We start from the raw sequence: 288,358 nt of genomic DNA on the forward strand, positions 1-288,358 counted from the left end.
TTATGTCAAGAGTTTCTTTTATGGGAATATTAGTATATAAATTTTCAATATCTAATGATAAAATTTTAGTATTTTTTGTAATCTTGAAATTTTGAAGTTTGTTAATCAATTGATTGGAATTTTTTGTTGTGTATAAATGTTGTAATTTCAAGGCAGATTTTAGAAAACGTTGGAGAAATTTGCATATTTTATAATTTGGAGAATTTATACAATTAACTACTGGTCTCATTGTTATGGGGTTTTTATGTGTCTTGGGTAAAGTTTTCATAGATGGAATTTTTGGATTTTGGTTAATATATTTAAAGATTTCATTGGGTGGGATAATATCTGGCATTGTTTTCAAAGCGGTTCTAATTTCTTTTTGATAATTATCTGTGGGGTCATTTTTAATTTCGATGATTTGATTTTTCTCCAAAAATTCTAAAGTTTTTTTACAATATTGTTCTTTATCTAAAATTACTATAGCATTGGATTTATCAGCTTTTACTTGGACTAAATTATTATCATTAAATTTTTTCTGTAAGTTATTTAATTTACGTTTTATTTGTTTGGCTTTTTTGAATTGTTTTTTGGTTTTGGAACTATTTTTGTAATCTTTTATTAACTTTGCGGTTTGATGTCTGAGAAAATCTTTGTTTGGGTGAGCACAATTTTGTAAAAATAAAACCTTAAAAATATTAAAATCAGGAATAGAAACTAAATTGATAAATTCTGCAGAAGAATATTACATTGCTAAACAGATTCAAATAGATAACAGCATTCTTAATAAAAATTTAACCCAAATCCGAAATCCCCTGTACAACCTCTAACCCCGTCACCACACAATATCCTTCCGCGTGGTTGTTTACACGAATACACACTTCACCCACGTCACGTCATACCAGTTACAGTCCTAATAGCAACAGGTCGCCGCACGTCTACGTAAGTACGTCCATAATTTAACCCTCCAATTAATTTTTCAAACTCTTCTAAAATTGATTTAATTATTATTTCATTACAGATAATTCACATAAAACACAGGATGTTTATAGTGATCCATACAGTTGCTAACTATGCAGTTGTCACATTTTAAACGACGTGAGTACTTTTAAATATCCAATCCGATTACAATTTACATTTGATAATCCCCATTTCTATTCGTATTTTATATATTTCAGATACATCGACCACTCATTGGACTGAACAAGTGTTCCACAAATTATGAAGTTTAGTTACTACATGGTTTTTAACATTTTTAACATTATTTAAGTTTATTACCTGTAATATTACATTTTAATAATGGAGATATCCTATACACAATTAACTTTAAATAGTACTCACCACCAATAGCTACGTATACGACATTGAGATATTGTATAACTGCTTGAGGATGCCTGAATAGGCGAAAACGTTCGCAATTTTGCAATTCATGTATATAATCTTAATGACTATAAACTAAGTCATTATTTTACTTTGATTTGTCATTGACTGAGTAATAAAAATTATTATATTGTATTCATTCATAGAAATTGACAATCTGAATATTCCATCATGCTTTCTAAGTTAAAACAAAAATGTTTGAAACAGTAGCTGATTGTTGATCGAACTGCATATACAAGGACAAGACCGTGCAAACTCAATTAGTAAGTAACTGATAGAAGAGGAGACTTGGGCTCATTGCCTTGATACCAGCCCACCGCACAAAATCGCTATGCAAGTAGCCTGCTCGACCAGTGCAGTGACGTCACGGGCTTGTTCTGTGCAAGACTGTGAAGCCCAGTGCGGAAGCAGGCCATGGGCTGGGCCGTTGTGCAGGCCTGTGGTGAGCATTCATAACTATGATCGTACTATGTACCCTTAAATACTAAATACGATTACTTATCACTGGTAAATCGACGTCTTTTACTGCTGATTTAATTTCTTTATGAATAAAGAATCCTGTACCTAATTGGTGATCATTGTTTCCATCCCTATAATACAACAAGTAATCTCCTATTGATAATATGCCATTCCCATCTAACCTAACGTCCTATACTCCCACAAAGTCTATTCTATATCTAGCTAGTTCTTGTGCTACTAATGTTATGTTATAAAGACTCGTGACATTTCAAGTACCAAATCTCATAACCTTATTCCTTTGTTGTGGGCGCGCCAAAGAATCAGTCCAGTCTGAGATTTATGGTGGGATTTCGTAACAAGCTCTTTTTTTACGGTGATAGGTTGTTAGTCCTTTGCCCAACTCCCATGCTGGAGGATCAAACCTTATCAGCTGTCTGCAACTGCTTATTCAATGTATTTGCAGCTACCCTCCATATCTGGAGGCTGTATCCTCTATCCGAAACCTGGACATGCCATGATAGGGATCCACAATACACGGACCAGTACTTAACCCCTTTCGAAAAATAAAAATCCGTGTAAAATCGAAAAAAAAAAAAAAAAAAAAACGATAATTTTACTCAAAAACAGTGGATACTACCCAAAGAATGTCCAAAATAGAAGTAGGTGAAACAATGACACAAGTTATTACTGGTACCAGTACGTAATATTTATGGTATTTGTGAGGTAAGTGTATCTTTATTGCGCGAGTGGAAAGATTAAGCACAAGGCGTCAGCCTGCTTAAATTACACGAGCGCAATAAAGATCATGCTCACAAGCACCATACGTAATTTTATCCATGGCGATAACAAAAAATTTTGTTTTATAAAAGAAAGTATGTTGAAAGTAAGTCCTCATATAATCAGATATTATGGCATGGATTTTAGAATCAACATGCGTGCTAGGTAGGTTATGAGTAGGAGGCCATGAATAATAAAGAATGGTATCTAAAGCTTTGATAACAAATTATAATTATATGATTTTAATTTTTTTTTTTTTTCATTTTAAACATGTATTTTCATCTTTTTGAAGTTTCAGGGATTATTGAGAAGCGATTATGGGACTAATATGATTAAAATAATTTCACATTTTACTTCTGTAAACTTAAGGGGAATATTAAAACGAAATTAATTATCGTGTCTGTTTAGCTCAGTTGAATAAGGCGTGTTGTTATTACATTCTATAAATCCAACTTCGCCGGTTCAAGTCTCCTCTCTTCCCAAAAGGTAAATTATTACAGAATTTAAAAAAAAAAAAAAAATACATATTAGATATGGATGTAATGCACAAATTACGACATGGTAGTACCGGTAGTAGATAGAGAAATGGTATCTAAGGCGTTTGATAAATAACAAATTATTTATAATTATATAATTTTAATATATATATTACATTTTTTTTTTAATTTTAAACGTGTATTTTCATTTTTTTTTAAGTTTCAGGGATTATTTAGAAGCGTTCACGGGATTAATATGATGAAAATAATTTCACATTTTACTTCTGTAAACTTAAGAGGAATTAAGAATTAACCACGAAATCCCGTGAAGGGCAAGGGCCTCCTGACTATGCAGGGTGGCTTGTCAAGCAGTTCCTGGTTAGCCACTCCGAGAATGATGGTCACTTTTGTAATGTAATAGTTTGGGATGGTGTCTGGGTTAACACTGAAGCAGAGCATTTAGAATAGAAAGTGTACTCGGCAAGGGTCTAATGGGACTTTTAAACCCCCTAGTGTCGCCACAGCAACTGAGCGCAACATTGGCATGGCAATCGTTTTAAGACTGCAGTTTTCCTCTTAATACTGTGGACAGAGCAGGTAGAACTCGCTCTGCTATGGAATTAAGGAGATATTTCTTGTGGTGTTCGCGTGATTTTTATTGTGCCGTTTATGTGAGCGAGTAGTAATAAGCCTAATTATTTTATTCTTGGTGTAAATCTGGTTATATAATCTCTAAAGAAGTAAGACGTTTCTTTTATCCACCCAAAGACTAGACTATTTCTCAGAAGTGGTGTAGAGCAATTCCACGAAGACAGAAAACTGTATGCTCGTTCTTATATCTGTGATATTCATTTTTCTGCGGTTTTGATTGTAAGAGCCAATAAATTTATTATTGCCGGTAAAGAGGTAGGACTTCCACGCAAGAACTGGCGACCAAGACCGTATGCCGTAACACATATTTTCCCAAACTTGCCTCGATATCTTAAAAACAGAAAAGAAGAGAAAATACCCAACCAAGAGGACATCAATCCTTTCTTATAACAATGTACCCTTACCAAATACCATCTGGCTATGACCAATTCCATTGACGCTAAATAACCCAATAGTTGATACAGCATCGTTAAATATCCGAGTAAAAAAATAATTGGATGTCACACCCGAAAATCAGAAGAACAAAACCCGTTAAGTCCACAAATCATAAATTTTCAGAAAAGACGAAAAACTTCTACCGCTTAAACCTGTGCATAAAAAATTAAACGAAACCACTGTTGTAAAAAGGACTCTTTCTTGATAACAAAATGACTAGTGCTGAAAATCAGTTGCATCTAAATTAGGAATAATGGCAACTTAAAAAAATTTTTCGGATGGACTTAACTTGTTTTGTTCCATACAGGTGGACAAAACGGTTTTAGAAACGGAAGCTAACGAAATACAAGTATGTAGTTTCGGAAATAAAGTTTCTAAATCAAAATTAACTCGTACCAGTACATGTGACAGTGACTGTTAGTAAATTAATGGTCCAAAATTTATGACTATCATGATTTAGTCATGTTCACAAGCAAATCAAAACAAAAGAAAATGCTATATCATTCGAAAACCTTCTTCCTTATCAAGACAATCACATCTTTCATTTTCCTCTTCATTCCGTGTCATTTTTCTTATAAACAACAATGTTTGCTTAAAACTGTAGTTTCGGCATGTTCCTCCAATCATCTCCAGATCTTTGTTTCAACAAACAGTCCACATCAGCATTCTTTGCAATATTCACATTACCTGGGCAAACTGGCATGTTCAAGGGCTGAGTTATATCTTTCACATGACAACCTCTCTTTAACAATGATTTCGAACGTCTATGATGATCAAGTCGATCTGACACTTCATTGCTACATTTACATTCGTTTTACCTGCCTTTATTTTCTTCATCAAACGTATCATAGTACTGATCCCTTCCTGCTTATGAATTTTGGAGGTAAATGCATTGAAATCTTGAACTTCCTAATCTATCCCCAGAATGGAAACTTTGTCCACATTACGACAGAAATTGTGATAGTCTTTAGGCATAGATATTTCAGAGTGCCTTCGCAATGCTTCTGCTATTATGTCAAACGCCCTACCTGTTGGGAGGATATGAATGGCCTCGACCAGGAATAATCATACGTAGGTATGACTTTCACAGATTGCAGTGATATTTGCAGAAGCCACCACTAGAGAGCATGTACAAGAATGGAATTTCGATTTTGGCCTCCACACCTGTCTGGAACTAGCCTTTTAATGAAGACAGCTTCATCAAAATTCTGTCTGCTAAGAAAATTTGTAACAGCTGAAGCTACTTATTTTACTCCTCGGCTTGCCTGATTTTCAGTACAGCAATAAAAGTTAGGGGATTTGTTCTCAGCACCTGTAATACAGAATACGTAGAATCTAATCTGTCTAAAAGCCTCACTTATTGGTAGTTTCGGCCACGGCTGAACCCGTTGTAAATCGAAACAAAGTGTGTCAGAATTTTTTGGAGTTTCTTTCAACATTTTGTAGAAGTTCTTTGCTCTGATTTTGTGGACGATGAGTGCAGCACGAGTTTCTTCCTTTTTCTTACCGCTGACAGAGGATTACACTTCATGATGCATTCTTGCACAATATCTACATGTCTGTAGCAGGTGTACCAAACCCCAAGTTGAAATCAGTGGAAAAGATGTTGTAAAAGAACCACCATTTTACTTTCAAAGAGTCTGACACTGGAATTATAAATTTTGTGTAGTTTGCTTATACTGAGATTTGAAAGAAGGTACAATTTCGTACTTTTTCCGAGAGAGTAGTGGCTTTCGCATGCTTTCAAGTTTGATATAAATGTAATAACAGATCGTCTCTCTTTTGAGACCATTTTCACCTATGATCGTCACCCCATCTTTCCTTAGTGGGCTTTCCAGCCAGTGTGTTGGATGCTATAGTGTTCAGTCAACATTGACCGATACCGAAGAGAGCACGAAAGAATGAACAGATTGGAATCTCCTCATTATTGGCACCTCTTACCTATAATAATAATAATAATAATAATAATAATAATAATAATAATAGAAAAAATAATAAAATTTTTAAATCTGATTATAGTTGCTCTAACAACTTGGTTATATCGCGACATAACCAAGTGTAACATTGAATTGAGTATCTTTAGGGTAATATCTTTGATGTGCTGTGGATTTTAGAAACTTAAAATCCACCTCCTGGGCCGGGTTTGACCATGCAACCTTTGACTTCATTGGCGAGCACGCTACCAACGTGCTATCCAGGTCGGAAATAATATTTTTGAGACGCTTACAAATGCATAAATTATTATGTACACTATCATGAACATGATGACTACATTAAAAAATCCCTCTTACCATATATTTTATAACAAGACTGTTCAATTTTCCGAAATCGTGTTTTCGTTGACGTCGCCTCTTCGTGGATTAAACAGACATCAATGAAGCAAGAAGCCTGTCTTGTTCCACTTTGTTGTAATGTGCATAAACCCTTTTTCTGGGCTTTATAAAACTATATGCAGGGATTGAACAGCATTTGAAGCACCCTTCCTTGTGACTACCGGGAGGTTCAAACTCCATGAGACCATGATCCTTATCATTATAATATCTAGAATGAAACTGTGGAGTCGTATATCCATGACATTTTTACGAACAATTTAACTCAGGACTACATTATTTTCATTTAATTTACACTGGAGATTTAATATTAAATATTGTATCTGGCTTCATATTCTGTTTTTCACATTGTCTCTGTCATTAATTTCCTCTTTCTGGACCCTAGAGATCCCTCTAAGACAGACACACTTCCCTCCATGGCACATACTATTAGAACACTACTGCGAGACTGACTTATTTTCTACGAATACAATTTTATTCTTCTGCTTAAATTATTAAAAATGTGTAATTTATGCACCAACAATGATGCCATTACAGTAACAATGATATGCCTCCAGCAGCAGATGCAGCTACAACAATGAACTAATAAAATTATTAATATTATGTGGCTGCAAAATAAAAAGGAGTCTGAGTCTGTTGACTTAACGGGGTTTGTTCCAACTGGAGCGGTGGACTGAATGGATTATGAAACAAACACTCGATTTCGACCGCAGTTTTAACAGGGATGCAACGGAGTGAGAACCGAATAGAGACTGTAGATCATTGTAGGACATTTCATAGAGTATGAATCCGTTTCAAACTCAATTTTGATCGGAGGTGGACTTAACGGGTTTTGTTTTGGAGCTCCTCACTTTAGCTAATCTTGCGCTTTTGTGCATTTATGTGCCATTACTCCACACCTGAATGCCCAAAATTATGTCTAGTTACATTGACCGTAATTCCTTCCAGCGAATGAACCCCAGACCAGCATTTCAGCAGTTAAAGGGAATTTTTCAAAATCGATACATTTTTTTAGAGTCATAAACTGTGATGGGTTCGAGGGAAGTGAAAATACAAAAGAAAGGTGAATGAACGACCTTGCAGATACGCTGAACTCAAAGACTCCCTCCTCTGCCCTATACAAAGATCCTTGCATTACACGATTTTAGAAAATATATTACACGTAACTGACAATACAAAGAACACATTTGCCTAAGAAAGAACCCTTGAATTATTTAGAGTGACAATTCAGAGCACTCGCGAAATAAATATTAAATTACAACATCGCATGCACACGAACACACCCTCACAGAAAACAAAACAAGAGGCGCCAAGACCAACAACGACCAGTTCTGAGGATGACCCATAAAAGGTCGAAACATGTAAACAAGGTAAGTTAGAATTTAACACAAGAAAGTCTTATACATATTCCGAAGTGACACAGTGTTAAAAGTTGTGTAATCAAGATGTATAAATATTAATTCTTGTGGGATAGTAGATTTAAATATATTCTGACAGAAAAAATTTAATCAGGATCATCTAGAGCAGCGGTTCCCAAACTTTTTCAGCTACAGAGCCCTTTTTGGAGCAAACGTTTCTCGTGGCGCCCCAAGAAATGTTCACTATTTAGTTCTATCTGTATATATTCTATGAAGCATACTACACACGAAACGTATACGGAAGTGTGAATAATAAGGTACATATATTAATAAAAGATACAAAAGTTAAAAAAAAAAAAACTGGAGACAATATTATTTAAATTTACAGAATGATTTATCAACTATAGTTAAGATATTTAAAAAAATGTTACATAGGCCTACTTATATTTCTAACTAAAACATTAGATACGTGTTTATATTTTACAGGTGTAGGCCTATATTATGTGATATGGAAGCGAATAAATAATAATTGTTCATTTCTCGTCCACATCAAAGCAAACATGTTTACAATATAGGCCTAATGTAACGTTTTACACAGGCAGTGTTTTGTTAATAATAGTTAATACTAATAATTTTCTTTTCACCTGAACTATTACTACAATATGCATTTGTATTTTTGTTGTCAAATAACTATACAACATCTTTAGTTACGGTATCAAATTGTTACAGTTTTCTTTCGTTTTATGTCAAACTAACGTAACTAAGCTTGATTATGTCTTTAACATGGTCACTTTAAATGTTAATAGGATTTTTTTCATTTATCCATTCAGATTGATTTATAAGAGACACCAAATATATATATTAAACATTCAGCATTGTATAGTACAGCCGTCTGCTAGCCGGTACTTCTCCCAAAGCATGGTGGCGGACGCAAGCTTCAATTTGTTCCTACTCTAAACTTCTGTGCAGCCTCGGCTGTAGGGGCTCGGGTTTCTAATACTTTAGGTGTTTATTGTTATAGATAGGATTAACAAGAAATTAACAACAGATATTGCAAAAATAATTACATCAAATTTGGTACTTTTTTTTCCAAACATTTCCCGCATGTGAACTGTTTTTTTACCAACAGAGCCAACACAAACTTCATGAAATCGTGTTGATCATATTCCGCATTGAATCCATGTTCCCATTCTTCCAGATGCTTCGCTGTAGTAGTTAACACCACAGAAACTACACACAGAATATTTTTCCTGAGCATTGTTGGCATTTCCTGTCAGTATATTTCGTGCACAAGGTATTTTCTTGGTGCCTGCTGAACAGTGGCGTAGCCAGTCTAATTATTTTGAGTGGGCCAGATATGCGGAATTTAGAAAGTACCTAATCCATCTCCTGACAACACCGCAACTCTCTTGAAACTCATTCTCGGACGTCTTATTTAATAACATGGAAAATTATTATAAACAATCATGCTAGGCATACCTATACAAAGGCTTCATAAGGTGAACTGGAGCCATCGAGATTTCCTAGCAACGAATCTGTCGATCACTGATGATGGGTCCTTCAACAAATCCCAACATTGCTCCCTCTCAATGGATAAAATTGCTAGATTACAAAGCCTTGTACTTGACATAGTTGTCCTGGTGTATGTTTTTATTCGTCGTAATGCAGAAAAAGTCTTTTCTGCAGCTGCAGTTGTGATGGGACAGATCAGTATAATTTGTAAAACTTGGAATAGGTCCTGGAATGCCACATCCATGCACATGTTCTGTAGTTTAGAATATATGTCACATGTTTTGATTTGATATTAATTGATTTCACTAGGGGACACTATTTTCCTATAAGTTCCTTGTTTATGTTTAACACGCAATTTGAAGATCCATACAAGTCAGCCAGTTCTCGCAGCGTCTTGAAGTTCATGAAATCAGAAGACTTTGGATCACAAGCGGATACTGCTTCACAGAAAACAGAATTTTCTTCAAACATTCTTTTCATTTCTGATATGACATTATCAGGTACCTATATTATATTAACTTGTTCTCACTTGTTTTGAATCGGAACTCTTCAGCGTAGCACCACCATCAACAGTAACGAAATAGTCTGTTACCAGGGATTGAGGTGATCGATGATTTCTTTTTTCTTGTGCAGAGACACTGATTCAGAAGACTTCTGTCATACAAACAGTGCTGGAATAAAATTCTTCGAATTTTCTTCGTTTCGGAGCTTTGAAAAGTTTTCAATCACTGCCTTAATGAGGGACGAACATTTACTAATATCCATTTTTGGTGACTGAAGTGCTTCTGATAATGAATTTGCAAGAGCAAACATATCGTCTAAACATACCAAATAAAATAGGGTGTCAAATTTCTTAGCTGATGTAACAATCAAGTAACTTCCACATCTTTCATCATTTTATCGTTGTCAAACAATTTTTTAGGCCCAACCTAACACAGTTAAATCGACTCTTGAAGGAATGAACGGTCTTATATTTTGGGGTTACTGTTGCAAAAATAGCTTGTATCGCAATGTTGTGAAATTTCGAAAATTTTCAAACCTTCATCAGTTTGAACTTGTATAAAGACGTCATGTCTTAAGGTGCTCTGTGATTGAAATCAATAAATAGCTTCTAACAGTTCAATCAAGTGACCAATCCCTTCAACATTTTTACAAACATCTATCAACACCAAATTCATTCTAAGAGCATAACAATGTTATAAGGGCAAGGATTACCGGTATTAGCTATCTCCCTTATTTTTACTTGTACTCCTCTTAAATGACCCGATATCACCGAAGCACCATTGTAGGCCTGAGAAACATATTTCTTAATATCAAGTCCAAGAAATTTTAGCCGATCCTCTATTGTATTTACAAGAAATGCGGCGTTCAGTTGTTTTAACTCAATGAAGCCAATAAATCGCTCTTGTATGTGCATGCCATCAACATATTGGAGGCAAATAGACAGCTGTTCTTTCATTCCTTGGTCCCTAGCTTCGTCTACTAGTAAACTATATAAACCACGTTAAATGATAAATCGGTAATAGTCAAATTACTCGTAGCTTACCACTTAAATAAAACAAGGTTTAATAGTAGGTTATAGTTAATCAGACTCTTTGCATCGGGAGTTTGGAAACGACAATCTACCAACACATTTTTGACTTCTTATCTCAATTCTATTGATTGCAACTATTGCTCTGGATCCTCCCAAAAAAACTAAAAAATTCGCAAGTTTTTTGGGTGGGCCTGCCCACCTGGCCCACCCGCTGGCTACGCCACTGCTGCTGAAGTATCCTGCACTGTGCCTGGAGTTGCATTTGTTCCCATTTTTCTTGCCATTAAATTATTTCTGTACTCAGGTGTGGTCAGCACAGCAGTGCTCTGGGTTAGTCTTTGTTTCTTGGGAGGTGTATCCAGCTGAGGGATGGGAATCACTGTCGAAAAGATGCTCCTTTTTGGTTTAGACCTAACCCTTCTAGGCGAACTGTGAGGTGTTTGTGCTGTTGGAGAGGCTTCACTACTGTGAAATGATGTAACTGGTGACAGAGTGGTAATTGGTTGACTACCTGTAGATGTTCCTGCTATCTGAGAAGAGTGTGTTGGCTGGAACATTTTGCGTTTAGCGTCAAGAACTTCTGAAGGTGCAAAAACATGATCGGGAATGACAAGTGAAGGCCAAGGGAAAATCCCACATGACTGGAACCCATTAACTGCAGCACCAACCGTAGCTGTATTGGACTATGCAGGTGAAAACACTTTTGGAAATTGTATTAACCTATGGATCCGAAACATGGTGTATGACAACTCAACAAATGAAGAGAATAGAAGCAGCTGAAATGAGACTGCTAAGGCTAATAGCAGGATATAGCTTATTGGACCACAAGCGAAATGAAGACATACGACAGGAACTAAATATGCCAAATATTATAGAAATTATCACAGAATATAGGAATAAATGGCATGAACATATATGTAGGATGGAACCAACTCGCATTCCATACCGACTACACCATTATAAACCCCAAGGGAGAAGACGAATCGGATGCCCTAGAAAACGCTGGAAAGACCAATTTTAATATTGCTATGGAGACGAAACGGGCCAATGGGCCCAAATCGTATTGTTGTTGATGATGATGATGATGATATTTTGTTGAAATTGCGACCAGGATTATTTTTTAACCATTTCGTGTCTTCAGCCATTCTTCTCGCAGAAGTCCAGCACGTGGATACTTTTACAGTGACTGGCATTGCATCTAGACACTTCCCCGGGCTCCTGTTCTTCTGGAAGTGTTCTAACCACAGAAGAAATGTCTCCTCATTTATATAACCACTCTCAGTCATTGAAAATGTAGATCCTCTTGTACATCTGTCGCCAAATTCTTCTTTTCTCCTTATGCATTTATAGATAACAAACGGTGGGATATAGCTGCCACTTGCACTGCTATACACTACCACAGTCAATTTTCTCCCCTCTCTTTATTGATAATAACAACGAAGTCCCTATTTCTACGTTTGCTGATTACTTCGTTTGGTCTGGTGTTGAGAGGTAGGCCTGACTCGTCCACATTGTGGAAGTTTTCGGGGTTGTTTAAGAGGTTGTCCGTGAGCGTATCATGGAGAAGGTTGTAAAAATCCGGAACAGCGTCTCTGTTCAAACCTTGGGCTCGGAACAAAGAAAATGCCTCAGGAGTCTTTATGGAAAGATTGGGATTCATTTTCATGAAGCCCCTCAGTCATTTTCTTCCGGCGCACTTACATTCCCTATTGAACTTGCGTTCGTATCCACACATCTCTGCATAGTTAAATGCTGCCTTTCTCGCATCGGTTGTAGTTACTGAAAACCCTTTTCTAGATGCATTTATGAGAAGGGAGGTCAGCTCGCCTTCCTTGTATTCTGAAAGCACTACCAGAACACAAGAGAAAAAAAGGAGAATTCATATTTTCCGCGCAAAACCAGAGAGAAACAAGTTCTGAATGAGGATACAATCTTGTGTGTGTTTTTGTTTTCGTATGTTAGTGTGATGTATTTATGTTCTTGTGTCTGTGTTGTGTTTTGTGTGTTTTTGTGTTTGTTGAGTTTTTGTTTTGTCTTCCTTATGATGTTGTCTATTATGTTTGGGTTGTAACCATTTTCTTGTGCTATGTATTTGATTGTGTTCACTTCTTCATTGTAGTGTTGTTGGCTCATGGGTATGTTGAGTAATTTGTGTACCATTGTCCTGAATGCAGTATGTTTGTGTTGTGTGGGGTGATTAGATGTGTTGTGTATGTGTGGTGGTGGTGGTGGTTGGTTTTCTGTATATTTTGAAGGTGTGTTTGTTGTCAACTTTTGTTATGGTGATGTCTAGGGGAGTTATTGTTTTCAAGTTGCAGTGTGTTTTGGAGTTTTGGGTGTATTTTGTTTATGTATTGGTGTAGTTTGTGTACTTGTCATTTGTTTCCTTTGTATAGTATGAGTATGTCGTCTACGTATCTGTGCCAGTATATTATGTTGTCTGCATATTTGTTGTATTCATTGTTGAGTATGTATGTTTATTCTATGTTATGTAAAAATACCTCTGCTAGTATGCTAGATATGGGTGATCCCATTGGCAATCCTTCTGTTTGGGTGTAGTATTAATTGTTGTTGTTGTTGTCATTCAGAAAACAGAAATACAACATAGCATACAGAACAGAAAATACACTACAAAGACATCTCAACACACAAACAACACAAACAAGTAAATACAACCACACAGGCATAAACAAACTCACATGCAATAGTTGCGACAGTTTCTACATTGGACAGACAGGCAGATCATTCCAAACACGATACAAAGAACACATGAAAGCAATAACCAAAGGACACAATACATCTACATATGCCGAACACATAACCAATGCTAACCACACATACAATAACATAAATACAGACATGGAAATCCTACACATACAACCCAAAAACCAAAAACTCAACACATTAGAACAATATGAAATATACAGACACACTAAAACACACCCTAATCAAATTCTCAACACACAGATCAATTTCAGAACACACACACTATTTGACACAACTCATCACACGAACGCACCCACACAACAGGCAGCGAAGTTGAAATGGCGCCAAGACACAGAAGGCTCTGAGGATGGTGTCAAGTAGCACCGAAGCAGCTGTAAGCCGCACATGCTTACATAATTAACACGAGTAAGATCGCCATTTAATCAATTATTTAATTAGGAATATTAAATCCAGATGTTTGAGATGGGCAGGGCATGTAGCACTAATGGGCGAATCCAGAAATTCATATAGAGTGTTAATTGGGAGGCCGGAGAGAAAAAGACCTTTGAGGAGGCCGAGATGTAGATGGGAGGATAATATTAAAATGGATTTGAGGGAGGTGGGATATGGTGATGCAGGCGTGGCTCGTCTTTAGGTTCATTGGTTCACTGAACCCCCTGTCTCTTGAAGCCACTCATTCTCTTCATAATTAAGAGTAACTATAGAAAGAAACTGCTGGATGTTCGGCTTCTTTTGGTTAGACCGTTAGAGCATAAGTGAGTTATAGCCAGTAAAGTCGGGCGAAATATTTGCATCTGGGGGTTCATGCTCAGACGTGAACCTGCTAGACCTTTTAAAACAGCCTGCGGCAGTGGGAACATGCTAGGAAGTAGAGGAGAAGAAAAAACGCTGTTGTCGCCAACGAAATCTGTGGCTCCAACTCTGTCCTTCTCTGTCACTCACGCTACCCTCGTCTGTCATTCACACTTCTCTCTCTAAAGCAAGAGGGCTATCCAGCTTGCTTCAAAGCTGCCTAAATAGAACAGGCTTCTCTTCTGATAACACTTTAGAGGGGGAGGACTAGCTCATGAATTTGTAAGAAATGTTGTTTTTAGCGAAGCACTGAAGCAGTTATACAACATTGTGTTCCAGTGGCGCGAACTTCTGCATAAGTACCTACCGATACTAATAGTGAAACTAATGTTATTGTAAATAAGCCTACGTTTTACGTAAGAAAGTGTGTTTCTAGCAATAATAAAACGTGTGATTTGTAATGGTGGTAAATAGCGTTATACGTTTTATCTAAGGACGTTGTGCGTTTTTAACTAGGCCTATAATAAAACTTGTGATTTGTAATGGCGGAAAATAGTGTTAATAATAATAATAATAATAATAATAATAATAATAATAATAATGATTTATTTTAGCTGGCAGAGTTAAGGCCATAAGGCCTTCTCTTCCACTCAACCAGCAAAAAGTATATATACATATGCATGAACTTACAAAGAATTCAACAATTTGATTTAGATGAGAGTTACATATATACAAGAGTTATTTACGAATTAAACAACAAAATACTATGAACTATTAATTAAACACTGAAATAAACTGTGTAGCAGAATTAAGCTAAAATACATAATGTTCTCCAGACAACCAACTTTTCAACTCTTCCATTAGAAAAGAAACTTGAAATAAAGGCTCTGGGAAGATCATTTCCACTTTTATCAGTTTCTCAGGATCGATCATGTAAGGGGTAAATCATTTCGTAGAGTGTCCAGGCCTCAAATTTATGAAAGAAATAACTGGATCTGTGGATGTGAAGTCACAAACAAATTGTTCTGTTTCCCATGTTTGCTCTTTGCTAAAGAAAGTGATGCTAGTTGAGTTAAAATAGGAATGTGTGATTTAAGTCATCTGACTCAAAAAATTAAAAAAACACGAAGAATATGTGGTTCATAAGAATTCAACATTGGATCTGTCAATGCTTGGAAAAACAGATATCAGGGAACAACTCGACACTGCGTTCAGGAGAAATATTGAAAGACATAATAGTCCACACCTGTGGAGTAACGGTTAGCACGTCTGGCTGCGAAACCAGGTGGCCCGGGTTCGATTCCCGGTCGGGGCAAGTTACCTGGTTGAGGTTTTTTCCGGGGTTTTCCCTCAACCCAATATGAGCAAATGCTGGGTAACTTCCGGTGCTGGACCCCGGACTCATTTCACCGGCATTATCACCTTCATCTCATTCAGACGCTAAATAACCTAAGCTGTTCATAAAGCGTCGTAAAATAACCTACTGAAAAAAAAAAAAAGAAAGACATAATGACGTGGTGAGAAAAAATCGATATGTTATCGAAAATTATCGATTGTTTCAAGTTTTGTGGTGAATTTGAATTAGCACTGCGAGGACATGATGAAAAAACTTCATCATCAAACCCGGGGATCTTTAGAGGTTTAATCAATTTCACTTCTGTGTTACAAATCACATGTTGGCAGCAAATCTTTTCGACTCGAAACACTTTCCAAATTATAACAAAATGTTCCCCGAGCAAAATCTGAAATCTATAATAGAAACATATCCATTTCTTAAATTACAACTGAAATCTGAGTTGCAAGTGATCTACATGAGAAATGACTTCAGAAATGTGTCCAGTGTCGATATTTTGCAATTCCTCATCAAAAATAACGTGGTAGTGTCATTCAGTGAAGTGTCGAAGCGCCTGAAAATAATAGCAACAGTACCTATGTCTACCTCGGAAGCAGAAAGATTTTTTCTACATTAGAGCGGGTGAAAACGTTCCTTCGAAATACGATGATGGAAGAACGCCTAACGGCCTTAGCAATGCTATCCATTGAAAAATCCATGGTTACGGAATGTGTGGATTTCAACGAGAGTGATCAACATATTTTCAACAAACATTCAACAGCAACACCATCCTCTTCCGAATTACTGGTTTAGGTGAGTATTTGGTTCTTACAGTTTGATTTTACGTTTATTTTTTCTAAAAACGAGTTTATGTACACGAAAACAGTAATGCTATAAATTAATATCGTAACTTGTTTATGAGTACCGATATTCAATATGTGAACCCCCAACATCAAATCTCACGAGCCGCTACTGGGTGATAGAGACTGGGTTAATCTTGCACAGGATAGGGACTGATGGCGGGCTTATGTGAGGGTGGCAATGAACCTCCGGGTTCCTTAAAAGCCATAAGTAAAGTAAAGTAAAGGGCTGGCAACACTGATTTAGTGTCGCTGCGCCAGCTACAGTGCCAGAGTTGCCAAATTGGGCGAAAAGTCGCGGATTGGGCTACTCTGAAGTCCTGTTTGCAATTCATTTTTACTTCAGGCTATTTGCGAATTTTTGGGCTATTAGAAATTTTGGCGAGCGAAATTTGGGCGGTTGAAAACTCCTTGTCATTTTCTTTATTATTGTTTTATTTCGTTTTTTTAATATTTGTCATCACATGGGTTTTTTTATCTCTGAATCAATGGTTCTTCTACCTACAGTATGTTAAATCACGTGTATTTGAAGGGATTTTCCTATCCCCACTTCGTCACTTATCTGAGGAAACTCCAGTGCATAGACTAGACGCAGTGCAAGTTGCAACTTACATTCAATTAATATTATTAATTTGTGAGTTTTGGCAAGGAAAATTTGTTGTAGTTGAACAGCTTTTTTACTGTATTATTCGCTGTCAGTGTTAGTGTTATTTAGAGCAATGGTGATTATGAGTTACTTATTGTCCACCACTATGGAGTAACGGTTAGCATGTCTGGCTGTGAATCGAGCGGGCCCGACTTCAAATTTGGTTGAGACAAGGTAACTGGTTGATCCTTTTTCCAGGGTTTTCCCTCAACCCATTAAGAACAAATGCTTGGTAGCTTTTGGCGCTGGACTCTGGTCTCATTTCGTGGCATTATCACCGTCTCATTCAGATGCTAGATAATCATCGCAATCGATAAAGCGTCATAAAATAAATGAATTAAAAATGCTATTAAATTTTATTTTGTGTTTAATTATTTACAAGATAAGATGGCTATAAACAATGAGCCCATCTTCGCCCCTTTACCTTTTGCACTGTGTTTTGTAATATTTCTTTTTGCGATATTATTAATAAGTCCCACGCCATGACGTTGTGGTCTAAGGCATCCTGCGTAGGACTCGCATTACGGAATGCGCGCTGGTTCGAGTCCTCATGGGGAAGAAATTTTCTCATGAAATTTCGGCCAGTGTATGGGACCGGTGCCCACCCAGCATTGTGATGCACTTGGGGAGCTACGATAGGTAGCGAAATCTAGTTGTGAAAGCCAGCTATAATGGCTGAGAGGATCATCGTGCTAACCACACAATACCTCCATTCTGATTGGATGATCGTCCACCTCTGCTTCGGCATGTGGGTATGAGGCCAGCAGCCGACTGGTCAGTCTAGGCCCTTTATGGGCTGTAGCGCCACGAATTATTATTATTATTATTATTATTATTATTATTATTATTATTATTATTATTATTATTATTATTATCATTTTGTATAATTGGAATGAGAAAGTGAGAAAAGTACAGTAACAAATGTTAAATGGAACTAAGGGCACAAAAAGCAGATTTGAAAACAACATGGAGATTCATGAAAATGCAGCTTCTTTCATATCCCAATCTAAACTTTAAAATATGTTTCCAGTTGCTAATTCATTAACAAAATTTGAAATTCAGTTGGTAGTTTTGTAACTAAAATCTGTTCATCATTTAAGCGAACTTATTCATTTAAATTGTCCAAGTGTATGTAGGAATGTAGCCTAGTCTTAGAAAAAAAATTTGTCGCACAGATACTTTGTAAAGTCCTAGAAAGGAGGCAGTGCGCATGATCAGAGGATAAGCGACCTGGTTCACAAGAGAACGACTAGTTGAGTCATACAATTAATTTTGTTTCGTTTTATGTCTGATCATGCGCACTGCCTTCTTTCTGGGACTTGCATAAAGTATTTGTGAGATAAAACTTTTTTCTAAGGCCGTGTCTCAAAGCTACACTGAGAGGATAAAAAGAAGAAGCTACATTTTCAGCTGAAGTGAACTAGATTGTTGACTAAATAGCCGGATGTGACGTCAGAAGTTATGATCCAAAGCTACATAGTGCATAGCAATCAAGTCTGTAGTAGCTAGTAAACGAAAATGTTTGCTTGATTGTTGACTTGTTCACTAAATAAACATGGATACCTCATCAGCAATTGGGGTTATGAAATCTGAAAATGCTTTGGGAGTGAAATAATGTAAATATAATGTGGAATAACACGTTAACTTTGAACACTGACATTGTTAGTACTTTCTGTACAATGTATTACATTATTGTAATATATTAAGCCTCATCTTTTCCACATAATTCGTAATGAAACTGCATTAGGACACTGCCTTCTTAATTTAGTACTGCACCGTGATGTCATGGTTTTTAGAAAAATAATCTATGAAGAAGGCCATGTTTCAAGCATACATTTCCAAAGCTCCCTAGTGTGTAGTTTACAAGTCACCTAGTTGCTAGTCACTTAATGTGTAGTATGGACTTGAGCTTTGAGACACGGCCTAAGACTGTACATCTATCTTAAACCTCGCAGAACGAAGTGCACTGCAATAATTACGACTGTAATAGTCATTAATGTCCTAAAGGAGCAATATAAGATATCAAAGAAGCACCATTTTCATGAATTATTATTAATGAATCGACAGATGTTACATGTATTAATACATACATAATACATACGTCTTCACCATGTTGTAGATTTTATAATACACAGGATTTTTGTTCCTGATTAAGATAGAAGATAGTGTGAAATTAAAATATTGAGCGATTTTTTTCCTCTAAAAGACGGCTTTTAATGAAATATTTGCGAATTTCTGTGAAAACAATTTGGCAACCCTGACAGCATAGACATCTCCATACCCCATATTTTGATCCAAATCTAAAGATGTATTGTACGTCAAAAAAGCTAAACATTGGTGCATTGGTATTATTTAACAGAATTATCTACATTTACCAATATTATAATTGTACAGCATACACATAGGAGTCCACACCTGTGGAGTAACGGTTAGCGCGTCTAGTCGCGAAACCAGGTGGCCCGGGTTCGATTCCCGGTCGGGACAAGTTACCAGGTTGAGATTTTTTCCGGGGTTTTCCCTCAATCCAATATGAGCTGGGTAACTTTCGGTGCTGGACCCCAGACTCATTTCATCGGCATTATCACCTTCATCTCATTCAGACGCTAAATAGCCTAAGCTGTTGATAAAGCGTCGTAAAATAACCTACTAAAATAAATAAATAAATACACATAGGACTGCTAGATAATAAAGCAGCCTTGGTACCCTAAAACAGCACGTGTCGATTAGAGTAGGTACTTTTTATGTAGCAAATACATCGCTATAGCGTCTGTCTTTTCATTTATTGGACAATATAATTGCTTTCAAGTCTCGGCCGTCATCATTGTCAGGTATTCAAGACAAGTGTTATAGTAATCTGTACGCACGTATAATGCATCATGTATTCAGTCAAGGTTATGAATGAAAAGTGGGGGCGGACGTCCATTTGTAAAACAGTGATGTCATTATCACGTGCTACGTCTTACCCAATGGACGCTCATAATATGTTTGAACCAGGTGCAGTTGAAGTTCGAATCGAAATGAATTACGTCACAGCCATAATGAAGAAGAGACTGAAAATGAGTTAATATCGAGAATATCCTGTAAATAATAATGTATTTTAAATGATTTGGGACGATTTTTATGTGTTTTTATTAAGTTTTAAGTTTTACGTATAAGTGTTGTGAAGAGTTTCATATTGTAACCAAACAACCAAGATGGATGAGACGAACGTTTGTCTCGCCGAGTCACAAGTGACAAGTATAAGCAGCATTAACACAGCGAGTGAAGAAAGTGTGTGTAAGTGATTTATTTTGTAACTGAGATTGGTGGGATATTATATATTGTCCGCATACATACGGAATGTGCATGTTTTCAATAAGTGATGTTAGGTTAGAATTGTTTTGTATGGGCTAAGCTTGAAATTCTTTCAGGTTCACAGCACTTGACATCAGTTCGAACTCGAATATGTCTTATTGGAGAGATAAGCAATGATTCAAGAATAATTGAGGCAGCGCAGGTAAATGAAAATAATTACATATTAAGAAGCTTAAAAATGTTGCAAATATTCATAATACTTTTCTATAGTTACAATAACCTCTGTACCCAAATAAGTAGCCTATGTTTCATCCATGTTTTCATATGAAATTCATAATCATTTGGTTATAATTTGAAATCGCATGGAAAAAATAATTATATTGATTTAATACTTATTCCTTAAAGGTGTTTGGAGTGCCAGTTGTATCATCAGCGAGTGGGTCAGAATTTATTAATGATGGTTCTTGGGATACCGTGTTCGTATTGGAGGATTTCGTTGGTCCAGTTTATGAAGCCATACACGCTTCAGAACAGAGGTTAGTGTATTAAAAGCACAATGTTGCGAGTCTTTCATTATCGTGTTACTGTACAGTAACTTAGCGTATGCGAAGTATGGTTGCAAAGATAGTTGCATTTGGAGCTCTTCTTTTCAACATGTGACGGCGATCCAGTTTTCTCAGCTGGAATATTATATAAGGCAAAGTAACTACAAAAATAATGCATTACAAGCCATTGAAAACAAAATTCCGGTAATTATTTAGTTTAGCTGACGGCGCGTTTTTTCGTCAAAATTTTATTCAGGACTCCTTGATTTTAGTACTAAAATTGAGCGGAAAGCAATAATTTTTATATTACGACTTTTTGGTCTGTATTCTTGGCTGGACTTAAGTGTACGGTATAGTTGATAGGATTTTTTTTTTTTTTTTTTCCCACATTCAGCAATTTATTGATAAAGTTCCAAAACAAATATGTTTTCTGCCTTTTCGTATTTTAGTGTAAATTCAAATAACGATGCACAAATATTCAAATATTGTTCATGTCCAGCTGTCAAAACAATTGGGCACAGAGACATTAGTGTAGGTTTAAGGAAGTCAGAGGTTGTGGAAAAGTGCATGTTATTCACTTAAAAAGGATTTTGGTGTTCTGTGTTTCTTGTAGAAATTTGCATTGTATTGACCAAGACGCTTGATGAATGGATTTTCACTTGAATTTGCACTGTTATAAAACTTCTTAACTTGTTCACGTAATGAGTCTTTCAGAAATGTCATGTCCAAATCAAAGTGTATTTGTGCATTTGTTGTGTACCAGTCTGAATTATGTATTATTCGGAGCACTTTATTTTGAACAATTTGAAGAGGTTGAAACACTGTTTTTGGAATATAACACCAAGCCGGGGCAACGTAAGTTAGAATCGGTAAAATCAGCATTTTGTATAGCATAACTTTTCTTCTTAGACTGAGGACAGGAGATTTGAACAGGGGGTAAAGATGAGATATTCTAAGAGAGCTCTTAGTTGTTACAGATTTTATGTGCTTGTGCCATAACAATTTGTTATCAAGAGTAATACCAAGATATTTTACATGGTCACTGTATTGAATTTCTTGATTGCATATTTTTATTTTGTCACGAGGTCTTTTTAAACACTTGGAGAAAATTATTGACTGACATTTTTCAGGATTTAAAGAAATACGCCATTCTTTAAGCCATTCTTCTAATAGAAGTACATGGTTTTGAACTGCGGAGACAGCATATTGAGGACTGAATTTAACACTATATATAACTGTGTCATCAGCATACAGAAGTGTTTTAGTTTTGAGAGTAGTAGGAATGTCAGAAGTGTAGAGACAGTACAATATAGGACCAAGTACAGAGCCTTGTGGAACTCCAGCTTCTGCTATATAAGTGGAAGATAGTTGGCCATCTATGAGGACTTGAAAAGATCTCTTTTCTAAGTAGCTAGCTAGAAGGTGAGTTAATGAGCGAGGCAGAAATTTATTAAGTTTATACAGCAGACCTAAATGCCAAACTTTATCAAATGCCTTAGAAACGTCCAAAAAGATGGCTGCTGTGTAGAATTTGTTGTTAAAGCCTTTGGTTATGTCTTCTACGAGAGAGACTACATTATGAGTTACTGATCTTCCTTTTTGAAAAGCTGTTTGCCAAGGAGGAATAATGGTGTCTGTATAAGGCAACATTCGTTTGAGGATGATCCGTTCTAATAATTTTCCATGTGTATTCAAAAGACATATTGGTCTTCTATTTTGACAATACATAGAGTTCTTGTTCTGTTTAGGAATTGTAATGATTTGTGAATGTTTCCAAGATGAGGGAAAATATTGAGTTTTCAATGCTGAGTTGAACAACTTAGTAATATGGCATATAGCTTTCTTTGGTAGATTTTTTAGAGCTAAGTTACTAATTTTGTCTGGTCCAGGAGATTTTGAAGATTTTAAAGTCTTAATAATTTTTTTTAACTTCTGAAGGGGTTGTATGAGGAATAGTACTTGCATCATGAACTTTTAAATCTCTATTAATATTGTCAATCATGTCTTGATTTGAGATCATATAGTTCGGGTCAGCAGTTGATTCACTAAAATGATCCTTTAGATATTCAGCAATTGCTTCAGCTTTATCTTGTGGATTGTATTTGATGCCATTTGTAGTATGTATGGGTTGCTGTTTATTGATGTTGTTAGATGAAGTAAGTCTTTTTGTTATTTTCCAGATAGTATTCGAAGATGCAGCATCCTTGACATCGGCTTCAAATTTATCTATTTTCAGTTCAAAAGCTCTTCTGTGTAATTTGTTTTTTAAATTGTTATAGATATTTTTGTCAGTTTCATTTCGAGTTTTTTGCCACTTTTTCCTAGCTAAGCGTTTCTGTTTGCAAAGAGTTTGAATTTCTAGGTTCTTAGCTGTGTCTGGGTTCTTATTGTATGCAGTTTTTGCGATTTTGATAGCACTACTAATTGTGGAGGTGTAGATTTGTACAGCTTTATCTAAGTCCTCTCTTGATTCAATGATTATATTGCCTGGCACGGAAGAGTTTACGAGTTCCCTGAAGAATTTCCAATTGACTGTTTTTCTTTTGTCATTTTTTAATATAGAAGAAGCTGGAATGTGATCTAGAACTAGAATGACTGGGTCGTGGTTTGAAGACAGAGCAGAAACTGTTTCAATGTATAGAGGTGTAATAGTAGTATTGACAAGGGCAATGTCTAATACATCTGGCATATGCAGATTATTGTATGGAAAGTGAGTTGGCTGTGAGGGAGCTATTATGTTATATTTATGTAGGGAAGCGTGTGCTTCAAGTTGTTTTCCTCTCGGAGTAATAATTCTTGAGTTCCATTTTGGGTTTTTACAATTGAAATCACCAGCATGAATGTAGTTTTTTGACATTTCATGAAGCAAATCTAGATCATTGTCTAGAAGTTTCAGATTTGGAGAGTAATAGATAGCTCCTAATTGCAAGTTTGAGTTGTTTATTGGAATTTCTATGAATGTAGCTTCAAGATTTGTAAAGTTAGGTGTAGATATATGTCGGTGATATAAAGTTGATTTAACAGCTATAGCAGTGCCACCATAATGTCCTCGAGGTCCATCTGTGCGATATATTTGATAGGGGGTGACAGAGGTTGGTGTGTTTGTTTTGATGGTCCTTACATAGAGGGTGTTGTGATGTATTATGAGTAGGTCTGTCATTTTGTCTTGTGCTACCATGGAGGCAGTACATTAGTGTCAGTGTCTGATCGTGGTGATCGTGTTACACTGTGTTTTACTCTCTGCAGGGATTTTTTTCCGTAAATATTGCGTGTTAAAGGTTAGGTTAGAGGGATAAATAAGTAATCTGAGGTCGAGGAATGTAACAGGCTTAGAGTGGGTTAGATGAGGAGATAACTAAGTGACAGAACACCGAGGATTGGCAAGATTAGATTTGATTAGATGAGTGACACGAGACTTAGGACTGTGACAAGGTTAAAGTTATTTATTATTGCTTTCCGCTCAATTTTAGTAGTTTGTACGTATCCCCAAAGTCAAAGTAAGGTTCATAAAATGCAATAAAAATACAGTTTGACCGAATTGTGTATTTTTTTGTCAAAGCAAGGTGTTCGGAATAAATTCTGTAGATAAAACGCACCATCAGCTATAATAGCTAAATAATCAATCAGCTGCCAACTGTGCCATTACGGCAGTGATGCGGTGCTTAGTAGTAGTTCCGAGCACGAGCTTTTTAAGCTCTCTCTAAAAGCACGGCACTTTTCTCTCTGAAGCACATTGCTAATACATAGTAAGAAAGGGTGTACAGCACATACAACATTGCAGATCATGTCAGATTGGAAGCGAGATTTTTTAAATGATAAGTAGAAGGTTCAGTTTTTATATATTGAACATCGCATTGAAGTACAGTGTTTAATAAGTATATATATATATAGATAGATAGGCCTATATTATTTGTAAAAAAATGTCAAACATCGGTACAAAACACAACACAAACACAACACAAACACAGATATAGACATTATTCTGGATAAAAGAGAAATTGATTTTAGACAAGACAAGACAGGTGCAACTATCATTTGACACTGTGGTGAAATAATGCTGAAAATTTAAGAAAATCCATGTTTTTTAGTTTTTATGATCATAATTATATGATCTAACCATATACTGAAGTGTGGCCAAACATACTGTGCGTGAATTGAGAGAAATGTTTTTTTTTAATGCTGTTTTCACGACTATAAAATTTTAAGCAGTTTATTGCATAAAAAGAGCTCCTTGAACAACAGTTATTGTCATATAAGTCTGAAACTTCTTACAGAGGTCAATTAAATGTTGATAGGCTTAAATAAAATTTAATTAGCATTTGTATGAAATATTAAGTTCCTTCGGGGAATATTCATGTTGCACTTAGATTAATTTTAATATGCTGTAATGATGAATTCATAAAGTTTGAACATTTATTTGTCTCTCTATTTAAACTGAGCTCTAAAACCTAATTAATTTTTATTCCTATAACTATTTTAAAGATTTTGAGCAAATATGAACTAAAAAGTTTGAAAATTTTGACGCAAAGAGCCTTTTTAGTGACATCAATATAAAATATATTTTTAAAAATATAATTTCAAAACTATTAGACCTTTATGTAGTTTACATTTTACAAATTTTGGGTGAAATTATGTAAGTTTTAAAAATCATTCATGTTCTCTTAAATGACTGGCTCCAAAAATTACGATGGCTCTTCATCAATAGTATAATTTAATGAATTAATTTTTCCGCGTTATGTGCATCCCACAAATCACTCTAAGAAAACTCATTACATAAGTTAATCATGACTGGAGAGTATGAACTACATTTTCACAACCACACAATCAATAATACTTTATTTCAATCATTATTTTTTAAACAAATGCTGAAAAGTACTTACAGATCACACATGTGAAGCAGGTAAATCCTATTAATTCCTCTTAAACAATGAAGTAAAGTGTTTACAGAATAAACAACTGCTTTTCACATGAAAATGGTTTACAAACAATAACTTCTTCTCTTTCTCTTTCTCTTTTTGTTCTCTCCTCTCCCTTGTGATTTGTTTACATATGTACATATATATTAAGTAATTATTACACAGCCAGAAATTTAGTACGGTAACGCAAGTTATTATAATAATTACTGCCTTTATTCGCTGCATGTGCATCTCTCTTTCTTTTTTCAAGTGAGCTTGACATTTTTCTGAATCTTCCTTAATTTTTTTTCTCGTTCTTTGTGTTCTCTTTGTATAGGCCTACATCTTATAATTTCATTTTCTTAAAAAACAATCACAACTTCAATTCATGAAATTTTATATAAAACAATGACTAAAACAATAATTATTATACAGTATGCGCTTAAATATTCTTGCAGACCAGTGTATATCAATCGATTTTTTTGTAGTCAGTCATTATAGACGATATTTAAATGTCTTATTATTTTGCTTGTCACACCCATTAACATATTTTTTTCAGTGAAAATTATAGTTAAGTTCATTTAAAATACATTGTTAGATACAGACCAATGTTAACCTCTCTCTCTCTCTCTCTCAAAAAAAAAAAAAAAGAGAGAGAGAAGTTATTCACTCACAAATTACGTCACTGGAATAAATCTTTACTATTTTTTTTTTTGTGTGACATTAGAACTGTGTTATATTTACCCATGAATTACACAAACAAAAACTTATCAATATAAACTTTGAGTAGATAATAAGATTCCTTAAAGCAGTCTGCATTCAACAATAACTTGGAATTCCTCCTCACTTTTTTAAATCACATGATTACAGTATTGCCAATTTTATTTGTCAGAGCCCCTTTGATAGCAAGTAATTCTCTTATATATACATTACCTTAAAAATTAATAAATTATAAAATACTGAACACAATTATTTTATGCTACAAAACTAGCCTACAATGTTTTGCATATCTTATGCTGCATTAATAATGGAGTTTAATACATTTTTAATTTTTTACTTATTTGTCTCATTTTCATGGATTGATCCTTATGCCACCTTGGAATTAGGGCCTGTATATCCACGTGGCATAAGTCTGGACCACCATGTTTGAGCCACTGATTAGCAACATTCACGAGGGAGTCAATATCTTCCAATCTCATCCTGCGAAAGGATTCCTTCAGTTTACCAAAGAGATGGTAATCACATGGTGCCAGGTCAGGGCTGTAATGCAGCTATTTCAATGTTGTTCGTCCAATTTTTCTGGTCTCGTTTATGGTTTTATGATTGACATGTGGCCTGGCATTGGCTGCAACAGCAAAATATTCTGCTTCTGCCGATGTCGAACATAATGCAGTTGAGCTTGAAGTTTCTTTAGAGTTACCACATATGTGTCGGAATTAATGGTGGTTTCATGTGGCGTGATGTCCACAGGCAGCAGTCCTTCTCAATCGAAAATCACAGTAGCCATAACTTTTCCTGCTGAAGCTGCAATTTTCATCCTTTTAGGTGAGTTAACATGATGCCACTCCATTATTTGCCTTTCATTTCCGGTTCAAAATGATGCAGCCATGTTTCATCTCCTGTTACAATTCTTACAAGAAAGCCATTTCCACCATTCTCGTAGTGTTCCAGAAGTTCATTGCACACTGTGTTTCGAATTCCTTTGTGGGATTCTGTCAACAACCTTGTAACTCACCTGGCACAAACCTTTTTCAATCCCAACTCCTTCAATATTCTGTGTACACTTGCTTCTCCTATTCCAACTTGGAGTGACAGTTCTTTCACTGTTACACGTTTGACAGGCAAAACCATGTTGCTAACACGTTGCACATTATCAGGCATTTGTGTAGTGTGTTGTCTACCACTGTGAGGAGAATCCCGAATATTGGTGTGCCTTCATTCACCAGATAATCTGCTTGTCCATCGACTAACTGTACTGCAATTGACAGAGACAATTCTGTACACCTTTTCAACCTCTTATGAATGTCTCGGTGTCTTGTTCTTACAACACAGGAACTCTACAATAGCATGTTGCTTTTGACGAATGGCACATGCAAAAGTCATCTTGAAGGAGTGCAATGATAACACTGCTCATGAATACAAGTGGGAAGGATGCTTCAATGAACTCCATAAGTTGCAAAGATGTATCCTAAAAATTGAATAAAAAAAGTGTTGTGCATTTCTTTTAGATTGACACTTAATGTACATTGGTTGCTGGGTCAAGAATGTGACGGAATGATTCACTATCAAGTGGGCTGCAAAATCATCAACCAGTAAATTGTATCCTCTGCAGGAATCATGTGGATTGCACTCATGAGCTCTGTGTGTTGCATAATTACATTGAGCAGAGTAGGGTCAGTTGCAGGATTTATAAAAGGGGAAAGGGGTTTGAAGCGTGAAAAATATTATTTAAAGTCTGTAATCATTTTAAAATAAATTGTTTAATAATTATTAGTAGTTACAATATCATGATTTCAAATTATATGTATACCTCCGGTACTGTGTATCACATTGAAATATTTCATTTTTTAACTCGCTTATATCTTCGAAAATGGATTAAATTCCCAAATCTTCCCCCTTGTGCATGGCCTTAGAACAGTGTGTTCGCATCTCTGTTATATCATCATCCCCACTTTCTTTGTTGCCATACTGATCATTCTGAGAATCCAGTTCCCTTTCACAATGTATTCATGATGGTAATATTGCATTGACCAACTTTGCACTTGCCAATCTAAGTGACGTGGCCAGGACTGCATTATATTTGCTGTCCGTGGTAATCATACACACCTCACTACAGTGAGTGAACCAGTCAGATACATTTGTGTTGCTCATGATCTCCCAATGAACATTCAGTTACACTGAAGGCTATGAATATTTAATGCAAAGGAATGTGTAATCAGCAGAACTTGCTCTGGTGATATTTTTTGTTCCTTCAAAACACACGCTTTTGCACAGAGACTGAGTCACTTTAGCATGTCCTTGTCTGCAACAAAACTCGGGATATGTGCAGTTTCATCTCATTGTGGGGTGAAGGGTGGTATCACATTCTGGACACAACATCCTCATTCTTAGCAACCTTCGTCTAATAAGATCTGCAAGTAGACCTTGTCTGCACATAAAGGCACAACATTATATTATTAATAAGTGATCCATTTCAGAACACAGATTACAATCACTTCACACAACCACTACAATCATAACTTCATACAGTCCGTTTGCTTTACAGAATGAAAAGTACAGGGCAGCAAAATCCTTTTTAAGTCAAGCAAAATGTAACATAACAAAGAACTGTTATGTGCCTCTGTTCTCCACAGATGTATTGGGTGTTGTGCAGTGGTTGGAAATTCATGGTGTGCATTTCTAATTGGCTGGCTGTATTGCAACACTTGACATGTGCTAGTTTCCTCATTTTGTGCATGTGTAAAGTTATTTAATTGGATTTCGAAAAGTTCTATTGCTCAACCAAAAGTTTTTCCTTGTTTGGAAAATTTGAATTTAACTAGGCCTACCATGTTTATGTTTCACAAATGCAGTGATCAATATGTGACAGGAATTCCAGAACTTTTGTTACAGTAATGATGCCAGTTGTCGCCAAAGCAGTAAATAATTATGGCTGCTTTGGCAATGTATTATTGGTCCAGGAAAAATAGTTTTAAAAACATAAATTTAAATACAAAGGAGAGGTAATTGAGTTAAAATAGTGAGAATAGTGAACTGTTCCTTGCATGAACTTATGAACAAGAGAAGAACAGCTAGCTATGTAAGAAAAATGCAGACATTCTTAAAGAACTCGAAATCTCTTCAATTATGGACATGGATCGAACCTGCATCCCTCGTCATATTCTTAATTACCATCCCAAAGAAAAGAGATCTTTAGGAAGACCATTGAAAAGATGGAAGATGATAATGATTACGGTGAACTTCACATTTGAAACAACACCAAAATATTTTATGAAGGTTGTTATTGGCTTCAAAGCAACAATAGAAGATATTACTAATTAAAAACATAATTCATTTAATTGAAGCAATAAAACCAGAGGGAAAGGAACTTGCCACCCTACGCCATTATCTCCTGGCCTAGCTGCCTCGTGAGTGATGCCTTATTGGTATCACTTATGAGGTTCAGACCTGTTTTTGGACATTGGACTAAACAACAACAATAAAACCAGATAACATGTACTTTTACGTTGGATAGGTCTATCTGCACATAAAAGAATGGGGGAACAAGTATGCAGATCGAACAAAGTACAGTAATATATTTTTTACAAACTAAAAAAGCTAAAAATATATTACTTATTTTATGATCGTCCACCTCTGCATTGACATGTGGACGTGAGTTGAGCAGCTGGCTGGTCGATCTGGGCCCTTGAAGGACTGTAGCACCACATATTATTATTATTATTATTATTATTATTATTATTATTATTATTATTATTATTGTCGCAGAATATTATTTTTTTTAAATTTCATGATGTATTTTTTTAACATTAATTTACATTTTCTTTTTTGTTCATTTGAATTGATTAGGATGCCGATATTTTAAATCCAAGATTTGGACGGCTATCATTTCGATGATATTCTCTCTATCATTATCATCATCATCATCATCATCATCATCACCACCACTACCACCACCACCACCACAGCAAAAGCTAATTGATAATAATTGATAAGATTTGAAAGAATATGCTGATATGGGGGATAAATTTTAAGTAATAGACATGACAAGAAAGACAGCAGTTGCTCTGTGGATGAAAAAAGAAAGCCACTATTGGTTGAGTTGCATTTTGTTATAACATAAACTGCCTTATAAGTTCATGATATACAATGCAACAGATGCAGTGCTGGTGAAGAACCATTTGCAAAAATGAAGGCCTAAATTGCAGTGAGCATAACTGTATTATATTGGGTAAACAGAGGAAAAAAAAAATCAATTGATATTTCATGTCATAGAAACAGCCAACCAAACCAATTTCTTCAATTTTTTTGTTGTCGTCCTCTAATGCTTGGCCCTTGGCAATGAAGCCACTAGTAGTTTTACTCTTCAGTATCTTTTTTATGGATCCAGCAGGTAGGGCTTTGCAGATTTGGAGGTGGTCTTCTTCGTTTCCTCTTCTTTGTCACATAGAAGGCAGTTTAGGTTAGAGTAAATTCTTATTTTGTTTACATGTTTTGTCAAATAATCATGTTCTGTGATAAGTCTGAATTGTGTTACTGCAGTTTTACGAGGTGCTTAAGGGATGGTTTGTGGTTGTTCAACAGTAATATTCCACTTTTTATCTTTGACTTTGTTGTGTATTTCTTGATTATATTTTGTCTTTATATCTAATTTCAGTTGTTCTTTTTATGGACATGAAGGATACATTTTTTTTATTCTATTTTGGGGTAGTTCAACATCTTTCTTTGCAAGGAGATCAGCACTTTTGTTGATTTGCTGCTTTAGAGTCTGAAAAAATAACAGCTTTTTTAAATTTGTCTGTCTGATATAAAGATTCTTGGAGTGAGATGTTGATAGCTGTTATTTCCGTTTGTAGTATAGGGTATTTCAAAAGTCAGTTCAAACATTAAACCACTATAAATATTATTATATTTGAGATAGGAAAAAAACAAAAACATCACAGTGTTGGACATACAACGGGGTTTACAAAACATTGGGAAGATGTCTGCCGTTCTCTTGTTCAACATACAGTATTGTCTGCGACACCATGCGCAGCAATTTGCAGATAATGTCTTGGAATATTGGCAATTTCTTGCGAGATGTCATCTTTCAGTTGCAGTAGGATTGTTGGATGTGTCAGGAAAACTCGTGTTTTGTTTGTACAATTGAGTAATACAATCCCGAGCGCGGACCGCGGAGACAGCAACAAGCCACGCCCTCTCCCCCCCACACACACATACACACACTATAAATACGATGATGCAGCCAGTGCAGACTGTCATCGGCACGTGCAACAGAACCAGCCGCACCAGTACTCTACACTTCTGAAGATGTTCAGCGCAGCATTGAATGAAACATTTGGTCACACAACCAACAGACCCCTGCCTGATAGCCTGAAAAACGTTTTTCCTTCTGATGCTAATGTTTATAATATTGGTTTGGTGTTTCAGATTTTGTGACTGGTCCAATTAGGATTGAAATTGGTTGAAAAATTAACTAGTTTTCTCAAAACAATGTTTCCCCTTGATTTAGGAAAATTGTTTTTGTTTTCTTATCTCTGTGAGTTTGTGTAACAAACTTACTGAGTTTGGGTAACAAACTTACTGTTTTTACAATTTGCTTTGTTGTAATTGTTTTTTTTTCTTGTCTTTTTTCTTCTTCACATTTTATTTATGGTAACCTTAACATTTTTTCATGTTTATTCAGTGCCTGTTCTTCTAACTTTAGACTTAATGGAGAATTTTCCGATAAAACTTTTATGGCTATTGGGGTTGATTTTGTGGCACCAGTTATTAATTGTAAAGTTTGATTTTGACAGACTTCCAAGGGTACTTTTGCATATAAATCCCTGCAGATTGTTTACTATGCTGCTGTTCTTAACATGATGGCAAGATCACTGATTTCTGTGAAAGAAGCTATTATTCAAAATACTACATTCCTCAGCTCCTCAGTATCATGCTTTACACGTCCAAAGATTGTCAATCTCAAGAGCAAGTCATTTAGGTCTACTTCTAACCCTCCCACGTAGAAGTTATGCATATTTTTCATCATTTAGTGTTGCATTCGCCTGCCTTCGGAATTCTCTCCTGCATGAGATCAGATTATTAGTCTCTACCAACATTTCAGAATAAGTGTAGAAAGTTATTAGCTAGGCGCTATACTTATGCCTGTGTATAAGTTAGTGTTCATATTAATTATTTTCTTTTGTCCCTTAAGGATTTAGCTTAAGATTTATTCTTATTTTTAATACTGTTTCCTTAACTCTCTGTATGTTATTTTTGGGTATTACTGTATATTCTACATTACGAATAGTCCAAGTTTTCAAATTGTAAACTACACTGCTCAAAAAAGTCTAAGGGACAATAATTAGAATTTGTACCACATTTCTTGTGAATTTTATGCTACAGTCACAATCTAGTATATACAGTCACGAAGCTTGAGTTGTTGAGGTTGCTAGGAACTATTTGCGCAGGTATTATTTCACATTATCTGTAATGAGGCAATAGTAGCGATCTAGTGGTTAGCAACTATCTATGGATGCATATTTATTACATATTGAGCTTCGTGACTGTATATGCTAGACTGTGGTACAGTTCTGATTATGACATCAGTAAAATACTTACTCCTTAGCATTGCCATGACAACATGTTGAACAATTAATCGTTTATTTTATATATTTTTATAGATATTATACTGTTGAAGGTCTTTATGCTGATTCTTAAATGTAACATTTTTAGGATATCTTTCTGTTTTCTTACTGGAATCATATGAAGTCATTTGATTTAATCATGGAACGACGTCACTTCACAACTTCTGAAATGCTCAGAGCTGTTGGAACTATAAAAGGTGGTCAAAGCCAGGCTCGTGTTGCCCGAGTGTTGAACACATCATGAAGTGTTATTAACCGATTATGGCTAAGTTATCAAGTCGAAGGTGACGTTAAGAAACGTCACCAAGGCCGAGGAAGGAAAATAACAGCATGGCAGGGTCGATTTCTGGTTCTGCACACTAAGCGTCGGCGGACTATCACTGCCAGGGAAATTGTATCTGTCCTCCAGGACACTCATGGAGCTGTTGTAAATGACCAGACTATAAGAAACCGAAGCATCACTCTTCTATTGACGTCCTCTCAGAGAAACAATCGGGTAGTGCAAATAACATGGGCAGAAGAAAATGTAAATTGGGGTTATGAAGAATGGGCTCATGTTATGTTTTCTCACAAGTCTAGATTCTGCTTTCACCCCAGTGAAAGGTGTGTCAGGGTTTGCCGTCAATCTGGGTCAGCAGAAAGACTTCGTGTTCAGGTAGTCCATAGCTACTGAGATGGTGTGATCATGGTGTGGATAGGAATGATGATAGACAGAAGAACACGGCTTGTCTTCCCGGAAGGGACAATGAATCATAATGTCTACTTAAATTCTGTTCTGCCACCAATTGTGAGACCATTTGCTAATACTCTAGGAGAAAGTTTCATTCTTATGCATGACAGTGCCCACGCTGATACTGCTCGAGCAGTTTGTGAATGGTTTCAGCAAGGGGAGAGTTCTGTACTGCCTTGGTCTGCTCAGTCCCCAGATCTTAATCCCATAGAATATGCATGGGGTAAACTTCCGAGGGCTGTAACACCATGTATGGAGAATATAGAGAACACTGGAAACTTCCAGATTGCTCTAATTCAGACTTGGGATAATCTTCTGCAAGAAGACATTGAACATCTGATCTCAAGCATGCTGAGTCAATGCCAAGCAATGTTAAATGCACGAAGAGGTCATACTCGTTACTAATAACTGGATTCATTTTAATCTGTATGGAATTATTCAATTTTTTCCTGTCAAAATGTTTCTGACATTTTACTCAACATGCAGCATTTCAATTACTGTTTAGTTTTCAACATAAAAAAAATAAAAATAATCATTTAAATTTACTTGATTTGTTTGTTAGTCAAGGTAATTTATTTCTTAGATAAGATAATATCCATTTCACTGTAATGAATAATAAACTGAAGCAAATAATGTACTTGTCCCTTAGACTTTTTTGAGCAGTGTATGTTATATTATTACTAACATCTGTTACATTTATCATTAGCCAATCTCATTGAATGAAATAATTTATTATATTGTACGAATTACTTTGTACCTCAAGTTGGTTTATGGCCTTCACTTCACCCTAATAAGTAATTCTAATTCTATGTAGTAATGAATAATGATAAACTGATAGGAGTAGGAGTAGGGAAAGATGGAATGAGAAAGTGGAACTGGGAGAAAAGAGTGAGAAGTAAATAGAGAAATTTTACAGCTTCATCATCATTTGCAGATCAAGTATTAGACCCTAGTCTCCTGTCAATGCTTCTTAGGACATCCCAAACTCCTGTGACCTCGTAGAGGATAGGACAGGATATGTTTAGATATTCTGCCTGGAGGCATCTGTTCCACTCGTGATCTCAGTTTTCACGGTATTACTGAATGTATTTGACAATTGGGTCCATGGTGAGGTCTTCCATGATATCAACATTCCATCAAAGTTCGAGAAGGGAACAATCTGCGGTTCTCCTCTTGAACTTCATCTCTGCCACTGTCAAATGTTCCTCATCCATCTTCCTGATGGTCCATGGCTCACTACAACTTCAAATAGTAAATTATAGATTTTACAGAAAGAAAGGATGGTTTTAGAAAAAATAAGAGCGACAGACAAAAGGAGGATATAATTAATAAGAAAGAAGGATAGAAGGAGATAGACGGTATTGTAGATGACATTTAGAAAAGGCGAATACTGTATTAAGTTGAAACATAAATAGGAATATTTATCATATCATATTGATGGTATTTGGGTAAAAGGGGTTGTCATTTTTTGTGCAAATGGAGTTTTGTTCCTCAGGGGAATGTATAAGTTAAATTCTACAGTGTGTGTGCAAGAAACAAAAGAATAGTAGAATTTGATGTGCTTTATTTGTCTAGAAAATTGTTTGAAATAAAGGTCCGATGTTTAATTTTATCTTTTAACTCAAAAATCATTTTAGTGGTTTATCTCCCTTTATCCAAACACCATCGATATGAGCCATTCAAAGACTATTACAATAACTATAATTCTTTATTTGGCGCACCTTTTCAACTACAGAAGCTGTTTGTAGATGATGTGTGTTCCTGTTATAATGATGGAATGGTACTAGCAGAGGGAACTGAAAAACTCCATGCATCATAGCTACTTTTTATGTCATGAATCTCAAAGAGTGTAGGCTACATGATTTCGAGCTTCAGTTTCATATAGTAAGAGGCTGTTGTGCATTGTTGTAAAGAAACATAGGTCCAGAGTTCGAAATGGACGTTTTCACAAACAAAATGTGTTATTTTTGTGGACACAGTATTGATGAAGACAATTACAGAATTAATGGTCAATGAGATGACGCCGAGTATTATCATGGAAGTAATGTAACTGCAGATTTTAATAGCTTATTCCTTGGATAGAGTAAACAAAAGATTCCAATACCATATTAATTCCAGATGAATACTTTTCCGAGAAAAAATAATTTTTCCTTAAATGTTTCACTCATTTTACTCTTATCATTAAAGGAACTGATATGGAATGATTTATCCTTTTGCAGTTCTTATTAAACAAAATGGACTTTTTTTTTTGCAACTAAAAAGATTAACTTCTTCACTTCATGTTGTAGGCATTATGTCTGTCCCAACTCATCATTGCTCTCTCCATCTATGTTTTGGCCTTCCATGTGTCTGTTTCCTCGTGGTTTGTAGTGGAATGCTGCTTTAATCCATTCTTTGTGTCTGTTGTAGCCACTGGGTTTGGTATTATTTTATTTTGTCATTTATAGAAAAAATATTTAATTCTGCAAATCAAGCTTTCAGGTAAAGTTGATCTGAATAATTTCGAGGGCAAAATTGTTCTGGGGCCGGGTATCGAACCCGGAACAATTTTTCCCTCGAAATTATTCAAATCAACTTTACAGGGAGTTACACATGAAAGCTTGATTTGCATAATACACGTCACTGTACGTTACAGAAAACCACAATTTAAGTCACACAGAGTTAGTGTGCACTCAATGTTGGTTGCTTGACGGTTGTCAGCCCACTTTGAGGTCTGTGGATATAGAGGGAAAAATTGGATCGGTGTCTGGTAGAGTTTCCGGGTAGCTCAGTTGGTACAGCATTGGTACGTTTAACCAAAGGTCCCAGGTTCAGTACCCAGCCCCGGAACAGTTTTTCCCTAGAAATTATTCGTTATTTAATTCTGTTCTCTTGTCCTCATTTCTTATATGTTCTGATCTGGTACAACCTTTTGTTCTTAAAAATACATTTCGGAACTTTGTATTTTGTTTTTCAGTTTGTTTGTTAGTACCTATGATTCATTTCCATAGAGTAATGTAGGAATAACCATTGTTTTTATAAAACTTAAGCTTTGTTTCTGTTCTTGTTTTATTTTTCAGAGTATTGTGTTTTGTACCACATATCATTTGAAATTTTGAAAATTTTAAATTTGTATCTTTTTCTGTTTTTCAATCTAGATTAATATTACTTCGTAAGTACTTTATACTTGTCACTTGTTCCAGAGATATGTTATCAATTACTGTCTTTGATCTAATAGGCTACATGTTTTTCCCCATAATGCCATTACTTTTGTTTTATTTGGTGATATTTTAAAGTTATAATCGAAACTTAATTTGTTTAAGCAATGTAGTGCATATTGCAATTTCTTTCTGTTTCTTGAACTATCACTAACATCATCTGCGTGTAATAATATGTTTATATTTATGAAATTAAAAAGTGCGAGTGAAATACTACATCCTTGTCTCACTTCTTTATTTACTAAAATTGATTTTTTAGATTGACAATATAGACTTCTTATTACATTATTTTCGTGAATAGCCTTGTTTTCCATAATAAAAAGATTATACATCTTGATTACACAACTTTTAACACTATATCACTTCGGAATATGTATTATATGTCTTTCTCATGTTAAAATCTATCGTACATGATTAACATGTTTTGGTCTGTTATTGACCTTCTTCAGAACTGGCTGTTGCTGGTCTTGGCATCTTTTGTTTTGTTTCCTGTGGGGATGTGTTTGTGTAGTGTAATGTGGAGTCAAAGAGTGTGTGTGTTCTGAAATTGATTGAAGATTAACACTTATGCTTATATCCTGCCATGTGTGTGTGTTCTGAAATTGATTGAAGATTAACACTTATGCTTATATCGTGCCATTAGAAAATTTGGAAACCCTACTGCAATGAACAAGGGACGAATAGAATGGAGGGGAGCATTATGACCGAGCACTGCAACCTGTTATGATCTATTGTGTTAACCTTCAAGCTAGGCGCATTCCCAAACCCACACCGGCTCACTACACTAAGGTTCACTGTGTACCCAGGTTTCGAGCAGACAACCCCCTTGTCCCTAGGCCAGCCCTCTCTGTGCTTCACCAGCTAGCAATCAGGAAATGCTATAGGATGATTACGAAATGGAGAAATGGTGACAGAATGATGTAAATGCGTAATATGGGAAAAAATGGGAGAATCTAAAGAAAATTCTAACTGCGACTTTATCTGCCACAATGAAAAATCCCAGACCAGATTGGGACACGAACCCGGGCTGCTTGCATGACAGGCCGAAGGTCTGACCACTCAGCCCCCCTAGAAGTATACAAGGGACAGAATGCTGGTATTCAGACTGAGTGTGTATGTGTAATTCATAGGTGAGCTGGCAATGTGCTGTTGCCAAACAACGCAGACTTTCAGCCTAATTTTCTAATTAACCATACACTTAATTACAAAATGCATGATAAATTTTTTATTTATTTTAATGTATTCTATTGCCCCCTTCAATCTACAATTACGTCACTTCCACCCTATATGTATAAATATGTATATGTGTGTATATTACTTAGAAATATTTACATGCACATAAATTAAGGGGACAAGGTAGTCTAAATGTTTTCATAATGCGCAATGCTGATTTTTAGTGATTATTTCTCCGAAAGTATAAAAGTGTTCTTTTCAAATTTTTACACGTTACTCTACATGCTTTTAGGATTATATTGGTGGTTAGTTTCTTGTATTAACTGCAATAATTGAGTTTAAAGAAATTGTATTCAAATTAAAGAAGAAAAAAAAAAACGAAAAAAAAAATTGTTAAATTCATGCACCTTTCTTTTGAAAACTGGTTAATGTAAATGGCTAAAATTTTTCATACATATTTGCAATGTAATTAGATACGTTCACTGCAAAATTATAAATCTAGCTCGATTTTATCAATTTAAAAAAAAAAATATATACTTTATAAAAATTCTACCGAGAAAATCAACACAAAAATACATCTAAATCTTGTAATACATATTAAATCAATGTAAAAATGCTACCATTAAGTCATTATATGATGCACAATGAGCGTGCAAAACTTCAGCTCTGTAACACTAATAGTTTCTGAGATATAAGTGCATATATACATAAAAATGTTGTTTTAAGAAAACTGCATTTAAAAATTAACATCAATTTCTGACTTAGTTACAAATCTACACTAATTATAGTATTACCACTACTATTTAAGCCTACATCAGTACTGTTATTTACAACACTATCACTACTGGTATTCACATCCTGCTAATGTTTTCACTTTCATGTAGGTAGGAGAGTTTTCTCTTAGAGGAACTGGACACTGAAGGGCAGAGTACTTTCTCTCCATGTGGGTTAGCACATGGAGTTTGGAGGTTATGTTCTCCATTATTCCACGAAATTTACGTTTCTTACAATAGCTAATACTTCTACCCATTTTTAACGCTTATTGTGATCAAAAACACCAATTAATTATATAATGTAATAACACTGAAGAACTAACTCGAACACCAAATAAACTGTTATTTACTTCAAAATGTAAACACAAGAAACCATTACATTCGTTTCAAGTAGTTTGGGCTGTCATTAGCTGTGCTACAAAGAAACGAACCTTCCCGAAAGTTCTATCATCATAGCAAGCAGAGAAATTCACATTTCATTGAAGAGGCGTGGCATTACTGATATAATGAGATGCCTGCTTCAATTAAAAACTTTTTTTTTTAGGTTAGACACATCACATCATTATAAAACTATATATAATTTTGATCAGGAAGATTCAGAGAATTTACTTCCGTTAAAAAAAAAAAACTCAATTTTTTTTTTTTTTTTATGATTCTGAGTACCTTGTCCCCTTAAAATAAAAATTTCGAACCTTTGGAAATTTTCATTCCTTTATTATATTTTCACAGACGGAAACCATGAACAGTAATTACTTCATTCGGCTGAAAAAGAAAAGTATATACGAGGCGCATCCAGAAAGTAAGTTTCCCGATTTTTTCCCCTTGAAAGTAAACGTAATTAGCCGTTTCAATTGCTCATGCGTAACAGATCTATGACGTATCAATCATATGCCAGCCGGACAGGTCCTGCCTGATGCCAGTAGCGTGGCAGCAGTGGTCTGAAATGGAAGCTCTTATTCCTTCTCCCGCCGCCTGCGAGGTTCAGTCAGTGATAAAGTTCTTTAATGCACAAAGCATTGCGCCAATTGAAATTCATCGGCAGCTCTTTCAGGTCTATGGGCCGAACATCATGATTAAGCAGATGGTGCGTCGCTGGTGTAGGCAGTTTTCCGAAGGTTGTCAAAGTGTCCATGATGAAGAGCGCAGTGGGCGACCGTCCCTCATCAATGATGATCGTGTTGAGCTGGTGCGGCAGTGCATCATGGAGAAACGTCGCTTCACGATTACGGAGCTGAGCAGCCATATTCCGCAGATATCGCGATCCTTGTTGCATGAGATTGTCACTAAGCACCTGCTGTTCAAAAAAGTGTGTGCCAGGTGGGTGCCGAAAAACTGACACCTGAACACAAAATGCAACGTTTAGGAGCAGCACTGACATTTCTGCAACGGTATTACGATGACGGCGACGAGTTCGACAGGATCGTCATGGGCGATGAGACTTGGATTTCGCACTTCACCCCGGAAACCAAGCAGCAGTCAATGCATTGGCGGCATAGTGGATCTCCGGTCAGGACGAAATTCAAACAGACGCTGTCGGTACGGAAAGTGATGTGCACAGTGTTCTGGGACAGGAAAGGCATTCTGCTCATTAACTTCCTTCCAAGAGTTGAAACAGGAACGCTGACCGTTACTGTGAAACACTGCGAAAATTGCGACGTGGCATTCAAAACAAGAGGCGTGGAATGCTTACTGCAGGTGTTGTGCTCCTCCTTGACAATGCTCGTCGACATACGGCTCGGTGCACAGCAGCTGTTTTGACGGAATTTGGCTGGGAGTTGTTTGATCATCCACCCTAGAGTCCTGATGTTGCTCCCAGCGATTTTCACGTTTTCTTGCACCTCAAGAAATTCCTGTCCTCCGGTGAGCGTTTTGGCAACGACGAAGAGCTGAAGACGTCTGTCACATGCTGGTTCCATTCACAGGCGGCAGAGTTCTATGACAGAGGGATACAAGTTGATCCCACGATACGACAAGTGTCTCAGTTCTGATGGTAGCTATGTTGAAAAATAGCTGAAACATTGCTGTACCTGTTGCCAATAAATGTTTTCCTGAAAGTTTGTTCTTTTTTTTTTTTAATAGGGAAACTTACTTTCTGGATGCGCCTCGTATTTAATAAAATACATCTTTAATAATTTACTTCGATGCATAGGGCCAATATTATTACTAGTGAAGGAGAATGATTTCTGGCCCTACACTTACGAATAGAATCTTTGATTTGCAAATACTCAGGTCAAAGTTTAAACAATAAGAAATTCGACTAGCTGTCTTATAGCAGTGACCCATGACATCTGATCATTAGCTCCATACGGAGTGATAAGGTGTTAAGTTCCTGTCCTTTTATTTTCATTAATTCTGCATAACAGAGACATTCTGCAAGTGTACTGTAAATTAGCGAAAGCTTATATGAATGCTATAATACGATAAAACAATATAGAAGGTGCCGTCATTATTTTTTTTAACAATTTAATTCACGCTTAATTGAAGAATGTATTGAAATATCATATCTAATTAACTGAAATACCAAATTTAAACGAACCTAAACAGACCATAACCATTTCATACGAGATGAAACAAAGTTCCTGAGGTCAACTCTGAGGCCTGCATAAGTCACTTATCAGAGTGTACTTGTTCCTCGGAAACAAGTCACATCTTATTGAAAACTGATAATTTCTTTCATTCTTTGTTGCTCTGAGGGTGTATTTTGCTTGAATGGTTTTACATATCATTAGTCACAGAACGTAATGAAGCTGCTTTCTTTATCATGCATTTCCTCTTCCTGTTTCCTGTTATTCAGTGTATTCCGAATCTCAGCAGTGAGCAATCATATGGCATCACAGTGTTCTGAATTTAAGCGATGACGTCATTGATGCTCCAGTGCTGTAGCAGAGCTTCTATCAGCATGCAGAGGTGGTGGCTGTGTCCATCAGCTGCTATCAGTGAATCTGATTGGTTCTTGTAAAGGGTGGGAATTGGCAGACGAATGACATCGTGCACTGTTGTGTAATGGTTGTGTTTTCTGCTGTGTTTGTAATGAATCCAATCTCAAAAAAAAAAAGTGAATGGCCTATGAACGAACTTGTCAGCAGACCAGTTATTATTACTGGATCAAGAAATAAATTGTTTGTGCTCTCTTATATTTGAGCAAGATGAGAGTATAAATATTTCGCAAAATCTTTTGCCATGATAGCCCTTGAACCTTCCAGCAGTTTTGTTCCTATTTTGCTGCAGCGTGACGTCATTGATGTCCACCTGTCCAGTGAGATTTGGAATATGCTGATATATAAATAGGGGATTATTTATTTCGTAATTTTTCATAGGTGCAATTCCAAAAAGGAAAGAAACCTTATGAGAAATCATACTTAATTATACTTGTATCTAAAATTAGCACAATCCTATGTCGACTAATTTTGAAGCACATTTGATATGCCTCTTATCAGGGTCCCACAAAACCTTTTTTTTTTCTTCCACAGCTGGATTATTAGAGAGAATTATTAAATAAATTCTGTCTAGATTAGGAAGAGACTAGTGAGGTGCTTTGTATGGAGTATGACATTGTATGGAGCAAAAACGTGGACATTATGACGAAGTGAAGAGAAGCAAATAGAAGCATTTGAAATGTGGATTTGGAGAAGAATGGAAGGATGTGAAGTGGACAGACAGAATCAGAAATGAAGCTGTGCTGGAAAGAGTGGGTGAAGAAAGAATAGTGCTGAAACTGATCAGGAAGAGGAAAAGAAATTGGTTGGGTCACTGGTTGAGAAGAAACTGCCTTCTGAAGGATGCACTGGAAGGAATGGTGTTTGGAAGAAGGGTTCGGTGCAGAAGAAAATATCAGATGATTGACGACATTAAGATATATGGATCATATGAGGAGACAAAGAGGAAGGCAGAAAATAGGAAAGATTGGAGAAAGCTGGGTTTGCAGTGAAAGACCTGCCTTTGGGTAGGACACTAAATGAATGAATGAATTAATGTTATAACATTTTAAACTTTCGTGGTGGTTGGGTTAGAAATTTTTTTGGTTTTGTAACACTTTTTTTTTTTTTTTTTTAAATTAATTGTGGGGGATTGACTTTTGGTCGTGCACCCTTATGAATGAAGCCGTTCTGTAGACCAATTCACCTACAAAGTCATTGCCCAGGGTGCGCCATAAGAGGCTAGTCTACATACTCCCATAATAAGATGATCATGATTTGTTGGGATGCCACAGGGGAACCGAAGCTCCTGGAAAAAAATCCCTGTGTTACCTGGATCTCGGGTTTGCTCAACACATGTTATAAATCAGGAGTATTTCGGGGATCGAACATGGGTCCACAGGATTATAGGTCTAGTGTTCTTGCCATTAGGTCACCATGGTGGCTACTTTTGTAACACTTTGGAAATAAAAGGGTTGAGAATGATATAGTCCTAAGCCACACAGACAAAATTTTACAGGAGATCGTATTAAAAGTTTAGAGTCCAGTGGTATTAGGTGTGGTATCATAATTTCTTCGACATATACTTACATCATTTGTTGAGTCATTTTAATAATATTTTAATAGTAGCTTCCCCATAGTATAAGAAATGAACTAGCACAAAAAACATTTTTGTTAAAAGTATGGCTTTGTACTGTCTCATTCTCACCTCTTCATATATTTAATATTCGTCTGTAGTGTCACCAGTTATGTCCCCAATATTAGAACCTCTTCCACATCCAGCTGATTCTCTGGAATATCATTCAAAAGTCTTCCACATTTTTATTTGTGAGAGACTGCTGGTGTTTCCATAATGGTCATTCAGACATTTCCTGTAGTGGCTGTTGATGTTCCTGTAGTTAGTGTTTGTTGATGTTCCCATAGTGTTCATACAGACATGTTTACTTCTCAGAACATTGCACTCGAATCAACGAAATACTAAGAGTAACTGTCATCCAGTTCATTAGAATAAACAGAAATTCGATTGTTGTATTCAAATTTTATATTGAAATTCTACTTGTTATAATGAACCCAACTGAATTTTAAAACTGAAGTGGACACATAATTTATTGTAATATTACATTACAATATTAAATATCATAGTAGTCTAAATGGCTGCTGTGGAGGTTATAGTTGTAATCATCAAAAGCTGCTATTAATAATAACGCCAATGTTTTACTCTATTACAGTGCTTCCCAATTAGTGGAGCACTGTGAATCCCCCCCCCCCCCCCCTTTGATAATTAAACCAGGGATCCTCTACTATTGAATTTGTTATATCTATTTCGTAGTTACATATGCAAAACAATTTATTTGGAGAAAATGTATGGTAGACCTTAATTAGTAAGATGTAGATCACAAAATGGCATTGAAAACTACTATTAGACAGAAAAGATAAATTTACTTTTACTAGCTTATGTTATACGCGAATAAGACATAACATATCGAGCAGTTACTTAACCTAAATGTAACACGAGAAATCATGTCCTTTTTTTCCCTTATCAATCCATTGTAAATCTGGTTCATTGATTTCTACATTTTGTCTGAAATCTGAATCAACATCCAGGCAGTTTTTATGCTTGTTCTTTATATAACAAAATGTAAAAAATATTTTGCACAAAAATATGTGGAGCAGTACCAGCAGAAGAGAACTAGATGTTACATACATTTTCACCTAATTTCTCATAATAATCTGGGCTTATAATCCTATGGTCCAGTAACATAGAGGTTTTCTCTGGGAGCTCTGTGACATCCCATCAAATCTCCATTATCTCATCTCATAGCACACTAGCCTCCTATTGCGCACCCTGGGCAACGACTCTGTCAATAAATTGGTGTACACCAGGCATGTCCAACCTTTTTTTTGGCAAAGGGCCGCTGTCGTAAAGGTGGATTGGTTTGCCAGCCATGTGATTAAATTTTTAAAAATAATAATAATTTTCATGTTTATCCAAATTCAACATTATAAAGATAAACATATTTAAGATTAATATAACATTTTTGTTTAATTGAAATAGTTATATTAGACTTAAAATATTAAATAAATTAATATTTTACCTGTCAGTACGAGATTTGGCACTGCTTCTCACAAATGAGGCATCCACTATCTGATTTAATTGATGTTGTAGCAACTCAAATTGAACTCTCCAGGTGACTGTCGGTGATATGCATTCTCCTTGCACACTTAACATGTTTCATCCTGGAGAACACTTGCTCGCATACTGTATGTATGTGCTAACAAAAAGTGATGTATAGTGGAGTGCATGTCTGTTAATGTCCGGATATTTTTCCCTGGGAAAATAGTTGTAATAGAATTCTAGTAAGGGGACATTTTAAAACTTATTCCTTGAAAATTGCATCAACGCGCACTATTTGCAGATCCTTGGAGACCTCATCTATGTTAATAGTGAAAGGAGAAGAAAACAGACAGAAACTTGCAACATTTTCCCTTGAAATCTTGAAATATAACAGATAATTCGTTTCTTAGTTCTGATGTAATATCTGCATACTTTTGAGAATTTTGATCATTACACTTTTGGAGGGTTGGAAAATGCACAACATTTTTGTTTTTTATTTGTGATTCTCAAAGCCGCAATTTAGTTTCGAAGGGCTACAGATGATCAAACATAGTAGTGATCAATTGATCTTTACCTTGGAAACGTGAATTAAGTTCGTTCAGTTGTGTTATAATATCGACCAGAAATGCAAAATCACACATCCATTCTGCGTTAGTAAATTCTGCAATAGGTTTTCCCTTTTCCACCATGAATGTTTGCATTTCATTTTTGAGATCAAACACTCGCTTCAACATTTTACCATGGCTCAGCCATCTTATTTCAGTGTAATAAACAATGTCTTCTAATTCTGAATCTAGGCTGTTTAAGAAATTTTGAATTTTTCTATGCTGCAAACATTACAAACGAATGAAATTCACTACTTTTACGACAACTTTCAAAACACTATCTTTAGGGATTTAGTACAAAGGTTTTCTTGGTGTATTAAGCAGTAAAATTGCATTAGAGAAATATTGCTTACTTCAGCTGCCTCTGCCTGCAGTAATTTAACTAGTCCTTCTTGTTTTCCTGCAAATGAAGGGACTCCGTCAATTATTACACCAGATAGATTTGTGTATTTCAAACAAGCCTGTTCAAGGTTTCAGTGACACTCCCCATTAAATCAGTGGCTTTAGTGGTACCTTTAAGGGAGACAAGGGCAGCTAATTTTTCTGTAATATTGAAATCTTTATCAACCCCCTAACTGGGCAGTATCACTATCATCACAACTCTCGAGTGCCAGAGAATAGAACTCGAAATTTGTGGCTTGGGATTTTAAAGTTCCCTCTATAGTGGTCGCTAATTCGTCAATACGGTGAGCTACAGTCTGTCGCCATAAGCTTAATTTAGCAAACTCAGTTTTCTTGTAAGGACATATAATATCAACACTCTGAAGACATTCTTTAACAAACTCGCCATCTGAGAAGGGTTTAGATTTCTTTGCAATAATTTCTGATATCGCGAAGGTCGCTCTGATCACAGATTCGGACTGAGTGCACATATTCTTAAAAATGAACTGCTGTCCCGAAAGTTTACTTTTAAGTTCAGATACTTTGTCTTTGCGAAATTGGCCCTGAAATTTATTGTATGAAGACACATGTTTAGTCTCATAATGACTCTTTATGTTGTATTCCTTAAAAACCGAAACTGCTTCATTACAAATTAAACACACTGCTTTGTTGTTTACTTCATTAAAAAAATACTGATTTGTCCACTTCATTTGAAATGACCTACCTACCTTCGTCTGAAACTTTTCTTTTCTTGCTGCTACACTTAGAAGCCATAATCACCACTTAAAAAAAAAAAAAAACAGAACTAATAATCCAAAAACATATCACTATATGAGCGAACAACTGCAAACTGAAAGCTACCTATGTTATTTTCAATTTCTACAAATTTTACCAACCTAACAATCATAAAACATCTGGCATGCACTCACTTTAAAAAGTATAATGATAATGGTGCATTCAAGAATGCAAGGAGATTTCATAGCTATGCGCGGTTATTAGGTATAAATAACGGTCTTGGCATTTCCCAAAACAATTGCGATTTCTTTCTTTTCTTATGCAGTAGGTTGAATAGGGTGAAGATTGGCATACAGGCCTCCATGTGCTGATAATAATTTTTTTTTTTTTCCAAATGTCACTGTCTTGTAGGTTTATCTTATTCCAAACAGATCTACTTGCTTCCAAAAAAAAAAAAATACAGTGTAACTTACAGTATCACTTTGGGCCACATGCAGTGGCTTCGAGGGCTGCTCGTTGGACAAGACTGTGTACACAAAAGGCTTCATAAGGGTGAATGACGAAAAGTTAAGTACCTGCCATTAGGAAAAAGAAATCATGTCTTAGGAGTTAAGAAATGTATTCAGTTTTGGGATATTAGTGAGGCTACCACCTTCAACTTGGCTTGCAGATAACCATAACATTTTAATCACTGCCTCAATGTTATCTTCAACAGAATTATACATATTCATTTTTGAAGACATGTTTGATCCGATAAGTTATGTATATATACATGTATTTTGTTTTGAAGTTCAGTGAAGACTTATGTGGTAAAAGTTGTGATTTATTTGACAAACATTTTCGCTTGTTCGAGCATCTTCAGATTTTAGGAGTATATATGAGAATACATTCTTACAATAGTGTGTACAGTAGTGGCAAAAAAAAAAAAACTGGACTGATCCTTGTAGCTGATTTCAGAGCCTTGTTCACTCCAGAGCACGATAGACTGATAACTAAGATTTTCGTGGTTCGAATCCTGCCTGGGAAGGAAACTTTTTTTGTTCCTTATTCAAATTTATTCCCAATACTTTTCGATTGCAGTGATATTTTACTACTTAATTAACTTACAGAACATGAATTTTACCAGCAATCGAATAGTATTGGGGTTATCTAAAAGAAAGGTATTTCTTAGAAGATCTACTACATGTGAGGAACTGAAACAGTCAATTTCGGATGTCATTGAAATCATCCCAAGAAATGTGCTTACTAATGCCATTTAAGGCATAGAAGAAAGACTATTGCTTATTAAACAGCACTGTGGTAGTCATATTTAATTGCTTCATGTTTTAATAAAATCCCATTTCTTTACGAACAAATTAATGTTTTTATTTTTGTGGAATCTAAAAATTTGACAAAATTATTGTTATTATCATTTCAAAATAGGAACTTACTTTTGAATAACCTTATACATATAAAAGAGATAACCACTGGAAAACTATGAATGTGAGTAAGATTGCGTGCTTTTTAAAAATAGGAGATTTCATGACGTCACTTTGTATTTTATGAATTTAAATTTGTAATAATATTAAAAAGAAGGAATTTTATATTTTATATTATTTGCATTAATTATTACTTTTGATGTATGGGTGATTCTTAAAATAGGCTGCTTTTCAGCTCTGATCACATATATCAGATTGGCCATGTTATGAAATGGCAACATAAAATGAGAACAACCACCAGATGTCGAAAAGGCATTTTTTGGTAATGACCGCCAGATGGAAATACAGTTGCTCCATGCAATTCCATAAGGGTTTTATCATTTCTTTTGCAATCACTAGATGGAAGCAAGTGAACTTGATAAAAGTGGTAGTCTTGAAAGTCCATTCAGCTGATCATTTTGTTATTATGTGATCAGGGATTTCAGCTTACAAAAATTTTACATTTAACTTATTACTTTTTTAAATAACCTGAATTAGTATGTTTCTCTACATGAATTATAGACACACTGCCACATCAGCAACACTGAAAACTTAAAATTATATAATTATATTCTTTAATTTTTAAAGTTTGTTTGTCCATGCTATTGATTTTGTGTATCATATTGAAGGGATTGTAACTAAGTAAGAAAAAATAACAATATGAATAGTGAAACTAAAAATAATATTTCGGAATATGTATGATAAAACTTTCCTGTGTTAAACTCCAACGTACCTCGTTTACATGTTTCGACCTATTTATTTTCGATAGGTCGAAACATGTAAATGAGGCACGTTGGAGTTTAACACAGGAAAGTTCTATCATATATATTCCGAAATGATACAATGTTAAAAGTTGTGTAATCAAGATGTATAAAAATAATAAGTCACAGCTTTTACATTAAACTCATCTAAACAATTAGCACAAATCATTAAAAATGAAAAGTGCAGTTCAATGCCTGCATGGTGATTGGATAGATCACCTTGACAGGAATTAACAGCATATATGTTTATGTTTCGAATCTGGCCACTTAAATTTTCCTCCCACAGTTGGATGCATAGCCTGTAGACTTTTCAATTTTCCATTCAAATATCGTGTTTATTTTTTAATTACCGGGACAGATGGAGGAGTTGCTGTCATTTTCAAGAAACATGATAATCTTATTCTTCTTGAATGCCACTTTGCTACTACTTTCCCGTTCATACAGTATTTCTCCAGATTGTTTAAAATTGAATTTACACAAATCTTACAAAAAACAATTTAGTTTGTTTGAGCATTCTATAGCGTTTTATTATATTATCATTCACACTTCTTGTGAACAGTGTTTTTTTTTTCTTTTTTTTTTGTGATTTCTTCAAACTTTTAAATTTCTCTGTTAATTTCTTTGATATAACTTTTTCGAATACTAGTTTTCTTCTTACAGCTTCTGACACTCTGCTTTCTTCTAACATTTAATTCATTTAACTGTTCGGCATCATTTTTTTCTTGTACATTCTTAGATCTAAGTTTGCCTGAATTCTTTGATATGTTTTTTTTTTATACTTCTCACAAGTTTTTCTAAGATTTTCATTTGTGGTCTTCAGTTTTGTTATGTCCCTCTATATGCTTGAGCTCTATCACAGGAGACTTTTTCCTTCCCCCCCCCCTTTTTCAGCCTTATAGGGTTATTAGGACTTCTAGATGGTTATCCAGAGTTCTAGACCTACTGCTTGCAACATTATCTTGCTCATTGTTGGAATTTTGTAGTGTGTTTATCCTTAAAAATTCTCTGAGACACTCTTCCACCTTCTTCTTTGTTCTGTAGTGTAGCAATTTTCCAAGATTTTCTTTGTTTTCTGAGCTCTTGAGGAGCCATACCTTTTGCCATTTTAACTCTGCCCGATTCTTCAGCTGTAACATAAATTTAATTCTACAATTTGGAATTTCTCGTTAGAGATTTTTCCTTCTCCACTCTGTCCTAGAGTAGTGATCGACAGAATTTTTGTCATCACACTTCTCTAGCTGAAGAGGCGAATTGAAGCCGAAACAGAGAGAGTTTACACCCTTAAAATATAAGTTTGTGTTTTCAGAGATCTTTGCCAAAGGTTTAATCCTTTGATTGCATTCGGTATTATCCTTTGCAATCTTTGGATTTTCCAAAGGCTTTGGCCTGTGATACACAAAATGGGACGATATTCTTTTACCCAGTTTGCGAATATCTGGTTTAATGTTTTTGCACTTTTAAAAACTGCTATTTTCCAGGGTCGTGTGAAAGCTGCAATTTTCCAGGGTCATGCTTTATTCTTTCTCTCCTTTTTTTCACACACCCTCCTTTGCTGTAGTCTTTCTTCTTTACTGTAGCTATCTTAGATCTGGCCATTCCTGTTATTCTTATACAATAAAAATTACTTAAATAAAGGATCTCAGAGACCTTAAAATCACAAGAAATTAAATGTGATATTTAATAAGAGTTTTACCAATTTAAGTGGCAAAAACACTATAAAATAATAATAATAATAATAATAATAACAATAACTATAATGACTGTAATACTCATTAAAATAGCAAAAGAAAAATAAATCTCACGAAGTACTGTTTTAGTTTCTTTATTACTTAGTTACCAGTGTACTATTGTGTTTTCGAAATAATTATGTGGACTGATTTCTGAAAATGTTTAACTCATTAATAAATAGTATCTACATAGTCTATATCAATGATATTCAGTATTTTTTGCTTGCACACTCTCAAAATATGTTTTTTTTCTTCACTTTCGTACCCCCAAACTGCATTGCAATTATATAAGAAATAACAAAATACTAAGATTGGTGAGTGCAAATTAAATGGTGGTGATTATTATTATTATTATTATTATTATTATTATTATTATACACTGATACAATAATAAGAGTAATGAATTATGTAAGATGTTATTGAAGCAAGAAAAAACAAAATTTGATATTGTAAAAGAAAATATGCAAACTGCAATAATAATTATCAACAAATATAATAACATTAAATATGTCAGCATCAGTGGGATGCGTACCCCTTGAGACAACTCTGTGTACCCCAGAGGGTTATGCATACCATAAATTGAATACCACTGGTCTCTATCATAACAGAACTTGAAAGCTATCATTAGCATGGGTATGTATCATTAGCATGGACAGTACTACTCATATTAATGACATTAGGGTGTATCGAAAAAAGAAAAATCCGAAATTCAAAACATAAGGGTGTACAACAGTTGCCTTGTAGTCTCTACTATAATCAGTAAAAAAAAACTAGGTCTCTAATTACATTTTTCACTGAGCCACAGGAGGTTTAAGGTTTATCGTATAAAGTAAAATTTTTATTTATTTATTATTTTCATAATTTTTTGGAGCATGGTCAGTGGGACTTAAGTCACTTTTTTAGTTTCTGAAAATCTATTAAAAAGAAAACTTAAGTCTTCATCTGGTATTATGGACTTGTGTCTGAGTGGAATACAAGTCATAATATATTAAAATGATCAATTTGCCTTAAGTCTTATTTTCTAACATTTTGTTGGTATTAATGGTTTATATCGACATAAGTCCTTAGTATCATCACTATATGATATACTGGAGAAATTTTATGTTGATCACTTAAGATTTTTATGACTCTGTACTTAAACTAACAGGTGTCAATACTGTATTAATGAGGAAACTTGTAAGATTTATATTTCCACTGTTGTTACATTCTACAATATGAAAGAATAGCATTAATGAGTTACTGAAAGTGTTGTTAAGATGTTCTATAGTGGAAAGGAAATGATTTTTCTTGTACAAAAGCAAGCACACATTGATAAAAGTAGGTAAATGTTTTTAATAGGAGTATTGCGGTAAAGAAGGTCTGATGGCCTTAACTCCACCAGATTAAATAAATAAATAAAAATATTTTCTGTAAGTATTCCTATTTTTAATATAAAATAGGCAAATTGACTTGCTCTATAGATTAGAATGAAATTAAAATAATGATTTTAGTGGCTGATACTTATTCACTACGTATAACTGATTCTGTATTAGTTATTTTTTTGTCTACTGCAATACAATTTTCTTCGAATTTCATTTCTCACAAAAGTAATAATAATAATACATACATGAAGAATATTGAATATGCACTGAATTCCTACAACACTTTCAGTAACTCACTAGTGCTATTCTTTCATATTCTGGAATGTAACAACAGTGGAAATATAAATCTTACAAGCTTCCTCAATAATACAGTGTTGGCACCTGTTAGTTTAAGTACAGAGGCATAAAAATCTTCAAGTTGTAAACATAATATTTCTTCAGTACATTGTATAGTGATGATACTAATGGCATATGTCGATGTTGTTGTTTAGTCAACTGTCTAAATACAGGTCTGAACCTCACAAGTGATACCAAGAAGGCACCACTTATGAGGCAACTAGGCGAAGAGATAATGGGGTAAGGTGGCCAGTTCCTTTCCCCTTCCATTGTATACATCGCTGACTAGCTACATATTACACTAGTCAGACATATGTCAATATAAACCGTTAATACCGAGAAAATTTAGAAAATAAGACTTAAGGCAAATTGATCATTTTAATGCATCATGACTGCAGGGCTGGGCAAAATACTGACATTCAAGTATTTCAAATATATATATAATTTATTTCAAGAAATAGTCTGCCCAGGCATCCTGGGTTGCCAAAAACACAGAATAACACACATATAAGAATAATAATGATTACAGTAAGATAGATGAGCCAAATTTAAATGTGAACTAGGAGCTTAAGTTTAAGAAATAAGAAATTTGTACATATATTTGTAACAATCACACACTAACGAATAGAAAAGGGGGGGGGGGGTATTATGATATTCCGTATAAATGATTTTTCAGAATTGCCACAGACCCTTTAATGGTTGAAGTAATTATTTTTGGAATGATGTCATGGATTCCAAATGTTTTGATAGTGTTTACAGTTGATCGTGGGATGGTGCCCCTCGCTCCGATCATTAAACCATGTACTTCCCAGGTGCCTTCCATCTGATATTTTTCTCGAAAATACGGAATAGTAGGCTCATAAATTTGTTGTTTTTCTTTGTTGACCTCGGATGGTTGGGTCTGGCTCATCTCAAATCTAACAGTTGGGTCCAGTATAAAGCCTTTACTATTAGTCTTGTCTAGAGCCACGATGTCCGCTCTTCTAATTCCGCCGCCTTCAGACGCAACGCAGTGCACCTCTTCATGGACCTCGAAGGATTTGTTTCTAAGGGCTTGTGCTATTAGTTTTCGGATGTTATGATGGCGTGATAATGATAATTGTATTTGAAATATAAATACAAAATACTTTTAAAAAATTAACCAAAATACATTTGTATTTCAAATACTCAAAATACATTTGTATTTCAAATACTCGATACAATATATGGGCCTAAAGAAATAAGAATATTACTGAAAATCTAAAATATTATATTAACATTATTTTTACCTCGAAGTTTTATATAAACACTGTAACTGAAGATTCTTCCTTTTCCCAGTCAGCAATGAAATTATGCTACATATGAATAATTACTGCTCCCTTTCAAAACAACCAGTTCCTCAAAAAGTTCATCAGATAAGGATCCCCTTGCTTGTGAATGAATAAAACCTGCAAAACAGAACAGTCTTCCTACAGGCGCAGAGGAACACAAACTTGTATTATATTTATAAAAGCTTGTTTCACTGTTGGGTAATTCTCTAGAGTGCACAGGGTTGTCCCTTTGCCATTGAAGAATTGTATGAGCTCATACTCCACAGTAGACAAGTTCTTTTCTTTTTGCTTTTCAAAATCTGTTTTATTTGAGTTGAAAACATAAAAATTGTTTTCGTCTTCATTGTCTGAACTGACCAAAGATGTAACAGACAACTGCTCAGCTGATTTCACACACATATTTTGTGTCCTCTTCTTATCATTTGGTGAGGCAGTGTCAGGTAGCCATCTCATCTTCAATGATGGGTGGAGCAAGCTGCCAAAATAGCTCAATTTGCTTCTGGGATCAGATCAAACATCACTTTAAATCTTGATGAAAGTGAACTTATTAGGATTAGGATTGGAGTTACATGGAATAAATGGCGTAGATTACTAGGTAACAGAATATGTAATTTGTTTTTAAGGGAAATTAACGTGGACAAAAGTTGGCCGTAATAGCACATCTTCTCATTTTGCATTAAATTAAGGGCTACGGCAATGGGTTTCAGAACTGCACAATATTCTTCAAGGTACTGAAACTCAACATCTTTGAAGGTTGGCAATCCCAGTTTTTCACATATACTGTTTATATCATGTTTGAATTGCAATATTTGAGAGATTGAGTCATAAAGAGAATTCAATCGAGTTGGGCAAGGAAACTTTAATGAATATTTCAAGACATCTGATATAATTTCTGAGTATTTGAGTCTCCTAGACACATTCCATAATGCTGAACATATAGCAAGTGTTTGGTGATGGATCCTTGATGCTGTTGGAGATTTCTTCATGGCATTAAGGAAATCAGTTGTGGCAAGAAAACTAAGTGTATGGCTAACACATCTGAAATCAGTAGGCAAATAACACAAAAGTTCATTCTTCAAATCCAAATCCAAAACTTGAAAAACAAAAAGAAGAAAAAAGTATTTTGAGTATTTGAAATACAAAATACATCAATTTTATGTATTTAAATACAAAATACATCAATTTTATGTATTTAAATAGAAAATACAAAATACTTTCGAAAATCCTTACAAATTACAAAATACAAATGTATTTAAAATACTGGCCAGCCCTGGTCAGACATATGTCAATATAAACCATTAATACCGAGAAAATTTAGAAAATGAGACTTAAGGCAAATTGATCATTTTAATGTATCATGACTTGTATTCCACGCAGACACAAGTCTGTAATACAAAATGGAAACGTAAGTTTTTCTTTTTAATATCTTTTCAGAAACTAAAATTTGCAAAAAAGAAGTGACTGAAGCCCCATTAACCATGCTCTGAAGAATTATGAAAATAAAAAATAAATAAAAATTTTACTTAAAACAATAATATTTAGCTCGGTTAAAAGTGCTTCTAGGAAGTCCAAATTTTTTGTGTGAAACGTTGGCACTATAATACAACTTTTGTGATCCCTTAAATTTCTAATTTCAGAAAAAAAAAAACTTTTTTCGGTCTTTTTGATATGCCCTACTGTCCATGCTACTGATAAAAATAGATTAGGTCGGTGTAATAACTGTATGATAGGTATTTTGTTACTTAATTTTTCCATGGTGATATTATTCACTTAAATTGACACACACAAAAAAGAAAAGATTAAACAAATTTCATTATGTAAAATGTCCATACTAATGGCATGTAATTTTCATACTCGCAAGACTTTTAGATCTTCATAATGTAAAGCCAGTCAGTGAGCCATTGTTATTCTTCCCTCCAAACAGGTATTGCTGTTTCCAACTTACAAAACTAAATGTTCTTACAAGAATTTGTGAAATTTAAAAAAAATTCTTTCCAGAACAATAGTATATTTTCTATCCATGCTAATGACTTAAATATCAAAGAACAAAGTTTTCATATAAATATATTATAAATTAATATTGTGTTAATTAGTTTAAAAACTATGTTAATATTTTAGTTGATTTATTTGTTATATTGTGACATTTTTGCACAGTTTAGATAGTAATTCATCCCTGGAAACAGTACAACCAATCTGCACTCGGGAGATGCATGCTAATGACATTTTACATTTAATATAATACAATAGAATATAATTTATAAAAAATAGTTTTTTCTTTACTGTTACTGTATGAGGACGGATATAGATAAAAGCATATAAATAAAGTCGAAGCTTATAAGAATTTGGTGCATGCTGTTTGTGTAGGGACTTTAAAATGCAGCCTATTTTTAGAACCACCCTTATACACTTGTGTGTAGTAGGTTCAAGTATTGGATAAATTAGGTGTTATTATATTCACTTTCAGAATCTTGGGCCCTACAGCTCTTCAGCAATTTGCAGAGAAGGGGCAAGGTCTTCCAAACAACAGCCGTCCATTATACAATTTGGCCATGTCCGGTCTAGTCATCTGCTTCACAGGGTTTAGGAAGAAGGATGAACTGGTGGGTTTTAATATAGTTGCTTGATGATGATCAGAGATGGATTCGAATACGAGTGCACTATAATAAAGAATAATAAACTGTTAAATCAACAAGGAAAACAGTATTAAAACATTGTTTATTACCTGTTGCATGAATCATTGCCTTTTTCAAGAGAAGTGGTGGTTTGCTAATTTTGCTAAATGTTTGAAGAGTGACATTGAGTGGAATATACAGTACAGTTTGTGCATAAAGAAATGTAACCAGTAGTTTATTATGAACAATAACAAGATTAATAATTATTTTTATAGATTACTGGTACCTAAATTGCTCTTTATTCTAGTCCTTGTTCCAGTATTCAAGTTGTCATATATCATCCCAAACATTTTTCTATTCTGCTGCTAAATGTTTCCATTTTATACAGGTTAAGCCTATATTTAAAGACAATCTTGCCAAGCAAGAGATTGAAAGACTTGTTCTAGATGCATTGGAAGAGAGTGACTCTACAACAGAAGCAGTAATAGGGAAGATGAAGGGAGAATAGTGTTAAGGATTGAATCTTTGGAATTATTAAAATATGCCTGACTATGTAGATGCCGTCTCATTTTTTGCGCATAATGTAATTTTTTTTTCACAAGTGTCCCAGAGCTTTAAAGTGGGCCAGTGTGAACTGGGTATGCATACAGAATCTGGGAAAAAGCTGGTATGGCATAATGTTAATAAAACTGATGAAATGTGAATTTAATTTACCTTTCTATAATGTTACCATAGATTACATTTAATTACATATAATGAATATAATGAAAGCTCCTTTACATAATTGTAATGAAATTATTATAAATTTTTCATACAAAGGGTCAAAACTTTTAATAATTCGGGATGGACGTAATTCATATCTTGTTGGCCGTGAAACACATGAGAGATCAGTTTCTGTTTCAAATTTTATTGAATTAGACTACCTACACAATGTGTCAACATGCGAAAGAAAGGAAGTGTGGGACGTTGTGGCTCCTGTTGTGGGTTTCGGTTACAATGTTATTATAAGTGTCTCATCCTTTAAATGAATGTAGTAAGATATGAACAACTTTTTATTAGTGTAACTTTTAAGTTATGTTGCGTGTTAAGAGGTTATTTCTAGTTTGTTTAATTAAAATGTGTTTCATGAAATGTACAGCAGAGTCCATATGGGCCAATTTCTGTCAGATACTTTTCCAATTCACTGCAGGCTAAAGCAAGGAGAATCACCTTTACTTTTTAACTTCGGTGTAGAATATGCCATTAGGAAAGTCCAGGATAATAGAGAAGGTTTGGAATTGAATTGATTACATCAGCTTCTTGTCTATGCAGATGACATAAATATGTTATGAGAAAATCCACAAACAATTAGGGAAAACACGGAAATTTTACTTGAAGCAAGTAAAGATATAGGTTTGGAAGTAAATCCTGAAAAGACAAAGTATATGATTATGTCTCGTTACCAGAATATTGTACGAAATGGAAATATAAAAATTGGAAATTTATCCTTTGAAGAGGTGGAAAAATTCAAATATCTTGGAGCAACAGTAACAGATATAAATGACACTCAGGAGGAAATTAAACGCAGAATAAATATGGGAAATGTGTGTTATTATTTGGTTGAGAAGCTTTTATCATCTAGTCTGCTGTCAAAAAATCTGAAAATTAGAATTTATAAAACAGTTATATTACCAGTTGTTCTGTATGGTTGTGAAACTTGGACTCTCACTTTGAGAGAGGAACAGAGGTTAAGAATGTTTAAGAATAAGCTTCTTAGGAAAATGTTTGTGGCTAAGAGAGATGTTTTGGCTAAAGAAGACGAAAAGGATTTCCTATTTTAAGGGAAGAAGTTGAACTAGCACTTAGGAAAATTAAGATTGGGAAAGCAACAGGAAGGAAAATTAAGATTGGGAAAGCAACAGGAGTTGATGGAATCCCCATTGAATTAGGGAAATGCTTGGGTGAAGACAAGAAGGAAATTCTATCATGCAACGAAATATATGAGGAAGGCGGCTGGCCTGAAGATTTTATGGAGACAGTGTTGCTTCCAATACTGAAGACAAATAATGCCAAGAAATGTAACGAGTTCAGGACTATCAGCCTGATACCACACTCAGCAAAAATTCTTTGCGAATACTGAAACGACATTATATCCTAAGATGGAAGAACAGTTGGAAGAATAGCAGTTTGCCTTCAGAAAGGGAAAAGATACAAGAGATGCAATTGGACTGCTATGAACAATCGGCAAAAGATACCTAGAGAAGAATAAAGAAGTGTATGTATTATTTTTCGACCTAGAAAAGGCATTTGACAGAGTGGATTGGAATAAACTGAGGGGATCCTAAAGAAAATTGGCGTGGATTGGAAAGAGAGGAAGCTGTTCAGTAACCTTGTTATGAAACGAGTCAAAGTCAGGATAGGAGAAGAAATGTCTGAAGGAAGTGAAATAGAGTAGTACGACAAGGATGCCCTTTATCACATACCTGTTCAACATATATTTGGAAGATTTAGTGAAGAACTGTTTTCAGAACATGGGGGAGTGATAATAGGAGGAAGAAGAATAAAGTGTATAAGATTTGCTGATGATATGGCATTGTTAGCAGAAGAGGAGATGATACAAAGGGATGTGCTACTGGAGCTAAATGACAGCTGTGAGCAATATGGAATGAAGATAAATGGCAACAAGACGAAAACCATGGTCATAGGAAGAAAAGTAAAGAAGGTAAACTAGCGAATTCTAAATGAGGCAGTAGAGCAAGTAGATGGACAGCTTCAAATACTTGAGTGTACTATAAGCAGTAACATGAGCTGCTGCCAAGATGTCAAAAGGAGAATAGCAATGGCAAAGGAAGCTTTAAATAGAAAAAGGACTATCTTCTGCAGACCTCTGGAGAAAGAACTAAGGAAGAGACTAGTGAAGTGCTTTGTGTGGAATGTGGCATTATATGGGGCAGAAACATGGACATTACGACGAAGTGAAGAGAAACGACTAGAAGCATTTGAAATATGGATATGGAGAAGGCTGGAGTGTGTGAAATGGACAGACAAGATAAGAAACGAAATTGTGTTGGAAAGAGTGGATGAAGAAAGAATGATGCTGAAACTGATCAGAAAGAGGGAAAGGAATTGGCTGGGTTACTGATTGAGAAGAAACTACCTTCTGAAGGATGCACTGGAAGGAATGGTGAACAGGAGAAGAGTTTGGGGCAGAAGAATATGTCAGATGATAGACGACATTTAGATATATGGATCATATGACGAGACAAAGAGGAAGGCAGAAAACAGGAAAGACTGGAGAATGCTGGGTTTGCAGTGAAAGACTTGCCCGTGGACAGAACCCTATGAATGAATGAATGAATGAATGAATGAATAAATAAATAAATAAAAGAGAGATGAAGTTACAGGAGAATGGAGAAAGTTACACAATGCAGAATGGGACGCATTGTATTCTTCATCTGACATAATTAGGAACATTAAATCCAGATGATTGATATGGGCAGGACTTGTAGCATGTATGGGGAAATGCAGAAATGCATATAGTGTGGAAGTTGGGAAGCCAGAAGGAAAAAGATCTTTGGGGAGGCCGAGATGTAGATGGTAGGATAATATTAAAATGGATTTGAGGGAAGTGGGATGTGATGATAGAGACTGGTTTAATCTTGCACAGGATAGGGACCAATGGCGGGCTTATGTGAGGGCGGCAATGAACCTCCAGGTTCCTTAAAAGCCCTAAGTAAATAAGTAAGTTAAGATCTTATTTATAATTTTTTAATAGGCCTTGTGTTAATGCCTGTTCCATTTTGAAGTTAATTTTTCTACATGATTATTGATTCTCCTGAAATTATTGCCACCATCATTCTTGTATTTACTAATGTTAGTTGCATACCATTACTCCTGTAAAATCACTTAAAGCACTGATTTTCCCTGTTCCTTCACCCACTTCTTAGAACAATGTTAATAATGCCACAATAACTGACCCTCACGAGGTGCAGTTTTAAGGCAATTGTACAGCATTTCAGGTCTCAACAGAGCACTCAATCATTTTTTATCTAAGTCTAAAAAGATTCCTGTTACAGGGCATGAAGTCTCATAGGGTAGCAGGAAATTTAGACTCCCACCTTTACAGGCAATCAGCATAAGTAACAATAGGGATGTCAGGCCTGTGTGCTTTTCACCTTCATTCCCAAGGAAAGAGTGCTGGTACTTATTTCTGTTATAGACTGAGTGAACATAGGATAATACTGAGGCCATAAGTGTTAGATCAATAAAAAAATTCATGATCCTACCCACAGTCCCTTAATTGTGATGCTGTGACATGCCATTTTAACTTTTCATCATATTTCTTTCATGTTATAATCCTGCATAAGAATTGTTACAGTGTACAAGAAATTTTTCGCCAATCTCTTTATGGGATATCCAAAAAATCTTCTCCCATTTGGTAGATAGTTCAGAATTACCCTAGGGATTCTAGAGCTGGTCATTCTGTTCACTTTCTGATGTCTTTAACTTTGCATGAATTGAAAATTGGTAGTAGGCCCTAATTGAGCTGTGACTAATCAAGTAGATCCAAGAGGAAAATGATCATAATTTGAACATGTGAAAGGTAATGTCGTTAGCTGAACTGGTAAACCATTGACTTTTCATACTGGATATCTGAATGTATAGTGAGTGAAATTTATGATGGACAGATATGTTGTTAAGACAGCTTGTTCTTGAGACGCTTGCTTCTGGTGTTTATTGATTCACTATCATCCATAAATTGAAATAAATAAGTAAGTCATATTGTCAGTGTGATTACAGATTTGATTATTGGAGACAGGTAGAAGAATAATTATCTGTCGTAGAGTTTCTGGAGTTAACCTAAGGATAAGTCACAGCAACAAAAGTTGTAGACTGTGACAATGTGAAGTAGCCTACTGGGAAGTTTTGTAAGCAGGTTTAGTTGTGTATTTTGCAGACTGTTAGTGCTAGAAGCAAAGTCTGGAAGAAAAGAGCCAATAAACAAAAGGGACTTAATAAATAATTGTAAAGCAGAAGTACACATGTTGTGGCATTTGTGTTTTTGAATGGAAGACAGCAAAGTATAGTTTTCTGTATTAATAATATTTTCATAATCATTCAAAGTAATATCATTGTTGCAATCTATACCAGAATATTCATGCAATTTATTATAATAGCTTAATTCCCTCAAATAGTTGCTATAAGATCATAAGGACTATAAATAAATCTTATTAAAACAAAAAAGAAAATTGAATTCTGATAGGTTTTTGTATGCCTATTGAACATTTTAAAATGTATGATTTTGATTTGTTGTATCATTCATTGGACTTGAACATGGTAAGTCTTACACTAACTGTCCTTATAGAAATCTTCCTCTTGTTTACCCTGTTATCTTTCTCTTTTTTCTTAAATTTATTTGACTTGTAACATTTTTGTTCATTTAAAATAAATCATTGGTTTGTTATGAACTTATAAAAGATAAAATACGATCTTATCAACTACACAAGAACAAAAGCATGAAACTTAATTGAACAATTTGCAAATTTTCTTTATTTATTTATAATGATATTATACTAACCATTAGTGCTATCGATCAGTCAAAATATTTAATCGATTAACGATTTGAATTTAATTGATTAATCGAGCTTTCATCGATTCAAAAAAAAAACTTTTAATATACTATAATACACAATTATTGTTAAATTTAATTTGTGTTTGATGATAAGCATAAGTATAAAATGTTGTATATATGTATATACTGTATTGTTGTGTTACAAAACGTACTATTTTAGTTATTTACTAACATATTTATAATGTAGACTTATAATTTGTGTCAATTCTCTGGGGATTTTGAGACAAACACAAGAAAAGTATGAAGACTCACCTAGTTAATACTGATTACTCCATGAATTTAAACATGTGAGTGTATTCATGTGCTCCGAATTAAATGGTGCTATACATTATTTTAGTAACAATGTTTCCTGCATCACTAAACACGACATTTTTTTTCTGTCAAGCACTTCTCCATGATTGTTCAATTTAAATCTAAACGTTTCACCGAGTTTACTTCTCAAATTCTCATAGGCCTATGACATAATGGAGTTTTCACTTTTTTCATAGACCATAGAAATCTGATTTTTTTCTTTAGCAAACTAAACACACAAGCTTCATCTAGAAACTCAGTAAAGAAACTGCAACAGAACAGCAGACTGGCCCCTATTGTAATCGGGTTACAACATTTTAGAAAGAGAAGAAGATAGTTACTCTCTCACTTGCACACATTATAGCCGTAGCTAATGGATGAGGGGGGCTAATTTCAGAAAAGTATGTCTTTCAAATGCTAAGGAAGACGAGCTGACAGACTTAATAAGGGTTTCCCATTGTGTTTCATCTTTCAATAGGAGCAGATCAGGGCACTGTCCTCTTATCTTACACTCTTTCTGAAGTGTTTGTGCAAAGATTTGTCCCACTACCTGCTTTGTAGTTACAAAATAACTGTATTATCGTGTTTGAAGTAAGCAATTTCTGAGAGACGAATATTGTCGGAATTTTTACTCTGAGTTTGCATTGACAAAATAGTAATTAATATCAAGTACAACTAATTTTGATTTTAATTGACTCAATTTTTCGATTAAATATTTTTGATTGATTAATCATACAATAGAAATTGATCGATTAATCTATTAGATAGATTAATCGATTAAATCCTACAACACTACTAACCATACATTCCATATTTTGGATTTTATACAGTAAAATTTCATTTATACATTTTTATGGGGTATGTGAAAAAAAAAAAAACGCGTAGGAAACGAGAAAAACGTATAGCTGAAATGTCATTTAATAACGTCTGAAATACCATTTGATGATTGATAATATGGGGAGACCAAGTAAGTCAATTTTCACAAGTGAAATTTAGAACTTCACAGCTAAGCCATTTTTGAGTCTGTAATACAGTACAACAACACATATTCTTGAAGAATGTAAGATTATTAGCTGCTTATAGCCAAAGTTGGCTGATATTACATTTCAAATTCCAATCCAGAACATTTTATAATATTGACTTACCTTGTTTTTTCCTGTGTAATCTTCATTTAATAATGCGTGATTATTTAAAAGAAAATTTTATTTTGGAATGCTTACTCCTAAAGAACAAACCGTATCCTAAAATTGTGATAATTCTTCCATAATTTGTTCAGTTACATCATGATGTGTTACAAAACATTTCACTATTTCTATCATTAAAGAACGATTGTTGAAGACAAGCATGGGCAGCTTTGAATTTCCACGAATTTCAAAGTTGTTGTTGTTGTTGTTTTCTAATGCCAGGCATTTGACAATGAAGTCATTTGACCTCTTGCACTCCAATATTTTTCAAAGATATTATCATGACCAGCCACTGAAGCACAGATTTTGAGATGTTCCGAATCCATTTCTTGGTTTGAGTTGCACAATGGACAGTTAGGGGACTGATATATTCCAATTCTATGCAGGTGTTTGGCCAAACAATCATGGCCTGTTGCCAATCTAAATGCAGCTACAGACGATTTTCGTGGTAAATCGGGAATTAACTGTGAATTTTGATGCAGAGAGTTCCATTTTTTCCATTGGGATTGTGTTATTAAATTTTGTTTGTTGAAGTCTAAGTATGTAGATTTAATAAATCTTTTCACAGAGTAATACGTAGATTTAGTAACAGGTCTTTAAGTAGCAGTGCTGCCCTTCTTTGCTAAAGCATCCGCATTCTAATTTCCCAGGATTCCACAATGGGATGGTATCCATTGGAATACAATTCTTTTATTGAGTGATATTAATTGAGAGAGCATTTTAGTTATTTCTGCTGTTTGAGATGAAGGTGTGTGTTTAGAGACTATTGATAGAATAGCTGCTTTGGAGTCTGACAATATAACTGCATTCCTAAATTTATTGATGTGGCATAGAAGATTCCTGACACTTTCCCTTATTGCAATGATTTCACCATCAAAACTTGTTCCATATCCAAGAGATCTATAAAGTGAGAAGAGACAGCACGTAACACCTGCACCGGCACCTTGTTCTCTGGAGATCAAGGATCCGTCGGTGTATAAATGAAGCCAGTTTTGTGGAGGGTACCTAATATTAATTGTCTCTAAAGACAATTGTTTCAGTATTTCAGTGTTTACTTTTGATTTCAGTATTTCTTCTGTTAAATTTAGATTATATTTATATTTAATAGAGTTAAAGGGTTTGGTTTAATTTGTAAGTTTTCTTTTAAATTCGGGATATTGATTTTCTGTTTTAATTCTTGAACAATGGATATGAAACTTTTTTGAGTTTTCAATCTACAGAGGGGACTGTATGAATGCCAATTGTTTCCTGGTAATCTGATAAGGTTTTCATATTGAATCAGTGCTTTTTCTTCTATTGTTATTTTGATGCTGTTAATGTTAGTGAGGAATCTCATAGAATCTATTGGAGTTGTTTTGATTCCACCAGTAATGCGTCTGAGAGCTTGGTTTTGAACATATTTTATGTCGTTTATGAAAGGTGAAGTAATCAAAAATTCTCCGCAGTATGTCAGCACTGGCTGTATAAACATTTTGTACGTAGTGTTCAGAGTATTCCTAGAGCATCCCCATTTCTTTCCTGCTAGTCTTTTTAGAAGGGAGAATCTTTTACGAGCTTTTTCAGAAATGTATTTCAAATGGTTGCTCCATGTTAACTTACTATCGAAAATAACTCCAAGATATTTGGATTCATAAGTCCTAGGAAGGTGTTGGCCATTGTATTGGATATTGAATTCTCTTTCTTTTTTACCGAGTGAAAATATTTGGTAGTTACTTTTGCTTAAATGGAGTGTCATCAAATTTGATGTATTCCATTCATGTACTTGATTTAGAGCTTTAAGAGCAGAATTTTGAATTTTGTCTCTATGTCTGTAAGATCCGGAAGTCCACAAAACTATATCATCTGCAAATAGTGCTGTTTTCATGTTTGATTCCTCTAATAGAGAGGGTAAGTCATTTATATAAATATTGAATAAAGTTGTGCTGAGGACAGCGCCTTGAGGTAGACCTCGATATGTTTGTCTTTAACTAGAAAGTGAGTTATTGAATTTAGTGGCAATGAATCGTTGACTAAGGAATTCTGATATCCATCTGAACACATTGCTGGAGATACCTAATTTCTGGAGTTTTAATAATAATTTATTTCTCCAAACAGAGTCATATGCTAACTGAAAATCAATAAATATTGCCAAGGTATCTTCTTTCTTGTTAAAACTGTCTTTTATTTCTTGGCTGAGGCGTATGACTTGTTCATTAGTAGAGTGTAGTTGTCGAAAGCCGGCTTGTCGTGGTGATAAAAGATTTTGGGATTGTTAATACCAAGTTAATCTGTTGGAGATCATGGACTCCATGGTTTTTGCTATGATGCTTAATAGTGCTATTGGTCGATAACTATAAACATCATGAGCAGGTTTCCCTTTTTTGTGAATTGGTACAATGATTGCTTTTTTCCAAGCTGCAGGAATTGAGGTGTTCCATGATAAATTGAAAATGGATAAAATTACAGACTTGGCTTTTTCCCCCAGATGTTTAAAAAATTTGGAATGAATGTTGTCAGGGCCAGGAGATTTCTTGGTTTTTAAATTTTGTATAGCTAGAGTTAATTCTTTGGAAGTAAAATTTTGATGAAATATTTCAGGTTTTGTACTAGTAATATTGTTTTTATTATATTTATGTAATTCTCTTTTGATAAATTTGTCAGTTTTTTTGGTATTGGGATGTAATCTGTGAGAGTTTGAGTAGTGTTTATTAAATGCGTTTGCTATATCTCTACTATCTGTTAGTGTTTTGTTATTATGAATAATAGGTTGGCTAGTATTTTCCTGTGTAACGAATTTCAAAGTAGGCCGCATCTTAACAATGAACACATGCAGTATTTTCACGTTCTAACATTTTCACGACAAATCTAATTTCGAGCAAAATTGATATAGAAAGTATAATGACGTGTTGTATATCCTGGGGTTTAAAATATGATCGTATAAATCTAAAAAACTTATAACCGAAATAAATTAACATGAAAGTATAGAAATTTTGTCAGAACTTCAGAAAAAAGTATGAGTGTGAGAAATGTATAAAAGAAGGTTTACTATATATACAGGGTGGAAGAGAACCATTACATTAATTCACAGAGGTAATAGATTGAGACATGTGAACAAGTTTTGTGATACATCCAATAGTTTTGAGAATACTAAATGTAACATGTTGCAAAGAGTAGTAGTGCTCCTTGAGGTTCTTGCTCCACAGTGGGAATGAGTGTAACTCTAGTCATCCACTCTGGAAGACTTGTGAAAGGAGAATGTAAACAAAAACGTCTCATGAGATACGTTTTGATCAAATTACTGTAGATCAAAACGTAAAGTATTATGTGAATTAATTAAGCAAATTGTTTGGTTTTTACAGTGGCATGGCATGGCATGGGAATTTCGTGGGTGTTGCTGGTTCGAAAATGATACCACAGTCGAGGAGAGGATGAATTTCTTTCAAGCGTTTTGCTAATGTTCTACGAAAAAAATTATCTTCCTTCCAAAAACAATATGCAGTGTATATAATGATACAAAGAATAATAGAATTATAAGAATAGTAATAATAAATGTGGAAAAAATTACCTGAAGGTACTGTATTTGAAGATCCGCCAGAAGTTGTGTTGCGTCTACTTGTACTTCAATTCAATTTGTCGATCCTTTTCCAAGAACACATCAATAACAGTCTTCAAATGATGGGTGTTTCTGAAGTTCCCGAAGTAATTTTCTTTCCACTGATAATATGGAGAGAGCAGTTAGTCTATTCTGAATTTGGGTATTGCGTAGATGGGTATGAATTCTCCAGAGAGCTGAAAACGAGTGTTCTGCTGAAGTGCTACTCGCAGGAATTGTCAAAATCAGTTCACTGAGCATTTTAACTTGTGGCAAAGTATCTGTAAGTCCCACCTTATACAAATCTTGATGAAACTCGTAAATCTGTTATTTTGAAATTCAGAACAAGAATATACATAACAGAGTTCACTTTTTAAGCGCATCATGTTGAAGTATTGTCCATAATGTTTAAGTAATGCATTAAACTTATGTTCTGGGAAAGCCGCGTCATACTCATATTTCGTACTATTAAGTATTGAAAGAAATTGTAACTGGTCAATGTCCGATAATTTACTAGTTAGTTGTGTGATTATTGTATCGATGAGCTCGTAAAATAATTGGTGATAAGATGCTTTCATTTAATTTCTGTTCATATCTATTCTCTGTCTCCTTTTTCAGTCTCTTGCTGTTTGTCAGATTCAATCTTGCAGTCTCTTGCTGTTTGTCATATTCAATCTTCGATCATGTCTCCTCATCAAAATGTTCACGCAACGAACTCAGATGATTTTTGAAGTCATCTACTTTTTGATTGCAGAAATCAATATCATAGATTTTTTTCCTGCAAAATGTTGAACAAAGAATCCGATTGTGATAACACAGATGAAAACACCAAAAGCAAAATTCTAAATTCAAAACTAAGAAGAGTATGATAATATCGCTCGTTTCATCATCACATGTCTTCATCTACCATTATTGGCTGAAAGAGTGTGACAAGTTCAGTTTTGAGGTGAAAAATGACATTTATCATTCTGCTTCTATAGTTCCATCTAGTGGCAGATACTGTTGGAAGGTATTTTTATACCTGATCATCTAGAGCTTTTGTTCTTTATGGTGATTTTGTAAAAAATGAAGACAATTCTGCAACTGTCTGAAAAAAATATTTGCACTGTTTAATATGACTGATTGATTGTTGCGAAACTAAATTAAACTCGTGAGCATAACAGTGGACAAACATGGCCTGTTTCTGTTTGTATTTTTCTCGAACTATTGTTTGTAAACCGTTGTGCTCACCAGTCTTGATGGCAGTCCCATCATAAGTTTGTGCCACAGGTTTATCACCACATTTCAATTCATCCATGTACTCGATTAAAACCTCGGACAAGCTAACTGCCCTGAGGTCATTACTTACGTCACAAAAACCTATAAATCTTTCTTCAACATTTCCATCACATGTGACATAGCGAAAAATTGTTGATAACTGTGACTTATTGGACACATCTGTTGATTCATCCATGATAACAGCAATAAAACTTGTTTCACTAATTTCCTTTTTAATTTCATTAATCAAAACCCAAAAAACACATCCAATTAAGTCATTCTGAATGTCATTTGATTTCCCAGAGAACACAGTAACAGTTTGAAGGTGATGATCTAATTTGTCATCAGTTTGAGCAAAGTTCCACATAATTGCTCCTGTTGACAGAACTATCGGACTCAGCCCTACCCCTGAACGGAAGTTCTTGCTGGGCCAAGTAACACACTGCACTTATTAAACGAGACATTACATATGTTTCTTTTCACAACTTCATTGTATTTTTCTGTTGATATTTTAAATTCCTCGCTTAATGAGAAGTCTATTCTCGTTTTGCCAAATTTAGAATTTTCATGATGTGCTCATAGCGCACGGGAACTATCCATATTCTTGATACCATCTTTGATCCAGGCGTTTTTTCACTTGAAAAAAAGTAAACCCTGCCAGCAGAAGAGTCGTGATAATTTTGCACTACCACATAGCCACTGTAATTCTGTATACCATGATACATTAAAATGTCTTTCGAAACCTCCATGTGATTTAGTCTTCAAGTCTTTTAATTCAGGCTTTGGTCTGCCATTCAAAATAATAATACTTTCTCACTAAATTTATGTGATCCTAAAGAACGCTTTAAAAAGCTCTCTATAACACAGTCACAATCATAGAAGAATACTTCACCAGTAAATTTAGAAACCATACTTAGGAAGTGGAGGGACGGAAGAATAACTGTCACATTTGCCTTTATGTCTGACCAGCAAATAATTGCGTCACAGTCTTACCGTGGCACTGAAGATCACTGACACCCAGTCTTGGCAAGTTTGCCGTTGAAGTGCTGCAGGCAACAACATGTGACATAAATCAGAAACATTGAAATGTTGTGCATCTATCAGTTCAATTCTTCGGTGCTAGATGGCAACCATATTTTTTCTGATGTGCTACGGGAAATTGGTGGTTTTAGATTGTTGATAGAGAACACAAATTAAGAAACTATATAATAAGGAATATACTAATTTCTAATTTTTGTATGTTGCTGGCGGCAACACCAGCAATGTAGATGCCACGCCCCTGGGTTTTTAACATTTTATAACCTCTTTAACTCTAAATTTAATACCATGAAGCTTATTTAACATTCACAGTATCTGTTGAGTGCTTTACTTTTTACATAATTACAAAATAGTAAAGAATGTACACTTTGTTATAAAACAAAATTATTTCCATTAAATATTCCTTTACATTTGATGCAAACTCAGAATACACATTATGTAAATTAATCTTCATTTAAGTTATTAGCTTTGAAGAAATAAAAAATAAATTAATTTAGGAAACAACTTAAGTTTACAGTAATGTTTCGTAATATGTTGACTGTTACATATGTACAGTAATTTGATCGAAACGTGTCTGATGAGACGTTTTTGTTTACATTCTTCTCTCGCAAGTCTTGCGGAGTGGATGATTGAAGTTACTCTCATCCTCACTGCAGAGCAGTGACCTCAAGGAGAACTGCCACTTTTTGCAGTATTGCAATATGTTACATTTCGTGTTCTCAAAAACTATTGAATGTATCAAAACCTTATTTAATAAAACTTGTTCACATTGACTTGATCTATTACCTCTATGAATTAATGTAATAGGTTCCTTTCCACTCTGTATAATGCTTTGTAATTACTACTTTTCTATTTGTGTCAGATTAGTAATATTTTGAATAGAGTATTGTAATCTTGTAAAGCATTATTTTTCTTTTTTTTAGATTTTTAGAATACAAACACTGAACATCATAGATACTGAAAAAATGGCGTGTATTTTTTCATAAATTATTTTGTCATTTAGAAACTTTGCATGAAATATCAGATTGTACAAATTGTTACTTGCTTAACATTAGTGTTAAATTGTTTCTAGTAGTTTAGAGTATTGTTACTAATGTATGGCAGCGCATGTGCTTATTGTACATTGATACAAAAAACTGCAGCACTGCAAATTTAAAAAAAAGTAAGATTTATTTCACATTTCTGTGAATTTCATCAGGAGTTATCTGTTACTTTATGGTTTAGTATTAAGTTTTAAAAGTTTCAGATTCCTGTTTATTAAAAAGAATGTATTTTTATAACAGTTTGATTGCATTGTCAAGAATAGCACAAGTAACACAATCTGTATTTACACTTCCACTGTCTTTAAGTAAACTTTAATAATGGTGTGTGGATAAGCTTCGGGGCTTCTACCGCCGCATTGTCTTGGTGTTGGTGGCTGACGTTTCGACCGCTGTGTTGTCATCTTCAGAGCAGTCCTTCTGGCATCTGATTGATCCTTTGTTGTCCAATCCAGTTGAGGTCTGTATGAAGGGGAGTATTCATATTAAATACTGGCCCTCATAAGGTCCGAAAGAGTGACCTTGATATCATTCCCGATGTCCGGATGAAGGGGAGCGCCGCGTACATGTGGAGACCTGGTTTCTCATTCCTAAGTATGATCTCGGAATAGACTTCCCTATGAGTTGCTGAGTTGTAACCCCTCGTCCTTGTTGATGTTGTTGGGATGTTGTTTGATGTGGAAGGTTTCTTTAACCAGTCTTCTGTATAAGTTGTCTTCTTTATCTATTATCTTGATATTGTCGAATTCGATGGAGTGGCCTGAATCTGCTGAGTGTAAGGCTATTGCTGATTTTTCGTATGGTCCGTACTTGCAGAGTCGGATGTGTTCCTTCCTTCTATCTTCCACCGTACGTCCAGTTTGGCGTATGTATTTTAAACCGCAAGAGCAAGGGACCATGTATATTCTGGCTGATTGGAGGTATGGAAGTTTATCTTTGACTTTGACTAATGAGTGGGAAATCTTGTGTGGGGTGTTGTATACCGTCTTGATATTAAATTTCCTCAGTAATTTCCCAATTCTGTCTGTAGTTCCTTATATGTATGGTAGGAAGGCCTTCTGTTTCATGTTCATAAGTTCAGGATCTTGTTCGTGTGCTTCTGGTCGTGAGTTCTTGTATGTGGACTTCCTTATAATGTTGTTGTCATATCCATTGTTTTTTAAGGTTTTGTGTAGGAATTGAAGTTCTGCTTGTATGTTGTCAGAGTCACAAATTCTATGAGCACGCTCTGTGAGGGTTTTGATGACCGATCTCTTGATTCTTGGGTGGTGGTGTGACGAGGCGTGTAAATATCTATTGGTGTGGGTAGACTTCCTGAAAACCGAGTGGCCGAGGGAGCCATCACTTCTCTTCTTAACCAGTACGTCCAGGAACGGGAGTTGATCTTCGTGTTCTCAGCAACTCATGGGGAAGTCTATTCCAAGATCATACTTAGGAATAAGAAACCAGGTCTCCACATGTACGCTGCGCCCCCCTTCATCCGGACATCGGGAACGGTATCAAGGTCACTCTTTCGGACCTTATGAGGGCCAGTATTTAATATGAATACTCCCCTTCATACAGACCTCAACTGGATTGGACAACGAAGGACCAATCAAATGCCAGAAGGAGAACCTACGACCTATCACCGCAAGTACTCCCCCCCATCGAGACTACTATACATATACGAGCTCGCAGACTATTTCCTTATCCAACAACTGCTCTGAAGATGACCACAACACAGCGGTCGAAACGTCAGCCACCGACACCAAGACAAAGCGGTAGAAGCCCCGAAGCTTATCCACACACCATGTGCGGAAGCCTACGCGAACACTAGACTTTAATAATGTTTATTCATTCTTAACATGTTTTTTGTTTACTGCAGTGACACTCTTTTTTCACCTTCAGAAGTGCATATAAGCATCTGTTGTATTAATCACAGCTTCTAAACCTCTTATGGATGCTTCTAATGTTACAATATCCTACTGAGGATTCAACTCGTGTTCTTTGTGGATAGCCTCCCTCATGTCCTGTGAAGTGTCTGCTGGTAGTTCCCTCGTTCAGTTTGTCATACATTAGCATAAAACCATCACCAGTAAACGGAACAGAGACACAACATGCTCATGAAGGATTTCCTCTATTTTTCGATGTGCTGTAAGGTTTCCATTCTTCATGAAGACTACATCCTTGTTAGACTTGTACCATCACAGAACCTCATTGAAAGAAGTCCTGGACGAAAGTGTATAGGGGGAACACCTCTCCCCATTTCTTCACCACACTTTCTCTGTCATCTGGTATCTGTTGTTGAGATCATGACTCAGCAGTAGTGTCCGAATTGTTATGTACTAAAAGTTAAAAAGACACAAAGTTTATATGAGTGGATATAATATGACTTAGAACCATTTTGAGGCCTTATTCACAACACTCTGAATTCTAACAAAGGAGAGCAAAGTTACAAACTCTGGAGAATATATCTGGTGAAGCGAGCTTGTTGATTTGTAAGTAACAATTCAGATCATGCTATTGAACTTGCATTTGAAAATTAGCTTTATCCACTGAAGCACCCCACAAGTCTACATCACGGAAACTGTAGCCAATTATAATGAATGGCGCGAATTTCAGTTACACAGTGAACATAAAGTTCGTGACACTCACTACTATTGGCTTGTACTTTCAAACACCAGAATGGGTATTGCTTGTTCGTTTATAACTATAGATGGTTGGAATATTAGTTTTTAGTACATAACAATCTGGTATCTACTCATCATTGAACAATATTTGCTTTCATTGTTGCGTTGTCTAGCCATGATGCTGCTTGCATAATGCAGTCAAGCTGCATGATTCAGCCTGTTGAGTTCTGGATTTGCTGCATGTCTTCTGGAGAGAAGATTGCTTCTTGCAACTGCGTTTGGACAGTTCTCTCTCTGATATTGATCCCTCGAATTTCCTGAAATAGATTTAAAGCTTCAATGGCAGTGGTGTGACAATCTTAAGAATTTGTAGCCATAGGAACTAATCATACCTAGCATAAGTAGTTCTCAGCCCTGATCCTGGTCTCCTTGAGTAGGATCCAGTTTCCATGTAACTTCATATAATTTTGGAAATTGTAGAAGTTGTGGTTCCCAACACTTCTGCAGCATAACGGATGCTGTGCTCATCTTCTACCAACATAATGGCTTGTGCAGCAGCTTTAGAACTTGACATGTTTATTGTTCAAAACCGATTTTGAAGCTGTAAAGCTGAAAGAAATGTTTCTGAAATCCATTTTATTGATAGAAAAAACATTTTTGGCAACTTAAAACATAATCACTTTTTATCCTGGCTCCTGGCATATATTATACTATGCTACATACAAATAAAACAAAAAATGTCTCAAGACTCAGGAGTTTATAAGAAGGAGGGAGGAACATGTAATGAAAACCACAACTAAGCCAGGAAATAATGAGGTAGGGTGGCCAGTTCCTTTCCCCCTCCATTGCATACATTGCCAATTAGCTACATATTACACTAATCAGACTTCAGATGCATACAATTATTTAGAAACCAGCCTCTAAGTCGTCTCACAAAGCATAGCCATCAACTTTCCCTATATAAAAAATCAGGAAATTCTAAATCTTGATTAAATGAACAATTATTTTTATTTTTGTCTTGTGTTGCATTTTGTTGTGCTGGTCAGTATAGTTCAAAGTAATATTGTTACTATAGAATATTAACTTTTACGGCAGTAAATACTGTTTATAATAGTGAAGATTAATAATGACAAGAAATGGAGTTATATAATCCAAATTTTATGACTCAGTCTTGTAAATTTGTGGAGTTTGAAACAGTGAACATGACTCAGGACATAGTTTAGAAATATTTACAGAATCTTATATTTAGTTGGTGTAATTTGTTACAGAACCGACTTATCAACCTGATCCACAACATGGGAGGCAGCATAAGAAAAGATATGGTGTCAAAGGTTACACATCTCATAGCCAACAACTGTGGTGGAGACAAATATCAGTATGCTGTTACATTCCGTGTGCCTGTGATGGGTGAAACGTGGGTGCACAGCTTGTGGGAGAGAAGGAATGATATAGCTCTATCGGCCACAAGTGAAGAAATGGTGAGTTTATAAGAGAACATGTAGGAAAATGTAGTGCTAGTAGGTATTTAAGGAATGAAAATGCATAAATTGTAATATTGAGGTTCCTGGTGATTGGTTGTACAAAAATTGTCAAAATTTCGAAATTTTAAAATGTGGCAAACCATTTTTTTCGTTAAACTGGATGTTCCCCTTTAATTGAGGAAGAGCAGTTGTATGCATTCTCTCAGTGGGATTCTACCACTGTTCATGCAGCCAGTGAAACTTTAGAGACACAAGGAATGTTTCCAAGGACCAAATAATTAGCAGAAATTGTGGTTTCTTCGATTTCCGTTTTCATACGGTGAAAATTTATTTTGGGACAATCTAAAGGATTGATCGTGCAGAACAAACCTCCATGTCCTAGAAGGACTAAGGAAAGACATTTGGAGATGTTTCACAAAATTTTGAGAAGTTGCTTACTTTAACAACCATATTTACTTTGTCTGTTGCTACCCATTGATTCATTAGGATCTGCAAATTGTTTTTGGTTATGGTCTTTGAAGAAATGTATGCTAGGGCACCTTTCACAAAGACGTACCTAGCATGCAACCTTTGCTGTTTATGTCACAAGTTATTAGTTTAATCAGATCATGGTAACTTTTATTTATATAAACCTTTCTAGTAACTTTGAACATTCTGGTGAATTGTGCAAACACAGACAGCATGCGTATATGTGTACCTGATCAGGTGATCACCCTGCAAGCACACTCTCTTCAGTCTGAGGATTAGAAACCTACCTTGTTGTGAGGAAATGCTATTATGGAAGAGGAATACAATTTTGACAGATTGCTTAAAACCAACCTCTTTTGTTTGTAAACATGTTTACATATGCTTATTGTATCTTTCTTTCCAGGCATTACTCTTGAATTTTCATCATCCAAGTAAAAATCAACAATCACTTTGGTTGACTCTTCTGATAGCTTCTTTCATTTCCTTGGTTCAGGCAATACTAGAACACCTTTCTCAGACACTAGTGCACGTGCCTGGTGTACCATGTACAGTACTCAGAAACTTGAAATATTTCACTGACTTCGTTTCTAGGTGAAGACAGTGGTACAAGTGCAAGCAGTTGCACGGAGGTTGATATGTTTAATTTTCACTTTTATTTGAAGTGCATCTGCTGCTGATTCAAATGTTCTCTTAGCTGCACCCGATCAACGTGTCTAGGATTAGAATGAAATTAACTGAACTGGTGTTCAACCTACCTGGCGATTCTAGTATTAATTCTGTAGACTCACTAACTTCTTCACCAAAAGAGGAAGAAGTTTCTTGCGTCGTGAGTGCACTGCGAATTTCACCAGTGTGTTTGCTACAAGTTGGACAGACTTGTTCCCAGGGCTCACAACTAGTCCACTGTTTCTTAATTCCTTTGCTTCTTCCAATGTTATTGCATATAGGGCTAATTTAGCAGGATGCTTGTAAATTTTGAAAGTGTCACAGCAATATCTTTTATGAAGTGAAATTTGGCGTAGGTATTTGTATGTTTTGAGCAAACAAAATATCACCTACAGGTACAGGCTGTAGATGACTATGCCAAAGAATAAGTTCCTGTTTTTCTTGTGTCAGTGCATTCAATATCTTCAAACCACCAGTGCATTCTTTCCCAAGAAAGCTTTCCAGTATACATGGGCAATTGTTAGCTTCTATTTTATTTACCTAGAAGTGCACAAATAAACAGATTATGTGTTTAATTGATTTGTGATTGTGAATTTAATTACAGTACAAGAAAAACTGATCATAATATGTTGTAAAATACACATTATATACTTACATTATATTAATTTACACTTCATATATCAGGCCTGTAAAATAAATATCAGAGGTGAAGTGGCAAATTTTACCTGGAAATTAACTAATAAAACTAATCATATCCATGGGTAAGAAGTGATACTTTGTATCTACAAAAATGTTAATTTAGTTTAACTACATTATTATTTACATTAACTACAAAATTATTATGTTCTTAAAATTGGACAGTTAACTAATATTTTGTCCTCCAGTAGAAGATCTTCCAAAGCAGGAACATATGTAAAAAGTTGGTGTAGTTTGAGAAATTAATTTTTGAAGCAGTTCTTTAATTCACCTGCAGATTTATAGATACATGGTATCACTTCTTAGCCATCAATATGCCACTTTTAATGCAATGTAGAACTTCACACTTTTAAGAATAACTGACTGCACTGTGATGCATTGTAGAAAATAAAGTTGGGGTCTGTGGACGTAACAAAGTTGAGGACTCACAAACCACACACAGTATTAATTATTTGTTTCCCTCAGTTGACAATAATTAATTATTTTAAAATAATAGACGTATACATCAGCTCCATATCGACCAAATAGTGTTGTGACAATTTACTTTAGATCAATAAATTCTCAGAATATGATATTTGTCAGTCTTATATTTCTTAATCATTATGAATGTTATGGCAGAGCAAACATGTTAGAAGCATCAGTCCAGACCATTATCCCGTGTCCATTTTCTCGAAACCACAATCCCGAATGTAACTTTGGTTGAATGAACATTTTCCCTGAAGCATCTATCCTGAATCCACTATCTCAATCCTAGCTTTGGTCGCATGGATTTTTTCCTGGTGTTAAATTGTTAGAATCCCTCGCTGTGGCATTGTGGTCTAAGGCATCCTACCTAGAATTCACGTTACGGAATGTGCGCTGGTTCGAATCCTCATGGGGGAAGAAACTTCGGCCAATGTATGGGACCGGTGCCCATCCAACATCGTGATGCACTTGGGGAGCTACGATAGGTAGTGAAATCCAGTTGCGAAAGCCAGCTATAATGGCTGGGGGGATCATCATGCTAACCACACGATACCTCCATTCTGGTTGGATGATCGTCCACCTCTCCTTAGACATGTGGAGTGAGGCCAGCAGCCGGCTGATTTGACTGGATCCTTCAAGGGCTGTGGCATCATGGATTATTTATTATTATTATTATTATTATTATTATTATTATTATTATTATTATTATTATTACATTGTTAGAAAAGTTTAAAATAATGAAGATATTTGTACTTTGGACTAAGGATGACGAAATTGTCACTGAATATATTACTCATTAATTTGTAATAAATTATTAAAATTATATAGAGTCGAATATAATAAATGTGGCAGATAATAGCAGTATGATAGAAGAAGAATAGACATGATTGCCATCTCACCTAATAGCAACAATGGTTACATCATTGATCCCACTGATAGGTTTGAAAAACAAAAGAGCCAGTCAGAAGGTATAAGTGTCGCAGATCTTTTTGGTCCCTGAAATTTTAAATGTTAAGCAAAGAAGCGAGTCACTATCTACCTGTATGTTGTCTCCTAACCAGCTGCAGCCCCCAATTGAAACCTGCCTGCCAATTCAATTGTCGTGACAGTAGTACACTCAGAACTCTTGTAAATAGACCTGTAATGCCAATAAGTCACAAACACCAAATCTAATAAAATGTTAGACTGTGCATTTATCTGTGTGTGTGTATCTAATACCTACCCACTTCACTTGCGTGATTCGGTTTCCGCATACTGCAGATAGATGGCAGGACTGTGACCCATTTTCAAGTTGCACACCACTTCGGCAGGCCACATTATGCATGATGTGTATCTGTGAAGAATTATGTCATGTACTAGAGTGAGTGTATGTGTAAGTGTTCGTGTAAGTGTAGTGTAGGGAATGAGTGAGGATGATGGTGAGAAAGAGAAAGGAGAAACCCGGTGCCGGCACGTAGTGTACTCCTGTCGAATAGCACCAAGGGGGCCGCCAGGGTTAACGTCCCCATCCGACGGATGAATCACTGTCAGTAGTGATATAGTATGCCTTCTCTTCCTAGTGCATTTATTGTTATTGTTGGAAATTTTTTCCATACATTATCACTACTGCTTTCATTGTAATTTGTTATTATTATGATCTCCATCCTATCCTCTTATCATTGTGACTTCTGTGTGTGTATATAGTGTGTGTGTGTGTGTGTGTGTATATATATATATATATATATATATATATATATATATAGTTATCTTCCCCGTACATGATGAATCAGTATTTCTCTCTAAACTTAATGATTGATAGAGATGATATTCTTTGCCTCTCGATCAGTACACTGCTATTTTCCCAGTCTTCTTACACTTGAACTCTGATTCTCTTAAAATACTCTTTAAACTAGTGGCCCCCAAATCAATAATGCGTGATTTCACGTACAATGGGTAATAACTTGTGATTTCACGTAGAATGGGTAATAACTTCGAAATTGTAGAAGAAATGTTGTGCAAAAGATAGAAATCGTGAATTGTTCGTTGTATCACACATTTCTCAAAGTCATCGATATGTTGTTGTTTTGTTGTTGTTGTTGTTTTCTAATGCCAGACGTTTGACAATAAAGTCATTTGACCTCTTGCACTCCAATATTTTTCAAAGATATTATCATGACCAGCCACTGAAGCACAGATTTTGAGGTGTTCCGAATCCATCAATATTAGTAGCGGTCTTTTGCCATCTGCCATTTTTTTCCTGATGCATTCATTGATGTTCCTTTATCTCCATGTTATTTGTGTTCAGACAAAATCCTCTTCATCTTTGTAAGAGAGCCGCTTCCCTCTGCTACTCTCTGTATCTTATTTTTGACTACTCTGCTCATTTCTTAATAAAATTGTATAAATTGAGAACGATCTCTCTTGTTCATCCCCTACTATATTTTAGTTTAAAAAGTATCAGCGGCATCTCACCTGCAGGTCAATTTCTTCTAAGCAACTGAGCATACTTTTGTTTAATGTCGTTGCTTCTCCCCCATTGCTTGACCCACCCCCTGCAGAGGACCACCACCATAAAAGCTCGCTTACTAAATTCCTCACAAGTGCGAAAAAGATCTGCGACACTTATATAAATAGGGGAGAAGAAAAGTACATATATGTACCTACTGTTCCATATTTCATGGACAAATACAGTGTACAACAAATCGAAGTGATAGACCGTATGATTGGAGTTTCTTCTTTTGAACCCTGACAATGTTTCAGCCTACAGGGAAAGGCAATATTGATGACATTGTTCTTGCAGCTCTGAGGGGATCCATATTTTTACTCTGAAATCATCTGCATGGTCAAACAATGATCGTCAAATAACTAATTATTTACTCATCATTCTTTGTCATGTGACTCATTTATAATTTGAACTTCAGATATACTTCCAATTGCCTTTTGTACAATATACTCTAAGTGGCAGTCTGTTAATACAGGGAGCTGTTAGTGTTTTGATAAATAAATAAAATGAAATAATCGAATAATTTTTCGAAATTTTTTATTCGGGAAAACTTTTTTGGGATATTCGATTTGGGAAATGCCTTTTGGAAGAATGGATTTTTGTGAGGTTGGATTTGGGAAAATGAATTTTTAGATTCTTGAATCAGTATTTGGGAAAAGTTTTTCAGGATATTCGATTTGGGAAAATGCCTTTTGGGAGAATGGATTTTTGTGAGATTGGATTTGGGAATATGTCCGGGAATCCAATGGTGTTGTTTTGAAGTCAGTATTGACACTGCTATCAAAGGTTAGATGACTTACACTTGTTTAATAATCTGATGCATAATGAGAATATTAAATTAGCAATACATGTGTAGCTCTTTAGGCTGAAAGTGATACTTTATTGCTTAGATATAAATGCATTATGCATAGCAACGTCAATATAAACAAGATCATACAAAAGTATTTGCCAAGTTAAAATAGTAAGGGAGCAAACAAAGCAACAATTTGATCTGGAAGAAATTTTTCCAATTCAGAAAATTTTCTGCAAAACATATTCTTTCTTACATCACTACTTAGATCTTAAAATATTTCTATCAATTTGAAATCTGATTTTAGTAAATAGAAAAATGATATTAGAATTTGTGTTGCACAAAAAGTTGTTTTACATGAATTTGTTTGAAATTGATTATAATTTAAAATGTACAATTGATAAGCGAAATCAGATATTTTACAATACTTTTTGAAATTATAAAACTTGTCTATTGTGTGCAATACACAATATGTCTTTTAATGATAAACAAAGTGAACTAGAAGCAGAAATGCCCTTACTACATTCAGATTACTTAGGGTGTCTCATGATTGGCAAAGTATCTATATAAAATTGGATTATATTTTTCACCTTTTTGGATCAAGCTTACCTCCTTTGATGTCTGGCAGTTGCTAGAAAAGCATGTCGTCTGCTTACAAGCAAAACATATTAGGTCAAAAATATTATCTCTGGGAAAAAGGCATTTTGAAAGCTCTTAACAAAACTGAATTCTCAAAATATTGTCGCCTCAGTACTATACTGTATTATCTCAAAATCACGGTTTTAAGGATTTGAGAGAAAAAACTTTGTACTGCCTCAAACAAATTTCTCAAATACAATTCGCAATTTAATACTTCCACATTTAATTAGAGGGTTTGGGGATGTTTAATATTTATTACATGAATTTCAGAAATCTTAAGTTACTTAAATGTAATTATAATAATTCTGAGTTAAGGGTAATTCCATTTGTGACAGACACGACAAATGACTCTCTACAAAAATATAAAGATTTATTTCTACTTCAACATAACATTAGCAGACTTTTAAACTATATCAGATACAAAGTGCATGTACACAGCTACACTTTCATGTAAGAAGCAAGTATCAATCTCTATTTATTACAGATATCTAAGTACAAGTAATGTTGTGACAGACACGACAGAAAAAGGAACACAAATTAAAGGGAAGTCCAACAATGTACTATATCTTCCAATATTAGCAACTTCTTTTGTTAGTACTATAATCATAGAAAGGTAGAATATCCTTCCTTAATATGCTACAGATAGTTTTTCATTTGAAACATTTATGAAGTATATATTAAGCCCTATTCTCGTGACAGACACGACATACAAACTGTGACAGACACTACATATTCCAAATATGATTTACAAAATTACATGCATTTGCAAATTAAAGAACATCATTATCAAACTAGATATGCTGAAAATTTAGTTTAAGCCTATTATCAAATTGTGGCTCTGGTAGAATTTTTATAACCTGGTCTTTGTCAATATCAGCCTCATCACCAATAGCAGGCGAAAAGAATTTCTTGGACTTCCTCTCATGCCGAAGGAATTTTACATGAAGTGGATCATCCTTGTCATATGTCTTCACTTCCAAACATCTTCAGTTCACAGTGCTGCCAGCATATGATTTATGCAAAAATACGGCCAATTATTTTTGATTTCATAAAATATAGACATTAAATTCTCTGGTATAGCATTCAAGAATTGTCTAGAACCACTTTGAGAAAATGGCAATTTGGTTGACATAATTATGGAATTACCCTTAATACAGTTTTGCATTCTGGAATGTTAATAATATGTTATATAGTTGGTGCATAAGTAAAAATGTAAATAAACTCAGTCTATTTGATTGTAAAGTCACAATTTAATAACTAACATAGTTGAAGTAACTGAACATATTGCTTATGTATTGAAATTTCATTGATAGTATGATGCCAAAAATGACAGTGTAAACAGATGTATAGTATAAAGGAAAATCTAACATTGAAATCTTGTTAATAGGAATCAAGGTAATATATATAAATTATGACAAATATGAAATCAAATAATATTTATAACAATAGTGAAAAATATACAAGGAACTGTAGGAACTTGAGTCATTGTTGTATTTGATAGTTTTATTGTTAGAGAAAAAAGACAAAACCTTCATTGTACAGCTCTTATGCTACAGCCAACTCTTTATCGCAATTGTCCTGTTCACATTGTTCAGATGCTTTCAGATTCTGGTAACAGTTCCATTGTACTGTGGGACATCACTGTGCATCACAAATTGACATCAAGTCCCTCTTCCTCTTCTACTTCTGCATCCAAATTTTTGAAACTCCAGAGTTTGCAGGTTTCAACTGCATATTTCAGAAGCTCTCCCTCTCTGTATTCCCATTCAGAGTATTAAGTTTTATAACTGTTTGTATAAGTCTTTCGTTTTTTCCATTTTTAATTCACATACATTTTGTCAGATCACTCGTTCTGTATTTTCGTTAACTGGATGATGTTTTGTGATAATCTCTGCATGTGCTTTTAATATAGTTAAATACAATATAATATTTGTTACTCAGTCAAATGACAAATCAATGTAAAATAATGACTTATATTATATGGTCATTAAGTTTTAAACACATAAATTACATATTGCAAACGTTTTCGCCCATTCAGGCATCTTCAGGCATAATTATACAATATCTCAATATCAAACTGTATAGTCATTACATTGGTGGTAGATAAACTGTTTAAAATTAATGATGTACATCATCTCCATAATTAAAATGTAATGTTACAGGTCATAAAATTAAAATAATATTAAAATTAGAAACAACGTAGTGTTATGATTTAAACTTCATAATATTCTGTGAAACTCTTGTTCAGGAGAGTCCAGTGATTGATCATAACACTACGTTGTTTCTAATTTTAATATTATTTTAATTTTATGACCTGTAACATTACATTTTAATTATGGAGATGTTGTACATCATTAATTTTAAACAGTTTATCTACCACCAATGTAATGACTATACAGTTTGATATTGAGATATTGTATAATTATGCCTGAAGATGCCTGAATGGGCGAAAACGTTTGCAATATGTAATTTGTATGTTTAAAACTTAATGACCATATAATATGTCATTATTTTACATTGATTTGTCATTTGACTGAGTAACAAATATTATATTGTATTTATCTATATTAATTGACAATCTGAACAACTTTCATCATGCTCTCTAAGTTAAGTGCTTTTATATCAAACACTTCTGTAGTGTTCATCTCTTAACTTTAAATAGTGCTCATTTTACTTTGATGATCTTATTATGGTTGTCCATTGTGGTAGAACATATAGTGAGGGTCAAGTAAGAACAGTTCCTAAACAGCAAATATTGCTGTCTTGTCAGTGTTACCAACTGTTACCAGATATCAGACGATTCTACGTACTGAATGACTTATTTACCTACTGTACTTTACCTTTATGTTGGAAGGTTATTCTAAATAATTCAATAATTTGTAACATATTTTCGTAGGAAAACTATACGAGAAAGGGATCGACATGTTAGGTATTCTGTCTGGCAATATGAAATCCATTGGTTTGACTAAACAATTGATTCACGAGACCTAACCTAAAAATGTATTTTGTTCGACCACATGAAATTATTAGTACTAACTCAGAAAACTGAATATCACCATGAAATGTATACTTAAGAATACTTAATTTTGCTATTCTAGTTATAATTGCTGTCTCCATGAGCATAATTCCTTCATTATCTTCTTTCAGTTAAATCTGAAAGAACAGAATGCCAGTAGGGGAAATTATCCACACTCTTGCAGCACGTTTTACACTTTGTTGGTGGAGTTGCTGCCATGCTTTTTCCTCTTTTTGACATTAATGTAATCAAAATCTAAACATGAAAGAAATTCATTAAAATGTGAAATGGTATTTCTATCGATTATCCACCTACATTATCACACCCAAGTATGTTATATTTACACTTACTTGACTATAGTCTTGAATTATAACCACAATGCAACACACAGAATAACTATTATGTATTAATATTAATACTGATATTAATTAATTATTAGTATGTTCAAATTTCACTACCTTCCAGAAACCGGCTCAGAAGTCTAGTACAGTTTTAATTCTGTGGAACTCCAGTACCAACAATATCTGTCTCAGCTGCCAACATAACAGTTACAAAATCACTACCATTTGTAGTATTTGTCAGTATCGAAATTCGAAACTAAGTTGGCAAAAGAAAATTCAACCTGCAAACTAGAAAATCACCACAATTCAGTAGCATTTATGTAGTAATTGGGGGGGGGGGGGGGGGAATGGTTGGTTTCACCCTTAGGGTATGAAGTAAGCTGACCCAAACTATAGATAGGGCCATTTCTGAATAACTTTTTCTTCTCCCTTTCAATCAAATAGAGCATATGTTCCCCATTAATCTGTGTTTGATATACTGCAAGGTATTTACGTGAAATGGAATTGATGTTCCTTTATATTATCAAACACTTTCCCTAAACAGGAATTGCCTAGAAGACAAAGTATACCATTTACAAAACAAAATTTTGAATACTACATATTACATGGATAATTTGTTATAAATATAAAACCAATGCAAGAAAGAGAAAAAAAGTTAATTACAGTGCAATGTCTTATCTGAGGTGATTTCTTAACAATGCTATCAAATCTTTCAACGCAAGTAAACAAACATTGGCAATTATTTATTTCTCTAATGGCATGGAACATTAACAATTAGTCATCAATTGTCCATCTGATTCATTATCTTAATCCTGGCTTCCCAATATTTTCCGGTCTCAGATGTTCTGCAAAAAGCCGGGCAGCGCATTAAGTGGGCCCTGTCCATATCTTCATCCAGATTACAGAGCTTACAGGTGGGCGTTTGAAGTAACCCAAACCGAAACAGGTGTTTGGCAAGAATGTCATGTCCAGTCTGCAGCCGGAACTTTGCAACAGCTTCTTTTCTTGGCCAGTCAGGTGGTGCTATGTAAGGAAGTCTTCCAGGTCTTGGTTGTGTTGTTTGATTCTAAACCCATGAGGTATTGTTCCTTCATTTGCTTCTTTATGTAGAGTTTAGAGGAGTGGTATGATGTTACTGATTTGAAGCAACTAGTGAGCATGGCAGCTTTTTTCACTAATGCATCTGCCTGTTCATTGCCAGAAATTTGACAGTGTCCAGGGATCCACTGCAATGCAACTTCCTTCGGAGCTAATTTGAGTTTCCTCAGTGTCTTACGGCAGTCATGAATCTCCACTGATGCAACAGGCTCAATTGCACCAATTGACTCTATGGCAGATCTTGAATCACTCAGGATGAGTCTTGGAGAATTTTTCAAGATGCAGTAGAAGTTGGTTTAATGCTGTTCGAATTGTTTCCATTTCTCCATCGAATGCTGTTTTGAAAGATCTGATGGATTTATAAAAGGCGAAGATGTAGCTGTAAATCCCTGCTCCTGCGTTTGGATAGCCACGTATTTGTGAACCATCTGTGTACAGTAGTGTGCAAATTAATCCGAACAACGTAATTACTTATGCAAAAACACTCAAACGGGATAAAAAAAAGGATCTAAGACATACCTCAGTAATCTATGTGGCCTCCCTTGTTCCTAATAACAGCTCTGAGACGATTTGGCATGGATTCCACTAATTTCCCACAAATATTCTTCATTTCTTCATCGCGAAACCATACACCAATGAGGACAGAAATCATCTTCTCCTTTGTAGAACAATCCATTTTTTGCATTCTTCTTTTGCAAATTGACCACAAGTTCTCAATGGGGTTGATGTCGGGTGAGTTGCCTGGCCAGGGGAGTACCTGAATATTCTTCTTGTTGAATTCTATAGTTTTTCGAGACGTATGGCATGGTGCCAGGTCTTGTTGGAACACACCTCTGCCATCCGGAAATGATTTTTGCAGCTGGGGTACGATTCTGGTTTCCAATAAGTGAATATATTTGTCATTCCCTTGATAGGTATTAATGCTCCAGGCCCTTCATGTGTAAAACAACCCCAAAACATTACTTTAGAGGGGTATTTGGGTGCTTGTTGGAGATGAGCTGCTGTTACTTTTTCGGATCCTTTCCTTACGTAAGAAACACGGTGGCCATGGACCTCGAAATGAGACTCATCGGAAAAAAAGTACATTCTTCCAGTCATTCACTGTCCAGTGTTGATGTAATTTTGCCCACATTAAGTGTTTTTTGCGCATAATAGGGGTTAGCAGTTGCTTCTTAATAGGCTTACGAGCCCTTCGTCCAGCTTCCAAAAGCCTACGCCGCACTGTTGTGACATGAATATTCACCCCAGTGGTAGCCATTAACTCGCGGGTTAAGTCGACAGCAGTTAGTCTAGGATTTAATTCACTTTTCCTGACAATGAAACGATCATCTGCAAGTGAAGTCTTCCTTTTCCGGCCACAGTTTCCTTTTTTCTGGGGTGTGATGGATCCAGTCTCCCTGTATCGTTTTATGATCGAATTAACAGTAGCCAAACCGATGTGACATTCTGCAGCAATTTGCCTCTGTGTCGTAGAAGAATGCTCTGCTAAAGCGCTTTCGGAATAAGAAGGCATATAAGGCGGAGCTAGTTCAGGCCGGTCTATGTTGACTAGCCAGTGACAGTGAAGCGGTGTTGTCTAGTTAAATCGTCGCGAAGTCTCGCTGAAGCGTCGCGTATTAGTTTCTTTCTTGCGCGCACAATACTTATGGCTAGGAATGAATTTTAAACTATGCCATTCGTTAGAGCTCCGAATTCTGAATCCACAGTACAAGAATGGCAATTTTATGTCAACTGGTTCGCGTGTTATCGCTTTAAGACTAAACAGAGATATCCAACCTACAGCATAGAACATATTTTGCTCTGAATTCCGTCTCTGTAAACGAAGATAGAATCTGTTTATTTTCAAATTCAGATGTGGTCTGTTTTCTCTTGTGTGATGTATAACTTACCGTAACAATGTCTCTTGAAGGGATTGCAATTGGCTCTGGTGTTTCATCTATTACACGCAAAAGGAAAGTCCTACACTCACAAGCGAGGAGTATGGTATTTTTGTATATAATTTTTTTAAAGGACTAACTTATGATTCAGTGCGTGTCAGTTCTTCACGAACAAAAAAATCTGACTGCAGAGACGTGTGGTTTAGAAGTGCATACGTTAGCTCATATTCTCGGACAGGACAAAGAGACAATTAAAATAGGTGGTATAAGCTTACTTGAATTTACCTCTCCTGGAAAATAACGCAAAACAAACGTGTTAATTATTTGTACAATTTTCAGAACCGTGTATTATTTCATAGTACGATATTTTAAATACATTAGTAGTATGTGTTAGCAGTTCCATTATAATAGTTGGAAAGAAGAAGAAAGCTGAGAACAATCATAGGTACGATTTTCACTTTTCATTGGAATATTATACATGGTATAAGACGAAGTATTGCAAACAACATATGATATATTTGGATGATATTGTAAACATAAACACTCCTGCCTCTTTTTCCATGAATTATACGAAGAACATTAACAACATTCTTCCTTAAGAGCATTAGAAAACTTTCTAAAATGAAGCACATTAACTACATTTCACTTTTAAAATAAATACAGACATGCTAGGAACGAGGAGATTTTATAATTCCAAAACTCAATTTCTATTTTAAAAACCTTTCGTTATATATATTACACTTTATACGATTTTTTCTAATATACAATTTTATCTTCAATATTGTGACAGTGACGTGAGATTCGAACTCACGACCAGCGTCCCGCAAGAGAGAAGATCGCGCGGAGCACTTTGGGATGGCGCGCGGCAGAGAGGGGAAAGGGCCAACGCGGCGAGAGAGTGGAGAGAGAGTGCGTGCGCATCTGGTGCTGGTAGAGAGGAGAGGGCTCTGGATTTTTCTGGAGTGCCATCTCTAGAGACGCGTGGAACTTTCGAGGCTACGTCGCTGTGGTTATAAATTAAAGACGCGAAGGAACGACAGCAGTTTTTCAGTTATTCAGTCAGTGAGAAAGCCAGAGCAAGGAAGCCAGTCTTGTGTACCGGAGTTCGACTCGAGTGTGCGTCCGCAACTGCGTCAGCAGCCGAAGGCCTGAGTTCGAGTGCAGTGGACCGCAGTTGGAGGGACCTGAGTTCGAGTGCAGTGGACCGCAGTTGGAGGGACCCGAGTTCGAGTACAGTGAACTGTCTCTGAAGGTCTGTGGTTCGAGATACTGTGAACTCGAGTGACTGAGATAGAAGAACTGTGAACTGAGAACTGATAGTTCTGATTTGTAAATAGTGCTTTGTAAATATTAGTTAAGATTAACAGTTTATTGTTGTTCGTACTAGTCTAAGTAAATTGTCATTGTCGTCGGTGGAGTTTTATAACGAATACTGTGTTGAGTGAACATCCAATTGTTGACGAGAGCGTTTAAGGTGAATTGTAGAAAGGAATTATTGTTGGAAGAATAAAATTTCATTGTTGTGAGTTAAATAAATTTACAATATATTAACGATATTATTGGATTACGGTTTTCATATTCGCTTCTGTACAACTACCTTCACTCGTAGGTTTATATTGCCACAGGCCAGAGTGATAGAACATAGCATCCTTGACTTCTAGGTAGGTATAAGCTTGCGGATTAAATTAAATTAGATAGGCTTGATTTAATAAAGTAAAAGAAAGTAATCTTCAGTTTCAATATGAGTACTGAATTAGGCCTACATATGAACAGATATGCTTATATTCTTATAGCCGGATTCTTAGCCAGAATATGGAACACTGGACCTCTAGATATGTAAAAATTATATGATAAAATAAAATTAGATAGACTTAGTTTATCAGAGAAAAATAAAATAATCTACAGTTCCAGTATGAGTACTGAATTATATATGAACACACATTATGATTACGTTGCATTATAGCCAGATTCGTAACCAGAATGTAGAACCCTGGACCCCTAGGTATGTATAAGATGGAGAATTAAATTAAATGATATAGGGTTCATTTAACGGAGGAAAAATAAAATACTTTCCAACTTCAATACTAAATTACGTATCTACAGATATGTTTTCGTTTTGTTATCGCTAGATTCTTAGGCTGCCCCTACAAACAAACTGTGCCTTATCTTTCCTCTGGAGAAATAAACAATAATAAATTCAGCTTGCTGTACAAGGAAGTCTGAGTAAGAATTAAAACATTCTTTCTCAGACATTAGCAAAATAAATTTCTACATATATGTCACTTTATTTCGCAAGTTAGTGACTCCAAGAGCTACTGATCTATGAAGCGAAGAAGTAATAAAAATTGAGATGAGAATTACTTCAGTAAGAGTAATTATATTTAAACATTACACACAATGAAGAAACAGGTCTCGACCCGCTCGCTCAGCGAGAGTGCTGCTACTGATATGTTCTGTCCTTATCTGTTGTCTCTGTCTTCCATGTCTCGTGCATCGTGCACTGTGTGACAACGTCGAACTGTTGCTAGCACTCAATTGGCTTAGGCCATATGCCTTCTTATTCTGAAACCGCTATAATGTTATAATTTTAGACCGTTTTCGTGAAGTTGTATCCATTTGTGAAGACAGAATGTACACAGGATTGCAGTATTAAGTCTTCAAAACAACTGAAATGCTTATAAGTACAAAACGACAGGCAAAATGTCACATATTTAAAAAAAAAAATGACAGACCTTGAACAATGGAATTACACGTACTACAGATGTCAATTAAAGCGGTATGAGCAGCTGTGAGGCCAACAATGACAGAAAATGTAAAAATATGTCGTGTTCGGATTAATTTGCATGCTGCTGTATATTCTGAGCCATTCAGATTCTGGGAATTTACTGTTTGATAGTGTCCAAGGCCAAAAGCTTTAGAGTCATTGTGTCAGTTTCTTTTTTAAACACACATTGGTTTAGGTCTGTGTGAAGCAGTCATGGGATTCTATTTCAGTTGGATTCTGTATCATGGGTTGAGGTTCATTTGATATGATTGAATATTGTTCTTTTAGCTTATGTACTTTCTGCACAAATCATTGTTGTGTTTTGAGGTTGCTTTCCTTATTTTCGTATTTGTACCAGTATTGATGATCTGATAGTCTGATTAGCTTTTCATACAACAGCATGGATCTCTCTTCTATCAATTTATGTATCGGTCTGAGGCCTGTGAGGATCAACATGGCATCCACTGGAGTTGTTTTTACAGCACCCATTATAAGTCTTAGAGCCTGATTGTGTGTTTTCTCAGTTTTCCTAGAGTTTTATCTATTGAAGAGATTAGTGCTTTACAACAGTATAACATTCCAGGAAGAACATACTTTTGATATGTAGTGCTTAAAGTTGAGCGAGCACATCCCCATTTGCATCCTGCAAGGCACTTTAAGATTCTCAATTGTTTTGAAGTTTGCGAGCTAATTTTCTCCACTTGTTGTTTCCAGGATAACTTATTATCAAAGGTTACGCCCAAATAATTAAAGCCATCTGTTTGTGTTAATGTGTCATTTTTGTATCTTAGGACCAGTTATATGGTTTCATGTGCTAAAGTGAATGACTGAAATTCCGTTTTATTCATGTTGACAGTTGCGTTGTTTATATCACACTATTCTTGTAGTTGGAAGAGAGCTTCATTTAATATTTGCTCTGCTTTGGCTTTTCCTTTCTTTTTGGGGGTCTCTGTCCAGAAGACTAGGCAATTATAGATGATGGCAAATGGAAAGCCTTGCAAAAATCAACAAACTGCTTCGGGATGGATCCTCTTGCTCCGACCATCAAGTGTATTACTTCTATCTGTTGTAATTGATATTTCTCTTGATAATACGGGATTATTGGTTCATAGATGAATTGTTTCTCCTTATAGACATCTTGCGGTTGACTCTTGCAAGTCTCGAAACGAACTGTAGGGTCAATTATAAAACCTCTCTGATGGTCCTGGAAAGCGATCATATCTATGCTACAAGTGCTGCCAGTGGTTGATAGACCATGAACCTCTTCCAAAACAGTAAACCCAGTATTATGTAGTGCTTGAGCAATAACAATGTTATTATACAAGATCTGAAATGTTTGACGATCTGTAGCTCAAATTCAAGATTTTACAGTTAAGTTCTTGTTCCAGAGAACGCCTCAATTTTATTAGCACCTCTTCATGCCGAAAATATGAAAATCCTTTATTGGGTATATTGTACATTGTGAAATTTAACATAATAATTTTGTTTTCTACCGTAATACAAGATTTATCAGCTTCTTGTCTATGAGAATGACGTGAATATGTTAGGAGAAAATCCACAAACAATTAGGGAAAACATGAAAATTTTACTTGAAGCAAGTAAAGTGTTAGGTTTGGAAGTAAATCCTGAAAAGACAAAGTATATGATTATGTCTCGTGACAAGAATATTGTACGAAATGAAAATATAAAAATTGTAAATTTATTCTTCGAAGAGGTGAAAAAATTCAAATATCTTGTAGCAATAGTAACAAATATAAATTATACTCAGGAGGAAATTAAACTCAGAATATATATGGGAAATGCATGTTATTTTTCGGTTGAGAAGCTTTTGTCATCTAGTCTGCTGTCAAAAAATCTGAAAGTTAGAATTTATAAAACAGTTATATTACCAGTTGTCCTATATGGTTGTGAAACTTGGACTCTCACTTTGAGAGAGGAACAGAGATTAAGGATGTTTGAGAATAAGGGTCTTAGGAAAATATTTGGGGTTAAGAGGGATGAAGTTACAGGAGAATGGAGAAAGTTACACAGCGCAGAACTGCACGCATTGTATTCTTCACCTGACATTAGAAATATTAAATCCAGACATTTCATATGGGCAGGGCATGTAGCACGTATGTGCAAATCCAGAAATGCATTTAGTGTGTTAGTTGGGAAGCCAGAAAAAGACCTTTGGGTAGGCCGAGACGTAGATAGGAGGATAATATTAAAATGGATTTGAGGGAGGTGGGATATGATGATAGATACTGGATTAATATTGCACAGAATAGGGACCGATGGCGGGCTTATGTGAGGGTGGCGATGAACTTGCGGGTTCCTTAAAAGCCGTAAGTAAGTAATACAAGATTGTATTATCTTCATAAAATATAGACAGTACAGATTGTAGGTCAAAAACTGCTACATTGCTATCTTGCAAGTCATGTGCCTTCCTCAAGAATTTTATAATTACTATGGTGACCCCTGCCATCTCTTTCAACGATAACCTGCTTATTTCTTTTTTTTTTCTTTTCTTTTTTTGCAGTATTTAGTACCCTATTGCTTATATTTTATGTGGACATTATTAATTTTTTTACATAATACAAAATGAAACATTAAATGATTGTCTTTTTCAGTTGCATTATCTCATGTTAGTGCTGTGTAGCATTCCATTCAAATGCAATTCACATGCTATACTGCATGAAGTCAACATAGTGCACTATAGCTCTGGCAGTATATAAGAAGTGAAATAAATGCCATAAGGTATTAACTGTTTTGTATATAAGTGGTATAATACTAAACGATAGTGCTGTATGATACTTGATATAGCATATTTTGTTACATTATGCCAGTGGTCTGCAGATTGTGCATTTGTGATATCAGAGCAAGGTCAGACTAGATGAGCACCTGAAGAGCAGCGCAGCAATTGTGCAGAACTAAGCTAGTATAGAGAGAATTGGTCAAATTCTGATTTTATTTATATATTATAATTTGTACATATATAGAAGTGAGTGTAAACAATTTGACGGAGAAAGTACTAGTGAAAGAACTTTAACACACACACATATATATATATATAATATATATATATATATATATATATATATATATATATATATATATTTTTTATCAGTGTGGGAACATTTAGTAATATTTATGGAGTATGGGAGCAATGACAAATTGTTTAATTTGTTGTGAGGTAGTCCAGCATGTAAAAAAAGTTAAATTTAAAGCATCATTATTCAGAATGTCATGCCAATGAATATGACAAAATATAATAATACGAGCGAGATGATCGGCAGGTGTAATACAACAATTGAAAGACAAGCTGTTATGTGTTTCTTTGATTTGCAGTTGCTACAGTAATTTCATTTTGCTTTCACGGGAATTCTGTTTTCAATATGTAATATTTTTTAATTAAAATATCTATCTTAATTAGCATGCTATCATTACTATGGGAAATATATATACATATCATATGCACAAAATCAGCTGTATAGGACGTTACTGTACATTTCATTATTAAGCTTATTAGCTATTCTTCGCCACTCAGAGCTCTGGATGCCGATGATCTAAAAGAGGACAGTTGCTCTGAGCATTATGCAGTAGCATTAACTCAAAAATCACTTTTTTTTTTTAAGTGGAATTTAGTATGGGCCAATGATATTATTTTTAGTAAGTTGTTTCTCTTTATGTGTATTTAATTTTCCAATTCTATGTTTATACACATACATTATGTACATTATATACGCTTTTTCTCTGAAGTAATATTTTTGAATTAATTGTGTTTTGCTTGTAAGTGAAAAATATTGGAGTGCTAGGGAACTAATAGTGCTACTACCAACAATTCAGCATTAGTAACAACAGTTGCTTTTGGTTTATAGATGAGTCATAAGCTGAAGCCTTTCCATGGTGCACGTGTTTGTTTCCTCGGCTTCCCAGATGATGAGAAACAACACATGACTGAGGTGCTACAGGAGAATGGTGGGACTGCAACAGAGCTTGAGGACCCTTCATGCTCCCATGTGGTAAGGCTTGTATATAAGCATGTGTGGTCTTCACAAATTGATCTTGAGTCCTTGACTTCTCTGTCTTAATTTGCATGGTACACCTGCATGTTTGAAAATGTATTGATATGCTTGTCAAAAGTATAACATTCCCCCATAAGGATATACATAAATATACTTGGACTTCTCCAGATGGAATGAGACACAACCAAATAGATCACATCTTGATAGATAAATGAAGACATACTAGTATAGTAGACATTCGAACTTTCAGGGGGCAGACTGTAATTCTGACCATTATTTGGTAATTGGAGAATTAAGAGAAAGACTATCAGTAGCCAAGCGAGTAGAACAACAAGCTAATATTAGTAGATTCAATATTTTGAAATTAAAGGACAAGGAAACTAAGCAACGTTATCAGATTGAAATTTCAAATAGGTTTGCTGCTTTAGCAACTTCCGACGAAGGTGAGAAAGAGTTAGATATTAATAGTGTGTGGGACAATATCCGAGATAATATCAAAATTGCAGCTGAGCAGAGCATAGGTTATCATGAAACTAAGAAAAAGAAACCGTGGTTTGATGAAGATTGTTCCATTGCAGTAGATAGAAGGAAACAGGCAAAATTGAAATTCTTACAGGATCCAATTGAGGAGAATAGAGATAATTATTTCAATGAAAGACGGGAAGCAAGTCGTACACTTAGGAATAAAAAGAGAGATTACTTGAAGGAAAAACTGAATGAGGTAGAAACAAATAGTAAGAATAAATACATTCGAGATTTATATAAGGGTATAAAGGAATTTAAAAATGGATATCAGGCAAGGGTAAACGTGATCAAGGATGAAAATGATGACTTGCTTGCAGACTCTCCATCAGTCCTAAACAGATGGAAAAACTATTTTGGGCAACTACTAAATATACATAGGCCAAGTAGAAATGATCGGGACGAAATTTAAATACAAACTGCTGAGCCATTTATACCGGAACCCACACTTTCTGAAGTCGAAATTTCGATAGAAAATCTGAAAAAGTACAAGTCTCCAGGTATTGATCAAATTCCAGCAGAATTAATACAAGAGGGTGGAAGTGTATTATCTAGCAAAATTTATAAACTTGTACTTGCAATTTGGGAAAAGCAAATTGTACCAGAACAATGGAAGGAGTCCATAATTGTACCTATTTTTAAGAAGGGGGACAAGACTAACTGTAGTAACTTTCGAGGAATATCACTTTTGTTGACGTCATACAAAATTTTGTCGAATATCCTCTTGAGAAGATTAACTCATATGTAGATGAAATTATTGGTGATCATCAGTGTGGTTTTAGGCGTAATAGATCGACTATTGATCAGATTTTCTGTATTCGACAGATACTGGAGAAAAAGTGGGAGTATAAGGGTACAGTACATCAGTTATTCATAGATTTCAAAAAGGCGTATGACTCGGTTGAGAGAGAAGTTTTATATAAATATTCTTATTGAATTTGGTATTCCCAAGAAACTAGTTCGATTAATTAAAATGTGTCTTAGTGAAACTTACAGCAGAGTCCGTATAGGCCAGTTTCTATCTGATGCTTTTCCAATTCACTGCGGGCTAAAACAGGGAGATGCACTAGCACCTTTAATTTTTAACTTCGCTCTAGAATATGCCATTAGGAAAGTTCAGGATAACAGAGAGGGTTTGGAATTGAACGGGTTACATCAGCTTCTTGTCTATGCGGATGACGTGAATATGTTAGGAGAAAATGCTCAAACGATTAGGGAAAATGCGGAAATTCTGCTTGAAGCAAGTAAAGAGATAGGTTTGGAAGTAAATCCCGAAAAGACTAAGTATATGATTGTCTCGTGATCAGAATATTGTACGAAATGGAACTATAAAAGTTGGAGATTTATCCTTCGAAGAGGTGGAAAAATTCAATTATCTTGGAGCAACAGTAACAAACATAAATGACACTCGGGAGGGAATTAAACACGGAATAAATATGGGAAATGCGTGTTATTCGGTTGAGAAGCTTTTGTCATCTAGTCTGCTGTCAAAAAATCTGAAAGTTGGAATTTATAAAACAGTTATATTACTGGTTGTTCTGTATGGCTGTGAAACTTGGACTCTCACTTTGAGAGAGGAACAGAGATTAAGGGTTTTTGAGAATAAGGTTCTTAGGAAAATATTTGGGGCTAAAAGGGATGAGGTTACAGGAAAATGGAGAAAGTTACATAACGCAGAGCTGCACGCATTGTATCCTTCACCTGACATAATTAGGAACATTAAATCCAGACGTTTGAGATGGGCAGGGCATGTAGCATGTATGGGCGAATCCAGAAATGCATATAGAGTGTTAGTTGGGAGGCCAGAGGGGAAAGACCTTTGGGGAGGCCGAGACGTAGATGGGAAGATAATATTAAAATGTATTTGAGGGATGTGGGATATGATGATAGAGATTGGATTAATCTTGCTGAGGATAGGGACCGATGGCGGGCTTATGTGAGGGCGGCAATGAACCTCCGGGTTCCTTAAAAGCCAGTAAGTAAGTAAGTATGCCTGTTGATACTCTTGTTTTATTATATTACCTGGGAAGTTGGTCATCATGTATTGTTTTCTACATTATCTTTTATGAATATACAAGTGCATTGTTATGAAATGGATGGTGTTCATTGGTCGTAATATTAAGAGGAGTATAAAATTGTTGTTAATAATCAAGTAGTAGAACAAATAAAAAATGTAATTTCTTTAATTATGATATATGTCTAATTTTGCTAATTTGGATTAAATTAAAAAGACGAGTGGTTTAAATCAGATTTTGGAAACCATAAGAAGGAATTTGAAAAACAGGGTTAGAAAGGAATCTAAGTGGAAGTTGTATGAAGCAGTTGCTTTACTGCAGTTTGCATTTGAAAGTCAGGTAAAGTTGACACTGTTGGCTGAGATGAAATTCTAGATAAGTAACAAGGTACAGGGATTGACTGAATGCAAATGGAAAAATAAAATCAACATTCAATGTTCAGAGTCTTTATAATGAGCATGGAAAAAATGGATGTCATGTGAGCTGAATGGTTTATATTAGGATATGGAATAAATTGCAGATTAGAGACTTGATAGCAAACAAAATCTGGTAAATGGAGGAAACATTGGATTGGCTAACTTTTGGAGATAAGAAACTTTCACCCAAATATTTACTTGATAGGTTACAGCTGAACAAGAAGATAATTTTGCTAATTAATTCAGTTCGGTGAAATGCACAAATTGTGTCTCAATCTTAGGAACATTAAATGAAATAATAATTAGTTACTTTTTTTGATAGTTTTCATGCCTAAGTGCAAAGAATAGCGACTATTAATAAAAAAATAAAGTAGACTTTATATACAGGTTGGTTCACGAGGATTTACCGCCACTTACAGAGCTTATTTCCGAAGACATTCTGAACTAAAACTGTCATATAAATGTGTCCTAATCTCAATATTTTCATAGTTATACTAATTTGAAATTGTTTGTAAAATAGCATTATTCTTTAGTTTTAAGAGTAAAAGAATATTACTTACTTACTTACAAATGGCTTTTAAGGAACCCACAGGTTCATTGCTACCCTCACATGTAAAGAATAAAGTTTCTAAAGTCGTATGATTTGTAACTATTTTTGTGATAAGTGCGTAAGAATGATATAGTTTTTAGTTAATTTGTACAAAGCAATTAACAACACATTTTTAGCTTCAGAACACTAGCTAATTAAAGAAATGAATGATACTTCTGAATAGTTCATTCTCTATTTGTAACATTCATTTACCCTTAAAACTAAAGAAAAAAGATATTTTACTAACAACTTCAAATTAGTGTAACTCTGAAAATATTGAGATTAGGACACATGTTTATATGACATTTTTTGCTCAGAATGTCTTCGGAAATAAGCTCCATAAGTGGTGGTAAATCCTCGTGAATCACCCTGTATGATATGAATTTTCAAGTAAAAATGTTTACAGCAACTGTTAGTCGATCTCGATCCAAATATTTTGTTGAATTCAGTATAATGAACTATACAACACTAGTCTGAAATGCTCCTTTATTATTAACTAAATTGATAATTAATTTTGATATGAATTGTATTGTCTGATAGGTATGTGTGTTGAGTATAATACCTATAATTTGAAATAAATACTTTGAAGTTATGGCTGCTATGTTTTGTGGATGGTTTCATGTTTGAACATTTATACCTGTTGAAAATTACCAGTTAATTACCAACAGAGGAGGATTTTAAACGACTGTAAAATGATATTATGTTATTTCATTTACATTACCTGTTTAGATCTCGTTCTTAAGTTCATATTTAGTTGCATGCTGCATAATGAGGTCTTATATGATTACACATTATTTGTTTGTGCGTGTTTCTTGCTTTAGCCCTCTCTCCCTCTGATTCTTTACTCTTTTCATCCTTTAATGTTTCATCCTTCATTTTAATGAAGGTCATTATTTTCAACATTAGAATAACTATTTTCTCATTATATACAGTATATATATGTGCTTAGCTTCTTAAATAAGTTTTTTTTTTTTGCATATTTTTTGGGTTCTGGTTTTAGTTGATCCATCTGTTTTGGACAAGTTGTAGCAGAACTTGATATTAGCTGTTATTTAAAACTTAACCAGTTAGATTCCAATTTGATCAGCATTGATAAGATATCTAAACAGCTCTTCATGAAAACATTTAAAATGTTGAATAATTTCAAGGGAAAAATTGTTCCGGGATCGATACCCGGCCCCGGAACAATTTTTCCCTTGAAATTATTCAAATCTGCTTTACAGGGAGCTTCACCTGAAAGACTAGATTTACATTTAAAATGTTATTGCTAACATGTGAGCAAATTTAATATATTTAATAAACATTAATACAGGTGCTAAACGAAACACAATCTGCCCTTAGTAGTACTAAAGAAAATACTGTATATGGTTATGAAGTTGTGTGGTGGAAGTGATACAGTCACTTAGTATAGAATTCTATATACAGAGTCCGCCAAAGAAATGTATACACTATTTGTCAGACTGTATCAGGATATTGATATTGTCAGTTTATTTGAATTACGAGTATGTTGTAGTATGGTCTTTCGCTCAACAGATGTCTCACTTTCATCACGATAGTGAGAAAACAGAATGGCTGGAGCATGCTTGATGTTTGAGCAGCGAAAATGCATTCTGAAGTGATTTATGAGGTTTGATAATGCTGTTGAAGTGCATCAGTGAAGAGGGGAGTACGAAACAGAACCCCCAAACCACCTAATAATCAAACACATTATTGATAAGTTTGAGGCACATGGAATGATTTCTGATAGTCACAAAGGAAGATCAGGAAGACCACTTACAGCTACAAGTCCTGCTTCGTCGGCTATCGTGTTGGAAAGGTTTGTTACTTCTCCACAGAAGTCTGCTACGCAATGTGCACGTGAAGTGGAGATTAGCAGCACAAGTGTAAGATGAATTCTGAAAGCTGCTAAGTGGAAAGTTTACATCCCACGATTACTGCATGCAATTGATCGTTAAATGCAATTTTGCGAATGGTATCAGCAAATGGTAACTGAAGACGAACAATTTGTGACGAAGGTAGTGTGGTCTGATGAGGTCCAATTTAAACTTTAATTGAACAGTGAATCGGCATAACTGCGTCTACTGGGCACCGAAAAATCTGCATGTTCACATGGATAAGGCGGTCAATCTACCAGGGGTTCATGTGAGGTATGGACTATTATCTAGGGGCTTAGTAGGATCCTTTTTTCTTTGATGGTACTGTCACTGGAGAAGTGTACCTCGAAATGTTACACACATCAATTTTACCAGGAGTACGTGTGCTTTATGGAGCTGATGATGTCTTCTACCAACAGGACCAGGCGCCACCACACTACCACCTAGCTGTACAAGCTTTCCTGGATGACAATGTGCAGGGAAATTGAATTGGACGAAGAGGGCCCATTGAGTTCCCCCCCCCCCCCCCATGGTCACCAGATTTAACCCCTATGGATTTTTTTTTTACTTGTGGGGAACTGTGAGAGATCAAGTCTATTGATGTACGCTGTGCATGCTGGAGGACCTTCGCCAGGAGATTACAGCGGCATGTGCAGCGATCTCCATTGAAACATTGACCGACGTAGCTGTGGCGACTGCTCGTCGTTGCGTTATGTGTCTGGCTGCCAACAGCAAACATGTGTGTTCAGTATTTAAATGTAAAAGAGACGCATAATAAATAGTTTTCGTTCCTTAAAGAGTTTATACATTTTTTTGGCGGACTATGTATAATCTTGTGCGTAAAAAGTCTGATAAATCTAATAAAATAGAATAACAGGTAGAAAGGATTTTTATTTGAAATTGTTAAATAATTCATACATTTCTACCACTTATTTTACTTGTTGACAAAATGCACTAACATGTTATGTAATACAACATGCAAATTGAATTTGCGTTCATATGAAGTATATACTGCTGAATAGAAATACTGTCATTGACTCTTTAAAATATCATAGAGAGGATGTGATTTTTAAGTACTTGGTAAATATGAAATAAAACATTTGACAGTTTGAAGATAAAGTACATGAAACTAAAGCAGAAAATAAATAATAGGCCTACTGTGGTAAATCCACATAAATACTGTCTTAAAGATTGCAATGTTCATAGTAACACAAATAATTACTTTTTGGTAATTGTGTAGTACTCTGTTAGCCAAGTGTGTAGACTTTCTATGCTGGAGACATTGACAGTTGGTCATCTCAGATGGAATTTTTAGTGAACAAAATTGATAATAAAGCATGTTTATTCAGGATACTGTCGATTCCCTTGCTATCATGTTATTTATTCATAATGATGTCATCATCATCTTCTTTCATCTCACCGTTTTATTTTACACCATTGTCATCATGTTTTTTTCCTCTCAATCATATTCTTTTCTGTCTTCATCATCGACACCATACATTTTTCTTGTCTTTTGTCGTTGTCATTATTATTGTCATAGTTATTGCCATTTTCACCAGTTTTATCTTCATTATCTTTTTTTTTATATCTTCCTCATCATAGTCTTTGTTTTTTGCTTTCTTTTGTCTTTCTCTCTTCCTAATGATTTTTTCTTTTTTTCATCCAGCCACTATAATTGTTGCTACCACCACCTCCAACCCCACCCCAGTCCTGCCACCACCACAATACTGCTGCTGCTGTTACTATTATAATTACCACAGTAGAACCCCTGTTTAGCGTTTTTCTGGGGACACAAAATACGAGTGATTAACCTTAAATGGGGGTTAACACTAAATAGGGGTTTGCTATTTTTGTTAAAAAAAATTTGAGTATGTTTGTAAAAGAGCTACAGTAGTAAATTATGGGTAAGATTGTACAAAAACTGAAAAGCAGCTGGGTGCCAATCAAGTCTTCTCCCCATCTCGAGTTTCTTTGTAATTGAGTTTTTTCTATTTTGCGAGTGAAAGCATTTTCCTTTTTGCGGCCATTGCTTTCTAATGATATGTAATGGTGAAAACAATTCTGTCTCACTGATACCATGCACCTCAGTAAGCACAACAAAGACAAGAAGTGACTTATGCTGTAAGTTTTTAATTCTGGTAGATGGTTGCTACATCTATCATAAAATGTGATTTGTTCTCACAAAGGGTCAGGATTAGCGGACAGATTGTGGTCTGTTTTTTTTTTTTGTACTTGGTAATTTAACAATACTGTATCTATTACTAGGTTATTTAGCGTTGATGGGATTGGTGATGGTGAGATGGTATTTGGCGAAATGAGGCAGAGGATTCACCATAGATTACCTGACATTCGTCTTACAGTTGGGGAAAATCTCGGAAAAACCCAACTAGGCAATCAGTCCAAGCGAGAATCGAACCCATGCCTGAGCGCAACTCTGGATTGGCAAGCAAGCACCTTAGCCGACTGAGCTACACTAGTGGCTTTGTGTCTTGTTCTGCTGTATGGTATTCTGTCCATGATTGGTTATCACAAAGGGGAGGGGGAATTAGCAGACGAATAGGAATGCAGCTTCATGTAGATGTGGTGAGAGAGAGAGATTGCATGACCCACTCTATTAACACTTGATGGCGAAGCAGCATCATTGACAAGTTATTGACTCTTTAAAAAAATTGTATTTTACATGTTGAATCAAAATGCATTTATTTTTGCATTAGCCGAGATAAAAAAATAATTTAAGAACAATTTTTAACTTAAAATGTGGGTTTCAAGCAAAGAGAATTAAGTTAAATCCAGTATAAAAATACATTAGTCATTTGTAATAATTATTGGAATCTTGAAAAATTAACATTAAATGTGGAAAACCGTTAAATGGATGTTCCTAAAATCAGGGTTCTGCTATACTATTGTTTGTATTTGTATTTGTGAAGAAGGATGGTACAACTGACCAAGCACTGTGATAGGAGGTCTATTACTGCTGCTGTTGCATTTTCTTATTTCTCTCCAGTAACATCCTTTTCAATCTCCTTTTCCTTCCTTGTTACCACCTTTCTTTACATATTTTTCAGGTAAGGTGGAGATGATGATGATGATGATGATGATGATGATACTGATACTCATTCGTTAAATGAATTATAATTGAATAGGCTAACCTTCATAGTATGAAAAAGTTAAAGTATAACAATTGGAACTATTATCATCTGATCATCCTGTAGTTAAAAATATCGCCAGAATTTCCGTATTTTTTGCTACAAAATCTTATTGCATCAAGTCTCCATAACATTTTCAGTTTGCTGTAAACCAGACACAGTAGGTTCATGTTAACTAAAGTATGATACATATACCTGTGATTCTAACATATGTAATTGTCTTTGGAACAGAGCATCGATAGTAGTACCACATTCGTTGTATGCACTGTTCTTTCAGGTTTATTTATATTGCAATAATTAAAAATTGTGTGATATGTAGCCTATTAATTTGATACATTACGTAACATACATAATCTCCACATTCGGTTATATATGCATCTATTCTGTTCCTTCATTCTGAATTTACAAACTAATTTTTATTCGTTTTGAATTTATTATAATTGCAAATAATATTTTGAAAATAGGTATGTTACGGCATTAAGTTCTGTAATGTTATTTTAGAACTAAGTTGTTAATGTTTTCATAACTTTCGGAATTGTAGGTACCATATATGTTGTTGAATCCTGCATTTCTAGTATCCATGATAGATGTTGATAGGGCAATCCTCAATGCCTGTCTTCTCTTGCATTTTTAGTTTAAAGATTTACCTTACGGTTGTTGCATAAGATGTTTCCACTTCAAAAACGAGATGAAACGCAAGGAGTTTGTTTTTTGTAGTTAAAAAAAAAAGATATGCAGTTAATGTAAGATATCGGACTGATATGTCATATATATTACTACAAATTCAGCTGAAGAGAACCAAGAAATTTGGAGATGGTTCCTTTCACTTGTGCTATTCAAATACCCAAAAACATCACCATGACAGGCATTCTTTGTTAATGAATGGTGTTCTGTTTATTTTGCAGTATGTATTGTTTGCCTGATATAAATGAATGTTTAATATTGTTCTGTGTGGTGTGATGAACTGTGGTGATGTTTTACAGGTGGTGGACAGTAGTGACACTTACAGCCTGTTGAAGTCTAACATGCTGGTTCCTCGACCAGAGTGCCTCTCCCCAACCTTTCTCACATCCCCGCCACATAGTTCTGGGGCTAACGGGTGTTTACAGCAGAATGAAATCTGTTCTCTTTGTAATTTAAATCCAGGAAGCTCCACATGTTGTTGTAGATTGAAAAATGTTTGTATTTCAAGTCCTATCTCTTCTGATATGACTACAGAGTCTGTAAGGGCAGTAGCTAATTATTCGACGCCTATGGAAAGCTCTCAGGTAGATTGTGTTCATAATTTGACCACAATTTCAGAATGTTATTCTGATTGTAGCATTAATTCATCACCTCGTTGTAAAATTCAGAAATTGGATCCTTTAGTAGAAACAGTGTCATCAAATGTGCTTCCTTCGTCATTAGATGTTCCTGATAATACTTCAGTATCTCATTCGGTTAATTCATCGCATTTTTCTTTCAATTGCCCAATGGAATGTGTAGAGCCACAGTCAGTTTTGAAGGAGTATCCAGACGATGAAACATGTTCCTTTCAAGACTGTGAAATAGATGTCCAACCTTCTTGCTCACAAAGTATGCTGGATAATTTGGACTCTTCAGCATCAAATTTTCAATCAATTTCAACAACTCCTAATAAAAAGTTCAACAAATCTCATAGTTTTAGATCCTCATTATCAAGGAAATTAAGTTTTGGATTTTCAAGGAGTTCACACACAAGAAAATCGGATCTGAAACTAAAGCTAAGTTCCTTCAGTAATGATGCTACTGTCATGTTGACATCCCCGTTACCTGAAAATGAAGATGATGTAGTTCCAATGTCATGTGATGATTACCACCAAACTCAGAATCCTAGAATCCCATCTGTTGAAGTCCCAATGAAGTCCTGTGGAACAGAGCTTGACACCAAGGAGGGACAGGCAGTAACTGCTCTGGTATTTGCATCTCATAACACATTCATTGTAACTTTCACTTTTTTTTTATGCACATCTGCAAACATAGATCAAGAAATAATGTTAAAAAATGTGTAATTTAATCTTAGTTACGAGACATATTTACTGCTTTTCTGGCTAATTTAATGTTGGTACTAACAAAGGGGAGCTTCATGTTACACAGAAAGAATTAATATATGTTTACTATTGCATGAAATAATAAAATTAAATTTGCTATTACTTTAAATATAAGTAAATGATATGCTGTAGTGCGAGATTTTTGGATCTTACACCATAATCATAGATAAGGGAGATCGAGCATTTTAAAGCAGAAACTACATATATGTGATAATCTTAAATTCTAATTAGTCAAAATACTATTCACTATTATATTTAGTAGAAACTATTGGATATTTGCTATTCCACCAAACCAAAACAGGTGAAATATATTATTGTGACATTTTGGACTTCCTGAATTCAATAACATTTGCCATTTCTTTTTCATACTGCAATAAAGATTTCTTCTATATTGATTTTTTGTTAAAAGAACATGCTTTCTTAGTCTTCAAGTTCAGTGATTGACTTTCATTCTAGATCAGTTATTTAAGTATTTTCCCTTGTAATCTATATTGTATGGCAGTAGGTGATTTTGCAACATTGGATACAGTAGGTTTAGGTGTTTTGTCACACTTTACACTTTGGTCACATCATCTTTTGTCACACATTAATTTCTGACACATTTAATTTTGAGTTTCTTTACTTGAAGTATAATTGCAACAATTAGTCATTAATTACGAAATATTATTATACGTTACCAAGATTATGGAATACATTTTTAGATGATAATCAAATTTTTTCCAGTTCTGTCTGATAACATATGTTTCAGGAAAACCAAACATGGAAAAGAGAAATTAATACATAGTAGGATTTCTATATACATTGTACAGGGTGCAATTTTATTAACTTATTTTAATATGCTTAAAGAGAAGGCAAATAACAGATTACAAAAACAGTTCTTGCCACACTTTATATCAACTGATTATGAGGCAAATGTAATGGCTGTAATTTCAAATACGTTTCCATAAGCGAAGCTGGCCAGTTGTTTGTTTCATCTCGGGCAATGTTTCTGGAGAAGACTTCAATCTGATGGACATGTTGAAGAGTACAACCGGGAAGAAAATGTACATTTACGATCCCTGTTCCTTTCGCTAATTGCAGTAGCATATGTTCTCGAGGAAACGTTGTCTCCGCTTTCGAACTACTAAGAGATACCATACCAGACAACTTTGTTAATCTCTTGGACTATGTCGAACACAACTGTGTATGAGAACGAAAGTGTGGCAGAGAAAGGCAGGTGCCTATATAATTTCATCCATCCATCTGAAACTGTTACGTTCAAATGCTATAAAATCTTCCAAGGACCACTAACACTTGTGAGGCATGGCACCAATGCCGTGACACAAAATCGGAAAATTTCATCCATCATTTTACCGTGCTGCATGCTGAAACTGAAAAAATTCACAATGATATTGAAAAGTTGAAAGGTGGACAGTTGCCACATAAAAAGAAAAAAATATACAGATCTCGATACAAGACTATCACGAATTCAGAAGGATATCAGGAATATAAAGCCGATGAGAATGTCCTAGGTTACCTTCGAGCAATTGGGCATGGTGTCACTGGACACTTTGGTTAAATTACTTGTTTTGAATATACGCACTAACTTCGGGTAAAAATGTGTATAAAAATTGATGAGTATTCAATAAATAATAGTGAAAGTAATATTGTGTAGTACATTCAATATTGTGACGAAACATATCCACTGTGGTGCAAAGGTATGTATGACGAAATGCAATCTGTGACAAAACATGCCCATATGACGAAAAAATCCGTGACAGAATGGCCGTGATGAAAAATACCATTGGCGAAAGCACCAGTTACGAATATGCCGGATCCTGGATACAGCCAGTTGTTAGTTAGTAGGGAGTACATGACTACTGCCATCTTGCATCTCCCACTTTACCATTCATTTGTTATATAGTTGAACATTGTGTATCAGGCATTTGCTGTGGCAGGTTATTAAAAAAAATTATAGTTAATAATTGCACAGTGTGCATTTCAGAATCATTTTAATATACAATTTAATGATCCAATGCCTTCCTGCAATGCCATCAAAACACGATAAAAGGAACTTTGAAGAATGGGCTCTACATTGTAGAAAAGAATAAGTAGTGTAAAACATGTGCATGTGCCAGAAAATTTTGCCAAAGGAAAGGAGCTTTTAAAAAAAGCTTTCACTGTTCATCATGTAGGCACTCGGTGTCGCTTGTTATTATTTCTGAACATAGCATGCAGAATTTTACAAAGGGATCTTCATTATCACTCTTACAAGATTCATATGGTGCATACAATGAGTGATAGATACCATGCAAACTGACAGCAGTTATTGAACATGAGAAATGTGAATACAGACTTTGTTTACAATCTTTAAATGAGTGATGTTGCTCATTTCCATCTTTCAGCTTTGTCAGGAAAACTTTGGCTATTGGGCAAATGAAAATTCTGAAAGACTTGAAGAAAAGCTGCGCTGCAGTGTCAAGAGTGACAGTCTGTATGCCATCTCATCCTTTGGAGTTGTAGGGACTTATTTCTCCGAGAATGATTGTAGGTAGTACTGTTCCAGTGAATTCACAGTGCTACATTTGTAAGTTAGGAAACTGTCCTGTGCCTGAACTAGCTTTTCATTTTGTAATGATATGTTATTTAAACAATCGTAAGGATTATATTTTCATTTAGTATAATATTAAATCAGTAAAGTAATAAATTTATCAGTACTTAAAGTGTTTTCGTAATTGTCTAATTCTCTGCCACAATGACTTAAGTATAATAGCTTATTTATAAAAATTAAAACATGAAACTATACAATTGAATCTAGAGGAGGGGTGAGGAATAAAACAGAAAGAAATTTGGTAAAGTTCATGTAATACTAACTGATACTTGTTAACTGTTGATATTTTCTATTACTGCAGAGATTCATGAAATAACAATACTGTTTTAATGGAACAAGGATGTAATGGCAGAAGTAGCGTACTTGGAATAAAACTTACTGCACAGGTGATTTTTCCACACAATTTAACAAATTGAGAAGTTTGACTTTGAAAATTGAGTGTACGCTGATGGTTCTAAACTAGATAACCCAAGGAAATCCTGGAGCAGGAATTTATTGCAAGGAGTTTATGCATTACATACAAGCAGGTAGAAGAAAATCGAGGAAGTTGAAACTATAGAAATAGCACTAAGAAATCTGATCTTCTGAACCCAAAACTTCAGCAATTAAAAAATTCAGTACTTAGCAGACTTCAAAGCAGCAATAGAAGCAGTTACATCAAACAATACACAAAAAGTTCCATCAGTTATTGAAAGCTGAAAGTTGTTAATATGCTAGGCAGACAAAAATTTATGTCCTTACCTGTTTGTGCAATACATTTTTTTTTATTCTATTCTCTTTTGCACTTCAGTGGGTCTCACATGTTGAACTTCTTGGAAATGAAATGACAAATTTGATCACAAAAATGGGCTCCAGAAGATCACAAATATCAAATACATTGGAACTACTACAGTAATGCATGACATAAACAAAAACAGACCAAACATATCTGAATTATATAAAAACGAACTATCATGATAGAAAGTAGGTGAATATTCATACAATAGGGAAACTTTATATTCCTCAGATCGGTTAAGGAGAGGTTAAATGGAACTCTCTGCATCAAAATGCACAGTTAATTCCCGATTTACCACGAAAAATTGTCTGTAGCTGCATTTAGATTGGCAACAGGCCATGATTGTTTGGCTAAACGCCTGCATAGAATTGGAATATATCAGTCCCCTAACTGCCCATTGTGCAACTCAAACCAAGAAATGGATTCGGAACACCTCAAAATCTGTGCTTCATTGGCTGGTCATGATAATATCTTTGAAAAATATTGGAGTGCAAGAGGTCAAATGACTTTATTGTCAAACGCCTGGCATTAGCAAACAGCAACAACAACAACATATTCCTCAGATCATAGGGATGCTGTACAAAGATTCAAAATCCCAACTGGCGATGATTGCTTGGCATATCTGAAAAGAATGAATATGATGAACTCGGACATCTGTGTCCTATGTAATGACATTACGATTGCAGACCATCTGACTTCAGTTAGTGTTATCAACAAGAGGAAGAAAGACATCTCCAGCCTATATTGGGAAGCTAAAAGAAAAATGATGTAAAAAAACCAAGGTCTTGGCCATTAGAAAGAAGAAAATTTAACTTCCAACTCGAGATTATTGCTTGTCCCACATGACTATTGTTCGTTTTGTGCGTGATAATACTTTAATTTCGTCAAATATGTATATTATTATCATCATCATCATCATCATCATTATTATCATCATCATAATTGTCATTACTATTATTCTATTATAAAATATTGATCAAGGTAATGATTTTCTTTTTACTTTCATTTTACTATCACATTATGCAAAGAATTGTCATTCATAGTCTTTCATTCATTCATTCATTCATTCATAGTCATTCATTCATTCATTCATAGTGTTCCGGCCAAGTTCATTCATTCATTCATAGTGTTCAGGCCAAGTTCATTCATTCATTCATAGTGTTCAGGCCAAGTTCATTCATTCATTCATAGTGTTCAGGCCAAGTTCATTCATTCATTCATAGTGTTCAGGCCAAGTTCATTCATTAATTCATTCATTCATAGTGTTCAGGCCAAGTTCATTCATTCATTCATTCATAGTGTTCAGGCCAAGTTCATTCATTCATTCATTCATAGTGTTCAGGCCAAGTTCATTCATTCATTAATTCATAGTGTTCAGGCCAAGTTCGTTCATTCATTCATTCATAGTGTTCAGGCCAAGTTCATTCATTCATTCATTCATAGTGTTCAGGCCAAGTTCATTCATTCATAGTGTTCAGGCCAAGTTCATTCATTCATTCATAGTGTTCAGGCCAAGTTCATTCATTCATTCATTGTGTTCAGGCCAAGTTCATTCATTCATTCATTCATTCATAGTGTTCAGGCCAAGTTCGTTCATTCATTCATTCATTCATTCATTCATTCATAGTGTTCAGGTCAAGTTCATTCATTCATTCATAGTATTCAGGCCAAGTTCAGGTCTTTCACTGCAAACCCAGCTTTCTTCAATCTTCCCTATTTTCTGCTTCCTCTTTGTCTCCGCATATGATCCATATATATCTTAATGTTGTCTATCAATGCTTAAAAAATTTTTGTCGATATTCTTGTGAAAGTTGGTCTGGGTAGCGTATTTGGTATAGCGCTGGCCTTCTATGCTCAAGGTTGCGAGTTTGATCCTGGCCCGGTTGATGGCATTTAAGTGTGTTTAAATGCGACAGGCTCATGTCAGTAGATTTACTGGCATATAAAAGAACTCCTGCGGGACAAAATTCTGGCACACTGGTGACGCTGATATAACCTCTGCAATTGCGAGCATTGTTAAATAAACCATAATTTAATAATTTTTTTATTCTCGTGAAAACATGTTCTTTTGCAGTCATCATAATATGCAGAAGCTGGTTTCGTTTGTACTTAACATCACCCTTAACTATTGTATTATACATTAGTCATTGGCAGAGTATTGATTGCTCCTACCTTCACGTTTAATGTTGTACAACATGTTCGATATAATTTCTTGATCTATGATTGTGGGTTATAGCAATATACAAGATTGGGTGGGTGAAGAACAAATTGCTACACTTACCCATTCACTTTTATATGTATGCTAGATGTTCTTCCTTTATCTGTCTTTCTGTTGTGTAGTTAGATCTGCTTGTTATTAATGTATTTGTGTATGTCTTTGGAAAACCTGAAATATTAAAATACTTCATAGTAAAATTGTAGGAATGTAATTATTAGACTTTTCAAATAAGAAACGTACTGGACTGTATGATTTAATTTGATTAGCCGTGCGGCCTAATCAGTTGTGATATTTAAACCTTTATATTGCTTTATATAATATATAGTATGTGACTTGTAACTTAAGTAAAGAAATTTCGTAGAATCTTATGCTATTTTTGACTTAGAACATACAAGAAATATTACTTATAAAATTGAAAGACTTTCAAGGTGTTAATTTTTTACTGTTTGCATTTTAGGGAGGGAGAAGGAAATTAAATTGATTACATTTATTTTTGTAGTAAAGATTCATAAAATAGAAAAGAACCTGCAATATTAATTGAATATTTAAGAATAGATATTAAAGAAAATGAAAGGAAAGATATTTCATGTAAAGTACCTTGAAAAGTCTGTTTCATGTATAATGAAACAACATTTATATTTGGTAGAGAACTTTGATTGTTTTTTAACCTTTGGATTGTAGTATGAGACAAGCTATGTGTGTGATTACTAAGCCTGGAATTTTTAGGATCAAAAAATTTAAATTAGTTTTTACAGTGTTTTTATTATTATTATTATTATTATTATTATTATTATTATTATTATTATTATTATTATTATTATTATTATTATTATTTGTATTTTGAAATTATCATGTAGGATTTTATTAATGAATTAAACAGAGATCTGTTTAAAATATAGAGAGAGCCTCTTAAAATTTGCTGGCACTTCGACTGGTTGCAGCATGGATGAGTGCTGGGAAGATTCTTGCACAGTATGTTATAACTGGAACTTGGAAAATTCAGGTGGCCCAAATTTTGTTTCTGGGTCTGTATGTAATGTGCACTTCAATGAAGTATATATAAATAAGTAATAATGTTAAAAATTATGTATATCGTACCTTTTATCAAAGCAGCTGTGTTGAAAATGATTTGCACCTCTCAGAATGCAAACATCAAATTGGCATAGAAAGTTTTCATATGCCTGCTGCAGCTCATTTTTTTGTAATTTCACTTATCATTTGTTTGAGTTCATGTTCCAGAGCTTCAAGAATATGTGCATTATTTCTATATACTTTCTGCTTTCCTCTACAGCAGTGGTTTCCAACTGGGGGGTCGTGTAAAGTGGGTGGGGGGGGGTCACAAGGTGATTACAAAGTAAAACATAGACGGCTTATTAACATACATTTATTTTGTGTTTAAAAATATAAACACAAACAATGCTGAATGTAAAAAAAAAAAAGACCAAAAAAAAACATTTCAATAGTTAAAAAGTAAACAATAATTAATATAAGTTTTTGAGAAAGTAGCCTCTCAAATCTGGACTAAGTATTCAATACATACTCATATCATTTTGAAGTTCAAGGAGATTTCTCACTTTTGTTTTGATCGCAATCATAGACAAGATACTAATTTTGCATAAACACGACATTGCAAATGTTATACAAAAGTTATGAGCTTCTTTTTCAAGCTCGAGATATTCTTGGTTTAATGCTCTTGGAAAAAAGATCTAATTTGAACATTCCATCAGTAGGTATTACATATTTCAGTTACTTTTCCTTCAGTTGAACACAGCGGATTCAGTATCAATTTGTGACTCATAACTGTTCTGGAAAATACTCTTAAAGTTGTACTGTGTGTGATATGCACTGGTTTTGACTAAAATTATAGTTGTGTGCGATTTTACAGGGATTTGTATTTTTAGAATGGAGTCAAAAACCGGTATGGAAATCTCGCCCATAATTGGTTCTTGCCTTCAAAAAGTTTGGGAACCGCTGTTCTACAAGAAAGGCAAGGACTTGATTGGTCGGCTATAGTATTCAGAGAGGAGGTTGGTTTTCTCAGTTACATTCTTAACTTCTTGTTGGAAGCAAGGTGTCACCATGATGGGATACACTACTGAGTTATCTCTTAAAAAAGGAATAATACAAATGATGTGTACGCAAATTTTGACTTTGTTTTCCTTGTACTACAGTATCTTCAAAACAATATGTAACATAATTTTTTTTAAGTGGCGAGAAACTGGGTCTGTTGTAAACATAAAGACCTGAAATAAGAATGTTTTAATGGACGAGAAGTTTGCAGATATTCGGGCAAGAATGGAGGTCAGTCTGAAGAAAACTTCACATTGGTTAGCACAGGAATGTGGTATCTAAAAAACATCAGCATTAAGAGGATTGAAAATGTTGAACTTTTATTCATATAAAGTTCAATAATTCATCAGTTAACACCAGTGGATCCAGCTACTTGTGTGGATTTCTATCGGATGTTGCAGTCCGTTCATGATGGTGTAGTTGATCCATCTCTTAATCATGACTGACGAAGTTTGATTCCATTTAAGTGAACACGTGAACTGACAGAATATAACATATTGGGGCACTGAAAATCCCCATTCAGATCATAAATTTTCTCTTGAAGATTAAAAAGTGTGCATGTAGTGTGGCATTAGTGTACACAGGATAATTGGCTCTATTTTCTTTTATGACACAGTTAACTGGAAACATTATGTTCAAAACATACTGCAGCATTTTTTTGCAACTTTGAGAAAGAAAAAAACAGCATGCCTACTTCCAACAGGATAGCGTCACTTTGCGTACAACTTATTATTACTCATTACCAGAGACCGGAAGTTTAGGCATTATGAATCATTGAAATAGGCAGGCAAAAAGGCATCATAAATAGCTAAAATAGGCAGGCAAAAAAGCATTATAAATAGCTAAAATACGCAATAAAAGGCAATTACAAAAACCTTGCACTAGACCCACAACCTTGCACTTTCCACAAAGGGATTTCGGCAGCAAGAAAAGCTTTACATAAGTCGAATGCAAAGTGAGATTTTTGACTCGATGTTGCAATTATTGTTGGAAGCAAAGAAATCTTCTTCTCAGTAGCCTTGGAAAGTGCATTTTTGTGTTTGGTTGTACTGATATGATGCGATACGAAATATTTAGCTAGCTACAACAATGTCGCAATGAAAACTGAAAGAAAAATAATGTTAGACCTGCACTCATTGTTGCCTTGTGAAATAAACACAAGCGATAATTAAAATGCTCACTGTTACACATTTTTGCACGGCAGCACTCACTGTTGCAAAGAGAATATGAACTGACTGAAAGACAATAATATACATTCAGTGAAGTCACTTTCATTGTAGCGGTTATAGAAATAAATTAAAATATACCTGTAGGCAATTTTTAATAATAAATTAATAAATAATAGATAAATAATCAAATAAAGGCAAAAAAAAAGTATGTATTTTGTAAATTAGGCATTTATATTTAGAAAAGGCAGAAAAGGGCAACATAAAATTGTGACGTTTCAATCACAAAGGTATAATTCGTACAGATTTACTTTCAAAATGAAGATAGATTTAACACATTAAAAAGGCATTCTGCCAAAGTTCTGGTGTCTGCTCATTGCATACACTAGAACAGATGGTTGATGTTTGATTGATTAGTCGGTGGACTTTGACCACCTTGTTCCCTGATTTAAGTGTCTGTGATTTTTATCTGTAAGGAAATTTAAAGCAGAAAATGTATGGAAACAATCCGCGTCCTTTTGAAGCTCTGGAAAATGAAATTAAACGAGTGCTGAGTGAAAGAAAATGAGCTGCAACATTGTATGAAAATCTTCTACAGCAATGTGATGTCTACATTCAGAGGTGAAATCACTTTCAACAACTTCTTCGATAAAAGGTAAGATCTACATTATTTCAATATTACTTATTTACTTTATTGAAGTTCACATTACATCTTAAACCCCGCACATTTGCTTTCCTTCAATACTCCCTGCCTCATTGGCTGACAGCTGCGTCCTCACCCCTCCTATACTGGGCCAAGTGGCATGGATCTTCCTAGCACTTGCTCATGCTGCAACCGGTGTAAGTGCTGGCAAATTGTAAATGGTTCTCACTGCACTGTACTAATATATCACTTCTTCATACTTCATACTACAGTCGCGCTCAAACCTCCTGACGTTTCGCAAAAGCTAGTAACATGCAAGCGCGATGTTGTCACAACTACTCTCTCCGTCTCTGTCTCTCAGCGGCAGTACTTTTAAAACTGTGGAGCGCGACCCTTTACCTGAGATTTGTTTGTTAGGGAGATGCAGAAGACTTAATAATAATAATAATAATAATAATAATAATAATAATAATAATAATAATAATAATAATAATAATAATATTTATTATTATTATTATTATTATTATTATTATTATTATTATTATTATTATTATCTTCAGACAGCATCGAATGAAATTAAGTCACAAAATATATAAAAATTAGTTGAGTCAGACGTAACTCGCTGAATTTATATCAGTTTTGTAAGTGTTATTTTTATTAGGGTTAATAAAGTTGTCGAATAACACAAAGGCGCAGTGTGATCAAATAAATTGAATGATAGGATTAATTTTAAATAGTAATTTTCTGTACAAATGAATTGATTGAATTGACATGGCCCTAAATAGCATTATGTCCATGCTGTCAGAGCACATTGTTACAAAAATAGCGGTTATTATATGCCTGTGTTTCGTTTAAGGAAAATGATGAATTAATAAAACGTACCTTTCCTGCTGCAAATTTCTACCCCAGTGGCAGAGCTAATGGTGAGCCAACATCGTCGTCTTCAGCGCCCTCACCATCAGTTTTACTGTCATCTGTGTCACTGTCTTCTTGTAAATTAATGACCACTGGTTCTAAAATATTTTCCCGACCTAACTCTTTAGCGAAATCTTCCTCTTGTAATTTCACCGGGTGTTTCACGCATTTTACCCAGTCCTCAATTGTCACATTATCAAATTCCTTATTTACAAGTTCTTCCACATTCGATATTTTAAAGTTTTGTTGTTTCTAGCGACCTCCCTTTTCACCCGGATTCAAATTAGTTCTATTGCATTATTTAGAGGAGGTATTTGGTATTCTATTAATGCTAACGGAATGGTATGGATCATTTTCCATTATAATTATACTCCCTTCCTCTAGATGATTTAGAAATCTGTTTAAGAACCAATCGCGAAATGATTATCCCGTCATTCTGAATACCCATGTACTACCTGGAACGAAACCTGTTTCAGCTGACCCTACATGGCAAACAATAAGTCTACCTCCCTTTCCTAAAGGCACTTTAAGACCTCCATTTCTATTTGAGTATTGCCAAACATATTTCAGAGAATGATTTTTGTTGACCCACGTTTCATCAAGATAAAATGTGGGTCGAGTGTCACCTGATTATCTGATCATGTACATTTTGCGCAGAAACGTCAGTCTTCCTTTCCATTAGATATTTTCGCCCATCATTGGTTTTCCTGTAGCAGAATCCCAACCGATTCAATAATCTTTTAGTGGAAGAAACTGAACCTGAGTAATTAATTTTTTTTCTAAGCAGTATGATTAGTTTGTCAGCTGTCGGAAATTTTCCGTTATCGTAAAAGTCAGTAATTGTACGTCGTATGTCTTTTTGGAAGTCGTCTAGATTTGTAACTCTTTTAGGAACATTTATATGCTTTCTAGGAGAATGGAACAATTTATTGGCACCCTGTGTTTGCGCTCTTTTAACTTCTCTGCAAACACGGGACATTATAGAGACACTTAAAGAACACGCCTCGGCAATCAGTGCTTGACATTTTGTAAAGTTAAGATTTTTATGCATTTTTTCAGCAGAGTATTTCCTAAAGAAATTATAAACACTGAACATCATTTTCCGAATTTAACTGCCATATCCACTCGATACACCATTCCCACTTGTACTGGGCTCACTAAGAGACATATTAATTGTTTTGAGAATGCCAAATTGCCAACACACAAAAAAGATATTACATTACACTTTCACATACCGTACTTTAAACAGAGCCAACTGCACACAACATCATCAGAAATCGAACTGACATTTCAATTTAGTAGTCTCTCTTTTCTCCCCTCACAAAGAGATAACTCAGTTTATATTCTGAAGAGACCCATTGTTTGAAGCTGTAAGTTTATGGTCCTCAAAATTCTTACATATGATAAACATTCCTTATCGCATCGCAGCTGTATAAACAACGTCCACTACTTCATTGCTGGAAGTCCGTACAAAAGCAATGAGACAGAGGCAACTGTGACGGAAAAAAATGGAAATCTTACGAAATTACGATGAAAACAGTACTCTTAATCAGAAACAACTCTCTGATTCATTAGAAATCCCATCATCCACATTAAGGATAATAATAAATCGCGACTTAATCTCTGCAGCTGCGACGTCGGAAGGATGCAAGCACAGGAAAGTGAAGGTGATAAACATGAGGACTTGGAAACATGCACGCGACAAATAAATATAAATTACTTTTTTTCGAAAGAATTGAGTACAGTATATATTGTAAATGTAAATGTCTTTGACGTACAGTATAGTAATTACATAATGGAGTAATGCTGTATTACCTTTCATGAATCATGTATTTCAATAAAGAAAAATGCTAATAGATACTGTATATAAATTAAAATTAGTGTGCCCGTCTAATACGCGGCCCCGATTAATACGAGGTTTACACGCGGTCCCTTGAACAGCGTCTTATCGGGGTTTTACCGTATTAACCCATAAAATTGGAACCACTGGGGGTAGAAATGTGACTTTTGTTTCTATGTGTTCAGAAAACATTAAACATTCATCATATATACATGCAGGGTCCCAAGAACATACCAATTTTCCCAGCCCACTTGTTATTTGATTTTGAGATTTCTAAGCGGCGACTATGTGGCAGGTCTGCGTAGCCCATATGTTGTAACGCAGCACTGCCGCTATTGGCTATCGCCGATAAGCAGACACACCTGCAAACGTCAGGAGGTTTGAGCGCGACTGTAATTAATTCACACATTTTGTAAGACACTAAATTTAAAAATTGAAACCCACCACCCCACATGCTAGCAATTTACTTGGAAATTCCAAAGCAGTTTTTGTGAATCTTCCTTGAATATGATTGAAAAGTGGACTTTGTGGTTATGAAATTTTTATTAGGAGTTGCCACAGGAAATAAAGGGAGGGCTTTTAGTTGTTACCAGGTTGATATTGCCACTAAGTTATATATATAATTATTCGAAACTTTTTCGGGCTTCCAGTTAGGTAAAAGGTTGGTGCTACATCATCGTTTCGAGGATGTTCATCTTCAGGGTTAACTGGTGACTAGGGGAAATCGTGTTCCTAATTTATAGTGCCAAGGGGAGGAGCCAGCTGAGCAGCTAGACACTGATTGGCTTGTGTTTCAGGTGTTGCGGACTGCGGCATGAACACGGCTGACATGTTCCCTTGTGCTGTGCAGGACTGACTGTGTTCTCCTGTGCCCTCCATTGATGATGGGCCGCTGTCTGGGTGTTGAGACTTTTTATCGCCAGTATCCAGGCGGCGCTGAATTGGAAACTTGAGTCCGGATTCAGGTTACTGTTTTGAGATGCAATGGCCAAGGTTTCTTTAACTCTCCTATTCTAGTAGCCCGAACACCTTGCTAGGACTTCGGTTTCATTGAAATGAGCCCTATGGCCTTTTTCAATGCAGTGTTCGGCCACTCCGGATTTTTCAGGCTGCATTAGTTTGATACTTCTTTCATGTTCAGAAAGGTGAGTAGCTATCGTATGTCCTGCCTGGCCAATGTGAGTTTCCTCACATTCACAAGGAATGTGGTAGATTCCAGGTACTCTGACTCCTAGACCATCATTTACTTGTCTGATCCTGTTCCTAATTTTAGGTGTACCTCAGAGTGCCTGGAATCTACTGCATTCCTTGTGAATATGGAGAAACTTACATTGGTCAGACAGGACGTACGATAGTTACTTGCTTTTCTGAACATTAAAGAAGTGACTCAAGTCTCCAACTCAGCGCCGCCTGGACACTGGCGATAAAAAGTCTCAACATCCAGATGACAGTCAGTCATCAATGGAGGGCACAAGAAAACACATCAGCTGGGCACTCCGAGAGGCACGTGATCAGTCAGCCCTGCACAGCACAAGGGAACACGTCGGCTATGTTCACACCGCGGTCCAAACACCTGGAAAACGACAAGCCAATCAGTGCCTAGCTCCTCAACTGGCTCCTCTCCCCGGCACTATAAGGAACACGATACACCCTAGTCACCAGTTAACCCTGAAGTCAAGGAAGATGAACATCCTCGAAACGTCAGTGTATCACCAATCTTTTACCTGGCTGGAAGCCCAAGAAAGTTTCAAATCATCACATTGTGAAGAAAGCTACAGTAGCACTTTCAGGGGTGCAGACTGTAATTCTGACCATTATTTGGTGATTGGAGAATTAAGAGAAAGATTATCAGTAGCCAAGCGAGTAGAGCAACAAGTTAATATTACTAAATTCAATATTTTGAAATTAAAGGACGAGGAAGCTAAGCAAAATTATCAGGTCGAAATTTCGAATAGGTTTGCCACTTTAGAAAGTTCCGACGAAGTTGAGAAAGAATTAGATGTTAATAGCGTGTGGGAAAATATCAGAGATAGTATCAAAATTGCAGCTGAGCAGAGCATAGGTTATTATGAAACTAAGAAAAAGAAACCGTGGTTTGATGAAGATTGTTGCATGGTAGTAGAAAGAAGGAAACAGGCAAAATTGAAATTCTTACAGGATCCAGTTGAGGAGAAGAGAGATAATTATTTCAATGAAAGACGGGAAGCAAGTCGTACACTTAGGAATAAAAAGAGAGGTTACTTGAAGGAAAAACTGAATGAGGTAGAAACAAATAGTAAGAATAAAAACATTCGAGATTTATATAAGGGTATAAAGGAATTTAAGAACGGATATCAGCCAAGGGTAAACGTGATCAAGGATGAGAATGGTGACTTGCTTGCAGACTCTCCATCAATCCTAAACAGATGGAAAAACTATTTTGCGCAACTACTAAATGTACATAGGGCAAATAGAAATGATCGGGACGAAATTGAAATACAAACTGCTGAGCCATTTATACCCGAACCCACGCTTTCAGAAGTCGAAATTGCGATAGAAAATCTGAAAAAGTACAAGTCTCCAGGTATCGATCAAATTCCAGCAGAATTAATACAAGAGGGTGGAAGTGCATTATATAGCGAAATTTATAAACTTGTACTTGCTATTTGGGAAAAGGAAATTGTACCAGAACAATGGAAGGAGTCCATAATTGTACCTATTTTTAAAAAGGGGGACAAAACCAACTGTGGTAACTTTCGAGGAATATCACTTTTGTTGACGTCGTACAAAATTTTGTCCAATATTCTTTTGAGGAGATTAACTCCGTACGTAGATGAAATTATTGGGGATCATCAGTGCGGTTTTCGGCGTAATAGATCGACTATTGATCAGATTTTTTGTATTCGGCAGATAATGGAGAAAAAATGGGAGTATAAGGGTACAGTACATCAGTTATTCATAGATTTCAAAAAGGCTTATGACTCGGTTAAGAGGGAAGTATTATATGATATTCTTATTGAATTTGGTATTCCCAAGAAACTAGTTCGATTAATTAAAATGTGTCTCAGTGAAACATACAGCAGAGTCCGTATAGGTCAGTTTCTATCTGATGCTTTTCCAATTCACTGCGGGCTAAAGCAGGGAGATGCACTATCACCTTTACTTTTTAACTTCGCTTTAGAATATGCCATTAGGAAAGTTCAGGATAACAAGCAGGGTTTGGAATTGAACGGGCTACATCAGCTTCTTGTCTATGCAGATGACGTGAATATGTTAGGAGAAAATACACAAACGGTTAGGGAAAACACGGAAATTTTACTTGAAGCAAGTAAAGCGATCGGTTTGGAAGTAAATCCCGAAAAGACAAAGTATATGATTATGTCTCGTGACGGGAATATTGTACGAAATGGAAATATAAATATTGGAGATTTATCCTTCGAAGAGGTGGAAAAATTCAAATATCTTGGAGCAACAGTAACAAATATAAATGACACTCGGGAGGAAATTAAACGCAGAATAAATATGGGAAATGCGTGTTATTATTCGGTTGAGAAGCTCTTATCATCCAGTCTGCTGTCCAAAAATCTGAAAGTTAGAATTTATAAAACAGTTATATTACCGGTTCTTCTATATGGCTGTGAAACTTGGACTCTCACTCTGAGAGAGGAACATAGGTTAAGGGTTTTTGAGAATAAGGTGCTTAGGAAAATATTTGGGGCTAAGCGGGATGAAGTTACAGGAGAATGGAGAAAGTTACACAACACAGAACTGCACGCATTGTATTCTTCACCTGACATAATTAGGAACTTGAAATCCAGACGTTTGAGATGGGCAGGGCATGTAGCACGTATGGGCGAATCCAGAAATGCATATAGAGTGTTAGTTGGGAGACCGGAGGGAAAAAGACCTTTAGGGAGGCCGAGACGTAGATGGGAGGATAATATTAAAATGGATTTGAGGGAGGTGGGGTATGATGATAGAGACTGGCTTAATCTTGCACAGGATAGGGACCGATGGCGGGCTTATGTGAGGGCGGCAATGAACCTTCGGGTTCCTTAAAAGCCATTTGTAAATAAATAAGTAAATTATTATTATTATTATTATTATTATTATCATCATCATCATCATCATCATCATCACTATTATTATTATTATTATTATTATTATTATTATTATTATTATTATTATTATTATATCTATTTTTAAGAAGGGGGACAAGACTAACTGTAGTAACTTTCGAGGAATATCACTTTTGTCCAATATTCTTTTGAGAAAATTAACTCCGTATGTAGATGAAATTATTGGGGATCATCAGTGCTGTTTTAGGCGTAATCGACTATTGATCAGATTTTTTGTATTCGACAGATATTGGAGAAAAAATGGGAGTATAAGGGTACAGTACATCAGTTATTCATAGATTTCAAAAAGGCATATGACTCGGTTAAGAGAGAAGTTTTATATAATATTCTTAATGAATTTGGTATTGCCAAGAAACTAGTTCGATTAATTAAAATATGTCTCAGTGAAACTTAGAGCAGAGTCTGTATAGGCCAGTTTCTATCTGATGTTTTTCCAATTCACTGTGGGATAAAACAAGCAGATGCACTATCATCTTTACTTTTTAACTTCGCTCTAGAATATGCCATTAGGAAAGTTCAGGATAACAGACAGGATTTGGAATTGAACAGGTTACATCAGCTTCTTGTCTATGCGGATAACGTGCATATGTTAGGAGAGAAATGGAAATATAAGAATTAGACATTTACCTTTGAATAGGTCGAAAAATCAAATACCTGGGAGCAACAGTAACAAATATAAATAATAATAATAATAATAATAATAATGATTTATTTAACCTGGCAGAGTTAAGGCCATACGGCCTTCTCTAACACTCAACCAGGAGTAAAGACTGCGTTACAAAAACACTACAAATTTACAAATTACACTACAATTTTACGCACAAAATTGAATAAGATAATAATAATAATAAAAAATAAACAACAAATAAGAAGAAATCGGACATAATATATAACATACAGAAAGAAAGAAAAAAGCATAATAATATGTGAACAGCAGGTCAAAATAAATGAGGCATACAAAAAAAAGACAATTATTCATAATAATAATAATAATAATAATAATAATAATAATAATAATAATAATAATAAAATAAGAATAGTAATAATGATGATGATGATAATAATAATAATAATAATAATAATAATAATAATAATAATAATAATAATAATGATAATAGTAGTAATAAAATAGTGCAGTACAAAGTATACAGTGAATACAATATTTCTAAGTACACACAATAAGGAAAATTAAGATTATATATAGCTCAACTTATCACATTAGAGATATAACATTATCGGAAAATATGAAAACAAAAATATAAAATAAGTTGAATATCATTAGAACATAAAAAAAAATGTGAAAACGTGGAAACATGCAATACAACACTTGTCATAATAGTAAGTTAGTTTGGCAACTCGTCATAAGATAATTTTCTAACTTTGATTTGAAAGAATTCAATGTTCGGCAGCCCTTGACTTCAGGCGGCAGAGAGTTCCAGTGACGAGAGGTAGCAACAGTGAAGGATGAGGAATACAGAGACGATGCGTGAAGTGGAATTTCTAGCGTGTTATCGCGTTGTGATCGAGTATTAATATTATGATAGCGAGAGAGAGTATGAAATCGAGCGAATAAATAATAGGGGGATGAAGAGTGCATAATTCGATATAAGAGAGAAAGTGAGTGCAGATTTCTCCTCTCATGTAACCTAAGCCATGATAACTTCTTGAAAGAAGGTGAGATATGATCATAGTATCGAACATTACAAATGAAGCGGACGCACGCGTTATGAACACGCTGTAGTTTCTGAGCGGAATCAATCCTGAGATCACTGAACAAAACGTCGCAATAATCGAAGTGAGGTAGAATGAGTGTCTGTACCAGCGTCTGTTTTAATTTAGATGGATAATGATACAATCTTTTTAGTGAATGGAGAATAGAGAATGCCTTCTTACATGTATATTTAATATGCGTATCCCAATTGAGATTAGATTCGAAATGTACTCCGAGATTTTTGACGGTAGAGCTAAACGGGATGATTGTTTTATTCAGTTTCACAGGCGGAATATTCAGGTCGTTGACTTCAGGAATTAATCTACGGTTCGCGAACAGAATAGCCTGTGATTTACATGCGTTTAGGTTAAGCCCAAATTGTTGAGACCAGGAAGAGATGGAATCAAGATCTTCATTCAGACTATTAATGCTATCGTTTAGTGCGTCGGGACGGGCTGAAATATACAATTGAACGTCGTCTGCATATATTTGATATCTGCAGTGCTTAAATGAGTTGGAAATTCCATTTATATAAATAGAGAAGAGCAAGGGGCCTAATACTGATCCCTGAGGAACTCCTGTATCTACAGTACGCCAGGAAGAGAAACGATTATTAGATATGACACGCTGCTGGCGGCCAGTAAGGTAGGAGTACATCCAGGTGATAGCACTATCAGAAAGGTGTAGCGTTTGTAGTTTAGTCAATAGTAGATCGAAGTCAACAGAATCAAAGGCTTTGCTATAGTCCAATAAAACTAGTACAGTAGCCTGTCGTTTATCCATGGCTGCGCGTATGTCCTCAGTAACATTCAACAAAGCAGTAGAAGTGCTATGGCCATTTCTGAATCCTGATTGTAAAGGGTCTAAAAGATTAAATTCTATTAGGTAGTCTGACAACTGCTTATGAATGATGCGTTCCAGAGCTTTAGATAAAACGGGAAGAATGGAGATTGGCCTATAGTCTTTTGCAGAAGTAGGTGAATTTACTTTAGGAAGTGGGCGTACCAAGGCTGTTTTCCAGAGTTGCGGATAAACAGACGTGATAATTGAAGAATTGAAAATATGAGTTATTACGGGAAGCACGACATCGACTAACTTATTGATAAAGACTATGCTTATGTTATCAGTGCCTTGTGCTTTAGATTTAATGCTTTTAAGAGCCCTTCTTACTTCAGAATCAGTAATGTGCGAGAAGAAAAATTTTTCGCGAGAAGGTGGAGGATTAGCTAGGAGAGTATAAATGACATTCGGGAGGAAATTACACGCAGAATAAATATGGGAAATTCGTGTTACTATTTGGTTGAGAAGCTTTTGTCATCTAGTCTGCTGTCAAAAAATCTGAAAGTTAGAATTTATAAAACAGTTATATTACTGGTTGTTCTGTATGGTTGTGAAATTTGGACTCTCACTTTGAGAGAGGAACAGAGATTAAGGGTGTTTGAGAATAAGGTTCTTTGGAAAATATTTGGGGCTAAAAGGGATGAAGTTACAGGAGAATGAAGAAAGTTACACAATGCAGAACTGGACACATTGTATGCTTCACCTGACATAATGAGGAACATTAAGTCCAGACGTTAAAGATGGGCAGGGCATGTGGCATGTATGGGCGAATCCAGAAATGCATATGGAGTGTTAGTTGGGAGACCAGAGGGAAAAATACCTTTAGGGAGGCCGAGACGTAGATGGGAAGATAATATTAAAATGGATTTGAGGGAGGTGGGATATGATGATAGAGACTGGATTAATCTTGCTCAGGATAGGGACCTATGGAAGGCTTATGTGAGAGTGGGAATGAACCTCTGGGTTCCTTAAAAGCCATTTGTAAGTATTATTAACATCATCGTCGTTATTGTTATTATTATTATTATTATTATTATTTTTATTATTATTATTATTATTATTATTATTATTATTATTATTATTATTGTTGTTGTTGTATTTTTTGTATTCCTGCTTCATCACTCCCTAGATGCACACAACATGCATACAGACATATGCACACATGCACAAATTCTAGACTGTGTGTGGATATATCTACATCAGTTTATATCAGATATCTGTGGAGGAACATCAGGTTCTAAATAAGGAGTTTTTAAATCCTTTGAAATGCTTATATTTTGTTACCACAATTAGGAAATTTCAAGATTATCGATATGGAAATAGAATAGGTTTGAACCTAAGAATTCGGGGCTTAGTCACTTGTAAAGAATTATAGCTTGTCATTTAACTTGTATTCATATGTGGTATTAGAGATTTTGGTATAACATAATTATATAGAATTACAATAAAATTGTATCTTCTAATGAAGTTCTTTGACTGTTGCAGGTTGTAGACGAATCAGTCGTGCAAAGTATACCTGAGAAGGCTCCAGTGAAAGCAGCCATCGTGAAGGCTGAATGGTTTTGGATGTCGATCCAGAATGAGGGCTGTGCAGATGAGAAAGATTATCTCTTTGAAGACGTAAGTTCAGTTTTTCCTAACAGGATGTACATAGTAACCATCATATATAATTCTTCATTTGGCTGTTGGTGTGTACCTGTGAGAGAAAGAACATGTATTTGAACAAAATAGATCAGTAAGACAGGTATACTCTAAATAAAATGTCTGTAGTTTCAGATGTTTGTACAGAGACTCAGATTCAAGTTATGTGGGCTTAAGGGGGGGACATACATCTGTTGCTAGTATAATTTTATACCATATTTCAACATTTTTTCCCTCAGAATATGTAAGTCCTTTGGAAATAAAAATTGTATGCATAATATATACTCTCTGCATATCACTGTGCAATGTAAATGTTTTTTAAAACCTATTAGCTAATTTTTTTTAATTCTGAAAATTTGTGGAGTAATTTGTTCGACTGGACAGTGTTTACAGTATAATTCAAAAAGTACTTAAGATATTTTACTGAAACTTTGCATGCATGTATAGTTCTCCCACGTACTCTAAAATCTTTAATGTAGATTGTGTAGTTTATTTTTTAAAAGTGACATTAATCAATATTAAAAAAAATTGTGTGAAAACAATAATTATTTTTAAAACTAAACTATAGATTCTTCATTAAAGATTTTGTAGTTTACATTTTACATTAAAGATTTTTTTCACGTGGAAAACTATACTGAAATGCGAAGTTCCATTAAAGTATTTTAGTACTTTTTGAGTTGTCAGGTAAATGCTTGTCTGGCTGAAGAAAATACTCCACAAATTTCCATAATTAAAAAAATAACTATTAGATTTTCAGAAACATTAAAATTTCTTAGTGATGTATAGGTGGTATATATCAAGCATGCCAGTTATTATTCCCAAAGAACATAGATTCTGAGGAAAATAAAAGTTGAAATATAGTAAAATTATACTAGCGAAAGGTGTACCCTTCCTTAAATGCAATTTGTAGTGCAGAGAGACTCTGGTTAGGGAGGTTTTGGTGTCGCGATATTATCATTTCATTATATCTCCATTAATCATAATTTGTGCTGGTTTTTTTTGGGGGGGGTGAGGTAGGGGGGTAATAAATGCGAAAAGTGACTTGGAGATATGCCAAGAAGTATGTGTAGGTTTTACTCTGTATATTCCTTTTTAAATCACAATTTTTGTATGAAATTAAACTAAGAAAAACATAGGCAAGTTTACATACACTTTTGACACTAAATATTACACTCTTTGACATTCAGTTATCTTAGCATTAGTTTCTTTTCACTGCTACTCCCAGTAGTTCACTCTTGTATGGTAAATTTCGAAGCAATTCCCGATGCAAAGTCCCACATCACATCTCGCACAGTAGATGGTCGTGTACTTCTATGTAGCCTTGTCAGTGTGATGCTTGCCTCTGTCTGAGCAAACTTTGCATGTACACTGAGTATGACCGTTTTGTTTCGATCCTGTACCAGGAATCCTGTGAGGAAAATGATCTCTTCCAACAAGCCTGTCACCAGTACTTAGACGTGATTGTATTGTCATTTCCATCCTTACACTTGTAACAAGACTCTCTGCAACTTTTGCGATGAACTTGGGGAGTGTCAATTTCTTTACACATTTTTTGTGATGCAAAATATGTGCATTCACAAGTGCAAGATCAAAGGGGTGAAAAAACTTTTTCCACCACTTCAATGATTTCCTCTGAAAGGAATAATATGAAAGCATCTGATCAGATTTATCTACTCCTATTTTGAATTTATTATAGTACACAACTGCAATGGGTTTTATTTTTTCATGCTCTGTTTTCGATGTTGTTTCAACAATGTGATCATCATGGGCAGTCCTTAGTAAATATACATCACGCCATTTTATAGCTAGGAGATGATCTCTTTGTGCAGTCAGTTTTCCCTTCCTCTTCCTCTTCTTCCTCTTGTTCTTCCTCTTCTTCTTTCTCCTCCTCTTCTTCCTCCTTCCTCTTCTTCCTCTTCCTCCTCCTCTTCCTCTTCTTCCTCTTCCTCTTCTTCTTCTTCCTCTTTTTCTTCTTCCTCCTCCTCTTCTTCCTCTTCCTCTTCTTCTTCCTCTTTTTCTTCTTCCTCCTCCTCTTCTTCCTCTTCCTCTTCTTCCTCCTCTTCTTCTTCTTCTTCCTCTTCCTCTTCTTCTTCTTAAAATATATCTTTTGGCATTTCTCTGTGATTTGCCATAACAGTTCCTACTGCTTTTGTTTCAACAGTCCACAGGTGATCGAAAAGTTTTGGACTTGTAAAATATCTGTCCATATAGACTGTGTGCCATTTGTTTGTTACTGGTTCACATAATCTATTGACAATACTGAAAGCAGTATTATAATCTACATCTGTTTCGTGTGCACCAGCATAAACTTCGAGACTAAACATATCCACTGTTAGTCTCGCACGGTTCATAAATTTTTATTCCATATTTATGAGACTTTTATATAAACTCGAAAAAATATTCGACCCCGAAATAGACAGCATCATCTATTGTAAGATTTTCGTGTGGAGTGTACACATCTTGAAATCTCGTTGTGAGGATATTCAAGATTGGCTTTATTTTGTAGAGAGGATCGTAGCCTGGCTGGTCTCTGGCGACACATCTCTCATTGTCATTTAGGTGCAGCATTGTGAAAATTGCCAGGAATGGATCCCGACACATCCCAACTGTTTTTGTGTAAGTAGTGCATAGAATTGGCTCTGAATTCCAGTAATCTCTTAGAGATGGCTTCTTTACTAAGCACATATGAATGACTATTGCAAAAAGTATTTTTATTTCATTGATAGATACGTTTTTCCATTGAGCATATACAGATTTTGGTTTCATAGGGCCTTCATTTTTTGATATTGATTTGTTGTTTGGCATATTTATTTGTTTGTGATTGAATTTCCGAAAATACTGAGTTGTCAACAAATAAATTGAATTCGTCAGTGGGAGAGCTTCCGTCGTTTATTTCCAAATCTGGATTCAGTCCCGGATTTCCAGAAAATGTAGGTTTATTTACTGACTGAATATTTTTGTTCCACCTTCAATATGTTTCTGTGGGATATCTAGAAGCAGCTCGTTTTCTTTTTCATCCCCTCTCTGGTTGTTGTAGTTTTACTGGTAGGCCTACAAGCTGTGTTACTGGGTCTACTGGTACAAATTCTGTTTCTAGCTCTTCTGTTTCTTGGAGAATAAAATCGTAATCCGAAGCAAAATGGTTAGATTCTTCAACCTCATAATCTGAATCCGAATCATTCAAAATTTCACACAGTTCAGCACTTGTTACATATCGCGGCTGTGAAAGTTGCACATTTGTACTCTTCCCCGGCTTATCCATTATGCATCGAACATGCTTCCACTGTAATATCTAGGTGCCAACTGGAGATATTGTGAAACTTTTCCTTGTAAGGCATTCTATATTTAGTCTGGGGTCATAGAATTGCATCTGGAGAATGTTATCTTATGAATGCTGACATAAATATTACTTCAAAAAATTTTTCTCTTTATGCCAAGCTACCAGAGATACAGCACAGAACTCCAGATGACGCAGAATGTAAATGCCATAAACTAGAGCCCTCTGCTGTATAAAACTAATACTTTATGAACAGAGCTATAATACAGCACAAGATTCATAACAATACCTCATAGCTAATGTTTGAACTTTGCACGCAAGCTTTGAATAAGTCGCTGAGATTGAAGCTGCAATACATTGTTCCAGAGGACATAACTTAAAGTCTAATTAAATTGATGTCTTTGCTATGTAAAACTGAAACTAGAAAGACAGACCTACAGTACAGTGCAGCATTCATGTTAAAAACTCAAATAGTTTTAGCGTAGTATATTTTTAAACTTGTAATGGTAATAGTACCATGTCCGGCACCTTGGCAAATTTAAACACATGGCAATATTACCATGGCCGGGCGCAAAGTGTTAAATACAATACTGAAAACTGAGAGAATTTTTGTTCTTAAGGTATTGAGACACTGGCTAAAGAATAACCAGCAATGTTGACAGCAAACAGCATAATGCTTTTCACATATTAATTCTTTTATGCTCGAAGTTCTATTGTTAAAAATGGCTCGAAATATAAGAATTTAACAATGAGTTAGAATGTGACTCTTAAATTCGTGATCAGAAAAAAAATATATGACATGCCGACAAATTAAAAAAAAAAACTCAGATAAATTTGCCGGTGAGAGTAATTTGGCTTTGATGAGTTACGGAGATCAGAGCTTGTGAGTGAGATACAATCTGTGAAGTATGAATTTTAAGTGAGGCTCTATTGAAATACCGATTATTAGGAAAATAAGCACTAATATTTTGATAAATGATATATAAAATGAGTACAAAATTAAATTCCTCTGCAACTTTATCCTTAATGTAGTTGTTTGACCAGTACACAGTGGTGTAGTGAGGTAGCATGTTTTTCAAATGAAAATATATAAACACCTGCCAGATTAGGCTGCATGCACTACGGGTTAATTTCCTTTGCCTTTTAGAGTGTTTCACATACAAATCTTTGTAAGCTACAGTAAATGCAATGTGATCAAAAAGTTTCTCCGCAGCTCTATTAGTTCTGGTAACCCTAGAATACAACCCTGTAGAAAGTTGGCACTCCCCCATTCATTCCGGTTTGACAACCTCACACCCCCAGTCCATCATATGCTTAGCAGCAGTGCTGCCACTTGAATTCTCTGCCTAGTGGATTCTCTGCTACACAAGCACTGTAGAGAGACTTTTCGATCGCATTGTACAACTTACATTACACTCTTCTCGTGCACAGAAAGAGTTAATTTGTTACCTTGACATAAGAGACTGCTTGATATTACTTAATTTCAAAATCTTGAAAACTTGCCATTTTACTCTCATAACTACAGCAAACATTGTGCAAACCTTAAATCTCATAATCTGAAGATTGTTACTAAAGAAGTATGAATTTAGATTTCACTTTGTTTTTCATTTTTCACAGTACCTTGAAGCACTGCTCAGTCCTGGAGGAAGATGCAGTTCTCAGACTCCCACTGCCTCTTCGTCCTCAACACGGGCTCGAAAAAGGAAGAGGTTGCGTGAAGCCATGTCCAGACTTGTACAAATAGACTCACCAGCATCACACAAGAGGAGATCATCTGTCAGTGATGCTGCAATGATGAGCATGAGTGGCTCCTTCCTAGACTGCACCACTAGTCCCGAAAAACAATCTGATGGTATGTGCAACACAATACCATTATATATAATTAAAATTCTTCTCAGAAATCGTCCTTCAAGGTATAGTGTTTTCTGTTCTTGCTTCTGGATTCATTTATCAAGGAAGTCCATGTCGCACTAATATGCTGCCAAAGCTCATGGAGCTTGGATTTCCTCCATTCTCCCAGTAATCATTTGTAAGCTGAGATGGTATTATCACACTAAATTTCTGATACATAAAATAATCCAGTGACATTCAACTGATTAATGTCTTAAAAAAGTGCCTGAAAGCTTCCATTGAAGTGTTATTTACCTAGCTATAGTTTCTACTTACAATTCCAGATGACATTCCTAGCTAACCCCTAACTTCTCTGGTAACTAGAAGTAGAAGTCCTGTGAAAATGCCAGTGAATATATATTGAAAATGCCATGAGATTCATTCCCCAACAGTTAATGCATAATTGGTTCATCAGAAGCAGATGCAATGCAAACATTAATAAGTAAGATTTTCAATGAAAACTTTCGCTTCTTTTCATTGTACATACTTCATTATATCCGGCATATCTGGGCAAATATATCTTTCAAATTGTTATTGCCACTTCATACTACTATTGCTGTTCTGTCCCCCACATCTCCTCCCCTTCAGTATTCGTTTGATAAAGATCTTCGGCCAACTACCATCATTCTTTCTCAATTCATTTCATATCATTTCAAAGTGTCTTTTTCTACTTCCTGATTATCCTGATATTCTATATTTTCTGGCACAGAAATGGGTAAATGTAAGACATTAGCTAAAGCACATTGATACTGCCCAGGAATTGGAGTTCTTTCATATTTACATAACAATGTCTTTATATTTTTGAAGCACCTGGGACTTCTGAATTTGCCTATTATTAAGGGAGACAATTTTCACTCCCATCACTGTTTAAGCATAACAATGCAGTAAATCTTTCTTTTGATTTTTTCCCCTCCACCACAGCATCAGTTTTATTGGGAAGTAAATTATAGAAAATATCAATCTCATCAGCATTAAAGATATATCTTGGCTCATACCCTTTTAGAATATGTGAAAGTGAGTTTTCTTTCCAGAACTGCAAGGTTTCAGAGTTTACTCCAGCACTTTCACCACTCAGGTTTTGATATGGTAGATTATATGTAATGTAATGTAATGCCTACCCACTTCACGTTACATGATTCGGGTTCTGCATGTTGCGGATAGATGGCAGACTGTGACCAATTTTCTAGTTGTAAACCACACACTGTACATTGTGTGTGTCTGTGGAGAGTTATGTTGTGTACTAGGGTGAGTGTATGTGTAAGTCTAGTGTCTAGAATGAGTGATGAAGATGAGGAAGGAAGAAGGGGAAACCCAGTGCCAACACGTAGCCTACTCCTGTTGAATAGCACCAAAAGGGGCCGCCAGGCTTAACGTCCCCGTCCAACAGATGAATCACTATCAACAGTGACATATGCCTTCTCTTCATATGCACTATGGAGAGATTTGGGATTTAACCCAGGCATATTGGTGCACAATCTAGTGATTAGAAGTTGCGCAGTCCCGAGATAGAAATTTTAAATGAAAATTTCTGTCCCCGCCTGGAATCGAAACCGGGCTGGTTGCGAAATAAAACTTTTCACTCTGTGTTGTAATTACATTTCCTCCTTTTGTGCAGAAGTAGAAGCAGTGACAAGTGAAACACCAAGGAAGATTCAGAGTCCGCGGCAGCAAGTGTTTATGGAACTTGTTCAGACTGAATCAAACTATGTGGGTATTCTTCATACAATCATGTCTGTAAGTATTTGACAGTATTGCTGTAAATGAATCTACTTATTCACCTATTATTCTAGTTTATTGCAAGATAGGTATGTGGTGAAAATTATAACGAAGTAAATTACAATGCGCTTTTGGCTTGTCCATTTTTATATATCCATTGTTAAAGTGCTTTCTGCCCTAGTCTTTGTGTTGAAAGACATTAATCGTGATTTTCTGAGTGTTTTATGCAATATATAAATGCATTATGTTATGGACATTGAAGAAAACACTTTCTATGAAATGATACGATTTTTATAGTGAAGATTTGTATGACTATTTTTTTGTGTGATTTTGTTAACCAGATGTTTAAGAGTCCGTTGGAGAATATGAGTGAATCAGAAGATTATTTGCTGAACAACACTGAACTAAAAATTATCTTTGGAAATCTTCCTCCTATTTATGAGGTGCATAAACAAATGCTGGAAGAACTTTGTTGGGCTGCATCACATTGGAAAGAAGATTTCAGTATTGGAAATGTGTTCCTTAAATATGTAAGTATTAATCTGCTTAGTTGAAGCATTGGTATCAAATTCAAGATTCTGTGGAATATATTTGACGGTAGCTCTCAAAGACTGATACGATTTCTACAACAATGCCCTGCCAAGAGTGATAGATTTTTAATGATAAAATTCCTCAGAAGGAAGTAAAACTGGAAATTCTATATCATAGATTTATGCTAAATAAAAGAGCCCTGTCTCTGAATAAAAGGGCTATACAAAAAATTGCTGATTTTTCCTCATCCATGTCAAAATTCTTTTGTAGTAATTATCCTTCCTTGTTAACCTGTCATAGGAGAGTAATGAATTTTGTCCTATGTTTTCCCTACCTCAAATGTGGAATTAAATTCTGCTGGAATGGCAGAGGCCAAGAAGTCGTAATTGGTTATTATGATGTTTGTTGTAATGCAGTGGTTTCGAAAGTGCCATGGCTGCTTAAAGGAGCACCATGAAATATTCCAGTATTTCTACTGTGAAAAGATACTTAGCTAAATTGACCAGATTTGTGGGACACTTCTTCCGACCTAATTTATGCATTACTTTCATCAACATATTTCTCCGAGAAATTAATTTTTTTCAAAAAAAAAAACATAATACAGTTACAAAATTTGTTCTAGCAGTCAGCATTGCTTTAAGCGTGTCTCTGTGGAGGTCACTTTTCTTAACAGTCCACAATTTAATCTTTGAAGAAAATGCTCGTTCCACAGAAGCAATAGTTCCAGGTAAACACAACAACCAAGCCAATATATATTCATATATGAGGCCACGCCATCCTCATTGAATAATCAAGACTATTATGTAGTCCACATTTACATACCTATTATTGGAGGAGATTTCGGCCAGTGCCGTGAATCGGGTCCCAGCATAGCTCAGGTGGAAAGAGCACTCAGCACGCAAAGCTGAGTGAATCTGGGTTCGATTCTCGTTGACGAAACAAATTTTTCTCCAATAATAGACAACCAAGCCAATATTTTTGTATGGTATTTGTGCAAAGGAAAAATGTTTTCGAATATTTCCATTCAACGATATTCCACACTTGTAGAGTCAGAGTTCCACTTTGCAACCTGATCATTTGATGGAAACATTTCACGTACAAATACTCATCAAATGTTTACCAGGAACTTCTGCAATAAGCTCCACAGATTTTTCAAAATCACTCCAAGCAGAAATAGTATTAAGAGAACCCAACCAAAAATGTTACTTACTTACAAATGGCTTTTAAGGAACCCAGAGATTCATTGCCGCCCTCACATAAGCCCGCCATTGAGCCCTATCCTGTGCAAGATTAATTCAGTCTCTATTATCATATCCCACCTCCCTCAAATCCATTTTAATATTATCCTCCCATCTACATCTCGGCCTCCCCAAAGGTCTTTTACCCTCCAGCCTCCCAACTATATGCATTTCTAGATTCACCCATACGAGCTGCATGCACTGCCCATCTCAAACGTCTGGATTTAATATTCCTAATTATGTCAGGTGAAGAATATAATGTGTGCAGTTCTGTGTTGTGTAACTTTCTCCATTCTCCTGCAACTTCATCCCTCTTAGCCCCAAACATTTTACTAAGAACCTTATTCTCAAACATCCTTAATCTTTATTCCTCTCTCGAAGTGAGAGTCCAATTTTCACAACCATACAGAACAACCGGTAATATAACTGTTTTATAAATTCTAACTTTCAGATTTTTTTGACAGCAGACTAGATGACAAAATGTTCTCAACCGAATAATAACAGGCATTTCCCATATTGATTCTACGTTTAATTTCCTCCTGAGTGTCATTTATATTTGTTACTGTTGCTCCAAGATATTTGAATTTTTCCACCTCTTCGAAGGATAAATCTCCAATGTTAGTGGCACTAAATGGTCAATCTGCTTCTCAAGATATTCGACACAAATATTGTAAAATTCACAAAAAAGGCTTTACAGAGCTTTCTGATTCAAGTTTTGTCACGGCAACTCATACTAGATGTGGTATCTACTGATTATTTTCTTTTTCAGCATATTGAATTTCAGGGTAGGATATTCTCCATTTCCATAGCTTTTTCACCTTTAATTTTAAGTTCTACATCACAGAATGTGGATGCTTTGTTGTGCAAGAACATAAGAATAATTTCTGTATAAGGCCTTCGAATTGTTAGGCATTTTTCCAAACGAAAAAAGAAAAATGATTTCAGTGGTTCAAACCGTTTGAGCACTCCTTCTATTGCATGCATCAGTAGTAACCATTTTGTACTGCTGTAACGAAGCAACTTTTTATACGCCACATCAACAAACTCGCAGATTTCTTTCAGCAGTTTCACACATAGTGTGTATACGTTGAAATGATAATAAAGTTTATGCAAACACACTCTACATCAATCAGTAGTAAACTGTAGCTTTAATGATATTGCGCACAATGTCCGCAGTGCATTCCACACCAGTGATGAATTTTCCTGGTATCTGCTTCAGTTTATTGATAAAGTTATGTTTGCCTTTACGAGCTAACCTACCGAAATTAGTGTTATCTCCACAGAAAGTTATAACCCTAATCTTATCCTGTAAATTATGAATTTTGAGTGTCTCAGTTATATACTGTATGTTGTAATAATGTCTGATGTTTCACTAGGTTGCTCCTTTAATTCCAACAGCTTTACTTGTATTGAATTACAGGAGGAAATATACAATTTTCTTGAAGAGGAAAAACAATTACCAAATCCGCCAGTTAGAATTGGTATTACTGTAAAGAAAATTATATTGAAAGTATGGGCAGTTCAGTGCAGATTATCGATTAAGGGACAGATTCCTCTAAATAGACTAAAAATACTATCAAATTCTTGAGTATGCCAAACACTTGGTTTAAAGACTTTTTGGTAAAACTAGCGTGCTTGTATGATATCATGGATAAGTTGAATGTGTTGGATCTGTCTATGCAGAGAAGCAACATGCACATTTTGAAATTGGTCGAGAAGATGTAGCCTTAAGAAAAAAAAATTACAACTATGGAGAAGAAAAGTGAATGAAGACAGTGCTAAAGGTCAAATCTGAAAATGTGTTTTATTGTAATCAAGTGTTGTTTTGTATAATAAAAACTGTAAGCATAGTGTATAAGTTTTCTACAAGAAATTATGTACTATAGGGCATTTAAAACAATTGAGGGGCTGGGTGCAAGAAGGGCATTTTAGAGGATGTGCCCTTTTTGAGTAAAATGCTTTATTGTGTTCTCTGATCTGTTATGCATATGATCACCAAGTTTTAGTTCAATACTGTGATCATAGGGGTCAGGAGTAACCAAAATGTAAAGGCGTGCATAGATCACATTTCTGTACTCTTGTTTTCTTTGTCATGAACTCAATTAGTCAGCCGAGCATCAGGTAAGCAATATGTTGCTACAACCGGCACAGTCATAGCAAAGAAGAAGTTTCAATGAGTCCACAACTGCTGTAACAAACAATGTTGTAAATACGTAACTATTTGTGAACAGAAGTCTCTTTTCCATAACTTTCTAGCCATGGCTGATTAGGGGCAACAGGACATGTATCTCGCAACAATATTAATCCCTGTAGAGCCGAAAGAACGCACAGCAAAACCCAAGAATATTCCTATGATTTTTAACTGCAAATATGAAGTGATACATTTAGAACGTAAACATTCAGTTTGTAAGCAGTTTGTGATAGAATTTTTACAATGTGGTCCTAAGATCCTAAGAGATTGCGAACTATCCAGCAAAAGCTGTGTGCCGGGACATCATCTGTAGTTGCTGACATGAGGGGAAAGCTTTCTAATCAATCGAACAAGATTGCCTCTCAAGTTTGGTATTTAGTACAAAAACATTGGTCAATGCTTCCACACAAAACTACACACTATTGTGCCGCTTCAACATCGAGAAAATATTTTGATAATCCTGCCTAAACATCCGGGAATTATTCAATCTATTCTCCTAGGTTTTTCGTGAAAATACTGGACAGAGATGTCAGATGAAGTACGCAACATATCATCGATACTTTAGAGAAAACTCTGAGTTTCATTCCGGCAGCCTTGCACGGATACTTACGACTTCTGCACTAAATGTGACATTTTACTCAAAGAAAATTCGAATGACCCGTGCAAAGCTGACTATCAGATTCATAAGAACAATGTCAATGCATACATACAACTCAAAGACAGAATCATCAGTCTGGCTCGTGGTGATCAAAGTGTTTTGGTTTTTGAGTTTGATTATGGGCAGAATCTGCTAATGGCTTCATTGCCAAATGCAAGGCACTAGACAACAACATTATGGGCAGAATTTGCCATTGCCGAAACTGACTGTCACTTTTATGGATGTTCGTATTTAACGTTCATTGCCACAGCAATGGTAGTAATTCCCTTTACTGGTTTATAGAAAATCAGGCAAAAAAAAAGACCCGAACTCTGTATTCTCTTTCCTCTACGATGTTATTTCAAGGAAGTTACTAGACACACAAACAGTGAAAAAATGGCAAGAAAGACTTTGTACTCCTGAATCATACCTAAAGATATTTTCTAGCTGTCGAAAAAAATCCAAGTCCATTTGAAGTTCGAGAAGGTTCACGGCTCATCAAGGACTGAGGCACAGGTCTGAACACACTATTCAGAGCTCAGCCAACAAGCAAAACCAGTAAGTTTAAAACCCAAGAGAGTGTTCGGATACAATGTTCTCATTTCGGCATAATGTCTGCATCCAAATCATACGCAGTTGTCTTTGAGCCCTTCAAGTATTGGCAAGACCACAAGCTGAAACTTCTTGACTTCGGAGAACTTCAAGCACTGTCCATCAAAAAGAGCAAGCTAGACGACCTAAGAGACCTTATGAAGTTCTCGTCAATTGAAGAAAGGGAGTGGTATGATAGGAACATTTTTATTTCTAGTACTCAAAATGACGCCACTGAACATGACGACATAGATGTTGATTCAGGCAGTGATTATCAAGATGAACATCTGTAATACTTGAACACACTAGTGGTTACAGTAACACACTCATCTTTTGTTTTTATTTGCTTAAGGCCCAGTGCTTGTATTTGTTTTCATAACGCCACAAATTGTTGGAGAAGTTCGATATTTTCATTTGGTATAACGCATTAAAGGTTAAAATTATTATTTTGTTTGAATTTATTCACAACACTTGATGTTTACTGGTTTTAACGTGTTCTCTGCAAGAGGGGCAGATCCATGGTCTTTTATCTTACTCGTTTTCAGTATTTCGTTCTTATATGTGGTACAAAATATGTTTGTAAGTAGTTACTAAAGACAACTATATTCCATATGGCATAAGCCTCGTTATTATCAAAGATGATTCAATAACATTATTACGGTTTGAATTTTCAACATCAATTTTCTCAAAACTTGCATTTGAGAGAAGTGCCTTTCTTGCACCCAATCCCTCAATTGGTAATTAACATGACAGAAATGTTCGTGTGTCACAACATATTTGTAATATTTCATTTGTTAATGGCACTGTTAATTTTTTTTTAAGTTTGTGATTTAGCAGTTACATGTACTACACAAGCGTCTTAATTGTTTGGAAAACAAGGGAAAGGTGTCGTCCTCTATAAGGAGTTCACTCCCGCCAATAAATGGATCCGACAACCTGATGATAGCCTCACTAGCAGTGAATGGAGACTAGCTCTTAAAATGACAGCTAATGTTTGTCCGCTGCGTGCTATACCAGGAAGGTCCCAAGACAGAAACCACTGTCATCGTTGCGTCAGTGAGATTGAAACTCTTGGCCACGTTTTGGGTGCCTGTCCTTTCAGTGAGACACTGCAGAACTCTAGACATTACAGAATCAGGTCCATGATTGCCGAAGCCTTGAGGAAGAAAGGTTTCACTGTACACGAAGAAGTCCATGGCATCTCTCAAGAGGGATCCTGTCGGCGAATTGACATGCTTGCCATTCCACCAGGCTCTACATCCGCCTATATTATCGACCCGACTATCAGGTTCGAGGCACAGGAACAACAGCCCGCTGAAGTCCATGCAGAAAAATGCGGGATTTATGAGCCCACAGTTCCATTCTATTTGGAGAAATATCACCTCACCTCCATTGAAGTAGTTGGGCTAATGGTTGGCGCTAGGGGCACAATACCTCGCCTCTTTGTCACTTTCTGCAAGAAGTTCTAGCTGAACAACGACTTCATTCATGATGTTTCCCTTAGTGCCATCAGCGGATCACTTGCCACTTTAAAATACCACCTGTACTTTGTTTCCTAAAGAGGAAGAACTTTTGTTTGAACGTCTAATCCGGTTGTTTATTATGTTTAGGCCTGTTTTATGTACGCTCTTATCTTTCCTGTACTTAATTTCCCTTTCTTGTTCGTTCCCCACATTTCTCTTTTGTGGTCTGTTTTTGTTTTCACTCTGTGTGTTATGCTTTGTCCACTGTGGCAGTCCCATTATTGGGAAAGCTGAAAGTGTGTCTTTCTTCTTTATGTTATTTGGCACAATAATATGAACATTTTCCATTTTGGTAATAAATTAAATGGCAAGAAAATGTTCGTGTGTTACACCATATATTTCATATTTCGTATATCAAAACAACATGGAATTTTAAAAAAAGCGGATTGGAAACTATTTACTACAGAACTAGACGAACACCTCCAGCTCAACACACCACTAATGGAAAATACAAACTCAGATAGATTGAACAAATATTTCTGTGAATCTATTCTTAAAATTGCAAAAAAGCACATCCCACGAGGCAAACCAAAAAAAATACACCACATTCTGGACAGAAAACCTGAATTTATTGAAACGAGATAGAGATAAAGCAGGAATCAAAGCAGAACGTAGCAAAACACCAGAAGATACTCAAGATTGGAGGAGGAAGACTGCCATTCTTAAAAAAAGCAATCATAACAGCAAAAAAGAACAGTTTTAATAAATTTATTGAAAATATTAATTACAGAACCGATAGCGATAAACCATATAAATTTCTGAAGAATATTTCCAATACACAGGAAAATATTAGCCAACCTATTATTCATAATAACAAAACGCTAACAGATAGTAGAGCTATAGCAAATGCATTTAATAAACACTACTCAAACTCTCACAGATTACATCCCAATATAAAAAAAACTGACAAATTTATCAAAAGAGAATTACATAAATATAATAAAAACAATATCACAAAACTTGAAATATTCCATTAAAATTTTACTTCCAAAGAATTAACTCTAGCTATACAAAATTTAAAAACCAAGAAATCTCCTGGTCCCGACAACATTCATTCAGAATTTTTGAAACATTTGGGGGAAAAAGCCAAATCTGTACTTTTATCCATTTTCAATTTATCATGGAACACCTCAATTCCTGCAGCTTGGAAGAAAGCAATCATTGTACCAATTCACAAAAAAGGGAAACCTGCTCATGATGTTAATAGTTATCGACCAATAGCACTATTAAGCATGGTAGCAAAAACTATGGAGTCAATGATTTCCAACAGATTAACTTGGTATTTAGAATCCCAAAATTTTTTATCACCAAGACAAGCTGGCTTTCGACAACTACACTCTACTAATGAACAAGTCATACGCCTCGGCCAAGAAATAAATGCCAGTTTTAACAAAAAAGAAGATACCTTGGCAATATTTATTGACTTTCAGTTAGCATATGACTCTGTTTGGAGAAATAAATTATTATTATTAAAACTCCAGAAATTAGGTATCTCCAGCAATATGTTCAGATGGATATCAGAATTCCTTAGTCAAAGATTCATTGCTACTAAATTCAATAGCTCACTTTCTAGTTACAAACATATCGAGGTCTACCCCAGGGCCCTATCCTCAGCACAACTTTATTCAATATTTATATAAATGACTTACCCTCTCTATTAGAGGAATCAAACATGAAAACAGCACTATTTGCAGATGATATAGTTTTGTGGACTTCCGGATCTCACAGACATAGAGACAAAATTCAAAATTCTGCTCTTATAGCTCTAAATCAACTACATGAATGGAATACATCAAATTTGATGACACTCAATTTAGGTAAAAGTAACTACCAAATATTTTCACTTGGTAAAAAAGAAAGAGAATTCAATATCAAATACAATGGCCAACACCTCCCTAGGACTTATGAATCCAAATATCTTGGAATTATTTTCGACAGTAAGTTAACATGGAACAACCATTTGAAATATATTTCTGAAAAAGCTCGTAAAAGATTCTCCCTTCTAAAAAGACTAGCAGGAAAGAAATGGGGTTGCTCTAGAAATACTTTGAACACTACATACAAAATGTTTATACAGCCAGTGGTGACATACTGCGGAGAAATTTTGATTACTTCACCTTTCATAAACGAAATAGAACGTGTTCAAAACCAAGCTCTCAGGCTCATCACTGGTGGAATCAAAACAACTCCAATAGATTCTATGACAATAGAAGAAAAAGCACTGATTCAATATGAAAAACTTCTCAGATTACCAGGAAACAATTGGCAATCGTACAGTCCTCTCTGTAGATTAAAAACTCAAAGAAGTTTCATATCCATGGTTCAAGAATTGAAACAGAAAATCAACGTCCCGAATTTAAAAGAAAACTTAAAAATTAAATCAAATCCTATAACACTATTAAATATAGAGTATAATCTAAATTTAACAGAAGAAATACTGAAATCAGAAGTAAACATTGAAATAATGAAACAATTGTCTTTAGAGACAATTAATATTAGGTACCCTCCACAAAATTGGCTTCATTTATACACCGATGGATCCTTGATCTCCAGGTGCAGGTGTTACATGCTGTCTCTTCTCACTTTATAGATCTCTTGGATATGGAACAACAAGTTTTGATGGAGAAATCACTGCAATAAGTGAAAGTCTCAGGAATCTTCTCTGCCACATCAATAAATTTAAAAATGCAGTTATATTGTCAGACTCCAAAGCAGCTATTCTATCAATAGTCTCTAGACACACACCTTCATCTCAAATAGCAGAAATAAATAAAATGCTCTCTCAACTAATAACACTCAATAAAAGAATTGTATTCCAATGGATACCATCCCATTGTGAATCCTGGGAAACGAGAATGTGGATGCTTTAGCAAAGAAGGGCAGCACTGCTACTTACAGACCTGTTACTAAATCTACGTATTCCTCTGTGAAAAGATTTATTAAATCTACATACTTAGACTTCAACAAACAAAATTTGGTAACACAATCTCAAGGGAAAAAATGGAACTCTCTGCAACATAATCCACAGTTCATTCCCGATTTACCACGCAAATCATTTGTAGCTGCATTTAGATTGGCAACAGGCCATGACTGTTTGACCAAGCATCTGCATAGAATTGGAATATATCAGTCTCCTAACTGTCCATTGTGCGACTCAAATCAAGAAATGGATTGAGAACATCTCAAAATCTGTGCTTCAGTGGCTAACAATATCTTTGAAAAATATTGGAGTGCAAGAGGTCAAATGACTTTATTGTCAAATGGCATTAGAAAACAACAACAAGAACGTGTTTCGTATATTATTAATTGTTTCTTTTCATTAAGAATTTGTGTTTATATTTAGGAATGCTTATGTTAAAAGGCAGTAATTTCTTTTTCATGAACTGCTAAGTATTTAATTAAATATTCTGCGAAGATCATAGTTACTTCGAAAATGTTATGTGTGTCACTCTGTGACCCTCTATGAACTGAAAACGTTTTGAGACAACTGCAGTATTAAATGGTCAGTGATGAGGACGATGTGATGCTGGTAGTGATGGTAGTTATGTCAAATAGTGAAATAAGGCTAAGGGAAACGAAAATGCTCGAAAAAACGTACTGTTAATTTCATTGTGATCTCGTTGGAATTTTGGAGTTGGGTTTTTGACATGAAACACAATGCTTGCCATTGATATAATAAGTACAAAGAAATATTGTGGTTTACATTAGTACTACAGGATCTTCCATATATGATGCTTCCCTTGCACAGCAAGCTCAGCAACATTTTCTGCTATATACCTCTCAGTTATAGCGATATTTCTACAATAGTAACTATAGTTTCTAAAACCTGTTTAACAGGAAAATTTTTAAACAATTTAAAATTCAGTATAAGTACATCTTATCTGTGTGGCAAGAGATGTTCAGATTGTAGACCTACTCCTCCTGCTTCAGTACATATTGACATCTCCAAAGACTTCGGAAATATTTGACTAATCTCTTCTTGCGAAATGTTTGAAATTACTTGCTGGATGTTTTCTTCTACTTTTTGCATACTAACTTAAAACTACAGAAACTTGTTGCAATATGCTATACACCATTCTCAGGTAATTAGTAAAAACACAATTAATTGTACAACACTACACACGAATGAGTAACCTTTCAGTGTTTTGATATAATTAGAAAAAAAACACAGTTTCCACTCCGCAATATTGCTCATGAATGACTAATATCTTCACTGTTCTCAATTAGAAAAAAAAAAACAATAGTTTGCACTATACTACGCATGTATGAGTAATCCCTTCAGCAGCTCACAAGAGACTGAGGTGAACTGCATGCTGGCCGTGCTTGGTAAACATCCTTGAACTTTGACACATATGATTGGTGTGCCCTGGGAGGCAGTGTTTCTGTACTTTCCATGGCATCATGTACGGAGGACTCTGTACTTGCCTATTGTGAGCGACGACCTAAGTTTGTATCTGTGCTCTTTTTCGAATCTGATGTTAGAATTATATCATACTCCCAACTAAGATAACATATGACAGTTCATTGACATTTGCCAGGCAGCTCTCTCGTAGGCAGAATAATCCAAACTTACCACTGTACTATCTTTTTCATGCAACACTAAAATATTCCCTTTATCCCTTTATACATCATGTTTTGTGAAATGTCAATAGTCAAGACAGTGTTATATTTTCTCGTGACAATGTATGTATATGGTACTGTTTCAGGCACCAGATCTGATAAAAGCCTATCCTCCTTTTGTAAATTTCTTCGAAAACACAAAGGAAATGCTGGTAAAGTGCGACCAGACAAAACCTCGTTTCCATGCATTCCTGAAGATCTGCCAGACTAAACCTGAATGTGGACGGCAGAGTTTGCAGGAACTCTTAATCCGGCCTGTGCAACGTCTTCCCAGCATCAGTTTGTTGTTGAATGGTAAGCTATGCCTTTACTACATTTCAATTTTGATTTAGTTTTTGACAGAATTGTAATTTGAACATGTAACTTAAATCCATTCTGATAAACATAATATGTTACAAATTGACGTCACTATGACACACCTAATGATTTTTTTTTAAATTTGGATCAATACTATCTGTAAAAATACTTGAAAGACTGCCGGTTGTTAGAATTGGGTGTCTGAAGGTTGAATTGAGATGAGATGAACTCCCACTAGTCATGTGATATACTGTCTTACAAACCCAGATGAATGCATGAATTATATATTATTACAGTACATGAATGGAGCCAAGATATTTAGACACTTGCAGTGCCTGAAATTGGCAAGTGATTTAACAGTTATGCCATGGAAAATAAGTACTATGAAATAATAGTGACAGCACAAATTACTGTCTTATTCACAGAACATTATAATTGTGTTTTTAATTTCTCAGTGGTCAAACTCTGCTTCTTAATAGCATAGTGTTCAAATATAAGGAAGATCTTTTGTCAACTGACTTCAGAGTATACTTTAAGCAAGTTCATGTGTGTAACTGAGGCATCATCTTATTACCTGGCAGTTTTTTTTTTTGGTCTCCAAACGAAGATAGTCTAATATTACATGTTTATACGTGGCACTGGCGACATTTTCATATTTTACCTTGAATACTTTTAAGTAGGTTCACTATGTATATAATATAATATGGTTTATTTAACGACACTTGCAACTGCAGAGGTTATATCAGCGTCGCCAGTGTGCCGGAATTTTGTCCCACAGGAGTTCTTTTACATGCCAGTAAATCTAATGACATGAGCCTATCGCATTTAAACACACTTAAATGCCATCGACCTAGGCCAGGATCAAACCTGCAACCTTGAGCACAGAAGGCCAGCGCTATATCGACTATGCTATTTAAGCCAACTTCACTATGTATTGAAAGTGTTAATTACTTTCACAAGTGTATCCTCTTCTTTTTTCGTGCTTTTGTGATAGTTTTAGGCAACATTGTGTAATGGGCTGCTGAATAATAGAAAGTAAATTTCGGATATTTATCACATCATGAATAGAAGCATCATCTTCAGAAAGTGCGTGCACCACATCAGATACCTTGTCGAAGATAGTTAAGAGTAGCACAAATCAATGTCCCCTGTTTCTTAAACGTGGTTTGTAATGTTTTTGCGTTTCCTTGAAGATAAGATTTGGGATGGGACTTTGCTAAAGATAATTTTAAATAAACGTATTAATATTAGGAAAATTTTTCAAAGCTCTCTGACCTTCATTCAAGGCACTGTGTCTGTTACAGAAAGGGCAGTTACTATCAGACCAAAAGAAGGTCAAGAACTTGTTAATAATTAAGCAGTTTTTGAATTCTTAACTTTCTTGAACTGTTAAGATATCAGCAGAAAATATTTTATGATATTCATCTTGCACAGTTATCGTTCTAATAGTTACAAGTGTGGCAACTGGAAAATGGATGTGAAGCTGGGAGAAGAATAAAAATTAGTAGCCTGCTCGCCCACCTATACACTGCATACAATAATCGTGAAGCATCTAGAAGAAGTGATGGAAGGCCATGCCTGGAATTTTGTTCAGTGCTTTTATTACAGTTTGCTAGTTAGGTATACTGTGAATTACACATATGCACTCCTACATAACTTAGATGTAGAGCCAATTTCCGAATTCTTCATGAAGTACTTGAAAAATCTTATTTATTACTTTGTGTAAAATCAGGATGCACACTGTCTTCCTTGTATGTCTTACTACATTTGTGGCTCTCAGTGAGTCCAAATAAACAAGCATTTTTGACGTCATTAGAAGTAAGGCTATAGAATCGCAGAATTAGTTTCTTTTGTTTCTTTAGACAATATGCTGTACACACAATGAAATTTTGGCAACATTACTCCTTATCAGTAAGCTTTACTTGGAATCACTTTTCTAGATGCATTTCTTTCCATTGTCCTGCTAAATTTTCTGCTTTAACTTTTTCAACTTGTGAACACTCCTTTTTCTTTTCTTGGATTTAGCTCTACTGCCTACTTCATTATATCTGTCAGCACAGACACCTGAGTCATTCCATGTCAAATCAACATATTGATTCTGACTGACATTCTGGGATTTTGATGAAACTTGCTATATCAAGTGATTTTTCATAGGTATGAATGGAAATCACAAGAAAAATTTTTGTTTGTCTTCTTTTCAATATAGGCTAATATGCTTATTTACGATCAAAATTGACCTATGGTTGTGAAATATGGGGAGGAGCATCAGCAACTCATCTACAACAAATTTCTGTTCTTCAAAACTCAGCCTTAAGATTATGCCAAGGAGTACCAAAGACCACATCAACTGTTGCTCTAGAAATTGAATGTAATATTCAACCAATCAGACACTATATAATACAAAAGGATCTAAAAATCCATTTAAAATTGCAAGCCTCATCCAGATCTCAAATGTTCTTCAAACTGTCAGCTAATATCCTGTGTAATTTCTATAAAATAAAAAAAGAAGACATACCAATCTATATCAGACACACTCGTTGCTAAAACTCCAGTTGTGAACGAAATTCCTCCATGGAAATGGGTGATTCCAGAACATAGCATACAAATTCCAGGAAATCATTCTAAAAATGATCCTCCATACATTCTTAAGTTAGATGCCATGGAACTACTCTGCAGCACATATAAGGATCACCTTCAAATTTATACAGATGGATCTCTAAATCCTAATAATGGGACATCAGGAGCAGGGTATTATATTACAAAATATCAAGAAAGGTATTTCATACCATGTTCATTCTCCTTCGTCTTGACACTGAATTGCTAGCTATTGATGCTGCTCTTCATTGTGTTACTCAAATTTCTGAAAAATCTATTTGCATACTTACCGACTCCAAGGGGGCTATATTTAATATACACAAACCTATATGCACATAGAATTATTCCAATTCAGAAACAACTAAGTAAACTAAAAGAACTCCAAAAGGAAATAACATTTCAATGGATACCTAGTCATTGTGGTATACCTGGAAATGAGAAAGTCGATAATATTGCAAAACAGGCAACATATTTGCAACCAAGACCTCTTCAAGTGATATCTCTATTCAGTGCTTTTGCTTCAGTAAAGTCTTATTTTACAAACCTATGAATCAACAATTGGCTCTTTTCTGACAAAGGAAAAATTTTACAGTCTGTAAAAAAGAAACCAAATGACAAAAATGTACAAAACTTGCCCAGACATGTTCAAACATTTTTAACAACAGCCAGAACAGGTCACATTGTCACTCAATTGTACCTACACCGATTTCACATTTCTGATAATCCTACTTGTCAGTGGTGTAATAATCATGATGAAGATGTGGAACACATTCTTCTCTACTGTCCATCCATAAACCACAAAAGAAGTAAATTAAAATCATCAGTACCAATTGCAGAAGACACAGCCCTGCAGTATATATTGACTGCATCCCAACTCTGGCTACTGGCAACAGGCATCTATAATGAACACCGATCAAAATACCCCTCATTTCTCGTGAAAAACAATAACTGAATAGACTACAGTGGACTTTATGTTGTCAGCAAACAACTGGATACCGGTACATTAAGAAGATTAATTCTTTTAAAAAATTATTAAGTTTTAATGTTCATATTTTTTTTATCAAAAATTGCTACATCTTCCTGAAATAGTTAATTATCATTTCCTCCGGAACCAGTTGAGCTACAGACCTGATTTGAAAGCCCTTTTAATGGGTTTTAATTTATGTGTAACATGGCAGGGGTTACAATATAACATTTTTTTCTTAAAAATCAAACAACATTTTTAAATTCAATTTTCTCAGAAAATGGTATTTTAAAAATTTTGAAAGAAAAAAAAAATCACATAACTACTTAATACTATCATCTTATACTCCCGCATGCCTCACCACTGACGATGTCTGCCACAGCAGCAGACGAAACGTATGGTAGCAACAGCACCAACAGATCATGGCCCTTTAGCCCGGATAACATCGATCCCTATGATGCCGCCAGTGAAAGCCTACATTCCAAGATTATGTATGATATTGGTTAATATGTTGTTGTTTTCTAATGTCAGGCGTTTGACAATGAAGTCATTTGGTCTCTTGCACTCCAATATTTTTCAAAGATATTGTCATGGTCAGCCACTGACGCACAGATTTTGAGGTGTTCTGAATCCATTTCTTGATGTGAGTTGCACAATGGACAATTAGGGGACTGATATATTCCAATTATATGCAGATGCTTGGCCAAACAGTCATGACCTGTTGCCAATCTAAATGCAGCTACAGACGATTTGCATGGCAAATCGGGAATCAACTGTGGATTATGATGCAGAGAGTTCCATTTTTTCTCTTGAGATTGTGTTATCAAATTTTGTTTGTTAAATTCGAAGTATGTAGATTTAATAAATCTTTTCACAGAGTAATACGTAGATTTAGTAACAGGTCTGTAAGTAGCAGTGCTGCCTTTCTTTGCTAAAGCATCCGCATTCTCATTTCCCAGGATTCACAATGGGATGGTATCCATTGGAATACAATTCTTTTATTGAGTGATATTAATTGAGAGAGCATTTTAGTTGTTTCTGCTGTTTGAGATGAAGGTGTGTGTCTAGATATTATTGATAGAATAGCTGCTTTGGAGTCTGACAATATATCTGCATTTCTAAATTTATTGATGTGGCATAGAAGATTCTTGAGAATTTCACTTATTGCAATGATTTCTCCATCAAAACTTGTTGTTCCATATCCAAGAGATCTATAAAGTGAGAAGAGACAGCACGTAACACCTGCACCGGCACCTTGTTCTCTGGAGATCAAGGATCTGTCAGTGTATAAATGAAGCCAGTTTTGTGGAGGGTACCTAATATTAATTGTCTCTAAAGACAATTGTTTCATTATTTCAGTGTTTACTTCTGATTTCAGTATTTCTTGTGTTAAATTTAGATTGTACTCTATATTTAATAGTGTTATAGGGTTTGGTTTAATTTGTAAGTTTTCTGTTAAATTCGGGATGTTGATTTTCTGTTTTAATTCTTGAACCATGGTTAATATAAAATCTATTTTAATTATGTGATAACTAAAAAAATTAATACAATAAAAATACCATATTAATGTTTTCTTTGTTGCCAGTATTAACTAATTATTTTAAGTTTATAGGTAGGATCAGTCCCATGTGGAGTAAATGATGTGACAATTTAGATTAGATGAGTGAAGTTCTCAGGGAATTTTGTGAGCGCTTGTATCTTAATCTTAGGAATGTTTGGTAAAACAAACCGTCAGTGGTGCTTGTGTTGGAATCAGTGTCGATGAGCATAAAAAATTAGACGATTTATGTCTCCTGTTTGATAAGATGATGGCCAATGAGAATACTGTATGAACAGTACATGCGCAGCTCTTGGTACAAAGCAAGGGAGCAAAGCAAACAATAATTGGGTGAGGAGGAGAATTTTTCGAAAAAAATATAAGGGCATATTTATTTAGAAAATTTTTCTTCTCCCATCATTAGTCAGCAATTGTGTGCCTTTCATGTGAAATAATGGAGATCGAATGTGAAGATTATGCAGGTAACTGATGCTAACATGAGAAACTAAATTGTTTTGAAATGCATATAATTTATACTGAGAAAGTATGTGTCATCTTGATGGCATTTTTATTTCATCGTGTCTCATTTCTTTTCCATTCATAATATTTTTCATTCACTCTATATTTGTCTCTGTCTCTACCATTCTTACTCCTTCAGTCTCCTCAGTTCCTTCTCCCAGTGCCTCTGTTCGTTTTTCTTCCTTTCAAATATTTGTTTCGTCTATTTCTTTCCTTTTATTACATTTCTTTCATTATTCCATCCTGTTTTTCTCTCTACTGTTATTTCTGTTTTCCTTCTTTTATTCTTGTTACTCACACTTTTTGAGTTTTCAAGATCTTGTAGTAATGCCTTTGGAAAGATTATTTTTATTGTTTTACACAGTAGAATATATTTTGCATGGCTACATAACCTGAAATTAAAATTTCATAACTTTACTGTAGCACAGAATATGTTGCTTAATTTGCATTGGATATTTTGCAGATATTCTGAAGCATACCAGTAAGAGCAACCAGGACCATGGTGCATTGGAACAAGCCCTCAGTAGTATACGAGAAGTCATGACTCATATAAACGAGGATAAACGTAAAACTGAGGGCCAGCTCGTTATGTTCGATATCTTCAATGACATAGACAACTGCCCGGTGAGTCCATATTCGACAGAAGCATAGTATTAACTTGGTTATATTCTTAAAATTTGACAGTATTGTGAAGTAAACAATAACTTCAAGTATGAAATAAACGCAAATAATACACTTTGTAGGGTAATAGTTACCTGTAGGTTATTGTTAGTTAGAAGTTGATTGTTAATATTCAGTTCGTTGAGGATTTCTCATTTGCCATGTTTTGCAACTTAATAGAAAGCTGTGTTTTCTTTTGATCCAACACCAGGTCGATTAAACCAACTAATTAATCGGCCTGGTGTTTTATATGGACAACATTCTGAAATCAGTTTGTTTCCATGATCATGCCCTTATAATTATCATAGTTTCAATAGTTTGTCAAAGTGTTGCATTGTGACATAGAGATAATGTTAGAGAGAGAAGTGTAGTTGAATTGTTTCTTGATGCTCGATTTTATTTGATTTACTTTTTTATGTTTATTTTTTTAACTTATGAAATGCAGTAATGTAAGAATAGGGTAATAATGTATACAGGGTGATTCACGAGGATTTACTGTCACTTTTGGAGCTTATTTCTGAAGACATTCTGAGCAAAAAAAAAAGTCATATAAACATGTGTACTAATCTCAATACTTTCAGAGTTACACTAATTTGAATTTGTTTGTAAAATACCGTTATTCTTTAGTTTTAAGGGAGGTTTATTTTTTAACAAAATAATCTGCCCTCAATGAGGGTGACCATAAAGATCCAGAATAAAAGCATTACAGAATAATTTAGAAAGATAAAAATAATTAAATAGAGGAATTGTTAAGTACAAAATCTAGAGAAATGCAAACCCAATAGAATCATTAATGGCCAAATTATAAATGGTAATGTAATATTTGGATTGAATCCTTAAGAATATTTAATAAAATTTTTTGATTTTCAAAAAATCTAAGACTGAGTGCTTTTATAATATTACATGTGAATTTAGGAATTGTGCCACGTGCACCAAACAGAAGACCAGAAACACTCCACTGACTAGTGAGAATATGTTATATTTCTCACTTAGGTATGGGCTGCAGCACTCATAAATAGATCTCTTCTCCTCATTAACGTGCTGTGCTTGCAGGGCATCCCTCTCAACCCGATTGTAGGATCAAGAAATATTCCCTTAGATTGAGTCCTATGGATGGCTACAATATCTGTTCTTCTGTTCGAATCTAAGGATTAAACGCAGTGTATCTCCTCACGTACCTCTCATCCACAACGCTTGAGGACATAAGCAATACTGGTCCTGGCCTTATGGTGTCGATTGTGGCACAGCAACTCCATTTTTTGACAGAATCGCAACACATGACCAAGAGTTTCCGTTTCGTTGCAGATAAAGAATAAACTATTCAGGAGTATTATTTATTTAATTAACTAGTATTTTGAAGCTAAAAATGTTTTGTGAATTCCATAGTTGCTCGTATACAATTTTTTTTTCAATTTTAACTACAAAATTACATTTTTCTTACGAATTTATCACAATTGTTACAAATTACGCCACTCTTGTAAATTCAAGACTACATTCGGATGCATAATTAAAATGTAAAGAATTAAGTTCCTAAAGTCGTATGATTTGTAACAATTTTTGTGTTAAGTGCATAAGAATAATGTAATTTTTAGTGGAAAATTGAAAAACAAAATCTGTACAAAGCAATTAACAAAACATTTTTAGCTTCAGAACACTAGTAAATTAAGGAAATGAGACTTCTCAATAATTCATTCTCTATTTGTAATATTCTTTTTACCCTTAAAACTAAACAAAAAAGGTATTTTACTAACAACTTGAAATTAGTGTAACTGAAAATATTGAGATTTGGACACATGTTTATATTACATTTTTGCTCAGAATGTCTTCGTGACTAAGCTTCATAATTGGTGGTAAATCCTCGTGAATCACCCTGTATATATATATATATATATATATATATATATATATATATAATTTGAACTGGTAATGGAAGTTACGGGAAAACAGCTGAATGGATTTTTAATAACTGACCCCTCATTTTGAAGCTAGGAACCCAAATAATTTCAATGGCATATTGGTCCATTAAGTACAATATCAATTAAAAGAAGAATTTAATTCAGTCAATACATAACAGTGAGAAATACATTAAAATTTATGTTATAACAAAAAGTAACATTACATATATTTTAACGACAAACATTTTCGCCAATTATATTGGCATCTTCAGCTCGAATAAAACATGTTAACAAATGAACACTTGGTCTTAACTAGTTAAAACAATGTTAAAAGTAGGATATAAATTAAAACAGTTAATAAAATTGAGTGATGCAGCCACCAAGTTGTATGTAGAAAATGATTTATAGTAGAAAATGTATATGATGAGGGGGACGGCAAGACCTCTTCTAGTATTGCGGTAACAGTTACGAAATCAGATTAAAGATGCTACAAATAAGGCAGTTGTGTTGCCGAGTAATGGTGACAGGATAAAGCCCTGTAATTAGCAAAGGATGGTATGAACAGAATTGTTTGAAAGTATTATTTAAGATTGTATAGAACATTACTTACAAGAAGTTGAAAGAGTTGGCTGGAGTTCATGAGAGCGGCGGCACGACTGACCTTTACATTAAAGAAGTAGCTTACAAAGAAAACTGCATACTTGACAAGACTAGTAGATGATCGGAAGTTAATTCTGTATAGTCTTAAACAGTGGGTTATTTGAATTTGGATATTGTTCATTAAGCAGGTGGCTATTGTTACTATTAGAGTGAGTGCTAATATATAATTCTTCAGCAGCATTCATGTAATTGTGATTATTGATAATTTTTAGAACCTGCAAAGCATCTTCTATGCCCGTGAGATCGTGATTTTGGTTGATAAGATGTGTGGCAAATTTTGATTTATTCCTATTGAATTTAAAGTCCAAAATGTGTTCTCTGTAGCGAGTGCGAAAGTTCCTTTTAGTTTGGCCTACGTATTTGCTGGGGCAATTTTTACATTGCAATAAGTAGATCCCACTATTGGCAAATTTATTGTGATTTTGTAGGTTGTTGGGAATAATATTATTCAATTTGTTATTGGTACAGAAGGATACGTTAATCTTCTCCTTTGGAACCCAAAGATTTGTGGAAAAATAGTAATTTTCAGTGAAATGTCCATTTTCCTACATCATTTTCCTATTTTCCAAAATCCATCTGTCTTCAGTTTTCAGAATAATGACTTTTCAGAATAAAACAAAACACAAACACACACACTACAATAAACATTATCACACAAAGACCTGCAGGATCGCTGACATATTTTGACTTCAGATGACTCAGATTCTCTGATATCATAATGCCAATATGTCAATCTTCATTTGTGTAGCCTAATTATTTGATAATGTTTCTTGGTTATTAAAAACTTCAAGACTTACAGGTCTGATTCTCTGATGTGTAATTTTCTGAGTGCAGCTGTGTATAGGCTATTAAAAACTACAAAACTACCATTAAAAATGAAATAGATAATGCAATGATGTATTTGTCACTAATCATACACATTAATGCTATATTGATGATATGAAAGTGAAACCTTTTGGGTTGTATAAGTAGATGTAGAGAAAGATTATCTTAAATTAGATCTTCATTTCAATAATTTACCGAGTAATGGCTATATATAATAATAATGATGATGATAATGATGATTTATTTATACTGGCAGAGTTAAGGCCGTAGGGCCCTTCTCTACCAGGTCACAAAGTATACAAGGAGTGGAAATTTAACAAACAAGTTAAAGAACAGAATACTAACATATTACAAAAAAAAGTTAATAATAATAATAATAATAATAATAATAATAATAGTATAAAATCGACACTAAACAACATGAAAATAATACCATAATAAAAAAAAAGTGAAATACATTGGAATATAATAAAAAGCAATTCATTTAGTACAAATAGTTAATATGGAAAACATAAGGAAAAATGTAACAAAATGGAATGTAATAACATAATAATATATGTATGTATGTATTCACACTGCAAATGGGTATATACCCTGTGGCAGTGGTAACTAATTACACTCATTAATGGCAATTAATAATAAACATAACTAATAAAAAATAATTAATAATAATAATAATAATAATAATAATAATAATAATAATAAAAACAAGGAGCATCCTAAATTAAATGAAGCTTGATCACTTAAAATAACATTTAAAGTAAATCTAATTTGTATCTTAACCTTAAGTTCGAACTAAGACCCACAAGTGTGAAATTTTTATACCTGCATAAGTACCTTTCGGGACTACACTTATTTCACTGTCAACTCACTCACTGCACTGAATCTATCCTGATTTCACTAACACTTCAAAACCATTTCACTGTTCAAATACTTTGCACAGCCACTTCACTGACACAAACACACTTTACTTACACAACACACTTCCTCACTGATAGAACACTTCAAAAAACAAGATATCAATTACACCCTTTAAATGGTGTGTATAATATACTACCGTCTATTAGTAAAGTCCTTAAGCCTATTTTTAAATACATTTTTGGTTATTGGTAAAGCCTTTAGTAAGTCTGCAGGTAAAGCATTCCAGTCCCTGATAGTACGATTGAGAAAAGAAAACTTTCCAGTGTCCGTCCTCTGTCTTCTTTCTCTCAATTTGTATGAGTGGTCGTTCCTTGAAGAGTAATTTGGCGGCTGCATCCTGTTTTTTATTTCTCTCCAGGCAGGCTCACCTCTGTATGTTTTGAACATTGCGCATAATCGAATTCGCGTTCTCTGGTCTGTGAGTGTGTCCCATTTTAATGGTGACTTATTATGACAACACTTGAGAGCCCGTTTTTTTTAATCTTTTCCAGTGTCTTAATATGTTCTAATCTGTAAGGATCTCAACATGCAGCACCTTAAAAAAATACGAAAATGAAATAAAATCCACAATAAAAAAGGTATGATAATAAATTCATCTGGTGATCAAGAGAACAAAAAAGGGGAAAGGAAGGAAAATAAATATATATATTTTTACAAAACTGTCGCAGAGAAAAGGGCTTATAATTGAAAGAAATCTGAATTGAAAAAGTGCAATTTTAGTGTATTTTTTAAACTAGACAGTGTCCGACAGTCTCTGACATGCTGTGGTAGAGAGTTCCAGAGATGAGCTGCAGAGACAGTGAAAGATAAAGAGTAGAAGGATGTTCTATGTTCAGGAATGGAGAGTGTGATGTGGTGGTGTGAGCGAGTATCTATTTCGTGATATGAGGACAAGTGTTGAAAACGAGAAGCTAAGTAGCTAGGGTTAGAGTTTTGAAGAATATTGAAGAGTAAAGTGAGAGAGTGAATAGTTCTTCACTCTTTGAGACGGACTCAGGACAGCATATTTAGTGAAGGTGTAATACGGTCAGATCTACAGATGTTGCAAATAAATCGAACACATGCATTATGAACATGCTGTGGTCTGTCTGTCAGTCTCATGTTAAGGTCAGTGTAGAGAGTTTCACAGTAATCAAAATGAGGCATCAAGAGCGACTGTACACAATTCTTTTTTGAGAACCAACGGAAGGATATTTCGAACTCTTTTTAGTGTGTGAATTTTCATAAAAATTACTTTACATGTGTGTGTGTGATTTGAGTATTCCAACTTAAGTTTTTGTCCAGATAAATTCCTAGATTTTTTACTGTCGCTGTAAGGGATGATAGTTTCATTCATTTTAACAGGAAATAAGTCACCTGTGATTAATTTACTTAACAGTCGTTGATGTCACATTATAATTGCCTGTGATTTCTCCGAGTTCAGTTTTAGTCCAAATTTTTTCGTCCATGAAATAATTTATTTTAGGTCATTGTTAACTTCATTTATTGCGTAATTTAGTGCTGGTGTAGGTGCAGAGACATATATTTGTAAGTCATCAGCAAATAGGATATGTCTACAGTGTTTAATAGATTGTGATATGTCATTTATGTAGATCGTAAAAAGTAGAGGTCCAAGAACTGAACTCTGTGGTACACCTGCACCCACAGTACGCCAGGAAGAAAAATGATCGCAGATCCGCCCACATTGTTGGTGTACTTGGAGGTAGGAGGTAAACCACGACACTGAATTTTCTGATAGATTAAGGGCTCGGAGCTTGCATAGTAACAGATCTATGTTAGCTGAGTCAAAGGCTTTGCTGAAGTCAAGAAGTGCCAGAATGGTCAATTTTTGTTTGTCGGAGGCTTCTTGTATGTCTTCCGTAACTTTAAGTAATGCTGTTTTTGTGCTATGTCCAGTTCTGAAGCCTGTCTGATACTCGTCAAGTAAATTGTGTTCGTTCAAGAAGTCCATCAATTGTTTGTGAACAATGCATTCCAGTGCTTTTGACAGTGTGGGCAGGATGCTTATAGGATGACAGTCTTTTAGATTTGAAGGATTATTATTTTTAGGAAGGGGACGTACATAAGCTTTCTTCCATAAGGTCGGATATGTCGAGGTCATAAGTGAGGCATTAAAGATGTGTGTCACAGTTGGCAATGTTACGTCTATGATTTTACGCAGTAGAACAATGCTGATGCAGTCAACTCCTTCAGCTTTTGTACTTACCCGTTTTATAGCTTTCTTTACGTCTAAGTCTGTTATGTATGTGAAGTAAAATTTCTTGCTTGTTTGACAGGTTGCTTGCAGTAGTTCATGCATTGTCTGTTCTTTCTCCTTGGGGTCAATTGGTTGTGAATGTATCGTGGTAAAATGGTTATTAAGAGCGTACAGTGAAATAGAAAAGTCATTTGCTTGGTCCTTCTATATATACAGGTGTTTAAAAAATACTGGACATAATTTCAGGTATGTATTTCCCACATGTAGACAATCAAAATAGTTCATTACAACATGTGTCCGGAAATGCTTCAACATTGAAATTCACCGGAACATTTTTCTTTCCGCAGATCGTTGTCATTACAGAAGATGTTCAAAATTTCCACCTCCTGCTTGAATACAGACCTCACATTGATGTCTCATTGACCTGCGAACACGATCCCAAACTCCAGGAATATTGCATATGTCCTCAGAACATGCCACAATTCGATTCCGAAGGGATTCCAAATCAGGCACCGGAGACGAATAAACCAGTGATTTTAAATGGCCCCACAAGTAGAAATCGAGAGGGTTCAGATCAGGTGAGCGTGGAGGCCAAGCAATTGGGCCACGTCTACCTATCCATCGATCAGGAAACCTTCGATCCAAGTACTGGCGAGCCGTACGACTGAAGTGTGCAGGAGTGCCATCATGCAAGAAGTGAATGTGTTGACGATTGATCAGTGGAGTGTCTTCTAAAACATGAGGTATGGTGTTTTCCAGGAAGTTTGTGTACGCCTGTCCCGTAAGTCTGTTTACGAGTACATGGGGTCCAACTAATCGATCACCAATGATACCGGCCTACATGTTGAGGGAGAACCGCACCTGGTGATGAGATGGAACAGTTGCACATGGGTTTTCATACACCCATACATGCTGATTGTGGAAATTTGTTATGCCATCTCGTGTGAACTGTGCTTCATCTGTGAATAATACTAAGGCAGGAAAGTTCGGATTTACACCACACTGCTGCAAGAACCACTGACAGAACCTAACTCGTGCAGGGTAATCTGGTGTCAGGGCCTGTACACGTTGCGTTGCAAATGATAAGGATACAATTGATACTCTTTCAACAATCTCCAGACAGTCATATGAGGAACATTGACTTGCAACGCTACCCTTCGTGTGCTGATAGAAGGAGTCATGTTCACAGCCTCCAGAATCTCCTCCTGTACTTCTGGAGTTGTAGATCTTGGTTGTCTCCTTCCCAAACCAGGAGAGTTAAATTTTCCATACTCGCACAGACAGTATTGGAGACGTACAAATGTCTTCCGATCTGGACAATGTTGCTGTGGGTACCTCTCCTGGTCAAAAGACGAGCCAGCGCAGCATTGCCGTCCGCCTTACCGTACATGAAGTGTATCTCTGCTAGCTCTTGATTTGAATACATGTCGCACAGTCTAACGCCTGCACAACACTGAATGTAACCTTCGCCTCGGAATGAACTGTCAGAGTGCCCTCTTAATGTCTCCTTTGACGGCAATGACCTGTGGAAATAAAGCATTTCCGGACACACGTTGTAAAGAACTATTTTGATTGTCTACATGTGGGAAATACATACCTGAAATTATGCCCCGTATTTTTGAAACACCCTGTGTGTGTGTGCGTGTGTGTGTGCGTGCGTGCGTGCGTGTGTGTTTTTTTTTTTTACTGAAAGCTATAAAACTTGCGTAAGGTAACAATATTGTTATTAAAAGTGAAATATTTTTATAGTTATTATCAAGTGGTATGTGTCTTTTTCATATATTTCATGCCTACTACTTTATATTTGCATCTTCAAACTACATCACAATTAATTTCATATTTCTTTAGTTGATTGTGATCGCTGCCAAGCATATAATTTTGTTGTAGGGAGAATAGCAGGCCATTTCACTTTTTGCTGCCGTGATGAGTTAGTTTATTTTCCGGAACCAGCAACGAATGAAATACTGAAATTGCTAATGATTTACGTTGAATAATTTTATTTAGGGCGCATATAAGATTATACAATTCTGATATAACATTCATAGATAAACGGAGACATACTAGTATAGTAGATATTCGAACTTTCAGGGGTGCAGACTGTAATTCTGACCATTATTTGGTGATTGGAGAATTAAGAGAAAGATTATCAGTAGCCAAACGAGTAGAGCAACAAGTTAATATTACTAAATTCAATATTTTGAAATTAAAGGACGAGGAAGCTAAGCAAAATTATCAGGTCGAAATTTCGAATAGGTTTGCCACTTTAGAAAGTTCCGACGAAGTTAAGAAAGAATTAGATGTTAATAGCGTGTGGGAAAATATCAGAGATAGTATCAAAATTGCAGCTGAGCAGAGCATAGGTTATTATGAAACTAAGAAAAAGAAACCGTGGTTTGATGAAGATTGTTGCATGGTAGTAGAAAGAAGGAAACAGGCAAAATTCAAATTCTTACAGGATCCAGATGAGGAGAAGAGAGATAATTATTTCAATGAAAGACGGGAAGCACTTAGGAATAAAAAGAGAGGTTACTTGAAGGAAAAACTGAATGAGGTAGAAACAAATAGTAAGAATAAAAACATTCGAGATTTATAGAAGGGTATAAAGGAATTTAAGAACGGATATCAGCCAAGGGTAAACGTGATCAAGGATGAGAATGGTGACTTGCTTGCAGACTCTCCATCAATCCTAAACAGATGGAAAAACTATTTTGCGCAACTACTAAATGTACATAGGGCAAATAGAAATGATCGGGATGAAATTGAAATACAAACTGCTGAGCCATTTATACCCGAACCCACGCTTTCAGAAGTCGAAATTGCGATAGAAAATCTGAAAAAGTACAAGTCTCCAGGTATCGATCAAATTCCAGCAGAATTAATACAAGAGGGTGGGAGTGCATTATATAGCGAAATTTATAAACTTGTACTTGCTATTTGGGAAAAGGAAATTGTACCAGAACAATGGAAGGAGTCCATAATTGTACCTATTTTTAAAAAGGGGGACAAAACCAACTGTGGTAACTTTCGAGGAATATCACTTTTGTTGACGTCTTACAAAATTTTGTCCAATATTCTTTTGAGAAGATTAACTCCGTACGTAGATGAAATTATTGGGGATCATCAGTGCAGTTTTCGGCGTAATAGATCGACTATTGATCAGATTTTTTGTATTCGACAGATAATGGAGAAAAAATGGGAGTATAAGGGTACAGTACATCAGTTAGTCATAGATTTCAAAAAGGCTTATGACTCGGTTAAGAGGGAAGTATTATATGATATTCTTATTGAATTTGGTATTCCCAAGAAACTAGTTCGATTAATTAAAATGTGTTTCAGTGAAACATACAGCAGAGTCCGTATAGGTCAGTTTCTATCTGATGCTTTTCCAATTCACTGCGGGCTAAAGCAGGGAGATGCACTATCACCTTTACTTTTTAACTTCGCTCTAGAATATGCCATTAGGAAAGTTCAGGATAACAGGCAGGGTTTGGAATTGAACGGGTTACATCAGCTTCTTGTCTATGCGGATGACGTGAATATGTTAGGAGAAAATACACAAACGATTAGGGAAAACACGGAAATTTTACTTGAAGCAAGTAGAGCGATCGGTTTGGAAGTAAATCCCGAAAAGACAAAGTATATGATTATGTCTCGTGACCAGAATATTGTACGAAATGGAAATATAAAAATTGGAGATTTATCCTTCGAAGAGGTGGAAAAATTCAAATATCTTGGAGCAACAGTAACAAATATAAATGACACTCGGGAGGAAATTAAACGCAGAATAAATATGGGAAATGTGTGTTATTATTCGGTTGAGAAGTTCTTATCATCCAGTCTGCTGTCCAAAAATCTGAAAGTTAGAATTTATAAAACAGTTTTATTACCGGTTCTTCTGTATGGTTGTGAAACTTGGACTCTCACTCTGAGAGAGGAACATAGGTTCAGGGTGTTTGAGAATAAGGTGCTAAGGAAAATATTTGGGGCTAAGCGGGATGAAGTTACAGGAGAATGGAGAAAGTTACACAACACAGGACTGCACGCATTGTATTCTTCACCTGACATAATTAGGAACATTAAATCCAGACGTTTGAGATGGGCAGGGCATGTAGCACGTATGGACGAATCCAGAAATGCATATAGAGTGTTAGTTGGGAGACCGGAGGGAAAAAGACCTTTAGGGAGGCCGAGACGTAGATGGGAGGATAATATTAAAATGGATTTGAGGGAGGTGGGGTATGATGATAGAGACTGGATTAATCTTGCACAGGATAGGGACCGCTGGCGAGCTTATGTGAGGGCGGCAATGAACCTTCGGGTTCCTTAAAAGCCATTTGTAAGTAAGTAAGTAAGATATAACATTCACCTCATTTTCCGTATCTGAGCAGTAGATTCCTCACAACAGCCTATACTGCTGAAAATATATGGGATAATACATAAAGAACTTACGTCTCTGGTCTTCCACCATTAACAATTCATTATGAGCGCTTGGAAATTTATACGTCATTGATTCAACATATGCTAATGTTTTACATGGTCAGAATTCACAGTTAGAGCCCGATCGCAAACTCGTGGCACCTGCGTGAAAGACAATATGGCATCCATTTACATGGACTCACCCTTGAATCTTGCTGGAGTGGTGTTTGAACAGTACACTCTGAGTAAGCAGTCTCCCACACACACAGAACTCCCCACTCTGAAGCCTCAGAAAGAAGCTCGCGCATGTTGGTGCTACGAGTTTGCATTTGGGCTCTACGTAATATACTCCAAACATTGTCATTTATTGTTGCTAACGATGTTTATGCTATTTTCTACAAAAAATGCAGAACAAATATTGGCAAAAGAAGAAATCGTGCTATCTGCAGATTTAAGTTTTGTTGATCATATTGAGTTAGATCAACAGTGATACAATAAACTTCTGAAGAGGACATTGCAGGTGTTTTTGTCTCCGTAGATGATGAGCCACCAATACCGTTATGTTGTGCATGGCAGACAAGGGGGACCAAATTAAGCCCTCACTGTGATCTGATAAATATATCACCTCTCTGCCCTGATAAATCGCAATTGTAACACAGTAACATATGCCAGTAAAACAAGCCTACTAGAAAGACTTTACTTTAGTTTGTACCAATTCGGGTTGCTGTTCTTAACCATATCTCACACATTCATTATTCACACACTTCAATCCAGCAATATTTGGTAGATCAGTAGTGTCTGGAGGAAGTGCAAAAATTATAATTCCTAAGGAAATACCAAAAGATATTACTTACTGATAAAATGAAGAGTTCTACAAGATTTTATAGTCTCTTAATCACCTCAGCGAGATATTTTAGCAGGAAAAAGTGATTTTGCCCTCTACATTTCAAGATAGTTTACGAAACATGCAGCAGCTGTACCAAGGTGCTACATCTATTGTTCGAAAGCATGACATACTTGACATTCTCTGGCTGAAAAAGGGTATCTGTCGGATACAGGGGGGAGAGCCATTAATCCTTCCCATTGAAGGCTTTAAGGAACCAACCTGGACAAATACCCAATGTCCCATCCCTACCTTCCCGTGGTGCAGCTGTTAGTAAGCATAATTTTACAAGCTGAACTAAAGGGAGGGGCTACTCATCAATTAGCACTGGTCAGCTTGATGAGTTAATGACTGAATTTGGTATAATTTTCCTCTAACCAATACCTAATTCCCTCTTTACCCTTTCCTATCCAGTCTTCTGACTGAACTCTTACTTTCTTCGACCCTGACGGCATTAGAGCATTCGAGGCCTAGGGGTTCATTTCTCTTTCCTTCCTCCTCTTTCTACTTTTCTGTTCCTAGTGCTGACCTGCTATGGCACTAAAATCGTCCTCCAGTGGCTTAAGGAGGGAAAGCTGGTGATCAACAAGATCTCCCAGCTAGGTTCAATGGACCCGTCGACCAACAGCAGGTGTGGTCCTCCAGACATTCTGGGGGTTGTGTGTGAATGAAGTAGCCACCAAAACGTTAAAATATGGTGTTCACTTAAATCGGCTACAACTTGCCATTTTTCACTCTCTGCAGCACTGCTACTTATAGACCTGTTACTAAATCTACGTATTACTCTGTAAAAAGATTTATTAAATCTACATACTTAGACTTCAACAAACAAAATTTGATAACACAATCCCAAGGGAAAAAATGGAACTCTCTGCATCAAAATCCACAGTTAATTCCCGATTTACCACGAAAATCGTCTGTAGCTGCATTTAGATTGGCAACAGGCCATGATTGTTTGGCCAAACACCTGCATAGAATTGGAATATATCAGTCCCCTAACTGTCCATTGTGCGACTCAAACCAAGAAATGGATTCGGAACACCTCAAAATCTGTGCTTCAGTGGCTGGTCATGATAATATCTTTGAAAAGTATTGGAGTGCAAGAGGTCAAATGACTTTATTGTCAAACGCCTGGGATTAGAAAACAACAACTTGACATTTTCTTAATTCTTACCTACAATCCACAATGACCTGAAATAGCTACTGCATTACTCCCACATGAAAAAATCACTGATTGTCCTGACATTGTTACTTGCATTTTAGAATTGAAACTCAAGAACTGAAGATGGATAGGTTCAAGGAAAAGTATTTGGCATAGAAAAACATTCAGAGGGAGTATGTTTCACTATTATGGAAGTGAATAACTTTCAAAATGTCTGGTATTCTTCATTGAAAATAAATCTGAAAAATTTTTATTTGAACTTCTTATGGACTTATTTTGCAGCATTTGTTGCACAAGCCACTACTTCTTATATAAAATGCAAGTTCTTGGATTTTCAATACTGGGACTATATTGAGCCCCCACTACAATTAACTCCTTTTATAGAGCTATTGTATAACTATACTAGGTGCCAAGTAGGAATGCGGACAGCCAGAGGTGTGTCGTAGTACGAAATAATCACATGCTTCTAAGAACCAAATAGAATACAGTTGAGCTTGTTCCTTTGCAGTGGAAAGTTTCTCTGCTCTAACTCGTTGAAAAAAATGACTGTGTTTTGAAATTTTCACTTGATACTAATTAAGCTTTGTAAAATAATATTATGAAGTCCACTTTACCTAAAGTTTTCCTTGGTGTGATAAGTCTCAAAACATTCTTCGACACAGAGACAGACATCACAAATATGGCAGTAAAACACAGTGTCTCTTTTCTTTCCATGTTTGGAAAACACAACACACCTTCTTTGCAGTCTAGCCTTATTCCCCCTAGGTGGAATTCTTCTGGGAAAGTGCCTCACTTTCAATCGAATTGTGGTATTATCTGATCTTTGACGTACTTTCCATTTCGAATGTCCGAATTGAAAGTACAATCCCTCAGCCAGCAGAATTCTAAATGCTAAGTGATCAATTTTTTTCCCACTAGTTTGCTTATACGAGGGTTGTAAATGAAGTAATGGTAACATAGACAGTACGAACATATTATTGAACTTACGTGGAAAATACATTTATAGCCCTTGAATATAATCACCAGCATGTTCCTGATTTTTTACCAAATCCGTAGTAACTGTTGAATGCCAGCGAGGTTGTTTCTGTTGATCTCTCTGATGGACTGCCCTACTGCATGAAGCACTGATGCAATATCTGGAAACCTCTTGCCTCTAAGTGGTTCTTTCAACCATGGAAACAAGTTAGTCACAAGGATTCATGTCAAGGAAATACAGAGGATGTTCCAATTCTTTCCAATCACATCGCTGTAGCAATTCAGCCACTGCTCCTGTGACATGACAACGAGCATTATCATGCAAGATGAAAGGTGAATTTTGGTCTTGAGGTATGGCATAACTAATGATAATACCTTCACTGTTGTATGCCATTATCAGCATGATTTTAACCCTAGAGGATTCATATCGCACTTTTTTCGGACGTGGTGATCCTTTGTGGTGCCATTCATTAGACTGACGCTTTAGTTCAGGCTCGTATGCCCGTGCCCATGTCTCGTCAATGGCAACAATACATTGCAGGAAAACGTCCCCTTCGTTGTGATATCTCTGTAGGTGGAATTGAGCTATTGCATATCGGTGCCACTTCCGTGCTTGTGTCAGGTTATGAGAAACCCAGCGTGCTGCAGTTTTTCTCATGTGGAGATTTTTTTTTTTTTTCAGGATGTGCGCCACATTTTGATGATGTACAGTCCTGCGATGGTCAACAGCAAGGAGACCTTGCACTAACTCCACTTGTTCATCACAAATAGACGGGTGACCTGTGTGAACCACATGTGCTGTCTCATTTTGACTTGTACGAAATGCAGAGACCCATCTTACAACTGTCTGATACAGTAGTGCATTGTTGCCACAAGCTTCAAGTAACCCTTGATGACATTGGCTTGCATTTCTACTATGGGCTACCTCGATTTTTGTCCACGATAGTTTAGTAAACATGCTTTAGAGCAGTTAGGCCTAGTTGCAGAAACGCAAATCAAATCAGTCCCTGATCGCCAATCAGTTGATGTCTGGTTTATTTGATTGTTCATTGTGTTGCACAAACGTGAATCTCAAATCAACTTGTCTCGATTTACTAATTGCTGATTTCAGAAAGAAATGCATTTGACAACAGCACTTTTTAGCAACCACAGCCAATTTGATGCTCTTTAAAAGTCACGAAATGAATGCATCAAGTGGGCGGTGACTAGGAAACAAGTGAATGCTTTGCTTTTTGTTGCTTGTTGTAGAAAGGAAACAGGCGGATTCTATTTGTATATAGACTACAATATAGTGAATAAAATGAAGCGAACAAAAAACGTGAGGGCACTTCTGTTGTGGGATTTGCTAGGGGAGTCGACAAGAAATTGGAACATGCATAGCCTCCATAGCCCAAAAGAATTCCATTTCCCAGTCTCTGTTTACAAACTGGACTCGTAACCTATTCATTAAAAATATTGTGCTGTCATGTGTAGAATCCTGCCAATGGGGTACAACATTCCAGAATTTCAATGATGATGTACATATTACTTGAACATTCACAGAAAAGAAACCCTTTCTATTTTGGTAAAGTTCGACATCATTTCAACCAGGCGATGGATGGGGATGTGAGCAGTCTATACAACCAATTACTCTTGGAAATCCTGATGTGGCTGAAAAGTCTCTCTGGATTTCAAATCGCTCCCTGTCTGAGGTTGGGGGCTTTATGAGATCATGCGTAACATTCCTACTACTTGGCAAATAGTTGATTTGTGGAACCCAACAAGATCATCCAAGACTGCCTGAAAAATTCCAACAGCATAAAATCTTAGCTTTATTAGAACTTGGTTCATAGGAGAAAGTGTAAGGTTCCGATTTGTCTGTCTGCATATATTTTTTTCAATTTTTGAAAGTAACAAAACACACGAATCCTTACTTAACCTAAATCTTTGCTCAAATTCTCTGTCATTATACATAAAAACAATTCATGTCTATCACGGAAATATCTTCTTCTTAATAATATTTCTTCATTCTAAAATTTCTTCATCAGAAGAATCCATTATGTCGAAAACAATATTGTTATGCTATAACCACTTACAATATACATTACAGTAACTACACTATAAATACTTGATCAATGATCAGTCACTTAACCAGCAAAAATCTGTTGATCAAATCTGATGGAAGACTGATCTCCGATCAAATACTGATTGTTCTTTCTGCAACAGAAATAAAACTGATGGCCAATCAAACCCTCCTTGATTGCCCATTATATTTGATCGGTGTTTCTGCAACCACGCCAAAAATAGTACTCTACATATAACCATGCACAATAACATCTGTTGTCATAGCAGCTGGTTTTATCATTAATTACACCGACAATATCTCCAACTACAATTGCCAGTTGTCTCGTATTGCTTGCGAATGCACATGACCCATTCCCGCAGTGTTGCCACTACCTTATTTACAACCCATGTAAATTATCATGGAATTGACCACTATGGCATTTAGAAGCCTTTTGAAGAGCTTCATGTACCACTTATGCAGACGTTTCCTCTCTACTAGATATGTCTGCAATGGCTGATCCTTGAGGTCACTGTCTCCCATATATTTATTATAATCGAAAACACATATGGGTTTTTGTTTTTCTATCCCTCTTTTTATTTCTGTCTGAGTTTCGTTGCTGTGAAATGTAGAGATAAGAACATTTTTTGTCACTCCATTTCATTACAGTGATGGGGCCTGAATGCTGAGGAAATAATTAACCTTTTTTCAATTTCTTATCTTCAATTGATTTAGAAACCCCACGTCTGTTCAGTCGTAATATGCCAATACAATCGGTCTTTTTGTCTTTCAGTATTGCTGCCAGCTCTGTGGAGTTGTAAAAATTATCCATTCAAACAGTTCTGCCTTTATTTAGAAGTGGTTCTGCTAAATGTAACACAATAACTGTTTTCTTGTTTGTGTCAGGTCTAATCAATGATGATTAGTATTGCCAGTGTAAGCCACACAATTCAACAATTCGTACGTTTTTATTCCAAATTTTGATGCTTTTAGCAGTAAGTACCGTTTGAAAGATAATTTTCCCATCCATAATGTCAGAGATTCGTCAATAAATGTTTTGTCCAGGGAGCTAGAGACTTTGGAGTTTATTGTTCAGATATGACAGTATGGGGAAAATTTTGTATAGTTTAGGAGGCCCTGTGTAACTGTTGTTCTTAGAATTGTTAGCAAAATTAAGGAATTTACATATTATAGCCATGTTGCTGTTATTTATGGCATGGCTCCTACTCTGGCCTCGATGTTGCACATTCTATACAACTGCTTGCCACCGAGCAGGACAGCATATTACCCTAATTAACAGCTGTTTACTAATATGGCAGCAGTGAAAGTGCATAATGTCATCAGCGGCTAATGACAAGACACGCAAGTTTAAATGTAGCCGAGCTGCAATGTGATTGGCTGCTGGAAATAACAGCAACACTGCTGTAGTTCGAATCATTTCCTGAAAATCATGTCACCATACCTTGGAGTAGATATTCTTTTGTAGAAAAATATTATCTTATTGTCGATTTGTTCACTATTCCCATTACCATAAATAACGCAACACAAGGTACATTTCATTCACAATCACAGGAGATCAATTTCTAACTGCAGACCTGGGGGTGAGGGGAGGGGAAGATCTTTGAGGTAATAAATTGTTGAGCATAACGATTTGTTTCAGCAACAATGTTCTCAATCAAGTTTCTAGTGGATAACAACAAAAACACGCTCACAATGTCTTATATATTTTCAGCTCTGTTTCGTGGACCATTGTCGGAGTATACCTCACACGTTGCAGTATAGTTTTCGATACTTTCCCTCTTCTGAGAAAATACATTGGACAAACTCAAAGGAACTTTAATACCCAGTATAACGAACATAAATCTGACTTCAAATTCAACAAAAACAAATCAAAATTTGCTCAACATCTCATAGAAACAGGTCATGAATTAACAAACATTAATGATTCTTTATCCATCGTTAAATCATTAAACAACTGTACTAAAATAGAAACCATAGAAGAATATTTCATTACCAAGGAATTAATCTCAGGAACTTCTTTACTTAATGAACAACTCCTTAATACACGTAACTCTTTATTTAATTTATTTAGACTATCAATTACAAACATAAACCTCCATAAATTTGTTCCCTCAATATACCCCCACCATCTTTTATTGTTCACCCCACTTCACCCACCCTTGTCTCGTAATGCCACACGCACTTTGTAAACTCGTTGCATCTTTCAGTCGAGCTGCTTCATGCCATACATCCACTACTAAGCTCCCAACACAACATTTAAGTTTCTGCCATACATCTTATAATGAATTAACATATTTTCATTATTTTGCATTTAACGAAATCAACTCACAGTAGGCTTCCACAATAATAACTTTCGATTGACTTGCAGTCCATAATGCTTCACTGAAACACGCAACATGTAATGTACTTCCCAAGGAAGAGTTTGCACTACTTCACATTACGAAACTAGCAGTCCACACAACAGACTTGCATTCATTCGTGATGTTTCACTGTTTTCTACTGTTCAAACTTATGTCGTATGTTAAATGAACAATCACATCACTTGTTTTAACTTCAACACCATATGAACAGTTTTAACTTATTTCAATCATCATATAGCAAATGTTTATAAATATGGTATTTTATTCATAACTGTTGTAAAGTGTTCATATCTTGTTAATGATTTTTATGATCTGATGATGGCATACCATGCCGAAAACGTTCCTCTGTTATTGCCTCCTGTGTATTATGATGTATGTGAATAAATAAATCTCATACAATTTTAGATACGCTAAACAAGACTGCATACATAATCTTAATATACTTAACAATTCAGCTTATCGGCCATCCCACAAATATGACTATAAAATTCGTATTTTGAGCAAAATTTGTGAAGGTATGGGTTCGTTATATGACTCTAGTAGTTGTGACTGGTGCAACAATAACGAAGAAGATTTGGAACATATTCTCTTAAACTGCCCTGTCACATGCATCCATAGAACTAATCTGAAATCTGCAATCCCTGTAACCTTGGACAATTCTCTCCAGTACATATTGAATACACCTCATCTTTGGAATGTGGCTGCTGAAATATACAACCAGCATCGTGCTTTTTACCCATCATTTGTAAGAAGAGGAAATTCATAGTGAAACATAGTGGAACACATGTTGTCAGCAAATGGCTGGATACACTACGAAGATTGATTGATGTTGAAAAGAGTTTTATTGTGAAGAACAGAACTTTCAATATACCTGTACATACAAGATAAGAAATCGGAATATATGTAAACCTATTTTCCAATTGAAGAATGTGATCCTAAAACTCACTCAGTCCATTTGGCTATTTTTATTATTTATACATATAAATAATTTTATTTTTAGATTTCTATTATTATATTTTAAGCGTCTTTTCTTCCAAAACAATGCCAATCCTTGTCCAAAAGTTTGTGTTATTGTGTATATCACTTGAAAACAAGCTCAGTCCATAGACTGGTGGATAAAAGACTATTAGCCCAGTCCTTTAATAAAAAGGGACAGAACGCATTTTGAATAATAATTTGCAAGGTCAAGATATTAACATTATAACAGCCAGAGATAAAATAACAGGTTTACAAAGAAACTTGATTTCTGGTCAATATCATTTGACAAAAATATATTTGATTCATTCCAATGTATTAAAGAGCTCATGAAAAATTTTGCTACCTATGATAGGCAAATACTATGTTTTTGCGGACATGCAACCAAGTTTCCACAATTTTATTCAACAACTTTTTAGTACATTCCAGAAGAAATTCAAAACAATTACTGGTATCACAAAGATGGTGAATCCATTTTTAGGCAGTTGTGTTCAACTGGTTGAAATTCCAGAAACTATGAAGGAAAATCTCGTTTAAATATGTACCTAAAAATGGAATGTTTAAATTATACTTTTTTCGCAGAGTGTAGACCAATTTTGGATCAGAAAAATGCAAGAATACCTCGAGCTTGCAAAAATACGCAATTGTTAAATTTTTTAATATTTGCAACCTTGTAGTTATTCAAAGTTTCTAGTCTATGTCAAAACAAAAGTGAGAAATTTCTTTGAACTTTAATATGATGATGTCACTGTATATGTCTGGAATGCTGAGCCCAGATTTGAGAGGCTACTTTCTGAAAAACAGGCGAATTAATCGCATTAATTAGTTGTTACTTTATAACTATTGAAATTTTTTTTATTCTTATGTTCAATATTGTTTGTATTTCTAACTACAAAATAAATGTTAATGGGACACTTTTTGACTTATTTTGTAAATGATCTTGCCACGTCTCTCAAACTCTTACACCATCCCCCTGGGGTCGCGACCCACACTTTGGGAACCGCTGGCTTAGGCAAATTCTGTCATATCTCCCACGAGGAAGAAGAAATTTGGGAAGGTGTCTGTACTGGTCCTGGTCCAAAAGGAAGCCCCTGCTCAGCTTCAGTTACACCACTGCTAGTCTGAAAAGAGAGGCCCCAGTAGCATGATGCCTCCAGTTCTCTCTCCTCTTCTTCTAACCTTTTGTAACCTTTTAGCTGCACCAGAAAATTTCTTAGTGCACAGGTATAGTAGGTTTATAGAGGAAGCATTTATGACCATTTTCTTATCAAGTGATAGATTTCTTAACTAGAGTTATCAATTACTATTTTTTTTTGCTTTGGTATTAGCATTTTTTCCTTCATTGGAATCCCATGAGTACTGGGGAAATAAAAGTCACCTAACACAGAGTTCTGTTTGTATTTGGAAGACTAAATACTACAGGGTTTTGCTTGGTGCTCTGTTGAGATCATTAGCAAAACTATCATATTACTACCCTGGTGCCACAGTGCTTGGCACGATGCATAAACTTGAGTAGACCAAAGCTCTTGTAGTAGTGTTTCGCCAACTGGGAGTCCCTTTTAGGTTGGATTTTAATTGGCAAGACTCTTCTTTGTCTGGTACCTCCACCATGACCTCCCTGGCATGATATTACAACCAGTATGGTGTCATAGAATACACACAAGCCCTCCCATTCCCCTCACCAACTCCAACTTCGAGGTCATGCTGCTTCTAGGCGGGAGAAGGAGGGGGGTCTCTATACACATATTCCAGTGATGTATGTAGTTCTGCAACACTTCTGTACATGGGGTCGTGAAAACTCAATGCTCTAATTACTACACAGCAGTCTCGCAGCTCAATAAGAATGCCAGCAACTTGGTTTAAGGTTGGCTTAGGACACAATACCTGGATTTTTCTTATCAGTTGTTGCACCACACTCATACTTGTCTGAACTCTATTGTGAATACGTGTTTTTAGAAATGGTTAGGTACGTAGTACAGCAACGCATTTTCCTCGTTGAAATGTATATACTGAAGTTGTATGAGTTGTGTTTATGCCAGTTTCGGCCGCACTTTCTAGAGACATTGTGTTGTTAAATTATCTAATAAGTGGCAAAAAAAAGATTTCGTTCTTGATAAGAAGAAACATTATACTTAGCTGATATGCGATATTAGTGATGATAAGCTCTACAACTTCATACATCGCTGCAACATGTGTACAGAGCAATTGCCCTGAAATTCGGGTACGATTCTCTCATTCCTTCAAATAAATGATTCACTCGTTATGTGAAGAATCACTTGCTGTGGGACTGCAAGAAAGTCATCTGCTTGTCAGACTGTAATATTGAGAGAGGCAGGAGTGCTCATTCCTTAGATTTGACTCGTCATGTAGTTCTCTTAATATGTAACTTAATAGACTTAACAAGAAGTCTCTTTAAAGCATGAGGCTTAGAGTAGGATTTTTCTTAGCTAAGGCATTGATTTATTCATTTCCGAAAATGTAACAGTGTTCTGAAATCTGTTATAAGATTACTATGACATGTGCAAGGTTATAGTATGTCATTCGTGTGTTTATTGTGGAATAGACAAGGAATTGTAATTTTTTTTGTTTCAGCCTCACCTTGTCTCTTCACACCGTAGCTTTATTGTGCGGTGTGATGTAATAGAACTGAGCGATGGCTTGAGTGGACGTGGGGACAGTCTAGTCTTATTCCTGTTTTCGGACACAATGGAGGTAAACAGTGGACTGATATTTGATCTTGACTTACTTATGCCTTTTAAAGAAACCCAGAGATTCATTGCTGCCCTCACATAAGCCCGCCATCCCTATCCTAAGCAAGATTAGTCCAGTCTCTACAATCATATTCCACCTCCCTCAAATCCATTTTGATATCCTCCCATCTATGTCTCAACCTTCCCAAAGGTCTTTTTTCCTCTGGTCTACCAATTAACACTCCATATGCATTTCTGGATTTGCCCACACGTGCTACATGCCCTGCCTATCTCAAACGTCTGGATTTAATGTTCCTAATTATGTCAGGTGAAGAATACAATGCATGCAGTTCTGCATTGTGTAACTTTCTCCATTCTCCTGTAACTTCATATATCTTAGCCCCAAATATTTTCCTAAGCACCTTATTCTTAAACACCCTTAACCTCTGTTCCTCTCTCAAAGTGAGAGTCCAAGTTTCACAACCATACAGAACAACCAGTAATATAACTGTTTTATAAATCCAAACTTTCAGGTTTTTTGAGAGCAGACTGGATGACAAAAGCTTCTCAACCAAATAATAACAGGCATTTCCTATATTTATTATGTGTTTAATTTCCTTCCGAGTTTCATTTATATTCGTTACTATTGCTCAAAATTATTTGAATTTTCCACCTCTTCAAAGGATAAATGTCCAATTTTTATATTTCCATTTCGTACAATATTCTGGTCACGAGATATAATCCTATAGTTTGTCTTTTCGGGATTTACTTCCAAACCTAACTATTATTTGATCCTGACATTAAATAGAAATAAAATTTGTTATTTTAGTTATTTTTAATTTCTTATTAGGTATACCAAGTATAATGCAAAAAGTATTTTGATTCTGCAAGTAAACTTTTTTTTTTTTTTTTCCACATTTACGAAAATACAAGTTTTTATCATCCCAGATACTGAAAAAGTTGTTTGTTTCCATTCCTTCGTATTTATATGGCAATTTCCACAGAACTATTGGACAGATTGCTCTAGGCATGTTGCATAATATTACCAGGAATTTTGATTTGCAATTGCATATTTTTGTTGGTAATGTATTACTAAAATATTAATATCTTTAAAAATCATACAAGTTACAATCGAAATAAGTAATATTTATGTTTGCTTATTTAACGTTTTGGTGCTCACTTCCAGGTTCATTTCATACATTATACGTATTTTTACATATCAATATTTTATCCACATATTGAAATACATTTTAAATAGTCCCTGTGAAGACGTTTGTCTGGAGCATTTTCTGAAGAATATGCCTCTCCTCTTCCTCCAACTCTTAAAATGTGACAGCAGGTGTTATGTTTCACTTCTGACACTAATTTTATTGTGTTGTACTGTGACTTACATCAGATGGCTTGTGCTGTAGTTTGCTACTGCAATTGACTCCTGTCACTGATCATACATTGATCAGGTCACTGATCATACATTGATCAGGATTTTATTCTGACACTGTAATATCTCATTGATATAAACAGGCTTACTTCACTTTTTTTTTTTTTTTTTTCATTTATCTGAACTCGTAACTTTTTCAGTTAATTTCACGATTTTTTAGCTAGTATCACTTTTTTAATTGTCTTACCAAACAAATTTGCCTATGCTTAGTTCAATTAATTTAGAAACATGTTATATACCGTATTTTCTCGAATACCCTGCACATTGTTTTTTTTTTCCCAAAATACTCGTATGCAAGTAAAAAATATGGGTGCATGGCTTATTTGAAATGAAGTTGGCAATATTGCCCGACTTTCCTCCCACACAACTCCTAAGATGGTAGTGCATGCCACTATCTTCCTGCAAGGGCGTTTCAATTGTTAACATTGTTAAATGGCAAAACAGGCAACATATTTGCAACCAAGACCTCTTCAAGTGATATCTCTATCCAGTGCCTTTGCTTCACAACACTTTGTGTGATTTTCGGGAGCCTCAAATGATGTGACCTGTGTTTATCATGTACTTGCTCCATTGTAATTCTAAAACTGATCTTTCTGATATTCTTGTTGCTTCGGCTACTCTGTTGCACTTGCTGGAACCTTCTTTAAATATGCTGGAAAGACATTTCGTCTTTGCTTTCTGCCTCACTTCTTTCATGAAATTATGTACATTAGAAATAATTTCTTGGCTTTGACTTGTGAAGCTCTCGAATCTAGTTTTGGAGTAATTGGTGGTATTATTAATGTAATCTATTGGAACAGATATTAACATAATACTGCACTCCCGCTCACATGCAAGACCATTATCTATGAGTCTACTCAGTGGTAAATAATACGAGATAAGGAGGAAGTAAACATGATATTGTATCATACTAACATCAATAATTACTCATTGACAAAGATTGCTTGGGTGTTACGTGGACCTTTTTATGGGAGTCACCAACTAGGTGTACTCACAATGTCACGTACCAAAATCAATTGCGCTGACAGTACTCACTATATGTTTTAGAGTTTTCTATTTGAAAGTGGTTGGAGTGAGGTGGAATTAAAAAAAATATGTAGGAGACGGACTATGTAAATGAAGAATAGCATTGAAGCCTTGGAAATATTCAACAGGAACAGAGGTTAATAATGCCAAATTAATGTTACCGGTATTTTTAATCTAAGCTTATTTTTTATACCATGTAATACGTATTTTATTGCATATTTTAAGAACAATAACTGCATAATTAGTTGTATTTTTATTGCATTTTTAGAATCCAGGTATTATTTTGTAAGTAATAATTAATTCCTCTAGATGAAAACTTTTGAAGACATATTGACTACATAATTTCATTTATCACTTCAGCTTACTTAAAAAGAGTTTGTTAATATCATTACAGTCAATTTCAACCAAATCACATTGATATGTTTTCATTTCATATAAAGACTCGTAAGTTGTATATAGCAACTACTTTATTTCATGTGCATCATTCCTGGAGAAATTCACTTGTACAGGGATGCTGAAGCTTTCCAGTAGTTAGACAGATGGCATGACCAAAACACATTTTCAGTATAAGGGATTTTGAAAAGTGTGATAATTCCTCTGATATGAAAACATTTGGGGACATGTTATTATTTAATAATGTCTTGCATCTGAAGTGAAGCCATTAGCATTCTTACTCTTTAATACTTCTGTGTCACAGTTTTGCTGCATGTAGAGCAACACAGATCTGTTTATATCCATCAGAATTGTTTTATAATGCCGAATGTTTTTGTGTTTAGGTTTGCAAGAAACGCTCAAAGGCCTTTAACTCCCTGAAGAGTCCGAACACCACAGGTAGTCTCCATTCTATGAAACTGAGCAATGGAAAGCCATACAAACATATACGTCTCATGCCCTTGTCTAACATCAAGAGAGTTATAGACATTAGAGAAGCAGAAGGTAAGCATCTAACTTAGTGCAAATAATGAGATCTTACTATTCACGCAGTAGACCTACTTATTGTTTGGAGATTGACATGACAAAATGTAAATGGACAGTTGTCAATAAGTTAGTAGTCTCTTTCTATTATTGAGAAGCCAAGTGAATGTGTGTACTATGGAACAAACGATTATTTGTAAAGCTTGCATCATGGAGAAGTCACCAAAACTTAAACAATTACAAGTTGTGCTGTGAAGTAAATCTATGATTTACAAAGAAAAAGAAGAAACTTTTGTCATGCTCGTATGTGTGTGTGAAATCTTTGTGTGTCATAAAAGTAGTGTGTGTGCCTTTATCAGTGAAATAATGATTACGTTATTCAAACTTACTACTAATTACAATTCATTTGGGTTGTATTCCTGTCAGAATTTGAATATTGAACTGAGTACAGAAAATTACTTGTGTTGTGGAGTTTACAGCCGGTAGTTTTAGAATGAAAAATCGACTTGAACACAACCTTTGAGGCATATTTTAATAACTAGTGTCGTCTGTTTCAGATTGCCATAATGTGTTTGCACTGATGTGCCGAAATAATCAAGAACTGAAAGAGAAACTGTACTCTTTCACTTTGGCAGATGAGGAGACTGACAAACTAGCCTTCCTCAGGACGTTATGTCGCCAAATGGCCAATAATATTTGTAAAGCTGATGCTGTGAGTATAACTGATAAATTGAGTACTGAGTTAGCCTGTTCTAAAAGTAAAACTGCGTAACAAAAGAGAACCAACTCAAATTCTACTTAGCAGTATTACAAGAGTGTGATCCACCACTGTACCACTCATCTTATAACATTGTCTATAGTGACAGTATGATGATGTATAATTGAAGAATAGTGGAATTATAATGCAGGAGATACCTAAGTACTGATAGAAAACTTGTTCAAAGGTCCTTCATTTGCTAAAGATTTCATAGATTATTCTGTGTGTCTATCATAATGTTAAGTAAATTTGACTGAGGTTTGTGTATATTTTCTAATCTTCCTTCCATACTTATCACTAATGAGTACAAAAACTCTGCCTACCATTTGCTTCCCCACTCGCACGTCAGCTGAATGTCTGCTAACAGGGTAAAGGGGGAATACTGTTAGTGGCAATGTTGCATTCACTCCCTACTGATTCCACATGCTTTACTAGAAACATCATGTCAAATCTTTCCCTGTGACCATAATAGACTGCATGAGATTTACTAATTCATGTAATTTCTTTGCAAAGCCTTTTCCACACTCTGGGAATCAAATCAAAGTCACATGGACTGAGGTGGAAAAATAGGCGATGTGTTGTGAGACTTCCCATCCTCAACACCATAAGAGAATCCTAATAGTGTCAGATGTGTGAACTGTAGCATTATTGTGACATTGTCCAATAGTTCTGAACATATTCCCAAACTGCATGATGCAGTTAGTACAATAGGAAATACTTCTTTGTATGCTTGTGACCATATTTTGTCAATTATCTGATTCAGTATGCAGTCTTCTCCACAATGAAATCACTCCAGACTGATACAAATCTCATAGTAAGTCCACTCCTGTACCTCGTTTAAATAATGTAGTAACCACATGACAACAATATTGTGCATTTTTAAATCCTGTCATAAAATACAGATTACTATTGGCACAGAAATACCTGTATGATTGCTAATTCCTTCTCAGTCCAGCATATTTCTTCATTTAAACACTGTTCAAGAACAGCCACAAATACTTTATGTGAACAGACATTTGTTGTCCACTGCAATGCAGGTCAGCAGTTGACACTCTTCTACTTTTGAAGGACTCAGTCCTCCTTACTGATGTTCGATATGAAAGAGCATAATCATCCAATGCCAGTACTTCTCATGCTCTGCATGACAGTTTCCTGCATTTTTTCACAAAGAACTGCTTTATCATTTTGGCAACCCATTATTATGCTGTTATTCTTCTGAATAAATTACTATTAATGTCTTCGAAGTGGTCTAGGTCACTGACCCTAAAACAGAGTACCTTCAAGTAAAGATGGTGTTATTCATGTACAGCGAAACTTTTGTGCACATTTTTTTGTTACTTAGAGACATATATTTATTCGTCTTTATTGTGTATGTACTGGTAACTTGTGTATTGCAATCAGATTTAATTCCTTTGATGCTTTGGAAACTTGATTTTCGTATTTGTGATTATGTTCACAACTAGAAGAGCAGGTTGTTGTACTCGTGCTAGCATCACTCCTATTAATAATTGTCAGTTGTCTTTTAAGTGTCGAATTAGCTACTTACGAGATAATCCAGATTGGAAAATAGGACAAGAAACAAGGAAACACGTAGTCACTTTATCTGTCACAAGTATTCCTGTTTGTATAATTTGGTTGTGATGGCTTCCATTTGTCTTCTGTTATGGTTGTCATAGTAAGTTGCAAGTGTTGAGTTTCGTGTAAAATGTAAACATAAATTAATTTTATACTTATGTGGTTTGGAGGATAAACATTTCCAAAGCATTTTTTATTTTGGAGAAAATAAGGCGAAATGTATAGGAAATTAGGAAAATGTAAAGCTTGTTCAGTTTTCACGTTTCTGTATCATAGAAAATCTCGATATATAAATGGTGTGAAGTCTTAAAAATTACTTGTGGTTATAGTGTCCATAATGAACGTAAATATATTAGGATATAAAGAAATTCACAAAAAATAAAGAAATGTAAAATAATTGTGTTGTGAGTTTCATAATTCGACTGCTTAGTGTCAAAGGACACTAACTCCAAAAATCGGCTTTTTGAGTTACTTATAGTATCATGTTGTACAAAGTAGCCTTTATATAGTGTGAAAGTAACATGTATCTACAAATAATAGTTACAACTCCAATAGATTCTATGAGATTCCTCATTAATATTAACAGCATCAAAATGACAATAGAAGAAAAAGCACTGATTCAATATGAAAAACATCAGATTACCAGGAAACAATTGGCATTCATACAGTCCTCTCTGTAGATTGAAAACTCAAAAAAGTTTCATATCCATGGTTCAAGAATTGAAACAGAAAATCATTATCCCGAATTTAAAAGAAAACTTACAAATTAAACCAAAACCTTTAACTATATTAAATATAGAATATAATCTAAATTTAACAGAAGGAATATTGAAATCAGAAGTAAACACTGAAATAATGAAACAATTGTCTTTAGAGACAATTAATATTAGGTACCCTCCACAAAACCGGCTTCATTTATACACCGATGGATCCCTAATCTCCAGAGAACAAGGTGCCGGTGCAGGTGTTACGTGCTGTCTCTTCTCACTTTATAGATCTCTTGGATATGGAACAACAAGTTTTGATGGAGAAATCATTGCAATAAGTGAGTTTCAGGAATCTTCTATGCCACATCAATAAATTTAAGAATGCAGTTATATTGTCAGACTCCAAAGCAGCTATTCTATCAATAGTCTCTAAACACACACCTTCATCTCAAACAGCAGAAATAACTAAAATGCTCTCTCAATTGATATCATTCAATAAAAGAATTGTATTCCAATGGATACCATCCCATTGTGAATCCTGGGAAATGAGAATGTGGATGCTTTAGCAAAGAAGGGCAGCATTGCTACTTACAGACCTGTTACTAAATCTACGTACAGTAGTGTGCAAATTAATCCGAACAATGTAATTACTTATGCAAAAACACTCAAACGGGATAAAAAAAAAGGATCTAAGACATACCTCAGTAATCTGTGTGGCCTCCCTTGTTCCTAATAACAGCTCTGAGACGATTTGGCATGGATTCCACTAATTTCCCACAAATATTCTTCATTTCTTCATCGCGAAACCATACACCAATGAGGGCAGAAATCATCTTCTCCTTTGTAGAACAATCCATTTTTTGCATTCTTCTTTTGCAAATTGACCACAAGTTCTCAATGGGGTTGATGTCGGGTGAGTTGCCTGGCCAGGGGAGTACCTGAATATTCTTCTTGTTGAAGAATTCTGTAGTTTTTCGAGACGTATGGCATGGTGCCAGGTCTTGTTGGAACACACCTCTGCCATCCGGAAATGGTTTTTGCAGCTGGGGTACGATTCTGGTTTCCAATAAGCGAATATATTTGTCATTCCCTTGATAGGTATTAATGCTCCAGGCCCTTCATGTGTAAAACAACCCCAAAACATTACTTTAGGGGGGTATTTGGGTGCTTGTTGGAGATGAGCTGCTGTTACTTTTTCGGATCCTTTCCGTACGTAAGAAACACGGTGGCCGTGGACCTCGAAATGAGACTCATCGGAAAAAAAGTACATTCTTCCAGTCATTCACTGTCCAGTGTTGATGTAGTTTTGCCCACATTAAGCATTTTTTGCACATAACAGGGGTTAGCAGTTGCTTCTTAATAGGCTTACGAGCCCTTCGTTCAGCTTCCAAAAGCCTACGCCACACTGTTGTGACGTGAATATTCGCCCCAGTGGTAGCCCTTAACTCGCGGGTTAAGTCGACAGCAGTTAGTCTAGGATTTAATTTACTTTTCCTGGCAATTAAACGATCATCTGCAAGTGAAGTCTTCCTTTTCCGGCCACAGTTTCCTTTTTTCTGGGTTGTGATGGATCCAGTCTCCCTGTATCGTTTTATGATCGAATTAACAGTAGCCAAACCGATGTGACATTCTGCAGCAATTTGCCTCTGTGTCATAGAAGAATGCTCTGCTAATGTTATAATTTTAGACTGTTTTCGTGGAGTTGTATCCATTTGTGAAGATGACAGAATGTACACAGGATTGTAGTATTAAGTCTTCAACACAACTGAAATGCTTATAAGTACAAAACGACAGGCAAAATGTCACGTATTATAAAAAAAATAATGACAGACCTTGAACAATGGAATTACACATACTACAGATGTCAATTAAAGCGTATGAGCAGCTGTGAGGCCAACAATGACAGAAAATGTAAAAATATGTCGTGTTTGGATTAATTTGCACGCTACTGTATTACTCTGTAAAAAAATTTATTAAATCTCGATACTTAGACTTCAACAAACAAAATTTGATAACACAATCTTAAGGGAAAAAATGGAACTCTCTGCATCATAATCCACAGTTAATTCCCGATTTACCACGAAAATCGTCTGTAGCTGCATTTAGATTGGCAACAGGCCATGATTGTTTGGCCAAACACCTGCATAGAATGGAAATATATCAGTCCCCTAACTGCCCATTGTGCAACTCAAACCAAGAAATGGATTTGGAACACCTCAAAATGTGTGCTTCAGTGGCTGACCATGATAATATCTTTGAAAAATATTGGAGTGCAAGAGGTCAAATGACTTTATTGTCAAACGCCTGGCATTAGAAAACAACAACAAATAATAGTTTTATTTTTTTTGGAGTTGGTGTTGTGTTAATTTAGACAGATGCTGAGTGTCAAACAACACTATCTAGACTTAGTTTTCTTTGACAGTAGCAAAATATAGACTAGAAGAATACTAAGTCGAGATAGTGTTCTTTGTCTCTAAAATATTTAACATTTCTAAGATTTTAGTGGTGACACTGCCTCAGAACATACAATCAAGAATGTAATACAATTAGCATACTGTTAATTGTTAGAGAATTGATAATTTTTAATTAATAGAACAATCATTCTTAAATCAATCCAGTTTGTAAGAAATGCAGCACAGGATTGCTCTGATAATTTGATACTCTTTTATTAGAGCTAAAAAAATACTCAATTCGAATACTAGGGGCAGGTTAATGTTGAAGTTGGCTTTAGCGACATCTAAAATTTCACAAGGAATGAGTGATGAATCTAATAAGAGCATAGGTGTTAGTAGTCCATGTCCAACGCTGGATAACAGGGAAAGCCCACAAATCCTTAAATAGTGGAAAGAAATTGCTGGTAAAAAACGTTTCAGACAAAGATTGTACAAAATGTCCCCTTAAATGCAACCTCTCATTTAGTGCTGAAGACAGACATGAAATTCATAAACAGTATTGGAATATTGAGAATAACGATTTTAAGCGGCAATTTTTGATGGGCCTTATAGAAGTGAAGGAAGTCCAAATCCAAAAAGGATGAATCTAGAAGACAAAACATAATTTTTTCTGATGAAAAATAAAGGAAAGATATAGGTATGCAGGGGTTTTTTTCTCGCCATCTTACATATATCCAACACAATAATAGAACATATTTTGAAAAAAAGTGACAATAACATAGTGGATACTGATCAAAGAGGAAAGCATGAGCCCAGAGTAAAGAAATCTGAAAGTACTCGTGAATATAGTGAACCACACTGCTTCATTTTCAAGAGTACTGTCCAACAAGAGTACAAGAAACGACACTGCAAGAGAGTATCTGTCTTGTGATTTAAATTTACAAAAAAAGTATGACTTGTACAGACAAAAATTCAGGAATGCTAATGTTCAGGCAGAAAAGCTTTCATATTATTGTCATATTTTCAAAAATAATTTTAATATAGCTTTTCATAAACCCAGAAAGGATCAATGCGAAAAATGTCATAAATATGATCACATGTCTGAATGTAAGAAGATAGAGACAGAGGCAGTTCATCAGTCCCACAGTGGAAGACAGGAAGCAGATCGTCAAGTAAAAAAAAAAAAAAAAAATATTAGTGCATCAGTAAACGATCTTTCCTTTTTTAAATTTAATTTTGAAGCTATGTGCTACAGTCCAAATGGAAAGAGTGTTTTATAGACGTAGATTAGCTGTATATAATTTGACCGTGTATGATGTAGCCAACAGAACAGCAGAAAATTTTATACATCTTGATTACACAACTTTTAACACTATATCACTTCAGAATATGTATTATATGTCTTTCTCGTGTTAAATTTTACCGTACCTGGTTAACATGTTTTGGCCTGTTATTGGGCTTCTTCAGAACTGGTTGTTGCTGGTCTTGGCACCTTTTGTTTTGTTTCCTGGGGTGTGTGTTTGTGTAGTGTAATGTGGAGTCAAAGAGTGTGTGTGTTCTGAAATTGAGTTGTGTGTTGAGAATTTAATTTGAATGTGTTTTTGTATGTCTGTATATTTCGTATTGTTCTAGTGTGTTTAGTTTCTGGCTTTTTGGTTGGATGTGTAGAATTTCCATGTCTGTGTTGATGTCTCTGTAGGTGTGGTTAGCGTTTGTGATGTGTTCTGCATATGTGTAAGTGTTGGGAAAATTGTTGGTCGTTCTGGATTTTATTCACTATAAAAAGAAATGTTTTTCTTTTGTTACAGGAAAATTTCCTTGCTTCATTAGACTCGCATCAGCTTGATATCGACACCAGTGATGTGACACTAGGCACACTTAGTAAAGCTTTCAAGTAAGTACATCGTGAATTATATTACTGTCTTTTATTTAAATTAATTTAAAGAATAAGCAAACAATGTATCAAGTGCTATAGAGCAGTAATAAAGTTCTGAGGATAGCCTACAACAGGCTGAAACTAGTCAACAAGGTAACCTAGCTAATTAACACGTGATAGCATATATATTTTATATATATATATATATATATTTTTTATATTCCGAAGTGATATAGTGTTAAAAGTTGTGTAATCAAGATTTATAAACAAAACACAAATTCTTGTTAAGATTCAGAAATAGGCTTTTGGGTATTTTTTTTTTTTACTTGATTATTTAACATTGCTGTATCAACTACGAGGTCATTTAGCGTTGATGGAGTTGGTGATAGTGAGATGATATTGGCGAGATGAGGCCGAGGATTCACCATAGATTATCTGAAATTTGCCTTATGGTTGGGGAAAACCTCGGAAGAACCCAACCAGGTAATCAGCCCAAGCGGAACTCGAACCCGTGCCCAAACACAACTCTGGATCGGCTGGCAGATGCCTTAGCTGACTGAGCTACGCCTGTGGCTTTTTTGAGTATTCAACCAAGCAACTGAGCCTCGTTGTATGCGGTAGTGAGAGATATTGAGCCCAACAGAATAGGTAACCCCTTTGTTCTTACCTGTTTGCCCTGAGGATGAAACATGTATGATTTATGTAGTTCTAAAGCATTGGAAATGTTAAGGTCTAGGTTATGTTGAAATACCCAAAAGTTTTTTTGTGAACACATTCGCCTTAAAAGCCTAAAAAACTTTTTATCAAGTAAGGGACGAATTAAATTCACCATGTCTAATATTTTTCTACAGAATATTTTATTATTCAATGCTGCTTTAGAGAGCACTTTTGAAATGCATATCAAGTGAAAGAAGTACAAGTAATTCATCTGACATTATACTGATATTAAATATCTTGCCACATGTTGTGGAGCATTTCAAGATTTGAGTACACACGTATCTTTCAGCTCCTTTATTCTTTTTTGTAGAAAGGGGATGTGGATATTGACCTTCAGGAATATCTATAAAAAGATATCTGATTATCCTAGATCAGGTGATCTCAGGCTACACCATGAGGCCTCATCATGCAGTTCGTTGTTGAGAAAGACAAGCACTAGAGTAACAATTCGCATTATGATGAAAAGACAGTCTGGCTCCTTTTACTGTTAATTCAGATTTGTAATGTTTTTTTATCTGTGACATTAACCATCATAGAGTGAGTCTAGGTAGATAAGCACAGTTGTGGCTTCAATGAGGCAGTATTGTCCATATAGCTTTTTCTGAGATATGTCACAAAAACAAACTTTGGGGCTGTTCCTTTGAAGTGCAACAAATTGCTGAGGACTTTCATTGCCCTGAGTTCTTAAATTCTGACACCACTAGTCCTCACAGTTTGAAGATCGCTCATCACTGAAGACAAATCTGTTTATAATTATGATTATTCTAATCATTTTATTCTGACTAGGGTTTCAGTTATTGCAACATATTTATTCGAGATGGGCGAAGATTAAAGTGCACCTGCAGAAATTATTGTACATTTTCTGAATATGAAGTTCCCAATTGCCACATCATACAGATTTTTTACATGATATACACAAACAAATTATTGGTAAATTACAGTAATATATTTTTCAATTTGAGATAGTCTATTCCAGTAGTACTCATCAGAAATTAGAAGAGAACCAAAAGCGAGAAATAGTAATTTGCCAAGAGCCACAATTCATTTCACAGTATTGAACTTCAACAAAATGCGCCTATTTTTTTATTAAATTATTAGTGTCGCATACAGCTAGAAGGCTCTCCTTAACAATCTTCTCATCTGTAAATGGCTTAATTTCTGCTTCGTGGTACGATGTTTTCGTTGTCAGTTTATTCTTATGTACAATGGAATTCATTACTGTTTGTTCAGGTATTACTGGCATTTTTAACATTTTCAGTTTTTCTAGCCTTGATTGAGAATGTTTGGATACTTGTTATCAAAATTTGAATGAACTTATTGTAATGTCTATTAAGATAAAAACGTTTATGACCCATTATTATGTCAAGATATAATGAGCACATGAGACATCACACTACCTTTTTTTTTTTTTAAAGAAAACAAATACGCATCATTGAACACCTTCACTGGCAGTAATAATGCAGGGTAATCAAAGTTTTTTCCAGTTGCACATTATTGCAGAAAAAGAATACTAATAGTAATACTAGTTCAACAGCTGCAATAAACGTCTTTGAGAACTGTGGTAGTGAGTACCACTGGTCTATTGATACCTTTGTGTTATACAGTTATCAGCAGGGAACGGATTTATATGGACTAAAAATATATGAAATATGTAAATATATATGTAGTTATTTTTACCAAAATATGGAATTAAATATGGATTTTTACCAAAATATGGAATTAAATATGGACTTAAAATTATAAAAAAATGACTATGTACGTTAAATATTGGTACATTTTAATCAAACTAAACAAAAAATATAATGGACGTACCTTATCTTCCAATGTAGTTTCAACAAAACACAATTTTTATTGTCTGTTACCATAACAATAGGTTACAAACATTTCTTTCAAGTGCTGAAAAGTGAATCTTCTTCTATTGTCTCTGAGGATAGATTTATACTGACTAAAAGAGCGTTCGACGTCACAAGAAGTAACTGGTACATAATTCAATTTCACAATGTCTGCTGGGGATAAGTCCAAGTTAATCTTCACTGTTGATTCACCACTCATCACAGCAACAACCTTTTGTAGTTCTTCATATCCAGGGTTTTTTGAAAGTACAGTGTCCACCTTAGCTCTTACTGCATCTGCAACTTTACCTCTACCACGATTCAGTTGTTCCACAGTACTATTTATAATTTCAAAACTTTCAGATAGTGAAAGGTGCCTATTTTGGAGACTTTTGAGCGTTTTTATGATGCATGAAAATGTATGCTGAATGTGAGCTAAGTCATTCTTCACACTTATGTCACAGGTAACTGTTTTCGCAGTATCAATTGAGACTGCATCTTCAGAGTCCAATGCAAGGAGAACATTGTTAATAGAGTCTATATGTTCGGCATAATATTCAACTGCTTCTAGCCATGTACCCCATCTAGTTAAAATTGGCTTTGGTGGCAATGGAATTTCAGGGTACATTTCTTTCAACACGTTAACTCTACTGGGAGCTTTGAGAAATACTTTTTTCACTGATGAAATCAACAAATCTACTTTAGGGAAATTGTCTCTGACCACTTCTGCCACACGATGAAATGCATGCGCCACACAAGTAAAATGAGTCAATTTAGGATATACAACAGATAATGCTTGTCCAGCTTTGACCATATAAGGGGCAGCATCGCTAATAAAGAATAACACATTATCGTACATAATACCCTTTGGCCACAGGATACCCATAGCTTCGTTGAACAGTTTAACTATAGTTTTGTTATTGCACTTTTCTAGAACATCACAATGTAAAAGAATTCGTTCAGAATATTGTTCACTTAACAAACCGATAACTACATTACCAACAAGTCTACCTTCTTTGTCGGGAGTCTCATCAATGGAAACCCAAATTGAACTATCTTTAATTTCATCTCTTATCTTCTGTATTGTCTCATCGTAGATGGATGGAGCATACGTCTTCCTAAGTGTTGACTCATCCGGGATTGTATGTTGAGTATATTTTTCAAGGAATTCCCTGAAGACCTTATTCTTTAGTTTGTAGAGAGGAATATCAGCAGAGATGAGAGAACGGCACAGGTCGATGTTAAACTCAGATCTTACATTCGATGTTGTTGGTTGTGTTAAAAACAATTGTCTCTGCTTGGAATTTAGTTGTTTGTTGGCCTGATGTTTACTAGTTGTAATGTGTTGTTGCACCAGGAACTTTTGTGTAGATGATACTGCACACTGACACAAATTACAAAATAATATTTTATTGTCAGTTGATAAACCATCTTCTTTAAATTCTGAAATGTAACTTGTTAGTTTTGATTTTAAATTGACTGAATGACGTACTTTTGGCATATTTACCGTCTTTATAGTATGATTTACAAAACTGAACCTATGTGTACTCTGACTGGCATTTAACTGTTGAGCTGCACAACTGAAGTCTGTTAAAAATTTTAAATTAAATTAATACAGTTTTGTAACTTACTTTCCCATTGTTGATAGGACTGCTAATTTTCAAATAACTCTGATGTTAAAGGGATTACTGAACATGTGTTTAAATCTCTATTGTTGAAATGTATTTTTAAAAGTTAATGGAATTTTGTTTTGTTTTATTGTTAAACCTAATATAATATGGACTGTTTTATATGAAATATGGAAAATATATGGAAATTAACGAAAATATGTACTAAACTCTAAAATATGGAAAAATATGGAAAATAAAAGTAGGATTTTTCAACCCTACACATTGTGAAACATAAAGATAATGCAAAATATAAATTATATTAGCTTTATAAGTAAATATGTATTTACATATAAATCCTTTCCCTGGTTATCAGTCACAACAAAACACTCATTTCAAGCACGAATAGATGATCTTGCTTGGAGGAATCTTCTCACATCCCATCGAAACTCTAGTTGCACTGTGTTTACAGACTTTATCTCATGAAATAACCACAGTCTACTATATACAGTCACGAAGCTTCAGTTTTAAGGGTGCTAGAAACAATAGACTGATGGTACTATTTTGCATTGCCTGTAATGAGGCGATATTAGCGATCCTAGTGGTGAGCAACTATCTAATGTTTGCATATTTACTATGTATTGAGCTTCGCGACTGTATATACTAGACTGTGAAATAACTTTAAGAACACTTTTTCTGTCATTTTGTCATCTGAAGATACATTTGTACAGCTTCTGTCATCAAGACCTTGCAGTCTGTACAAAGTTTGATAGTTCTTCGTCATTCATATAGTGTTTTTTCATATCATCTGCTTGAACCAATTGTGAGTAATAAACCATGGAAACTGGGAAACAGTTATGGGCATGGTGTATGTAGTTTATATATAAGAATAGAGGAATACTGAAAATACAGGAGAAGTGAAATGCAACAATATTCCAAGTATAACAACAGGCTATAATAGAAAAGAAGAGTTGGATTTCCAGCTGATGCCATTTTAAGGCTGTTTTAAAAAGAATTTAGAAAAGGGAGGTCTAAATTTTTGGTGGAAAAGAATCAATCAATCTTCTTAATGTATCTAGTTGTTTGCTGACAACATAAAGTCCACTACAGTCCACTGTAGTCTATTCAGTTGTTGTTTTTCACGAAAAATGAGGGGTATTTTGATCGGTGTTCATTATAGATGCCTGTTGCTAATAGCCAGAGTTTGGGTGCAGTGTATATACTGCAGGGCTGTGTCTTCTGCAACTGGGTACTCACCTTGTCGTGGTGAGGGGGCTTAAACTTGTTGTTTAAGCTGACAAGTAACAAACCTCACCCACATGAGCTGCATTAACACCAATGCAGTCCCACTATATTTTTCACTGCTTATGACTCATGGAGTCCCTCAGTGTAAAATTCTCTGGAGGTAAAATAGTCCCTCAATCAGATCTCCGGATAAGGACTGCACTGAGAGATGCCAAGAATCGTACTAAAGTAGTTATTTGGAACACCAAAAGTCACACCGTCCAGTCAATCAGAGCCAAGTTTAATATTGGCGGAAATGAAGAGAACGCGATAAAATTTGTATTGAAAGAAATTGAACCTCCTGGAATTTCTCAAAATGAAATACAATTTGTTCATATGGGAACATATACTGTTGATGAACAACATTTTAAGATATTCATGCAAAAAAAGAAAAAAAAAAACATTCAACAAGATATTTAAAAAAAATTAAAGTAGTGTCATACGAATGATACATATTTTCTCATATGTTTTAAAAGTTTTGTGACATTTCAGTTCTTTTATCATATTGCAAATGTCAGAGGTGCTAACTATTATGAATTTCCCCCCAATATTACTGCATCACAGCCAAAGGGAATATTACGGAAAAGCAAAATTATCATGGCAAATATATATATATATATATATATATATAGAATAAGAAAGGGGTGAAAAAGATACATAAACCCTGTTTGCTTCTATGTGAACCACCTGGCAACTCAACTAAGCAAATCAAATAGTCATTCTGAAGAGGATTATGGAGTTTACCAATGAGATATTATGTTTTCTGAATGTATTATAATAATGAAAATTGGGCAAAAATTGCAGATCTCAGAAACGGAAGTGGACAAGTAAAGCATAAAACATTAAGTATTTTTTTTTTTTTTGTTGTACTAAGAGTGCCTCATAGTGCTCCTACAGAAAGAGTCCTCAGTGTTATAAGAAAGAATTAGACTGAATTCAGGCCAACATTGAACATATAACATTTGAATTGCTTCTGATTTAGATAACATAAGGAGAAGTATGCTTAAAAAAATTGGCTAAAAATAGTAGCTGCTCAATGCAAACATGTTACAGAGATTTTTTTTATTGCAGAAGAAGTGACAGGTAACATGTAGATGTGGAATCTGTTTTATGTCTGATTTTGCCAGAAGGGAGCGGGGGGCGACACAGCTTCACTATGGAATTACGAATGCAGTAACCCACTTGAAAATTGGCACTTCTGAAATAGTATTGCTGTTTATAATTTTTCTTGAACTACAGTGTGTCATAACAAATGTTCCTGGTATTCTTTTTAGCCGACCAGTGGAAAGTCTTCTCCAATACCGCTGCTGCTTGCATCCAGTCCACAAACTCACAGTCTTTGCCTATGTATGCTATATTAATAACATTTGATACTCACCTTCCATACAGTAATTATGGAAGTGTTGTCCATCTTGTGTGATATTGATATATAACTCACAAGTACTGAATATAATAATTGAACTTCCTTGTTTTATGACTGATCACTAAATATGCTGATTCGACAATTCTCGCAAGTTTGTCCCCCCCCCCCCTCCCTATATGCATGGCTGATGAATCCCCTAATGCTTAGCTTAATTTATCACTCCTGACTGGTGTTTGTGTTATCTTTCACACATCAGCTCTTGTGTATGTGCCAAGAGAGAGGGAATAAGGTAAAGAGAGATAGAGATCACCACATGATAGCTGCATGGTTAGTGAATACCTGTTACCCAAAATTAGCTGTGCCAAACTGAAAGATAGCTTGCATTAAAGACATGCCCTGAGTCAACTTAAAATAAGTGCAATTTATTACGTTGTGTTGTGTTTTGTAGCGATTACATATTTAATGCATACACATTTTGAAAATGTACATATAGAAAAAGAAATAGTGTGGTAGAACAAGATAAAACTTTAGAAGTAAATTTCCTGGTTGCTCAGTTTCATGTAGAAAAGCAGTACTAAATTTAGTGAGTAGGCTTAATGAAACAAAACTGAAAGTTAGAATTTATTAAACAATTATATTACCGGTTCTTCTATATGGTTGTGAAACTTGGACTCTCACTTTGAGAGAGGAACATAGGTTAAGGGTGTATGAGAATAAGGTCCTTAGGAAAATATTTGGGGGTAAGAGGAATGAAGTTACAGGAGAATGGAGAAAGTAACATAACAGAGAACTGTATGCATTTTATTTCTCACCTGACACAGTTAGGAACATTAAATCCAGACGTTTGAGATAGGCAGGGCATGTAGCATGTATGGGCAAATCCAGAGATGCGTATAGAGTGTTAGTTGGAAAACTGAAGGGAATAAGACCTTTGGGGAGGCCAAGACGTAGATGGGAGGATAATATTAAAATGGATTTGAGGGATGTGGAATATGATGGTAAAGACTGGATTAATCTTGTTGAGGACAGGGACAAATGGCGGGCTTAGGGAGGCAATGAAATTCAACTGGAAGAAGTAGGAGCTATGTTTGAACATAGTTCCAGGAAGTCCCTCAGACAGAAATTTCGAAATCACCTGCACAATGAGCAACAGAAAACTCAAATTAAAGTCAGTAGTAAATACACGCAATAACTTAGTTAAGAAGAAGTGCAGTTTATTACGTTGTTGTGTTTTGCAACGGTTGCATATTGAGTGCATGATTACCTGCACATTTAGGAAATGTACACATGGAAAAAGAAATCGTGTGACAGAACAAGGGAATCTTTAGACGTAAATTTTCTTGCCACCCAGTTCCGTGTGGAGAAACAATACTAAATTTAATGATAAGTTTAATGAACCAGGTTCTGTGAATGATGTGATGTGAATTATGTATTACTTAGAATGGGTAACACTTGCACAGCTACTGTGTGGAGGGTGAGTACCGAATATTACCAATATAACAGAGCACGTAAATTTTAATCTGTTGAAGCGCTGTGAGTTTGTGGATGCAAAAGGTGATGGTAGCTGATGAGGAGAGGGACTTGCCACTGGTCAGCCAATAGAAACACCGGGAATGTTTGCTGAGTCTCACTGTATTATTCAAAAGATATCCCAAATGAAATAATTCATATAGGCCCAAATAAAGAGATGAAATTTAGTTTTCTTGATTGCACACAACAATTCCAAAAGTACAGCTTGATTCAACAATTGTTGTTTAGTCAACTGTCTGAAGACAGGATGGAACCTCATAAGTGATACCAATAGGGCATCACTCCAGCCAGGAGATAATGGGTTAGGGTGGCCAGTTCCTTTCCCCTCCACTGCATACATCTCTGACTAGTAACATATTTCACTAATGAGACTAAGAATTTACCAATTATGGTTCTTAAAAAAGTAAATAGATACAGAATGAGCCCTTATCATAACTGATGACTCACAGATGTCTGTAGTCTGCATCTTAATTAATCAGTGTTCAGGCTGCATAAAAAGTCACTGCCGCCGCCGCCACCACCACCACCACCGCCACTGCCCCCGCACCCATTGCCGCCACCACCTGGCATGAATTGGTTGGTCCATTCCGTCTCCATTAGTACTACACTGTATTGTTGTTTAGTCAACTGTCCTAAGACAGGTCTGAACCCAACAAGTGATACCAAGAAGGCGCTAGGCCAGGAGATAATGGGGTGGGATGGCCAGTTCCTTTCCCCCTCCATTGCATGCATTGCTCACTAGCTGCATATTCCACTAATCAGACTTCAGATGCATACAAACAATTGTTCTTCCTCTGATACATATCATCAAGTAAAAGGTGTATATGTAATTTGAATAATTTCGAGGGAAAAAATTGTTCCAGGGCCGGGCATCGAACCTGGGACCTTTGGTTAAACGTACCAATGCTCTAGCAACTGAGCTACCTGGGAACTCTATTAGACACCGACCAATTTTTCCCTCTATAATCACAGACATCAAAGTGGGCTGACAACCGTCAAGCAGCCAACATTGAGTGCACACTAACTCTGTGTGACTTATTAAATTGTAGTTTTCTGTTAATGAACAGTGATACAGAGTTAGTGTGCACTCAATGTTGGTTGCTTGATGGTTGTCAGCCACTTTGAGGTCTGTGGATATAGAGGGAAAAATTGGATCGGTGTCTGGTAGAGTTCCTGGGTAGCTCAGTTGGTAGAGCATTGGTACGTTTAACCAAAGGTCCCGGGTTCGATACCCGGCCTCGGAACAATTTTTCACTCGAAATTATTCAAATCAACTTTACAGGGAGTTATACCTGAAAGCTTGATTTGCATAATACACGTCACTGTTCGTTAACAGAAAACCACAATTTAAGTCACACAGAGTTAGTGTGCACTCAGTGTTGGTTGCTTGACAGTTGTCAGTCCATTTTGATGTCTGTGGATATAGAGGGAAAAATTGGATCGATGTCTAGTAGAGTTCCTGGGTAGCTCAGTTAGTAGAGCGTTGGCACATTTAACCAAAGGTCCCGGGTTCGATGCCTGGCCCCGGAACAATTTTTTCCTCAAAATTATTCAAATCAACTTTACAGGAAGTTATACCTGAAACCTTGATTTGCATGAAATTTATGTTGGTCCCTATTATGCATATGTCTGGCGATATCAAACATTTTTCACAAATTCACTCTCTTATTTAAGTTCTTCTACACTAAACATGGTCTCTACCTTATATGGACATTCAAATCCTGACACTCCATTACTTGTCTGTTACACCATTAATGAAAGATTGTTGAATAGTATTTTCCACTACAAAAACCACAACATCTTTATTGTAATAATGTTCCTCATTACCATTCACATGTCTGCACATGTTCTGCCATTTCTCTATGCCCACTTCTTCGAATCTATTGTAACAAAGCTTCTTGACATCTTTAATTTTAAATGTATTATTGTTTCTGCTAATCAGTTTTTGATGTGTGACCAAATGAATTCAATAATATTTTTAAGTCTGTGTGATAAGGAAGACTCTGTGGCCGTTCTTTGCAAGGGTTTTGTTATGCATTTTAGTTTCTACTCTTCTATAATATCATAAAGTTTCTATTGCACCATGCTTTCATCCTAACATATGTTTTTATCCAAAAGCCAAATTTTCATTGTTACTGAATTTGAGGTTGGAGGCTTGTCTTTGCCATGCTCTTGTTGCTAGTTTTCGCTAAGGCTTATATGTATAATGTTAATTTTCTTAAATCAGTCACACACATTGCTAGAGTGTACTTTGTCCTTGTAGTAATTCTCTAATGATGAAAGTTTATAATAAAAAAAATATGGAAAGAATATAAAGAATATTGCAAAACAATGACACACAGAATAATCAGATTGCAAAGTGAAAGAAAACAGTGGTAATCTTTAATAGACAACAAAGATTTAATATCAGATTCTCCATGAAGGAAGACATTAGGACTGTTTAGACTTCACACAGGACATGACTGTTTGGCCACACACTTGTGCAAGCTGCCAATCACTTCTTCCCACTATATGTTGTACGACGACTTGAACTCCATAATGGACAAGAACCATCTTCATCTCCGCTCAGCCATTAAGAAGACTGATGGAAGCATGAATACCCAACTGGCAGCGTTTATTGGAACTCGTGATGGCAAATGGCAGCCATCCAGTTGCATGAGCATTCAATACTATTACTTCTGAAGCTCTCCTGTGTGTATCTCAGTTGCATACTTTCTGAGGAATACCCCAGTCCACCAACCTCAATTCATGGGTGATCTTTTTCAGCTAAACAGCAGCATTGAGCCACAGTGGCTGAAATGTTAGTATTTAAGATTTCGACAGTGCAGACGAAAATGAAAGCATATTTTGCTGTAGATGAAAGAATATAGGTTTCGGAGTCTTGGGTAAGACTAATTAAAATTGTGCAATACAGCAGCATATTTTTTTTCCCTATTTCTTTCCTTTCTTTATTTTTCTCTTTCTTGGTTTATTAGTTTTTCTTTCTTTCTGTTCTTTTTCTGTTTTTTCGCTCTTCTTTTTTCTCTACAGTATAATCTTCAAGAAAATTGTCATCAGGCCAGAATTTGTAGAACTTCGTCATAATGAAATGAATTTTGTTTTGTTTCAGATTTGCGTCTCGAACGAAGATGAAGGTAGGCCGAGCCTTTAGCTTCAACAAAACACCTAGTAAATTAAAGCGAGCTGTGTCCACAATGATGAGTCCATTTGGTAGTACAACGAATCTCACTCCGGCCTCTCAGCTGGCACAGATGAGGCTGGCTAGCTGCAATAATCTCAATGTAAGTTTATGTTAGGGTAACAGCTCCTTGAACTTGTGACAGAATTTTAATTACTTTCATTTTAATTTTATAACTTTCATTGCATTAGCCAGTAAAAAAGTGGAGTGACAAAATTTGACTTATTTGCATGTTTGCTTTTATTACATTAGCCAGTAAAAACTGTGGGTCACTATGTAAAAATCAATAAACATTGATATATAGGACGATTTATTACATTAAGGTGTTTAATGAGTATAGAAATGTGTATTCTACATTTTTTAAGATGACTGATGTTTAAGAGGTCATAAAATGCCATGCTATGAACTACTTTTTTATTTTAAGCACTGATCCTGTGCTTATTTTATTGAAGTTTTACAATAATGGAAAGGAAGCTATTGATTACACTAGGGAACAAATGGAAACTTTCTTTCTGCGGTATAAATATAAATATGCCATTTTTACCAATTTTGGTGTGCTGAATTCAAAAATATATTTGTTTTGCCGTATCACATCAGCTTTTTGGAAATTTAGCAAAACGTTATTTTGCCACAAAATAAAATTATAGGTTACAGCGTGTTCCTTGAAATCATATAATTATTTTCTGTATCTCATTCGTTAACACGTCCATCTATTTTTTTCTAAGTTGTATAACAATAAAAGAAACAGTTAAGAATTCAGACACATAGGCCTATATACAAGGAAAACATCTTACTAAACAAAATTATAAGAGCAGAAAGCTTATCTTCAGAATGTGTATTAGATGTCCTCGGTTTCTCTTTTTCTCTTTCCGTGGAATCTTAGTGTGTGTGAAGTCCTTGCAAGAATAATCACGTGCGATACTCTAACAGTAATCAGCCATCATATTTACATCCCAACGTCCCTAATAGCGTCGCTCTACCTCTTTTAGATCCTGTGGAACCTTTCACATTGCTCTTCGCTGAGGGCTCTTAAATTCGCAGGAAAGTAATCTATATGAGCCATTAGAAAGTGAAGCTTTAGGTTCATGTTATAACCGAGCACTTTGAATTTGTCTAACATGTTTCCCACAATTTCTTTGTACCGTGGATCCTTCACGTTATCAAGAAATTTATTCACAACTTCTTTGAATACGTTCCATGCACTTTCTTCTGTTTCGTTCATTGTACTGTTGAAATTGTGGTCCATCATCAGCTTTCGAATTTGTGGCCCATCAAATATTCCCTCCCTGATTTTAGCATGTGACGAAGTAAACTTCGTACGTAAGTACTGGAAGCAAGGAAGATTTTTGTCCAGTGCCTTGGCACACTGCTTCATAACTCCCAGTTTTATATGTATCGAAGGGAGTATAATTTTCTTATGAGCAACGAGACTTAACATTGTTAATATTTTTGTCTCCTAGTGTTAATTGCTTTCTTTCAGGCCAGTATACAATATTCCAATGTTTGTTCCTGACCCTGCTGTCCCACTTGCACAGGAAGCACTGAAATTTTGTGCATCCTACCTGTTGTCTCAATAGTAAACCAACAAATTTCAGGTCACTGCATATTTGGCACTCATGTTCATGATATTTAATTTTTTCAAGAATCAACCTTAATGTTTCATATGTTTCCGATAGGACTGTAGAATGTGCAAGGGGTATGGACGCTAATTTATTGCCGTTACGAAGCAATACTGCTTTAAGGCTTCTTTTCGAAGAATCAATAAAAGCTTCCAACTTTTGGGCTCATATACCTCCTCTCCCAACTGTTTTAGTAGATTTCTCACATCTCTACAATATACCAATCTATCTTTCTGTGTATAGTATTTCCGGAAACATTTTTCACGATTCCTGTACCACGAAAATGTAACTCCAGGTACCAGCATGTTCTTCTCATGCAGTCTAGAGCCTAGTAATTCACTTTTCTTTTAGGTGAGTCCTAATTCCCTTACCAAATCGTTCAGTTCAGGTTGGGTAAATTCTTTTCGGTGAATTGTGAAATTCGTCTGGATCAGAAGACGTCTCAGTATCTGCATTCGGAGAAATGCTTTCAGATTTACTTTACCCAAGTTTGCTGGTGGTGTAGGTACAGGTAAGTCGGGTCCATGAGGAACAGGCCTCAAAGCTGATTGAAGATTTGGATACTTGATTGATTTCTTGTTTCCCATGTTGTAACCAGTAACATTACACATACAAAAATAACAGTCATCATAGTGATTTCTCTGCTCACGCCATACCATTGGTATAGCAAATGGCATTGCTTTCCGTTTTTCTTCATACCAGTAATGCAATCCTTCTACACAACTGTTACACGCACTATGAGGTGCAGATGATTTATCCATGTCACTAACTTTCACTTTGAAGCAAATATAGCTTCTTTACAAACTAATCTATTTTACGTACTTTTCGAACATATAAAACCCACAAATATAGCAAAACTTCTGAGGATTTTGAACACATTATCTCCTATGCAATCCTGATGTACTCGCCATATTCAGTAAATCACGTTTTTACACTATGATTCTAGGGACACCACTGTAACAAAATTCACATGTGTTCACAGAAGTAAGCCAACTGCTCAACCGATAAGATTTAAGAACTGTATAATTGTTAATGTTTTCTGTAAACAACTTCTCGGGAAAATGAGAAAGGGGATGGGGTAATAGGGCATTGGATGATGAAAACATCATTCTGAGATAAATATTAGAACAAAAATATATTTACTTGTGGATATTTAGTGCCATCAGCGAGAGGGCATTTCGGCTTAACGTATAGTGAATACTGCACGGCGATACATATCGAAAAAATGAAATTGCGACAAAACTAGACTTGATACATAAAAAACGAAATTATTTTCGAACTCAGGGCATTGGTTTCCATACCAATAACCAACTTTCCTTTTTACCGCAGAACAGTTGTTCCCTAGTGTTATCAATGTGTGGTGCAATTTTTATCACAAGTAAATTTGTTGCTTTAACTTATCTTTCATAACTATATGATAAGTTAAGATGTCCCTTAGCCAAGAAGATGATGCAAAAGCTGTCATATTGGTTGAGGATCTGCTGTTGCGCTGTTTAAGGCCGGGTGCACACAGAATGAGACGCGACGTGGTGAGGCAAGACGCGACTTTTGCTTTACAACGCCTCGCAACAACTTAACAAGGTCTGCTAGTGACAACTGATTTGCTGGCTGTGTGGGTTTAGAAAACTGGCCTAGGCTAGAAAATGGCGTCAATGAAAGAGTACTGTCTATATGAGAAATTCCATTGTAGTTTTGGTTATTATTTCTTAAGGATGCCTAATACGCCTAAAAATCTATAGAATTGAAAGAATTTTAAAATTAAATACTACTAATGTAGTGCACAAACGCCATTTTGTATGTTTATGACTACTTCACGACTCACAATAAAGAAAAATAGTATATTAAATCATTGATGAATGAAAGTATAGAGCATAGAAGTAGGCCTACTACAAATTATTATTATCAATATTATTATCCACCTGGTGCTTTCATCTCATTTGCAATTTCTCACATATTTTTTAGAAACCACATTATTGTCGTGATATTGTTTCAAAGATTTTACAAAACATATCTTTCCTGTACTAAAACAACTAATTTATCCGCATCGAGCTCCATTATGATTAATATGCATTATACAACAATATAGTATTTGTAGATAGTAAAGCGTACAACCATAGCCACTACTAACGCATGCACAGTACACTGCAGCTATCAGACAGTCTCCTCGCGACGAACTTCAAGCAGTCATTCGATGTTGTCGCTCTGTGTCTCCTTGTGTCTGCTCGTGACTGTCGCACCGCGTCTGATTCTGTGTGCACCACATAATAAGAAATCAATGGGAGACAAATATCATGAGACAAAATGTCACGTCACGCTGCGCCGTGTCTAGTTCTGTGTGCACCCGGCCTAAAACATCATATGTGCCCAGTAATTCTATGAACTCAACATGTAAGGACTGGGATCAAGCTGTTAGAAGTCTATATTTAGCAAGGATGCTTCAGGTCTTGTGACATCACCATACAACTGTGGTCCAGACAGTAGAATTGTCTCAAGGCGTTAAGAAACATCACTGTAAGGAATGACTGTAGACGAAAACTCAAGCCATTTTGACTTCAAGAACACCTACAATTGCTTCATAGCTGAGTCCCCAGAACAGAGCAGCATGATTATAATTGCAGCTAGTGCAACAATGCCAGAACTGGATTTTGGACCATTGATCATTGAGTCTGTTCATGGATGAGTTGTGATTTTCTCTGGACATTTGATGGTAGAGAGTGTGGGAACAGGAGTGGGCAAAATACTAACATCTCATTATTTTAAATACAGATACAAAATACTTCAAAGAATAGTATTTTAAATACAAATACAAACCACTTAAAACAAATTCACCAAAATACATTTGTATTTCAAATTCTCGATCACATGTATCAAGAAATATGAACGTTTACTGATTAACTTTTCCAACTTCTTTACTGTGTTAACGTTTAGGAATTTACCTGGTGACTAGTAGTTTCGAAGTGTTGTCCTTCATTGTCCATAATCTAGTGGCTATGCATAGAAACAAAATAACATCACTAAAAGAACAACAAACTGCAACATAGCATAGCCACTAGGCTATGGACAGTGATGAACAACATTTCGAAACTAGTTGCCAAGTAAATTCCTAAATATTAACACAGTATAGAAGTTGAAAAGTTAGATATTTAACACTAGGAGGACCGGACCTGTCATTCTGCTGGGTACCATGGGTTTATATATTAATCGAAAGTTTTTCATCCTATGACTCCCACGATTTACGACTTTTATTTTATCTTTGTGATGTAGGATTCCTGAAAATATTGGACTTCTATGATCTTTCTGAAGGATGTTACAAGCAATTACTGCTAGAGACACCATTGCCCATCATTTTGACAGGTGCCAAGTTTCAGACCAACTGTGCCTACACACCAGAAGTGATTCAAATTTCTATTGTTGCATCAAAGTTTAGATTTCATTTCGACCGCTACGAGTGGTTTATGACTCTTCCGCAGGTCCTTTGTCAGTATCTAAAAATAAAATATTGCTCTCTGAGTGTGTTTTGACACGTGTGCGCTGTTTTCATCAGCGAAAATTCAGTTTCCCAATGGCAGCCTCTAGAGACAGAACAAGAAATTCACTATTTGATGACTATGTCTGATAACGAATCAGAATGTGAAAATCTCTGTAATCTGTGTGAAATTGACAAAATCGAGGAATTATGTGAAAGTAAAGATACGCTGATAAAGATGCAGATTACGTTCCTAGCAGAGGTGTTGATGATTCATCGCATAATGTGAGGCAAGATAATAAGCAAGCAGAACAGCCAGCTGATACTTCATCTACAAGAGGTAGGCTACATAATTTATTATTATTAATAATAATTATCATTACTATTATTTATTATTATTATGATGATGATGATGATGATGATTATTATTATTATTATTATTATTATTATTATTATTATTATTATTATTATTATTATTATTATTTTCATCACCATATTTTTTATAAATACCGGTAGTATGTTACTTCAGTTCTAATTATCACAGCAGCAATATGAAAAAATCTCTGTAACACTATTTCCTGGATTGAATTGTGTGTCTAATACAAAAGTATCTAATTTATGTTTTTAGTTACTTCACTACCACTGGCTCCTAATATTCCAACTACCAGAGGTGGCCGTGGCAGAGGAAGAGGACGAAATTGCTCTCAGGTAACAAACAATCCTATCCTAGGAAGTGTTGAGACTACTGCTGATGGGACACAATGGACTGTTATTCCTCTACAAGCTGCACCTGGAAGAAGAGCATGACAGAATATCGTGACAGAAGCCCCTGGACCTACAGACCATGCAGAGAGGTTCATCATAAATTGTAAGCATTTGAGCGCATGGAAACTCCCAATTGATGACAGCATGCTTCTGAATATAAAAAGATGTACAGTACTGAAAACAGAGCATATCAGGAATTACAAGACGACAGCTGAACCATTAGTATTGAAGCATTGGAAGCTAATATTTCTCATGTTTGTGAGAGGAGTATAGGGTGCAAAAAATTTTCCCCGAAAATTATTATGGTCGCTGATTTGGGGACCAGCATTTTTTTCGCAACACCATGAGTAGAAATCAGTTTAGTAAAATTTTGAGATTTCTTCGATTTGATGAGAAAGCCACACGGTTTCAAAGATTACAAATAGACCGCTTTGCAGCTGCTATTCCTATATGGAATACCTTCATTGCCAATTATTGCTTGCTGTGTTACAAATCAAGTGAAAACATCACTGTGGATGAACAGTTGTTCCCTTGCAAGGCTCGCTGCCCATTCATACAGTACATGGGCAATGAACCAGACAAGTTTGAAATAAAGTTTTGGCTGGCTGTTGATACAAGCTCTAAGTACTTGCAGAGTGGTTTTCCTTACTTGAAAGATATGTAGATGCTAGCAGAGCATGTTGTAATGCGTCTGGCAGAGCCCTACCTTTCCGAGGGAAGAAATATTACATGCGACAATTTCTTCACAGCAAAATGTCTCGGAGAAAATTTGAAATCCAAGAGTACTAGCTTGGTCAGTACATGGAAAAAGTCTAGACGGGAAGTTCCTCTATCAGCAAAATCGCCTACGTGCCCTTGCACAGTACAACTATTTACAAGTCAGGTGGCATGACCCTAACTTCCTATCAGTGTAAAAGAGCAAGAATGTGCTTCTATTGAGCACAATACACAACACAGTTACCATCAATGAGCAGCATCAAAAAAAGCTGCCTGAAACATTGATGTTCTATAATGAAACTAAGTATGGTGTTGACATCATAGATCAAATGGCTCGACTTCACACTGTGAAGTATTGGTGCCGTAGATAACCTGTTATGTTTTTTTTTTTTTTTTTTTTCATTGTGCTGGACCTGGCTGCAATCAACGCATATATTCTATACAAGGAAGTAAGTTAACAGGTGATAAAGTTTCCCGGCGCCAGTTCACATTCAAGCTGGGAGAACTAGCAGCTAAATATGTAACCACTAGACCACCAGCCCCTCTTCCTGTAAGAATTCCTCAACAGAGCAATGCTCGCAAGACATGTCAGATTGGAGGCTGCAGAGGGAAGAATATAAGTAAAAATCAGTGTCCAAAGTGCTTCAAGTATGTATGTGGACCATGCTTAGTAAGTTCCGAGTGTACCTGTGTAAGATGTTATGATACAGCCAGTGACTTTGAATAAACAATTATGAAAAATTCCTATTTTTGTGTTTTTTGTTGATACTTTTATTCTTGTTTGTAGTGTAATGCATTATGTTTAAATATGAAAATTATTCCCTTCACTTGTACTTATTTCTTGAGATGAACTCAATAGTTATTAAATTACAAATAATTTTATATAATAGAGAAAAATGATACATATTCCGTAAAAGTATTTTAAAATTATCTAAACAAACATTCCTACCCAAAACTGTTAAATATTTGGAAAGAAACTGTAATAAACCTGCACCTGTCAAAATGATGGGTCCCATCCTTAGGTAGACAGTAACTCTGGTCCTCCTAGTGTTAAGTATTAAAAGTGTGTGTAGAAAAATGTGTGAATGTTTAGTTTCGGAGAAATATTTCGATTAATTATAATTTATTAACACTGTATGTAACAACAATCATAAAATATATTCCTGTTGGTATAAGAAATCTTACAGCAACATTATTCATTGGCTATCAGCCAATGTACATTCTGATTCTGATGTTTCATGATTGAAATTCTGAAAACTAGCAACATGACTTTTTAAAAATAACTATAGCCAAAGAAAATTCTAAATTAGATACCTATGATATTACTATTGTACACTCTTAGAAAAAAAAAAATTACCAGGCTCCAGATTCTATGTCCGATTTGGAAGACTTCGGGTGCATTTGTCAGAGCTATATACAATACAAAATAAATACATATTATGGACATAGTGGACATCCATCTGAGCAAGCTCATGTCCGGGGGCGGTGCCTATAAATAACTATTTTGTACTAAATAGAACATAACAAAAATTAAATAAAATTACAAAACCAATACAATTATTGGGATAATTACGAAGATAATCAAGTCAAGAACAGAATATAAGGTGAATTGAAATTAAAAAAAAAAAGGACATGAATACTAAATAATTGGTTTAATTTTTTTCTTAAATTTATTAAACTCAAAATAGCGTAGGTCAGGATTTATTATCAAAATAGAGTTGTATAACTTTGGCCCGTAACTCTGGCAATGATTTATTCCAGTATATGATCCATATATCTTAATGTTGTCTATCATCTGATACCTCCTCCTGCCCCGAACTCTTCTCCCGTTCACCATTCCTTCCAGTGTATCATTCGTAGGCAGTTTCTTCTCAGCCAATGACCCAACCAATTCTTTTTTCTCTCCCTGACCAGTTTCAGCATTGTTTTTTTCTTCACTCACTCTTTCCAACACAGCTTCATTTCTTATTCTGTCTGTCCATTTCACGTGCTTCATCCTTCTCCACATCCACATTTCAAATGCTTCTAGTTGCTTTTTTTCTACATCGTCGTAATATCCATGTTTCTGCCTCATACAATGCCACACTTCACATAAAACACCTCTAGTCTCTTGATGCTCCTTTTTCTGTTAAAAGCTTCCTTTGCCATTGCTATCCTCATTTTTACTTCTTTACAGCAACTCATGTTACTGCTTATAATACATGCCAAGTATTTGAAGCTGTCCACTTGCTCTACTGCCTCATTTAGAATTCTCAAGTTTACCTTCTTTATGTTTCTTCCGACAACCATGGTCTTCGTCTTCTTTGCATTTATCTTCATCCCTTACTGCTCACAGGTGTCATTTAGCTCCAGTAGCATATCCCTTAGTATCATCTTCTCTTCTGCTAACAATATCATATCATCAGCAAATTGCACTTTATTCTTCTTCCTCCGACTATGACTCCTCGCATGTTCTGGAAACAGTTCTTCATTAAATCTTCCAAGTAGAAGTTGAACAAGATAGGTGATAAAGGGCATCCTTGTCATACTCCTCTCCTCCTTTCATTTCCTTCAAACATTTCTTCTATTCTGACTTTGATTCGTTGTTTCATATACAGATTATTGAACAGCCTCCTCTTTTTCCAATCCACATCTATTTTCTTCAGGATTACCATCAGTTTATTCCAATCCAATGTGTCTAACAAAAATACTATAGACACTTCTTTATTCTTCTCGAGGTATCTTTCATCGATTGTTCATAATAGTCCAATTGCATCCTTTGGATGTTTTCCCTTCCTGAAGCGAAACTACTCTTCTTTTAACTGTCCTTTCATCTTAAAATATAAACGTCGATTCAGTATTCACAGGAGAATCTTCGCCAAGTGCTATATCAGGCTGATAGTCCTGAACTCGTTATATTTCTTGGCATTATTATTCTTCAGTATTGGCAGCAACAATGTCTCTATAAAATCTTCAAGCCATTTGCCTTTCTTATATATTTCGTTGCATATTATTAGAATTTCCTTCTTGTCTTTACCCAAGCATTTCACTAATTCAATGGGGATTCCATCAAGTCCTGTTGTTTTCCTATTCTCCATTTCCCTAAGCGCTAGTTTAACTTCTTCCCACAGAATAGAAGATCCTTTTCATCTTCTGATACGGTTGCTTTGTCTTCTATAGCTAAGACATCTGTATGATTTCCTGTCTCATATAACTCTTCTACATATTTTGTCCATCTGTTCAGTATTCCTTGTTTGTTATTTCATTTCCAATTTTGTCTTCTATCAACCACATGAATTTCGTATCCTTATTTGTGAAGTACAAAGATTTTACTTCACGGTACATTAAATCATATCTTTTCTTTCTAGATCGTCTATTTCTTTACATATCTCTTTCATCCATTCTTCCTTTGCCTTATCAGTTTCTCTTCTTAATTCATTGTTTAGTTTCCTGTAATTTCTTCTAGCTTCTTCTGTGTTGATGTTTTTTCATTTTCTCTAATATTTTTGCCTGTGTTCCGATGTTTTTGTTAATACTCACATCTTGTCTGTACCCTAGTGTTTCTTGTGCTGTTTTCTGTATACAGCTTTTTAGATGAGTGCAATACTCATTACTATTATCAGGTGTGGATTCTAATCTAGCGACTTATTCTTGAAAATTTGCTTCAAAATTTCTTCTTCCTTCTTCAGTTTTTCCATGTTCAGTTTCTTCGTTACCGGTCCCCCTCTTATCTTCACACGAATATCTACTTCGCCTATCAGCAGGACATGATCTGAGTTAATATCCACACCTGGTAAAGTTTTTGCATTTTTAAAACAATTTTGAAATCTTTCCTGTACCAATGTATAGTCTATTACCAGAAATTCACCAAAGATTTTCTATTGTTTCTTTTTCCCAATATAGTTTCCAACTGTTCTTCCATCTTGTCCTTCTCCTACTACTGCGTTCCAGTCAACCATTAGGATTACACATGCTCCCTTCTTCTCCTTCTCAACTACCTCTTCTATCTTGTTAGCTTTCTTCCAGTTACATGTCTGCTAATCCACTACATGCTCCTTCTGATATTCCCATCACATCCACTCTGTTCTCATTTCTGCCTTCAAGTTTTTCACATTACCTGTTTGCTGAAGAGTCCTTACATTCTACGTTCCAATTCTCAATCTTCTTTTCTTCTCTCTGTTGGGTTGCTTCACAATGTGTTCTTCCCCAGCATCCCCCTCCTGGACATCCAAATGGGGGGATTGTTAACGATAGTTTACACAATATACAATAGTACTAAGACATACCTGACAGTTGGACACAGATTCAGTACATTTCAGTGTGACCATATCGTATGTATAGACACAGCTCCCAGCTCTCCACCACAGATCATAAAACTCTCGGTAGCTGCGACTCTAATCCATTGTTTTAATTGTTCAGTCCTGTTAATCACCACCTGTAAATCTTAGACTTGACAAACCTCCAGACAAAAACATCCAAGGGAGACGGATTTGGTGGGGGGGTGGGCACCCAAAACCTTGGTGATTCACGACCAATCCATCTACCAGGAAAAACTTGATTCAGATAGTCCCAAACAATTATGACAAAATGGAATGGTGCTCCATCCTGTTGAAAGGCAACAGTATCCATAATCCCATCAGATACCAACTGTGGCTCCAAAAATTGTTCCAGTGTACCGTGGTATGTGTGTCCAGTAACTGGTTCTCCTGGAAACATCAAGGGCCATAGACCATTGACCTTGTTATTCCCAACCACAATTGGTATGGTGTGATTTGAAGAGCTGTGATCTTGTCGCTGTGACAGATTTGTCTCTGGTTCCAACTGTGATTATAGTTCCAAAATCACAGAGAAAGAGAAATTGCCATCTTTGACCGATATTACTCATAGCACTGGCGACTGACATATATATATATGACAGCTCCTGAGTCCAAATGACTGCAAGCCAGAAGATTATTAACTTGAAAGACAACAAAACTGGGATCACACCCACACATCAGAGTGTGTTTGTTATACTCGCTGTGCTAATCAGTTATTGTTGATGTAAGACTTATGACACCGGTAGGTCAATTCGCATAAACATCTGTGGGCTCATGATGAGAAGCGTTCACAATTGTCAAGAATCATCCGAACACAAAAATCACACTGTGACAAAGTCACTATTATCTGTCACAGCGATTTTTCTGGAGCTGACACAGTTCGGAGTTGTGTTGGGAAAAACTGTTACACTACACCTCTACCAACCACACATTCATTTTGAGTGTATCCCTTTGCCACTCCTGCAGCACATTTGGTTGTTCCTCTGCCGAGATCCTACAATTGTGTCTATTCACATGCCCACAGGTAGAATGTAGCTTCATTATTGAACAAGACATTCTGCATCAAATTGTCATTTTTCACAGCCTCTAGCACAGAGCTTTCCATAATGGGTGTCGCGAACTGTTTGGTATATTTCATTATTTTGAGCTATTAACTCATGATAACTGAAATGAAGTAAGAAAATTGCTGGTCACCCCTTGCTTACCTAGCTGCCTTGTAGAAACGTGTCCTTGACAGACGCATAGATGTGCGTATAGTTGTAGTATATAAGTATAATTCTAGTCTGCAAGATAAGGATGAGAATATCTTAACTACAACAGACAAAATATCTGCCTTATGAGACAAGTTAACAATTTGGTCACGGAAAGTGAAAGAGGGTAGCTACAAAATGTTCCCAAATACATCTCACTGTGATTCGAAGAACGAAATAAAAGATTCAATTTACAACTATCTGACATTACTCACAGATAAACTCGAAAATTATTTCCCAGATCTGAACACAAATTCTTATGACTGGATAATAAATCCATTTTTGTCATTTGAAGTTAGTGGACTTTCCTTAGGAGAAGAAGAAGAATTGGCAGAGAATCAAAATAATAGGAGCTTGAAGTTGAAACACCAAAGAGGTGATCTGAACAGATTCTGGATTTCACTTGAAGATTTTCCGCATCTTGCTAAATGGGCAGTTGTGGTTTTGTTGCAGTTTTCAACCACATATTATTGCGAAGCAGGATTTTCTGTGATGCCAATATCAAAACAGTGAAACATGCAGTTTAAAAATGCTGGATGAAGAAATGCGAGTGAATTTATCCCATATTCGCCTAAACATAAAATACATTTGTAAGATTTGCCAAGCACATGTGAGCCATTGAAAAATTAAAACCAAGGGTGAAAATAAGTGTGATTGTTTTCCTTATCTCTAAATGTTTCTTTCGCCTCATATAACATGTTAACAATACTGGAAATATGTGTGTTAATTTTATTCATTTTATGAAGGGTGTAGAAGTAGCCTATTAATGTGTGGAGTATTTTCATTTGAGGGATAAGGTGATGCACTGAAATTCTGCAGTTGGCTAGGGTGTCGCTATATAAAAAAAATTGGAAAGCACTGCTCTAGCAGGTCATGACACACGGCTTGTGTAGCTGCATAGTTTTCAGTTTCAAGCTTATGCACAACCTGGATGTGATATGCACATTTGTTCAATTTACAATGTAATATTCTCCACACAGTGATTTGAGGAATACCAAACTCCCTACTAAGTTTCCTGGTAGATGCAGAAGGGCTACATGTGATCACATGCTTTTGTTCTTAACTAATGTCATATAACACTGATGGAAATGACCACTGAAGTCTTTAATCATGTCTTGATTTACATCATAGACTGCGAACTTAGTTGATGCACCCCTGATAAGTTTGTGGGAATCCTTTGGAACATATGTGTTCATGTTTCCTTTTCTGCTTCTCAAGTAATCCAAATGACTGGTTGCAAGGCAGAAAATTATGGTCTAGCTCTAGAAACATGTGGTCACTTTTTCAAATCTGCCATTTTGTTTTAGTGTGAAAAGACACTGCACATTCATTCATAGTGTTCTTCTCAAGAGCAGGTTTTTCACTGCAAACTAGCTTTCTCCAGTCTTTCCTATGGTATGAGCTGCACAGTTTTCTGAAAACGTGTAGACATGCTTCATGTCTGTGTCACATACATAAACTGATGGCTTCATTGGGCATTTTCTGGCCAGTGCTCTCATCATATAGATAGAAATAACTTCATTGAATACAGTGGCGTATACTGGTTTAAGGGTCTGGGCTACCACTGACCCTATTATTACACAAAATATATTTTAAAAACCCTATAATAAAATTCCTTACCTATTTATATGTGAATTCCAGACGTCTTGATTGGGACGAAAATACTTTGATGACTTCGTCATTGAAATTACAGTTGGGCCGCTTGCGAAGTTTCTGTAGAAATGACTTTTCAATTGACATCAGTGCCAAGCCGGATAAACGTTCTTGTGTATGAGTTGATCTACAGTAGGATTTTATTCTCTTCAACGCAGAAAATGTTCTTTCTACTGATGCTGACGTAGCTGGTATTGTCACAATTAATGTTGCCAATTTAAGGACTTCAGGAATAACTTGGTTCAGCTGGTTTTCATATATGGCAGATAATATTTCATGGATAGGTTTGTTCGAAAAATCAAAGACTTCTGCTGAATATATTACACTTAATTCATTTTTCAAACGTACTTGATCAAAGTGACTGTTATAGGACTGAAATAATTTGTTTAGTGCCTCATTCGGGAAGTTTTCTCTATAAGCAGAAAATTTTTGAGATTCTAGAAGATGTGTGAACTGAAGCTTTCCATAATCAGAAAATCTGTCAGTAATTTCCATGTGAATACGATCTAGTATGCTGTAGTACAGCTGCTTGTATTTCAATTCATCATCTCCTTTTCTTCGCTTTAATGGTGGTTCCATTGTATTGTCTGAAGAATTTTCATTTTCCATATTACTCCATATGGACAGAAACCCACTACGTCTGAACTCAGATATAGTATGTTTTAACTTTGATACCTCTTGCAAGCAGTATGCTATGTCTAGACTTTTTGTCTGAAGAATATTGTAGAGCACATCTGTATGTGCGAACACTCTAGCATAGACTTCGAGAAGAAATATATTCTGAAACTGTGTGAAAAAATACAAATATCCTTGAGCCTGCACAATTACATCATCATCCCAGTTTTCTTCAGAGTCATTACAAATGATATTTTCAAAGAAAGCAGTCAGTTGTTCTCTGTATTCCTTTACTGTATTTACAAGCCGAGATGTAAAATTCCATCTAGTTGGTGCTACTTTTGGGAGTTTCTTTTTCATAAATTCCTTGAGTTTTTCTGATCTTTTAGGAGATGATGAGAAAAATGCAGCTAAACCCTACAGTGTTTTGAAAAAAATGCGGCATTCTGGAATGGATAAAGTAGTTTGTTGCAAAACTAAATTGAGAACATGACTGTAACAATGGACAAATAGTGCTTGAGGATACTTTTCTTGAACTTTTGTTTTTAAGCCATTAATATTTCCCGCCATAACTGAAGCACCATCGTATGTCTGTGCAATTAACTTATTGCCGACATTGTATTCTGCTATAACACCTTCCACATGCTGAAACAAAGCAGCAGCAGTTTTGCCCGAACTGACATTTGTGAATCCTATAAACCGCTCTTGAACATTGGCAGTACTGTCGACGTATCTTAAAACAGTGGACAATTGACTCTGATTAGAGCAGTCACTTGTTTCATCAACAACAATGGCCACAAAAGGTGCTTCTTCTATTTCAGATTTTATGTTCTTTATCATAACCCCACTTATAGCAAATATTAAGTCATTCTGAATTGCGGGAGAAGTAACACGGAATACTGTTGAACTGTCAAGATGATTGGCCAGTAAATGGTCAAATTCACTTAAGGAACTTAAATATTCAATATAATTTCCTCTATTGTCTGATTCCACACTCTCATTATGACCCCGAAAAGCCAATTCTTGTTTTCCTAGAAAGCAGACTGCGTTAATAAGACGCAGTAAAATCTCCCGATTTTTTTTCACAAGAGCATTGTGTTGGTTGATGTGTAGAACTTTTTGCTTATCTAGTTGTAAATCAATTCTTGTCTTCCCAAAGTTTGCAAAGTTCATGCTACTATAAATAGAGCTTTTGATTTGTCGTGTTTTAGGACTGCCGTTCGAAGGGAGTTCATATTAGAAAACCCCTCTTTTGACCACACATTAGTTTCGCGGCTAAATAACAAACATGGCCAGCAAAATAGTTTAGACAGTTTAGAAGTACCACACAACCAATTCCACTTACCATATGATGTTGAAGTGAAATGGCGTGTGTACTCATGCTGTTTTTCTTTTACGTCTATGGTCAAATTTAACTCAGGAGTTGGTCTTTCCATTTTCACAATTTCAACTTTCTCGTTGTATGTACGACGGTTAAAAGGCACTTTTAATAAACCTTCTATTACACAGTCATTTTCAACACAAACCTCTCCAGAAACTTGTTCTGCCATATTTTTCACAATATCACTTAATTGGGAAATTAAAAACTTAATAATTCACAATTAATATAACTCTTAGACACTCGAACAAATCACAAATTTAAAATACTGCACTGCAAGAACACAATCACATTAATGAGCTAGCGTACTAAGCATATTGTTGCTTCGCGCCTTCCAAGAAACCGATCACGAGAGCGGCAACTCACCCACCTACAGTGCACGATGGAAACAGGAGGGAGTGGGGGGATGGGGAGTTGTGCAACGTGAGCGGAACGGTCACAGGCTACCCTTCGTAGCAGCGGTTTCTCCAGTGATGCCGCCTTGACAACTTGTTTCTTTCGAGAGCAGAGAGCGCATATAAATCTGACAATTACTTTAATTTTAATTACTGTGGTAAAACTAATACGGTAATACAAAATTATTACATTATGTTATATTATAAACTTTTTCTTTTGTAATTTCCTTGGGCTACCGCCGGTAGCCCCGGTAGTCCGCAAAATACGCCCCTGATTGAATATTACTGATATGGATGCAAAAGCTGTAAACTCACAGCTGTCTGCAGTACAAAATATTCCCAAATGGCATGGTTGGCAGTGTCAGATTCTGTTGAAAATCAAAGCAGATTGTTTCAACTTCTTTGTCTTCTTTTGCCAATACTGACGTCTCTTTCAATAAAACATAGAGAACATCAGCTTATCTAAGATGAAGTTCCTTTTGTAACATCACATTTTTATTTTCAGCATCTGATGGTGCTTTCAGTATGTCTTTGTCCAACTTATCACACTTCTGACAAGTGTTACTGTGTCATTGTTCAAAGGAAACATTGCTGAATTGTGTAGGGATTGACATCCCTGGGATATACCAGTAGGCTCTTTTATTAGTAGCAGTTGGATAATATAATTATTTTTGTAGACTACAAACTACCTTCAAAACCACAAAATATGTGTAATATTCAATATAATAACCAGTTTTGTAGAACTTATAAGCATAAATGTAACTGCGAGAAATACCACTGCCACTTTTTGGATGGCGTTGCTGAATGTTTCGAATTGATATTAAGCCACATGAATAAACATCTTGTGTTTCCTTATGCTCCAGAAAATTAAATTATTTCAAAATAGTCTGTTTTACGTTATCAGTGACCTTGTCATAACATTTTCACTTGTGTTTACAAGGCTGACTTGTCACTTGAGCAGAAATGCGTTTCCCTGCAACATTTGTGTATGCATTTCCTCCATTTCTTCTTCTCTTTCTTGCATTGGGGATCTACTTTTTATAGCTGACTTCTTTCTTCCTTTTCTGGACACTTGAATCAAGGTGTCATCTAAAGAACTTCTTTAGTTGGGCAGTATTCACTTCTGGAAAGAGAAAAGTCACCTTCACTGTTTATATCCTCCATTTTTCTGTTTATAGTTCTCTCTGACAACTGTCATCTTATGGCAAAATATGGGAAACATTTGAAGAAACAAAATCTGTCATGTGGTACTATCCAGTGGACATCCTGAGAACTGAACTGTTTGGGGAAAGAATGAGGCACCTCCCAGAGCTAACTTGTTTTTACTCAATGCTAATACAATGGCAGGAAGAGGCAGATTCTAGTCAGCTGTAAATCTGTACAGTATATTCATTGTGGAGCTACACGGCCATTCTACCAAAAGACGCATATTTTTCCTACTTATGTGAAAATAACCTAAAATGTGAAAGAAGTAAAGCTATAGTACCTGGTTCTTTCACCAAACTCCACATTCAATGCACTAATCAAGTGCAAGATTTGTGGAATATAATTGCGGATTTTTGAATGGACTAAAAGAAAAAGCACGATGTCGGAGATATCATAACATGTTATCACAGCAAGATGGAGAAATATGTGGTCCAGGAAATATTCTTGAAATCGACTAATTTGATAAACAAAAATATTATATTGTAGGGATGGAATGGAATGAAATTTTCGGGAGGGGCCACTATGGCCCAGCACTGCAATGTTTTACATTCTATTGCGCTAACCCTCAAGCTAGGCACATTTCCAAACCCACACTAGCTGACTACACTAAGGTTCACTGCGTACCCAAGTTCCTGGCAGGCTACCCCCTCATCCCTAGGGTAGCCCCCTCCGTATGTCACCAGCTGACATTGGGGAATGCTGTGGAATGATGACGAAATGGAGAAATGTTGACGGAATGATGTAAATGCCTAATATGGAGAAATGGGAGAACCCCGAGAAAAACCCCAACTGCTAACTTGTCCGCCACAAGTGTCATTATGGATTTTTGAATGAAAATATCATAGGGATAATGAACCTAACATTCACTCGTGTCATTTTTGCGCGAAGCACTTGTCACTAATCTATCCCCTCTTCAAACCCTTCCTAAACTTGTCACCAACAGTGAGCCTACTTGTCACTAATCTATCTCCTCATCTAACCCTATGTAACCTAATACAGTGCATCTAATTTACACTTGTCACCTTGTCTCGAAATAAGCTATCCATTATAAAACATGACTAAATGTTCTGGCACGATGAGATGTACATGTTACTGCTATTACTTAACATATAACCTAACTTCTCATTTACAGGAATTGGGGAGCTCTCCGATTAAGGAAGAGCCTTCATACATTGCTCCCATGTCCGTCCAACCTACAAGGAAAAACAAATGCTCATCACTCAACATGGCTGCTCTTCGGAGGTTATAGTTTTTGTGATTAGACCTGTTAATAGTGGTGCACGTGCTTCGGCATCATCTGCACAGTTGTGTGATTGTAAAAAAAAGAAAAAAAAAGCAATGGATGTTGCCTTGGAAGAGAGCTTATATGAATAAAAAGTTAACACTGTGGAATGGTGTTGTGCTTTCAAGGGACCAACAAGTGTAACCATTATGGTATGTCACTTTGCACTGGGCCAGTCAAACATTATTATTCTTTATTTTAAGTCTGGTTAATGTTAGTATTCTGCTGTCTTTTTATTACATATGGATAGTTACAGAATCACTTTCATTGATGTGATAATAGCGTCAAGTTTTACCACCTTCATCTTGAATTGCCACCTATGTATGCAGGATTTTTCTGTACAGATGAATATTTTATAGAATGAGTTGGAACATACTAAGAAATTTTACAAGAATTAAATTTAATGTATTTTTCTTTTTAAGATGTACAGAATTCCCTCTCCATCGTTTAATCTTAAAATTGATAAAAATATATCATAAATTTAATACAGTTCAAATTATTTGTCAATTATATTAAAATGTCTTCACATATTTAGCCCACAAATGTCAAATTATTGTGACTGACACTATAATTTTTGATTCGTAACTTCAGAATATTTTGCTGTCACGAGGTTTGAAGATGTTAATATAAAAATATTTATTACATTTTAAATCATATTGATATAATATAGAATAAAAATATACACCTCAAACAAAAGTGACTGTCATCTTTTGTATTATAAGAAATTACTATCTGTATGTACTTTTTCAATGTGGAACATTTAAGTTGATACCTATTCGGGAAAATGTACAGTAACCCTTTCTCTAATACTCTATATGTCAACACATGTGTTCCTTAGTGGAAGCATGCTGATGCAACCCGCAACATATCACTGCTGTTAATGGCAAATGCAGTCCATAACATAATGTTATTGGAAAAATAAATTAAATTTTCAAATATGTATTACATCCAAGATATTACTAGTGGCTCAAGTAGCGAATGCTGCATATTTCCTTGCACTGGTCATGATATTCATTAAAAGTTAATATTCTTTGTTAAATGATTAGGCCTATGTTAAGACAATTCTCATCAAACAGTGACCTATGTTATTTGATATCACACAACTACCAATCACCTAAATGTTCCACACAATTATACTGGTTCTATAAATCCCCTGCCATTTTTTAATATATGTTCTGGCATTTCAAAATCTTTGTTCATGAAACTCGTAAGAAAGAATTCGTAAGAAGTAAAAATTTTGTTTTCATTTAGAAAGAAGAGGAAAAAATAAACAGATGTAATTATTTTATATAGTGGTGGTCAATAATTTGCAGATGAAAAGTACAAACTAACACAAGCAAAAAAGCTCCAATACACATTGGTTCGCAAATTAACCATTGTCGAGCTAATGCACATTTTCTGTTGAGATTCCTCACTGACTAAGAGCAGTTGTTCAAAATGCTGTCTGTTCATGCATCTGAAAGCAATGTTATGCTCTTCTCTGTAGTGAGCTGCGAATTCTTTCCTTTTGGGTAGTACTGGATTATTCCTTATTTGCTAAAAGACAAGTTTAATCTGAAACAGCAATTCCTGAAGTATGTTGAGCACAGCAGTGTAAATCAGACTTTTTACATGATCCCAAACACACAAATCTAATTCGATTTAAATCCGGTGCCCTAGGAGGCCATGGTACAGGCCCTCTTCTGGCTACATTAACAGTTAATTTGTGGACCAATGTTTATTGTGGAGCTTTTTGCTTCTTTTAGTTTGTACTATTCATCTGTAAATTATTGGCCATTACTTTTGAAACACTCTGTACACACACACACACACACACACACACAGATATATATATATACACACTGCTGGCCAAAAGTTTCCAGACACTGTGGTTTTATTAATTCTAAGTTATATTTACAATTTTTAATTCTATTCTATATTGTAATAGAAAGAAAATAAATTGGATATAAATACAAAATGCTCCTTGTGGCTATACAGACGAATCCTGTCCTAATCTAAAGCCTTCGCTGTTCTAAGGTACCATCCAATCTTGACTGTAGTTCGCTCCAGGCTCGGTTAGTCATACTTACCGTTTAATGGGGATTTCGAGCCCACTTTATGTCACTGGTTAGAAGTTAACCCTTCAAGAGAGAATTACAGTCACCCTCAGGTTCGTCTATATAACCACAAGTGGACAACCGAGGCATGGCCAGCACCTGTGGTATTTGTCCTTTCTGAGATTCTTCGCAGACTCATGTATAGACAAAATAGGCTACTCATAGCATCCTGGAGCTGTAAAATTTGCACAAATGATCCAAATTTGTCAATGCATGTACAGAGTTTTTTTTCCATAAAATAATCTTGTCTTCATTTTTCTTTTCGAAATGAGAGATTTGCTGAAATGGTCCAAATTTGTTAATGCATGCAAAATAATCTAATTTTCATTTTCCTTTTCGAAATGAGAGATTTGTTGAAATGGTCCAAATTTCTCAATGCATGTACAGAATTTTTCTCCTTAAAATAATCTAATCTTCATTTTTCTCTTCAAAATGAGAGTTTTAAAATGACTTAATCATTTAATCAAATATGACTCGGTAGTAACCGGAATATGAAAATTATTATAAAAAATTGAGATATCGTATTCTTGCATTTTCGCGTAATTTCATATTTTTTAAATTAGGTATATTTAGACCAGACAAATAAATTAAAAGAAAAATTACATTCTGCACGACAGTTAGAATATACCAGACCAGACTCGAAGTGGTGAATCTAAGTGAACTTCCAGAGCAGAGAAACCACATCATAATTATCACAAGCAAGAGAATCGCAACATAATACAAGTCATGACCAGAAAATGTTTTATTAAGCAAAACAAAAGGGCAGTAAATTTGTGGGGGAGAATTAATAACAAATAAAGTGTCTAGAAACTTGTGGCCAGGGTGGGGAGAGAAAGAGAGGGAGGGAGGGGGATGTATATATATATATATATATATATATATATATATATATATATATGTTTTTCTGTGAGGATGATACGAACTTTCAGGGGTAATGGAGAAGGGCAAATGTATCAATTTGAGATAAGAAACCCAGGTCCAGAAATGGCTTGAGTTGCAGGTTATAAGCCAAAATTGTTTTGGGATAGTGGAATAAGAGAACTTACGGATCTCTATTTGTAGATGTAATAATTTTATTTCTCTGCACTACTTTCATAAACTGCAAATACATTTACAATAGTTGTTTACAATGACGTCCCCAGCTGTGATGCAGGCATGACTATGCCAGACGAAATTCTGTTATACCCGATTGAACAACTCTGGAGTCGTTCTAACAATGTCACAGGCAGCGATAATTCGTGCCAGGAATTCCTTTTCAGTTTCTGCAAGTATCTCATATCCAAGACTTTTCACGTGACCCCACAAGAAAAAATAAAATGGAGTCAGATCAGGTGAGCAAGTTGGCCATGGAACAGGACCTCCTCTTCCTATCACTTTTCAGGAAACATCTGACTAAAGTGTTCGTGAACACCATGTGAAAAGTGAGCTGGAGCTCCATCATGTTGAAACCACACACGTTGACCAACAAGTGGGATGTGTTCCAATAACCCAGGGAGTAGGTCTCAGAAACACAGTGCACACTGCTGTAGCTAAGTGGGATGGAAGAAGATATGGGCTATTAAACAATTGTTGACTATGCCCGCTCATATGTTCACTGCAAATCTGTTGATGGCACCTTACAACTGTAGCACAGGATTCTCATCGGTCCTTACATGACTATTCTGACTATTTAGCATTCCGTCTCTGGTGAAAAGTAAATATGCAGGAAAGTGAGGATCGATCATACAGTGCTGCAGTAACTATTGACTGAAAACGGCACAAGGTGCAGAGTCAGTAGCAGTCAAAGTGTGCACTTTCTGTGGGTGATAAGGTGCAGCTGCTGTACCAATATTACATACTTTCCAAACAGTACTGTACGCGCTACTGATCCAGTGCTTATTGAGCCACGTGATCAAGCACTGCTTTTTCCTCACTGGAGGATCCATACAGTTCGTCTTCCTCCTTGGTCATGGTATTGTGGTACCAATTACCTGTTTCCCTTAACCGTTGGAAAAGTCTTGGAAACATGATATGACTTGAATGTGTCCTAAGTGGATACCCGGCCTGATACAACCTTTCCTCTTCCCTACTGTCTCTATTTGCTTGTCCATACACGAACATCCTGTCAGCAAATTCCACAACCGTATACTCCATTTCACTAGGGTTGATTGAATGTGCTGTACACTTCAACGTGTAAACACAGACTACAGTCTAAGACTTGTACTTTAAAATTTAAAACTCATGCCATCTACATTGCATTCGTGGCTTTTCTTTTCCAATCTCTCATGTTGTACACTAGATGTTGGTCAGGTTGCCTACCATTATACTGTTATATTGCCTGCAGTGTATGAAAAATGTCTTTGGCTTATAACGTGCAATGGAGGCGTTTTCGGACTGGGGTTACTTATCTTAAAATGGATACATTGCCCTTCTCCATCATTCCTGAAAGTTTGTATCATCATCATCATCATCATCATCATTTTTAATGGTAGGTACTTGACTAGATATGTGACTACAATATGAACAGCAGTTTTTACAAGTTGTTGAAGAAAGAATCATCTGAAAATTAATCATATTTGGAAAAATACGTTATTGAATTGGATCTTTTTGAAAGAACAGGTATTCTTAAGAAATGAAGACACATTGTGCATTGTGTTTGATATCTCTTTTATAATCTCTTCATTAACGCCTTGGGAACTCGACAATTTTAAGAAAAGTGAGTGCAGAAAATTGTGTTATATTTCATTTAGTTTGCTGAAACTGAATCTTGAGTAATCAAATAGCTGATGAATCTCGTAAGTTTTGTGCGTTCACCATAGGATCCTCGCTGGTGATGTATAGAAACAAACTATGTTATCATGTGATAAGTTTTATGTTAGTGTGTGCTGACTGAAATGGTCACTAGGAGAGCAAATGTCCACAAGAAGTCGGATTTGTATTTTGTGTAAACACAAGCAACTAAATTATATATTAGAACACGTGTAACTATAATTACCAAGAGGATCGGCATTCTCGTACCATACCAAAAAGAAAGAACATATGAAGTGTACACGGAAAGAACAATCAAAGTCACATTTTTATAGTTTGGGTAAATGACATTTTAAAACTCTGCCATTTTTTAAATTAATATTTGGAAAAGTTATTTCAGTGTTGCGCTAATATCTGCCCTGAACATATGAACTATAAATTTGACTTTAAACCAGTTTTTGTTGCTTAATTTTTCAACAGTGCACGTTAATGTAACTTTTTACAATGATATAACAATCAAAGTCCTGAGAAACAAAGAAAGAATAATCAAAGTCCTATATAACAAATGAAACTAATGATTCACAATATTATTAACACAGTATTTCTTGCTGCACTTTCACAATAGTTGAATTAATCATAATCACAATCACAGTGGTTGAATTAATCATAATCATAGTTTAATTCATTATCATAATCACAATAGTTGAGTTAATCATCATCATAATAATAATAGTTGAATTAATCATCATCACAATAGTTTACAATCAAAATAGTTGAATTAACCATCATAATCACAATGATTGAATTAATCATCATAATCACAATAGTTCAATTAATCATCATAATCACAATAGTTCAATCATCATAATCAAAGTTCTGAGAAACGAGGGAAAAGTAATCAAAGTCTGATATAACAATAATAATTAAACTATAATTATACACAGTGTTATTAACACATTATTTCTTGTTGCGCTTTCACAATAGTTGAATTAATCATCATAATCACAATAGTTGAATGAATAGCCATAATCAAAGTCCTAAGAAAGAGTAATCAAAATGTCCGACGTAACGATTAAACTATAATCATGCATAATGTTGTTAACACACTTGCTCCTCTTTTACAATAATTGAATTAATCATCATCTTTGATGTCGGGTTGTCTTTGATGTTCTTGTAGAATGCTTTAGCTAACAGACCACAGAATTGACTTAACACCTGAAGATCATTGAACATTGTCACCGATACTGGAAGATAAGTATGATAACTTATTTTCGGCCCTGGATCACTTTCAGAGGATGGAATGTTCTGCTTTCTGTGAACAATGTGTGACACCCAGGCTATGTTGTATGCACATTCTCTCATAGTAATGGTGCGAGTATTCTCCTTTCCAAAAAAACTTCAGTTATTGGATGTGTTGCAAATGGCGATTTCTTCCTATAATGAAATTCCAGATTGATTGATTTTTGTCTTTAGAACCTAACAGGTTAAACTGTGTTAATAATATACTTCTTTGTTCAGCTTGTGTAACACTTTCGAAACATTTCAAGTATCGACAATAAATTGCAGTTCTAATAGGACTCATGGCACAGATCTTATTAGCATCAGATAATCTGCCAATTCTTGGTTTCTTCTTCACATTTTTGGGCATATCACACTCACTGCAACTTGCTTCCATAATTTCCTATTACAGACTGAACATCAATAATGCTGTGCTATAAATTAATTTTTTGACAACAATGGTTTTCGTTAAGGCACACCTGTATTGTAAAGAAATGGAATTAATATCGCTACATTTCAGCTGCATTTGGACTTTGATTATTCTTTCCTTGAACCTAATGGACTTTGATTGTTCTTCAGAAGGATCCTAAATTTAGACGTCTGATTAAAGTGGACTATGATTGATTTTTTCATGTATGAACATGTCAGAATGGTAGCTCAGAACCTCTTTTACAATATGCCACCAAAATCTCATTTTTTAAATTTTTGGACTTTGATAGTTTTTTCCGTGTACCCTTCATATGTTAAAGTGTCTTTCTTTTGTGCTATGAAATTTTCTTAACCGTCCATGATAAGAATGACTTTAAGCAGTAGGTGCATTATCTGAAAATGAGCCCTATGATGGATGCACTGTATTGTGTTAATATACTGTGTATCAGGTGCAGTTATATGTTGTTATAGTGAGAGTAATATTCTGATAAATCCTTGTAATAATGATTTCTCGTAATATCGGAAATATTGTTTGTACAGTGAGATCTTTAAACTAGTATTATTCTCCCATATGTAAACATACTGAATTAATTTGCATGGCATTGAAAGGCCATAGCAGATAATATGCTTTTGGTTATCTTGAGCTAATTTAGCTATGAAAACTTATGCATCATTTTGAAATATTATGTGCAGATGTTGTGTCATTGCAGATTTCAGAGCACATCATATTAAATATGTAAAAGTTATTGTGTTATAAATATGTTGAATTGGTTGTGTATAGTAACAGAACACTATACTGCTGCATTTGCTCCTTCTTCATTACCATGTCATTTTACTCTGTAAAAATACAAATTATTTATAATTATTGATATTTAAAATAAATTAGAATGTATTTAAAGACATGTTCGATCAGTTTGAGCACTCTTTAAAGTGTCAGTGGCCCATTGTACTTACCTCTTTATCAGAGAGCTGTGAAACCTGAATGGGATCAGAAGCTTGCTTACAATTCCTTTTCGCTGTATCCTCAGCCCTAGAGTTATGATTCCAAATAATAAAATTGATATCGCTTGAAGCTTAATGAAACAGATTCATAGATTGTGCCAGATTGTCTCTTCTAGTGCACAGAGTCTTCACTTGAGCTTTTTTTTTTTTTTTTTTTTTAATTTTATGTGTTTAGATAGACAAGACAGTATAAGGGAAGAAACTATTCATTCTTGCTAACTCTTTACTGATTTCATATTTGTTATAAACTTATAACCTTTTGTCATATTAGAAAGGAACCAAAGTGAGTGGGCTATCTTTCTTTTCTAAAGTGAGTAACAGTTCTGTTAATCTTTATTTGGCTCTTTGTCTCTGAGGATTTGAAATTATTCTCGCCACCTACTTTTGAATGTACTCTTTCTTTCTTTCTTTCTTTTTTATTTTTTTATTTTATTTTTTATTTATTTATTTTTTTTTTCAGTTCTGCATTTATAAAGTTGTTTATGAATCTTTTTCCATCCATTTTTTGTGAATTAACAGACATCGGATTTTTAGGCACTAAAAATTGCAGTTTTAGGTGCCTCAAATAAGCTCAACATTTAATAAATTGGCTCTACTTTACTAAAACTAGATATTTTAACCACATATGATCAAGGCTGCAAACCTATTTATTTCACTGAAATTATACACTAAAATACACAAAACATGGCACAAAAAAGTATATTTAAGAAATGGAGGCAGATATCTGTAGGTTATCTATATATATAATTTGAACTGGTAATGGAAATTACGGGAAAATGGCTGAACGGATTTTAATAAATGACCCCTCATTTTGAAGCTTGGAACCCAAAGTTTTTCAGAAAAATAGTAGTTTTCAGTGAAATGTCAATTTTCCTACATCATTTTCCTTTTTTTCAAAATCCATCTTTCGTCAGTTTTGAGAACTAATTAATTGCATTTCAGAATAAAACAAAACACACACTACAATAAACAATAGAATATTACACGAAGGCCATGACCTACAGGATTGCTGACATAGAGTTCAGATGGCTCAGATTCTTTCACATCATAATGCCAATATGTCGATCTTCATTTGTGTAATTTTTTGATAACATATAAAAAATAATTTACAGATCTGATTCTCTGGTCTGTAGTTTTCTGAGTACAGCTGTGTATTAGATATTAAGAACTACAAAACTTAAGAATGTTTGATGACATTATTACCATTAAAAATGAAATATTATTATAGTTAATGCAACACATAATGCTATACTGATGATATGAAAGTGAAACATTTTGGGGCTTTATGTAAGTAGACACAGAGAAAGAACATTTTATATTAGATCTTCATTTCTATAATTTACTGAGCAATGGCTATATATAAACTTATGTTACTGAAAACTATAAAACTTACGTAAGGTAACAATATTGTTATTAAAAATGAATACTTTTATAGTTATTAAAGCAAATGGTGTGGGTCTTTTTCATATATGTAATGGCAGTGTGATATAGATATTTATATGTCTGATTCTCTAATTTTCCTTGTAGTAATTGAGTCATGCTTCCTATTTTAGCTGCGTCTTTAAGCTACATCAAAATTAATTTCATATTTCTTTGGTTTAATCGATTAGATTTGTGATCGCTGCCAAGCATATTTTGTTGTAGGGAAAATAGCATGCCATTTCACTTCTTGCTACCGTGATGAGTAAGTTTATTTCACTCAACCAGCAACAAATGAAACACTGAAACTGCTAACGATTTACGATGGACAATTTTATTTAGGGCGCATATAAGATTCTGCAACTCTGACATATCATTCACCTCATTTTCCACATCTCAGCAATAAATATCTCACAACAGCCTATATTACAGAAAATATAGGGAATAACATTCATTGTTACACAAATTAATCCAGCAGTTTTGGTAGATTAGTATTGTCTGGACGAAGTGCAAAAATTACAGTTCCTAAGAAAAGACCAAAAGGTATTACTTACTGATAAAATAAGAGGCCTACAAGATTTTGTAGTCTCTTGATCACCTCAGCAAGATCTCTTAGTGGGGAAAAAGTGATTCTGCCCTCTGCATTTCAGGGTTGTTCACGAAACATGCAGCAACTATACCAAGATGCTAAGTCTTTTGTTCAAAGCATCACAAACCTTACATTTTCTTAACTTTCACCAACAATCCGCAATGACCCACATGAAAAACCACTGATCGTCCTGACATTGTTACTTGCGATTTCGAATTGAAACTCAAGAACTGAAGATGATAGGTTCAAGGAAAAGTATTTGGCAAAAAAAGAAACATTCAGAGGGAGTATGTTTTACTGTTATGGAAGCAAATAATTATCAAAATGTCTGGTATTCTTCATTGAAAATAAATCTGAACAATTTTTATTTGAACTTTTTATGGACTTAGTTTGCAGCATTTGCTGCACAAGCCACTAGTATTATATAAACACAGCTGCACAAATTTTATATGTTGAAAAAAAAAACTGAATAATTATTACACTTTTTCAGTTATTGAAATTCAATTCCATGCTCATTCTTTTTCATAATTATCTGCAAAGTACATCACCAGAATTTTTTCTAAATTCTCCACAGTTAACTTTTGTCTTTCGTCAGTGAGAATCATTTTGAAAGTGGAAAAAGGTCTTTCTACTGAAACAGATGTGAGAGGAGCAAATTTTAAATTAGCTACAGTAGAAACATCAATACCTACTGGAACATTTACATTTTCTTGATGTTTTTTCCAACAATGAAAATCCTGCATTCTTATTTAGTACATCGTCCCACTTACTTTTAACTTTTTCCCCACTTTCACCCAAAGCATAATATATGTTCACCTAGACATCCTGTACAATTGCTATTTGGCTACAAAGAGATTACGTAAATATTAATTTTTGGTTCTACAGAATTTGTCTATTATGGTAAGAATGGTTATTAGAGGAGAAAAATTTGCTCCGGTGCCGGGGATCGAACCTGGGTCCTTGGTTCTATGTACCAAGCACTCTAACCACTGAGCTATGCCGAAGTTCAGTCCACAGCACTGGATCGAATCCCTGTCTCCTCTAGTGTTTTTCCCTTTCTGGCCTTACTCCATGTTTGACATGTATCGATCGTCCAGTTCAAAAGTGCGACAACTAAAAAATTGCCATTTTTTAGTTATTTATACTACTGAAGGCCCTTTCGGAGCTCTTTCTGATCCAGATTGAGATAAGTTATATTTACAACCAAAAAGAAAAAAAAAAAACTAAATAAACTGCTTTAGAAATGATTGTAACTATGGACTTTACTAATTCATTATTAGTACATTTCGAAATGTATTAATAATGAACTGGAAGACTGTGATAAACTCGTCCTGAATACTGACTCATTTCTAATTGTCGTGGTTATGAACCAGAACTCTGTTCCTTTCTAAGTGATTTATTTGAAACTTTCAACTGAAGATATCTCAAAACTTGGTTTTTTTGAGTTGTCGCACTTTTGAACTAGACGATTGATATGTTGACACATATTAAGTCAACTGCCATTGTACAAGGAGCGCACTCAGTTGAGTAACTTGGTGGCCGGGATTCCATAGTATATATACTGTTGGGCCAAGAATCTACGTAAAGATTAATTTTTGATTCTACAGAATTTGTCTGTTACCGTAATCTACATGCTTGAAACACAGTCTTCTTCATAGACTTTTTCTAAAAACCATGACATTACAGTGCAGCACTGAATTAAGATGGCAGTGTCCTAATGCAGTTTCATTACGAGTTATGTGGTAAAGATAAGGGCCTAATATATTACAATATTGTTTAAAACATTGTGAAGAAGGTATTAACAATGTCAATGTTCATAGTTAATGTGTTATTCTACATTATATTTACATTATTTCACTTCCAAACATCTTCATATATCATAATCCCAATTACTGATGAGGTATCCATGTTTGTTTAGTATAGCCTACAAGTCATCAATCAAGCAAGCATTTTCGTTTACTAGCTACTACGGACTTGATTGCTATGCACTATGTAGCTTGGCTCATGACTTTGACGTCACATCTGGCTTTTTAGACAACTATCTAGTTCACTTCAGCTGAAAATGTAGCTTTGAGACACGGTCTTAAAAGTTTAAAGTGTAGTTGTCTTTAAAAGAATTTCACCTCAGCACAACTCAGTCAATGTATAAATATTATATATGGTAGACCTACTCATTAAAATATATTTCAACTATTGTTACATACCTGTTTGCTACAAATCTCGCAGAATATTATTTTTCCTTCGAAAATGAATTGTGGAAATTCTGTTAGGCATGGCTGGACGTTAAGCTGCACAGGATAATGTCCTCCCACTTAAAACTTCTCAATACAAATAAGGAAAGGGAAAGAGGACAACTAACTGTTATACAGCATCATTGTTGAAATTCTATTTGAAAAAAATACAACCTTCCATCCATTGTTGCATTTCCTGGTATGTTAATCCATGAAAAACTGGCCTATAATATTGCTTGTATGTATGAGCATATGAGTAAATAGTGAAATAACGAAAATTTACATTGGTTTAGGCATTTTAAGCTAAATATTAACAAATTAGACTGTATGTAACAATCATTTTAGGGCATTATCAAACTCTATGAATAGCTTTCAATTTTCATGAAACGTAAATATTAATCATTATTTTTTCCTTTCTCCTAAAGAACAAAATAAGCATTTGCCCTAAAATCCGATGTCTGCTAGTTAAATAAGTTAGGTAGCTAAATAATTTTTTCTAGTAGCTTTATATGTCTAATTTTTGTCTGGTTGATTACAGAACATTTCTTGTATAGCCTACACACAAAAAAAGTTTTGCAGAACGAAATATTTTCATAATAATTACTAAATATATGTGGAAGTTTTAAAAACAATATGAATGTGCGTTTCGTGCAACATAATTTTACAATTAGCTTCTGCAGTCCAATTATCGTATTTGTTTGAATCGTTTTTATTGTTAGCAAGAGAGTCAGGAATTTACAGAAGCTATTATTATTATTTTTTTTTTTGCGAATTTTCAGTTGCAACATCATTCTGTAGGGTGTTATGTGAACCTGTTTGGTCGTTATTTGAAAAACAAGGTCATTGTTCTTTGTCAACAAGGCTTTATAGAAGTGGTTGTCAAATATCACAAAATGGTGATGTAATAGAAATGCAACCTGCACAACATTATTGCAGAGAGAAGGCTGGAGTATCTCCTCAGGTAATGCAGTGAATGGCAGTGCAAAGATGGACGTGACTGGAATTATAGCTAACTGGAACCTTGTCAACTGCAGTGTCACATGTTGGCAGTGTGTTGTACCAGCCATAAAACTCTTCAGGAATTATACTTGCTCGGCAGACTTTTAGAAGATTATTCTTCTTTTCTGAGCTTATTGGCAACGAATTTGAGTATTCTGCTAGCGGTTGTTTTGGACAAATAAATGGACGTCCCTCTCCACGAATTTTGATTGCTCTATATTCATCAGAATACCCACACTTATATTACAGAACCTAAGATGTTTCTTTCGTGTAATTGAAAGACTTTACTTTGAGCCAATTAACACCATCACCATTCTCATCTTTGGATTTCTTTTTCACCAACATTTTTGCTACCTGCTGTAGGTTGAAGTATTTCTTTCAGAGAGAAGGTTCAGAGTTTGCAAATAATTTTTTTCTGAAAACGCTGTGTACCAGAAGCAAGGCAATTCTGATTGCTTCCAAACACAAAGGAGGAGGAATCGTAAAAACAGTGGCCCTCGTCAAGATTCTTACGATTTCTTCTCCTTCCTGGAGTGCTGCTAATGACTCAGTGGAGAATGAAGTCTTTCTGCCTCCCAATAGGTTGAACAAACCTTCTTCTGCCGCTCTTCAGAAATGTTTTCTGTGCACTTAAATCCACACAAGTTGCAATTAAAATGTTTAGGAATTTTAGCATCTTGTGATTTTTTTATTTTATATGTCAAGCCATTCCAATGTTAATTTTTTTCGCATGGCTTTTCCAATTGCTTGAATTCCTTTTTCTCCATCTACTTCTATTTTCTTCAGTTTGTTCCCCAGATGTCGCACATTTTTCATTGTCTTCTGAATACTCAGAGTTAGGATGGTAATAAGAATCTAAATCTGCAAAATAACTTCCGAAAGAATTATCAATTTTCTCCAACACATCTCGTTCACTTACGACTGATGAGGTTCCTGCTGGTAATTGACCATTTTATTTATTGCATCCTGAATAACAATTTTTGTTATAAGAAATTAAATCATGTTTATTCTAGGTGTTATGTATTATTTAATTTATTTCGCCTATCTGCAGTTTCACTCATTCAAGACGAGTAATTCTATACTTTTGGTTACACCCTTCTCACAGTTCTATTGTCAGATCGTATCAAATTTAATTTATTAATCAAACATTTTAATAAGAAATGGAATATCCACAGTAAAATTTTTAATATTTACTACTTTGTTGTCATTAGGTGGTCTACATTTAGAATTTATTGTTTTGGTATTGTTTTTAATGTTATAATATGTTATTTAAATAATTTTAATAATGAACTTACTGGATCCCAAAACAAGATTAAAAAAATTATTTGTTACTGCATAAAAATAGCAACTTCACCTCAGAATGTTAAAGTAATTACAGTATTTATTTGTTTTGGCTATCTGTATATTTTAAGAAGAGTCTGGAAAGCTAGCTGCAATAATATCCTTCCTCTTGTCGTATAATTGTTCATGTTTATGAGAAAAACATAATTATGCAATCATTGTTAATCAATAGCATAGATCACTGTGTACCTGATCAGGTTATGAGTTAAAAATCATTCTGCCTGTACAGATATTCTGAAAGTGATATTGAGGTGTACAGGCAAAAGGTATTAAGTGCACTTAATACTCTTTTTCTGCTAACATTTTGTTTGTAATGGACTTAATAATTTATTAAGGTTTCATTACTAAGGAACTATAAGAGTTAAGACTTAATTCGTTTTCCCAGTAGACAAAGCAGAATTTGTTGTACTTATTACCATTAATAACTCATTTTTTCGCATTTTTGAACATAATACCTTTTCCTTGTAAGCCCACGAAATATAGGTTCATTTTCTTTATTGAGAATGTTTATGTCACTTCTTACCAAAATAATATTCAATCAACTATTCTCCTCAGAGATTGATGTCTTTGCTCCCCTATGTAATATGGTGTGTATTTTTTTTTGGGTTATTTTACGACGCTGTATCAACATCTAGGTTATTTAGCGTCTGAATGATATGAAGGTGATAATGGCGGTGAAATGAGTCCGGGGTCCAACACCGAAAGTTACCCAGCATTTGCTCGTATTGTGTTGATGGAAAACCCCGGAAAAAACCTCAACCAGGTTACTTGCCCCGACCGGGATTCGAACCCGGGCCACCTGGTTTCGCAGCCAGACGCGCTGACCATTACTCCACAGGTGTGGACAATATGGTGTGTATTAGTATCACATTCTATTCTGAGTTCTTTGTCATCATCCTTGAATTGATGTTTTATCCCCTTAAATAAGTTGGAGGATGAGCTCTCCTCATCATATTGTAGGTAGATGGAGGAAATGAAAACAACTTTCCTGTTCTCCTTCCTCAAAGTTGTCGGCCGTGTGAGTTGAGCCAAATGTGCATTAATTGTGGAACAAAACTTTAAGTTTAGTATTACACTTATTCAGTTTCTTATAAAAATGCAAGTTCAGATATCTTTTGTATTACCTACTGGAGTTTATTGTATGGCCTCCAGCACAATTTAGCCCTCTTACTTGATCCTCATACAGCCAAGACTCTTATATGAGAACAATGTCAATGTTTTCATTAGCCAGCTTTTTACTTAAGAGAGCAGAAGCTGCCTTACATTGATATAAATTGATTTGAATGAGTTTAAGAGTTTTCAAGTTCAAATTTATTTATTTAATACACAAGGTTTACATTGCGTTAGGCATTGCAGCCTGAAAGAGCACAAGCTTGTGTTCGGACGCAGTTCAGTCTACTTATATAAAATTGAAGAGTGTTAATTCAGCACAATAATGTTAATATATAGTAAAATACAGACCATGTAATGACATACAAATATAGAAAATAGAAAGCACACGTGTATTAGATAACAATTTTAAACTCATATAGCTTAAGGAAAGACAAAATAATTAAATAATTAATGTAATTTATTTCCTAAATCTATGTGTGTTCAGTGTACTTAGTTCAGAGTAAGCTCTAATTAATGCATTATATATTCTGGGTCCAAAATTTTTGCTGTGTTTTAATCCAGCAGTTGCATTTGGGAGTGTTTAGAAAGAAACTGTTGTTTTGTCTCATATGGTATTCGTGAGGATCAAATTTAAATTTATTGTGATTTTTATGAAAATAAACCAGCAATGTTTGTTTATAAATTTGTTCTAGAGTTGATACACCAAATTCCTGAAAAATTAATTTCGTTGGGTAATCAAAAGGTTTATGTAGACAAATTTTGATAATTCTTTTTTGGAGCAAATTTAAAGGATGGAGAGTCGATTTTGCCATTCCTCCTTAACCTAATATACTGTATTGAATTATTGATAGAAACAGAGCTAAGTACACAGTACACAGAACATAAATAGGTAAATAAGAACTTGGAATGGAAAATTTGTGAATTGTTTTACACAATCTGTTACACAGGAAGGAGATATGCTTGTCCCATTTTAAATGTTGGTAAAGAATAATGCCTAAATATTTAACTTGTGAGGATATACTCAGAGCGTTACATGAGCAAGTAGGTAGATTACAATAATGTATTCTTATACTTCTATTATTTATTTTTAGTTGTTCAAGGCCATGTGATGTTAATGGAAATGGTATTAATTTTGTTTTAGAAACGTTGAAAGAAAGTTAAGTGAGCATCCAGCCATTCTTTAATAATGTTAATATCACTGTTAGAATTTTGATAAGTTTGATTCGAATTGCTAAATATAACCACAGTATCATCAGCATAAGAATACAAAGTACCAGAATATTTCTCAATGCCAATTTTAAGTAAATCGTTGATATATATTAAAAAGAAAACAGGACCTAAAACCGTCCCTTGCGGTACACCTATATCAATGTTACATGATTCACTAAGGTGATCATTGATTTTAGTTGATTGAGTCCTGTTCCTTAAGTTAGATTTAAATAATTTTAAAGCCAATCAATTAATTCCAAATCTATCCATTTTATTTAAAAGTATATTGTGATTGAATCGAAAGCTTTTTGTAAGTCTAGAAAAATTCCTAGACATTTATTTCCTACATCTAATTGTTGAATTATTTTTGAAGTAACTGCCATAATAGCATTATCAGTGCACAAATTTTTTCTGAAACCAAACTGATTATCATTTAGTGGCAGGGGCGGCTTTCAAAGGGGGGCTGCGGAGCTGCAGCACCCCCAGACATTTGTGGCTCTTGTCTCGTTTTATGTTGTGAAATACATTTATTATACAGTCTCTATTTAGCGGTTCGAATTTTTTTAAATTTCGCTCTCATTGACATGCATGCAATCGTTCGTGAAGTCACTTCCTCCCCTGGTGCTGCCAGAGCGAAACCAGAGACAAGGACTATGGGTGAAGCCACTTCCTCCCCTGGAGCTGCCAGTTTCGTCTCGGATGCTTTGCGCGTTAGTTTTTCCCCTCCCCCTGCTGCCCCTGGTCATGAATCCAGATTTTCCAGGAGCTGCAAAATTTGCAGCAGCTTGTCAGTAACGCGCAGTTTTAAATACATTTTCTTTAATGTTGTGAGTAAAACAAGTGCAATAATGTTTAATTCTGTACAATATTTATAATCTTGTCAGTTCAGTGCCTTAACAATTCAGGAGAAATGAGAAATTAAGTGCTCATCAGTTGAATCCCATAATGGAAAGAGCCGCTAAACAAAATACAAAGGCTAGCATATTTTTTGCTGAATTAACCAGTGTCCCTGCTCTCTTTTCTCGATCTCCACACAGTCTGTATTAGATTAATGTGTTTCAAAGACAATTCCACTAGCTGGGACAACAAGATGAAGTTTTAAAATGAGAACAGTAAATGTTGTTCATGAGAAGAAGGAGCCATTGCTAGAATGTTTTCAAACCATAATGGAATCTGAAACATCTAACAACATCACAATAAATGAGGCAAGCGCCCTTTTGTGTACTCTTGAAGATCCTGAATTCAATTTCTGGCTCAATTTTTTCATTTATTGATGTATCATGTAGACACATTATACAACCAACTACAACATCGCCAGTTAGATATTTCTAAGATTCAAATGTGCATATAAAAAATTAAATTATGGTTTATTTAACGACACTCGCAACTGCAGAGGTTATATCAGCATCCCCGTGTGCCGGAATTTTGTCCCGTAGGATACTTTTAAATGCCAGTAAATCTACTGACATGAGCTTGTCTCATTTAAACACATTTAAATGGCATCGACCTGGGCTGGGATCGAACCCGCAACCGACTATTATACCGACACCGACTATGCATATGAAGTTTTGTTAATGCCATACAGACAATGCGGAACAGTGCACAGTTGAGCAGCGAGATCTGTGAAAATGAAAACCCTAAAAAGCGCCATAAGGTCGAAGGGATTCAGACAAGGGTTGCAGCAGTCAAGGAAGTGTGTGACCTCATTATCACACAAGCTAACATCCGATTCCAGTTCATAGATCATCTGATATTATCTTCTCTTCTCTGTCAAGAAAAATTTGAATGCTACAAAAGCTCATTTCCTGAAAATGACCTAAATGTATGTGTGAAGCTTTTTCTAATGTTCGATAAAGAAAAACTAAAAACTGAACTCACTGTGTTGTATCAGAGACAAGAATTCAGAAATATCAGTGACGCAGTCAAGCTCTTGCAGTTTCTTCTATCTGAGAACTTGCAGGCCTCATTTTCAGAAGTTGTGAAACTACTACACATAGCTATCATCATACCAATGACAACTTCCGGATCAGAACGTTGCTTTTCGTGTTTGAAGAGAGTAAAATCCTATCTTAGAAATACGATGAGAGAAGAGAGACTGACCGCATTAGCTATGTTTTTCATTGTAAAGACTATGTTAAACGACATATCGGATTTTAATAAGATGATGATTCAAAAGTTTGCAACCTACAAGACAAGGTACAAGGAACTAATCTTTAAATAAGGTAAGTTGCATGGTTTATTTTTGTATGCAGCTGTCCTGAATTCAATACCCACGAGCCGCCACTGTTTAGTAGATTTTTTTTTCTAAAAATTTTATTAACCGTGTTTTTATACATTTTTCAAATACTTTAGAGAGGCTGGGTAACAGTGAAATTACAGTCTGTAATTATTAATATTATTTTTGTCACCAGACTTGTGAATTGGTATCACCACAGCATGGTTGGATGGAAGAGAAGACATTATGGCCTTAGTTCTGGCAGTAAAAATAAATAACGGTAATTAAATGAATAAATAATTTAAATTGTAGGAAAGGCCATTGTAGTACTAGCCTTCGTCACTATAATGCATTGTGAACAGTCTGCGAGATATAGTTTTGAATCATAAATAGAAGAACTTCAACTGCAGCACAAACAAGATAATGGGAAAGAAAATACTGGGAGAAGATAACTACTGCTCGCAATTGATGTAGGCTACTCCATAAACTGATCGCCGTGCACTCAAATCAGGTAGAAATATTTCTTGCATGCAAATTGATGATTTCCTACACCATTCACACCAGAAAGGCTTCACTCATGAGGCAACTAAGCCAGGAGGTAATGGCACATCTCTTTCTCGAGAGTAAGTCGCAATCATTCGATATAAATGTTGGTGCATTCGGAGATTTCATCACGTACAGAATCTGGAAAAAAACAACTTCCAATAGTTTAGAGCAGCGGTGACCAAAACTCAAACAGCAGTGATTACACGTGAGAGACAGTCTAAGAAGTAAGGAGACGGGGAGAGGTACATGGCATGAAAACTACAACCAGTGATGGTTCGTGCATTAACAGCTTTGCTGTATTAGTAATGTCACTACTGTCATCAAGAACCAATAAAAAATATATACAAATTTTCTTACTTTTTTAAATATTCCTCAATGAACACAATCAGAAATTTCCTGAATTCTCTTCTGGATATTTAGTCGAGAAATCCGCGGTTTCTTCAAAATTAATTAATAAATTTCATTGGTCAAATTATTTCAGCCACCTTGATCATTATGGTTTTGTATAACTCTTCTTCGTTGGAAGGCTTAAGAGAACGAGCTATTTCGTTCGCCACTAGATAGCTGACTTCCTTATATTTATTTATGTCATCTTTCTCTTCATGACGATGATTGAAGGCTGATTTCAGTTCTTGGAGTTTAATAGATCACTTTATTACTACACTAGCACATAATATTCACTCAGTTTATATTATTATTATTATTATTATTATTATTATTATTATTATTATTATTAAATCAATAACTAGTAAATAACTGATAATAATCATAAAAAAATTTAAAAAAGAAATTAAAATGTAGATATAGTGTAGTAATTATTTTATAATTCAAGAGAAGATGTAGGCCTACATGTTTAGGTATATAAGAATTATGTTAACACTTGCTGATTAATAATAATAATAATAATAATAATAATAATAATAATAATAATAATAATACCTGTTATGCCTGTGTATTCAGCGTAATGCCCCGTAATATCGCTTCTACATACTACTACTAATTGAACCGTTGAGCAAAGCAACATATTGCACATCAAGCTTTCAGGTATAACTCCCTGTAAAGTTAATTCGAATAATTTCGAGGGAAAAATTGTTCCGGCCCCGGAACAATTTTTCCCTCGAAATTATTCAAAGCAACATATTACATACCAGGTGTTTCAAAATGAATGTCGGGGTTTTAAAGCTTTATAGTATTTATTACATTTGACGTACAATTATAAATAATACATCAAATGAAAGAGCAACTCAATCAGTTTCGCTACGAGTGCTCAATATGAGCACCATTCTTCACACGATACACATCGAGTCCATAAGTGAGTTCTTCCCTAATCTTGATCAGTGTGCCTGGAGTGATTGTTGCAACAACTGCTTCAATCCTTTGTCTTAAGTCTGGTAGGTCAGCTGGTAGCGGAGGTACATACACACGATCCTTTATGAATCCCCAAAGGTAAAAATCGCATGTCGTAAGATCTGGTGAACGTGGAGGCCATGCGAAACAAGCTCTGTAATTCGGCCCCTTTCGGCCAATCCAGCGGTCGGGTACAACGTCGTTTAACCAATTGCGTACTTCCATATGCGTCTCCTTAAAATTCTCCACACAGACGTCGATGGAATTGCTAATTCACGACTAGCCTTCCGAACAGATTTCTTGGGGTTACGCGTGAAAGACTCACTTATTCAGCGCGCTTTGTAACGACAGACAGAGGAAACAGTGCATGCGCGTACAAAACTGTTTGAGTTGCTCTTTCATTTCATGTATTATTTATAATTGTACGTTAAATGTAATAAATACTATAAAGCCTTAAAACTCCGATAGTCATTTTGAAACACGGTGTATTATAGTTTATCCGACAGAAAAGCGAATAAATTCCTCTTCCCATTCTGTACGAAACCTTCTATTCCTGCTCGTAGAGACCGAAAGTTTGTAGAGCGACATGGTACCGACACTGCTTATCTTCAGTACGTGAGCGAGACTGAGAGCAATGTACAGGAAACTCCCTTTACTAGTATGAATGTTTTTGATTACATGATGTAATCACGATACCCAGTTTGGTCACCGCTGGTTTAGAGACGTTATTGCATTATTTGCCGATCCTTTTACTCCCGGTTTATAATTATATTTTGTTTTCTAACCTGACAGTTTTGTCTTGAAATATGCATATTTTTATTTATTTGTATTGTCATCAACATTTCTACCAATTATGGTGTACCACCACATTTCTATATACAGGTTTCACCATAACTTTCTATTACATTTACCCAGGGGCGGCCCGTCCATAAGAGCTGCGGAGCTGCAGCACTCCCTGCTTTGACAGGAAAATAAAAATAATATTTATTTTAATTTGTACAAGAATTGTTACAGCTTTTATTGGTAAATTGCTTTATATTTCATCTGGCCGGGAATATGTACTATTATCTTATGCATTATCATTTTGCGCATCGACTGTACTGGAATTGACACTGAATTCAAAGTCGTCCTGGGATCTGCAGGGTGGGACAGATAATAGAGAGTGTGTCTTGCTAGGTCAGGGGGTAGAGAGGTGAAGAGAAGCAGAGGGAAATGCCGCTGTTTAAAACCCATATTTCACTGCAGTGGCCTGCAGAGCCAGGTGACAAGGGAAGATCTTTCCTCCCCTCCCACACCGCTATTGTAATGCTACGTCAAATGGATTCCCTATTCCCTTGAAACTTAATGACAAAATTTTTATTTTCTTTCCACATACTTTTGTCGTAGAATCTTATCGAGTTAATATAACGAAATTAATATTCTCTTTTGCCTTATTATTACGTATATATTCAGCCTCCAGCAGAACCTAATATTTGCCTTAACTCAAAATGATTGCACGAGTATAATCCTTTTGATATAGCACGTAAAATACGAAAGAGACTTCTTTTCCAGTTTTAGAAAATTGTTGATCATCAGTATATCTGAGTGTTGCTTTGGTGTGACGTTTTAGTACCGTAACTTAACCAGTGCAAATGTGCAAGCATGAGTGTGTGTGAATTACAGAATATTAATTTTATTTTTCTCAACTTTCCCTTGCGGAGAAAATTGATGTAATGAAGTGAAATTAAAGGGTCGTTCGTTACCCAACTTAAATCTTACTCAAGCTTCATCAAGCCGAAATAGTGTATATATGTAAGGAAGTATAACAATGAAATTTACGCTGAGCATTTGTGGTTGCCTCCTCTTCGGTGGTGATTCTGCATAGACTAGGAGTGATGTGACAGATTTAGGACATTTGCCCCTAAAAATTAAAAAGCACGAATCTTCGCAATTTCACCTGAAAAATGTTGTTTCATTGGCTATGTTAGGCAAAACTAATATTGCTGCGCAATTAAGTGAACCGAACAGAACAAACATTCTCAAACACAATCAAGAAGTGAGAAAAAATCGTGAAATTATTTTTAAAAATATTGATTGAATCAAATTTTGTGGCCAAAATGAACTTCCCCTTAGGGGACATGATGAAAAAATGATTCGAAGAACCCTGGTGTATTTCGTGGGTTGCTACAGTCCGTGAGTAATCTAAACGAGCTTCTTAAAAATCATTTGGAACATGCCACTGTTTAAAGGTAATTCTAAGACAATTCAGAATGAGCTGGTAGATTGCAAGTTGAGTGTCTGCCGATCAGAAATTCAGACTGAAATCGATAGTATTAGTTATTTTTTTTTAGCGATTAGCAAATGATGCCACAGACATCTCCCAACTAAGTCAGAAAGTTTTGGTTTTTCGATATGTAGTGCATTTATTTTTGTCCTATAGGCCTACTTATTAGTAATGGTATCAAGAAGTGAAATTTGTATGTACTAAAATCTACTGCAGCTCTCCCAATCCACAAGTTCACGAGCCGCCACTGCATTTACCTACAATTAGATGCAATCCAGGGGAAAGGAACTGGTCACTGTAACCCACTATCTCCTGGCTTAGTTGCCTTATAAGTGTACTTTTCCGACACTCTGTCCTTCCCTTCCTTTTCATTTTATTGATTTTCTTTTTCGATCCTTTGTGAACGGTTTTGTTGATTTCTTTTCTGCTTCTATAGATGTCTCTCTCTTAGTTTTTTGTTTTCCCGCTAGTTGTATTTCCTTATTATTTAATACATCGGGATATGAGGCTATTTCCGGGATTGGAGACTATCCCTCTGATTGGCTAAATTTGATTTTTGTCCGTTGGGACGCGTCCCATGCTAGGCCTCCGGTGCTGGCAGTCAATCTGGGTCCCACCACGAGAGCGAAAAGGTTGCGAGAATGGATCGTCTGGAATCATGGTGCAGCGGGGCTGTGTGACCGTACCGGCTGACTTGTGGGTTGCCAAGCCGATCAGATGACGACCATAAACCTATGAGACAAGCATGTTCTTTAAAGAGAGAGAGATTATGTTTTGGCTACACGTATGTTGTTTAAGTTTTGATTCAGGTTTGCGGTGGACTACACAGATCTGATTTACCTATTCTGTATGAAGTTTGTTGTCGCTCTCACTCGCTATCCTTCTCGTACATTGTAGTTTGGCTAGCTTCATGACTTCATATTTCCGATTGATTGTACGTATGATCTGTCATGTGGGACATTGAACTCGTGTATGCGTGTATTTGAGCCATCATGGCTAGTGTTGTGATAGAAATTTATATACGCTGTGGATTTTGTGTGAGTTGCTAGACATTTCTTTACCCTCGGACAAGCTTGCATTTGAATTTATGTATTTATAATTGTAATTATGAGAGGTCTTGGGTAGCTGTATGAATGAGAGCGAACAAGTGTTTTCTCTTCCCTTTCTCCCTCTATCTTTTTCGTTATTGTCTGTGTTTCATTTTGGCAGGTTGGCCTGTTAACTACTGGGTGTTCATTTCAAAGTGTGTCATGACGTCACTGTTGGTGAGTCAGCAATTTGAAGCGAGTTTCAGCTTTTATGTCAGAGAAGTTGCCTATTAATCAAGGCGTTCAATCTGAACTTAAGAACGTGTACGGTATAACTGGAACGTCGTAGCAACAGATGGCGGTCTGTACGGTCTGTGTGCTACTATAACCTCTTTCGAACTGTGTTTTGCGCGGGAAAGTCGTACCCAGGGTATTTGCTATCATCGGTTGCGTACGGCAACATTCCACAATACAAATCAAATGCTCCGTGTCCATGTTGACCGTCGAAGTTAATGTCAACAAATACTGTACGTAAGTAATTGTCTTAACCCTCTCCCCATATTCCGACAGTAAGAAAAAAACTCACCTCAGTACGTGTTTCCAAACAGTTCACATTCCTGCCACTGCAGGCGTTACCGTACGTATCGGTAAGTACTCTTCAGAATGAACGCCGTACTTGGTAGGCAACTTCTCTTGCATATAGGTAATACGCCTTTGCGGAGATGTAGGAAGATTGAATTCTCTAGGCTCATCGGCTAGCCACATGACGACATACAGCGAGCCATGACACACTTTGAACTGAACACCCAGTATATTAATACATTAAAGATTTCTCTCCGAGTGAGCTTTAAGTGACCAGATGTTATCAGTTTTCTGTGTCCCGTGCGGAATCTGTAAGCATTGTTATTAGTTATAGGCAACCAGATATTAGCGTGTAATTTTATATTTAATTATTTATTGGTTATTGTTATCAGCTTATTTTATATTAATAAATTGTTTTGTTAAGGTGAAATTTGTAACTTTATTGTTAACCAAACATCCAACAATGTTTTCATCATTATCAACGGTTTACGGGTTTACCAAGGGTAGGACTAGATTCAGGACGTTTCAAGTGGTGTCATGTTGGTATCACTTGTGGAGTTCAGACCTGTCTTCGGACCGTTGCTTACGAAATTACATCACTTTATTTTTACTTGCATTTTTATTGTACCTGCGTTTATGAGTGTATTCTACTAGAGTCAACCGTGCACCAGCTTGTACAGGGACATCACTTTATTTTTACCAACATTTGTAACATTAACACGCGCACGGTGGAGATGACCAGGGTCAGTATATTTTCAACCCTCACTGACAGATGAAAAACAGATTTTCTTCTGAAATTCCAAACCCGAAACAAGCGAGTGATATACTGTAAAGAGGCAGCTAATGAGAGATTGAATCCAAAAGCATTCTTGTACAGTCAGTATTCAGGAAAGTAGATTACGCAGGTCATTTCTTCCATGCGACTTCTTACGGGTTAATGTTCACGTCTATTTCTTTCAATGAGGAAGTACAGTGTGTGTCATTTGTACGACACAGTTTATTTTAAGTATAAAACTTAGATGTAGTTACTTGATAAATAAACACGAACTTGGTACTATCCGCGGCGTTTGCAACTCCCGGAGGGGTCCGCGGTTATTAAGTGATTATCACGGGCAGGGCGCGCTCTGTCATTCGTGTAATCATATTACTCTGCCGTTTCCTGGGTTACGGCAGGCTATGATTTACACCTAATACAAAATTATTACGGAATTACTTCTGGATGGTCATTAATTTCCATATGCACTAATGATACACCTAGCCTCTAATTTAATACTTGTACATGTGATCAACGCTATTTCTCCACTCCAAATCGAGTGTTGGAATGCCCACCGGACCCGGGTTCGTTTCCTGGCAGTGAATCTCCACATTGGAACTGCAGTATAATATCTTTATTTATATTGTATTCTTTTTTGTTATTGAAATTGGTGATGCTGCGCCATGCTAACTGCTTCTTGAACAGGGAGTGTCTTTACTTGTGAATGACTTGACTATACTATGGCAGTAACAGCGCCAATGATTTGTTATCTATACCAATAATAATAATAATAATAATAATAATAATAATAATAATAATAATAATAATAAATCTAACCAAAATTTTTAGGTAATTTTCGCTTTTACAAAAATTCATACAGTCCTCTCTGTAGACTGAAAACTCAAAAAAGTTTCATAGCCATGGTTCAAGAATTAAAACAGAAAATCAATATTCCGAATTTAAAAGAAAACTTACAAATTAAACCAAACCCTTTAACTCTATTACATATAGAATATAATCTAAATTTAACAGAAGAAATACTGAAATCAGAAGTAACACTGAAATAATGAAACATTTGTCTTTAGAGACAATTAGGTACCCTCCACAAAACTGGCTTCATTTATACACCGACGGATCCTTGATCTCCAGAGAACAAGGTGCCGGTGCAGGTGTTACGTGCTGTCTCTTCTCACTTTATAGATCTCTTGGATATGGAACAACAAGTTTTGATGGATAAATCGTTGCAATAAGTGAAAGTCTCAGGAATCTTCTATGCCACATCAATAAATTTAAGAATGCAGTTATATTGTCAGACTCCAAAGCAGCTATTCTATCAATAGTCTCTAAACACACATCTTCATCCCAAACAGCAGAAATAACTAAAATGTTCTCAATTAATATCACTCAATAAAAGAATTGTATTCCAATGGATACCATCCCATTGTTGAATCCTGGGAAACGAGAATGCGGATGCTTTAGCAAAGAAGGGCAGCACTGCTACTTACAGACCTGTTACTAAATCTACGGTCCACACCTGTGGAGTAACGGCCAGCGCGTCTGGCTGCGAAACCAGGTGGCCCGGGTTCGAATCCCGGTCGGGGCAAGTTACCTGGTTGAGGTTTTTTCCGGGGTTTTCCCTCAACCCAATACGAGCAAATGCTGGGTAACTTTCGGTGCTGGACCCCGGACTCATTTCACCGGCATTATCACCTTCATATCATTCAGACGCTAAATAACCTAGATGTTGATACAGCGTCGTAAAATAACCCAATAAAATAAAAAATAAAATAAACTAAATTTACGTATTGCTCTGTGAAAATATTTATTAAATCTACATACTTATACTTCAACAAACACAATCTCAAGGGAAAAAATGAAACTCTCTGCATCATAATCCACAGTTAATTCCCGATTTACCACGAAAATCGTCTGTAGCTGCATTTAGATTGGCAACAGGCCGTGATTGTTTGGCCAAACACCTGCATAGAATTGGAATATATCAGTCCCCTAACTGCCCATTGTGCAACTCAAACCAAGAAATGGATTCGGAACACCTCAGAATCTGTGCTTCAGTGGCTGACCATGATAATATCTTTGAAAAATATTGGAGTGCAAGAGGTCAAATGACTTTATTGTCAAACGCCTGGCATTAGAAAACAACAACAACAAAAATATTTGATGTCATCATGTACAATTAACCATTCTGAGACCGAAAATCGCATTTTTGACATTTTTGTATGCATGTATGTGTGTATGTATGTATGTATGTATGTATGTATGTATGTATGTATGTCTGGATGTTTGTTATTTTTTCACGCACTAATGGGTGTACCGATTTATATGAAAATTTGAATATAAATTAAGTTCGTTCTAACTTAGATTTTAGGCTATATGGCATTCAAAATACTTTATTTAAAAGGGGGTTATAAGGAACCCGAATTAAATAAATCGAAATATCTCGCTTATTATCGATTTTCATGAAAAATGTTACATAACAAAAGTTCTTTCAGCACTGCTTATGGCTTGAAATGACTAGATCCGACGCTATGGACAGTACTCTATAACAGAGTCGCCAGTATGAAAGGATAATTCCAAGCCTTTGGCGTGAGACCAACTCGATAGTTGGGCTCAGTGGTAGAACGCCTGACCGGAGAACAGGAAGTCGCAGGTTCGATTCCCGCTCGAGGTTGTGAAATTTTTCTTTCATACCATGGCATGATTGTGTCTATAATAGTATTTAAATTCATTAATATACAGAGAATGTTTGTGTGTTTGTATGAAGTAATCTCAGAAGCTTCTTAACCGATTTGGATAATTCCTTCACTATTTGAAATTGTAGTTTCTCTAGATGGACGTAATGCTAGATGAGGGCTGAGGTAAGATTAAAATAGATCCTTATGCACAGAAAAGTTGATATTCTGTCGAAATATTGTGTAACTTTATTATCTAAACTTTATTTGGTCCCATAAAATACTCTAATTTCATACAATTCAGTTTCTTTTTGTCCACAGAACATAGTAATAGCCTATTTTTTTTAAGTTTTGTCGTAAAGATGAATATTTTTACTGGACCAAAAATACAGCACATATGGAGTGAAAATAAGTATTTTATGATTGAACTCATTGGAGCTGAGTTATTTTTAAAAGTGTCACGAAATGGGATTCCTGCGCTCATAATTTACCCATATTTGTTTCCTGGGTTTCTTAAAATAATATATATGTACCACATTCATATTCATTTTTTATTTATATAAACAAAGATGCACAACCGAGCGAGTTGGCTCAGGTGGTAGAATTGAGACTCGCATTCGGGTGGTCATGTGTTCAAACTCTGTGGCCGACCAATCTGACTGGGGTTTTCCATGGTTTTCCTTAGTCATAAAGGTAAATGTCAGATTGGAAATTTGCATGCCATGATTTATCATCACCTCAATTACCAATACGATAAACATTAACCAAAATCTATAATCAGTTACATGAACACAAGCCATCTACAACACACTATAGAAACAGAAATTCAACACGAATAAAAACGGCCTACTGATATATCCATACATTCTAAACATGCGACATGACCACAGATGTTAAAGCGTGTATAAATAAACTTAATAAAGAGAAAAAAAGATGCACAGTGAGGTCAACATAACAATTATCTTCGTACACAATCCACTCTATATTGACATTAATTTGGAGTGTTTCAATAAAGGATGCAGTCAAGACTAATTTAGAAAAATGTTAAATGAATTATCCTTGCACAAAAAATGGATGTTCTCTGAATCAAATGATTCTATTTTAATATTTGCATATAATAACAATTAAGAAACATGTTAAAGGAATTATCCTTGCATCAAATGAGTGCTCTCTGGACCAAAATGATCGTAGGCCTATTTTAATTATTTAAATAGAATTTCAATGAAGTAACATATTAAACGATTTATCTTTCTATCAAATACGGATGTTCCCTGGACCAGATGTCCTATTTTAATTATGTGATTACTTTATATTTATTTCTAACAAGTGCAGTGAAGCGCACAGGTATGGCTAGTACAGGGACATCATTTTATTTTTACTTCAATTTTTATTGTACCTGAGTTTTGGAATGTATTTCACTCCCACCCCTTCTAATAGTAACTTCCAACCGTTCACGACACAGAGCCGAGGGCGCGTAAGCAGTACTGGGTTACGGTACTGAGTATAATACGTTTCAGAAATATGTTCGCGTTTTCCAGTGACGAAAAAGCTTTCAATATTGAATCATATTTTCGTACGGGTACTGTCGTCCGTTTCCCTATGTAGCATCCCGGTTTCCCCCACCTGCTTCTGTTCGCCCCTTTGTAAAGTCTAGTAGCTGGGCTATCTTAGCTTTTTTCTGAAAACATTAATTTCTGTTAGGAATTGGACGTCTACGTAATATTATTCAAGTGTTTAAAATAACTTAAATAAAAGGGCCTCCTTAAGTAATTAACTGTCACGTGATTTCCCCTCCCCCCTTTCTACAACCCTGCGACAAAACCACTTGAACGGACAGTAGATAGCATTTCTGAGTGATTTTATCTTTTGGGATCGGGCAGAAGTGAAGATTGAATTTACAGTACGTAAGGTACTCTTTTATAGAGTAGGTATAGAATTATTTCAACATGAGTTACTCGTACGAAGGACGAAACTGGTAATTGGAATTAGGTACAATAGTCTATAGTGCGATAATATGCACAAAAGAACTGAAGCCTGTATCGAAATGAACGGCCACCATTTTCTAAAATGTGTTTAAATATCCATATTATAATTATTTTTCAATTTAACTTCACTCTCTATATAGTACGCTAATGTGCTGTAACAGTACATTGCATAATTAATACTTCCGAATGGATAGCTCAATTCGTGTGTAAAACACTAACAGTAATACAGTACTGTATTTTGATTAAACAAAAACCCAATGAAAATTATCAAACTCAAAATTGCGATATTTCCTAGTTTACATAAATGGATGAACTACTTTTCTTCCCTCCTATACCTAGTAAAGTGATTTGTATTTTACGCCAGTATCATAGAACTCCGTCGTGGAAAGGGTAGCAAACGGTGTTTCCTGTTTCAATCGTTAATAGAAAGGTATAGCCAGGTTAATATTAAAAATGTTAGTAAAAATAAAATGATGTCCCTGTACATGCTGCTGCTACTACTACTACTACTACTACTACTACTACTGCTAATAATAATAATAATAATAACAATATAAATTGAAACGATTTTAACATAGCCTGTAAGAATTTGATGAAGCACCAATATAAAAACCACACCACTAGTCATTAGCTCAACAGGGAATATTGCATATTCACTTCAGAATTGTCTGAAAGATGTCCTTGACAAACTAAGCTTTACAGCATTTAAGAAAAAGGAATAGACAAATAAAGAACTGCACAATACAGTACATTAAGTATTAATGATTAGAATAAAATAATGTAGCCTATTGATTCACAGTTTTCTGTCCAAGGAGCCTATACGGTAAGGTACGTATAGACTGTAATTACGTATCTGCAAGTCTGTATAATTAATTGTGCATGGCCAGCAAGCGAATGGAAATACGAGTTTCACAGCTATTCGATGACGTCAGGTTTAGAGATGTAACAGAGACAGCAGACTCGTATTTTCACCTAGCAGATGTTCAACAATAATTTATTGGAGTATACGCAATTTATTAATGTTAATCAGTATTATTTAATTTATTATACAAATGTAATTGAGCATCACAAAATGAGTTTTCTCCATTTTAGTATTTTTGTCGTGAATTGGAAAAATCCGGTGTCTTCCGATCAACATTTTCCTTTCAAATCATATCAAGTTGGGAGAAAACTGGTTTCGTTTCATTATCGTTCGATTTTTAATAGTGGAGAAAACACATTTTGAAACGACGCTTCTCATGTAAGAACTGTTAGCTATTTCTATTTCCAACATAGGAACATTTTTTCAGAAATAGCATTAAGAAGGACACTACTAGAATGTGCAAAATAATGCATCATGAAGAGTGAGTAGAGGTAAGTATTATAAAGGCACCACGAGAAATAAGTCACCGCTGTATAGAATTCCATTCCGACGGAAAAATAATGTAATCTAATTAATTATGTTCTGTGAAGAGCAAACCAAACACGTTCTTCTTACGCAATTTCAACGACCTAGGAAGAACTGTCAAGCAGTTGGAAACATGAATGCACGATAAAGTATAATGTGGCTTCAGATATGTAAAGAAAATTGGAAGAAATATTTCAGCTTTTCGAAAAAATAATACATAAATCGTGTATGTCTTGATGGTTTTGGTAAGTGTTTTGTTCATAGAAAGTTTCCTTTGTTTATATACTGTAAAAAGAAAGAAATTTACACATTTCGTAAACTGTTTGCATTGACAGATATATTAACATTCAAAATAAAAGGTAAATACTTCGACAAATTGTAAAAACATTTTACATAATTTCAGAAACAAGAGGTTGCCGGTAGTAGTATTAATTAAACGATTACATTACATGTTATTCGTAATGATTAATTTGATGAATTAAAACGACTCATGGATTTCGGACCCATTGTAGTGGGTGTCTGTCCACAATATGGAACAGTGTGAACAAACAACACTGGGTTAACTTCATTGGAAGCGAGAAATGTGAATCAAATCAGTCACGGTCGGGACCGGATTTAGGTATAGTGGCGCCCCTAGGTAGCGCCCCCAGCTCCCACAAACAATTCGTAAGCAGCTATTGTACAGGTCGTCTTTAGTGTAAATTAGTTTTAAGTGAAATATTACAATTCAGAAAAAATAAATTACTGGAATCAAAATAAATGCATCTTACTTGCGAATTATAAAGATTTCCTTCATACTTTTTTCACACAGAAAGCATTGATGATGTCATCAAAGCCGATCCGACGAAGCACATAGTCACCGGCGTGGCTCAGCCTGTTAAGGCGCTTGCTTGTCGGTCTGAAGTTGCGCTCGGCGCGGGTTCGATCCCCGCTTGGGCTGATTACCTGGTTGGGTTATTCCCGAGGTTTTCTCAAATCGTAAGGTGAATGCCCGTAATATATGGCGAATCCTCTGCCTCATGTCGCCAAATACCATTTCGTTATCACCAATCACATCGACGCTAAATAACCTTGTAGTTGATATAGTGTCGTTAAATAACCAACTGAAAAAAGGAAGCATATCAAACTCGATGCCGTGTTGTCGAACGAAGATAATTTTTAAGTCATTATCACTGAAAATGATCTGTCTGCCGAACAATTTTCTACAGGTTCATACAGAAATATACGTAACACTAACACTATACCAGTATTAGGATAAACATCTAAGAGGCCTTTCTTATGGAGTGTTTTGTATAGAGAGAGCAATGACTTTTTATATCAATTGTTCTCACTCGTATAGCATCGCAAGTGAAGACATTCATTTTCGAATTCATCCTCTGTCAGTGGTCGTCAGGAACTTTGTATTGTACTAGTAGACTATACTGTAACCTCTTCTCTATATATTTCAACTAGACTGTGACTATAAATTAAGACTTTATAGTAATATTAAGTTTTTTGACTTGTTACATATTCAAGCTGTGAAGCAATGTACGAATACCATGGAATGTTAATAAACACAATACATTCCTGAAATGGGTAATGGGTAAGGAGTGTATCGCAATATGCATCGTCGTGCAGAAGAGAGAGAGAAAAAGCATACGCGCCAGCAGCCACGGATGCACGACAGTGCAGTCCCTTATCCGTGGGTAAAAGACGCTAGCCTGAGGGTGCACTGTGCTGATGACCACTGTTATATGTCATCTGAGTAAGTGGCACTTAGGGTCGTATTCGTAGACGAGACTTTGGACCAAAGTTGACTTTTGGAAGTATGAAGTCACAATTTTCCTATTCACAGTCGACACTTTGATGGAAGTAAATTTCAATCGTGACTTTATTTCGAAGCCGATGAAAATCTAGACTTTGACTTCGACTTTCATTCGTCGATATAAGGAAAATGGCGGATTATTTGGGAAGTTGTTGAATTTGCCGAGAATATTGAGGACATCTAGGAGATTATTAAAGCTGCTCATGTTTGTTAGCATTTTTATTAGGTATAGATAATACACTCAAATTAAGATACAGATTGTTAAACAGACCGTATTAAACATCCTCGTCATATTTCAACATTCATTGTAACTTCTTATTTCACCGCGATTTTACATTACAGGTAAGGAGTGATAGCTTAATAATGATATTGGCTGATTCTATAGAGGATAGGTTATACAGTTGGATATGCACTTAATTTATAATCCTTGAGGTCGTCATAATGTTATCGGCATATTGATTTCAGATAATTTTTAAGTAGTTTCAGCATAAATGCAGGGAATAACTCTGCCAAATGTCAGCAGAATAATGCGTCTCTTTCATAATCTGTCATTGGTGATATCTTCTATCTTCCATATCTTCAGAATAAAATTATTTTACAGCAAGAACGGCTAACAGTCGCTTAACATGTACCGATGTTCAATGTTTCATTGATTTGTGACTCAAAAGAAGGCTTTGATTGTGAAACTGTCTACTCTATTTCAACTATCTATTAATTTAATTCGTTCAAAAGGCAGTGATTGTGATTGCCAATATTAGAACAAGATAATCAAATCTCGACTTAACGAAGTCAAACTCTCAGAAGTATTGTCTATGAATAGGACTTTTAACACAGTTAAACTTTACTACGAAAATAATAGCAAAATGATATTTGTATTTGGTTCCATCTAATTACGCCTACTTATCTTAATATTGATAATAAATCAACACATCATGACTTACATAAACTAATAGTGGAGACCCGGTGGGAGGAGGGATGAACGTTTTCGCCATAAATGGCATCATCAGGTTCCATGCTAGTGTAAAAAGTTAGACAGTTTTTTCCTACAGGATTGTTCGACAGACAAAATTGGGGATGTCGACGCTGCTGCTGTTACGACAGATTCTAATACAGAACTAAAGCAAACAAGTGAATGTAGAGAGCAGGGCCGCCGACAGGATTTATGGGCCCCTGTATAATATTGTGCTCGGGCTCCGTTGAAAAAAAGTTAAAAATGAGAAGTTACCAATTATTCTGACCATAATAATTATTTGCGAATAAAAAATAACACCATACACAGATAAACATATAAAAATATACACTTTTGTTACATTGAAAACTTTTAGCAAAACTTCATATTAACACAATATGAGCCGTTCAGAGCAAAAGTGGTGTAAGTCAGCATTGGGTAATGAGGTTTAATGTAAAAATTCTGTAAAATACAGCGCAAAGTAGCAATTAATATGCCCTTTGTGCTATCCACTGACTACCAATAGTTTAAATAAATTGAATATTAATTGCTACTTTGCTCTGTATTTTACAGAATGTTTACTTTAACCCTCATTACCCATTTTTGACTTACACCACTTCTGCTCTCAACGGCTCATATATTATAGGCCTATTCATCACGCTTCTCTCTCAGTAGGCCCTAAATAGTATGTTTCGTGACGAAACTTTCGTCTTTTCGTTGTCGTTTGTTTTGTTTCGTTTTCATGAAACACTATTCTTAAACAGCTGTAATTTCTGACTTGCAGGCCAACATCAACAAACAACTCACCTTGACTTCATTGATGCAAAATCATCAATTATATCATCAAAATTTAAAGACCTAGCAAGATCGCTCTCCAGACTAAGGAGGCCAAGGTTACTCTGTCTTTCTTGACACATTGTTACTCTGAATACATTTTCATTTCCTTCATTTTGTTTGAAGGTGGTGTTAATGTATCAATATGTGGAAGTGAAACAAATTTACACACACCAGTTCCTAACTCTGAGTCATGGTAGGTAACATGCGATCTTGGAAAACTAAAAGTGGCAGACAAATTGTGTCATTGAATGTATCGTTCGAAAAAGTACCCCCAACCTGCCTAATAACCTTCTAAGTGACGGAACAAGAGCCTTTACAGTATTATTTTCAAAATTTAAGAATGGAGAATGTGTTCCCAGAGACTGGCTAGCGTGGAGTGAAACAAATCAGTCACTGTACTATTTTCCCTGATTTGTTTCTCTCCACACTAGCCAGTCTCTGGGAACACATTCTCCATTCTTGAGTTTTGAAAATACTGTAATAGGCCTACTGTTTTTGGAAAAGCTCTTGTTTTCAAACAACACATTCGGTGACACAATTTGTCTGCTACTTTTTAGTTTTCCAAGGTCACTCAACTTCAAACAAAGTTCTACTCCCTTTCTTAATATCTTCCAATTTTTCTGTCTCTCCTTGCGCTTCTCAGCTCCCGACTTATGCCTCTACTTGTCCATTGCCCATTGGTAACATTAACGAGCAGAATTTACTAGAAAAAGACAACGAAAAGACAAAAGCTTTGTCACGAAACATACTATGTAGGCCCTACTGAAAAGGCTTGGATTTGGGAGAGTCCACTAGCATATAGCGTTGGGCCGGCGGGGGTTGGTAGTTAAGAGGACGAGCCAATTGAACATGTTCGGTACGAGCGACGGAAACATGTTTCAGGCAAATCCCGGAGCCCTCAAGTATCGTGTCGATGATTGTTAACGTGGGAAACCGATATTCTATTATATAAAAGTTAAACATTTACATAATGAAGTGGTAATTTGTATTAATTCTACTATTGTTGGTTAATATGTCAGATTCATATAACAAATGTTCTTACAAAATTGTATAGTACCGGAATGTATCTGTGAATAATTTTATTATTCGTGATAATGAAAAGTAATCAGACTCACTTAATCTGACGGGCCCTTACTGCTCACAGGCCCATATGCTCTTGCCACCTTTGCCCCCCCCCCCTTCTCGGCGGCCCTGGTAGAGAGAGTAGTGATACGGGTGGCAGTAGGCTAACTGTAAGTGTGACGATACCAATAATGACAGTGCAGGTGATTTTAAGGGATACGAAGATAATGAGTTTATTAAACCAGTAATGATCCCTCTAAATGGATTATAAACAATGCAACGCGAGAATATATTCTAAGGCATGGAGTAACACAAAATATTGATGGAAGTTTTGAGTGCAGAAGGCGACAGTACTCGAATTCCCTCCAGGTACCTTTCGCGACAACTATTGAGCCGAACTTATATTTATGGTGAAACGCGGTCTATATCGTGGTTATGTTCCCTGAAAGTAAATACTCAGTTTACTGTGCTTCTTGTGGGTAGGCTCTACGGAAAGACATCTATCTTAGCAACAGAAGATTATAATGACTGGAAAAACGCAAACCAGCGTATGAAAGAACATAAAAATTCCTATGAATATAAATGTGCAATCACAAAATGTTTGCTAGAAAAATACGGTAGAAAAAATTGATAGGTCTTTGCTACTTCAAAAAGCAGAAGAAATTAGTTATTGGAGGCAAGTTTTAAAGGGTATAACTTAGTTGTCGTTTAGTCAACTGTTCGAAGACAGGTCTGAACCTCACAAGTGATACCAAGAAGGCACCACTTATGAGGCAACTAAGCCAAGAGATAATGTGGTATACTTAGATCTTCAAGCGCGAATTTTAAGAGTTAAATCCCCTCGCTGTGCATGTTCCATGCTCAACCCATTCTCTTAGTCCTGTTGGTTCTTCTGCTGTGGAATGTTGCATGTCCTCGGTAAACTTCTTTGTTGTTATTCAGAATCTATATAACTTTTTCTTATTGTCAACAAACCAAACTCTACGGTGTTGAAAACCTTTCCCAAACAAGATGGTCTGCCAGACACGATGCTTGTAGTAGTTTGTGTTCTTCACGGTTAGAGATCTAATCAGCTCTAATCGCAATATCTGAAGACAACAAAGAGAAACTACCTACTCGTTCTGAGGCTTCAGGACTTTGCTCCAAAATTTGGAAACTTACTTCACCGCAGTATTGTGGAATGATATTTTAGAAAGGTTTTCTACTGTAAACAAAACAATTCACTATGTTGAGGTTGAATTAGAAACTGTCAGTCATTAATCTTTACAATTCATTACTTACATTTCTTGAATGTAAAAGGGGTATGTCTGATCTTTAAGCTATGAATATGTGTGGTGACAATACATACAGCTACGACAGCACCAGGAAACGAAGACGTAAGTAGCAACATGGTGTTGTGGTATCTGGCAGAGATAATTATAGAATAAATGTGTTCAATATTATTATTGACAGGCTATGTCAAGAACTGAAACATAGATGTAACGCGTATGAAGGCTTATTTGATCAGTCTGATTTTCTTACTAAACTCTTTGAATTAGACAAGACAAATTTTCGAGAGGGCGCAAACTCTAAGGGAATGTATTACTATTAGAAATACATAAATTATTATGTTGTATTAGGGAAGAAGAACAAATCCCAAAAGAATGTTATGTTGGGTTCATTTTCTCTATTTGTAAAAATGGAGACAAAACGTTGTGCAAAAGTTTTAGAGGAATATTGCTTTCAAATACTACATATAAAATTTCATCTTCAATTTTAGCACAAAGATTAAAGGTATACTCTGAGGAAATATTAGGAGAATACCAATGTGGTTTTAGGGTCAACAGAAATACAATAGATCAAATCCAAAACTTAAGGAGGACTTTAGAAAAGTGCTACGAGTATAAAGCTGATGTGCATTTACTCTTCATTGACTTCCAACAAACCTTTGATAGCCTGGATACAAAATAAAATCTATATTATACTTGAAGAGTTCAGAATACCTTGGAAATTGATATCCCTGATTAAAATGACATTAGATGAGACATCGGCCAAAGTAACAGTAGGCAATAAAAATTACGAATGCATTCACAATAAGTTCTGGAGTAAGAAAGGGTGACATTTTATCTACTACTCTTTTTAATTTAGTATTACATAAAATAATTAGTAAAATAGAAGTTACTGGAACAATTGCATGTAAATCCATGTAAATGTAAATGTATGGGTTTGCTGATGGTATTGGTGATAGTAGGGCGTAGCATCTTCGATTTAAAGGAGATGTTTAGGATTTTAGATAATTAAGGCAAACAGATTGGCTTAAAAGTATACGAAGAAAAACAAAATATATGAGATTGGATAACAGAGAAATGAAAGACTAGTAAATTTTGAAATGGAAAATTATAATTTCGAAAGTGTTAAAGAATTCACGTACCTTGGGTCATCTATCAATAATGAAAATAAAATGGAGAGTGAAATTATGGGAATGGAAATTATTCCTCGTTCTCACACGTGTTCATATTAAGAATTCTATCTAAAGGAACAAAACTTAAACTATATAGAACACTCATCCGTCCAGTAGTTACTTGTGAAGCAGAAACATGGACAATGAAACTGAAAGATGAGAATAGTCCTCTCATCTTAGAAAGAAAAATTGTACGTAGGATTTACGGTCCAGTATACAATAAAGGAGACTGGAGAAAAAGAACGAATATAGAAATTGATCAGCTATTGGAAGAGGCGAGAATATAGTGAGCTTTATTAAATCTATTAGGCTGAGATGGTTAGGATATGCAGTGAGAATGGATGAGGGAAGGCTTCCTAAGATGATAATGAACGCAAGAATTGAGGGAGAAAGGAGAGGAAGACCGAAGAAGCGGTGGATGGACGACGTATTGCGAGACGATACAAGCCTGGGAGTGAGGAATTGGAGGACTGTGCTGGGACAGAGTGAAGTGGAGAGCTGTGAGAGAAGACAAGGTCCACTTTGGACTGTAGTGCTATGATGATGATGACATAATATGAAATAAATTGTATAATTCCATAAAAATAACCGTTTCATTTTCACACTACACTTCATTATAACTTTTATTATCCAACCGGTTTATAATTTCACACTACACAGTATTTTTGCTTATAATATCCAGCCTGCTAATGAAATAAATGCGGAGTTAGGCTGGATCAGTCTTCTCAAACAAACTTAATACTCGTACTAATGGGAAAAGTACATATCCAAAGGCTGATCATAGCAGGTTGTCTTTGGCGATATAAACTTTAGAGTGATGTTTTATCAGGAACTGCATGGTGCAAAACATTTTCATCTTTGTGACCACCCCATGAGTCTAATAGTAAAAGTGAGTTGTCTTCAATATCTACAGCCAAAACTTGGAAAAGAAACCTTGCGAAATATGTCTTTTCCATTTTACCACTTCTACTTGCGTCGACAACTATGTTTCCGAAAGATTGCTACATCTCATCAACATCGTTTTTACACACTCGGACCAAATTTCCCTCCAGGCTCTTGGAATCATATATAGGCATATATAATTTTGTCGCTAATTTTCGACATACGGATATAACAACATCTATTATGTAGCTATGCGTCATCTTATTTAGTTAGGCCTATTGGGCAGTAGACACAGTTGCCTTTTCTCCCTGCTAAGAAAGGGTACCCTGAGACGAAACTTCGTAATTAAAACCGTACTCAAAATTAATTCAAAACAAATTAAAAGTGTCATTGAATTTTTTAACTTTAGATTGCGCTGCAGACTAAACGGTTGACGTGACACGGAAAAGACTATCGCCATGAGACTCAGCGGCCACAAATTAGTTATGGCGAGGCGGTTTTTGTCTGTGTTCGAGTGTTCAAACCTGGAGGCATCCCTTGTTTGAAAGGAAAAATATTTTGTGAAGGAAGGATGTACTCGTATCAAATATTTATAGACTTAGATGAAGCAATTCATTCATGTCGCATCTGTAGTTACAGTGATAGCGCGCTTGTCTTTCATCTAGGAGGCCCAGCTTCGATCCCTGGTCAGGTCTGAGTGGAACTTGTGTAGACAAAACAGGCGTTGCAGAGAGTTTTTATCGGCGTACTCTTGTTTCCCTCTTCATTCCACCTACACTTGTCCCAAATCTCATCTGTCATCTGTAGGCCTAATAGACTGGCGTGATGTCTGGGGTAGTACGAGTTTCTGATGCTGATTTAGGTTCTAAGAGCTTGGGGCTCCGGACTCTGAATTCGGGCTCGTCAGTAGATGACGGGACCTTAGCTAATTACAGGGCCCAGAAAGGATAGCCCGCCTGTCAGCGTTGGATTCACGAATGCCACCCGAGCCATCCGTTGCACTCAGACAGTCATTCATATAAGGCGTACAGTAGGCCTAAACGGCATAATTGCAAAGATCCATTTCGTATCCAGCCCTCGTGAAATTAATCAATCAGTCATGTTCCTATGAAGTTGGTAAGAATAAAATAAAATTGTTGCTTTTCGAACTGTTATCAGTCCGAAAACTTGAATTTTAGCGACCTAAGCCGAAAAATCAGCTTTAGCGGCCTAGGCAGCAAGATTCGGACTCATACATAGTCTGAACGAAATTCGAATTGAGACGCCACTGATCGTCATACCAACTTTAACTGGGTTTTAAACAAAATGCTTCATCATCATATAACAACAAGTATAAGCCAGCATTGTTTCATTATGTTTATCACTATTTTAAACAAAACAGTTCATCATATAACAACAAATACACCGTGTACTTAAAAGAATATATCAGTTTATAGTCTTTATATTATCACTCAGATGAGGCGTAGAAAGTTGTTTGTAGGCGCAAATGAAAGAGGTAGGAAGACAGTTTTAGTTGTATGGATGCGCAGATAACTTTCCTTTGTTTTGTTTCCTTGACAGCGATAATAACAAAGATGGCGACTTTTCTCAACATAAAGCATTTTGTGTTTTGATGTTTGAGAGTTTTAAATCGGTTATAACAGTTCAACGTGCGTTTCGTAGGCAGTTTAATCATAATCCCCCAAATGCCAACAACATCCATCGATGGCATAACAAGTTGCCAACGAATTGCGTACCTGGATATGCTACAAGAATAGCTCTTTCCTCAACTGCAGGATGAATCAAATAACATTATCTAGCAACAAGATGGCGCACCTCCACATTGGTATCATCTTGTACCAGATTGATTAAATGATGTTGTCACTGACCGCCAAATTTATCGCCATGCACCCGATGACAGGGCATATTTAGAGTGGCCTCCAAGATTACCGGATCTCACCCCATGCGAATTTTTTCCTTTGGGGTTTTGTAAAGGACCAAGTCTACGTACCTACATTGCCTGCTAACCTGCCCCAGTTGAGAGACAGGATTTGAGAAGCTTTTGCTGCCATCACTCCAGACATGCTGATTAAAGTATGGAAGGAATCAGCCTACAGGTTAGATGTGTGTCGTGTAAAAAATTGGGACTCACATTGAACACTTATAAACTTATAATGTAAACTGAAGATGTTATTCTTTCATTTAACACGAGTTTCGTTATTGTCATAGCGAGTTAGTATAATTAAACAGCTTTAAAATCGCTATATTCTTTTATATACACCCTGTATAAGCCAACATTGTTTCATTATGTTATCGGTATTTTAAAGAAAACAGTTCCTCAAATAACAACAAATATAACCAACATTGTTTCATTATGTTTATCAGTATTTTAAACAAAACAGTTCATCATATAACAAATATAAGCCAACATAACTTCATTATGCTTATCAGTATTTTAAACAAAACAGTTCATCAAATAACAACAAATATAAGCCAACATTGTTTCATTATGTTATCAGTATTTTAAACAAAACAGTTCATCAAATAACAACAAACATAAGCCAACATTATTTCATTATGTTATCAGTATTTTAAACAAAACAATTAATCAAATAACAACAAATATAAACCAACATTGTTTCATTATGTTATCAGTATTTTAAACAAAACAGTTCATCATATAACAACAAATATAAGCCAACATTGTTTCATTTTGTTTATCAGTATTTTAAACAAAACAGTTCATTATATAACAACAAATATAAGCCAACATAACTTCATTATGCTTATCAGTATTTTAAACAAAACAGTTCATCAAATAACAACAAATATAAGCCAACATTGTTTCATTATGTTATCAGTATTTTAAACAAAACAATTAATCAAATAACAACAAATATAAGCCAACATTGTTTCATTATGTTATCAGTATTTTAAACAAAACAGTTCATCAAATAACAACAAATATAAGCCAACATTGTTTCATTATGTTATCAGTATTTTAAACAAAACAGTTCATCAAATAACAACAAATATAAGCCAACATTGTTTCATTATGTTATCAGTATTTTAAACAAAACAGTTCATCAAATAACAACAAATATAAGCCAACATTGTTTCATTATGTTATCAATATTTTAAACAAAACAATTAATCAAATAACAACAAATATAAGCCAACATTGTTTCATTATGTTATCAGTATTTTAAACAAAACAATTAATCAAATAACAACAAATATAAGCCAACATTGTTTCATTATGTTATCAGTATTTTAAACAAAACAATTAATCAAATAACAACAAATATAAGCCAACATTGTTTCATTATGTTATCAGTATTTTAAACAAAACAATTAATCAAATAACAACAAATATAAGCCAACATTGTTTCATTATGTTATCAGTATTTTAAACAAAACAGTTCATCAAATAACAACAAATATAAGCCAACATTGTTTCATTATGTTATCAATATTTTAAACAAAACAGTTCATCAAATAACAACAAATATAAGCCAACATTGTTTCATTATGTTATCAATATTTTAAACAAAACAATTAATCAAATAACAACAAATATAAGCCAACATTGTTTCATTATGTTATCAGTATTTTAAACAAAACAGTTCATCAAATAACAAGAAATATAAGCCAACATTGTTTCATTATGTTTATCAGTATTTGAAACAAAACAGTTCATCATATAACAACAAATGAGGCTATCGAATGCAAAACTCGCCTTATCTATGTAAAGTGGTTTGTCAGAAAACAGGAAAAGCCTCTGCAAGACAAACCGTAAAGATTTGGAAATGCATTTTAATGCTATCATTTCTTTACAAGGCCCTAAATCTAACATGCATCATATGAAAAATCAGACACCAATATTACGACAGTGAAACACAATCTAATTTTGGATAAGGCGAGTTTTGCACTGTACTGTTGTGGATAAGACAAGCTTTGGTTGTTACAACATATGCTTTTATAAAAATTAGCTTTAATTTTCTCATTTACTAGTCACTATCTTTCTTTTATAACACAAATGAATAACTTCTTATAATTTAGTGCAAATACACATACTATTCTTTATACAGAATGTTCCATTTACCTTGTGCGCCTATTATAATTTTTTTGTTTGGATAGGTATTGAAATTTTTGTTTTTGAGAGTTATGTTAGAACGAGGGCCTAATATGAGTGTAGAGACTTGATGCATGTAACTACATTATGGTACAAGATACACGTGATGTCATCAATTTTTCAAATAGAACTACAGACTTTAATCATGTTACATTGTTTACACAAATTAAGACGAGTTCAAAAATGTATCACAATGTCACCTTCCCAATCAATAACAACAAAATGCAAAATGAATGCCATCAGAATGTGGCGTTTGTTGTGGTACCCTATTTATCTTGTGCATTGATTTACACAAAACGAAAGACGACTGACATCCGTACACGTCGTGTTTGCTGTCTTAACATGTAAACAAACCACAACAACTGTCGACGCCACAATCCACGTACAGTGGCCTGCACACTCTCCGGACCTATCGCCACTTCAGTTCTTCCTGTGAGGAACAGTAAAGAACAGTGTGTACCAGGACATTCTGACAACACCAGACGACATGCAGCAACGCATTCGACAGGCTTGCGTGTCCATTGAGCTAGCAACATGCCGGGCAGTCCTACGGTCTTTCGAGGAACGCCTTCGAATGTGCATTAATGTGAATGGTCACCATTTGGAACATTTTCTGTGATCTAAAGCATAACATTATCACATTGGAAGTACGATTTTGTTTCATTTTGTTGGTATTGATAGGAAGGTGACATTGTGATACATTTTTGAACTCGTCTTAATGTGTGTAATCAGTGTAAAATGATTAAAGTAATGTAGGCCTAGTGCTTTTTGAAAAATTGATGTCACTGTATCTTATACCATAATGTAGTTGCATACACCAAATCTCCACACTCATGTTAGCCCCTCGTTCTAACATAACGCTCAAAAACAAAAATCCCAATACCTATCCAAAAAAAAAGTTACATTAGGTGTACAAGATAAATGGGACACTCTGTATGTTAACACTTTCACAATATAAAAAGATAAATTAAAACTCTCTATATTCACGTATGTAGTATTTTTTTTTAATATTTCATTTCAAATTCCGAGTTGTTCTCCTTCAACGTCCATGAAACTATTGCAAAACACCCTCCTCTTCATTGCGATCTTCTGTAGTATTCTGAGAGAAATTACATTTTTGTAATAGACAAGATTTTCATTCTCCTCCCAGTTCTTACCAAAATGTTTCTTTAATAAATTAACTACATCTTTCCATTTTTCTTCCTTTGTTGCAATACCTATATTCAGATTCCTTGCAGAAAGCATTTCTAAGTTTTTTCCACGTTTTAAAAATGGTCTTGCCCACACACAGATCTGACCGATAATTCTCTCTTACTGTTGTTCTTTTGTGACACTCTGTCTCCACCTCTAAGCTCTTTCGATGCAAGGTTGCCAAAATAATATTTTCGAGCATAGAAATTTGTGTTTTTCTTAACGTTGGATAAGACGTGTTTTGCTCTTCATATTTCTTAATGGTAGTACAGCAAACATTGGATAAGAAGAGTTTTGCTCTAAATTGTTAGATGGATCAGACTTGGTTTTGCTCGAACCACTGTTATGGATATGGACAGTTTTGCATTTGATAGTTTTCTGAGCTATGTGGAAGAGGAATTAGACAAGATTTGCACAAACCGACTATATCAGTAGATAGAGAGCTGCAAGTAGTACAACATCCCATATGTAACTCACTTTTTTAAATTCTGTATAAGGCGAGTTTTGCACTTGATAGCCTCAAATATAAGCCAAAATTGTTTCATTATGTTATCAGTATTTTAAACAAAACAGTTCATCAAATAACAACAAATATAAGCGAACATTGTTTCATAATGTTTATCAGTATTTTAAACAAAACAGTTGATGATATAACAACAAATATAAGCCAACATTGTTTCATAATGTTTATCAGTATTTTAAACAAAACAGTTCATCATATAACAACAAATATAAGCCAACATTGTTTCATTATGTTTATCAATATTTTAAACAAAACAGTTCATCAAATAACAACAAATATAAGCCAACATTGTTTCATAATGTTTGTCAGTATTTCAAACAAAACAGTTCATCATATAACAACAAATATAAGCCAACATTGTTTCATTATGTTTATCAGTATTTTAAACAAAACAGTTCATCAAATAACAACAAAATATAAGCGAACATTGTTGCAATATGTTTATCAGAAATCTTTCACAAAAATTAAAAATTTATTTCGCAATATGTAAGTGAAAATGACATTTCTTATCAAATTTGAAGCTATTTCCTAAAAATGAAAATCCAGAACTTGTTCCTCCGGCATTTTCACTGACTGAAGAATAATAAGTCGCAGATTCTGATGCAATACTCTGAGATACCGTGGATGTTGACGTGGATTGTCACTCATATTTTCACAAAACCAGATAAAGCTTTTCAGGCCTTTCATAAAGAAACTAGTTCGTATGTATTGTTGTTTAGAAACGAGTGTTCAGAACATGCACCGCCGTCTACATCCATATTCGTACGTAGCTTATACCAGATTCGTATGACAATAATTGACTGACTATGCCTTTTTTACTTATACAGTATTTGTATTTACTTTTACTTTATTTTATTTAATGTAATTTGGAGAGCTTTTACTAAAAACTATTGTATGCACCACTTGCAAGCAAAACCTTTCTTTAGCGGACTAATCCCGTATTTAGGACTCGACTTACGCCTGTCCAAAAATACTGAATTCGTTCACTAAAGTCTTATTTTGCGTACTTGATACATAAATACCTATTATCATCTTGTACTGATATAAGTATGTGAAGCAATTATGAAATGGAAGAATATCAGTACGAGATTTAGTAAACATTTAAATGTGAAGATAAAAGAAATGATTTGAAGTGTTCAGAAGGCATTTCTTACGAAAATGACCCAGAAATTTATACAAAAGAGGAGAAGAACGGAGTTCCTGTTCTACTGAAGTTTGAAAAGATAATTTATTGAACATCTGTTGCATGCTTCACAAATCACTATTTTCCCGCCAGTTGTGAATCACTTGTCTTTTGCAGCTCACGATTTTAAATTTGAAGCAAGCGAGAACACAATTGGTGTCATACTGGTATCAAAGACAATTATGATATTGCTCACTTCAACTGTTCAGATAACACCAAAGTCGCTTTGAGACTTTTCAGGTTGAAGGCAGTTAACCCAAGCGTACAGGCATATCTGGAGGCGGAGATGGGATTTCCATTCCAATACAAAAAAATTATTCATTGGAAATATTATTTTTCTAAATACTTTTCTATAATGCATAATTCGAGGCTCATTTTAGGCAAACTTGAATTCAGTGTGAAAGGGATGAAAGTATAGAATGCAGTTCACCCCACGAACACGAAATTCTTCTTTCGTACTCCCTCTGGATCCTGGCTTTTCTCCTGAACTATTATCCACTCTTTTTAATAACTATAACTCAACCTTCCGCACCTGTTGTGATAAATAGTGACAATAATTTGGGCTGGGAATTGAAAATTCGAAACAAATTTACAGTTTAGTCGCACTATTAAGAAAATGTTAGCATATTATGAAGCCTGATGTAAAATATAATAATATGTAAATTATGTGAAAATATGTAAACGGTGTAGCATGGAATTAAAATATATTAAACCCAATTAAGTGATTCGTGGACGTTACTGTTTCCTCTACACGAGGTTACTAGACAAAAAATGGAAAGTTGAACTTTTGATCTGGAGATGCAGGATTTTCCACAACGAAACAGAACATGATAACGCGACGTGTGATGCTTAATTTCAACATTTTATATAGTGTAAGAAGGTGAAATGTTAGTCTTATAATGCAACAAAATTGATGAAAAACTGTTAATAATAATCATTAACTAAATGAAGGTGGTCGTTCTATGTCCTTTGGTCAGGTGGATTAGACTGCATAAGGCATGCGCCGTGCACGTCGGCCCGATCGCTCGGACAGCTCTTTAGACCCTAGCACAGGCCTGCACAAACAGCGCTCAACGAGCGCGCGCGCTCGTTCGTTCGGAGCGGGAGAGCGGTGTTTACCGCTCGCCGAAACGGAGAGGAAGATAAGTCAGAATGACATAGACTTGCTATATATAGGTAGAGGAGAGAGAAATGACCACTCAGCTATCTAGTGGAGTGCAGTGCGTATTCACGTTGCTTACCTACTGTTACAGTACAGTATGAAGGAATCTAAAAGGCGGAAAAGTGGTGATCAGACAAATTCTTTCAATTTTGCATGGAAAAATGCTTATTTTTTCATAGCTGCTGGAGTAAATACTCAGTGCTTTATCTGCCACAACATTTTGAAAGGTAGGAAGAAACGTAACATAATACGTCATTACGAGTCCAGACATAAAGATACTAAAGATATTAATCTTCAATAATTTAAATATCTCTCTTCAGGGAAAAGGCCAGCTCATTGTTGATATGTTGAATAAATTGCAGGATTTCAGTCGTAAACTTACACTTTTCATAAGTCAGTTTCGGGAAGGTAATGTGTCTTACTTTCGAACGATAGGAACTGCTCGTGATGAAGCCATGTGAAACGATTATTTGCAAATATTAATTGAAATTCAAAATGAATTTAATTCTAGGTTCCAAGATCTTGTCTTAAGGTTCACACCTGTTGAATAACGACTAGCGCGTCTAGCCGCGAAACGCGAAACCAGGTGACCAGGGTTCCATTACCGGTCGGGACAAGTTACCTGGTTGAGGTTTTTCCGGGGTTTTCACTCAACCCAGTATGAGCAAACGCTGAGTAACTTTCGGTGCTGGACCCCGGACTCATTTCACCGGCATATCACCTTCTTCTGATTCAGACGCTAAATAACATAAGCTGTTGATAAAGCGTCGTAAAATAACCTACTAAAAATCTTGTCTTAATTGAAAAGAAGTTTAAAGTTATCATAATAAATTCCTTTAACACCAGTTGAAACAATGCCATATAAGTTACAGGTGGGCCTGGTTGGCGCAGTTGGTATAGCGCTGGCCTTCTAGGCCCGAGGTTGCGGGTTCGATTCCGGGCCAGGTCGATTGCATTTAAGTGTGCTCATATAATCTCAGCAGTTTCGAGCGTCGTTAAATAAAACATAACATTTAACGATTTACAGCTCGGACTTATTGATCTTCAATGTGGCCTAAGGGCTAAAGATCGTTTGAATAATACTACTAACCTTGTTGAGTTTTACAAGACTAAACATTAGCAATAATATCCACGACTACACAGGCTGGCTGTGAAAATGATTGCTATGTTTGGCTCAACATTTATATTTGTGAGCAACTGTTTTCTATAATCAACATTAATAAAGGCAGGCATCGAACATCTGTAACAGATGTTTCATTACGATCAGTAGGTTACTGTTCCTTTCAGCTGCCTACATCATAAAACCTCGTTTTCATGTACTGATAAATAAAAATATAAGAAAATAATATTGCACATTTAAGTAGGTATAAAATTTTTATTATTTCTGTAAAATAATATTTCTGTATTAATTAATTTTGCAAACACTGAACGGGAATTCATTTCATAACCTCGAAATAGTACTTCCTTCTGTGTACATTTTGTACGAGATCACCATTTCTTCCGGTCCACCCTATACAGAGCGCAGCTAATACCTGCATTCCGCTCATGAGCTGTGAGCCGGCTCGGAGAGCGCAAACCTTGTGCAGGCCTGCCCTAGCACACTACCTAGATAGTATTGGCATTTCCTATATCTTTTCTCCCACTTGGCAGCAATGAATCATGGGTAAACAAGAGTGAGGGGAAAATGAGAGGTTTCCTGGATAGCTTAATCGGATCGTATCAACATTCGGAAACCTGCCTCGGCCTAGTAATTTTGCTAATTTGCATTCAGTGATAGTTTTCATTAAGTACTCGGAAACCTGCCTCGGCCTAAAGAAGTAGTTATTTTTTTTATAACTCACGTTCTGTGATAGCTACCGTTACACTTGAAAACCTGTTTCGGTCTAGATGTGAAGTCAACTGGAATTAGTGTTGTGATATACTTGCAAACTTGTCGTCGTGTAAAGACGTGAACAATTTTATTAGACTCGGGAACTGGCTTTCTGCTTGGAAGTTGTTTAGTCAACTGTCCGAAGACAGGTCGGAACCTCACAAGTGATACTAAGAAGGCACTACTTATGAGGCAACTAGGCCAGGAGATAGGCTAATGGGGTAGGGTGGCCAGTTCCTTTCCCCTCCATTGCATTCATCGCCGACTAGCTACATATTACACTAATCAGACTTCAGATGTATATAAACAATAATAGTTCTTCCTCTGGCACATAACGTGAAGTGAGATGTACTGCCTGATAATAGATGCATATATCAGCCAGAACCTCAATCAGAGGATATGCTTGGAAGAGTGGATAGGTTATTCTCGGAGATTTGGGCTACGTGGAAACGATATTGTGCGGCGGAGATTTATATAGTATGGTCATTGAAGATTACATTGGTAAAATATTAGTTGAGAATCGTCGTTGTGTAAGGAAATAGGGTTGGGAATTGTGCCGCGGAGGTGCGATGAAATTGTACGGAAGTTCCGAGAATGCTGAAGTCACATGTTCCTTATGATGGACTGTTCTAGAAGGTTTCAGGTCATAGTGACGTGTATTAAGTATTAACAGAGGTTCGTCAAATTGGTAAATCATTTACTGGCTGTTTTCTAAATTATTTACCATAATTTCCTCATCTCATCAGTCTACGCCATTCTTGTGATTATTAAATATAATACAGATGTGTGCTGACAGATTGTTAGTGGCCGAATTAAGATTATATCTGGTTTGTGCCGAAAGTAAGCTAATAGAACAGATTGTATCGGTCGGCTGCCATTAAGACTTAGTCCGATTATTATTATTTTTCATTATTGTTATACATCTTTCATCGTGTTAATCCATGTTAGTCATCTCATTGTACATATTTGTAATTCTTTTACATATTCAGTTGATTATATATTATGTTGTTTAATGTCCAGTAATGATTATTCCTACGCCTCAATTGTGCAACTCGACCAAATCCAATTCACTTTTAACATCTGATTTAGTAGCCGTAACCCGAGATAATATCAAAATTGCAGCTGAACAGAGCATAGGTTATCATGAAACTAAGAAAAAGAAACCGTGGTTTGATGAAGATTGTTGCATGGTACTAGAAAGAAGGAAACAGGCAAAATTGAAATTCTTACAGGATCCAGTTGAGGCGAATAGAGATAATTATTTCAATAAAAGACGGGTAGCACATCGTACGCTTAGGAATAAAAAGAGAGATTACTTGAAGGAGAAACTGAATGAGGTAGAAACAAATAGTACAAATAAAACATCAGAGATTTATATAAGGGCATAAAGGATTTCAAGAATGGATATAAGGCAAGGGTAAACGTGATCAAGGATGAGAATGGTGACTTGCTTGCAGACGCTCATTCAATCCTGAACAGATGGAAAAACTATTTTGGACAACTACCTACTAAATACATATAGGCCAAATAGAAATGATCGGGACGAAATTGAAATACAAACTGCTGAGCCATTTATACCCGAACCCACACTTTCTGAAGTCGAAATTGCGATAGAAAATCTGAAAAATTATAAGTCTCCAGGTATCAATCAAATTCCAGCAGAATTAATACAAGAGGTTGGAAGCGCATTATCTAACGAAATTTATAAGCTTGTACTTGCTATTTGGGGAAAGGAAATTGTACCAGAACAATGGAAGGAGTCCATAATCGTACCTATCTTTAAGGGGACAAGATTAACTGTAGTAACTTTCGAGGAATATCAATTTTGTTGACGTCGTACAAAATTTGGTCCAATATTCTTTTGAGAAGATTAACTCCATATGTAGATGAAATTATTGGGGATCATCAGTGTGGTTTTAGGCGTAATAGATCAACTATTGACCAGATATTTTGTATTCGATAGATAATGGAGAAAAAATGGGAGTATAAGGGTATAGTGCATCAGTTATTCATAGATTTCAAAAAGGCATATGACTCGGTTAAGAGAGAAGTTTTATATGATATTCTTATTGAATTTGGCATTCCCAAGAAACTAGTTAGATTAATTAAAATGTGTCTCAGTGAAACGTGTAGCAGAGTTCGTATAGGTCAGTTTCTGTCAGATGCGTTTCAAATTGACTGTGGGCTCAAGCAAGGAGATGCACTATTCCTTTACTTTTTAACTTTGTTCTAGAGTATGCCATTAGGAAAGTCCAGGATAACAGAGAGGGTTTGGAATTGAACGGGTTACATCAGCTTCTTGTCTATGCGGATGACGTGAATACTGTATGTTAGGAGAAAATCGAGAAACGATTAGAGAAAACACGGGAATTTTACTGGAAGCAAGTAAAGAGATAGGTTTGGAAGTAAATCCCGAAAAGACAAAGTATATGATAATGTCTCGTGACGAGAATATTGTACGAAATGGAAATATAAAAATTGGAAATTTATCTTTTGAAGAGGTGGAGAAGTTCAAATATCTTGGAGCAACAGTAACAAATATAAATGATACTCGGGAGGAAATTAAACACAGAATAAATATGGGAAATGCCTGTTATTATTCGGTTGAGAAGCTTTTATCATCCAGTCTGCTGTTAAAAAATCCTGAAAGTTAGAATTTATAAAACAGTTATATTACCGGTTGTTCTTTATGGTTGTGAAACTTGGACTCTCACTTTGAGAGAGGAATATACTCGTAGGTTATTGGTGTTTGAGATTAAGGTGCTTAGGAAAATATTTGGGGCTAAAAGGGATGAAGTTACAGGAGAATGGAGAAAGTTACACAACACAGAACTGCACGCATTGTATTCTTCACCTGACATAATTAGGAACATTAAATCCAGACGTTTGAGATGGGCAGGACACGTAGCACGTATGGGCGAATCCAAAAATGTATATAGAGTGTTAGTCGGAACGCTGGAGGGAAAAAGACCTTTAGGGAGGCCGAGACGTAGATGGGAAGATAATATTAACATGGATTTAATGGAGGTGGAATATGATGATAGAGAATGGATTAATCTTGCTCAGGATGGGGACCAATGACGGGCTTATGTGAGGGCGGGAATGAACCCCCGGGTTCCTTGAAAGCCAGTAAGTAAGTAAGTAAGTAACCAAACATCCCGTCCCAGGCATAAGCGTTACCCTATGGTGTAGGCAGACTGAAATATCGCAAGAGTCAAAACATTACGATCGCTCTCAAAACGTAGCCTATATATTTATGTCCGATCGCATTACAAAACAGAACAATTTCTCATTTTCTACATTGTCTGGCCGGACGCAGGACACAGATAGGGTAATTCCGGGTTAGATGGCCATAGTTTTTTAAATCACATAGAACAGGGTAACCGATTGGTAAAGAAATACGAAACAAATCAAATACGTTCCTTCTAGGTTATATTTCTCCACTACAGTGCCTTAGGGCGCATAGAATTCACTGATGTATTAAAAAATACGTTTGAAATATAATAGGCCACTGGCCATCTCACCCAACATATGTGGGTGAGATGGCCATAGGATATAGGGATAGATGGCCACAATAATTTTTAAGTAAATTCATAACATTTTTTTGTAAAAGAATGAGGTTTTATGCACTGGACACATAAATATAGTGTCTAAGTGCATAATTATGATTGTTTGAAACTTTTCAACAATTTAATTTTTTGTTTTTTCCTCTTTTAGTGAATGTTCCTTAAAACAACACAGAAATAAATTGAAACGCTTATGAACACATTATAATAATAATCCGAGGCACGACAGCCCGTGAAGGACCATGATCGACCAGCCGGCTGCTGGCCTCACGTCCACATGTCGAAGCAGAGGTGGACGATCATCCAACCAACTGGCGGTATCGTGTGATTAGCCCGATGATCCCCCCAGCCGTTACAGCAGGCTTTCTTAACCTGATTTCGCTACCTATCGTAGTTACCCAAGTGCATCACGATGCTGGGTGGGCACCGGTCCCATATACTGGCTCAAATTTCATGAGATAATTTCTTCCCCCATGAGGACTCGAACCAGCGCGAATTCCGTAACGCGAGTCCTAGGCAGGATGCCTTAGGCCACGACGCGGGACCTTATGAACATGTTAATGAAACAAAATCCTGAAAGGTCAAAGTAACAGTATCTTTTCCAGTTGGTTTCCGGGATAGGAAGCGTTGTCTCACAAGCAAACATTCTGATGGGAGCAAATAAAAAAGTTATTTTTTTTTCTTCCGCCATATTAATAATGTCAAAAGAAGTGCTTATACAAATTTTGGCCACTCGACCGTAATTACGAGTCCATCCAGAAAGTGATTTTACCTGGGGCCGTTTACAGAAAAAGACACAATTACATGGAAAGATTTATTGAAACAGATACAGAAATTGTTGTACTAATTGTCAACGTATCTCCCACTGGAATTGAGACATTTGTCATACCATGGGATCAATTTTTGTACCATTGTGTCGTAGAAGTCAGCTTCCTGGGATCGAAACCAGCGTTGGACAGCCGCCTGCACCTCTCTACCGATCCCATGATATGACAAATGTCTCATTCCGGTGTGGAATGTGTTGAAAAAATAGCTCAACAATTGCTGTGTCTGTTCAATAATTTGTTTTAATTAAATTGTGTTTTCTTTCTGTTAACGACCCCTGGCGAACTTTTTTTACGGCCCTCGTAATTGCAGTCAAGTGACCAAAATTTTTATAAGCACTTCTTTTGACGTGAAAAAAAATAACTTTTTTATCTGCTCCCATCAGAATGCTTGCTTGTCAGCCAGTCAGAGAATATTGACAAGTTCTTCAGCAAAAATGTAAGCGAGACTATAGACATCGGTCCCTGTAAGGAAAAAAACCATGTTCCTGCTTATTTAATATGGCGAACAAACCTACATCCATTGTCATTACCTATGTGTCACTTGGTCCCATTGCACCTTTTGTAGAATTGTCTGTTTTAACTCTACTTTCCAGGGCTTTTCTTGGAATATGAAATGTAATGAAGGCTTGACGTACAGAAGTGCCATATTTAATGGCTTCAAAAGCACGGTATACTGTAAGTCATCTTCATTCCAAAGACACGTTTGCTGCCGGGCTTTGCTTTATATTTTATCGGAATCTAGAAATAACGATACTTTTAACATAATAATATTCCTCAATTGTAGGCCATCTATCCCGGAAAAATGCTGGCCATCTCTCCTTTTTTTACGGGAGAGATGGCCATACCGCGTAATAAAAACTGGCAATAGTGAAGAGAACAAATACAGTTAAGTTAGAATGTTTAAATATGCCTTACCTCTTTAATAATGTTTCCAGCAAATTTCCTCACAAAATGCAGTATTTCTCTATAGTTATTTCAGAAGGTGAAAAATTATTGCTTGCTCACAGACTCACGAACGGCTACAAAAGCGGAAATAATAACCTTCCGTTTTCGCAGGTGCAACAATCACTTCGTTTAATTAACATCTGGCGGCAAACCGATTTTCATTCGAAACAGATTATTAGAATAAAAATAAGAGCGGTTGGTCGTCTCACCCGCATGGCTATCTCCCCCGGAATTACCCTATAAGAAATAGAACATAACCGGCGGAATCTGAACTTCTGGTAACCATACTTAGCACCTAATTGACGAGGAACAAATTAAAAATCCCAGCCATGTTCTTCAGGCAATGAAGGAGTGCCGCAGCGAGATAATGGTGTCCTATATTGGAACCCTACAAGTTACGTTATTTTCATAGCATCATATATAAGAAACTAGAAACTAATTTTCTCTAGTCTTTGTTTTAATTCCCTTTACAATTATTACGTTCGTAGTTGTAATGATGACAACGAAAATGTAGGCTTGTGCCTGTTCTGTTGTGATACTCCTGAAAATGAAATACGTTATTTTGTAATTAATTTGAAGTCACACATAGAAAGAATCATTTTAAGAGTATTGGCAAAATTGTTCGTTTCTTAAGGGTACACTGAAGTGAAACAACGATTTTTTCACAAAAATATCATGTTTGTTTTTACTCGTAAATTATTCTGATGTGTACGAGGTGCTCCTCTCAAGATTTCAGAAGCTTGCGTCCCTTACAACACTTGTTTTGGCAGCCATTTTTAAAGGTGTGCGCTCTTTAAATCCCCTGCAGTCTCTGCTCTCCATTTTTCTCCGTTTTTAGTTTCTTCGCTTCTGCCCGTGTTGGAAACCTACCCTTCCACAAATTTGAGCTACCTGCAAGAATATTTGTCCACACCTCCCTCAATCTATATTTGATGAAGGTTCGTGTGGGTATGTCAGTAGGATTTCAAGGGGATTCTTTAAAAAATAATTTGTACAGTCTCATTTCGCATTTCAACTATAGTAATGTACACAATAAAATTGTTTAGACAAAACTAATACGCACATTTAAAATTTCCATGCCAATTATTATTAATGACAATATGTTGAACATAATGGTAAAATTTCAGTTTGAAAACCTGATTTTTATATCAGGAGATAAAATAATTAAAATTAATTTTTTATCAAATACATTAAAAATGTACAAAATATTTAGCAATGCAGGTGAAAATGTGTATGTATAATAATACTATTTATGCCAAATAATATGATTACAAAAAATGGAAACTGTAAATCCATTATTTTAAAATTTTCAAATTTCACTTCTGAGTGCCCTTGATGGGATGCTTCTATCTCTCCCCACCAATGTGGCGTGAACCATTCGCTTGGTAGAGATCCAAGATTCGACTGTACACAAACTTTTCCTTTAGGATATATCAAGGCAGTTGTAACAGCCTACATGCCAGTCTCATCAATTTCGATCAACAATACAGTCCATGCATTTATTTCCGGAGCACCCAGTCGTAACGGCTGCGGTACTGCGCCGCGTGTACGCACTACGGTACTTCAATGACGTCATCGCTTCCCCTCTTCCTCCTCACCCTCTTCAGCACACACAAGGCTGCCTCCCGATTCCATTTTATCACAATTTATTTTTCATGCAAATCTATTTTTAATGTTTATACAGGTAGCTTCCTGCGAATTGAACTAGGGCGGTGCGCGTTGCACTCCAAGAGATTATACTCGCGGGACTGGGCGGGTACTAATAATGATAATGCATGGGCCAGAGAGCAAAAACAACATCATCATCTTATTATTATTATTATTATTATTATTATTATTATAATTATTATTATTGTAATTTTGTTCTTAAAGGCCTCAGCTTTGGGTTATATCAAGACAATCGTTACAACCTACATACGGGTTCAAATCGAGCCAAGAACTAGGCCTGTGTCGTTTAACGGTCACAAAAATTCTTACATATTTATGGTGAATCTAAAAATTCTGTCAACGAATGAAGGAGTTCTAGACAATATTTACCTGTAACTTCTTTCACACGTGAAAATTAAAATCTGTACAATCATCATTAGAGCTATATTCCATTAGTAGACTTTGAGGGAAGCGGCACGGTCTGGGAATTGCCGTCGCACATAGGTCGCTTGGGTGGGCAATGTAGAGGAGAAGGTGGAAATATGGGCTACTATTTTGTTTTCCTCATAATCATGAAAAATGGTGTGGCATATTGCTTGGAAATCTTTATTCACATACAGAGTAATTATTCATATACAATTTTTCCAGTCTTAAAGATCAGTAGTTGCAATAGATATTTGCATATAATTACTTTTTGAAAAAAAAAAAGACGAAGTGGTCCTCTATAGGTAGTAGGGTGTAAATATGGGCTACCTAAAAAATTTCAAAATAAAATTGGAAAAAACAAAGAAACATACAGTAAGTAGGAAACCTGTGTCACATCATTGGCAATATTCTGTAACAAATAACGCAAATCACAATAGTGAAAATACGGGGCGTGTTAACGTGTTGGTAATATGGGCTATCTATCCCATATTTGACACATAGCGGTAGCCCATATTGGCAGCATCGATTCATGAAGGTTTCTAAGATTATGTATGGAATTGTTGTCCTAAATAAATATTACTCTTATGCCATATGATAGAGCTATTCTTAATCAGTGCAACACATCAAGCGTGATTTCTAAACACGAAATATATTTCTTTCAATAAAATTGAGACTATATACCTGCAAAAACTTTTAAATTGATGATGAACACAAAGTACACACCACGTCCACACTACAAAGACAACTGGTTTGTCTCTTTGTGCACGCAGACTGATGGACACGAGATGTACTTTTAGAGCTTTTACGCTAGGTAACAACATCATATACAGTATAGTAAAAACGAGGTAGTCCATATTACTACTCCTAGCCCATATTTCCACCTTCTCCTCTACTACCCAGCGTGGAATGATGTGCATGACCTAAGGTCCCTCTCGCGCTACAGATTTCCCTATGGGTAGCCCTCGAACTCCCCTATACCTACAGCAGCGATGCCCAACCCCTTCTCATAAGAGCTAATGACGTCACAGCGTGGCTTTACCCCACCTTCTTCGTTTGGAGGCATGACCGTGGATGAACCACTTCCCCTACTTTTATTCACTCAGGGGCGGCTGACTGTAATGGCAGGTTCCAAGGCAACCAAACATACCATTTTCCAGAAAGAGTGGGAGGAAGAATATTTTTGTGTTGCAGAGGAAACGACGGTCAAGTGTCTTATTTGCAAAACTCATTTATCGTGGGTTTCACGATATAATATTAAAAGGCACTTCGAAAATAACTTCATGAAAAAACAAGTAAGCATAAAAATGTAAAATACTCATATTTAGTATCCATTATAACGTACCCCTAAAATATAACTGGTTTGTTATAATTTATAATATTTATTATTTGTAGGGCCATGAAGTTCCAGAACTAACTCAAGAAGAATGGCTGTGTGACCTGGCTTTTTCGACCGATCTATTTCATCACCTTGATATCCTAAATATGAGTTTGCAGGGAAAAGATAAAAACGTAATTAGTTTATCTGACGCAGTGAATACATTTATGACAAAATTAACACTATGGCAAAGTCAACTGGAAACTGGCGACTTATATCATTTTCATTCCTTGGAATCAATTTTTACAACAAATGTCACTCTGTTAGAAAAATATGTAACAATTATAAAGGAACTATATGACACTTTCGAGTCCAAATTTCGAGACTTGAAAACAATAGAGGCGAAAATTAGTCTTTTTAACAACCCGTTCAATTTTGCTTGCAAAGATGTTCCGCATGATCTGCAAATGGAACTTGTTGCTTTGCAGAATTCTACAGCCACGAAATGTTCTCAGAAAGAAGGTTGGGATTTGTTTCAATCTTTACCCAGGGAAACATTTCCCAGATTGCGAATGTTTGCTGCGAATTTAATGACAATCTTTGGTTCCACATATATCTGCGAGCAGATGTTCTCGAGAATGAATCAAATAAAAAGCCAATCTCGTAATAGAGTAGGGCACGAACATTTGGTCCACCTTTTAAGACTCTGTTGTTCAGCCTTTGCGGCAAACATTGACGAACTGGTTGGAAGTAAACAGTGCCAACAAAGCCACTAACAGAAAAGGTGTTCAAGATGCTTATTTGATTTTCTTTCCATCACAAAATAATGACATTGAAATTAACTGAAGCCGCCACTGTAATAAGAGAAGTTTGTGACGTCATGAGTACATGAATGCGTAGTAGCTTCGTAAAGAGAGGGTGGAGGTAAATCCGCCGACTCCTCTTGCGGTTAAGGTTGGGCATCGCTGGCCTACAGAATCTCTTTTACCTTCCCACGTAGCATTGCCGCGGTCCCTTAACTCCAGTCTCACGAGCTACCGTGAGTCCCAAAGGATGAGTGCACGGTACATAACACTACCAGCGACAACTAATGACCACATACCTCGAGGTCCAAAGTTCGGTGGCGGTCCGCAGCCGACTCTACATCGGATGCAAACCCGAAATATGGGAAAGAAACGGAGATGATGATTAAAGGGGGGAAGTGTAATTGTGATGAAGAAATGATTCCGAAATTCAATGCCGAAAGCTGCATCAGTTGGTTGAGGGAAAACAATGGAAAAAAACTCAACCAGCTAACCTGTCCCAACCAGATAACTTGTCCCAACCAGGATTTGAACTCGGACCCGTTTGTTTCATAGTCAGACATGCTAACCATTACTCCACAGCGGTGGACTATCATTAGAGCTCACTTACGAGTCACGAAGACAGTGGACTGAAGATAGTTGTATAGTCAATTGGGACTAATAGAGATGCATCACCTAGTTTCGCTGATTGGCGTGCTTTGTCCCTTTTAATGATGGTGCATGGTTTAAAAGAGGCGTACTTAACCAACAATGGAAATTAATTGTAGTCCTCTACTAACTAACTAACTAAATGATAATGATAATAATAATAATAATAATAATAATAATAATAATAATAATAATAATAATTCTTTATTTATACTGGCAGAGTTAAGGCCATAGGGCCTTCTCTTACACTCTACCAGGTCACAAAGTATACAATCAGTGAAAAATTTAACAAAAGTTAAAGAACAGAATACTAACATATTACAAACATAATGATAATAGCATAATAAATCGACACTAAACAACATGAAAATAATACCATAATAGAAAAAAAGAAAGAAAGTAAAATACATTGTTACTAACTAACTAACTAACTAACTGACTAACTAACTAACTAACTAACTGACTAACTAACTAACCACTCTCGTTTTTACCCTCATTTAAATACGTTTTTCAAGCATTAAACGGTTGATTGAAATTCCTACATGCCGAAAACACGGAGTGCAAAGTTTTCTACTCTCATTAAATGAAGATGAATTCGTTAAGAAATATATTTACAAAATAGGGAAACACCATATTTTGTACAGTGAGTCGTGTGGACATAATACGGAGAAAACACTTTGTCTTCAGGAGCATTGCAACAGGACAAGACACAATGCTCTGTCCCCTTGTTAATATACCTCCTTCATCTGTTCGCAATCACGTGCCTGCATCCTGCTGCGTCCTTTGATCTAAAGATCGCGCCACCGCAGATTCCGCGTCTCACCAACGTGCCATCTATACGATCTATACGGCCGTAGCCCATTCTACTAACGACTCCTTGGGATTTGTACAGTTCCCCCAGCCAGGCGAATGCCGGAACCACGTCTGCCATGATCTGGTCGACTGAAATAGAGATGTTTAATGGCAGACGGCGGGCTTTTAGCTGACTACGTGTGCAGCAGTAAGCCTGCCTGCGGGCCTTACGGTCTCCTTCATAGTTCGAGCTCTGGCCCGACTGAGCCCGAGGCGGCCTACCCGCGGAGCCTACAGAGCCTGCCTGCGAACCAAAACGATTCATTCAAAGTTCGAACTCGAGGCAGTAAACTCCAGGCCCATCTCGAAAAACGACATAGCCTTCCTCTTTCTGTCCGTCTTTCATCTTTCGATCTATATTACTATTCGCTTGCACAACATTAAGCATTCTTTCTCCAAATAATATTACTTTATTTTATCATAGCACAGCATATTTATATAAATAATCTTACCCATTACTGTTATTATTTCGTAAATAACAGTATTGTCATATTAAGTGTGTTCATATTCAAATATAAAAAATAAAATAAAGAAAAAACACTTATTTTATACAACATTATATCCGTCCTTCAATACAGAGTTAACGATGAAAGGGAATGACAGTTTTCTGGCACTACCACCATTCATAAAATGGAATGTTTAAATCGCATTATTAATTGGATAATAACGTCCCTATATTCATGAGTTCCGTCCATTACCTTTTCGCCTACTCTTATTTTTCGCCCATAAGGATTTTTCGTCCATATTATATGACGGTTATAGCAAATAATAATAATAATAATAATAATAATAATAATAATAATAATAATAATAATAATAATAATAATAATAATAATAACAACACTTTTAATACCTATGGCTTTTAAGGAATCCGGAGATTCATTGCCGCCCTCACATAAGCCCGTCATTGGTCACTATCCTGTGCAAGATTAATCCATTCTCTATCATCCTATCCTACCTCCCACAAATTCATTTTAATATTATCCTCGCATTCTTCTTGTGGTTCTGCCGAATACAATTTAATTTTGTAACATGATGCTCAAATACAAATTAATGTTGTTATGTATGCAATTTGTTTAATATTTTCCCACAATTTGTTCTACTGCGGTGCTTCAAAAAGTAAGGTAACAAAAGCTCTCATGGACAAATTTAGTCCACAGGCAGATATTCTGATGCACAGTAATAGGGCACTGTTACGCATTACTTTTCAACATAGTCACATACTTGTACAAACACTTGTTACAACGGCAGACCAAGGCATCAATGCCGACATAGAAGAAATCTGCGTCAAGTGCCTGAAGCCACGCCATGACGGCTTGCTGAACGGTGCTTCTTCAACGGTCCAAAGAGATGGTATTCACAGGAAGCGTCGTTTCGCACAAGTTGAATTTCTGCTGGTGAGATGCCCTTTAAACGTAAAAACCAGATAACACTAGGCACTTTCACGCTTGACCATGTTTCCGTGCGCGCAGCCATCTTACAATTCATACTGCGAGGTTCTGACGCAATATATGTGCCATCTAATGGCTGCGTGATAAAGCTGTGGTCTGCTGCTGCAACCCTGGTGGAAAATTCGAACAAGAGGGGGAATATGTCACCCTCGAGAGCTCTTGTTATCTTACTTTTTGACTCACCCTCGTAGTTATCATTGCTTCAGGATGTACCTTTTCAATAGAGTACCATATGTTTACGTGCCCGCGGATAACTATAGAATTGTTTTTGGACGTACGAATGATCATTTTCAAAAACGTTCGAATATTGTCTCGATATATCCAACAAGGTCTTAGACATCATCGTGAAAAATACATGCTACTTGGTCCATTGGTCAGAAGGCGATGAATACCAGTGCGAATGATATAATTTAGAAAAGTTTCTCGAAGTCTAAGATTTACTGCGTGACGTCAAATGCTTTAACGAAAAAAAAAAAAAAAAAACACAGATAACCCTTTACCATACTATTTTGGAACGTAACTTGAACAAAATTTATTGCACTAATTTTGAATTTCACGAAGATGAATTGTGGAATCAAATACGAGTTTATTATGTGTGCTGCAGTTATCAATATGGAACTAAGTTGAGACCAAAACATTGCGTAGGCGCGGTTACAGGTTTAAGGAACACAGGGTAAGGGATGACGTTAGCTGTTTACTTTGCTGATATACCTACAGGTACGTATACAAAATGAAGGACGTCGCGTGAAGGACTGTCTGTCCATTCGAAGTTTAAAATGGGTGCGAGTTTTGTATGTTTACTGCATTATAATAGTTGTTTCGACGCAGCGCGTCTATTTTTGTTTATAAAGCAAACGTTTCGTATGAAGTTTAGTTGTGATCTAGATGTATAAAAATGCTTCTAATAAAATGTGCAACTTAGCCTGTGCTTGTAAAAGACTTTGGAGATGACTGTTTTTCAGTCACGGACGAAAATACAGGGCTATTCAAAAAGAAGGAGCAGATTTCAAATATTTATTTCTTCCAAACTACAAAAGATAGAAACACAATTTCAACGTTCCTGGACAGACGTAAGTTTAAATGTTGAACAGTCCGGGTAGAAGTTCCAATCACGGCCGCATTGGAGCTGTTGCTTGTCATGCGCGGCCGCATTGGCGCTGTTGATTGCTGTGTTAAGGCCAATGTCAGGCATAGGGGGGATAAAAACACGGTCTTTTACGTAACACCACAGATAAAAATCACAAGAAGTGAGGTCTGGAGACCTGGGAGGCCACCGGCGATGAAGTTGTTCTTCTTCTTCTCCTCCTCCTCCTCCTCCTCCTTCTCCTCCAATCCAACGTCCTGGAATGGTATCGTTGTTATGGTCGTCAGGATGCAATGCTTGCAATAACTGCAGTTTGTACGGCTTCATGTGCAGACGGTGTTTCATAACTCGCCATACCGTTGGTAGAGGAATGTTCAGTTCTCTGCTTGCTCATGTTGTGGATTTTTTGGGCTTCTTTCGTAAACTGTACGAATACGCTAGACATTTTCATTCGATGTGCGTGGACGTCCCGTGATTTTCTGTTTGCAGATGCAACCATCTTCTACGAATTTTCGTTACCACTGGTAAATCTGCTTATGACGAGGCGGTTGTTTGTTAAACTGACGGCTAAAAGCACGTTGAACTTCAATAATGGACTCTAGCTTTGCTAATTGCTACACACAAAATGCTTTTTCCTGTTGTGTCGCCATTTTACTACAGACAATCAACAGCGCCAATGCGGCCATGATTGGAACTTCTACCCGGACTGTTCAAAATTTAAACTTTCGTCTGTCCAGGAACGTTGGAATTGTGTTTCTATCTTTTGTAGCTTGGAAGAAATAAATATTTGAAATCTGCTCCTTCTTTTTGAATAACCCTGTCTATTATGGTGTAAAGTGTGTAAGTCAGACATAAAATTTAATAAGTGTCATGATTTATAAAAACATTGTGACTCGAAAAGACACATTGAACGTCTAGAATTGTTTATTGGTTTAATTTGGAATCAGTTCATTTTTATTATGACTTGACTGATGCTGATATGTGCGAATAGTCCATTCCATAAGCTTGAAAATCCACGTTATAAACACTTTATTGAAAAGTATACGACTAGGAAATTTTAGACGCCAACAACAACCATGCGTACACAATATTTATCCTTGTGTTATGAAATAACTTTAAATTCTATACGATCAGCTGTTGGTAACAATAAAAGTGTTAAACTAAAACTGAAGAGTGTTCTTGAAAAAATCCTGCTTATTTGAAACTCTGTGAAGTGCAATATGAACTTAATATTGAACACAAGATTATAATAAATAAAACTATTTCAAATCCGCACTAATAACATCGTGTGATGTCGAAAGAACATGTTCTTGTTAGAGTGACAATCGAAACAGATTTATATTTGACAGTTTACAAATGTACACAGTTGCGCATTGCAACAAAATTAGCAACACTTAAATAAATCATTATTATTTAAAATGTATCACCGTTTTCTGCAAAGAAGAGAATGAAGTAAGTCGCTTTCGTAAATGTGTGTTATATCCTACTTGTTTTAGTCACCTGATTATACCGAGCAAAGCTTTGATTCAAGCACAATAGTGCTCTGTACATGTCCCTGTACTACCCTGAGATGATGTAAACAACACAACTTGTATAATACAGGACGTAGTTAACTTCATGGGTTCAGTGTCTAAACTTCCATCCCTAGTTATCAGATGTTGGAATATATTCCCTTATACAATACTGTATAAGTGGGAAAATTTGCTCAAACTCAATTCCATGAGGTAGATTTTTATTTAGCTGGAAAAAATTGAGGCCACTAGACAGCTAATAAAATGGACGAAATAGTGCACCAACTTTGTTGCACGTAATAGTGTTGGACGAAAAAATGTGGATAAAGTGTTTTAGACGTAATTTGGAGTGGACATTTTATCTGTGGACGAAATATTGTGGTTAAATAAGTTGTTACTCGTTGTAGTGAATATTTCTTTTCATCGTTATGGTAATCTTTTATTCTTATTACACTCCATATTAGTATCAAGGAACACTAGAACTGAAGTATTGGCCAAAATGGTAAACATGAATGTATTTATTTACATGAATAATTAACTTTTACATTTGTTTATCATTCTGCCCTATATTTAGCTTCCGCCTACTATTTTTAAAGGTCTGGCGATTATTTTTAAAATGCCACAGTCACTAAAAATTGCGTTTTTTCAAAACTACGTTTTTGGTCAATAATAAAGTTCCTAGCCACTTTCATTTGCTCTGATTTACATGAAACTTTGCAAGAATACTCAGCATATTGCAATACGCAAAGCTGTGCATGAAATTAGCCCTTCACTGAAAACTTTTCATGATATGAATTTTTAACTTCTAAACTGAAGAAAATTATCAAGCAAAAATTATGATTTGTAAGAACATTTTTATCTGATGAATCATTTCTCAAATTTAAAAATCCATGCGCAATTTTCTTTAAGTCCTTGGCAGAAGATTTTTAAAAGGAAAAGAATTCTGAAGCCGTCAGGGATGTTTTGAATTTACGCATAATTTAATATCATTAAAATACGTGAAAATTAATATATAAGAAAATAATTAATGAAACTTGGTGAAATTTAGTGCTGTTATTTAAACGTACAGACACAAAAAACGCACCGAATTTGAAAGAAATTAATAAAAAGCTTTAAAAGTTTCAAAACTCAATCCCAGTGTCCCTTAATCCAGCTTTCTTTTTCGTTCCCGTACAAATATACAGTGAAACACATTTTACATGCAATAGTAATGTTGCTTTTAACTGCAATCTACGTAAAGATTAATTTTTAGTCCTATAGAATTTATCTGTTATGGTAACAATGGTTATTAGAGAAGAAACATTCGCTCCAGGTCCTTGGTTCTATGTATCAAGTGCTTTAACCACTGAGCTACGCCGAAATTCAATCCACAGCACCGGATCGAATCTCCCTCCTCTAGTTTTTTTCCTTTTGTGGCTTGGCTCCATATTCGGCGTATATGTTAACATATTACAGGGATATCATTTTATTTTTACTAACATTTTTAATATTAACTTGGCTATACCTCTGGATCAACGCCGTTTGCTACCCCCTTCCACGACTGGAGTTAGATGATACTGGCGTAATATACAAACAAATCACTTTACTTGGTATAGGAGGGAAGAAAAGTAGTTCATCCATTTACGTAAACTAGGAAATATCGCGCTTTTGTGTTTGATTATTTTCATTAGGTTTTTGTTTAATCAAAATACAGTACAGTATTAACAATGAGTGTTTTTACTCACGAACTAAGCTGTCCATGTGGACGTATTCATTATGCAGTGTATATTATACTGTCTACAGAACATTAGCGTACAATATAGAGAATGAAGTTAAATTGAAAAATGATCATAATATGGATATTTAAACACATTTTTGAAAATGGTGGCCGTTCATTTCGATACAGGCTTCAGTTCTAATGTGCATATTATCGCACTATAGACTATTTATACCTAATCCCAATTACCAGTTTCGTCCTTCGTACTAGTAACTCATGTTGAAATAATTCTGTACCTACTCTATAAAAGAGTACCTTACGTACTGTAAATTCAGTCTTAACTTCTGCCCGATCCGAAAAGATAAAATTACTTAGACATACTATCTACTGTCCGTCCAAGTGGTTATGTCGTAGGGCCGTAGAAAGGGAGGAAATCACGTGACAGTTAATTACTTAACGAGGCCCTTTTATTTAAGTTATTTTAAACAGTTATATAATATTACGTAGACGTCCAATTCCTAACAGAAATTAATGTTCTCAGAAGAGAGCTAAGGCAGCCCAGCCACTAGCTGGCGAATAGAAGCAGGTGGGGGAATCCGGGATACGATGTAGGCAAATGGACGACAGTACCTGTGCGAAAATGATTCAATATTGAAAGCTCTTTCGTCACTGGAAAACGCGAACATACTTTTGGAACGTACTGTTTACTATGACCGTAAGGCTACTATGACTGTATATGCGGTCTTGGATCTGTGTGTAGGACGGTTGAGCTTCATTAGTAGAAGGGGTGGGAGTGAAGTACGTTAAAAAACTCAGGTACAATAAAAATTGAAGTAAAATAAAATGATGTCTCTGTATTAAGTCAATTGCCATTATACAAGGAGCGCACTCAAATGAGTGATTTTAATGGCCGGGTATACTGTTGAATCCGAACATGGAGTCAATGCCTGGCCGGACGCAGGACACACACCTAAAAAGTAGGAGATGTCCGGCGAAATCCGGACGTCTGGTAAGCCTACTCAAGAGTCTTATAATGATAAATTAAATAAATAAAAATCTCTGCGTTCTTTTTTTTTCCAGTTATCAATGACTGGGGTCGCTCATGATACGGAAGTTTAGGTGATTTGAAGTCAACTATTGCTAGTACCGGATTGTGATCAGAGCTTAATTCATTTATGGTGCATTGGATTTATGTAGGAATGTATCTAAGATGTCTGATCGACAGCTTACAGATGAAGGATAGTGTGTAGGCGAAAAAAGCCCGTAGATATTACAACACTACGCTATAAAATTTCATCCGCTCAATAACACTGAATTGGTCCTGTTTTTCCGACATAATCTTCTATAGTAACGCAATAATGTAAAAAACTACGTGTCCACCGCTGTAGAGTAACGGTTAGCATGCCTGACTGTGCGCGAGTGGGCCCGGGTTCAAATCCTGGTTGCGACAAGTTACCTAGTTGAGATTCTTCCTGAGTTTTCCCTCAAGCCTTTGAGAACAAATGCTGAGTAACTTTAGGTGCTTGACCCCGGACTTATTTTGCTGGCATTATCACCTTTATTTCATTCAGACACTAGATAACCAAAGCAGTTGATAAATCGTCGTAAAATAGCCAATTAAAACAAACAACATAGACTTTAATATACGGGAAATTGTTAATATTTTTGCAAGTAATATCCCATAGTGGAAATTTGATCAATTCGTGTTGTGAGTCGGTTCTGATTGTTAGTAATCTGTCGGACGCTTATAGTAGGATACAGAGCTAATTCATATTTAAATTTGTCTGGCTCTACTGCAGGGGTTAGACCCTTTAACATGACATGGATTTGTTTGTCTTGTTCATCACATGTAATTGTTGTCGTTTAATATTTTTATTTGTTTACTTTATTTATTTTTTTATTGCTAGTAAGTTTAAAACGAATAAAAGTTAATACAATGTAAGATAAACTAGCCGACTTCTGAATGAGTAAGACTCGTGCTCAGGAGGGGAATGATCTCTGTGTAGTGTTGTTGATTATTTGTAAATATTTTTAATCCTTGTCTTATGTATTGAAACTCAATAGTTTGTATAAATTTACTCAAGGTAGTGTGAAGTTCTTTTGTAGGAACTTTTGTTACGAGTACAATGGTTTGTTTGTGATGTGAAATTGCTTTCTTTGTTGAAGCTGTAGTCGGTTGATCTGGATAATTGATAATTGATTTTGTTTGTAGTTTCTGTTAATGATTAATATCGATTTTATGTAGTAATTTTGAAGGTATAATTAGTTGTGTTCGTTGTGTTGCTGTATCTTTCGGTGTTTAATAGTCGATATCATTGTTAGGATGATTTCTTTTGTGAGGTAATATGGCACAGAGTTGTCCGGTTGATGATATAAACGTTCCAGGTTCTGGGGTTGTTTGAACCGTATGTTCCGATGAATAATTGTCTATTACGGCAAGAGTTTAAGTCATGTTACCTGAAGTCAAATTGGCGTCGACAGGAAGTCTGAGTAACTTATTTCTGAATTTTACTGAAAATCTGAGTAGATCGTGTTTGCTTCTTTCGAGCCTTCTCGTGAAGTGTCATCTAGTACATTAACATGTTCAGCTCTGGGGTCGGTGTCCGTTGAATCCATACTAGTACAAATGACAATTGTAGTCACATGTTAATTGTGTATTTATGAGTGAGCACAGCCACCAGCAAAGCTCGCTCGGCTGAGGCACTTGCCTGCCGATCCGGAATTGCGCTCGGGCGCGGGTTGGGCTGATTACCTGGTTGGTTTTTTCCGAGGTTTTCCCCAACCGTAAGGCGAATATCAGGTGATCTATGGCGAATCCTCGGCCTCATCTCGCCAAATACTATCTCGCTATCACCAATTCCATTGACTCTAAATAATCTAGTAGTTAATACAGCGTCGTTAAGTAACCTATAAAAAGAGTGCGTACAATAAAAATGAAAAGAAACTTGTAAGAATAGTACACTAATTTAGTATATCGTTACAATAGATTCTTAAACTATACGTCTACTGGATGTACAGCTGTCAAAAAAAAAAGTGGCTGCACTCTTGAACAGCTCTTCGGGTCACGGTGATGTTACACGATGCATGCGCTTGTAGAATCGCATTTGAAACAGTTTCAGAACTATTGTGTTTAAGCAGGAGTCATCAGATATCTGCGTTTCGTAGAGCAGAGGTAGCTTAGTGATTCGAAGGTTGTGAGTTCGAGCCTTGTTCAATTTATCATTAAATTTTATTTTGTTAGCGTTCGTTAGCGATATAAATAATATGCAAATTATCATTTAATATTCTGTTATCGTTCTTTAGCGATGTAAATAATATTCAAGTTATTTATATTCTGTTATCGTTCTTTAGTGATATAAATAATATTCAAGTTATTTATATTCTGTTATCGTTCTTTAGCGATATAAATAGTATTCAAGTTTTCATATTTTGTTGTCGTTCTTTAGCGATATAAATAATATAAATTTAATGTTAGCTTTGGAACAACACAGCTGCATAATAGTAGTGTTAGGTTTTCTTCTTATAGTATTACATTATACTATCCTGTAACACAATAAAATGAAAAGGAGTGACGAGGATTTGAACCTGAAGCGATGACATCTAAATTCTGACGTTTTTCCGACTGAGCTACGAGGGCACAAGTAAAGAAGCATATTATGCAGAAAAATTGACCCTATCCCTCTCAAAGATGTCCTGATGATTTGTGGTAGCTCGTCCAGGATGCCTGGGATGCCGTGGCTGAGAACTGAAAAGATTACTCGATTCAAGGCCCACTCGGTTGCAAGATGTGATCGAGATGGGAGGAAGATGGACTAAATATTGAATCTTGGCTTTTTGTTTTGTTTTTGAATTTTTAATTGTTTGAATTTTCTAAGGCAAACGCCAGTAAGTTTGTTTATGCCGCGAAAGATATTTTTGTTGAGAATAAAATATTTCTTTCTTTCTTTCTTTCTTTCTTTCTTTCTTTCTTTCTTTCTTTCTTTCTTTCTTTCTTTCTTTCTTTCTTTCTTTCTTTCTTTCTTTCTTTCTTTCGAATCGTAAGAAATTTGAATGGCTTGCGATAAAGTCACCACACATCATACTTCTCACATCGTCGCCTTGAATCTGTAGAGTCTCGTTAAATGATGATGAGTGCATACACAACATTGTTTCATTTCTAGCTCCATCCACACGTAGTTCTGTTGATATTTTATATCATGTCACTAGCATCGCGTATAATCATTCCAATTCATATACCCGTTATAGAGCCATTTTTCCTGGCAAATCAACACAATCGGCTGTCATTGTATGATCCGTTCTAAACGCTGAGCTAAGTATGTCATACCTATCGCCAATAATACAGGTATAGTATTTTATACACGTAAATTAACAATTTAGGTTTGAAACTAATCTTTGCACTACGTTATTGTACTACAGGCAGGTTTTGAAATGTTTGAGCTTTAGGTCCGACATGTATGGGTGAATGCAATAGCTTCTGGCAGAGACGAATCTGCGGCATGTCTATAAACTAGAGCGAACCTAATTTTGTCATCTAAACCCACATTATGTCTCAGCAATGCTTCAATCTCTTTTTTATCCTAAATGCTTTTATTACCTCCTAGTCACATAATATTAAATGTAACATTCATATTTAAGATGAATGTATAGCCGTCTGTGTCCTATAACTTGAGGGATGCAAAATCATTTAGTTTTTCAATTTTTATTACAGTTCAACTCATTCATGCATTATGAGAATAATGAGATGGGCCCTTTGTACTGGACTCCTCAGGCAATTCGTACGATCCATTCGTGCTTGTGTAACATAAGCTGGAGGCCAAACACGATAATTTCCACGTACAGGGTGCACAGATGTTCCTCCGTTGTGGTAGTTCTGGACTCAACGGCTGATTTACGGAATGTGATTATATTGTAATAATTGCATTACTGCGCTTACTTTGTGCCAGGAGAAATAGTTATATTTTGAGTTCAGATTTAAATGCAAAATGCATAGCTATTGCGTGTAACATCCTGTAACATTTATTGTAATGATCCAACATGAAAAACTTATCAGATTACCAGGAAACAATTGGCATTCATATAGTCCTCTCTGTAGATTAAAAACTAAAAAAAGTTTCATATTCATGGTTAAAGAATTAAAACAGAAAATCAACATCCTGAATTTAAACGAAAACTTACAAATTAAACCAAACCCTTTCACTCTATTAAATATAGAGTATAATCTAAATTTAACAAAAGAAATACTGAAATCAGAAGTAAACACTGAAATAATGAAACAATTGTCTTTAGAGACAATTAACATTAGGTACCTTCCACAAAACTGGCTTCATTTATACACTGACGGATCCTTGATCTCCAGAGAACAAGGTGCCGGTGCAGGTGTTACGTGCTGTCTCTTCTCACTTCATAGATCTCTTGGATATGGAACAACAAGTTTTGATGGAGAAATCATTGCAATAAGTGAAAGTCTCAGAAATCTTCTATGCCACCTCAAAAAATTAAAAAATGCAGTTATATACTGTAATGGTCTTAAATATATTTTTAGAGAAATCAACGTGATACAGACGAACCATAGGCCTAAGTTTATACGTTTTGGGAAAGGTATCCTGGACGCGTGAAAAAAAAAATGATAGAGAAAAATAAAAACTTGCAAATGAGTGAAAAGTATTCATTAGGCTAGGCTAATGAGAAAGCAGTAAGATGATCAAGAAATGATTACGTAAATGATTATGAATTTGTCATGTTATATACTGGAAGGGTCACGTGAATTAGTTTGAAGGGTGGGGCGATACATACCACTGTCGCACTATAATATGTTGTAATATTTTTGTGATTAATGATAAACGAGGCTTTATTCTAATGCTTATTATAAAGTTTTGATATTAGTTTCCGCCACTTGGTTACCAGTTAAGGTACGGTTACCGCCGCTACTTATGCAGCGCTGTAGTACAAAATACTCCGCGACGTGTGCAACCCGAAAAGTAGCGGCTGCCGAATCAGCTGCGCTCCGCTTCACCTAGTTTTTCACTAACTCAATGGGAATTCCATCAATTCTTGTTGATGTTCCATTCTTCATTTCCCAAAGTGCTAGTTCAACTTCTTCTCTTGAAACAGAAAAATGCTTTTTCTTTCTGATACGGTTGCGTCGTGTTCTATGACGAAGTCATCTGGACGGTTCCCTGTCTCATATAACTCTTCTGCATACTTCGTCCATCTGTTCAGTATTCCTTGTTTGTCATAGAATATTGTGTAATAAATTTGAGGAACGAATGAGCAGTGCTCTAAGACCGAATGACGATTTGAATTGTTTTTTAATCTAACCCCCAAATAATAAAATTGAAATAAAATAAACTGATAATTATTAATTCGGTATGAGTGTTTTGGATACATAGAGAATTATGACAATTTTTTATTTTTACTTGGTTATTTATCGACGCTGTATCAACTACTGTGTCATTTAGCGCTGATGGAATTGGTGATAGCGAGATGAGGCCGAGAATTCGCCATAGCTTCATTTATTTAACTAGCTAGCTAGTGAGTACAAATTAAAATTATAAAACAAAAATGTTTCTAGCCACTACCGTGTGGTCTTAGTCAATAATATAAAAGAGAGAAGGTAAAAAAATACACACATTTGTTAATATTATATATCATGAATAATTTTATAAATATCTTTTTCAAAAGCTTCAATTTTAAAATATTTCAAATTTGGAAAGTGGTTTGTAATTTTATTATAAAGTCTTGGGCCGAAACTATCACCATGTTTAAGAGCTGCACTTGTGTGACATTTAGGCTTAATTAATGGGAAAGTAGGCTTTTGTCTTCGAGTACGATATTCAAGTCGATTAGATTTATATTTTATTTGGTTTCCGTTGTAGTAAGTTAGTCAACTATATTTATAAAATTCTTCAATAGTTAAGACTTTAAAATGTGTATAAATTAAATTTGTTGGGTAATCCATATTTTTGGTTAGACAAATTTTATTAATCTTCTGTGTAATAAATTTAATGGATTAAGTACAGATGATGCTACTCCACTCCAATTTATTATACCATATTGTATTAATGATTGTACTAAAGCTAAAAATACTATTCTCAGTGCCTCCTTAGTGATAAAATTTCGAAGTATTATGAATTTATAAATTGTCTTTCTTATACTCGTACACATAAAATCAGTTTGTTTATCCCAACGTAAATGCTGATCTATAATAATTCCTAAATATTTGACTTGTGTGGAAGGTGTTAGATGTGGGCAATTACAATAATTACTAGGGCTGGATAAAAAGTAATGGCAACAGTTCGATATTTCTGACATGGCTTTATTGACAGGGGTACAACATTTACGTACCTTCAATATAGTCGCCCCCCTTATTTATTACCTTTTGCCAAATATTTGGAAGGCGTCATACACCATCAGCGCGTCCATCTTTGTTGATGTTCCGTATAGACCGCTCTATAGAACGGATAAGTTCATCTCTGGTATTGTACCGGGTCCCTCGCAGTGGTTCTTTCACTTTGATGAAAAGATCGTAATCGCATGGACTCATATCGGGTGAGTACGGTGGATGTTCCAGAATCTCCCATTGTCAGCGGCGCAAGAGGTCCTTGACAGCAGCAGCGGTGTGACTCCTTGCATTGTCATGAAGAAGGATGTGATTCTGTACCACCAAGTGTCGTCGTTTTCTCCTGAGGGCTGGACGAAGGTGGCGCTGCAGGAACCTGCAGTAGTAGTCCGCGTTTGCCGTCTGCCTTGGAGGTACAGAGTGGTGCAATATTACCCCATCCATGTCATACACCACAATGAACATCACTTTCACAGCACTTTGTGTAGGGCGCAATTTCTTCGGACGAGAAGAACCTGGATGCTTCCATTCATGTGATTGACGTTTCAAGTTATGTTGGTTCGTATGAGCGAGCCCAGGTTTCATCCAAGAAAGTCGTCATCTTTCCTTTGGTACCGGTCCAACAAGGACTGTGCGACTGCATAGCCGTACCATTGTTAAACCTCGGAAATTTCATGGGATATCCAACGCCCTGTAATTTGCGGTAACTCAGAATGTCTTGCAGAATCTGGAGCACAGTTTTGTGACATACGTCGTCTTCCGCTGCTAACTCACGCGCAGTCCATCGGCGATCAGCATCCAACAGGGAAGCAAGGAGTTGAACTGTGTTGTTCTCCACGCGGGGTCGTCCTGTACGGCATCCCTGCCTTCCCGGAACGCTTTAACCTATCGTGCCACTGTGCGATATGGCAACGCTGCATCGGCACATGCTTCACGCAGTCCCTGAAAACATTCTTGTGCACTACGACCTCGTGTCACTTCAATTTTGATCCAGGAACGTTGCTCTAGTTTTGTAAACGTGGTCGCACTATCCCTATGAAAGTCAACGTTCTACACACTGCAGTAGATTGACAGAGTACTGTCGCCGCTGGCTGCACTAACTCATCTAACAGTCCTTATTTATGTCCACACAGCTGGCAGCTCTCGAACGCACCATCGTCACGTGACAGCAGTGTTGCCATAACTTTTTATCCAACCTATGTATTTGTTAATTCATTACATGAAATATTATGTATTGCTATTTGATAATTATAAGATTAATGACGTTCGTCTTATGGTTGAGGAAAACCTTGGGAACAACGCACGCAAGTACTCAGGCAAAACGAAAATTTCATGTCTGCTCGTCTGTCTGTCCGCCCCTCTGTCCGTCCGTCCGTTTGTCCTTCTCTTCATCTGTCTGTCCGTCCATCCGTCAGTCCGTCCGTCCGTTCCATCAGTCCGTGTGTTCGTTCGTCTGTCCGTTCGTGTGTCCGTCTGTCCGTCCGTGTGTCCTTCTGTTCATCTGCCTATCTGTCCGTCCGTCCGTCAGTCCGTCCGTCTGTTCCGTCAGTCTGTCAGTCCGTCTGTCCGTGTGCTTGTCTGTCCGTCCCTCCATCCGTCTCTCTGTCCGTCCGTCAATCTATCCGACCGTCCGTCTATCTCTCCGTCCGTCGGTACAACATAAAAACAACTAAAATAAAATTTATGAATACTATGACAAATTTCCGAGAAGAAGAAGAAAACATACCACACCATAGCAAGCGGGGTAATCTGACCACACCAGGTAGTTTCTAAATAATATTACTAACAGAAATAGGAAACTATAAGTAGGCCTATACAATGCATTATTGTAATGTGAGAAGCTTATTTAAGAAAACCACAAAGTCACAAATGCCTGTTGTAGTGCATATTGACTTTGTACACTAATTTTATAGATGTGATAGCCAGAATAGCCCGCTTGGTATTGCGAGGGTATTACACATAATAATAATAATAATAATAATAATAATAATAATAATAATAATAATAATAATAATAATAATAATAATAATATGATAAAAGGTTATGCAGTAAGTACCTAACAGATATTGCAAACGCAGTATTGAGAAAGATTTCTCGGCGTACAAGTATTGCCGCTCATAATAAAAATAGTAGTAGTAATAGTAGTAGTAGTAGTAGTAGTAGTAATAATAATAATAATAATAATAATAATAATAATAATAACAATAACAATAACAGTAATACTGTCCTTCGACACAATTCTCGTATTTTTCGAAGTCGATCTCGTGTTCGTCGTCATTATTACGTTGT

At 35.5% G+C, this 288,358-nt stretch overlaps 1 protein-coding gene across 4 annotated transcripts; it reads left to right on the forward strand.

Moving 5' to 3' along the window:
• The first annotated feature begins 20,218 nt into the window (after positions 1 to 20,218).
• Positions 20,219 to 212,817, forward strand: pbl (epithelial cell transforming 2 pebble). 4 transcript variants are annotated; one of them, XM_069833481.1, is made up of 19 exons: positions 20,219 to 20,525; positions 20,660 to 20,745; positions 20,949 to 21,079; positions 56,370 to 56,505; positions 74,387 to 74,596; positions 93,762 to 93,905; positions 103,454 to 104,404; positions 124,911 to 125,045; positions 129,961 to 130,195; positions 131,849 to 131,967; positions 132,291 to 132,479; positions 143,367 to 143,574; positions 149,656 to 149,816; positions 171,776 to 171,895; positions 175,114 to 175,273; positions 175,810 to 175,964; positions 182,493 to 182,578; positions 194,003 to 194,174; positions 212,563 to 212,817. In XM_069833481.1, the coding sequence occupies exons 1-19, from the start codon at positions 20,444 to 20,446 to the stop codon at positions 212,677 to 212,679; spliced, it is 3,597 nt and encodes a 1,198-aa protein (XP_069689582.1). In that variant the 5' UTR covers positions 20,219 to 20,443; the 3' UTR covers positions 212,680 to 212,817. The 4 variants fall into 4 exon arrangements, with proteins under 4 accessions (XP_069689582.1, XP_069689583.1, XP_069689585.1 ...); XM_069833482.1 differs by lacking the exon at positions 171,776 to 171,895; XM_069833484.1 differs by lacking the exon at positions 103,454 to 104,404.
• The last annotated feature ends 75,541 nt before the right edge of the window (positions 212,818 to 288,358 follow it).

Source organism: Periplaneta americana, chromosome 8, assembly GCF_040183065.1.
Source record: "Periplaneta americana isolate PAMFEO1 chromosome 8, P.americana_PAMFEO1_priV1, whole genome shotgun sequence".
Taxonomy (NCBI): domain Eukaryota; kingdom Metazoa; phylum Arthropoda; class Insecta; order Blattodea; family Blattidae; genus Periplaneta; species Periplaneta americana.

What these genes read in the sequence shown, in the direction of transcription:
- pbl (XM_069833481.1), top strand. Translation starts at nt 20,444, where the DNA reads ATGGATGAGACGAACGTTTGTCTCGCCGAGTCACAAGTGACAAGTATA. An exon ending in CATCAGTTTGTTGTTGAATG is followed by an intron (nt 143,575 to 149,655) that starts GTAAGCTATGCC and finishes GATATTTTGCAG; the next exon opens with ATATTCTGAAGCATACCAGT. An exon ending in AGACATTAGAGAAGCAGAAG is followed by an intron (nt 175,274 to 175,809) that starts GTAAGCATCTAA and finishes CGTCTGTTTCAG; the next exon opens with ATTGCCATAATGTGTTTGCA.